This window comes from Sorex araneus, chromosome 5, assembly GCF_027595985.1.
Source record: "Sorex araneus isolate mSorAra2 chromosome 5, mSorAra2.pri, whole genome shotgun sequence".
In the NCBI taxonomy this organism is placed as follows: Eukaryota; Metazoa; Chordata; class Mammalia; order Eulipotyphla; family Soricidae; genus Sorex; species Sorex araneus.
In genome coordinates, this window is record NC_073306.1 from 196192466 (window position 1) to 196480823 (window position 288358).

General features: G+C 38.5%; 1 protein-coding gene across 2 annotated transcripts; it reads right to left on the reverse strand.

Annotated features, from left to right (window-relative positions):
* Positions 1-7095: 7095 nt before the first annotated feature.
* On the reverse strand, positions 7096-238949 carry ADAMTS3 (ADAM metallopeptidase with thrombospondin type 1 motif 3). 2 transcript variants are annotated; one of them, XM_004617908.2, is made up of 22 exons: positions 238813-238949; positions 237377-237404; positions 214366-214772; positions 127651-127807; positions 70840-71039; positions 50770-50853; positions 49928-50084; positions 49099-49204; positions 48591-48734; positions 47439-47571; positions 43168-43281; positions 39997-40142; positions 38115-38290; positions 35799-35932; positions 33770-33893; positions 29351-29431; positions 27298-27461; positions 22291-22456; positions 19609-19741; positions 16872-17079; positions 15235-15352; positions 7096-9823 (listed from the first exon to the last, which is right to left on the reverse strand). In XM_004617908.2, the coding sequence occupies exons 1-22, from the start codon at positions 238879-238881 to the stop codon at positions 9267-9269; spliced, it is 3606 nt and encodes a 1201-aa protein (XP_004617965.2). In that variant the 5' UTR covers positions 238882-238949; the 3' UTR covers positions 7096-9266. The 2 variants fall into 2 exon arrangements, with proteins under 2 accessions (XP_004617965.2, XP_054994691.1); XM_055138716.1 differs by having other exon boundaries at positions 214366-214802.
* Between the last annotated feature and the right edge of the window lie 49409 nt (positions 238950-288358).

Sequence of the window (288358 nt, forward strand, 5' to 3'; positions counted from 1 at the left end):
AGTCAATGCAAGGAGTCTAGCCCTGCACCTGCCTGCATCTCTGGGTAGCACCTATTGGTTCACTCTTGGCCGGTTGTCACTGTTGCCATGACTTCGTCATGATGAGGTGGTGAACCATCGAGGAGGAATTTGAAGACAAATAAGACAAAATTAATGATTACCAGAGAAAAGGGCAGGGAGGTGAAAAATTTGGTAAAGGTCAGTTGTAAGGTAGAAAATGGAATTGGATTTAGTGGTGGCTTACTGTTATTCATACAGATTCTCATACTGTTATATACCTGAAACTTATATAATGTTATAAGGCATTATTGCACAATCAAAAAGCAAGTGAAAGTCCTATGAAAAATTCTCAAAAAATAAATTTACTTAGCATCTGTGACATTTTGAGAACCATTTATGGATTTACCATGCCACAACTAGAAAAAAATTGCTTATTAACTATTTATTTTGGAAAAAGAAAAGAAGCATCCCTTTCTTTGCAATTTTGTAATGATTCCGTTTGGGTTAATATTCTGATCCTGATAGTCCTATGCTGATAGTATTGCCTATGTTGTCATATTTAACTTTATGATTTGACATAAGATATTGCATATTACTTCTCAAGCCCCATCACCATTATGTTTTGCAAATTAAATACTATATAAAATCTGTAATTTAAGAACCACAGGTTTCAGTTCTCATTACTTTGCATAGCTGTACCAATTATTTTTCTGAAAATTGAGAAGCAAGCATGCTTCTATGCTGTATCAATTGAGCATAAATTAGGAAAAATATAAAAGGAAAGCAACATCTCAAAAGAGGGCAATCAATATAACAAAAACTTTACTGAACTACGCTCTTTCATTTATTTGTGGCTGTCTCCTAAATCTTCCATTTTATGAATCACACCCAATCATAAATAATTGTTAGTGAAATTAATCTCAGTGAGTAACACTGAATTCCACTTTATAGTCATCAGTTGGGTGGATCAGAACAATCCTAGGATGAAGAACATCAAAACAGTGTTTTTCAACACGGAAATGTACTTGTTTGCATGCTGAGAACTCTGCAATGCTTCCTCAAGACCATCTTTGTTGCCATGACTACAGGATGGGCCATATTGATTTGCCTCAAAGTTATTATGAGTTTGTATCTATCAAGGGACCCCAATTCCTGTGAAATCTATGTGGAAGAAAAATCTGCCCTATGGCCTATCATCATTAGAAACAGTTTTGCTATTTTAATTAAATTGAGGAAAACAAAGCTAGATGCTAATTTTCACATACATTCATCAAGACAGTCTCACTACATTGCATGATAGAATATACTTTTCATGTGTTATTCTTTTTCAAAATTGTTTTCTCTAATTTTGCAACTTATAGCACATCAAAATGAACCGAGCATAGTCACTTCAGAATATCTGAACATCTTGCTGTACTTTGTGGGTTTTTTGTTTGGAATATTTAAGCGTATGTAAAATAGGTTTGAAATAAATTAATAAAATAAAAAATGAATGAATGAATGAGGTCCATTGTTTTACTGTTTTTGGCATATCGAATACGCCATGGGTAGCTTGCCAGGCTCTGCTGTGCAGGCAGGATACTCTCTGTACTTTGCCGGGCTCTCCAAGAGGGATGGAGGCTTTTAAAGGGCGGCCTCTAATCACCATTACAGATGTTCCTATGTTTCACACCATATTTGAACCTCATCAAATATGGTGGTGCGATAATTATGGAAAATAGATAGGAAGTGTTTATGATGTGTCTGGAGTGTGGCGGCGGTTGGGTAGTGGAGATCAGCTGATGAGGAACTTATCTGGCACCGGCAGGGTGTGTCTTATGGGTGTGACCCCTGGGTCACCTGAGATTGGGGGAAACAGAGGATCTCTGTTCCAGGGTCCCATTGAACTTAGAGTCAAGGGCACAAAGTTCCACATTACCTGGTTCTTCGGGACATCACTCATGCTTGAGACTCGGCCCGAGCATCCGGAAAGTGGCCTGGAGCATGGCAGTGCTCTTCTTCCCTCTCGCCCTCCTTCCTTCCCTCCTCCTCTCTTTCTCCCTCCCTCTCTTCCTCCCTCCTCCACCGCCCCCCCCCATTTTCTCTTCCACCCTGTTTCTGACTCTCTCTCTTCCCATTCTCTCTGATTCCATCTCTGACTCTCCCTTCCAAGATTGGCATCTCTCAGACTCAGAGGGGGCTTGGGTAAACAGGCAGGGGCAGATACTGAGCACAGGAGTCTCACCCATGCACAAGGGGCTGTGGCCAGAGATTAGGAAAACTAGGATCGAAGGAGAGGAACTGTTGGGATACAGCTGGGAGGCCCAGTGGCAAGTACAGAGCACAGAGATCTCTCACACATGTCTGGAGACAGAGGAAAGCATTCATGGGACAGAGAGTGATGCAAGGACTGGACCTGCCCATCGTTCACAGGAAGTGAGTGGACTGTGTGCATGAGACAGGGCGGTAATTCATGGATAAAGGCAAGACCTGGACATTTGGGGGAAGAACCTTAACCATCTACTTTAGCTTTACAATAAACTCTAATTTCTTGACCTTTTAAGATTTTTTATGCAAGTCTTTCATTACAATTTTCAAGAACCCACCAGAGCAGGAAAATCCACGTTCACACTAGCACTAGCATAATACTAATGACATTTTATTTTGTTTATTATTTAGGAGGAGGCTTGGGGTCACACCCAGCAATGCTCAGGATTTGCTCTTGGCTCTGTACTCAGAGATTACTCCTGGAGGGGGTCCATATGGGATGCTGGGGATTTAACCCGGGTTGTGTGTAAGGCATGGAACCGACCTGCTGTACTATTGCCCCAACCACGACAATATTTTAATATATTTCACTGATATATCCTTATGTGACCCTTAGGAGCAGGTGCAAATTTCATTAACATTCTCAGTGTTAAAACTCAAAGTTGAATTGATTTATAATCTATTGAGTGCTTATGTGCGCAGGAGCATGGACATAAGCTTCCCAGAGTGCAGCATGGCCCTTACGTTCACTGTTATAAATTACACAGTGATAGCAGTGGACAAAGGACTCCCAGCGTCTGCTTTTATCCACCAATAAGAAGAGATAGTCAAGGTAACTGAGAAAGAGATTTCTTCTCCAATTATCCCACAAAAGTTCCTTATAATTTGTATATTACTGGAAAAAAAGGGAAGTTGCAGAAAGTGATTTAATTATTATTGTTTTTGTGTTTTTGGGGGGCCCACACCCAGCAGTGCTCATTGGTTGCTTCCCATTCAATACTCAGATTACTTCTGGCAGGGCTCGTGGGGCCTTAAGGGATCTTGAGGGTTGAATGCAAGTGAGTTGCATGCAAGGTAAGTGTGGTCTCTGCTGTACTCTCTCTCCAGTTCCTGTATTTGTGATTTTACCTTTACTTACTCATCCATATAAGTGGACGGCAAATGGGTCTTGTTGTTTAGGCTCAAGCTTCAGGAATGATTCTACAGGGTAGCATATCAACATTCTTTTTTTCTTTTTGGGTCACACCAAGCGATGCACAGGGGTTACTCCTGGCTCTGCATTCAGGAATTATTCCTGGCGGTGCTTGGGGGACCATATGGGATCCTGGGAATCAAACCCAGGTCGGCCGTGTGTGCAAGGCAAACGTCATACCCGCTGTACTATCACTCCAGCTCCCTCAACATTCTTGATTTAAGTGAGAATTAACACTTCGCTGTGAATAATAATTGTTTTCTTCCTTTGACTTCAGAATATTTGGTTTATGGGAAGGATTATGTAGATTTTTTCTTTAAGGAAGGAGAAGTACTACTCAAATGCAGGTAGATTATTAATAACTGAAGTTTGAAAAGTCATCAGTTTTATCTACAGCTTAATTGAAACTTAGTTGGCTGTAAAAGAGAAACTTGTCCAACCAATAGTCTTAGCAGAAAACTAGTAATATTGCCATGAGGTTAATCAGCAACTCACTAAGCACCTGCATTAATCAGATAGGGCAGTCCTAGGGAGTAATCTAGGTCTTAGGCAAACTCTGATAATTCTACAAAATCAGCAACATATTTTGCTTATAATTTTTGATAATAAATTATTTTTGTAGATTATGCTCCTCCCGTGGCACTCAATATTGTAATGAATTTTAAGACTATCTCTGGTTCTAAGTAAATTAAGGGCCCCCAAAATGTCTGGGGCCCCAAATGAATGTTTTCTTATGTTAGCAGAGAAATTTTGTTTATTCATATTACTAGATGTGTCAGTGGAGAGAAGGTAGAGTGAGTAGTGTGCATGTCTTGCATGTAGCTGACCCGGGTTCAATCTCCCGCAATTCATATGGTCCCCGAGCACTTCCTGGAGAAATTCCTTAGTGAAGAGTCAGGAGTAACCTCCAAGCATTGCACTTTGCTCCTAGGGACTCAACTCAGAAACTACTGAGATTGGTGGTGAGAAATGGTGAGGGGAAGGGGAAGGTTGTTAGAACATTGTATTACTGAAACCCAATAAAGAACAACTTTGAAACTGTGTATTTCATAGTGATTCAATTAAAAAAAACTTTTTGTTTCACAAGAAAATAAAATACAATATGAAAAAGAAAGGAAGGAAGAAAAGGAAAGGAAGAAAAAGAGAAGAAAGAAAAAGAAAGGAAAAGAAAAATGAAGAAAGGAAACAGAGAAAGGAAGAAACAAAGAAAAAGAAAGAATGAGTGAGAGAAAGAAAAAAGAAAGGAAAGAAGAAAGAAAGAAAACTGAAAGAGAAAGAAAGAAGGAAAGAAAGAAAGAAAATAGAAAGAAAGAGAGAGAAAGAAAGAGAAGAGAGAGAGAGAGAGAGAGAGAGAGAGAGAGAGAGAGAGAGAGAGAGAGAGAGACTTGAGGCCCATGACACAGAACTATCACTGTAAGTAGAAACATCTGGTCGTGATTTTGAGCAGTCATTGACTTGTGGGACACATCTGGTGATGGCCAGGGATCACTCCTGGCAGGCTCTGGACACTGTAAGGGTACTGAGGATTGAATCCAGTCTGGCTGCATGCAAAACAAGCACTTTCTCTCTCTGGACCCTGTCAGATGCTTTTGAATCTTGAGAAATGACTCCAGAATATGTTCCATGTTCTCCTCTTCCTGGTTATTCCCAGCAGCCTGAGACAGTTGGCTCTCATTGGAAGGAGATTTTTTTTTCCCTTTGCAGACTTGCACTTAGAAGACAACTCAACTGTGGGGGAAGAATCAGAGGAAGAGGAGCACCTTGACCTGCCAGAGGAATCCTTTCCCGAGTTTCTAGAATGGCTTCTGGACCTTGGAGAGGGACCTTTTCTTCAGGGCATGCAACCACATGCGGCCACATCAAGGACTGTATGCTTGCTTATAATTATGCCAGTTTGAGTGGTAGTTTCCATTGCCTCCTCGGTTATACTGACTTGAAGGTAAAAAGCCTCTGTTGCCTCCACAGAATTAATAGGACCTTCAATAACCTCTGTGGTGACTGGGGAAATCCCAGTTTATATAGACTCTTGGATGGTTTCTCTGTTATGAGCTGGAGAATAAGATCTAGAACAAGACCTAGAAAACAGTACGCACTTCCTTGAATGAGAGACAGATGGACTTCACACCGAAACTTTGAAAATGAACGAGAACAAAGATGAAGATCTTGATGCAGACCTTGACCGTGAAGAGCAAGACCCAGACTTGGGTTTGATCATTTTTGACATCTCTGGAGAAAAGGTCACTTTTCATTATTTCTTCTTTGAACAATGATCCCAGGCACTCTGGGCACTGCTACTGGCTTCTCCAATTTATAGTCGGAGGGGACCAGAGCTATAGTACAACAGATAGGTTGCTTGCCTTGCACACAGCAGACCCGGGTTCAATTTCCAGCATCTTGTACGGTCCCTTGAGCACCACCAGGAGTGATTCCTGAGTACAGAGCGAAGAGTAAACCCTGAGCACCACCAGGCATACTCCCAAACAAAAAGGAAAACAATTTACAGTCAGGATACAATTCTAAGCAATTACAGCTGCAGGCTTGTGACAGTACAGCAAGCCCCAACCTCTCACCCACCCTGTGGCCAGACTGCTGATGTTTTTAATGAATTTGTCTTTGCTACCATGTTTTAAAGTTATTTATCTTTAGAGTACTAAAACTATATCCCAAGCAAAAAATTATGGTGACCATGGTTCAAACTTGCTCCATACGAGGAAGGAAACTGGGTTATCTATCAAAAATGAGGAGTGGAGTAAATCAACAAAATGTGATTTGTGATATGCACATGATTTAATACGTCGGACCTTATATTACTCCATTGGTTACAACAATTACACCTTGGCATTGGACGGTTTTATATCCAGTTTACCAGTGAGGAATCTGAAATTTAGAGGTTATTCAAGATCATTCAGGCTTAATTGGTGGGTGGAGTCAAACCCAGGTGTGCCTTTGCAGTTTAAACTGGCAATCAGCTCTACAGTGTCCCTCAGCACGTCATGAAAAGTCCCCCAATAGGACAGTGGATAGGGTGTTTGCCTTGTATGCGGCTGACCCGGGTTCCATTACCAGAATCCCATGTTGTCCCCCGTGCACCGCCAGAAGTAATTCCTGAGTGCATGAGCCAGGATTAACTCCTGTGCATTGCCAGGTATGATCCCCTCCAATAAAAAAAAGTACCCTCTTTTACCCTTTGTATATGTTATCACCATTTTTTCCTCCACCTTATCACAGTTCTATGAGACAGACTTTAAAAAATGCCCCATCTGATACCCTATGTATATATGCTTAAAATATCACTTAAAAATTATCATGATAGTGGCTGGAGAGATAATATAGTGGGTAAGGTGCTTGCCTTGCACGGGCCTGGCCCAGGTTTGATTCCTGCATTCATTTTGGGCCCCTAGAAACACCAGGAGTAATTCCTGGGTGCAGAGCCAGGAGTAAGCCCTGAGGATTGCTGGGTGTGACTCCCCGCCCTCCCCCAACCACCAGAAAAAATACTTAAAAATTGTATCATGATATACCTCAATGTGAGAGAGAGACACTGCCACTGTATTGAAGCCATTTTAAGGAATGTCCAAGTAGCAAATGAATTTGATACCATTTCTCTTTGTATTGGAAAAGAACATAGATTAAATGATAAAATCTAGAGACAGATCCAGAGTTTGCTAACAATTTTTATTGCTACGTGCTCCCATTACAACAAACAGCATCAGTAGTGTACACTTGATAAAAAGAAATTTTCAGCTTAGTAGAAAAGGAAGCTCAAAGACCAGAAGTATAAGAAGTATCTACATCTTTACGGAGGTGTACATGTGTGACCAGCTTTCGCTATATTCCCCTGGGGGTCAGGCATATGCACATGCAAGTAAACTAGAGAGAATTTCATTCCAGGAAATTTTCTAGAAAATAAAATTATTTCTATAATTTCTACTTGCAACTCAGGGATTGTTTTAAGATGTGGAACTCAACAATTTTATTTGACTTTTACAAGTCTTGCACAAAGTAGCAGCAATTCTTGAGAGGTATAGAGTCAATAAGTGAAGTTATCAGTTTACCTTGGTTGAGATGCAAAAGTCTTGCATATTCTATGCTATGAAAGGTTAATATGCTCACAATTCAAATTGCATAATACAATTGCAGACACTCCAGCAACATACCACAGAAACAGTATGCTGAAAATGCTTTTTTTGGGAAGGATAATTTATAAAAGTCTTATCTCTTTCACATACTTTTAAAAGTTCTAATTCACCATTTCAATTAAGCAGCTAGTTACCTGAGTCCCTGCCTCTTATGTCTTATTGAAGGGGTACAACTCATCAAGGTTGTATCAACTGCACCGAAAATACAAAAAGTGTGCATCACATAAGTTTGTTTAATTTTCGCTCTTTTATTTGTCTGCTGTGGTTTACTTAAATTCCTCCTCTATACACAGAACACAGCATGCCTCTCTAATTGTATCTCTCTAGCTTACCAAATATGTCATTAATATTAGTGTAAATATTTAGTACATAAAAATACTATCAAGAAAAAAAATCAACTTTTAATAAATATCTTCAATTCTGAATTCTATATACAAGTACTTTACATGTACTCCCTGGAGAGAGCATTTCTGGTTTCACTGTGAGCAAAGTGACCTCTGACATAAATTATTAACACATTATTGCAGTCAAATGCATTGTGGTCATGAACATTTGGATATGAACCATGCGGAAAATAAATATCGTAACCATTGGCTAATGCTTTCATGAACCTGCTTCCAAAATCCCACAACCCTACTATAATTTGAATATAAATTCTAGTACAAATATACCTTTCTCAGCTACCAACAAACAATTCCCCAAACATTTTCCTTTTTTATTATTACAGTATATTGAGTATACCTGTTTGTATATGTCAACAACGGAAAAACGGAATAAAAATAACACAAGAACTTAGATGACTTCAATGGTGCCTCTTAAGGTCCTGATAAAAAGCTTTTAGTTTTATCTTCCATAGGCTTTTTTCTGATTTCTTCTCTTTCACCACAAACACACTAAAATAACAGACCTAATCCTATTTATTTTAAAGGTGGAAGGTAGTAGGAAAGCTGAAATCTATCTATAGCCTCTCTTTTTATTTTTCTAGAATTTAGGTATCACATTGTTGATTACACCACAGAACAAAATCTTCTGTATTATCAGTAGCTACAAATCTAACCTCTCTGTAATAGTCGGCTTTGAAAATCAATCCTTAAAATGTCAAATAAGGCAATACTCAATGACAGGCACCTAAAACATCCAGAAATGTTCTATAGTAAACAATCATTTGAGAACATATCTCTTAAAATAATACTGATTTCTGCAATATACAGTATTTACATGACAGCTACAACTTTCCTCATACAATATTTCTAAGATAGATAAATAGGAGTACACGTCAACGAGTTTTTTTGCTTCATTTTGAAAACCTTTTAAGTGTAAACCATTGACACCTCTCTTTTATTTTCACTGTAACTTTTTTTTAAAAACAACAAAAAAAATCAGCTAATATGCACAAACAGTTCCAGTCCTCTTTTCTGATTTAGAGAATGACCCACATGTTTAGCAACTTAACTTTCCCTCTATTAATCATCTTTGGTGCTTTCTTCGAATGAATTCTGGGAAATGAGTCACTGCTGAACAGAAGGAGGAAGAAAGCAACGAGAAAGTGAACCAGCACTTTTTGTTCTTCCATTTACAGACGAAAAATGAGTTCGATGATCTAGAGAGATTTTTCACTTTACACAAGCTCTATGCACCACGAGAAGGGGGAAACTTGTCCTGACTTTTAGCCTTTGAGGTTCACGTTCTCATCTTAACAGGGTGACCGATCTCACTGGACGTCTTTTGTCAATCATCTTTTCATCTTTCGTTGAGGTTCTTGTCTGAGCAGCACCCAGGGCGTCACTGACGGCGAGGAAGCGGGCAGCCGCCGGCTGAGAAGATGAATTGAGGTGGGCGCCCTTCGTGGGGGGCGAGAGCAGCCTCACAGTCTTCCTTGCAGTTTGCTGAGACCTCCTCTGGGGCAGGGTAGCACCATCAGGTTTACTGTTGGGTTGAAAAGCAGCATAGGCGTTTGGACCTCCCGCCGGGGAGATCCTTCTCAGAGGTTCCTTCTTCTCCGCGGGCCCCTCTGATTGGTGAGGAGCCAAAGGTGTGGGCATCAGGAGAGACCCCGGGAGGTCACTGGGGTTGAAGAGAGCATCATCGTGAGCTTCGGCAGCTTCCGGAAGGTAGGGCGGGGGCAGGGTGCTGCTGCGCTTGCTACAGGACTCGCAGCACAACTTGTTATAGCCTGGGATGGAACAGTACCGGGCCAGCACCTCCATCTGACAGAATATGGACTTGTCGCCCAAACAAGGCTCATCTGCAGAGATGAAAAGGAAGCCAGTGACGTGGATTAAACACAAAAAGAGGGAAGAGGATTAAAATCATTTATGATATAAAAAGATAAGTGAAATCTGATAGGAGCATTTGCATTCTTTTGAATGCAAATATGTGTGTATATATATGTATATATATACACATATATATTTGCCCATCTGCCCAGCCCCCCTTCTTTTTTTAAAAATTAAAAAAAAATTTTTTAAATAAGTGAATCACCATGAGGGTACATTTACAGATTAATACATTTTCGTGCTTATGTTTCCATCATACAATGTTCGAGAACCCATCCCTCCACCAGTGCCCATTCTCCACCACCAATGAACCCAGTATCCCTCCCACCCTCCAATCCCATCCCCCCATCCCAGCCCACCTCTGTGGCAGGGCATTCCCTTTTGTTCTCTTCTCTCCTTTTGGGTGTTGTGGTTTGCAATAGGGGTATTGAGTGGCCATCGTGTTCAATCAATAGTCTACTGTCTCCCTCCTTTTTTTTTTTCAAATTTATATTTTTATATTTTTACAAGTGTTGGTGCTGGCGTGGCAGTCCCAGGGGTTAAGGTGCTTGTCTTGATTCCATCCCTGGCACCACAAGATGCCCCAGCTTTGCTCAGTACAACCCTGGAGACCCTGAGCATTTGTGAGTGTGGCCCTGGGGGTACCTGAGCGTGTCAAGGTGGCCAGAGAAAGTTCGAGCACCAGAGGGTCCAAGCAATGCTGTAGCTTCAGGACCTCTCACTGGACCACTGGCCCAGGTAGCTGAGTCAGAGAATCACCAGGTTTCCCTGTGCACTGCTGGAGGGCTCCTCCCCAAGACTGAATGTTAAGGTCAATTCACTGCTCAAGGAGAGACTGGCTTATATTAACTCCCATCTATTCCAGGGCGCCTCCTACGTGGAATATCCAAACAATAAATGCAAAACTCATCAATATGGCATTTATATAATATCCTTACCTAAAATGACTATGCAATGTATGCAATGTATACATAACTTAAGAAATAGAATTTTTTTTTTTTCTGGTGAAGTTTGTAAAGAAAGAGGAGGGCCAGTGGCATGCAAAAGACCAGGGTTTGACCTGCTGGTCTTTTTACACCACAGAAAGTAAATAAATAAATACATATAAAATCAAAATGAGGGGGCCAGAGTGATAGCACAGCCCGTAGGGCGTTCGCCTTGCACGCGGCTGACCCAGGTTCAATCCCCGGCATCCCATATGGTTCCCCAAGCACCACCAGGAGTAATTCCTGAGTGCAGAGCCAGGAGCAACCCTGAGTATGGCTGGGTGTGACCCATAAAGCAAACAAATAAACAAAACCAAAAGCAAAATGAGGAGGACCACTTGGCAAGACCAAGAGAGGACTTAAAATTACCCTCACTGATACTTATTACATCCACTTCCCAAGTTGTGGAACTTGGAAACAACTTGTATTTCCTTGAGAATGATCGTACATAGCATGATATACTGAAGTATTTTATATTAGGCAGGGCAATTAGTTAGCATCTTATGTTTTAAATTCCTGAGAAACACCGCCAAGAGATATAATTTCCATCCTGTCTGAATTACTTTCTTTTTCTCTGTGTCATGAATTGAACTCGGCCTCACACAGGCAAGATGTGCTCTAGCACTGAGTCAGATTTTTGGGCTCAAGTTACTTTATACATGTCTGTATCTTAAAATAAGAAAATGGACATCTGGGGCTGGAGTTATAGCACAGCGGGTAGGGCATTTGCCTTGCACGTGGGAGACCCGGGTTTGATTCCCAGCATCCCATATGGTCCCCCAAGCACTGCCAGGAGTAATTCCTGAGTGCATGAGTCAGGAGTAACCCCTGTGCATCCCCGGTGTGATTAAAAAAAAAAAAAGTAAAAAATGGACATCTTCTTTTCATATGTTTATCATTCTAGGTCTAGGATAAGAGTACCTTACTAAGCTGTGCACTTCGTTTCCAAATTGACCCTCTCACCCCTTCCACCCCTCTCCTATGGTTCATGCTAAAGTAAGGTGTATTGGGGCTTGAGCAATAGCACAGCAGATAGGGCATTTGCCTTGCATGCGGCCAACCCGAGTTCGATTCCCAGTATCCCATATGGTCCCCTGAACACTGCCAAGAGTAATTCCTGAGTGCAGAGCCAGGAGTAAGGCTTATGCATTGCCAGGTGTGACCCAAAAAGAAAAAAAGTATGGTGTATTGTCTCTGAGTCCATGTGATACTTGCCTGTACTGTGTAAGTGTCTGGATTATGCCTGCAGACACCAGTTCACAATTTGCTGCTAATCAAGGCTAGCATATACCACTGTGTGGAGAATGAAGGAGAGTAAAGAACAAATACAATAAAAGATATGAATTCTATAGCTGTTTGCCAAGGAACAGGTGGAAAGGGCTTTCATGCACAGTTTTATAGTACAATCAATATAGGACCTATGAAAAAGTCATTACAATCATTCATGAAAATTAAGGAAGCGTGTTAGCTTCCTAACTGGATGCCCAGATTATTATAAAAACTCAGCAGAAGTTCTGCATGTGGTCTCAAAGGACTATTTACTTCTTATTGCAGTTTGGGACTCCGTTGGAAATTATTATTTGATTGAAATGTGGCTGAAATATGTGGCTTTTAAAATTCTTATAATTGACCTTGGGTTCTGATTTCAGAGCAAGAGGGCAGCTAAAAAGATGTAGAATTGCTTTTCGAATTATGTAATCTCATCATCTCTATTTATAATACAAACACTTTCTTTGGGCTTACAGAGGAGAATCAAGCACATTTCCCCCTGGGAATTGGGCACAGAAACATAAAGACCTTTATGACTTACTCAAAAAGTGCTTTGCCTCCTGGAACAAGGCTTACACTAGAGTAAGTCTCAGGGAGGCAGTAACCTTTCAGCTTCTAACCTGTAAAGTCTGTTCTTTTATCTCTGACTTGTGCTTTAAACTTCCAAATATGGACCAGAGAGATAGTACAGCGGGTAAGGTGTTGGCCTTGCATAAGCTTGACCAGATTCGATCCCAGGCACCACATATGATTCCCCGAGTCCCACCATCAATATTCTTGACTACAGAGTCAGAAATAAGCCCTAATCATAGCAAGGTGTGGCCCCCCAAATAAAATAAAACAGAACAAAAAGCCCAAATTTTCAAGTATATTTGTAAAGAAAATGAATGAAACATGTAAGTACTTTGTCTCCCTCTCATGGCCATGTATGTAAATTTAGCACACATTTCAAATTAAAATTTCTAATAATTTCAAACCTGACAATTCCTTTAAAAAATTTAATAAAATAGTAGTTTGGCAAATATTTTTTCTGAGAAAAAAGAAGTGCCATTCTGCAGCTGTCCATATATAGGCACTGGCTCACTACGGGAAGAACACAGGACAAGGAAATGACCCCATTTAATGACCCCAAACCTCACTAACTTGGAAGAGCAATGTCCACAGTTGCTACACACAGGAGAACTGCATTTAGCAGAGGGCAGTGGTGAGTCAGGGAGACTGAGCAAAGCATGGAGAGTAGGGAGGATGTTTGAGACGAAGAAGAGTGAGTGGGACCCATGAGAGAGAGAATGAACGAGATGGAAACAATAGGCAGGAAAGTAGAAGGAAAGAGGGGTAAAGGGAGACAGAAAAACAGTTGGAGCAATAGAGTCATAGGGACCAGGAGAAACTGGGGAAGAAAGTTTCGGAAGGTGAGAACTGGAGGGTGAGGGAGAGGTCAGACAGTTCCATCATCATTAGATGGATAGAGTGGGAGAAAGGGAGGGAGTGGGTGGAGAAAGGCCGGGAGGATTCTGAGACAAAAATAAAGAGGGGCAGAGACAGAAAGAAGGGGTAAAAGAGAGGGTGAGAGGGCAGGGAGCTGTTAGGAAATGAAAGAGGAAAACAGTGAAGGAGAGACAGAGATGGATGAAGAGGAGGCAGAGGAAGAGGAGTGAAGCTGAAGAGGCCGATGTGACAGACGAAAGGGAGCAATCAACACGCCACATGCAAATGACAGCAAGTCAGAGAGAGACTAACACAGAAAGTGAGTTAGAGAGGAACAAAATAGATGCAGCATGAGACACAGATATTTAAACAAAAATGGTGACGGCAGAGGAATGAGAAGGAAGACTGATAAAAACTGAAATCATCCAGTATATTTTATTTTAAAACAGCAAAAGGATATAAACGAGATAGGATGTAGAATAAGTATAGGGTGTGTATTTTTTTCCTCTTTGGGCCACATCCAGCTGACTCCTGACTTTGTGCTCAGGGATCACTCCTGGCAGTGCTCTAGGGATCATATGTGGTGTCAGTGATTGAACCCAGGTCAGCTGCACACAAGCCTTAGCCCACTCTATTTCTCCAGTCCAATAGTTGTAAATTTCAAATAACCCTGTTGTACAGATATATACTCATAGACACATATTTGACATAGTTTTCTGCATGTGATATTTATCCTTATGGCTAACATGAATGAGTTAGTGACATTTTTAAGGACTTTTGAAATTTTATACCTTTTACTGATGTGAAGGTATATGAAAATCAGAGGGAAAAGCCAGTTACTACTAGAAACATAAATGGATACAGTTACAGAAACCTAACACAGTTTGCATCACCTCCTGGTAGGTTCTCAGAAAACTGCAGCAGCCATGGTAATTAACGAGGGGGCAACATGCACAGGTGTTATAAAAAAATTATATCACTGTCACTGTCATCCCGCTGCTCATCGATTTTTGCTCGAGCAGGCACCAGTAACGTCTCCATTGTGAAACTTGTTGTTACTGTTTTTGGCATATCAAATACACCACGGGTAGCTTGCCAAGCTCTACTGTGCGGGCGGGAAACTCTCGGTAGCTTTCCAGGCTCTTCAAAAGGAATGGAGAAATTGAACCCGTTTCGGCCGCATGCAAGGCAAATATCCTACCCGCTATGCTATTGCTCCAGGGTGTATTAGGGTATTATATCAATTAATTTATGATCAATTAGTTTATGATTTTTTGGGGGGTCACACCCAGTGATGCACAGGGGTCACTCCTGGTTCATGCATTCAGAAATTACTCCTGGCAGTGCTCAGGAGACCACAGGTGATGCAGGGAATCGAACCCAGGTCAGCTGCATGCAAGGCAAACAACCTCCCCACTGTGCTATGGCTCCAGCCTCCAAGAATTAATTTACGATTTGTTTTTGACAGTCAATTTTTTGACTGGCTGTTCTTGGGGATCTTTCCGGGCTCAGTGCTCAGGGAATCACTCCTGGCAGTGTTCAGTGCTGTCGATTGAACTCAGGTCAGCTGCATGTAAGGAAAGCGTCTTACCTGTAGTACTACCACTCCAGCCCTAACACACAGTATTTTAGGAAATTTCGGGGTTTGAGTCTTAAGTACCATGGTCAGAAAGGAAATGACCCAGCATCACACCTACCGTTACAGGGAGGGAGCTGACAGGCCCTCACAGACTCCGGCTTCTCACCCTCACAATGGTCTCCAGCCCTGCACAGGACCTGCCTGACCTCCGTCCCTTCACCACAGGTTACAGAACACTAAAGGAAAAGAAAAAGGCTTTAATCAAAGATGTCTAATTCACTGAGATGGGTTTTCTTCTCTCTCCAGGGTGCGTGAACACACATGCATGCACACAACTACACACAGCTATGGAAGCATATATTTTCCTGTGGATGCTTTGCCTTTTGTAAACCAGGATACAGTCCCTTTTCTCTGAAAGCTGTGATACTACTACTGTGTCACAGGTTTAATTGTAGGACCAGATGGAAGCTCAGGGCATCAATGCACTTAAAGCAGCCTTACTTGGTACTGAATAAGCATTGGTAGTAACGGAGCCATTATTATAACACAGAGACCTTAACAACACTAGTAGGACCTATTTTCAGGTTGCAAATCATGTGGTATTGAGTGTTCGCTCTTTGACCTCATTTACGGATGACAGAATTAACTGGTATGCCACACTAATTCAATGTTTCTGGAACTACATGCTTTTGCTTCACAAATTCATTTTTTGGTTTGTTTGTTTTGGTTTGGGGCCACACCTGGCTGTTTTGGGGGCATTCTCCTGGCTCAGTGCTCAGGCATCACTCCTGGCAGTGCTCAGGGTGCTGTCGATTGAACTCAGGTCAGCTGCATGTAAGGAAAGCATCTTACCTGCGGTACTACCACTCCAGCCCTAACGCACAGTCTTTTAAAAGAAACGTGTGCACTAGAAGGACAAATACCAGAATACATGGGCTAAACACAAGCAACCACACATTGATTTCTTTTGTTTGTTTGTTTTGTGGCCACACCCTGTGATATCAGGAATTACCCCTGGTGGTGCCTGGAGATGAGAATGGGTACTGGGGATTGAACCTGGGTCGGCTGTAAGCAGCACCAGCACCTTACCTGCTGTACTCTTTCTCTAGGCGCAAGCGATATGACTTGGCTGGTCATGGAACTCCATCATTCGGACAGATACTAGGCACCCAGTTTTTTTTTTTTTTTTGGTCTGTTTGGTTTTTGGACCATGCCTAGCAGTGTTCACAGGGGCTACTCCTGGCTCTGCTTCAGGGATTATTCCTGGTCATGCTTAGGGGACCACGTAGGATACCTGGGATCAAACCCTTGTCAACTGCATGCAAGGCAACTGCCCTACTACTTCAGCCCTGAACACACAATTGTTTAAAGAAATGGGTGATGAGTAAAACAGGAGTTCTAGTAATTTGCTGCACAGGCCATGACAACAATAAGGTTCTTTGACTCTGGAATGCAGAGGAAAAAAACTGCAGGAAAGGTACCCACCTTTCCTGGAAACAGGCCTTGTAAGGTAAGAAATAGGTGTGTGTGGGGGAAGGGGGACTCCACTCATTAATTTTACATGCAAAATCTGTTTTTAAAATGTCCCTTGTTCCCCGCTAATGCCTCCAGGAATTTAATGATAATGAACCATGACAGTTGCTCCATGTACACACAAAAAAACAATATTCAGTCACACTGGGATATAGTCCACATGTTTAACATACACGCACAAGCATATAACAACAACTGAACGCACAGAAATCTCACACGCACCTCATTCCACGGCCCTGTTTTCCACTGGGCCGGGCAGGGGACCCTGTTGCAGGGCCGGCGGCTCTCGGGACGGTCGCCCACGCAGTATTTGCTGTGCACGGAGCGGTTGGTGCCGTCGTGCAGCGGCTGGAGGCAGCGGACGGTGCGCAGCTGGTAGCCGGAACTGCCACAGGTTTTGGTGCAGTGCTCCCACTCTTCTGCCACCCAGCTGGAGGGGGTGGAATCAAGATTCAACACGGTCACTGCGACAGATACTGGACCGTTCACACAGCAAACCTATCCTTTTCCTGCTCTCTGCTGCTAAACATAACGGGGTGCGCAACCGTTCCAGAGCAATTTCGGAAAAATGAATGAAGGAATCCAGCGGTTCAAATGTCTGAGGATTTTTCCAATCAGTGAAAAGCCTGTTGCTATGGTTTTTAAGATCCTGGTATTTTTCCTAGCTCTTAGTGGTTCTGAAACCATCTCTTTCCCTACAGAATGGGTGGTCTACGAAGGGTTTCTGACACTCATCTTAAGATTGTCTGGGTTGGCTCGGGAATGACGTACTTTGTCTTAGTCGCGTTGCCAGTGGTGTGAAAGGTCGAAAAGGAAACACAAACGGGAATCTACATGGTGCTTGCTGATACAAATGGATTTGGCTGAGGCTTTTTTTTTTTTAAATGAATCACAAGTTCACTCATCTTTTAATATTCTGGAATCACTGTTTCATTTCTACATTTTCTAATTTCATTGCTGTGAGGGCTATAAGACATACCCAGCATTTCTGGGAAACTCAGTCTTTCCTATTGGCTGTGATTGTCACAAAACAAAGAGAAAGATACAGTGTATCTGGGCACTGGGTAAGTGTGTAACTGCTTCCAGAAATATGCCTGGGAGGAGCATTTCCAGAGATCACTGTATCACTGTCATCCCATTGCTCATCGATTTGCTCCAGTGGGCACCAGTAACGTCTCCCTTGTGAGACTTGTTACTGTTTTTAGCATATCGAATACATCATGGGTAGCTTGCCAGGCTCTGCCCTGCTGGTGGGATACTCTTGGTATCTTGCTAGGCTCTCCGAGAGGGACGGAGGAATCAAACCTGGGTCAGCTGCGCGCAAGGCAAATGCCTACCCGCTGTGCTATCACTCCAGCCCTTCCAAAGAGATAGTTTATACTTATATTTTATATTATCTTTCCCCATATATAGGATACTAAAATATAACCATATTAAAATTTTGGCAACACTTGGTATTTACAAATAAGATTGCTCTAAATTATCAAACTGACAGTTAAGTGTATTGTGGCATCTAAGAAATTTTACTCAGTTTTAAGAGTGCCAATGGCTACTCTCAATGGATATATGCATATAAGACATATCTAATCACATACATTTTTAATTTAAAATCTTACTTTTCACATATTTGTTTTCATGAAGATACTAAAATTATAAAATATTAGAAATACTAATCTATTAGATCAAATATATACACAAATAGATGAGTAAAAGAATATGGGAAACAGGAGATCTAATAAGAAAAGGAGGTAGGGGCTGGAGTGATAGCACAGCGGGTAGGGCATTTGCCTTGCACGTGGCCGACCCAGGTTCAAATCCCAGCATCCCATATGGTTCCCTGAGCACCGCCAGGAGTAATTCCTGAGTGCAGAGCCTGGAGTAACCCCTGTGCATCGCCGGGTGTGACCCAAAAAGCAAAAAAAAAAAAAAAAGGAGTTAGTAGAAATTCCTAAGATGTTGATGATGAAGTCCAGGATGAAAGCTGTATAAAAAGATCAGGCTAGAGTTGGATCATGTTACTCTGTAGAGATGCCTCTAAGAGCTAAGTGACAAAATACATGAGCGCCCAGTATTTACTGGAGACCAGTACAGATGGAAGACAGTGAAGGTGTATATTAGTGAAAAATAGTAGAAAATGAAATACAGAAGTTAAAACTTTCATCAACTCTAGAAGAAACACAATTACAAAACACTAAGCTCAACTATTTGAAAGTGTATGTTACTAAAATAATATAAACTGAATACTTCTATAAATGCAAGATAGTTATTATATTTTGGAAGTACTGGGCAAGGGAGAATTATAGGGGGGCAATGGGGTAATTGGGGAGTAGTTGTGAAGGAATGATAAATTATCACATTGAAGATAGGAAACTCACTGTCACCGTCATCCCATTGCTCATCGATTTGTTAGAGCAGGCACCAGTAATGTCTCTCATTGAGAGACTTATTGTTACTGTTTTTGGCATATCCAATATGCATGGGTAGCTTGCTAGGCTCTGCCGTGAGGGCTCCATACTCTCGGTAGCTTGCTGGTCTCCGAGAGGGGCGGAGGAATCGAACACGGGTCAGCCGCGTGAAAGGCGAAAACCCAACCGCTGTGCTATCGCTCCAGCCCATAGGAAACTCAATATACATTAATATAAAATCTCTCCCTCTTTCCCTGTTCCCCCCAAAAGTCCAACGAATAGAAGCAAAAGTCGAATGCTAAGATGAGAACAAGTAATCACAAAATTCTACAAGCTAAATGGTTCTGTTTGCTTGCTTGCTTCTTTGTTTTGAGAAGTGTGACAATGGTAAAGGGAAGTAAACTGTAAATTTATATAATTCCCGTAAAATGATTTAATTGGTGCAACCAGGTTCATGTGTTAACTTTGACTAAAAATCAAGACAATGAAGATATAAATCTATTTAAATGCTATTATTTTATCCTGAGGATACGAAAATTAGAATAAATGCTTACAGGGGATGTGTACACTCTTGAATATTGCACATTCTTCTGATGGGCTTAGGCTTTTTGCTGGCCTCACAGAAGCTGCGATGGACCATCTTGTTGTCACTTTTCCTACGGCATCCATATTTAGTGTATTGAAAACCTGGAAGGGAAACAGAATTATTTAGCGTTGGAGTACATAGACTAAGCTAGGTATTATTCTAGGCATGGGTTCCAGAAATAAAATTTTAAATACCTCTATCTTTTTGAAATCTACATTTAACATATCATAAATTATTTAAGGAGACACTGCATTCTTGAAAACAAACTAAAACCAGGATACGCACAGACTAGAGAGATATCACTCTAAGGGGACCCAGGCAATATGCAGTGAAAAGGCTTTAACAGAGCTATGAAGACAACGGAACTGCAGAGGGCACCAAAGGATCACAGAGGAAACGGTCTCTAATAACTCTAGTAACAGCAGGAAGATTTCTTTGAGGAAGCATCAGCACTTGAACAAAATCCTTAATTTAAAATAAATAATACTGGGTAAAGGGAATGAGCACCACAGTCCTGAAGCAGAGAAAATTACATATAGAAAACAAAGGAACTTTAAATGACCGAAAGTATCACGTATCATAGGAGGTGGAAGTGGAAAACTAGACTGAAACCTTAAGTACCAAACAAGTATTTGAAGTTCAATGCCAGTACTTTTAACCATCAACTTTGATATTTTTAATTAAAGATGTGGGGAATAAATTTAAATGTAATTTTTCATTTGAAAAATGATGTAAGGAAAACAATGAATATTTGTTTACCTTGCAAGGCCAACCTGTGCTGCCACTATATTTGGTGGTATATTTGAAAACATTTTTATTACTTATACTATATGACTATTAATATGAAAAAGTAAAAATTATTGCTGAACCATTTTAGTATAAATTGTTGACAATCCATTCCTTCACTTCTAAATATTTCAGCACATAACTTCTAACAAACATTCTCCTGCATAATCAAATTTTAATGCTTAGAATCAAGGTATTTAAAATAAATATAACATTAATATCTAATAACAGAACAAAGCCAAAATATGTCAACTGTCCCTAAAATGTTTGTTCAAGCATTTTTCTACTAGTATACATTGTTTTTAACCAAGTGTAGTTTTTAACTTTCTTTTGTCTTTAATATGATTAAGATGCATAGGCCACTTCTTTTATATTATCTCTTATAGTTTGGGTTTATGAAATGTTTCTTAATGTTTAGATTTAAGTTGCTCATTTTATGTTTAGATTTAAGTTGCTCAAAAATGCTAAATAAATAAGATACTCCTCATAATATATAAAAGACTAATGCATTTGAATCAAATAATCCTACCCATTTAGTCATTCAAGAAAGTACCATAGAAATGAAAGAAGAAAATAAAATCGAAGTTTTATAGTTGAAATTTATAATATTTTCCAAAAGTGTGAAGGAAACTTACTGAGCAACGAATAGATGTGATAGGTATTAAGTCTCCCTGACAAATCTTATGACCAAGTAGATCTTGAAGGTGCAGTAGAAAGATGTATCCACATTAAATAAGAATAAGCATCTTGTAAAGAATAAAGTATTATTTTAATAATTAAAAACATCTTATGTCTTCTACCCCCAAAACCATTATGGAACTAACTTCCTTAAAAATTGTGAAATTAAATTACAAACTTATAAAAACTTTATAACATGATTCATGATAAGTACATACAAATGGTTTGTCCAAGTAATTCCTATTGTGAATTAATTCCTATTATGAATCATTAATTTTTCCTCAAAAATTATTATTGTGACATCCCCTCACCTCTGCCTTTGGGGAGAAATCTGTCTAGGTCAGCTCAGTTTGGGAGCATTTGTTCTTGAGAACTAGAAGAATGGGGGCTGGAGCAATAGCATAGCGGGTAGGGCGTTTGCCTTGCACGAGACCGACCCGGGTTCGATTCCCAGCATCCCATATGGTCCCCTGAGCACCGCCAGGAGTAGTTCCTGAGTGCAGAGCAAGGAGTAACCCCTGTGCATCGCCAGGTGTGACCCAAAAAGCAAAAAAAAAAAAGAACTAGAAGAATGGACAATGGGAAATACTGAGAATCTGTGAGAGCAATGTACTGGGTTTCCTCTGGAGAGAGCAGAGAGGTAGCATTAGAGCATACACTCAGAAGCCAGACTTCTAGGGTTTGTACACTAAGGTCTGGGCAAGTTACTTATTTTCCTTGTGCTCCAGTTTCTTTATCAGAACTAGAATAATAGTACGTGTCTCATAGAACTATTCTGAGCTTTACTGCATGAATGCACAAAGAGCTGAAACAACTAGTAGCTGAGTACAACTAGTAGTTCTCTTATTATTCGAAATAATAGAAAAATGGGGAAGAAAAAGGCAAATTCCAGAGGATACTACATTTAGTTGAGTATGGAATGAATAAAATGATTATGGTCATGTTATTACTTGAATGTCAGGTAAAAAGAAACCAAAGGAAAAGAGTAAGAGGATTTTAAGATCAATCATGGTTATGAACAAGGGACTATTCTTTGAGAATTCTAAGATTAAAATGCTGTATACTTACAGTTCAGTCATTATATTTATTTCTGAATTTGGTCTCAACTGAAGACAATCCTTAAGGTAGAAGCAGGAAGACTTCATATGAGTGACATTGCAATACAATAAATGAGTTCAATTATTACCTCCACCACAGGGTTTGGAACACTGAGACCAGCTCTTCAAAGCCCACTCAAAAGTGTCTAGTTCCTCCTGGATGACATTGTTGTTGTTGATTGTAGGAGCAGAATCTTCATGGATGATGTACTTATATGTCAGGCTAGAGCGGGTATCATTCTCCTGAGGTATAATCTAACATACACATGAAATTGATATGCAAATCACCAAAAATAAGTTTCAACCCAGATTCATCAGCCACCCAAATCCCATCACCAGTATCAACTTCCCTCCACCAATGTCCTCAGGTTCCCTCTCACACCCACTGCCCATCCTTTGCCTGCCACTGCAACAGGCACGTTTTTTCAAAAGTTGATTCACTGTGAGGTACAAAGAAGTTGTTTATGATTGGGTTTCAGTCATACAATAGTCTAACACCCAGAAGACACTTCTCTCTCTCTCTCTCTCTCTCTCTCTCTCTCTCTGCATATTGTTACTATGCGTATCACATATTATTATTTTATCATAATATGTGTATTATTATGCGTATTACCTCCTCTCAGCACTCAGTTATTGCTCACAGTGATCATTCTCACAGTGGTCTCTTTTTGTCCTAACTGCACTTTTCCACAACTTGTAGTAAGCTTCCTACTATGGACCAATCCTCTTGGTCCTCGTTTCCACTGTCTTTGGGTATAACTCTCATACTATGTTGTTAGTTTTTTTTCTGTTTTGTTTTCTTTCTTTCTTTTTTTTTTATCCTGCAAATGAGAGTGATCAGTCTATGAGAGTGATTTGTCTACCAACAAATTTTAAAGTTTGGTTGTTGATGTTTGAATCTCGTGATTTCAGCGTTGTAGAGCTGGTGGTTGGATAGATAGCCATCCCACTCCACTACACCATTGATGTGCCCAAGAACACTTGCCCCTTGCCCCACTTTATTGCTTCCCACCTATCTCTTCTTACTTCCCTTACTCCATTTTTTCCCTTCTCTGTTCTTCTTCCTGTCCTCTGGGGTAAAGGGTGATCTAAGCATCCCCCCTCCCACACACACAATAAAAACTTGTGAGCTATTTACTAGCTATGTGACAAACCAGGGAAGCTTGTTCTTCCCGGTTACGCCTTTATGTAACTAAGGCAGTAGCATAGAGCAATCTCCTGATAACCCAAACCCTAGTTAGATTTAAGCTGCTCCCACATTCTTTACCTACAAAAGAAAAACTATGAGATAATAAAGGTTGTTTATGTTTAGTCACTGAATTTGGGGTAGCTTGTTATGCAATGACACAACTAGTACAAACATACATAGACTGAAATAAGCACCTAGTATATACAAATTTTGTGTAAACACTTGTTGTTCATTTAAAATGACTCAGAAACTTAGTTCGGGTCAAAATATTTTTTTTTGGGTGGGTTTTAAAGGTTTTATGGTTTTGCATTTTACATTTAACATACCTATTTGTGCAGAATTAAAATTAAAATTGATTTATAAAATAAAAAATGGATAAACTGGATTTCCACAAAGTTAAAGACATGTTTCTCTGTGAAAGACAACACAGAGAAAAATATTACAGACTATTAAAAATTTTGCAAATGATCTTTTACAGAGGGTGCATAGACAATATATGTAAATAACTCAAAATCCAACTACAGGCAAAAAACAACCTACTCTAATAATAGAAATATTTGCACAGAGTAAGGGAAACAAAAAATACATAATAAAATTCAATGGAAAATCTGTTTTAGTTTCATGTAATATTTTTATGGAGAATCCAATCAGTGTATACAGAACCCAGTATTTATTTTCAAATAAAATAGATCAATTCCGTTTTCATCCATATTATAAATGAGCTTAGAGTACAGAATATATCAAGGGAAGCCTTTGGGGAACTATAAATAATACCACTTCTCTGGAGAAGCGAAACAAGACAGGTGCAAGCACACACCTGTTCCATGCCAAAGCACAGGAAGCAGGAGACCGAAGCAGGGCAATGCTCTTACCAAGCTGAGGTCTCGCCAGCGAGCCCACCATGGAACCTGCAGGCGGGGCACCGCAGAAGGGGTTTCACAGAAAGGTGGCCCAGAAGGCAGCACGTGTCCCCGATGGAGGGGCTGATCTGTGCTTGCCCAGGTTGTGTCCATGAGCTCAGTCCATGGCACTGCAGGATCCTCCCAGCATCGCCAGGAATGACTCCAGAGCATAGAGTCATTGAGCACCATCAGGTGTGGCACAAAAATGAACAAAATATTCCAACTATTGACCAGTTCTCCTGGCCCCTGTTTTCCAAGGTTGGAAGCTTGTCCTAAGTGGGTGATGGGGGGTGAAGAGCAGTCAGGATAGAAAAGGACCAGTATGACAACAATAGCTGGAAATAATCATTTGGAGAGAAACTGAGTGTTGAAAGTAGGTTAAGGGATATACCTGATAATGTATGAGTATTTCTATTACAAATCATAAGGCCCAAAAGGAGGGGAGAGTGAGAGAGACAGACAGAGACAGAGACAGAGAGACAGAGAGAGACAGAGAGGAAAATGCCTGCCATAGAGAAGTGGGGGAGGGTAGAAATTGGAAAAATGGGGACATTGGTGCTGGAATATGTACACTGGTAAAGGGATGGTTGTTGGAACATTATATGACTGCAACCCAATCATGAACAACTTTGTAATTTTGCATCTCACTGTGATTTAATTAAAATTTTTTTAAAAATAAACAAAACAAAACAAACACATGCATGTAGATGAATTCTAAGACAGAGAAGAGCTGTGACAGAGGAGGGGATCGTAATGAACTTGAATACATCACTGAATATTTTAACACAAATTTGGCGAAAAACTATAAAAACCTACAGAACTGGGTGCATGGTTAACCTCAAGAAGGATGCATACAAGGAACACCCACTATGCAAATCACAGACAACAGGCAGTGTAACCAAAAGGGTAGAGAGAAGTTTTCAATAAGCCAGAGAATCCTGACATGTTGCATACTGTAGCACTGTCATCCCGTTGTTCATTGATTTGCTCGAGCGGGCACCAGTAACGTCTCCAATGTGAGACTTGTCGTTACTGCTTTTGGTATATCGAATACGCCACCGGGAGCTTGCCAGGTTCTGCCATGCGGGTGGGATACTCTAGGTAGCTCGAGGGCTCTCCAAGAGGGACATATTTTTATATTTATGTACTTGTATGTAAATATAAAAACTTAGAGGATATTGCAACCCTAAGAAGGGAGGCTAATGGGCAGCAAACCATACTGGTCACCTTGTAGCCTTTTTTTGACCTTTAAACAGATCTGAATCCTTTTTGTCATTCTGGTGACTACTAGATTGATGGGACTTTGCTAATTCCAAATATAATACTTATTTTTCGGTCTGATATTATTGAACTGACGGGTGGGATCCAGGAATGTGACCAACCTTGTGAGTAATCACAGGTAAACGGAACTGCCTGCTGGGACGTGGGGAGCTTGGGAAGCCTACCCTTATTCCCAACGCTGTCAGACATTTGACTTAAGGGGCCCATCCTATCCTTTCAAATATCTTTCTATGCACAGTAAAGTTCATTTATACTGTTTCCAGTAGGGGCCAAAGAGATAGGACTGCAGGTTGGACACTTGTCTTGTACCAGGTTTAACAGGGTCCCAGAGCACCACCAGAATTAATCTATGGGTATTTCTGGGTGTGACCCAAAAATATGGGAAAAAAGTTTAAAAAATAAAAAGACAAATTGTTGCATACAGAGCAGCAAAATAAATGATCTTATCATAAACGATGAGCACTAGATGACAAATGTTATGTGACTGAAAAGATGGCTTATTATCCATCCTTCTTTATTTCTTCACAGCAGGCTGAGATTTCCTTCATTCTAATGCTCTCTGACATCACATCTGAATGCTAACGTATCCTGTTGTTTGCTCTATTGCCCAAGCAAGCATATCTCTAGTCATTCATAGTTCACTTTCTTGTATGTCCCTAACAAATCAACCCATTGGTTTGTGACTGCAACAACTCCAAATGGACCCTGTTACCATGCAGATCTTTCTACTGTGCTGTAAGCTGGTATCATCTGGATCCGGAAATCCCCACTTTAATTCATTCTCCCTTGGGATCATCTTTGCTCTTGAATCTTTCCTGAATATAGCCTACCGCAAACTAGCTGAGGTGCCTCTCAAGTAAAACTTGTATGTGCTATTATATCACACAAATCACTCTCCAAATTCTTCAAACCTCATACAATGATGTAAAACCCTCTTGAAAGCACTGGGGCAAGTGGGTGGGAGAGATAGTATAAGGGGATGAGCTTCCCTGGCATGCAGCTGACCCTGCTTCAATTGCTAGGTAGTGCCTATGGGCCCTGAACAGAAAAGGAGTAACCCTGAGTGCTTCCAGGTACGACCCTCTTTCCTCCCAAAAAAGTTAAGAACCTTAAATTTTATATCTAGTGAAGTCATCAATTAAGAATGAGGATGAGGGGCTGGAGCTATAGCACAGCGGGTAGGGCATTTGCCTTGCATGTGGCCAACCTGGGTTCGACTCCCAGCATCCCATATGGTCCCCTGAGCACTGCCAGGAGTAATTCTAGAGTGCATAGCCAGGAATAACTCCTGTGCATCACCAGGTGTGACACAAAAAAGGGAAAAAAAGAATGAGGGTGAGATAACGATATTTTCAGAAAATTAAATGCTGAGAACATTCTTAGTCTGCATACATAGAAATGAATACTCCGCAAAGATTAACAGAAGAGAGTAAGAACATCAGAGATGGTAAATATGTGAAAACATATAAAAATTCTAGTTTTTTTCTTTTTTGTATTAATGTAACATGATTACTAAAGTCAAATATCATAAAACTATAGTATCAAGTTTATAATGTGCATACAATGAAGTGTACAATGCAGTTGCCCAGAGAGAAAAGGAACATAGTAATGCCATTATAAATAACATGCAATCAATATTTAATGTTAATAGTAAAAAGATTTCCTGTTCCCTTAGTTATAAAGTTATAAACTAAAGTACATGGTGAGTCAGTAAAGTTACATACCAAAACAATAACAGGATCATGTAGCGGTCCATCGGTGTGGAGAGTTTCAATGTCATCCTCAATGGTGTAATCCCATTCCACACCAAGGTCTATGAAAGTCCTCGACCTGGCTTCCTCCCCTTTGCCATTTAAAATGTAGTGGCCTGTGGCCTGGTTCTTGATAGCTAAAGGAAGGAAAATGAGTAACTGACACATATTTTATTTGACATAGTCTAGCCCTGATGATCCATTGTAAATTTCTCCTCTTAGAAGTAAAAAAAATTCTTTTATTTTGCGCTAAAATAATTAAATGAGTTTTGTTTCTCATGTGACTCCTAGTCTCTAAATTAAGTACTCAAAAATCCTTAAGAAGCACTCCTACCCAGTCAAAAAACACAGCAAAATGATTTAATAAAAGGGAGGAAAGGGCAAAAATTCCCATGTTGAACACACCATCAAAAGATTAACTGTTTTTTAATTATCTGTTTCTAATGTATCATCATATTTCTTCAAAAAGCTGGGAATGCTTTTTTAGGTAATGGGCATTTTTCTAATAGTTCACATTAATCACCGATGGAAGAGTGGCCTCTGTATAAAATGGCTTCTTTATTGTGTATTACTTTCAAAGTAGTCAAAATATTTGCAAGTACCCCACGAGCTGAACTAATCTATAGCAGGCATAGTCAATACATATTAACTCCTATAGTTGTAAAATTCCAGGGCCATATCAACTAGTTGATGTGACTAGGGAAAACTTCTTACTAAACATCAAGCCCTTAATCTATTATAAAATAAAATTAGTTCTCTAATGAGTAAAATAACAAACAATGTAAATCTTGCAGGTGTTTATCAACATACAGAAATATGTTAGAAAATGTCATTAAGTTCTTTCCAGTTTTGAAAATGTATTAAGACATTATATCATTTATTTCTTAGTATCATCTAAATTAAGCTATTCCCAAGGATAAAATTTGAGCTTGTGTATGTGTGTGGTCCTGGTGATTGAACTCACAGCTTTACATGCACAAGGGAAAGGTTCAATCACTAAGGATAATGATTTGAATTCTAAGATTTAAAAAATTTATTACTGGAGATGTAAGTATGGTTGCCTGCTAGACTGTTACAGAATCCACGGTGAATAGAATTTAGATACTAAAAACCACCCACACTTACATAAATATATTAAACAATCTATTATAACAGCCACACATTAAAAATACTTTAACAGGGGTTGGAGAGATAGTACAATGGGTGAGGCTGGTGCCTCACATGTGGCTGACCAGGATTCAATCCCTGATCCTTGCCTGATCCTTCCCAGCCCGGAGAACCACTGAGTGTGGGCCCAAACAAACAAAAAAGAATAATCTGCCAAATTTTCTTAAGATTGACACATGATGCATTAGTTTTAGAAATCTGAGCACTTAGGTCAAGAATATGTGCAATGTTCACACTTGGACATACAGTTTAAATATAACTTCTTTAAAATAATCTACATGACTCACAAAAAGAAGAAAAGAATCTTCATTTGGAAATAATAAACGTTCATGTGAATGTATCTGCATGTGTCAGCTAGAAACTTGACACATAATAGATACAAGAAACATTCTCATTCACATGTGGTTACTGTTCAGCCAGGGAGCATAAAATGCAACAAAAGGCAAAGGCTACAGTATTGCACCAAACAAATATCAAAAATAATTTGTCAGTACAAATATGGCAAATTTTTTTGATATTATTCCTTAGTTTATTGCATTTTATTATTTTTTATCCCTTTTACTATAGAGCAAAATACACAACAAATACAATTTTGTTCAGTGATTTTTTTTTCTCCCTCCCATAATAAAGCTCTATTTTGTGATTTTTTTTTTGTTTTAAAGGATGGTTGGGAGAAATGACCAACAAAACCACATAATCAAGCATTTAGATATCATTCTGAATCTTGCATATCCATGTATATAAAAGTATATACATATAGATACACATGTACACATATATAGCAATATATGTATAAGATTTCTTTGATATTTCAATGTCTAAGTGCATGTTAAAGTAGACAGCGGGCAGAAACACTTACCAAGAATATGAGGAGAAGCCTCGTCTTCTTGGATTAACACATGTCTAGCACCAGGGGGTATATCAAACATCTTAAGGTACCCTTTGCATGTGTAGCAAGTACGGGAGGAAGCAAGCGAAGAAGGAAACAAAGGCAATAACCACGGTTAGTCTAGCTTTACGGTCTGACTACGCCTACCAGCAGAAGAGGGCATCCATAAACTGAAAGAAGCGGTTTTAGACATTACGTTCAAAGCATTGGTAGCCTTCTCTAACATTAATCATGTACCCAACCTATTCATCACTTATCTTGTATTCATCTACAAATTGTATTAATAATAGTTGAGGTAAATGCTTTATTTTGTTGTGTGTCTCTCTAGGATTTTAGTTTTTGAGTCTTCTTTTAAAGTAGGGTCACTCATGAGGTTCTTTGATGGTGGACGCACTGAGATTCTCTTTATCTTTTTATGTGAGTGCATTTGCCCAGGAGTGATTTTACAATAGGCAATTCTAATTACGTGTTTATGGTTAAAATCTGATTTAGAGTTAATATGTCACAAATGAAAATTAATCAATGTGTAATTTTTATTTTTCTTGTCAGCAATTAATTTTAAAGCTTGCGGTGGGCTATAAAATGGAAATGTTTTAAAATATAAGCTGTAGATTTGAGCTAATCACTTGGTCAGAAAATATCTGCAAATTATAATGCCTTCATATGAATCCAATGGAATCTTTCAAATTCAGCCTAATTTTTAATAAAATAAACATGTTTATTTATGTAATATACTGCTTTTTAAAAGACTAGAGATATGACCATAGTCAATGTCATATAAAACAAACCATCTTAGTACTATCACATATGCTAAAAATTAGGATAAATCACTTAAAGACAAATGATATGTTGTGAAATATCTAATTTATATATTGTAGGATTTGTTGGGACTGGAACGATAACGCAGTGAGTAGGGTGTTTGCCTTGCACAAGGCTGACCCGGGTTTACTTCCTCCATCCCTCTCGGAGAGCCCGGCAAGCTATCGAGAGTATCCCACCTGCACAGCAGAGCCTGGCAAGCTCTCTGTGGAGTATTTGATATGCCAAAAACATTAATAACAAGTCTCACAATGGAGTCATTACTAGTGCCCGCTTGAGCAAATTGATGAACAATGGGATGACAGTGGGACAGACAGTGCAGGATTTGTTGATAAAATTATCATAAATACATATTGCTGATGAATTCAGAGAGGAAATGTCACTGTATATGGACAATTAATATAAACCTATATGAAGATTCACCAACTTTTCCACTATCTAGAGTTGGCCCTAATTAGAGTTGAGTTCTGTTTTCAAAACCTGAAAAAAGGTAAAGTCAAATACATGTTTGCCTGTTTCCTGTATAAACAATGGCTAGAAGTTACACATGCAAGGTGCCAAGTATAGCAAAACAGCTTGATGTCATTTATGGATGCCCATCTTTTCTGCAGTTTCCTATAACTTACCCAATACATTTTTAGCTTCCCTTGTTTCAGCAAGAGAAATATTACGAGCTCCTTTGGGTAAAGTGAAGGCGCCTCTTGTCTTCCCTTAAATAGAATGTTTTTCATTAGTTGCAAGTTTTATGTTTACCAAAGTCTTACTGTTTCATTGACTATGCAACAAGTTTTATAGATTTTATTAAGTAAAATGTAAAACACATTCTGTAATTTTATGTCTTGAATTAAAATTCATTTCTATTAGATGTTAATAGTCAATGAAAGTAAGACTATGTGTGAATGAAAAATGATATAGGTGATTTGAAGGTGAATACTTGCAGATTTCATTTTCCAGCAACTTGAATTCTTTATGGCACCTCTTGCTTAAATGCTTCCCTGTTGGAAAAGGTTAATTAGTCTATTGAATGACTAAGATAACAACATTGGTGCAAAGAAACGGATGTTAGATTATTTTTGTATGGTTTGAATCTGTATGATCTAAAGCTTTCTTCTGTCCTTCTGACCTTGATACAGAAGCTTCTAACAATTTTTGAGATACCTGAAAAAAAAGCATCACTGACTTATATTATATATAATACAAAATAGGTGGTTATGGGGAAAAAAACTTTCCTTAAAGACTGATTCATTCCCAAAGTAAAACAAATTACTTATTTTACATCTAAAACAATAGTATAGAACTACAATGGAGAAAGCAGATTCATTCATAAGTTAGAGAATTATATTTTACTCTTTTCAAATAATATATATATATATTCCAATTTTAAAATTTCAAAGAACAAAACAATAAATTTTCATGTAGGAAAAGTGAAGAAATTATTTTTTTATCTTTTTTTTTTTTTTTTTTTGCTTTTTGGGTCACATAGGGCAATGCACAGGGTTTACTCCTGGCTCTGTGCTCAGGAATTACTCCTGGTGGTGCTCAGGGGACCATATGGGATGCTGGGAATCGAACCCACGTCGGCCGCGTGCAAGACAAATGCCCTACCTGCTGTGCTATCGCTCCAGCCCCTGAAGACATTATCTTAGAGAGAAAATGTTTAAAAAAAATGACTAGAATAAATTTAGGTCTTCCATTTGTCTTTCAATTACCAAAGAGCAAAGCTGATATGTGTGGAATTCACTTGAATTGGGTAGCTAGAGTATAATGGCAAAAGAAGTAGCAGAATCATTCTATTTGAATGCTCCCTTTTTAATACTTTCTTTTATTCTAAAAAGGGAAATCACTATATGATATTGTGCTAAAATGTAATAATTTTCTTTTGTTAATTCTTTATTGTATGATAGATTATATTAATATTTTTCTGGATGATATAAAAAAACTTCTCAAAGGAAGCACTACATTAAATTATTTTTAAATGCTAAATTGGAAATCTTTTCCAAATTAATGCTTACTGGATAATTGATTGATATTTTTACTACTGAATAAAAGTTGGCATCTAAATATTTTTTGAGAATGTCAAAAATTTTATGAAACCATTATCAATTTTGCATATTATTTGTTGATTTTTGGTTTCCTCTGTCAAAACGTTTTAAAATTTATAAAATTTAAATTCAAACATTTTATACCAGGCCATTATGTAACAGGAACCAAAGTTCACATTCCTAGGCAATTATACCAAGGGTTATAATTTGGTTCCATGTTAATTTTGTTTAATATAAAATTTAAAAATTATATAAACTAGGAACACTCATTATAGAAATGGGATTAACATTTCCATTCGGCACAAGGGACGGAGAGACAGTACAGGGGTTCAGTCATTTGTCTCACAATAGACCAATTCTGTTCGACCCCTGACATTGCACAGTCCCTTTAGCATTGCCAAAGATGATCCCTGAGCACAGAACCAAAGTAAGCCCTGAGCATCTGCATGTGGCCCAACAGTCCTTTTTAAATAAGTAGCTCAATAAGTAGAAATTAAAATTTAAAGAAGCAAAATTTTTTGAAATGATATGTCTTGTGATTTTTCTTAAACATTATGTTGGTAATTTGTATGCAGCAGAAAATGTAAAATAAGCATCTTTTTCAATAATTATTTCTAATGTCTTCAATTAAAAAATATAAAGGAGCAGGGAGATAGTTCAATGACCTGGAGAGAACGTGTCTGGTAGGAAGGGGGTTCGGGTTCTATTCCCATCACTGCACATTCCCCAAGCACCCCCCAGAGCATCTCCCGAGCACCATACTTGAAACAGGCCCTGAGCACCTCTGGGGGGCCCAAACCAAAGCCAAGCAAAAATAAATACAAAGAAGCAAAACAGGTTTCACTAGTAAATAATTAACTTTCAATTTATCTGTTTTATGTAAGTTTAGTAGAAAAATTTTCCTCGGAGGCCTAGAGCGATAGCTCAACACACTGATTGGCTGCCTTGCATGCAGAAAGTCCAGTCTGAGTCCCATGATTGGCGTCACATAGTCCCCATGTACTGCCAGGAGGGACCTTGTACTACCTGTCCGCATGTACTACCAGGACAGAGCTGGGAATCAGCCCTGAGCACTGCTGCGTGGGGTCCAAAAACCAAACTCCAAAAAGTACTATATAATTAAAAAATTTTAAATCAAACAAATTGTTAAGGCACAGTGGTTTTACAAAGACACTCACAGCTGAGTTTCAAGCATCTAATGTTCCAACACCAGTCCCACCACTGGTGTCAACTTTCCGTCACCAGTGGTCCCCAGTTTCACTCTCACCCTCCTTCACAGGCACATTTTAACACTTGGTTGTTATCCTTCTTGGTTCTATCATCTCTTAAAAAATTTTATGGATCATGGATGCTATGGAATATTAACTGCTAAAGTTGCTAATTAAAAATATAATCTGGAAGCAAATATGAAGAAAAGCAAAACTTTTTAAAACATCATTTAGAGAAACTGCTATGTTCTGAAAAGAATCATCAAAACCCAAAAATTTGAAAGAGAAGAATATGAAATATAGGAGAAACTTCAACTTACCAAGCTTCCGAGGTGTTCTGGTAAATGTTCCTTTTACGGTTCGGCAGTGGGAATTATCTCCTCCACAGACACCACACTTATCTTCAACTTTATTAGAACCAATTTCTTTATCACAGCCCACTTTCTGGAGAGAAAAGTTACATGCGGCTAACTTTGTGTGCCAAATCAAAGTCAGCATACTAGAGAGTGATGAACCAACTTAGTCATGAATCCTCTGTCAATGCTGCACCCAACTTTTACTCGAAGTCATAGTTTTTAACAACTCAATCTCTCAATGAACTATTATGAAATCAAATGACTTAGGATTCCAGTTAAAATGAATCCTAAGAAGAATTTCTCCTAGGCGAATGGATATGCCCTTTATTATATAAATGGAGGGAAAACGAGAGAAAAGATAAAATACACACAAGGCTATAATCATCAAACATTTATTGTGTACAAATGTTGCAGTTAACACTGAGAAGAGTTCACTACAGTTAAGACTTGTTCTGCCCTTGTGCTCCTATTTATAAAGATGAATAATGAAACAGCAAGATAGACATTGGTACAAGCTTTATACGTTGGTTAGGGATGTGACAGAAAATTTCACAGAAGTAGTGAAGATTTTTTTTATAGAAACCGAGTGTGGAAAGGCATTTTGGGAATGCAGAGGGATTAAAACAGAGCCAGAGCAGCTGATTATTCATGGAAAATGGTTCTGGGAAACAGTAGTTAAATCCATGGCATGCCAGTGTTAAATGACAGGAAAAGAATAGTGAACTATTCACAAAATAGGAACCACAGAGGACCTTGATGCCAGGTTTACATTTTCACATTAATTAATCAAGAAACTAGGTTTACTGAATTAGGGCAGGTCCTGAAAGTAAGTCAGTGTATAATAATGACACAGGATACACCATCACACTTATAAGTTTGGCAAAGTATAAAATGGCATAAAAATACTTTTAGTGTACTAGATATTATGGCAGGGAAATAAAATACAGGTTTTACTTTTAGTAACACTTTTGGGGATTTATTTGGTTAGATTTGGGGACAAGTCTGGCAGTACTCAAAGCTTACTCCTGGCTCTGTGCTCTGAGTGAACTCCCCCAGGGTTCACTCCTGGGGGACCATATGGAATGTCAGGGACCAAACCCCGGTCTGCTGCAGTAAGGCAAGTACCCTATCTGCTGTACTACTGCTCCAGTCCTTAGGAAAAATTCTGTTAAACTAAGAGGCATCTGTGTACTGCAATTCATTAGTACAATACTAGTGGTGCAGAAGTGAAAGGGAAAAAAAAAAGATAAAACTAATGTATAAGTTAACAGGAGTAAGTTATATCAATGTAACATGTGAACACGAACAAAATTGTATTTTTTTTAAAAGAGAACTGCATTTGTCCTTAGAATTTGCTGCTTAAAAATTTTTTTTAAAAGAAACATATTGATGGGAAAGAGGACAAAAGATGTTTCTGTTACCCTCTAAGACAAAGATAAAATGCATTTAGTGCTAGAGAAATAGCTAAACAGGCTGAGAGAGTTATTGCCCTGGATGGAGATTCTCGTGGGATCCTTGGCACTGCTAGGAATAACCCAAAACAAAGAGCTGGGAATTATCCTGAGCACCACAGGGTGTGTTCCCACCCCCCAACAACCCCTAAAAAAAAAACCAAAAGATAAAATACTTTTAGCATTAACAATAAAAAAAAACCCTGTTTTTAAATAACTACTACAAAAATAACTGAAAGCGAAGACATTATTCCCAAGTTGTATTCCCAGCCTAGAGGCAACAGAGTAATTTAGAAAAGCATTTGGCTGGAAATTAGGAAAATTACTTAAAAACCGATTCTGCCAGTGACCAAGAATTGATATTATAAGTGCAATTTCATCCAAATTTTAGCTACTGGTCTATTTGTAGACTCTCTGGATATAATGTGATTTCACAGATCAGTAGAAGTTATTTTTTGAAACTATGTAGATGAACTATAAGTAGAATAGCATACTTCAGTAGTAGTAAGCTCTTACGGGGGTGGGGGGGGAGCTTGACTCACCACGCACTCTCCCCGTACGCATATGCTATACGGATCTTTGTAGGAACAGCGAGTCCCATCATGTACCAGTTGTTTCATGTAAGCGACATCGCCGGTCTCTTTGGATTGACAATAAAGGTGGCATCTTTTCTTGGCTGCCAAGAAAGCAGAAGATTAAATCAGCTACTAATACATGGAGGTATGTTTCAACAGTCACGAGTTTGTTTTCTTCTTGAAATATGAAGCCGTTTCAGTGCGGTTTTCTGAAAACAAAACACTGAATAAATAAGTTAGTAAAACGTAGGGGAAAGGTATGCGTATTTGGCTGAGTTTTTTTAAACTCGGGTGTTTTTAACTAGGGTGACCAAATTATTTGACATCTAAACTGCTGTGCTTTGAGAGTGAAAGGAGACTCTATTAATAAGTTTACAGAACAGGCGTAAACTGGAACTGTCCTAGGTAAATATGGTTATATGGTCACCTTAGACTTATTCAAAGGTCTTCAGTAAATTCTAGCACAGAACCAATTTAGTTTTTATGATACCTGGAGAGTTAAAAGGGTTTCTCTTTCATTTGAAGCAATGCCTTACTCTAGTTTTTGGATCTTACAGGTGCCCATTGATTTAAAAATGTAATATATGTGACAGCTCCCCAGAGAAGCCAAAATAATATATTTCTTCTTAATGCACTGTGACTTTGGATTCCTAAAATTGCATTTTACCCTTACTGATTTTGTTTGTTTGTTTAGGGGCCTCGCCCAGCTGTGCTTAGGGTTTACCCCTGGCTCTGTGCTAAGGGACCAATTATGAAGGTGCTTCAGTGACCATATCAGATGCTGGAGATCAAACTGGAGTTGCCTGTGTATAAGAAAAGAGCATTAACCACTGTATTGTCTCCTGGCCCTGCACATTCTTTTAAAAGAGTATAAGGAACTGCAGAGAGAGCACATCGGATAGGGTGTTTGCCTTGCACGTGGCTGACCCAGGTTCAATCCCTGACACCCCATATCTGATCTTTGCCAGAAGTGATCCTTGAGCACAGAGTTAGAAGTAATCCCTGAGCACTGCCTGGTGTGGCCTTAAAACCAAACAGTGAAAAACGCTATTAAGTTGAATTTAGCAGTGTCTTAAATCACAGGATGATCAGTAAAGTATATTATTCATCCAAATAAAAGGCAAGGTGGTAAGATTCCAATTGAAGAGATCTAACTGATAATTCTGGAGGTTAAAAAAGATCTAATTGAAAGGGAATTTCTCTCATGCATTTTGAAGAACTAGTATACAATATCACTGCATCACTGTCATCCCATTGTTCATCCATTTGCATGAACAGGTGCCAGTAACATCTCCATTAATCCCTGTCTCATGCTAGTGTAGCTCAATGGCATATTGGGGGCTCTATCAGGGTCAGGGAAATAAGACCATCGTTGTTACTGTTTTTGGCATATACCAGTACACCACAAGAAGCTTGCCAGGCTCTGCCGTGCAAAGTGGCATACTCTCCTTTCGGTAGCTTGCCAGGCTCTCTGAGAGTTAAGGGGGCCTTTGAGGTGGACTCTAATCACCTTTACATAAATTGAAAATATACCTACCATTTTGTTGAGTTTTTTTTGTCTTCACTCAACAAAAATTAAAAAAATTCAAAAAATTTTTCAACTTATAATAATTAATATTAAAGGAAACAAAACAAAAGCATAGGTATAGAGTTCTATTCACAGCAGTAAGCATGTTCATCAAATTATACTACACTGAGAAAAAAATCAGCACATTTAAATATAAGTGAAGATATTCCTCTGAATTCCAGTTTTCACTGAGCATGAAAGACCACCAATCACTTAGTCCTTTTCTTGTACATCATTCTGTATCCACATTCTCTGTATTCTCTAGTATACAGTACACATGTAAAATGTTATAAAGTATCATTCGTTATTAAATATAGTCTGCTCCTTTGTCCTTATTTAATTGTAAAATCTGACAACAGTAACAACTATTCTTTTCTCCAGCTATTCAGAATGGAACGAGCATAAAATTCCAAAGCGTTTAGCAGCAGAAGGATTCTGGTGGAAAAAGGAAACTCAACATCACTCCAATGTGTGACTTTCCACTGTTCTTTTCAGAGGTGTGTGGTAGCGTGTTTTGCCAAGACCTATTCCACAATCCTCACATCTCTGAAGACAGAAGCATGTTTGCTTTATCCTTGGCAACCCGGGGGGAACTAATGTAACTCCTCGAATCATCAAGTTTTCTAACTTATCAAGTAGGGCTCAAGAGCCCCAGCAGCGTTGGCAGTTTGAACTTTAAGATCCATGCAGCAAGCCAAGAATGGGTGAATACTCACAGTCGGGATGTTCGTATGGTAACCAGTGGTGTTTGCTATTCTGGTATTCAAAGTGGGAGTTTCGCTGCTGGCACTGCTGAGCTCGGAAGTCCTCAAAGTGTTTCTGGCATTCTTCCGTACTACAAAGCTGGTACTCAAAATTAACACCAGGACAATCCTGACCGCCATTGATGGGCCTAGAGAAAAGACAACATTTGAAAAGGCCACTGGCTCGCGCCCAGAACTGAAGCTTGCAGACACAGCGCTGGAGGGCTGAGAGCCAGTTTCTGAGCTGCCAGCAAAGTGAATGAACTTACACTTCCTCACTGCAGTTCCTGCCCTAAAGCACTATCCTCTCTCTGGGATGTGGTAGGGGAGGGGAAGGCATTAAAAAAAAAATCTCATTTAAATCAACTTTCCCAACAGTATGTAGAACAAGAAATGAAAATCATATACATGGATTTTGGAAAATTGTATTTTCTACCATGTGCAAAATACACATATGCAACCCAAAGAAACTCTGACCAAATACTGTGCCTCAAATGTAAAATGAGAATAATAATCACATTGTCCTAAAAAATCAGTGGGCTAGTGGGCTGGAGTGATAGTACAGCAGGTAGGCTGACCTGGGTTCAATCCCTGGGATCCCATATGGACCCCCAAGCAACTCCAAGAGTAACTGCTGAATGCAGAACCAGGAGTAACCCCTGAGCAATTCTGGGTGTGACCCAAAAAGCCAAAAAAAATCAGTACTAGAATTAAATATGTCAGTGTATTTTTTATGGAGGTGACATTGCACTATAAGTATGCTTCATCTGCTCATCATTAAAAAATTAGCATGTGTATACTATAGTATTACTTTAATCATGAATAGTCCAATTACATTCTTCACTATACAATTAAATGCTTGAAATACTAGATTTCTCTATTTCTCTTCCTTTTTCCCTTTCAGTACTCTTACAGTCAAAGAGGTTACTGTATATGGAGTATGTCTCTGTTGACTGATTTCATGAGGATAATGCCCTCCTCCAGGTCCACCCACATTGCTACAAAGGGCAGGATTTCCTCTTTTGCTTGTTATAACTGAATAGTATTCTAGTGTGCATATGTGCATATGTGTATTTGTGTGTATTGTATTATGCGTAAAGGATCACAAGCCCTTTATCCAATCATCTGTAAATGGGCACTTCAGTTATTTTCCTTCATATACAGCATCTGGTGATATCCAATTGCTTTTATAATAGTACACATATATTACTATATTTCATAAAGTTTTCATTTTTTGTTACTAAGACGGTCATGTCTTCCTATGAAGGCAGTTATTGGACTCCAACACTTTTACAAAAGAAATGCTCAGAGTCATTCTCCTGTGAGAGACAGAGAGAAGGGGTGACTCACATGGAAAGCTCTAGACCAGAAAAGAAAATGTCCTAAATTTTATATTATGATTCTTTCCCTCTGGAAAACAAAAGTTTTCTGAGCACACAAAAGGGATTCAGTACATTTAGTTTCAGTGAATGAAGGACAAAGTCTCCCCAGTTCCCTGACCCTTTGCTTGCATTGCTTGAAGAGTTTCTCGCCTACCTGTGGAGTCAGAGAGCCTCGGAGGTGGGTGCTGCCGAGCACTGAGGCAGGAGCTTCCTGCTGCAGAACTAAGCACCAGTACTAGCTCCTCAGAGCACAAGGATCTGCTTTCTAACTCGGCTCCTTAACTATCAGTTTCTTCAAGTAGCTGGACTCTTTCCCAGAGCCTCTCACCCTCTTCACTGAGAATTCTTTTCAGATTGATTGTCAGGGATGTATACAACATACACATGTATTTTACATGTACTTCGTGGAACAGAATATAACATCCTTATGTTGAAGAAGCAGTAACCAGGTTGTAGGAAGGAGCCATACTCACATTGGGTTATTGCACTGACGTGTTCTGAAACGAACCCCAGTTCCACACGTCCGGGAACAGGAACCGAACTTGGTCCATGAGCCCCAATTGCCATCTTGCTTTTGTTGATTAGCATTCTTCCACATGCAATGGCCCTTGTAGCACCACTTAGGAGAATGACAAAAGGCAACTATGATAATTGAACATATGCTGAAAGTTGTTTTATAAGCACCATCAATTGAAAAGTTTACTTTCTTTTATCTCTCTAGTTGAAAATGTATTGAAAATCATCCCAAAATAATCATAACAATAAGGTACACTTTAAGAAGAATAATTTCGGCATAACATATAATTTTACACATAAAAATTATAATAAAGGAATAGCACTCAGAAACATTTCTAAATGACATATTTAACAGCATAAAATACCATAAAAATAACTAAGCATCTAACTTGCAGCTATTTTTCATTTTAGTCCTTGTCCACGAAGTACATGTAAAATATAGAACTTTTTATAGTACATGTAAAGTATTATAGAACTTTTAAAGGGAAATATACATTACACATATAAAATATTATACATTATACATATATACTTTTTCTACAATTATAAAATAATTTATATAACTTATCTAATATATACCTAGTTGTCACTGTATCACTGTCACTGTTGCTCATCGATTTGCTTGAGCAGGCATCAGTAACGTCTCCATTGTGAGACTTGTTGTTACTATTTTTGACATATCGAATATGCCACGAGTGGCTTGCCAGGCTCTGCTGTGTGGGCAGGATACTTCAGTAGTTTGCCAGGCTCTCAGAGAGGGGCAGAGGAATCGAACCCAGGTTGGCAGTGTGCAAGGCAAACGCCCTACCCGCTACGCTATTGCTCCAGTCCTAGTTGTCAAAGAACTTTTATATATACGTGTGTGTGTATATATACATATATATATATATATATATATATATATTTGTCCACAGTGATTCTGAGAAACAGATAGGTCAGCTATATTATATTTAACATTTCATGAGGAAAATTGGAATGTGAGTAGTATACATTATTAGTAGTGTTAAATATTTATTATTAATATAAATTAAGTATTTAGAAGCCTATTAGTATAGAGCCACACAACTCACAATGCCCAAAAGACAGTAGAGCTCTAAAGTATTAGTTCTTTTCTCTTCCATCATTTTTGTTTGTTTCTGTTTTGGTTTCGTGTTTGGACCCTACCACCTGAGCTCAGGGTTTCCTCCTGCCTCTGTGCTCAGGGGTCACTCCTGGTGGGCTCGGGGGACCCTGTGTGGCACCAGGGGTTGCACCCCGGTCAGCTCTATGCAAGCCAGCCCCCTATCCACTGTGTTATCCCTCGGGCCCTTCCCTTTGATCATTTTGATTTGTTTAATGAAATATTAAGCATTTCCTAAAACTTAACTGATAAACTTGAATATCACACAAATATATTTAGAGAAGTTGGGTGTTCATAGTTTATTCACATAATACTGCTCTTATAAAGCCCATATAAATCAACTAATTTTTGCTTTTTGATTTTTTTCTTTAATCAATTACTGAATTTTCCTGAAGCAGCACATTAAATATAATGTTCACTATTATGTTTCTAACACTTAAATATAAATAAAGGTTCTATTGTAATTCTCACTGTAAGTACAGTTTATACACCTTCGAGTCTGAAAGGACTTCAAAGAGCTAGGAGTTTTTTAAATCTTCCTTGCAGCTTTTGGCCCTGCTTACAGTACCTTCTTTCTAAACCAGTCGAGGCACTTCAAGTTGAGTCTTAATATGCCTGTGTTTTGGTTTTGGTGATCTTTGGTAGCATAGCTTGGCATGGGGCCAGTTTCTGAGCATTCGATCTTGACTACACAATTAGAGATTTAAAACTTCTGGGCATCTTTCCCCAAGAAGCAAGGCCAAATACTCTGAATAAGTTCACAGGACTTGATTTTTGTACAACTCTCACAAGGAGAGGGGTGCCAGCAAGTAAATCAGATCCCACTAGCAGAGGCCCAGTCATTCTGCTGAGCTTCAGCTTCCTATTTTCAGGAGCGAGAGGAATGGCGGTCCCAATGCTGTCAGATTCTATCACTGTCACTGTCACTGTCATCCTGTTGCTCATCGATTTGTTCGAGCGGGCACCAGTAATGTCTCGCATTGAGAGACTTACTGTTACTGTTGTTGGCATATCCAATACACACAGGTAGCTTGCCAGGCTCTGCTGCATGGCTCGATACTCTCGGTAGCTTGCCGGGCTCTCCAAGAGGGGCGGAGGAATCGAACTTGGGTCAGCCGCATGAAAGGTGAATGCCCAACTGATGTTTGTTATCTTGCATGGACTAAGGTCTTCACATATGTGATTAAATTAAGGAGTGGTGAGATGGGGAGATTGTGCTGGGTTATCTAGGTAAGCTCTAAGTCCATCACATGTATCTTTATAGGAGACAGAAGATTCGCATATAGAAATGAAGGGGCACATAGAAGTGAAGGGGCTAATAAAGTCACGAGGGTAGATACTGGAGATTAGAGTAATGCAGTCACAGGTCAAGGGATGCCAGCTGCTAAAAGAAGCTGAAAGAAGCCAGGAACAGCATCGCCACAAGAATCTTGGGAAAATATGGGGTGCCTGGTCCTATCCACACATTGATTTTAACTTCATGAAACTGTTTCTGGACTTGTAGCCTCCAGAACTATGACAGAATAAGTTTCTACTGTTTTAAAACACCGTGTTTGTTTGTGGCCATTTGTTCGGGCAGCCATAGGGGAGAAAAAACGCTAGTCCATTATCATGGACTGAAGCAATAGCACAGCGTGTAGGCGTTTGCCTTGCATATGGCCGACCCGCGTTTGATCCCTCCATCCCTCTCAGAGAGCCTGGCAAACTCTCCAGATACTCTCGGGATACTGAGGGTATCCCACCCGCATGGCAGAGCCTGGCAAGCTACCTGTGGTGTATTTGATATGCAAAATAACAGTAACAAGTCTCACAATGGAGATGTTACTGGTGCCTGCTCGAACAAATTGATGAACAACGGACAGTGCTACAGTGCAGTGCAGTGCATTATAATGAAACTATAGTGTCCATAAAAAACACAATGCAGATATTCTCATAATATCTCAGGTTTTTAAAGATGATTATTATACACCAGACCTTGCATCTTCACTGTAGAACTACATATACTCACTTTTCCAGCAGCACATTCAGTTCCGTCAAGTGGGGGACCCTTTTTAGTTTTACAGAAGTAAGGATTATCAGGATGGCTGCACCAGAGCTGTTTACATGGGTCAAAGGTTCGGAACTAGGAGGAAGAGAGATGATCAAAATCTCAATCAAACACAGATAGAATGGCAAAGGAGCCTAACCCTGTTTCTCTACGATAGTACCTACATCCCACATTTCTGGATCATTTCATTTCAATTTAGTGCAAAACTAAAAAAAAAAAAACACCATTGGGGTGAGATAGCATAGGGGTTAAGGCTGTTTCCTGGCATGTGCTGGATCTGTTTGGTCCCCTTGAGGACTTCGAGGTGTGGTCCAACCCTCACTCTTCACAAAAGAAAAAAAAAATACTGAGAATTCCAACTAGCGAATATTTATTCTGATATTTTCTAAAATATCAGATAATAAAATAATATAAATGATTTGCCTGAAATTCTCTAACTGGTTTTTCAATATTTCTCCATATAATAGAATTTTTAAGGACAACTTTGTAAATCAAGCACCTTAATAAAAAAATTAAAAATGAATAAAAAGACCCCCTAATATTATAATCATAACATAGCTGAGAACAGCATAGTAGGAGGCAGCAAGCAAGGAGATATGGATTTAATTACTGTCCATTGTTTATGTTCCTTGACCAATGTTTTATTTTATGTTATTATTTTTAGCAAACCAAATTTAACAATATATTAAATGGCAACAATGCATCACAATCGAATGTGTTTTCCCCACATTTACACGGGTGATGGCTCAAGAAATAAGATCAATAGATATGATGTACCATATTAATAAAAGTAAAGATAAGAATTGTGGTGACATCCACAGATGCAGATAAAGCATTCAAGAAGAAGACCAATGTTTTAATTAATAAATACTTCACAAGGGTCTTGGACAAGGGCTTGAGCACTTTGGTGGGAGGGCACAGGGCTAGTCGTGTACACCAAGACCACAATGTCAACAGTAGTGTAAGCAAGTTAGCATAATTATAATACATCTAAAGATTTATAAAGTAAGCAAATAAGCAAAAGATATATTAAACTTGGTTTCAATGGTTTGGCAGTTCTCAAACTATAAAAATGCTTTCTCTTTATCTCTGAAGGTAGAAATTCGTCAGCTGATGCTAATGGGCTGACAACACAGAAATTCCCACCTTCCTATCCAAGATATACATTCTATTCCAGGGACAAAAAAAATCACAAAATATTCATGCAGTTTATTAAGTATCATTCAGACTTCTATCTGGTACTCAGAACAAGCCATGATTGAAATGTGTGTCACAAGGCAGGGCTGTTATTATGGTTTCAGTGAGACAGCAAAAGAGTCAAACCAGAATCACTTTTGATTTTCTTGCTGTTAAGAAAGTTTTATGTTTTTTGAAGAGATCATAATGTCTACGCCTACATGAAAGCACATACACATACTGTGCATGCTCATTACTTCCCTTCTTTCTTTCTAATGTAACCATCACACTGTTCTTCAGATCTGGAATTTTTGTTCTAATTTTTCTTAGTTAGGGTGGAAATGATATATTTTCACAGCATTAAGCCAAAGCTTTTGAATAGCCATATCTAAGTTATTACTCGGGTAATTAGGAGCTAACAGTGGATACAGTGCTGACAGTTTACAGATAGATAAATTGGCTGCAGATATCTGTCCCTGGACTATTTCAAATGGCAGATCAGCTTCTTTCCAGTGGAGGAAAAAATGATTTCTCTTTTGCCTTAACATATACACTTCACTGCAAATATAAAGCCCCTGTTTTCTCTACCATGTTTTAAAAATAAGCTACTAGTAATTAAATAGCATAGTATTGGGATAAAGACAGACCTGCAGAGGTATATACCAATAGAGTAGAATATACTGACACCCCCCCCATATATGATCATTCAATCTTTGATAAGGGAGCAAGAATGTGGAGCAAGAAAATCCTCTTTAACAAATGGTGCTGGGAAAACAGGACAGATACATGCAAAAAATGAACTCAGACCTCTATCTAACTCTATGCACAAAAATCGGATGAAAATGGATTAAAGACCTCAACATCAGACCCAAATACGTAAGGTACATGGAAGAAAATGTAGGCAAAACCCTTTACACTACTGAAGCTAACGGTATCTTCAAAGATGAAATGCCACTGACCAAGCAAGAGGAAGCAACAACAAACAAATGGGACTTCATTAAACTAAGAAACTCCTTCATTTCAAAAGAAACAGTGAACAAGATACAAAGACAGTCTATAGAATGGGAAATACCCTTCTGATAAGGGGTTAATATTAAAGATATCCTGGCACAGGTAGACTTTACAAGAAAAAAACATACAACCTCATCAAAATGTGTGGAGGATAAGCGAACAGAAATGTCCACAAAGAAGAAATTCAAATAGCCAATGCGGACATAAAAAACCCCTCATCACTAATCAACAGGGAGATGCAAATCAAAACAACAATGAGATATCATCTCACACCACAGACAATGGCACACATCCAAAAGAAAAAGAACAACCAGTGCTGGCACAGAGAGGGACACTAATTCACCATTGGTGGGAATGCTGGCTGGTCCAACCTTTTTGTAAAACAATGTGGACATTCCTCAAAAAAAAATTGAGCTCCAATTTAATCCAGCAATGCCATTTCTGGGAATATACACTGGGGCCCAAAAATACACAGCAGAAATGCACTCCTATGTTCATTGCAGCACTATTCACCATAGCCAGAATCTGGAAACAATCTGAGTGCCCAAGAACAGATGAACGGATGAAGCAAGTCTGGCACATTTACACAATGGAATACTATGCAGCTGTTAGGAAAAAATGAAGGTATAACATTTGCCTATAAATAGATGGACATGAAGAGTATCATCCTGAGTGAAATGAGTCAGAAGGAGAGGACAGATATAGAATGACTGTATTCATTTGTGGTGTATAAGAGAAATATACAGTAGAAAACTAATATCATTTGAATCTACCATAAGTGTGTGGAGGGGGGAGAGGGTAGGTAAGATAGAGAAGGGCCCAGTATGACAATAATAGTTGGAAATGATCATGCTGGACAAGAACTGAGTGTTAAAAGTAGATAAATGGGTATACATGATAACTTTTTCAGTTTCTGTATTGCAAACCACAATTTCCAAGAGCAGAGAGGGAGAGGGAGGGAGGGAGGGAGTGACTGAGAGAGAGAGAGAGAGAGAGAGAGAGAGAGAGAGAGAGTATGTGTGTGTGTGAGAGAGAGAGGGGGGCGAGAAGTGCCTGCCATAGCGGCAGGCTGGGGGGTGGGTGGGGTGATGGGAGAGAAACTGGGACACTGGTGCTGGGAAATATACACTGGTGGAGGGATGGGTGTTGGAGCACTGTATGACTGAAACCTAATCATGAACAGCTTTGTAAGAGTCTATCTCACAGTGATTCAATAAAAAAATCTTTAAAAAAATAAACTACTAAATTACTAAATATCAATGTGGATATTTAATATCTCTAATGAAATATATCTCTAAGAGAAACAGAAAATACTGGTTTTAGTCCGTCAAGCATTTACTATGCTTTATTTACTGGTCTTCTTTCATCAAGCATGAATTGTGTTTCTGTATTGTGTTTAGCCATTTAGATACATTAACAATATAATACTTACACCAACCCTGTGTGATAAATGTTATCATAATCCACATTTTATACTTGAGGAAATTAAACCAGAGAACTGGAGTAAAGTAAGTAAAGTCATCTAGAAAGTGTCAGATTCAGACCTGAGGACTCCCAATCTGAATGTGGAGACCATATTTTTGTCATGCCATACAATCTTTGATTTCTCTTGGTCACAGTTACATGGAATACTGACCAACTAAATAAATAAAAATGAACCATCTGAAGCGTAAAATTCATCTATTCAGATCATCAAAACAAAGGTAATAAAACAAACATAGTTTTGGGGTCTGTTAACAAACTTGCTTTCTGTGTCCAGTTCCCTTATTGAGTGGGCCAACGCTATAAGCAGATCTCTTAATCTCTGTAAATCTTGGGATTTTTCATTTATAAAGTAAAGGTATACCAACTCCCTTCTAATCTGTCACTGAATTGAATAAGATAGTATATTTAAAACATTTAGCTTTTGTCATAGTGACACAACAGACAAAAATCACTGGTAGATATTCTCATACTAGCACAAGTGAATCTTTAAAATTCGCCACACAACAGTTATGCAAATAGATTTCAAGATGCAAAGTCTAAACTGACTGTGAGCAACATACCGCAGTGCACATTTTATAACCAACGCCAAAGTCAAAGCGACATTGTTCATCCATTGAATAATTAATTCCGGGAAGTTCTGGGAGTTTGGGCCAATTATGTTCAAAAGGATCATCAAGGAGACAGTCATAGGAACTATGGGAAGAAAAAGACATTGCATATAGTTAAATGTCGATTTAGAGCAGGATGACAGAAAATTATTCTTGGGTTATATACTCTAGAATTTCATCAGATCACAAAATAATACACACTTTAATATTTTGGTGGATCACACTTGGCAACGCCCAGGGGTTACTTCTGGCTCTGCACTCAAGAATTACCCCAGCTAGTGCTTGGAGGACCACCTGAGGTGCTGGGGATCGATCCCAGGTGGCTGTCTGCAAGACAGGCACCCTACCCGCCACACTATCTCTCTGGCTCCAAAAATACACATTTTAATATGTTTTTTGTTGGTCTCAGTTTCATTTTGAAAGAAATCCTTGATCCTATTCATGCTGGGAAAATAAACCAAGAAAGGCTTAGCGGTACAGCAGAGCTGAGGCAGGCCTACTCCTGGCCTTCGTCAACATTCTGCTGCCACATTCCCCAGCCTGTGTGACAGGGCAGATCCTGAAACCCCTCCTGTTTATACAGACATCATATGACCAACTTCTAATGAGCCTCAAATTTGACCCTACATTAAGCATTCCAAAAATAAGTCAAGTTTTTAAGAAAATCAGTTTTAAAGGAAAGACACTTTAACATGCCTTATGTTTTATTTATTGATTGATTTTTGCTTTTTTGTGTCACACCCAGCGATGCACAGGGGTTACTCCTCGCTCTGCACTCAGGAATTACTCCTAGTGGTGCTCAGGGGACCGTATGGGATTCTGGGAATCGAACCTGGGTTGGCCGAGTGCAAGGCAAACACCCTTCCTGCTGTGCTACCACTCCAGCCCCCAAAGGCCTTAAGTTTTAAACTTATGACTTAAAGTAGCGTGATTGCATGATGTAATCTTGGGGTCAAAGGCTCTGAGTCAGAAGGAAATATTTATTGTAAACAGCAGCTTTCATTTACCAATATTTTTGTGATGAGCAAGATCTTAAGAATCAGTTTCCTGTCTGAATTTCTGCTCTAAGATGGCCGTTTTCAGGACAAGCAGGAAGGGACTTACTGAATGTATCTCTTCAGCTCTTGGCCACTGCATCGGGACCAGTGGTAGCGGTGAAAGGCTGCTTGCACCAAGGGAGCCATGACGCTTCCCATGGCGGTCTCATCGCCACACCTGTTGCCTTGCCCATCGTGCTCCATTCCTAACCTAGAAGACAAAAAGCAAAGCTCCCGGGTGAGAATCGCAGGGGCCACCGCTTCATTTCATCTCAATTTTGAAGATGATGACAAGGCAGTCACACATTTTCCAAACTACGTGGCTTTTATTGAGGAGTGACACGCAGTGAAAGAGACAGCAACTTGCCAAGAAACGCTTCTCTGGTTCTCTAAGTGTCTGTAAGCCGGTCACTCATTTAGTTTTAGTGAATGACCCCTTGACTGTTTTCACAGAACTCACACTTGGCAGGGAAGAGAGTTACGTGCTGGCATGCACTTTGCCCCAAATGGGAACAATACTGAGAGAAACTGGGAAGAAAAGACTTTTTTTTTTTTGCATTAAAGCTGTGACTTACACATGGCCAGTTTCATGGGCTACTACAAAAGCCGATGAAAAACCATCCTCGTGATTCAGGGTACAACTTCTCACCGGATGACACATGCCAGTGACTGGCGCATATCCTGTGGAGAATAACAATTACTTTTATTTTCACTTTACGAGAAAAGCCGTTAAGAATTACTACTGGACCTTTGCCTGGGGAGAGTGGGGGATTCTTCCAGGAAACAGAGACAGTATTATTTTGCTGCTAACATTGTGCCATGTTCTCTTGGGAAAGCCACAGGTAACGGGGCCTGAAGAGATTCAGAGGGTTGGAATTTTCTCCTTGTCTGAGTTAAAGAGCTGCCTGAGGTTATCATTCTTTCCTGTCCACCAACTCACTCCTGTCGGGTGTCGTGAGCAGTCCTTCAATCCCATGGAGGGGCCAGAAATTCCAGCAATTTGGAAAAGAAAATCATAAATATACTTTCTCCCCCAAAATCTACATCAAAAATTATTAGACAAATTGAAGCTGACTTTGGAAGAAAATCTCACTGGCAGTGCTCATTTTTCATACCTCTCCCTTCCCACTTCAAATAGCTAACGGGCCACATTTTACAGCATCCTCATCAGACCCCAAATGTACACTATTATTTGAAAAGCAAGCAGAATCGATCGTAGTTTCTAAGTGGCATTTAACAATGTGAATCCGACAGAAGCTACTGGCAAGAAAAGAAAATAGAAGCATGGCTTATGTGGTGAAACGCAGTGGTGCCGATGTGAGTATTTGAACCAAGTCCCAGATTGAGAATTGCTTTTGAAAAGTCATGTCCTTAAGTTGTTCTTCTACATATTAGTGGAAATACCTTGCATTCCCGCAGGTCCAAAGTCTTGTCTAGTTAAGAAAATTGCATGGTCATGGTGTTCAGAGTGTTTGGGATCAGATTTTTGTTGCTGGCAAGCCCAGCGGCACACATTTTCCAGGCTCCTCGACGGGTTTCCTCTTTCTATAAGGCTGATTGACTGCGAGAAAACAGCACATTAAAGACAAACATAGCACTTTATCCAAAGCTACCTTAATAACTCTTCTGGAAGTGTATGATTTGGGACTTATTTCTACATTTACTTTCTAAGTGCTCTTGTAGATAACAACATGATGATCCTTAATACCCACGTGAAGGGCGACTGGCCCACTGAGGAAAATATGTGAGACTGAGATCAGCTACTGAGCAACAGAATATTAATTCTTTAGATAAGCATAAGCACTGAATATTAATGATTTGCTGGTTCAACTTATATTTAGTTCCTTGGATATTAAGGACAAAGAGAGGGAAGAATCTGAATGGAAGATTTTTTTTTTATCAGTGATAAGAGTATATGAAAGATTTTTAGTTTTGAGTAGTAATGACTAAAAGACAGGCTAACTTCACTAACTTCAATTCTTAATCCAGTGCCTTAGACCACTTGGCCACACTATCACAACACTATCTTCATTTCTATTAGACAGCGTTAAATAAAGCAAATGGTATCAGTAAATAAACAATTCATTATTTGCTCAAATTTGCTTAGAGATATTGTGACAGTCTTTCTTCCCAAGTTCATAAGAGGAGTCTATGTAGGGCATTATCTATCCTGTATGTTAATAATAGTCATAACAATTTAGCTATCTCTTTGCTAACCCAGTACTTAATGTTTTAAGACATTTTACCTTTGCATAACCCAGCATTATCATGCGTACCAGGACCACATTTATATGTACTCCAAGGGACTCGTCATGGTAAATTTCATTTACCTAGAAACAAAAGGCATAATTAATGAAAGAAAGTCAGGACAAAATAAATTATACAAAATGCACAAGTAAAGGAATGCGCCATTAATACCAAGAACTAGATTCAAGCCACTTTAAATTTAATTTAATGGGGTAGGAGTGATAGCACAGAGGGAAGAGTATTTGCCTTACATGCAAACACTGGCATGTTCAATCCCTGGCATCCCATATGATCCCCTGAACCCACCAGAAGTGATTCCTGAGCACAGAGGCTGGAATAAGTCCTGAGCATTGCTGGGCGTGACACACAAAATAAAACAAGTGAAAGCAATTTATTTTAAGATGAACTGTAGACAATGCATATATTTAGCTTTGGAATGATTCCTGACTAAATGACTTATTGATTTTGTAAACTACAGAATACCAAGGACATAGAGAATATGCACGTATATTATAGACTATTGTAGAATTAGAAAGAATCCATACGTGATATAATCCACATTCAATATAAGAAACCAAGTCACAAGAGAGTGACTGCTAGCCAAGAAAGGCCCACAGAGGGAAAGAAAACAGACTCCAGGCACTTGCCCAACAGAGTGACCGCCTTTGCAACCATGGTGTTACCTCTGTACCAGGGACCCTCTGGAAATGGGGCCAATATGCAGAAGCTGTGGTGATGGATCTATGGGTAGGTTAGTAAGGAGCCCAGAGGATAAACATTTTGATGACTGGGGGGCTGAAGTGATAGCACAGCGGGTAGGGCATTTGCCTTGCTTTAAGGTAGATTATAATTGTACTATGTAACTTAGTAAGTGAAAAAAAAATCAGTGTGATAAAGGTTACTCAAAAAGTTGGAAAATATTAGTAGGAATGGTAAAGGTGGAATTGCCAAGCTAAGGTCTTCCAGGAACAGAGAACCAACATTTGTCATGAAAACTGAAAGAATATGGAAAACCAACTGTAATTCAATTTGATTTTCAAGAAGTTTTCATGATAAGCACAGCAAATTTACAGAAGAAGAACAGGCTAGTCTCATAGGAATAGGCTTTTAAAAGAAATTAAACTCAAGAATGGTAGAATGCTCTGAAAAATAAATTCATAATCATAACACGGTGAATTGTTACAAAGGCCAAGAAATAGACCAAGAAATCTCAGGTGACACGTTTCCAGAATCTAACTGAAGTTTATGTCCATCTTTTTCCTACATTTTTTTTGATGGAGTTGGCTATTTTGTTCATACTAAGTTCTACCAGCATTTAATTATCTTGAATATTAACCATCTGCAGATGAATATCAGGCAAATACTTTCTCCCAGTCTATGAGGCATCTTTTAATTCTAGTCACTATTGCTTTTGTGGAAAAGAAGCTTCTTAGTTTGATGTATTCTCATTTGCTTATCCTTGTTTTTGTTTGCTTGGTCAATGACATTGAATCACTGAAGACACTTATAGATTCAAAGATATACAGATGGCCAAAGGACATAGAAAAAAATCGTCTCATCACTTATAATCAGAGAAATGCAAATAAACGCAAATAAAACAGATATCACCTCACACCAGGGACACTGGCATATGCTGTAAAGAACAAAAACGAGCCGTTATTTGGGGGATGTAGGGAGAAAGGAGCCATAGCACAGCGGGTAGGGCATTTGCCTTACATGCAGCCAACCTAGGTTCGATTCCTTCGTCCCTTTCAGAGAGCCCGGCAAGTTACCGAGAGTATTATGCCCGCACGGCAGAGCCTGGCAAGCTACCCGTGGCGTATTCGATATGCCAAAAACAGTAACAAGTCTCACAATAGAGACGTTTCTGCTGCCCGCTGGAGCAAATCAATGAACAATGGGTGGACAGTGCTACAGGGAAAAAGGAACATTTATTCACCATCCATTGCCCGTGGAAATGTTGACTGATCCAACCATTTTGGAAAACAATACAGACATTTCTTAAACAAACAAAGAAACAAACAAACAAAAAAACTAGGTATTGAGCTTCTTTATGATCCAGAAATTCTACTTCTGAACATTTACCCAAAGGGACCAAAACCTATAGTAAGAAAAATCCATTTGCACTTCTATGCTCACAATAGCCATAATTCACCATAGCCTTAGTCTGGAAACAACCAAATGACTAAGAACAAGTGATTGGATAAAGGAACTATGCTACATAAACACAATGGACTATTACTCACCTATAAGAAAAGATGAGATCATGCAACTTGCTGCTACATGGATGGATCTTGAGAGTATCATGCTGAGTGAAATTAGTCAGGAGAGGAACAGATACAGGATGATCTCCCTCATATGTCAGATATATAGAAACACAGAAAGGAAATAAAGGTTTAAAGGTACCATAAACTGAGAACTGGTCTTAAGTAGAAAGCTAACCACCCTGGGGGGAGGGAGTAAGGGGAGGGAAAAGACGCGGAGGGGTGGGCACTGGAACATGTTCGAGGGAAACAGATACTCTTGAGGAGGGCGTGGCTTTATGCATGGAGTGTTTTATGAGTGAAACCCTATTATTAACAGTACTGAAAAGCACAGTTTCTAAAATTAAACAAAATTAAAAAAAAATCTAGTGGAGCTAAACAGAACACTTTCAAAGCCAAGGTATTAAATGTAGACCAAAGGTATATTTATTGGGTTTGTAAATTGAACAAAATGGAAAGAACAGCTAAGATGGAGGTAAAAGACATAAATAAAATTAGTATATCTTAAATATTTATAGTTTAAACAAAGGGCTGGAGGGATAGCACAGCGGTAGGGCATTCACTTTTCACATGGCCAACCCGTGTTCGATTCCTCCGCCCCCCCTCGGAGAGCCCGGCAAGCTACCGAGAGTATCATGCCTGCCTGGCAGAGCCTGGCAAGCTACCCGTGGCATATTGAGTATGCCAAACACAGTAACAACAAGTCTCACAATGAGAGACATTACTGGTGCCCGCTTGAGCAAATCGATGAGCAAGGGGATGACAGTGACAGTGACAGTTTAAACAAAAACACGATTCTTTTTAAAGGGAAAAATGCAGGTGCATGTAGTTATATTTACAAATATACATACAAACAAATATAAAAGAATAAGACCCAATTTAATATTTGTATTAGGTAAGCCAAGAAGGTTTCAAGAAAAATCTGCAGTGTTCTATTGCATTGCACAGCTCTACAAATAGCTCATGCTCAGGTTGTCCAATACAGCCAGCACTGAGTTATTCTTTATTCTGGACTGCATAAAAAGAGTGATGATAATGTAATGAGAGACTATCAAAGCTCCAGGAGTCTAGAAACTGTGCCACATAAGGAATGGTTGGGAGGTCTTTAAGGCTAAGAAACTAAGTGCTTAGACACCCTAACACCAGACACTCACTGTCCAAGCTGACATTTCGGTTCAACCTCTCATTGCTTATGTAGTCTTCATCGCTGTGAGACTGAATTGAATGAATATAATTCATTAAACCTCATAGCTTAGGCAAGAGCTAAATGATTAAACTCATGAGCACAAGTTACTCAGAAGTCTTAAGTGAAGAAGAGGGATATTTAAATCCTTAGGGTGTTGGAATGAGAAAACTTAGAAAGGAAATTTAATGGCTGCCATATGAGAGAAATATTTGATTTCTTCTTTATAGCTGGAGCAATAGCACAGCAGGTAGGGCATTTGCCTTGCACATGGTCGACCCAGGTTCAATTTCTCTGCCCCTCTTGGAGAGCCCGGCAAGCTACTGAGAGTATCCCGCCCACATGACAGAGCCTGGCAACCTCCCCATGGTGTATTCAATATGCCCAAAACAGTAACAAGTCTCACAATGGAGATATTACTGGTGCCCATTCGAGGAAATCGATGAATAATGGGACATCAGTGCTATAGCGCTACTATTTTTTATAGCTACAAAAAAATTTAAGACCCACGGGTTTACATTAGAAGAAAATTTGAGATAAAATCTGTGGTATATTCTGGCCTTTATGGTCATGGGCAGTTTCTTTTATCTACTTCATACTCCTACTTCATACTGCTTAAATGAAGAGCATATTGCCAGATCCAATTTCTGGATAATTGACTGATAAGAAGTTTCTACCATTATAATTCCAATTTAAGTACAAAGTTCAAAGAGACCTGTCATTAGCATATTCATTCAGAGACTCCTGGACACACTAAGAGATTTAAGGAAGGCAGCAGGTTACAGACAGCACCAAGACTTCCTACTCTGCATTGTGTGAACTTAATGCAATGGAAATGCAAATATACTTAGTATTCTTTTTTTGGTTTACAAAAAGGCTAAAAAAGCAGTATCAGTAAATAAGCAAAACACTAGAACAATAAACTAAACTAAAAATAAGCTGTTCCGTGAAAGTACATTATCTTCTGGAGGAGAGGTAATAAGTGTGAGAAAGAACAATGGTCACTTTTATGTTGCAGGAAATTATAGACTCATAAAATGAATTAAAAGGGGGTATTAAGAATAAATATTCAGTGATGCTTGAGTTAGCACCGGATAAATTCATTTGTACTTGGTAAACTTTGCAATCAATATGGCTATTCTTTTCCATGTTACTCCATTTTATGATACAGGAAAAAATTTAATTAAGTTAAAACAGATAAAAATAAAGAGGAGATATGGGTGAAATCAAACACACATTGATTTTTCTTTAAAAAGAAGTTTTTAATGCACAAAAGGAAAAGGAGAGAAAGCAAGAAGGAAAGTGCTTCCCATAGAGGGAAGCTGCAGTAGGGGATGGGGTGTTCGGGATGGTGGGAGAGAAACAGGGGACAGTGGTGGTGGGAAATGTACTCAGGAGGAGGGATGGGTGACTGAAACATTGCATGTATGAACAGCTTTGTGATAGTCTATCTCACAGATATTCACTTAATTTTTTTTTTTAAAGTAATGTGGTGGGACTGGAGTGATAGCACAGCGGGTAGGGCATTTGCCTTGCACTCGGCTTGCACGCAGCTGACCTGGGTTCAATTCCCAGCATCACATATGGTTCCCTGAGCACCGCCAGGAGTAATTCCTGAGTGCAGAGAGCCAGGAGTAATTCCTGTGCTTCACCAGGTGTGACCCAAAAAGGAAAAAAAAAAAACTAAAAAAGTAATGTGGCATTCATGCCCAATTCAATCAGTTTAATCAATGGCTGAATAAATAGCAGTACTCATACACACACACAAAAAAATGTTTTGAGAGTAGGTGATTCACAATGCTATACACCCTGCAGATGGCAGTATCGGCATTTTAGAAAACATGAAGGAGAGCTGTGCAATACACCTGAACCTGTTTATACAGCTGGTGGTGTCTACCTTTCCCTATATTTATATACAAATAAAATAACTTTAAAAGTAAATAAGAGGGGTGGGGAGAATAAAAGTAAACAAGAATTTAAAAATATTCAAGCCTTCCAAAAACATTGAGTCATTTGACTCTCAGAGAAAAAAATAAAGATATCAAAGGCACTTTTATTTAGATTGTTCTGCAATGCCAGCTGATTAAAATGCTGTGTAAGAGATACAAAGATCATGGATACAAATTAATCATAAATTTTAGCAATCAACAAATGATACATGGAAAGAAATAAAAGCTTATAATGCCAAATGAACCAGTGAATGTCTGGATAAAAAAAAAATCTATGCGTTAATAAGGTAATTTTGCAATATTTGGTGGCCAGGAAAGCATATTCCCTCCAAAGGAATAACAGCATCAGACAGCCAATGTTATATAGAGCTTTTCAGAGCATGTTTTAAATATTTGATCTATGTTAATTCAAGTAACCCGTGCTGCAACTTTAGAGATATCATTTTTTTCTTTATATCTAAAGAAGCTGATTTCCTTGAGAAGTTACTTACACTGCTTCAAGTCATACAGCTTCTACACAAAAGAAAGAATGAAAAAATTAGCAGTCTTACTCCAGAATTCTTAGTTTTTACCATATTGCTACATTTCTATAGCACACAGAACTCTACTATGCCCAGCAAATCCTACTTTAAAGTAAGCAGTGGTGAATGATTAACGAACCCTAAATGTAAAACCTAATGTAAAAACATTAGGAGAAAGAACTTAAAACCTTCACTTCCCTGGGCCAGGGCAATAGTACAGCGGGGAGGGTATGCCTTGCACGCTGCTGATCCGGGTTCGATACCTGGCGTCCCACGTGGTCCACTGAGCACCACCAGGTGTAATTCCTGAGTGCAGAGTCAGGAATAACCCCTGAGCAACACTGGGTGTGGGCAACAACAACAACAACAACAATAACAACACACACACAAAACTACCAAAGAAACAAACAAAAAACTTCACTTCCTTCTATTCCATAATCCTTCTTCATATAAATTTAAAAAATGAGAAATTAGACTCTGAGTTTACTACAAATAAGGACTTTATAATGATTGATATAGTGGGACTCTACAAAAAACGCTGCGAAAATAAAGAGGGGATAGAGAAGATCACTGGAGAAAGAGATTGAGGTGAAATATTGAAATTTATAGTGTTATGAGGGGTTAGAAACAAATCCCTGAAAAAGAGATTGAGATAGAAATATTGACATCTGTAGTGACTGTTTTGAACTTTAAAAAGAGCATTAAGTATTAACATTTTTAAAAACTAAGGACTTAAGACTACATAAGAAAATCAAAATTTGTGCAAGACTCAATACCCGTTTCACAAGAAGAGGCAAGCTACGAGAGGCAGGGTAGATTTTCTATGAGTTGTTCACGGTTGAACTCAGAGTCCTTATTAAATTACACAAAAGAAGGGGGCAAACAGAGCATTAATTCAATTTTCAGATGACCTTAAATTGGAAGAGGTTGCCAATAATATCGGTGTTGATGGGGGAGGTACAACCAAATCAAGTATTCCTTTCCTTGAAAGGAAAATTCCTTCCAGGTTTGTTCCCGGATGGGACAATTTCTCCCAGGACATTTCCCTGGCAGGACAATCTGACCTGCTTTGTCAGACTAGCTGATGAACAGCTTTGTTTGGCTTTTAACAACCAACCTTCATTTTCCTTTCAGATCAGAGAATTAAGTCTTGGGAGCCAGTGTTGCTCAGTGGTTAAGCTCGGGAATTCTGCAGCTAGACTTCCTGGGCTCTTAATAATGATACTTTATTAAGAAGATAAGGCATGTTCCTTATCTTCGTGCCTGGATTTCTGATGTGCAAAATAAGGTCACTGTAGCACTACTGTCTTTATAGGATTGTTGAGAGAAATAATAATTTCATACATACACAAAGAGAAATAAAAAGGGAGATGGGGGAGAGAGAGCTTAAAGTGACTTGCCTTGCAAATAGAGGAAAAAAATTATTAGCCATCATCAGAACAATTATTCATATAAAAGCAACTAAGTGGAACAAAGGTATAGTTTTTAAAGATACACTCAGTAATGTAAGTAATGACAAGATGATTTTGGAAGGATATAATTCTAAACTGGACTGAAGAAAATGTATTACTCTATCCACAATTATCCAACTATCTTTCAAAGCACTAAAAGTTCCAAGCATGTACCTACTGTATTTGGGTTTGCATCTTTCAACCTTATATTCCTTTTACCCAGAATAAGATTATTTTTCCAAACCAGTCAAATCATCTTCCTTTTTTTTTTTTTTTTGCTTTTTGGGTCACACCCAGCAATGCTCAGGGGTCACTCCTGGCTCTGCACTCAGGAATTACCCCTGGCCGTGCTCAAGGGACCATATGGGATGCTGGGAATGGAACCCGGGTCGGCCTCGTGCAAGGCAAACACCCTACCCGCTGTGCTATCACTCCAGCCCCTCATCTTCCTTTAATGCTAATCACAGATTAATAATTAGTGAACGTATGACAGTTTTATTAAATACTGTCTGGAGTCTCCATGTGCCCAGTAGTCTAGGAGTCAGGTCCCTAGACTAAGTAGTATTAAAAGTAGCAACAACAACAACCATAATAACAATGTAGTTGGAGACTGTCTTCATTGTGAATATATTTACTATGTAAAATAGAATAGGAGCACAGAAGCATATAAAAGGCATGAAAACAAAATTATTTCAAATGGGAATAGGTGCTGTAAAGAACCAGGTTGAACAATGAGACAAAGAGGGTAAAGAAGAATTTAATTCAACAGTCAGAGCAGGGAGATGTAGGGACAAGGATATGGGTGTGTATCTGTTTGGAGGATAAGCAATCCCCCAAAAGGGAGAAAAAGTATAAAAATTAGTATCACTTGTATCACTGTCTTCCCGCTCATCGATTTGCTTGAGCGGGCATTAGTAACGTCTCCATGGTGAGACTTGTTGTTACTGTTTTTGGCATATCAAATATGCCACGGGGAGCTTGCCAGGCTCTGCTGTGCAGTGAGATACTCTCGGTAGCTTGCCGGGCTCTCCCAGAGGGGCGGAAGAATCAAACCCAGGTTGGCCACGTGCAAAGCAAAAGCCCTGCCGCTGTGCTATCGCTCCAGTCCCATAAAAATTAGTGAAAGCTAAAAACCCTGCAAAGGAGATATCCTTACCACTCCTTGGGAAAGCACTACTTTAGGAGAAAGTGATATCCAGAAAGTTCTACCATTTCCCTCAAAAGTGATTAGCAGGACCCAAATTCAAAAGTCTATGTCATACCAAAGCATGTTCCTCCCTTAGAGATAACTCACCTCTCTTTCTTTTTGTCAAAGTGCTAAGTTTCTAACTCTGTATAAGAACCATTTCACTTAAAACATTTACTCAAAAAAAAAGTGCATATCTCATATTCAGTTCCTTCCTTATCTTGGAGTTAGTGTTCTTCTTTTATTAACATTCTCAATTTTCCTTCATAATGAAAAATAATATGCCCAATTTACAACCACTGTGCTCTTCAATAATACTATTCTGCTCTTTAGCAATATTAGCTTCTTTTTTTCTACCTGCACTGACATCAGTGCCTCAATGTTTTGTTTGCTTCTCTGCAGACTTTCCCAACAATATTTTATCCACGGTTGTTTCTGCAGTTAATATTTAAGAGGCAGTTAATACTGCTGTCTAATTCTAGTAGTAGATATATTTGAAAGCATGTACATATATATGCACTTATATATACACATATATGTATATTTATATATACACATATATGCATATATTATAGATAATATGTATGTATATACACACCTATACATGTTATCTATGGATATCATATTATAGTTTAAGACTAAATCATTTGTGGTAGGTTCAAAAAATGAATGAAAGAGCAAGTAAATAAAAAATCTTTTGAGTATAAGAATGAAATAGTGTTTACCAGATGGGCAAAGGAAAGCAGGGTGGGTAAAACAAGTTAAAGGAGACAAATGTACCATGAGGGCCTGAAATGAGGCTTTTGATGGTAACCACAATGCAATGCACATAGGCAATAATTTATAAAACGATACAATTAAAATCAGCATGATGCTATAAACCTAATGTTTCTTCAATATAAATTTAATTTAAGCATAAAAATAATTTTTATAAAAGAGTAGATCATCCGTTTTTAGGTTTAGGGAATCCCCACCAGTGCTCCGAGCACTGGGGATCCCTCCCAATCATACTTGGCACCCTGGACCAGGATCTGCAGTGCACTTCATGATGTAGCATGATATGGCTTAGACCCAGTTCAAGAACAATACCCAACAATTATGGGGCATAGTGGTTGAGCCATGCAATAAAACTTGGGGCCTCACAAATTCGAGGCATGTTCCTTAACTCCTAAGCTATGTCCCTGCCCACAGATGGTATTTCAATAAGCCTGAGATAGTCCTTCTGTGTTAAGTTGCCTATATTTCTTTTAAGGATCAAAGAAACTTTGGGTAGACCGAGAATAGACAAGTGAGTTACAAGGTTTTAACAAAATCTTCTGGCCCTTAAAATGGTAGAAAAACATGCAAAGCTCGTGTAGAATGCATTCCTTTTCTTCAAAAATGAGAAAGGTGATTCCTTCAACAAGCTAGAAAGCTTTAGGGCCCAGTGTTTTAGGGCCTTGGAGAAAATTAAAGGCTGGAATAAACTTGGGTAAAGGAATTTAAGCAAAATTAAAAGCAAACTCTGGGGCAATAGCAGGGTGTGGATGTCACATCACATACATTTAATCTGTGATGTTGAACTCTCTCCTAGGGCCACAGTAAGAGGACAGTGGGTAGGATGCTCGCATGCAGCCAAGGCAGGTTTGATCTCCAACATCCTACATGGCCACCCAAGTGAGCCAGGAGTGATCCTTGAGTGCAGGACCAGGAGGAAAGCCTGAACACAGCCTCGGTGTGGCCTAAATCCAAAACAAACAAATGCACAAACAAAAAACTCTCTCTTAGAAAGACCAAACCCTGTATGTTTACATAAGAAAGGACTGGACTGACGTGTGTGTTCATTTCAGTTTGTCTCTGTAAACTCATACATTCATACAAACTGGGCATAGTCAAACAGTTAGTTGAGGAAGAAAGTGTAGTGTAAACCACAAAACATGTGAAGCCAGCTTGTTACTGGATTGCCCCCAGTTCTGGCAGCAAGAAACCCAGTGTCTACCAGAGGCTCATCCTCCAAATTATTCTAATACATCTAGGATTCTCTTTTAAACACGACTAAGCAAATCACTAATCATCTTTAAAACTCTTTATGATTCTTCATTAGCAAGGTGAAATATGAACTCCTTAAAATGGCAAATATTTTTCTTGTAAAGTTAGTAACACCTGTTTCCTCTAGTCCTATCTTCTAAATCTCCTCTAAAAAACCCAAAGGCCAGAAACAACCATTGCTGGCAGGGATGTGGTAAAAAAGGGAGCTCTCATTCATGGTCAGTGGGAATGTGCTGTTTCCATAGAGACAGTTGCTACAGAGAATTCTCAAGAAGATAAAAACAGAACTAACACATGATCCATCAATTCCATGCTTGGGCACACCTGTGTTCACTGTACCACTATTTACAATAGCCATGATCTAGAAACAACCCAAGTCCCCAATAATTGAGTAGATGAAGTCACTGTATGTATATATAATGGAATACTACTCATCTATAAGAAAATAATTCTTGCCTTTGCTACAACTTCAATGGAAAAAGAGGATCCATCTTAAGCAGACCAGAAAGAGAAAGACAAATACTGCATGATCTCACCTATGTGGAAGATTAAAAAAAAATGAAGTGAGAGAATAGATAAGGGCTTTAAGCCTTAACACTCAACCAACAGAACTGAATTTATCTAGTGGGACCGGAAAGGAGGAAGGTTTGTTGAGGAGGATATGGTGATGAATTGGGGAGACAAAGAGCCATATAGAAAGGACCTAGAGATAGTGGTAGAGGGATGTGTGCACTTTGGTACTTTGGTGAAAAGTATGATGCAGTAACACTGAATGCATAAAGCATAAATATTAATGCTAATGAGAAATGCTAATGAGAATTTGGGTAGAAGGCATTCTTTCAAGTGACAGTTTTTCACTCAACAAATCCTAAGATGAAGGTATAGACTCAATTCTCTTTAGGGCACTAGAGACTTTAATAGTACAACAGCGCCAGATCACTTCATCACCTTATCCAATGATAAGAAACTTAGCACAGATACCAAAGTGTCGGTAACAGGGAATAGTGACACAGACAGAAAAGAAATTACCCTCTTAACCACAAAATCTGCCTCGTCACATTATCAGAGAGATTCAAATGAAATGTATTGTCTTATTTGACGCTCAGGCAAGTCAATGAATTTTCTTCTCAATAACTTGAATAATATTCTACTAAATCACAAAGATAAGTACAAGAAACACACCACTGTTTTTTTTTTCTTTTTTTGCAACAGACATGCAAACTGCCTGGCTTTCATATAAGTGTAGCCAAATTTAGGTAGAAAAAGCACTGGGCTGAAGGCACTCGGATCTATATGAGCCAAGTCCTAGTTATGCCATCTACTATTAGTCTTCAGACTGTGGAAACGTCACGTAAACTCACCAATGATCATTTTTGGCAAACAGGGACTAAAATGAGTATGACTGGAGACTAGGAATGTTATATAACTCAGGTAAAGTATACAAGATGACACTAAACAAAGGTTAAATGTTAGTTGGTATAGTAAAATCCTCATCGTCAATAATATTAAATCTCTTTTATACATTTTTTAATTGAATCACTGTGAGATACACTATTACAATGTTGTTCACGATTGGGTTTCTATCATATGATGTTCCAACCCCTTTCCTTCACCAGTGTATATTTCCTGCCATCACCCAGTTTCCCTCCCGCCACTCTACCACCCCAGCCTGTCTCTGTGGCAGGCACTTCTCTCTCTCTCTCTTTCTCTCTCTCTTTCTTTCTCTCTCTCTCTCACTTGCTCACTTTCTTGCTCACTTGCTTGCTCTTTTTCCCCCTTTTCTTCTGGGCATTATGGCTAGCAATACAGGTACTGAAAGGTTATCATGTTTATCCCTTTACCTACTTTTAGCACTCAGTCCTTGTCCAGAGTGATCCTTTCCAACTGCCACTATCTTAGTGGCCTTCTCTATTCTAACTGCCCTCCACCCCTCTCTCCACTCCATCACTTATAGGAAGCTGTGAATCAGTAGAACTCAAAGTAGATGGTTTCAAAATTTTTTCTATGATTCTATTTCTAAACAGGGTGGCACAAAAATCTACTTGTTTCTAGATTGCAGCATCCATGTAAACTAACATCATCTAGTGCTGTTCAAGTCAGAAAAGTGTGAATCCCTGGGATTCCTCCCTTTCTCTCAGAGGCCTGTGCCATCCACCGAATCAATAGAGAAGTCTATTGATTCCATCATAAATACATCCTCGTTACTGCAATCACCTTCATCCAATAAATCATCATGTATTTCCTAAACATGAAGACAGATTTCTGGTTATGTCTGTCTTCCTGGTCCCTAAGCCACCCCAATAGAGTTTACAACTGAGGAAATGACCCTCAATGGATAACTGACTAATTCTTTTTAAATAAAGTTCAAGCTTACTCCCTTCTTGTAAAAGGGAGTAAGCTTTTATCTTGCATAAAAACCTTATGCAAGATCCACCTGGCTCCTAAAAATAGACTCAAATCACAATGTCTCTTTTAATAACTAAATTGCATGCCATTGTTTAATGGCTGGTTCTTTCTATTTAAGTTTAATTACATCTTCAATTCTTCGGAGGATTTCTTGACCTTTATAGTTTTGTATAATCTCTTTGAACCTTTTGCACTTTTAGTTCCCTTTCAAGTAATTTCCCATTCTTTTTATATTTCATATCATATATATTATGTTGCTTATGTGATTTACTCACCAATCTCTAATGTAGGGATGGACAGAAAATAAGGTCTTCATTTTTATCACAATACACTTGGTATCTAAAGTTAAATATTTATTAATAGTTGACATCTATTAAAATCTTATAACCTGTGTACTACAATGCATAATTTTGATATACATATGAAACTTAACCATGTACAGCAAATTTAAGGAATAAGTAATCTCTACTAGCATGTAGCCAAGAGGTTTATTTATTTTATACTGAGAATGATTTGTGAAAGTTTCATAAGATAATATTAGTACTGCTGTTGAACAATGAAATATTGCCAGAAAAGATAGAAATGGGAAACCCAGGGAGAAAGAAATAAGAGAAAGGATGCGGTTATGGAGAGACCAAAGAATAAAACCATGGAAGTGGATTTTATTGGTCATGACATCTACTACCCATTGCTTTGTTCCTGTACACAAGAGAAATTGTGTAAATATGAGCTTTTCTGAAACTGATTATCTTATTTCTTCTGATCAACAAAGGTCACACTAAGTGTCCGACAGTGTACTGCTTCTTTCCTCATCTAAAAAATGAACAGAAATTTCTTCTTGAGCCCCTTCCAAGTGGAAAATCTCACTTTTGGCCTTTCTTTTATACTACATCCATTGTGAGGACAGAAATCTTATTATTGCATCATTAATTTTTTTATTGTTTAAAAAATGAATAAGCATATGGAATTTTACTTAAATAACATTAGTTTTACATTTTTCCTAGAAGTTATAATATGTGTAGATTTCAAATTTTGATACTAATTTATTGATATAATGATATCACTGTCATCCCATTGCTCATCAATTTGCTCAAGTGGGCACCAGTTGGCATATCGAATATGCCACAGGCAGTTTGCCAGGCTCTTCCATTTGGGCAAGATACTCTTGGTGGCTTGCCGGCCTCTCCAAGAGGGCGCAAGAATTGAATCTCGGTTGGCTGCATGCAAGGCAAACACCCTACCCGAGCTATACTATCGCTTCAGCCTAATTTATTAATGTTCATTAAAACCAACAAAATTTATTTCACAGATGATTAGACTGGGAAGCAAGTTAGGTAGTTTTATTTTAGTTTTAATCTTAGAATATTAAAACTTCTCCTATCTTTCCTTTATCTTATCACAAATGTTAATATTAGTACAAATGTACTGCAAGAGACAAAAATAGGGTCATCATAACATAATTATGTCTTCAGAGATCATAATATGTGTAAAACTTAATATCAAAAGAGAAGTATCAGTAGCTAGTAGATAAATATTAACAAGGTATTGTATTAGCTAAGAGAAATTCTCAGTTCCAAAAGGATGATTAGAAGGAACATATATTTTATATATCTATTTAATTGACTCTCACTTAATAATTTGGTAAAAATATATCCAGTAAGCATGGCAAAATTTTACAGCACCAGCCTGTACTTCTTTCGAATAAAGCTAACATAGTTGTTTTCATGCTTGAATTTATCAAATTCTGTGCTTCTCTATCGGAACCTGCCAAGAATTTCTTTATGTCATTGCAGTATCTTAAACATATTAATACCCATCTATTGTTGATTCAGAGACTAGGTGTTTTTCAGACAATGAAAATAAACACTTTCTAGGGAGTTACATGATTGCTATTTATCTTTTCCTCTTTTGCATTCATTTCCTTAACACTACTTATATATAGCTACCCCTGATTCATTAACTCTACTTGATGCACTACTTTTTTCTTTTATAATCCACAAGCATTGATCATTCTTTCTTCAGTTCTTTGGCTACTTTTTCTCTCAGGCACATAATTTTTGTAAGTTTTCCCACACAATATCTTTTCAGAACTTTCTATTCCAAATAATTGGTCCACTTTCCTGCAGCATCCTTCTTATCTCTTTTCCTTCTTGGCAGTTACTACTACTTAAAATTAAAGATTTATTTCCAAGTGTGTAAGTTTATAACTTTTGTATAAGTTCCAAGAGGGCAGGAAATTTTTTTCTCTGTTCATTACAGTATTCCTTATGCCTGAAACAGTTCTTGCCTATAGTTGGTAATAACTTAGTTATTATAAGACAGGCTCCAGAGATAAGATTCCTAGAAACCTAATCATGTTACAAAATTATAAAACCAAAACTTCTTAATGTTCTAAAATATGATATGTGATCATATCAAACAACTTAAAATGTATCATTTATCTTCTATTTGTGAAACATCAAAACTTGTCAAGAATCTAAGAGTGGAAATTAGTCATGCTGTCTTAAAATATGTTCATACTTATTTATTTCTACTTTATGGACAAGACTTGGAGATACTTCAAGTTCTTTAAAAATAAGAAAACAATAAAAATAAAAGGAAATGGGAGGCATCTAGAACTATCCTTCACTGGTTCACAAAGGAGCCAAAGACATGGAAGGAAGAGGGTACCCCTTCCAATTAATGAGTCATATCAAAATCATCTAGAGCCTATTTATACATGGTCATTTGGGCCTTAGTTCCCTAAAGGAAAGCCCTAATTTACTAAGTTGCCTTTCTTGTGTACAAACTCCTCAGATATGCACAGAAAATCACCCATAAAACAATTGCATTCATATGCAATTACCATTATCATTAGGCAATGGGTGAATAATCTCTGCCCCAAAATGTGGTTAGTTAGCATGAGCAATTTAAAGCAGCATAGAAAAATTATTTTACATTACTCTCAACACATAACAGTATATTTTAAGTTGTTATATTACACTTAAATCATGTGCTTAGATTAGAAAAAAAAACATCAAATTTTCAAAATAAACTACTCTTCCCAATAACCCTTTCTTCTCCTTGTCCCTTTTTTTCTCCTTCTCCTCACATCTCCCTGTTGTTGTTATTTTTGTTTTGTTTGTTTGTTTTGCTTGTTAAAGCAATAGTATTAATTCATTCTCCATCACAATTTCTAGGGGCAAGGAATTTGGGGATGATTTGGCAATGTTGCTCTAACTCTGTGTTAGATCTACATCTTGAATAACCGATCACCTTAGCTAGTCACATAAGGTGGTTGGTTATTCAAGATGTAGATTAGATTCCACTCCAAAGGTGGCTTACTGAACTGGCTGACAAAGTGCTACTTACTGGCTGCTGACTGAGACTTTAGATTTTTCTTCACATGATCGTCTCCATAAAGTAGCTTGAGTGTTCTCACAGTCTGGCTACTTCTCTCCTCTAACACCTTCCTTTCCCCAAATGCATTGGCTGAGATTTTTCTTCGACCATTTCTCTCAATGCAATCAGTTTTTGTCTGTGCCCTGGAGGGGACAGGCTTTGCTTTATCTCTCTCAGTAATAGGTGGCATTAGCTTTGTGAGAGCAAATGATCTGAATAAGAAAGCAGGGCTTTGTGTCTATGCCCATTCTCAGTTACTCTTGACAACAAAACCAGCTCAGGGAGGTTAGCACTCTTATTTCTTCCAATTCACCCAGGCTGCCGGGCTGCTCAGGTCCAAGAGACTGAGGACTCTGGCTACCACAGTAACCTAGTCCATGTTCTGTATCAATCTCAGCACACTTTGAAGTATTTTCTGCCATGCAGGAAAATCAAGGGTCCTGACTTGGGAATAGGAGACTGGAATCCTTAATTGGATCTCCCACAAACTGGCTCTTTCATTCCTGGAAAGCCCCTGCCTGGGTTTGATTCATAGTAGATACTTGCGAAATCTGTAGTTCCTTCCTGATACACAATCAGCTTCCTATTTCTTTTTCGAGTTGAATTGGGGAGAAAGAACAGATTGTGGGAAGGTCTCTCAGTTCTTCGAGAAGAAATGTGAATGGCTTGTCTTCAAAACACTTTCTCAGTTGCAGGCATTCTATTCTCTGTCTCCTTCCATCTTTAGACTCTCCTGGCATCTTACTGGGCTGAAACGGAGGCATTGAGAAGTTGCTTCTCCTAATACCAAGGAATAGCAATAGTACTCACCTTGCAGTACTAGGAACAAACCGGAAGCTAGAAATACCTCCCATTCCATTTTAGGCTACTGTCTCCTTCACATTTTGTTTGTTTCAGCACAGGGGAGGGATATCTCACTGTCCACTACCTTGATACGTTCACCAACCAGAAAACTCCGTATTATCTTCTTTCAGTGTCCACCCTCACCATGTCATAATTAATTAAAAATGCTTTTACAAATCTTGCATAATTTTACAAATTCACCTCAGTTTATTAACATTGTAATATCAGTTTCCTCTAAAGGAAAAAAAAATGGCGATAATTCCTATGTGGCAATATAGCAATATACTTTTGAAAATATGACTCAATAGAGACCAATTTACTTCTTAAACACTGCCTTCCTCTGTCATTTATTTCTTTGCTGAGTATTCAACTAAGGTAAAGTGTCAGATGAGATTAAGGAATTAAGCTCTTAATCAAGGCAAGGAGATAGACTTACTCCCTCCCCACTTTCTGCCCCATACCCAGTGGTCTGCTAATCAGGGGTGACTTCTGGCTTTGCCATCAAGGGTCTCTTCTAGAAGTGCTGAGGGTTATACCCAGGGTTTGTATGTGCAGACACATCTCCAGCCTGTTGAGCTTTCTCCAGGGGCCCAAGAGAGAATGGTATCAATTTTCTTCCACCACTTCTGCCTAAGCCTATGTGACAAGTGAAGAGCACATCTGTGTTTAGGTAGGGAGGACTCTAGTTTGGTCAGAATGACTTCAGAGGACTAAGGGAAGTCAGGAAGCTCTGCAGGCATAGGAGATGACATTAACGCAACACTGCTAGCTAAGAAAAGGAGCCGAGTTGCTTGGCTTCCAGTTTCTACGAGGCAGTTTCATTTGAGTATCATTATTGCTTTACTTCTTGCTTCCAACTCTTACCTATTTGATAAATTTGAGACAGGTAATATTAGTGATTTGGATCTAACAGTCTGGAAAAGGGCAAGGAATAGAGTACAGGAGGTGAGGTACGAGAGGAAGAGATTCAGTCTTCGATCCTTCATCCTTCAAGCTGCCTATTGGGCAAATTATCCAGTTGAGAAGAATGGGTGAGGCATGAGTAAAGTTGTCTGACTTAGAATAAGATGTTGAAACCTTAGCACAAGTTTACGTTTTAGATTTGATTCATCATAACCAGAACTTTGGCCTCTTTTCCTAAATCCCAGTTTAATTTTCTCAACACTTGGCCATTGGATGATTATTATTGCATCTCCCTTTTAAAGTCTTATAGGATTTATAAACTAGTACCTCCAATATGTCTTCATGATAGCAAGCTTTTCTAGTTCTATTTTAAACTTGCTCACGTTATTTTCTTTTACTACAAATTTTGAATTCTGTGTGGATAAGTTTTGTAACAAATTTCTGCTGTATTACCCCAAGAACCTGTTGTGTTTCTGATTACCAGTTGGGTTCTTAATAAATCTGTACTGATTGACTTCGCTCTTAGTGGCAGAAGAAAAACATTTCAGAGGCAGAATGAATGAAGCAAATGGGAATGGTGTCTCTGTAAAAATTTTTGAACTATAATACTTTTTGTGTGTGATACTGGGAAACAAACTTAGGAAGAAGATGAAGGATGAGTTCTACTGCTGAATTATACCCCCAGGACTTTCTATAGAAATATTTAAGTTCTAGATAACTTTGGAAGTAAATTCCATGTAGAAAAATTAAAACGTAAGTTTGTACTTCCACATATGTACACAACTCTTTTACATGTGCATGTCTTGCATATACTCAATTTCTCAACATCCTTAGCAAGGTTATTATTAATCTTCTCATTAAATTTATGGGAGATTAGAGCAAACATGAAGAGGTTATAACAATATGCTCATTTCATATTGAACAAGTAATACAAAAGCAACCATTAATAGTTGAAGATCTTCATACAATTCACAGGGATAGTGCCACACCAGCAGGACCTTGAGGACCACTGGAGGTGGCCCAATCCTCATTTCAAATTTTTTAAAAGTAATAAAGAACAAACTTAAAGATCCCTCACTTTATGAGGGATCGCATAAACTGCAGCATATCACTGTGCCAAGATTTGAGTATATTCTGAAATGATTACCTTCATTAGTATAATGAAATGACATTGAAAATTATAGCTCTTGCTCAAAAGTTCTAACAATAAGTTTGCACAGAGCCATTATCAGACCTAAGTCTGTCTTTGTCTTCCTAGAAGCAGATGGTCTGAAATAATTGTCATCCTTCATTGTCTACATCAAGGCAGGTAAATGCAGTCTTGAGAGTTTTGATTTTCCTCAGAATGAAATGAAAATCAAACATCAAATTTCCATTCTTGTTTTCCTCTAGAAAACTAGATGATTAACCAAAAACAAACAAAAAACAAACCCCCAAAAATCCACTTTGCTTCACGCTTTCTTTATTTTTGCTTTTGTGTATGTGAGTTAGTCAGAAATATTTGAATTTGATGGCATTATGTGCACATTTTGGATGTAAGACCATTCTGGGAAGTATTTGCATAACTTTGAAAAGATACCAAGAAAAAAGAAGTGTATTGGGACCTGGGAGATAATACAGTGGGTAAGGAGCTTGCCTTGCATGCAGCTGACCCAAGTTCAATCCCTGTCACCATATAAGATATAAGGTCCCTTAAGACCATCAGGAGTGATCCTGGAAAACAGAGTCAGAGTCAGATACAGGTGTAAGCCTTGAGCACCACCAGGTGAAGTTCCAAAATAAAAGAGAGAGAGAGGAGAGCAGAGAGAGAGACAGGGAAAGAGACAGAAAGAGAGACAGGGAGAGGGAGAGGGAGAGAGAGAGAGAGAGAGAGAGAGAGAGAGAGAGAGAGAGAGAGAGAGAGAGAGAGAGAGAGAGAGAGAGTTGAAAAGTTCCGATTGGAGCCATCACTCACAATGTTCATCAGGGTGAGGAGGTAGTTTTGCACATGTTCTTTGCCATGGAAACGGACCACAGAGTCATCCACACCCAGCAGCACCTCGATGTTGTAATCATTTTCTCCTGCGTGTCTTCGGTGTCTCATTGTCTCATTCAGCTGCTGGTCAATGTTGCTATAAAGAGTTCCAAGGTCACCAAGGCCTTCCAGATCTGAATCTATTTGACAAACAAAGAGAACTCAAAAATTTCCGTTTCTCTCAATGGACATTCTAAAGAATTTACCGTACTCATAGAGAAACTGACTTTTAGTTGATTTTTAAATATTAAGCTTATGTATATGGTCAGAGACATCCTAAAAATTTAATGTAAGAGAGTAACACAGGAGGTAAGTAAAAGCAGAGACCCACACAAAACTGAATATTTCATGGGGATGAGTATATTACTCTCTCTTTAGTTGTATCCCCATAGTAAGCATATAAGTACAGGGAACATGCTGGTTAAGTGATCAAGTAAATTTTAAAAAAGAGCTAATTGAATTGATAAGTTTACAGTGTATTTCTGTTATTGTAATCATGGAGGGTAGAATTTGTATTTTCTGTAAATTTATATCAGTCCTTTCCCTGGTAGCCATACATTAAAAACCAAATTACAGCATGGAAACACAACAGCAATTAGTGTTATGATTCTAGGACACCACATACTACTTTATTTCTTCTTCTTACAGTCATCTAATGAACGTTACAAAATAAAAAGTGGAAATACCAGGAATAATCACTTACTACTCTCTTTCTCCACACCTGTGCTAGTCACTATCTGAATAACATGCTATCTTAGTTGCTATAGCTCTCAATCTAATAAACACCGAATAAGGAGTAAGAAAATTACGATATCAAAACAAAAATTAAAATTCACAGAATTTATGAAGCTAAAAAATTTAATTTGCATTTTCAAAATGAACATTTCATATCAATCATTCCATCTGCCCATATATACTCACATAAAATACATGACACATACAAGGGAGAAATACATGTAAAAAATCCATGTAAATCTACTATACATCTATCAAGAGAGTAAAAAGAGCATTCCCAGTTACTAATTAGATTATTTCCTTTATATTACTATAACTTTGGTGGAAGTACTTTGAAAAACTGAAAAATAAAAGATTTGACTACTAAAAGAAAAAAAGCATTATTAAAATTCCTAATATAAAACAGAAAGTATATTTATTTCCATTTCAAATATATAAAGTCTGGAAAGGATTTTATTTTACAAACTGCCTTGATGTCTAAAACAGCCACATATCAAAAACAAGCTTGACAGAGCCATTTCTGACTCATGCTTTACATGAAGGTTTATTTAGTGCTGTGCTTCGGCCCGTATGCCATTTGAATCAGTGTTGGACATTAATGAATAGTCATTTTCCTTTCCACCTTCGTGGTTTAGTAACATTTTGGGTAAAGGAGAAAGTGTCTCGTGGCTAAGAAGATTGATGACTAAACCCTGGCCACAAGGGGTTAGAAGTAGTAGTGTAGAGATGCCATTCATGCCCTTTCTAACTTAAAAAAAAAATTACACACATATGTGTATATATACATATATATGCATGTATATAAATACCAGCACCCTCCGCTACAAATATGGCCATAAGTCCTGGATATGACTACTTGGTTTTGAAAGCTATATTGTAATTCACCTTAACCCAAGCTCAACTGCTAGATCATTATCGGAGAATTTTCTCCTCATTGAGAAATCACACTGACTCCACAATACATAAATAACTCCTACCACTATCCACATCAAACAGAAAGTTTCCCTCAAAAGTTGTTTTTAAGAGCTAAAAACCCACACTGAGGGCAAGAGACGACACCTGCAAACAGCCTTATTTTTCAGCCTCGTCTTTTTGCATCACTACAAACAATTGTGATAGCTAACACACAACTAGAATTTCATCTGGGTTTCTAGTTGTGAAAATGTCACTTTTTCTTGACAGAATGGTTAGAAAGTATCCCATGGAAATATGCTAACACTGGCATTATATTAAATTTAATGCAGGAATGAAGACAGCTAGGGAGCTATTTCACAAAGAGAGTTCATTCTGCTCTAAATCATCACTGTCTGGGGCCTCTGCATCCTTCTCTATGGAGGGTAAGTTCGGATAGAAAGAGTGGTAGTACAGTAGCAGGGTGCTTGCTTTTCATGAAGCCAACCCACATAAGGCCCCAAGCCCCCCCCCAAACCCCCCCAAGCACAGAGCTAAGAGTAAACCCTGAGGACTGGAGCAATAGTACAGCAGGTAGGGTGTTTGATTTGCACGTGGCTGACCCAGGTTCGATTCCTCCATCCCTCTTGGAGAGCCCGGCAAGTTACCGAGAGTCTCCCGCTCGTATGGCAGAGCTTGGCAAACTACCAGATATGCTATTCGATATGCCAAAACAGTAACAAAAAGTCTCACAATGGAGATGTTACTGGTGCCCGCTCGAACAAATGGATGAGCGAGAGGAGGACAGTGCTACAGTGCTACCTCAGGGTCTGGCCCAAAATCCAAAGAGAGATTCTCTTCTTTCATTGCATGAAGAACTTTTTTTTTCTTTCAACCACTGCCTTTATTCAATGCTGGACAACACTTTCTCTGATTTCTAAATTGGGCATAGAATACATTTTGCCCAATATTTTAAAGAAATAGAGCAGAGTAAGTTCCTGTGTTCTTAATTTTAACATGGAACATTAACTACAAACAATTCTGAGAGTTTTCCATATCTTTAATCATAATGAAGATAAAGTATGCAAGATTTGTAATCTAAATTAAAAATGAGTAGTAGCAAGGGCTTTGTAATGAAACCCACGTGACTTCCAGCCCTGAGACTACCCCATCCTAGCAGTGGTGATTTTCCTTAAGACACCTAAACCTCCTGAGACTGCTCTTTCATCTTTAAAATGGAATAATAATACCTACTCTGCGGGCTTGCTGTGATCATATAAGCAGTGATTATAAAAACATGTGCAGAGTGTTTAGACATACTTGTTGATGAAAAGTGATTGTACTACCAGTATGATGACAAAAGTCTTCTATTTTTTTTCACTCTACATACAATTACATTTTAAACAGAAACCTTGATTTTATTTTAATTTTAATTTTTTGTGGGGGGGGAATTGGGCCACACCCAGCTCTACTCAGGACTCACTCCTGGTTCTGTGCTCAGGGTTCTGTGCTCTAGGGATGCTTAGGAGACCATGTGAAATGGCAGGGATTGAACTCCAGGTCAGCCGTGTGAAGGCAAGAGCCCTACCCACTATACTGGCCCCAGAAACCTGAATCAAAAAAATTTTCCATATATTGTCGGTATCACTGTATCACTGTCATCCCGTTGTTCGTCGATTTACTCGACTGGGCACCAGTAACTTCTCTATTACACTCAGCCTTGAGATTTTAGCAACCTCTCCTTACTCATCTTTCCCAACGATTGGAGGCTCTTTCAGGGTCAGGGGAATGAGACCTATTGTTACTGTTTTTGGCATATCAAATATGCAAGGGTAGCTTACCAGGCTCTGCTCTGCAGGTGGAATACTCTCAGTAGCTTGCTGGGCTCTCCGAGAAGTATGAATATAGGGACAGAAAAAAGAGCAGTAAAGGAACTTTGCAAGAAGCCCTACAACTTCCTGGAAGCTACAAGGTTGCCAGGATGTGTGTTTTCTTCAGGGCAACAATTATTTATCTAGTACTTTGATAGTAAGAGGGATGCAGGAGGGAATATGTGTTATGTTCTCAACTGAAGGAACTTCCTTTTCAGTTATTCTACTGTAAATTTGAGCAAACTCATTTAAACATTAACATAACCCTATAAAAATTAATTAGTTAGTGTTTTTAAAAATAGAAATGAGGAAAAAATATATAATTAGAGAGAAAATCTAAGCTAATAACTTTAGAAAGAATGAGAGTAACAATATCTCCTGCAGAGTACAAAGTAGACACAAGGAGATTAATCTAGAGTGTTTGCTTTCAGTAGTAAATAAAATTAAATCTAAAAAGATGAACTTTTTAATAGATCAAAACTTAACACAAAATTGAAAAGACATAGCTTATACATGGTAGTAATATCCACACAATGCATGCTTACTAAAGAGTCAAACGTGGTAAAGCATCGAAAATAAAGAAATTTCAGCATCTCCTTAGTTATTATCCCTGGGAACTATGGTTGTACTGAATTTATATTCAAAACATAGGTGCATTTATGTCAAGTAGTAGCAGACAATTATATGTGCTTGAATAACTTTCACAAATGTTATTTGTAGCAGATCTATTTAGTGTTCTAAACAATGTCCTATAGTGATAACTGACACCTCCATAAATTTTAAAAGCAGACACGCATTTTGATAAAATTTTAGAAGTCTGTGGATCTAATCCTACCTAACACCATATAGGTATAGAAGCCATCAAAGATAAATATCAAGATAATCAAGCCCAAACACTCCCTAGAAGGTCTGTGTGGTGCTAACAATTGAGAGAAATTGCAGAGGACAGTAAACTAATTCAAGAGACAAAACTGGGTAACATTTTGTATTGGATAATACAAATTACAGCTCTTTAGTGGTTCCCCATGGCCATCATGGTGATACACCTAAGTTAATCAAGGAAAATCAATTGGCCATTGCTGAATATGACTCAAGAGAGTGATTGGTGCTATGAAAATTAAAAGAAAGACTCAGGATTGGGACCATAGCACAATGGGTAGGGCACTCGCCTTGCACGTGTAAGATATGGATTCAATTACAGGGACCCCATAGGGTCCCCAGAGAAATATCAGGAGTGATCCTTGGACACAGAGGCAGGAGTAAGCCCTGAGAATAGCCAGGTGTTGCCCCAAAACAAAATAATCCTCCAACCCCCCAAAGTAAACCACAACAGAAAGACTCAACATCTTGAAAAAAATCTAGTAAAAAATGTCCTGCAATATATAGAGGTGCCACCTTTCCCCAAGTTTTGTTTCAGAATATTGCGTATTTTCCAACTCAAAGAACTTTTAAAACTCAGAGTACATTTTAAACCTCTCAGAAATAGCAAAGGTAAATGCATCTTGATGTTTAGAAACAGTTTTCGATTTCTTTTGAAAACACAACTTTAAAAAACTTACCTTAGGAGCTACTGGAAAAAAAAAAGCATTTCAAAAAGCTTTTACTTGCAGATTTTTGTGTACTTCATAGTTTCCTGATTGTTATATATAAACTGAGAAAAGTAAAAACTTTACTATAAGGTCTGTTTTTATTGGGATGCGATATGTTAGGGGCACACAATCAAATTATATAAATATAGTGTTAGAGTAAAAATAGGATATTCAGTGTTAAATATGGACTGAGCTTGCCAAACATATAGATGGCATGTCCTCTTGATTTTGAACACATGTATACAATACATTTTCAGGATAGAACATAGTGTGTTTAATAATATGCTTAATATGCTTAATAATATTTAGTGTAGTATTAATGATATTATTCCCATGCTTGAAAAAAAAATCCTATGGTACCAAAAAATTGAAGAAAAAGATAAAATATAAAATCGGAAAGATAAAAGTTCTGACTCAAATACACTTGGAGTAGGAATGCAATCTTCAGCATACAGTGTGACAGATGTGGTAAAAATCAACCACCCATATTTAATCTCTCCAATATAAGAAGTAAAAAGGGGATTTTATTTGAGGTGACAATAAACCAACTAAGTTATTTCCAGTCTTCCTTGCCAGTAAAGGCCAAGGAATACTTACTATAAGGAAGCAAAGGAGATAGAAGTAGCTGGGGTCTACACAGTAGATTAGGAGTTAAGATGTTTGCCTTGCATGTAGCCTACCAGGATTTGATCAACTGCACTGAAAATGGTCTGCTGAGCAGAGTCTGGAGTGACTCTGAGCACAGCGCCAGGAGTAAGCTCTGAGCACCTCTGGGTGTGACACCTCTTCCTACAAAAAGGAGAGAGATTTAAGCAGAAGCACTGCTTATACTTAGGTGGCTTCAATGGGCTGGTCCAGAAGGTTTTCACAAAAACTCCTCAAAGGCATCTGAGTCCTCTTGGTAAATGTGCCTTTCGTCGGTCCCCTCACTGCTGTTTCTAACTGCTCGAACATGGACATGGTGGCAGGAGTTTCATGAAGTGATTGTGGAATCGAGGCATGTGCTGACGATGGAGGGTGGCTCTAATGACTGAATCTGCCCACGTCATGCAGTGGAGCTGGCATTTCTGCCCTCAGCCTCCTAGCACTGTGAAGAAGAGCACTTCCACCTGAGCAGCTGTGAATTGACACAGAATCTCGCCCTAATGCATATGACACTAAAAGCATTAATTTCATTGTCTGCACTGACCTACACTCTATTTCCCTTCGGGAATGCAAGTTCATTTTCATGTTAATGAGTGAATGACAAATTGAGACTCATTTCACTTACATGTCTCACAGCAGCTTCTTTATAATTCAGAAAATAAGAATCATACTGGATTTAGAGCAAATAAATGTGGAACAGGGATATATGCGGAAACTTGACATACTTAATAAACAGAAGAGTATTTCGAACACTAAGTGACTTGAATGCCACAAACTGAATTTTCCAACAGTGGGTGGAGACTTCAGGATCAAAGCTAAAAGTATATGTAAGATCCAATCAATATCATCTGTTAACATGAGAAACACAGAAGATATTGTGTTTCTTACACAAAACACAAAACACAAATTTAAACAACTGTGCAGGACCTGTTCATATTATTCAATAAATATCTTTCTACAGATATCTTTTTAGTTTATATATGAGCAATTTCTAAAAAAAGATTCAACAAAAGAATACCTCTATGTAAATAGGGTCACTATTATACCAAGATAGAAAATGATTTTGTAGAAAATAGCTGATAACTTCATCAACTGAAAAATTATATAATTATAGTCAAAGAATTGTATTAGGTCAAATTATGGTATCAAATCTTAAGTTTCATTAAGTACCTTACTTCATTTAAAAGGGAAAAGAGAAACCCTTGAATGAATAATCCTTTCTGTGATTTTCACCAAAATTCCAGCAAAGTATACAAGTTTCCTTTGTTTTCACTATCTTCGTTATCAGATAACAGATGGTGTTTTCAATGAAAAACATTGTACCTATTAAGTTAAAAAATGTTTTTATGCTTTGAGCACCTCATCATTAGCAAACAGATTAAAAATTCATCACAATTTGACTAGCAACAAACATTAAATTTGTCTGGTTGCATTGCTCAAACTAAAAGACATTTCTGGATGGAGAGAAATGTTTCTGAATGCTATAAACTGCATTTGGATTTCTGAAGTTCATTTTATCTGGAGACATTGGCATTGGGAAATGTACATTGGTGAAAGAGCAGGTGTTGAAACATTGCATGACTGACACAAATTTGTAAGTGTATATCTCACTGTGATTCAACTAAAAAATACATTTTTTAAAAAGTCATTTTATCTTCCAAATAAATGAAAACTGTTAAACAAGGCAATACCATTTACATGGCTATACAAATATATGGTCATGCATTTAGGAATAAACAAGAATAGACACTAAAAAAGTGCCTTAGTGTACAATATATAGATACTTCTGACCTTTAATTTTCTATGAAAATTTGAAAAATTTTAGCTGCATTTAAATAAAGTGTATATAGCAATCTGGGAATATTTAAGTTTGTATTACAAGAATTCCTGAGGTAGAATAATTCTTGGGTTAACCAGTTTGTCAGTAGAAAAGTATGCAGAATCTATATTTGGTCCATATTCTGCCATTTTTTTTCTTGTTTGAAGTAGAACAGATTTTATGTGGAGGTTTTCGAAGGTGAGGAGGAAGGGAGGGTGGGAGGGCTGGAGGAAGAGAGAGAGCAAGAGAAAGAGAGAGCAATAGAGAGAGAGAGAGAAAGAGAGAGAGAGAGAGAGAGATGAAGACCACATGGGCACAAGCAGTACATGGACTCTGACACATAGGCATTAATTCTGCCATTCTTGATGTACAAACTTTATCTTCAGATTATTTTGATTATTTCAAAACGACCGTGCCAGTTCCAAAGTCCTATCCAAGTACAAGTCTCACAATGGAGATGTTACTGGTGCCTGCTCGAGCAAATCAATGAGCAACAGGATGAAGTGAAACAGTGATACGGTGATCCAAGTACAACAAATGGTATCTTCATGCATGTCTTTCTAGGGCTAGGCATTTTTCCCCCCAGATGTCAACACCCTTTGATGCATGTTAATTACATGTTTCATTGGCAAGAACTGAACATAAAAATCATTCACAGGGAACAGATACAGAACAGAATTTCAATATCTGTTCTGTATCTGTGAATATTTTTTACATATACGTATGATTCACTTCTCTCAATCAAATGTTTGAGTGTGGACAGGGTTGTTAGACAAAATATAGGAGTCTCTTTTAATTTCACGCCAGAAAATATTTTGTTTCATTCATGGGGACCATGTGCAGTGATGTTCTGAGGCTGCTCCTGGCTCTATACTCAGAGATCTCTGCTCGTGGGGTTCAGGGAACCACATGGAATTCCAGGGACTGAATCCAGGTCAGTCATGAACAAGAGAAGCATCTACCCATTGTACTCTCTCTCTGGCCTCTTACTTTCTTTTAATTTTCAAATTTAAGAGAAACAGCATCTGAAATAGATGCACTGTAGCACTGTTGTCCGTTTGTTCATCAATTTGCTTGAGCAGGCACCAGTAACATCTCTATTGAGAGAATTGTTGTTACTGTTTTTTGGCATATTGAATATGCCATGGGTAGCTTGCCAGACTCTGCCGTGCAGGCGGGATACTCTCGGTAGCTTGCGGGGCTCTCCGAGAGGGATGGAAGAATGGAACCCGGGTTGACCACGTGCAAGGCAAATGCCCTACCCACTGTGCTATCGCTCCAGTCCTTAAATATATGAATGTTCCAAATATTGTGTCATCTATGCCTAGTGCTAAAAATGTAGCTAACCTTTAAAAATTATAACTTAAGTGAGAAAAATTTTATTTTATTTATTAAAATTGACAACTCTAGGTGTGTGGCCACTATCTTTCTTCAGATAGTCCATATACCTCTCTATATTCAGTTATAGCAGTAGGTATTGACCCAGGCATGTCAAAATATCATATTCCATTTTTTTGTTTGTTTGTTTCTAGTAAAACATTAATGGATGGACAAATTACCTAAATCACATCCATGGAGCTACCACTTCAGACAGTTTCATGAGTATTTACTAGCAAAGAGAACTCACAAAATATTTCAGCAACTTAGGTTTAATAATTTATAAAAATTATATTTGTGTATGATTTAATGCAAGAAGAAAATAAAAACCACTAACCAAGGAAATAATTAATGCTCCAATGGATTAAACCATTATGGCACCTTGGTGTTTTCTGTTACAAGAGTCAGTAAACTATGAGTGATAGTAAAGGGGGTAAAATGTGACCAATCCCACTCAGTATTCCCACCTCAGCCATACTCTGTACTGCCAGGAGTGATCCCTGAGCACAGAGCTAGGAGTAAAGCCTGAACACAGCTGTGTGTGATCTCCCAAAAGCAAAGATAAGTAAACTATCACCAATTCATTGTCTTCTCTCATTGCTCTAATTTTTGCTTTTGCTTTAGCCACCAAGGTTTCCAATACTGCCAATATTTCATGCAAATACAACTCTTCCTGCACCAGGACCTTCTCTAGAGGATCCGCTTTCTCTGCCATTGTCCCAGCGTCTGCCTCGTCCTAATCTGACCCTCATCCCTTCTTTGTGGTACATTCTTTACTTGAAGACCGGAATTGGGTTTCCACTGTCTTGGGCATTTGCAATACCTCTACTTTGCTTCTTTATATGCCACAGAGAGGTCATTCTGTGTCCATCCCTAATTTCATTCACAATGATACTAATTGTGAATTAGTATTCACAATTTCATTCACAATGAAATTTGAATAATAATAATAATAATGTCATATAATAACACACTAAATTATAGTAATAATAATTAATAATTGTGTTAATTATTAATTCATATCAATCAATAATTAATAATTGTATTAATAATAAATTTGAATAATAATGATTTCATTCACAATGATACTCTCCAGGTCCATTCACTTAGCAATAAATTGCCTATTTCATCTTTTCTCATAATTAATAAGCTCAGCTATCGGAGTCAATCGTTCTAATTTTCCTTCCTTTTTTTCTTTTAAATTATGCTCAGAATTATACATTCTGTTCAATTTCTCAAGTCAACTCTTTTGTTCTCTTTCTTTCATTTATATCACGCACTTTGTTACTAGGATCTGTAACCTAGTTGGATTTCTTTTGTTGCTCTTGTTCAGTTAAAATCACAACTTAATTTTGGAAGACAGAGTTTTCAAAAATTTTCATATTTTACTACTCTATTTAATAGTATTTTAAACAACATTTATTTTCCTTTTGACGAAATTACAGTTTTACTTATGGCTTTTGTAGTCGAGCTCCGCTAAATCCTAGTAAAGAAAAATCCTTGTCACATCCAATTCACTAGATTACATTTAATAATCTCACACTGTTAGGAGTTAAAATTTTTCTAAGTAAACTCAACTATATAAAAAGTGATATTGTTATTGGTTTCAAAGTTCAAAGTATTTTCATCAATAGCCTTTTTATGTATCACTTTATTAAGGGTCTAATATTACATCAACTCAAATTTCCACAGAAAATTTATAAATTATACAAACATTTTCTCAAAATATAGATATATAAAATGATTTATAAAAATGTAAGTAAGTCATTGTTGCCAAGCTATGAATGTTCACTCCTGCCATTCATTTTTTCCTGACAAATATTTGAAGAGCAGGGTTGCATGAAATGGAATAAAACAGTCACAAGGCAGACACCAGGGCTTGCCCACGCAGAATTAATAGTAGGGTAAGAATGATGAAGCAGGGTGAGATGGCTGAGAGCTGCCAGGCGGGGCTGGGGGCTTCCGAGCGGGCTCCTGACCACGGGCAGCGGGCGAGAGGAGAGCTTCTCCACGTGGGGCGGGGTCTCCAAGGGGAAATGCCAATTACCTGGAGAACAGGGAGGGGTCAGGCACTGTGGGCGAGATGGCTGAGAGCTGCCAGGGGGACCATATGGGATGCGGAAGATAGAACCCGGGTCAGCCGTGTGCAAGGCAAATGCCCTACCTGCTGTACTATCGCTCCGGCCCCAGAATGTGATGTTTAGATGCAAGGTTGAATCTATATGTAATTCTCTGTGGTGCTTTTATGGTTAATGATAACAGAGAGCCTTCGATAATAAGGTTTCCATGTACTAGCTGTGATGTTGTTTACTAATTTCCGGAACAAGAGTAATTAATATGGTTATTTCACAGTCAACATCATTCAGATGTCCATATGTCTGTACTCCTGCGGGGAGGGGGGGGAGTAGCTGGAACTCTACACCACCTAGAATTCCATGGGGGAATTTGGTTTCATCAGTTAGATGGAGAGTCATGTGCAATTTGAATTCAGAAGTAGTAAATGTGATCATGAGATACTAAAGGGATCAGGATTTTCTACAGTGTGTGAAGAGCAAAAAACCAACTATGGTAGAAGTAGAAAAAACAATTATACCTGCATTATTTTCTCCTGCATTCCCCAGGAACTGTGTTCAATTTAACGCCTTGCTTACATTTCCATATTACTGTTTCTCTAAGATTACTTACCATTAATAAACTTTTAGGATTTTGAGACTCCACCAGGGATGAAAGATCATTATTTATTTATTTATTTATTTATTTATTTATTTATTTATATTTTTGGGTCACACCGGCGATGCACAGGGGTCACTCCTGCCTCTGCACTCAGGAATTACCCCTCGAGGTGCTCAGGGGACCATATGGGATGCTGGGAATCGAACCTGGCTTGGCTGCATGCAAGGCAAATGCCCTACCCACTGTGCTACTGCTTCAGCCCCCTGCATTCATTTTTTTTAAAAAAAAAGTTTATTGAACACTTGTTATATGCCAGAAGCTATTAAAGAAGAACATGTCAGAGAAGAACATCTTTGGTATCAAATTCAAATTAAGGTAACACTGCAATTTGTAAGTTCTCCACTATCATGATGTGAGAAATAACAGCAGCTGGCCAGGTAGATCAATCTGTTCTATCACTCTGTGAACTATCATCCAGGAACTCAAATGTCGAGGTTACTTTTTCAATTTTTCCAAAAAATTAATGTGCACTAAATTCTTTACATTAAGTCCATTTGTGCTTAAAATAGCTAGAGTGGTTTCAATTTCCTGGAACTGAGCCTTGATATATTATATGGTGATTTACTTAACAAAACCAAGCCTCTAAACCACAGCCATATACTAAGAGGGTTGGGTTATCCATAGACCTGCAAGAGCCTTCCTACCTCTGAAATGCTGCCTCTGTTAAGTGTTAAGTCTGTCAAGTCTGCTCTATACCCGCATTATTCTCTCTTGCATCCCCCAGGAACTGTGTTCAATCTGACTTCTTGCTTACATTTCCATATTATTGCTTCACTAAGATTACTTACCATTAATATACTTTTAGGATTCTGAGACTCCACCAGGGATGAGAGACCATGCATTCATTTTTTAAAAAAGTTTATTGAACACTGATTATATGTCAGATGCTATTAATATTTTACAAACTCCTTTACTTAGTCTAAGCTTTTATGCAGAGAAACTAATACTAGAAATACATTTCGTCTTGTCTGATTTGCAATTTATAAGGGTCACTACTCAACTGGTATCTTTCCCTATCTCAATGCGATTTGATATTTTATAAAATGTCAACACAGGAAAATGTCAAGATGTACTAGAATTTATGATAAAAACTATGAACACTACTTAAAGACACTGATTCAAGGAGCTGAGGAAAATGTTTGCAATATATATCTTAAAAAATTTCATACCTGGAGTATGCAAATACTATAAAACACTATTATAGATAGGCAATTGTGTTTTTTCTGTATCACTGTCATCCCATTGCTCATCAATTTGCTCAAGCAGGCACCAGTAATGCCTCCATTGTGAGACTTGTGGTTACTGTTTTTGGCATATTGAATACGCCATGGGTAGCTTGCCAGGCTCTGCCATGCCGTCGAGATACTCTCGGAAGCTTGCCAGGCTCTCCGAGAGGAGTGGAGGAATCGAACCCAGGTCAGCCTCGTGCAAGGCAAATGCCCTACCCGCTGTGCTATCGCTCCAGCCCGAATAGTGATGATCTGAAGTTATTAACTTTGGTGATATTAACCACCGGTTAAGCATTTAGGGGAGGAGATCAATAGGAGAGGAGATCAAACACATCAGTAAGGAACAGAAGGGTCATCAGCAAGTGTTTTTTTTTAATTCCTTAAAAATATACTGCACTTGAACCATACCTATGTCTCAGAGTCACCGCGAGATAAGCTCACCTACCGGACTTATTCCAGAGACTCATAATTAAATTTAGAAAGAGATCAACTAGACGCAAACATTTCTCAGATACCCAGTCCTGGCTGAGAGCTCCAGGGTGATCTTGCCCTACCAATACCCTGGCAGCCATATTCACATCCCAACAGCTGCTGCCACATCTGCCCAATTAAATGTTCTGGACTTTCTGGAGCTCGAAACTCCAGGCCCTAAACCCTGCAACACTAACAACCCAGTAGGAACACACTGGGTTGGGAATGTAATGTAGAAGACATTGCACTGGGTTTGGATGGGAATGTAATGTAGAAGACAACTGATCTTGACTTAAAAAATAACATTAATAAAGAAGACTTAGCTAGCAATATCAACTTAGTAAACCCTCAGGTTAGGACTTATTGTCCCCATGATGAGATACTACAATTTTCCCAAACTTACTTTTACTGAGATACAAGTTGGTCATTCCATTAATAATTTAGTGGTAACAAGCAATACACAATAAATTATTATGGTCGTGTTATAGGTGAGGCTTGAGGGACGGTTGGGAAGATGGAGACAGTGGTGGAGCGAAGGTCACAGTGGTGGTGGGATTGCTGTTGGAATATTGAATGCCAGCACCAAACCATCATGAAACAACTTGTAAACCACAGTGTTTAAATAAAGTGTGAAAGAATTTTAAAAAAAAACATTATAGTTGGGCTGGGGAGCTAGTATAGAAGTCACTTGCATTGCGTGCAGTCAACCCTGGTTTGTGATCTGGCATCACATATGGTCCCCTGAGCACTGCCAGGAGTGATCACTGAGGAGCCTGGAGTAAGCCCTGAGCCCAGCTTGGTGTGGTCCAGTCATCCCTCCCCAGGAAAGAAATGCACACAAAAATAGTCTAACAACCACTGGGTATAGAGAAAGTTTCTTAAAAATTTTAAATAGGAGGAAAATGAAAACAAAACCAGAAAACAAAATGTGCATGTAGTACAATGCCTAAAACTAGAAAATAAGGCTTTCCTATAAAGCATTGGTAGAGTTGTCTGTTGTGCAGAACATTTTATTGACATATTACTTTGTATACCATTGAATACAATCTACTAAGATTGAATATAAGGTATATAACCAGCCTACTCCCTAGGAAAAAACTGGGAAAATTAGATTACATATTCACCTATCGTATTACAAGTCCAGGAATATTCACAGCTATTTACGGTATAGAAAATTGGAAGACAGACTGAGTGAATGGATTATGGTAAATGTGTAAAATGGAGTGATATAAAGAAATAAAACAAGAATAAATTGTTAATGCATAATGCAGCATGGATGAACCTCACAGATAGAATGCTGAGTAAAATAACTGAAAGATAAAATAATGTTATTCAATATATAGTATATTTTATATATTTATTATATGTGCAGAGATGTTATTATTAAAATGTCTACTACTGAAGCAATAGCACAGTGGGTAGAGTGTTTGCCTTGCACGTGGCCAACGTGGGTTTGATTCCTCCGTCCCTCTCAGAGAGCCCAGCAAGCAACCAAGAGTATCCCGCCAGCACAGCAGAGCCTGGCAAGCTACCCGTGGCATATTCGATATGCCTAAAACTGTAACAAGTCTCACAACGGAGTCTGCTCGAGCAAATCAATGAACAATGAGATGACAGTGCTACAGTGCTACTACTCTATGTTCATAAAATTAAGAATAGTATTGGTCTTTTGTGTGTACTTACCAGGAGATGGATAAGTTTAGTTTTGGAGATGCTGGAAAGAGTCTATGACCTAATAGATGTGTCTTTATTTGCAAGAATTCTTTGAGTTAAAAAATTAAGGCACAAACTTTACTGTAGTATATTATTTTGTAGAAATAACAAAAACATAAAACTGAAATATCAATTTTTTCTATCAAATGTCGGTGCCTTATTTCACACATGACCACAGAAATATGAAATCTAGAAGAAGGTCATAAAAATCCTCAAATTTGAAATGATGCAAAATAATTTATGTAGGAGTGTCAAAATTTCCCACAGACTAGATTTTTTTTTCTCTCTCACAAAGTGACCTGATAACAAAAATATTCTATATCAATCCACACGCTTTTATTTGTGAGGGTAAAACATATAGTTAATATAAGCTGAGTTAAAGAACAAAGGACATTTGCTAGATATTTGCCAAAGTATAGCTATGAGATCATTTTTCAAAGGCCTCCTCTCCATACTCCTGACATAAAATAATGGCCTTCATATTGAAGTATGCTGGGCACTCCTATAGTATAGTTATAAGTCTTTAAATAAAACCAGCTGCCATTCTAGCTAACATTAAAGTAAAAAATTATACATATGATTTTTCTTTAACATTCATATAGATTAAAAAATAACACTTAATATTATTATAGAGTTTTTACTATATGAATTCTGGAGTGGGAATGTAGAATCTGCATTTGAAATCCTAAATCTCCTACCTTCTCTGTGTGCGCGTATCAGCTGATATTATGGAATGAAAGTTACAAGTTTCAGGATCACAAATGCGGCAACTCAGAGCACAGGCCTAGCACTGGCCTAGCACAGGCCCTGGGTTCCATCCCCTGGCAGCAAATGCCACTCTCACAGCACTTCTTTAGAAGGTTCTGCAAATACAGATATATCAATTTCTCTATGAATCTATATCTATGAATACATATATCTATGTATCTATGTATCAATGTACCTATCTCTCCATCTATCTATCTATCTCTATATGTTTGGGGGCCACACTTGTCCTTGAGATTACTCCTGGCTTTGTGCTCAAGGATCAACTCCTGGTGGTACTCAGGGGACCACACATGTGATGCCAAATATCGAACTCAAATTGGCCACATACAAGGCATGGACATTATCTACTGAATTGTCTGATCTCACTGGCAATCAAATATTTTTTAATAAGAAAAAAATGAAAAATTCTCTTATGCTATTTTGAGTTGCTTGAAGAATAAAACCTAAGATAATAACCAATACATTACACATGTTCTTAACTACCCTTCAAAAGCATGATATACTTTTATCAGCTGTTTGGAGTTCATTTTTATTAGTCACATTCAGTATAACAACCTTAATTTATTAGATAATCTTAAAGGTACATAACTGTGATAGTGTCTTGAATATTGGTTAAGAATTATTATATTCACAAAGTGACTTGTCACCAGATGAGCTATTTTTACAAATGAGACGTACTTTAGACTGGGAGCCAACACATTATGACTTTGACACATATAAAATTTAGGGTCAACTAAATCCAATTTTTTTTTCTTCTTGGGTCATGCCCAGCGATGCTCAGGGGTTACTCCTGGCTCTGCACTCAGGAATTACTCCTGGCGGTGCTCGGGGGACCCTATGGGATGCTGGGAATCAAACCTGGGTTGGCTGCATGCAAGACAAATGCCTTATCTGCTGTGCTATTGCTCCAGCCCCCAAATCCAATAATTTTAAAGGCCTGTTGTGTGTTATTAAAATATGAGAAAGAAATTACAATGTGTCTTACCTGGGCCAAATGAAAGTCAGAGGAGCCAGGCATTGCAAAAGATACAGAAAGCAGCTGGGGGGAGGTAGTATAAGGCTTATTGCACACGTCTGCTTGTGTGTGGGTCCCCATGCTTGGTCCCAGGACCACAATTCCCCGACTCCACTATCCAGCACTACTAGCTGTAGTACTGGTGGGCCCTGAACACCATCAGCCTGTGTACAGCTAATAGTTCCCACACATACACCCCCCCCCAATAAGTAACAAAAAAAGAAAACAGTTAAGAACAAAATTAGGAAAATACTTAAGAAAAGATGAAGAGTTGAGACTAATAAATAAACTGCTATTGATACTGGACAGTGACTAGATGAAAATCAGAAACTTCTGGCTAATTTAAGTGTGATAGATCTCTTAAGATCCCAGGGAAAGAATATGGAATATATATCTAACACAAATATATATAAATGTATATGGTAGAAGTATATGGATACAGCAGGAAACAAAATTAATATAGTATGTTTCACAGTTTTACAGTATGAGAAATGGGAAATGTCTATTTTGTTTTATTTCTGCAACAAAATAAAATGGAGAGGGCTTCCCTAGGCCTCTAAGTATAGTTGTGACAAATAATGACTTAGGATTATAGGTAATTTTGTTTCTTCTCAGAGCTATTATTGGTCAGGCTGTCAATATTTTTATTATACTAATTAATTATAGTCTATGAGTTAATATTCAAGAATATTAGTGTAATGAGCATAAAAATTAACAAATGCTAGGTATCACTTGTATCACTTGTCATCTCGTTGATCTTCAATTTGTTTGAGTGGTCACCAGTAACGTCTCCATTTGCCCCTGTCGCGTGCTAGTGTAGCCCAATGAAATACTAGGTAATATAAATGTATTATGAAGAAAAAGTTATGTAAAAAATATATGTTCAATTGCAAAGGTTATGTAAAAAATATATGCGCAACTGCAAAATCTTTCAAAGAAAGACATAAGCACAATTTCCTTCCCCCATATATTGAACACCATCTAATTTCAATGAACTAGTAATTCTATGACCATGTCTGGTTTAATAATAACATGCTAGATAATCTGATAGCAATGCCGGCAAAAATAAAGTTGGTAAAATTAATAAACTATAGCCAAATATAAATAATATCACCATTGATATTTTCATGTACATAATGCCATATTTTCATTGTATAATGAAATACATATATATATATATAATAAAATATCAAGAATCTTCCTAAAGGGGATTACAGAAAATAATGGAGAAAATAATTACCCAAACTCCCAATGTGAAAGCAGCAATTGTGACTTGATGATCTTACTAGGTTACTGATGCTGAATGACAGTCCTAATTTTTCCAATTTTTTGCACTGGAGGAAGGCTATATAATTATGAGATCACTCTGACTGCCTCGATGGCATTTGCTTTTGTTTATCCCTAAAGAGATAAATGTGTGTGTTACAAGCCGAGGAAATTAATTGCCTTTCCACTATAAATAGAATGTTCCCTTGACTTTTCTACTCTCTGACAGTGACCAATAGGGAAATCATGCCGAAGCTTAAATTAAGCAATGCTGCAGCATGTTGGAAGGATATAGTCCCCTGACCTGAAAGCCCATATGTCTCAGAAACTTCTACAAGAGGTAACAAATGTCAAATGGAAATTTCTATTTAGTGATATTTTCTTCTCTTAATTTTTTGACAGTTTGACATAGCAAAAATAGCTAGTGTAAATATGCTTACTCTTCTGCATTTTTTTCATGGAACTAAAGAAAATCATTCATGTGAGACTAAGCAATACATTTGCTGAGCGATATAGTTTTATAACAATGAATATACATTCCAAAAAAGACTGCTAGCAGTTTTCTGGGTTCTGGCAACACATACACGTATACATACATCAGATAAAAAAACACTGCCAAATATTTTGCTCATTGGCATAATAAGAGCTTTCACACATAAATATTTTCTTATACCATTTTAATATGAGGATTGTGTAACAAAAATTTGCCACTGAACTCTTCTTTCAAAATATAATTTAAATGCAAATGCAGATAAATAGTTTTTGCTTGTAGGAAACAAGCACATTTTATATTTCCCACTTCCAAGGTTTTTTAAATTCTCATAGTTGAGTTTTAGGCAGTCACTTCCCTTCCACCAACTTCCCCAGGTTCCCTCTCACTCCTAGCCTACTTCTGTGATGGGCACATTTTAAAATTTGTTCTAGCTTGAATTTTTCCCTGTTTAAGATAACTGTAATTAACAATAAAATCAGTACTACTTTTTAAGCACTATCATAAAAGTTTTACTATATTAACTAATCCTCACATCGGATAGGGCATTTGCCTTGCACTCAGCCGACCCAGGTTCGATTCCTCCATCCCTCTCGGAGAGCCTGGCAAGCTACCGAGAGTATCCCACCTGCACGGCAGAGCCTGGCAAGCTACCCATGATGTATTCGATAGGCCAAAAACAGTAACAAGTCTCACAATGGAGACATTACTGGTGCCCACTAGAGCAAATCGATGAACAATGGGACAGTAGTGCTACAGTACTACTAAGTGATAGTGCTACAGAACTAATCCTCAGAGCAGTACTCTGTAACAAATAATATTCATCTTATGAAAAAAGTGAGCCAGTATCAAGGATCTGCTGAATCACACAACTAAGCCAAAGAAGGGGTGTTTGAACTCAGCAAGTCTAGCTCTAGAGCCCTGCCTTCTAGCCCATGTGTTATTCTACACTGTTCAGAGATAAAACAGCTTGAACTCATGCCGATTAGATAACAACACTAGTAGTATTAATCAAATTATCCATAGTCTGCAAAGAGTACATTAAAATGATGGCTCAGCTTTTAATATTTCAACAATTACTAATTTATATATAAAGGCTCCTGATCACAACAGAACTTGCACAAGGCCATGAGAAGTTAAGAAATCTAGCAGTCCATCAAATTAATAATCAGAAGTAAATGTACAAGGAAACAGTAAACATTTAAAAGCACCTGTTCAAAACACAAACTCTTATCTGTGCACACATATACACACAGACACGCACACAATGTAAAGAAAAAAAAAGATCAGATAGCAATGTACTAAAAAAATTCCTTTTCATGGTTCTTGTTTTGCTAAAAACTTGATTATGATAGCTAAATAAAGCAAATGTGCAGACTGATGTGCAATCAGTACAGACTGATGCGCAATTTTAAAAAAAATAGTTAATTATTGATGTATTATTGATGTATGAAAGAATAAAGATCACATCACGGAGATAATTTAGAAAAAGACCAACATGAGAGGACATTCTTCATACATCTACAGACATTTCCTATGCTCAATTTTTGTCTTGTATTCCCAATTTTTCTGTACTGCAATTAGGCAATGTTTCTTTTCTATTTGTATCACAATTCCTACATAATACAAGTTACATTGGAAAGTATTCAATAGTAATAGTTACTGAGTTTTATGTTAGCAGAAGCAATGAAACACAGGAAAGCAATACTGTCTTCTTTCTGATGAACAAAGTTGTTTCAGAGGCTAATATCGATGAGATTTGATCACAGCATTGCATAAAGTACACAGAGCTGTGGGTGTAGTCGTAAGTGTGAGTATCAACTGGAGAAGGAAACAGGTATTTTCAGCGCTATGGGGAAAACTCTTACACTGAATTTCAACTACTTGCTTTGTATTTTTATTTTTAGGTAACTATTTTTCATAGGGCCAACTAAGTGGGGTTTGGGACTTAGGACACAACCTCTGACTATACTTGGCCTCAGCAGTTTGTTGCTCAGTCCCACGATGTGGTATGACCTGCTTCAAGTGTAGATGGACAAAGAAATACACCTAGTAATGCCTGGAAATAAACTTGGAGTCTCAAGCATGTCCGGCATCTGTCAACCTCTTTACACTATCTCTGGCCCCTGTGTTAAATTAGTCTAGGTGGTCAATAAATATAGGATAAGATGCCTTAACCGCCATCAAGAAAAAAAAACACAATAAAATTTTACTATGCCTATCCCAAGAATGGCTAAAATTAAAATAACAATAGTACAATCTGTTGGCAAGATTGTTTAACCAAGTAAACTTATAGAATTTATCATAATTGCATACACTTTAGAAGTCAACTGAAAACTAGAAATATATGCCACAGAAATCTCACTCCTAGAAAAGGTTCCATCAAAAAGATTTATGTATATGCAACTAAGACATGAACAAAACTATAGTATTTATAAAAACGAAAATGGGATCAGCATTATTTATTAAAACAGTGCAATATGTGAGGAAACCATGACATATACATGTAATGGAAAATTACACAGCAAAATGAAAGAGTTACATATCTAAACATGTATTTCACACAAAAAGCCATTTAAATGATTTAAATGATTTTATTATAAGTTCAAAATCAGGCAAAATTAATGGAGTGTTTTAAACCAAATTATGGTCAGGACAGTGTAAAGGTAATAAATAGCTAAGTTGTAGAACTTTGTCTGAGAGTAGATATTCTAGAGAATTAATCAGTAATATGTAACATTCACACAGACACCAATGATTGGTTCCATGTCCTCATTTTCCCAGGTGGAATGTGTATTTAAAGATCTGAAATATGTGGCTGGAGCAATAGTGTAGCAGGTAGGGTGACTTGTCTTGCACAAGGCTGACCTGGATTCAATTCTTACAATCCCATATGGTTTAAGGAGCACCGTCAGGAGTAATTCCTGAGTGCAGAGCCAGGAGAAACACCTGAGCATCGATGGGTGTGACGCAAAAAGCCAAAAATAAAAAGTAAAAATAAATAGCTAAAATAAAAATCTTAAATACATTTTTTAATATTATGGGTGCTTTAGAAATATAAAGAAAAATTTACACTATATGATTTTTCTACAATATTTTTGTGTGGCAAAATTAAAAACATTTATTTAATAATACTAATAATAAAAAATCTAATTGGCAGTTTGGTTGTTCTACTGCAGTGTTCACAAAAACCTTCTTTTTTCCCCCAGTACAGAATTCTCTGTTATTATTTTCTTGCTGTGCCTTGAATCATCCCTGCCAAGAGTTGTTTTTAGCATTAAGTAGCTAACCCAGAAGTAAAGAAAACCCATGGCAAGGAATTATCTTCTTTCAGGACTGTACTAGATTTATTACACACATGAATTATTTAAAAGTTGGATAATTTTATGCAGTTAAAGGAAGACAAAGTTAAAAATAGGAGAAAGTAAAAGATGTCACTAATTATTAACTAGGCAATATGAAAATAAACACTTCTATAAATAGATTTTTATATTTTTTTCCTTACACTAAATTTGCTTCCACTTCTGTTTCTTCCATCCTTTCCACACCGGCAGATTATTTATTGCTATTTCAGTTATACATTTCAAGAGAATGAGGTGACTGATTGTATTTTTTCATAGTTACTTGATTTAAATGCTTGAAAGGAATTTAGTTTTTGAATTGAAATGTTACTATGACATCAAAAAAATACAACAAATGGCTAACAAAAATGCTCTCAACAACACCTTTAATTTTAGTTAATTATAAAAATCTTAAAACTTCTGGTTTTAAATATTTAAAGTAAGCATTTCTACAAGCTCTCATTACCTAAGATTTATTGTTCCAGTTCTTCACTATTCAGTTAAAAATGGTTTCCCAGATCATTGATAAAGTTTTGACCTACTGGCCTTGAAATGACCAAGTTCTTCCTTGCTATCTATTTCTTGCCAATCCCTTCAACTTGTTCCACTGCTAGTTTAATCTTACCCTTGACACTTTGTGCTAAGAACTGTCTGCCCCACTGTGATGACTGTCTGTGCCCCGTCAAGCCTGAGCAAACACTTTATTTCATCCCTGAGTTAGTACATTGCCGCAAAAAATTGACTTTACCAAAAGGAATTGCATCCAGGCTATCAACACACTTCTGGATGTTTAGCCCTGTGGCACTGTCTTTGCGTTGTTCATCGATTTGCTTGAGCAGGCACCACTAACGTCTCCATTGTGAGACTTGTTGGTGTTTTTGGCATATCAAATACGCCATGGGTAGCTTACCAGGCTCTGCCGTGCTGGTAGCTTGCTGGCCTCTATGAGATGGACGGGGGAATCGAACCTGAGTCAGCTGCGTGCAAGGCTAACACCCTACCCGCTGTGCTATGGCTCCAGCCCTCTGGATGTTTAGTCCATTCAAGTCTACAAATATTTCCTGACTGCCTACTATGTGCCCACTCTTCTGCCAAGTTCCAAAGAGGGAATGAGTAAAGCAGAGAAATACTTGGTCCTTAAAGAGTTGAAACGAAAAAGCCAGATCTTAACTATGGAGGGTCAGATCCTTGGGGGAGGCACACTAGTGATGGGTGTGGCGTTGAAATTATGTCCATGGAAAACCATTATTTGTAGTATTATAAACCAAAACTTTTAAAATTAAATTTAAAAATACCTACAGAGGTGTATAATTCCAAACTACCAGAAGTGCTGGGAAAAGAGCTATGTGGTACTCAGAGTACTTAACATATTGACCTGAGCCTATACTCGGCGTCATGAAGGACTTCCAAGTGACTCAGCTCAGATCTAGCAGATTATAATTAGGCAGGTGTTGTATGAGACAGAAACTTGCATGGCAAAATAAGAGTTTACAATGACAACAAGTCTCACAATGGAGACATTATTGGTGCCCGCTCGAGCAAATCGATGAACAACAGGATGACAGTGCTACATCCATGAAAGGATGGTATTTTCTGTTGGACAATTATTAAATAATTCACTAACAATCAGGAGATAGGGGAAAATATAAAAATTTTGACAAGGCAGACTAAATTAAAACATATCACAGCACAAGGAAATGTGTCACTCTAAAAAGAAAAGTTATTACATCTGTCTTCAATTTTGCCAAAATTTCCTCCATGCTTCTGAAAATAAATGAAAAAACAAAGAATTCCGTGTTATGAAAAGAATATCATGCAACATAAAATGTTATAAGGAGAAATACAGATGACATAGATGAAAACAGCAAAGCTAAATCTCAAACTTGTATGGAGAAGGGAGTAGAATATCACAGAACCAAGATATGAGCAGAAACAGAAATATAGAAGCACATTAAGATAGACATCGAAAAAAGAATTTTTAGGTGACATGTGAGTGCAACTTTTAAACATGAAAATTCATTAAGTAGTTACATTCAAATAACACAACAAATTATGTTATATACAAATGTAAAACACAAAAGAATAATCACGTGAAGTTGGTTTTATTCTCAATGTCACATATGATTCATTTTTCTCATTTTTTCCTTGCTTTATATTTAAATTATAATCAAAGTAAGTTTTATTATTGTATTATAAATTGTATTATAATTTATCTTCTCTTATTTGGATTGGAGCGATAGCACAGCGGGTAGGGTCTTTGGCTTGCACACGGCGGACCCAGATTCAATTCCTCTGTCCCTCTTGGAGAGCTCGGCAAGCTAATGAGAGTATCTCACCCACAAGGTAGAGCCTGGCAAGCTACCCATGGCATATTCGAATGCCAAAAACAGTAACAACAAGTCTCACAATAGAGATGTTACTGGTGCCCACTTGAGCAAATCTATGAACAAAGGGACAGTGCCACAGTGCTACAGTGCTCTTATTTGGAGATAGAATTATGATAGAATCTAGCATTACTCCCAAGACAGATACTCCCAACTGCTTCAAACCAGCGTGCCCTTCATTAGTAGCAGTCACTGCATAAGCAGGGGTGAATAGTGAATTTGACTTGATTCCCAACGGAACTGCAGATACTGCAAAGACCTCTGAAACGATGCGTCTCCTAGGGAGGAGTGTCTCAGAATCAAAGGGAGAACCTGGAAAAACACCACGGTAGATAGGGTCCTACCTTCAGCGATGCTAATTCGGTGGGCTTTGGTCAAGGCCTAAAATGAATTTCTGTTTAGTTTCTAGGTGATGCTGAGGCTGCTGACCTGGACTCACAGTTCGAGAATGCCTGCTCTGAGGCCGCGCCTCCTCATCTGCAACATGACACGCGGATTGCTCAGGCACAACGCTTGCAAGTCAGTGTGCTGATTTTGTTGACTAAAAAACATATGCCTGTGAGAAAGTAACAAAACACCTAAGAATTTTTCCTATCTGTGACCTGGATAAACAGGGATACAAATATTGAAAAAAGAGACGGGAAGACTAAGTAGCAAACACTGTTAGCATGCTCTCATTGGGAGCTGAAGCACTGAACTGCTTTCATACCAGCTGAGATGTAGCTAATGTCCAAGTGACCCTCTGAGCACTGCATGACTACAGAGATGTCGGGAACAGCAAAGGGCTGCCAACACTTGCCTCAGTTCCTGTACCAGTGTGTGTCCTAACTGGTGTGTACTCATGCCATGCTGGTAATGGAGTGCTTTCTCCACAGTATCTTCAGAAAGGAGAAAGAATGGAAATGTTTCTGGAGCCAGATAGGAATTCTTCCCAATTACTGGAGAGAAAATCTTGGACCTTACTTTGTTCCTCCATCGAATTGTTTCGGTCTGCTTTTTGCACCACACCCTTTGGTGGTCAGGACCTACTCCTGGCTTTACACTCAGGGATCACTCCCGCTGGTGCTCAGGATGCAGAGGCTCAAACCCGGGTCGGCTGTGAGCAAGGCGAATGCCCTACCTGCTGTATTGTCTGTCTGGCACTCTTCTGCTGAATCTTTACTGCATACAGTTCCAAGAGAACGGCGAGGGGGAATGGAGAAAGGAGAAATTCCAAAGAGGTAAACGGATTTAAGATTATGGATAATTGGATAATAATATTTCTGCGTGTTACTCAGAGAAGTCGAGTTCAAAAGGTTTACTGAGATTGCTAAAGGCGCTAAAGGGCAGGAAGTCTCTGAGCGTGACTGGGCTACACCTGCCTCCGATTCAGCACTCTTCGGAGTAAACTTTCTTTCTGAATGTGCTGAAACAATGCCAAGTTGCCATCTGGTGTGACCCAGATTTATTGCCATCAACTGTACACCCTGAGCTGCCTTGGAATTCTATGTGGCCTCCGAGATTGCAAATTTTGCAAAGAAATAAAGAATTCCTACTTTAGAGCAGATTCAGTGTTGTCTGTACTTGTGCTTAGAAAAATGGTGCTTTCATTACTTTGGTTGAAATTTCTTAGCCCAAAAAATACATTCACTAGTAAACTATCAATACCTAGAAATAGCGACTGAGCTCTCTGAATGTCTTTATTTACCCCTGAATAGATTACTTCAAACTGACCTTTTCCTGCATACTCTGTTCAGAATGGTCAGATAAAAAAAAGTAGAGTTGTGAAAAACACTCCTGAAATGTCCTCCGGAAGTATCCTCTTCTATAAAGAGAACTGAAATGAACAATGTATAAATGATCCCACCTCAACTTATAAAAACTCCACTTGTACTAAATTTAGCTCACCCTCTTACTAAAGCTCCTTCCTGGGTTTCCAATGGAAACAGTGGCAGTTCTTGTATTCACCTTCACTGCATCTATCAAACATTGGGTACAATGAGTGAAGCATTTGGTAAATCACATGCACCTTCAATCTCTGTTTTCAGTTCAGTATTTACTTAAAGTGTCCATTTCCTTCTTCTATTTCAGTAGAGAATGTGGTTGGAACATTTGTGGATTCTAGTGCATTGAAGAATAGGTATTTCTAAAGGTTGGTCAAGTACTTCAGACAAAAGGTATGTTGGCATGCCTCAAAAAGCTAGAAATTGAGTTTCCATATGACACAGCAGTACCACTTCTGGGAATACACCCTGGGGTCCCAAAAACACACAGCAGAAATGTTATTTACACTTCTATGTTCATTGTAGCACTGTTGACAAGAGCCAGAATCTGGAAACAACCCGAGTGCCCAAGGACAGATGACAGGTTAAAGAAACTATGGTACATCTACACAATAGAATATGATGCAGCTGTTAGGAAAAATGAAGTTATGAAATTTGCTTATAAATGGATGGACAAGGAGAAGATCATGCTGAGTGAAATGAGTCAGAAGAAGAGAGACAGACATAGAATGATTGAACTCATTTGTGGTATATAAAAAAATAATATGAGATCTAGAAACAGTCAGGGGGAGGGTGGCTGGGGAAACCGGGGACATTGATTGTGAGAAACGTACATTGGTGGAGGGATGGGTGTTGGAACAATGTATGACTAAAACCTGACTATGATGAGCTTTGTAACTCTGTATCTCACAGTAACTCAATAAAAAATAATATATATACTGTCACTGTCACTGTTATCCCATTGCTCATCAATTTACTCGAGCGGGCACCAGTAACGTCTCTCATTGTGAGACTTATTGTTACTGTTTTTGGCATATCAAATACACCACGGATAGCTTGCCAGGCTCTGCTCTACGGGCGCAATACTCTTGGTAGCTTGCCGGGCTCTCTGAGAGGGCTGAGGAATCAAACACAGGTTGGCCGTGTGCAAGGCAAATGCCCTACTGCTGTGCTATCGCTCCAGCCCACACATACACACACACACACACACACACACACACACACAGGTGTGTGTGTGTGTGTATTGCTCCAGCCCATATATATACATATATTATACATATATACACATCATGTTAGAACTGGAAAAATAAAATAAAAGGTATAGCATGGATTATATTAAAAAGAACTGCTCTTATATAAGAAAACTAAAAAAAAATTACCACAGACTTAAAAATGGAGAAAAATCATAAGATCCAGTAATAGAAGATATACAGTAAAAGCTGTAGCACTGTAGCACTCGTCCTGTTGTTCATCAATTTGCTCGAGCAGGCATCAGTAACTTCTCTATTGTGAGATTTGTTGTTACTGCTTTTAGCATAACAACTACACCACGAGGAGCTTGCCAGGCTCTGCCGTTCGGGCGGTATACTCTTGGTAGCTTGTTGGGCTCTCCGAGAGGGATGGAGGAATTGAACCTAGGTTGGCCGCATGCAAGGCAAACGCCCAACCCACTGTGCTATGGCTTCAATTAAAGCTCAGTCTCAATATGTGAAAAGGTGAAAAACTAGCTATGTTTTTGAAGTGTTAATAAAATCTACAGTATCATTTTCTTTGATGGGATCTTTTATTAACATACTTAATAGAGCACCACAATTTATAATAGCATTAATATTAGTGCTTTTGATATAAAATGTTTCTGCACCACACCTACCACCACCAGAGGGCCACCAATGTCACCAAGTATATCATTAAAATGATAACAGAATCTATTTCAGACATATTATTGCTTCACTTATTAATTAAGTCACTAAACTGTATGACCTCTAAGAGCAAGTACCAAGTTTGTTTGATTCATGACTATAAACTTAGTTCTCAGTAGGTAAGAGATCATTTGTTTTTTTCAGTAAATATGTTATTAAAACACTTATAAAGCATGCAATACAAAAGGCACATATCATACCAATTGGAATCTATAGAGAAAGGAAAAAATGGAATATACCTTCCATAGAATTAAATAAAGCTCTATAGATAAAGTGTTACCATAATGTCCAATACATAGCAAACTTAAGTACATGTTTTTCTCTAGATGCGAATTGAGTTAAGCTTCTCCATAAATAAAAGTCTTCTAAGAATCTAAAGTCCTTTCCATGATTTCAGCAAAGTTCCAAAGCCAGAGATTGTACAGGGATTAAGCATTTGTCTTGCATGCGACTGACCCCTGTTCAATCTCCAGTTCCACATATGGTCCCCGGAACACCTGTAAGAGTGATCCCTGAGATCACAGACCCAGAAAAAAAGTTCTCAAGACCTATGGGTATGTCTTCCAAACAGAAAACAAACAAAAGCAGAGTCAAAGTTAATGCTTCACTGTTTGTTCTTATTCTACTTCCACAAAATGTCTCAACATTTTGACATAACCCCGAGTTTATTCCTTCCTTGGCTCCACAGAAAGATAAAATATTTAATAAAGTGTCAATGCATTGAGGATTTTCAAGGAAATGGAACCTTGTCCACCATATTCTATCATTTCAGGGTGCACAACCCCTTAACCCTCCTTTTTCTCTATCTTTTATGGTCTTGCACCAAGCTAATTCATCTTTTTTTACATAGGAAAATTTTTTTTGACACTCAGTTCCAGTATGATCTCCTCTTCTACCAAGCAGACTCTTTTTTATTGTATTATTTAAATTTTTAAAAAACAATTTTGCCAACAGAAAACCAATATATTAAAATTTTACATATTACAGCAGAAAAAGAATAACAATTTATCTGTCTAGATAAGTTACATCAATAATAACTACATATTATTAATTATCATCCTAAGCAAAGCTTTTCACCTAAAACTCAGACTACAGCCAGATAAAGCCACTATATAGAAGGGTCCTTAATAATAAGCCTGTAAAGGAGGACTGGTCCACAGTTGGAAGCTTGCCACAAGTGGTGCTGGGGAGGGAAATTAGGACAGAGAAGGGACCAGTATGACAAAGGTAGCTGGAAATGATCACTCTGGACAAGAACTGTGTGCTGGAAGTAGGTAAAGGGACAAACATGATAACCTTTCAGTACTTGTATTCCAAACCATAATGTCCGAGAGAGAGAGAGAGAGAGAGAGAGAGAGAGAGAGAGAGAGAGAGAGAGAGAGAGAGAGAGAGAGAGAGAGAGGGAGAGACAGACAGACAGACAGACAGACAGACAGACACAGACACAGACAGACAGAGACAGAGACAGAGAGAGCCTGCCATGAAGGGGGGCTGGGAGGATAACAACTGGGGAGACTGGTGGTGGGAAATGTATATTGGTGAGTGTACAGAGGAGTGTTGGAACATTGTATGACTGAAACCCAATCATGGAAACCTGAATAGCTTTTTAAGTGTGTATCTCATGGTGATTCAATTAAATAATAATAAAAAAAAACTGAGATGCTATGTAAAAAGGAAGCTCTTATTATTTACTGTTAAAACAGAAGTACATTCACCATTCACTCATATTGGATGTTTGAAACCATCATCCCCATGACTTGAAATTTTAATTTGTAGTTGCAGAGGTTATGATGAGTATCACTATGCCATTATCTTAGCTTTCTATTTTCCATAGAACAAATCTCCCAAAAGAGCAGTTTAAATCAAGATCCATTTATTAATCCAGCTTTCTAGGTGAGAGTCTGGGCAGGGCTCAATTTAGTTTTGTTTCAATTGCAGGTTTATGCAAAACTGAAGTGAAGATGTCAGCCATGTTGAAATTCTCTCCTAAACTTTGGGTACTCTTTCAAAGTCACAGGTTGTTGTTCCTTCCTGTAGTTAAACAACTGAGGTCCCTGTTGCAAGCAGTTAGTGGGAGGCTCTAATTCCTACAGGCTTGCTTTGTTTTTCCTCATGTTTCTCCCCACAAGCACTTCATAACATGGAGTCTTTCTCCCATTTAGACCAGCAGTCACTTAACACTTACACTTTGTTTCTTTTAATTAAGTGCTCTGATGACATCCAGTACACCCAAGATAATCTCCCCTTTGGTATTCCAGATTGCAACATGTTTAGGGAGAAAAGATTATATAATATATACAAACCAATAGTCAGAAATCCTAGGGCCATTTTAGAATCCTACTCCCCATAGCAAATATCCTGAAAATGATGTAGCACAAAGCTAACAGTCTTCCTGAAGGTAGGTATCTTGTCTGGAAAGTTCAAGGGTGAGGTGAAGTGGCTAACACTGTAAAATGAAACATCTTCCAAATACTTCACATACTGGACTCACTGGCAGATAATTTCTCTCTTAACAAGAAGTTACCAAGATAAACTAAAAGTTTTGGTAAATAAGGTTATTTAGACCAGCTAAATAACTAAGGGATTGCTTGGTTAGCAAAATCTCTTCCTTCGGTAATATTTCATGACCTTTAAGAAATAAGCTCAATTTAAAAATCACACAAATCGAAGAGCATGTTGAGAGACTAACTAGGGTGTCCACTGGAAGGGCATGGAGACCACCGGAAGGAAACAAGGTCAGAAGGAATCTAGGGTGAGAAAAAGATGGGAAAATACTGATCTAGAACATATGAACATTTGATTTTTAATCACAAATATTGGATTCAAGTTCTTCAAATATACATTATTTGTTACAGAATTCAAGGAAGTTAATTATATCATAATTCACTTGTTTACACAAAAATTTAATTTTAATTATAGTAATAAAAATGTCTTGATTAAAAGCATAAGGAAAAGTACAGTTGGGTGCAGTGCTTGTCAACAGTCAACTTGGTTTGACCTCCAGCACCATCCTTGGTAACCTGTGTTCCACCGGGAGTGACCCCTGAGGGCAGATCCAAGGGCCAACTCTAAACACAGCCAAGCGTAGCCCCCCCAAATAAACCAAAACCCACAACGTATTGGTTATCATAAATACCATGTGGTTGACTAATCTTTTAATATAGTACAAAGTGGTCTCTGCATGTAGTAAGTATTTATATTATCAGTATTATCATTAGCACCACTACCCCTAATTGGAATATTTAGGATAAACATTGTTTTATCTACCTCACTTTTCTTCCTTCTTTTCTGTTCTCACTTACAATATATATTCCTCATCAATGGATTGGACATAAGTAACCGGGCAAGTTGCTCTGTAACTATGTAGCAATAGTTGATGAGAACATAGCAATAATGGGTGAGGACAAAGAATGCTCAGACAAGGAACATCAAACCTGAATGTGTTTCACTGCAGAACTACTGGATACAACACCCAAATACAACTGTTGAAATTCATAGTATTCTAAAGAATATATTGATATGAATATTCTAAAAGTCATCAGAATGTCTGCCCTAAGAAGTTGCCAGCGTACCCAAAATACCAACTGAATTCCCTGGTTATGTAAATTAGTTATGATGGAAAAGTTCAGTGGGGCCCACCAACTCAGTGCCTTCTTATAAACATTAACAACTTTTAAGATTTTTCTATACTTATTAGTAGTTTAAAGTTTTCAAGGACCTACAGAATTCAAGAGGGATGATTCATTTCACTTCATTTTACTCTACACTCTAGGCTAGTTCAGAACACAGATGGGATTTAAAGGATGATAATGGGTTTTTTATAAAAATTGTAACATGGTGATTATAATTAGAGCTGTTCCAGATATTGTTTGCTGATTGGATCAAATTAACAAAGTTGGTTTGACCTAATATGCAGCTTTCACTTGACACACATGATATATTTTATCCTCTAATTACAACAAGAACACAACCAGTAGATTTTTTTTATAAGGCCATCAGGATACCACAGTCATTTTGTCTCAAAGATATTATAAATTTCTCTCAAACAATCCTACAGAGTATCATTCAAGTCTAAAACCTTAAATTTACATTGCTGGTAGGAATAATCTAGAGAGTCAGAAGCACCAGTTATTTCGTATAAGTTTATAAACAATAATGTGCCAATGATTGAGAAATAATTTCACAGAAACACGATCTTTTTAAAAAAAATTTATTAGAGAATCACTGTCATGTACAGTTACAAACTTATGATCTTTTGTGTTTGCATTTCACTCATACAGTGATCATTTACCCATCCCTCCACCAGTGCCCATTCTCCTCCAAAAATACGATCTTGTCATCTCACTACAGATTTGTTGAGGGGTAAACGGGGCACACCCAGCAGTGTCAGGGCTTACTCCCAGTGGGCCTGGGGGACCGTATGGTGTGCTGGGGATTGAACCTGGGTTGGACACATGCCAGGCAAAGCTCCCTAGTAGCTATACTATCTGCCTAGCCCTTCAGTGCAGTTTTAGGTCCCATTGATTTAGAGAGCGTCAGGATATTTCTTCCATAGTGAATTACAAGTTGCAGCTTCTTATACACTCGCGCCCAAAGCTTCTCTGACTTTAATAGTGACATTTATCATGAACTTCATCTTCATACAAATTTCGAAAGTTACCAGACTAGGGTGGGCTGGAGCAATAGCACAGCAGGTAGGGCATTTGCCTTGCACGCGGCCCACCCAGGTTTGATTCCTCTGCCCCTCTCGGAGAGCCTGGCAAGCAATCGAGAGTATCTCACCTGCACGGCAGAGCCTGGCAAGCTCCCCATGGTGTATTCGATATGCCAAAAACAGTAACAAGTCTCACAATGGAGACGTTACTGGTGCCCGCTCAGGCAAATCGATGAGCAACTGGATGGCCAGACGGGGGCCTGAGAGATAATCAGAAGTTAATGCACTCCCTAGCATACCAAATGGTCTCCTGAGCAAATGTCTTTAAACAAATAGTTACATTACTGCCTATTTGCCAATTTATGTGTTTGAATCTGCTTTGTAAACTGGGGGGGTGTCAAACTGCCTGCTTAGAACTTTGAAGAAACAAATCAATTTTGAGAGGACTTTTAGGTTTGTCACTGATGAATTGTGGCTCATTTTAGCTATATTTTACAACTTTAATAAGCAAGAAGCATCTCCAGCTTTAGTGTGAATGCGCTAAGGTGAATATAGTACTATCAAATTTTCCCACCGAAATAAACTTGAATTTGGTGCCTCAGGGCAACATAGTGGTATTGGACAAAGCACAGAGGGTCAGTCAGTCCTTCCTAGCTGATGAAAAGGCTGACACAAAAATGCTATCTATTGCTTCTCCACAGTATATAATTAACAAAAGATGAAAAAAAGTAGTTTTTTTTTATGAGTTCCTTAAGAATGTTATTTAGCAACATCAGACAGTAAAGAAGCAATTTTCTAACATCAAAGTATCAAGCACAAATCCAGGTAATTGCCAAGTAATTACAGCCAATCTGTCTTATTTTTCAGTGAGATTATTTTTTTTTAAAAAAAGGTAACTGAAAACATTACTGGAAGAATGAATCATTACTGAAGGAAAAGTCATTCCTATATTCAGAATACCCACCGCTGACTAGATGTGTACCAATTCTTGCTTGCATTTTTATCTGTAGAAATTATCTTCCTACTCAGTCCAAACTTTTCTATCAACTTGCTATTTATCAGAGACAAATAGAAACAAAGCTAGGTATACAAGCAAAGAAGAGGTCATGAATAATTAGATCATTAGGGGATATTTTTCCAGTTGTCATTATGAAAACCAAATATAATGATTTCACACGAATCACAAAATCCTGTTGATGGTCGATTTCTCGAGCAGGCTCAGTAACGTCTCCATTCGTCCTATCCCTGAGATTTTAGAAGCCTCTCTCCACTTGGCCTTCCCAACAATGCCGCATTGGAGGTTCTTTCAGGGTCAGGGGAATGAGATCCAGCTGGTTACTGGCTTTGGCATAGAGATACACCATGGGAGGCTTGAAGGCTGTCCCACGTGGGCAGTAAACTCACAGTAGCTTGCTAGTTTCTCCCAGAGGGACAAGTAAGTTATAAGATATCGCTTCTGGGAGCTTGCTTTTAATTCTCTGGATGTTGGCCGTTGATGGGATTATACACACCTGGGTTCCTCTGCCGGTACCTTCATGCATGAGGCCATCCAAACGTGTGGAGAGGGGCCTCCATCATGGCTGTAGCTAGGTTCCCGTGGTCTTCAGCCGCCGGGAGCTCTGCTCGGGGCGGGGAGGGAAGCTGGAGCCCATCTCCTCCGAGGGGCCCCGGGGAAGACAGCCAGGCGTGCGGGCAAGAGACTCTCTGCATAAACTTTCTATAAACTTTCACAGAAAGGACATATGATTTAAAAAAATGAAAAAGAATAAAGAAGGGGAGGGAAGAAAAGTGCTAGAGAGCCATGAAGGAGAGAGGAAATGGAGAGGTCCTTTTCCAATCGAAACAGCTAGGATACTTTATTTAATCTTACATTTATGCCAGAAAAAATTCTCATGATTTTAAACTTACTTTCTCTATGAAATGGTAATATTTTCCATAAAGGCCATACTCTACATAAAAGGAATGTTATATTAGAAAAACCCATAGTGCTTAAATCTTGATAAGTTATAAAAATAATTATTCTAAATTGGATTGTTGCATCAATGACCAATTTCTCCTCAATTCTATAGAAAACCAGTGAATAAAGAAAATGCTGGGGGTGGTTAATAGACCATAATAAAGTAGTAGGAAGAGAAGATAGGAGAAGAGATATGAGAGAAGGAGAATAAATGGAAGGACTTAAATACAAAATTCTGGGCTGGTACAATAGTACAATGGGTATGGCTTTTGCCTTGCATAAAATCAACATAGGTTTGGTCCCAGGCACCCCATAAGGTCCCCCTAACCTTCCAGGAATGATTCCTCAGCACAAAACTAAGAGCAAACTCCGAGACCTGCCAGGTGTGTCCCCCCCACAGCCCCCCCACACACACCAGAGAGAGACAGAAAGAAAGAAAGAAAGAAAGAAAGAAAGAAAGAAAGAAAGAAAGAAAGAAAGAAAGAAAGAAAGAAAGAAAGAAAGAAAGAAAGAAAGAAAGAAAGAAAGAAAATGTAAAAACAACAAAACTTTGAACACTATTCCAATAGTGATTTATTTTTTTTTAACTAAAAAAGAGCTGGTTATCACTAACAATGAAGAAAATAGTATCAACTTTTATAAAATATTATCCAAAATACTGAATCATGGTGAATAAAATGTATCCAACATACCTTGAAATAAAAATATGGCCTTTTGCTAAAGAAGAAGGCACCAGTGTGGAAAATAAAAAAGACCCTTACAGCCATCCTAAAGGACCAGTTGAGAAAGACATTGAGGCAGGAAGGAGGCATGTGGGGAGGGAGGGGGTTTGGGCTCAAAGAAACAGCTCTACAGCAACCCAAATGTTTCAAGGGAAATTATTTTAAAAGCCTGTAAGACTCATGAATTGATCACAACTCTTTATTTATTTATTTGTTTGTTTGTTTGTTTTTCATTTGGGGGCCACACCCAGTAGTGCTCAAAACTTACTACTGGCTCTATGCTCAGGAATCAGCCTAGTGGACTTGGGGGACCAAATGTGGTACCAGAGATCGAACCCACATCAGCTACATGCAAGACAAATGCCCTACCAGCTGTATGATCACTCTGCTCCCTTTCTCCCTTTTTTTAATTAAAAAATAATTTAAGAACAGTGATTTACAAAGTTATTGTGACTTAGGCATATAATCTTCCACCACCAATCTCACCACCAGTGTCAACTTCCCTCCACCAGGAAAAATATTTTCGCTAGAGGAAAAGGAATGTTACATTAGAAAAGCCCATAGTACTTAAATCCTGATAAGTTATAAAAGGGTTTCTGTGCTCCCTTGCCTGCCCCTCCCTCCCGCCCTCTTATACCATCAAATCCCATAACTCCTCGCCTGCTACCTTGACAGGCACATTTCAAAATTTTGTGATTGCATTTAGATCTTACATTTTCAGTGTTGTTCATTCTATGCTTTGGATATACAGTGATACCTTGCAGGCAGCCAACCCGGGTTCGATTCCTCCATCCCTCTCGGAGAGCCGGCAATCTACTGAGAGTATCCTGCCCACATGGCAGAGCCTGGCAAGCTACCCGTGGCATATTCAATATGCCAAAAACAGTAACAACAAGTTTCACAATGGAGACGTTACTGGTGCCCGCTCGAGCAAATCGATGAACAACAGTAGGACAGTGCTACAGTGCAGTGCTACCACACACCCACATAGCCAGTATTCCTGAGGCACCTAATTCCTGTTCCCCCACTACTTTCCTTTCTCATCTTCCTTTACCCTCTGATTTCTTTCCCTTTCTGTCCTTCTCCTTCCTATACTCTGAGGTCAAAGGTGATCTTGCTGCCCCTCACCCCTTTACTATACTGCATTTCCTAATCCAGTTATTTGATGTGCCAGAGATAAGTGGGATCATCCTGTGTTTGTCCTTCTGGCTTACTTCAATCAACATAGTATCTTCCAGATCCAGTCAGATTGCAGCAAATTTCAGATTCATCATTGCTTGTAGCTATTTAGTATTCGATTGTGTATACATATCACGTCTTCATAATGCATTCATCTGTTGATGGATACTTACACTGATTTCATATCTTAACCATAGTAAGTGCTGGGATGAATAATGGTGTGCATATTGTCTTTGAATGAATTTCTTTTTTTTTTTGTCTTGGAGGTAGATGCTGGGCCATTCGGCAGCTTAATTCCAAGTTACTGAGGACACTCCATACTGTTTTCCACAGGGTATGAACCAGAAAACATTTCCACCATTTGTTATGAGAGTTTCCTTCTCATTTCATCCCTGCAACATTCCCACTACTTTTGATAGGTATCATCACCTGTGTGAAATTATATCTCATTGTCACCTTGGTTTGGATTTATCTAATGATAAAGGGGTTCAACAGGACAATATCATTTTACCAAAACTCTACAGTGTGACCCTTGAGAACATCATGCAACCACAGGAATGGGAAGGAATGGGAGTAAAGATAGATGGCTGACAACTACACCACCTCTGCTTCGCTGATGACATCATTCTCATAACACCAAATATCAGCCAAGTGGCATGAATGCTGGCTGACGTTGACTGTGAGTGTGGAAAGGTTGGACTGCAGCCGAATCTCACCAAGACAATGTTCATAAGAAATGGACTAGTTCCTGAGGTTCCATTTGCCATCAATGGAACAAACATCTCTGAATGCAGCAGTTATGTGTACCTAGGTTGAGAACTCAACATCACAAATGACCTGGCACCTGAACTACGCAGGAGGAAAAGAGCAGCATAGAACGCCTTCAAGAGAGTCAAAGTGGTTAAGAGGATGAACTTCCGACTCTGGGCACATCTTTTCGACTCTACCGTTCTTCCTACACTAACATACACCTCAGAGACCTGGGCCCTATGCAAACAGGATGAGAATGCAATTCGGGTAATCCAAAGAGGAATCGAAAGAGCTATGCATAGAGATCACGATTCACTCAAGTGAGAGAAGGAATCCGGAGTTCCAACCTCTTTCTATGATCGAGGATCAGGGATGCTGTCTCGTTTGCCAAGGCGTTGAAAATCAGATGGGTCGGACACATAATGCAATTTAGAGACGACCGCTGGACTAGAGCTGTTACCAACTGGATTCCACTGGGATGTCAAAGGACCATGTGGCCGCCCACCTATGAGATGGTCAGACTTCTTTGTCAAAATCCTGAACGAATGGTTTGAGGCTCTTTGTGTTTCTGGAGCAAGCCGATACCATTGGGCTACAGTAGCATGTGACAGGGATGAATGGAGATGTTACTGTTGCCGCTCAAGCAAATGGATGAACAACGGGATGACAAGTGATACAAGTATACAAAAATTTTCTAAAAATATTTTAGAATAGTAAGGATATGAGGAGAATATCTGAGGTCTGGGTTTTGTTGGTTTATTTTTTTTTCTGGTTCGGGGGCCATAGCTGAGTGTGTGCAGAGCTCACCCCTGGCTCTGTGATCAGGGATCATTCCTGGAAGTATGCAGGGGAACATATGTGGTGCTTGGAATAGAACCCAAGTCAGATGTATGCATGGCACGATCCTTGCCTGCTGTACTATCTCCATGGTCCTGAGAATCTGAGTTCTGATGAATATTTATAGTCACCAAACACTATTCTAACACAAAGCCACAAAAATTCATTATGTATTCCAGAAATATTACCCACAAAATAAAAGAGGAAAAATGTCTATGACTGCAAATTTCAATAGTTATTTCCTTATAATTTACTTGATTTTTCCTAACAAGACAAGAAAAAAAAGGGAAAGACCAGATAGATATGTGCCAGATGTATGAGCATACAAGAAAGATGGAGAGAGATGAACAGGAGGGGAACTTGTACAAGGAGAGTCGTAAGGCAAACTGGAGTGGGAAAAGAATGAATGAGAGAAAATGGATATAAATTTAAGCCACTAATTCAGATGTTTTCAAATCTAAAATGTGCAAGAAGTACAAAAATCTTGAACTTTCAAATTTTATTTTTTCATCAGCCTCATAAAAATTGTAAATTTAAATTCTAAAAATAATCAAGAAAAGCAATCAAAACAGAATTTAACAAGACCTGAGCAGCAAAAATTTGCAGAATGACCATAATCCTATGTGTTGAGGAGAAATTGTGTCCTACGCAAAGATCTGCACAAGGATTACATCACTGGGCCAAAGAGTACAGTGGATAAGGTACTTGCTTCACATGGGTCTGATCCCTTTCAAATCCCAGCACCAATATGGTCTCTGAGCACTGCCTGGAGTGATCCTTGAACAAAATGCCAGGAGTAAGACCCCGAGCACAGCCAAGTATGGCCCCCCCCAAAAAAAACCCAATCATCCCATTAAATATTAAGCTGCCACTTTACAGCCCCTGGGGCTTTATACACCTACTATTATTGTTTAAAATAAAAATAAAAAATAAACATATCTTATAAAGATGGTGTTGATAACATACCAGGTCCTAATTACACTTAAATCACAAACAATCCAATGAGGAAGCTATTGTTTTGGATATTTTTTCTATTTCAAATGTACAGAAAATGAGGCACAGAAATTTTAAGTAGAGTTTAATGTAAAGCCCAGATTGCCCCAGGCAGCCTAGATCCAAAATGCTATTTTTAACTTTATTTATTTTTCCCATTTCATTTCCTATTATCTAATACTTTATAAAAACATCATATTAAACCAGAAATAACTACATTTCCTATACTGCTTAGTCATAATTTTGGCACAGCTAATGTTATTATACAGAAAAGAGCAAAACGGTGTGTTTCTCCTATGCAAACTTCAGTGCCGCCTCTCCTAGCAACATTCTGAAGCAGAGCAGGAATACCTGTCTCGGAAAGTCCTTCATGGTCTCTGCTGTTCTATAACTACCAGAAAGTGACTTTAAAAAAAATTAGTAACTTGTTTGGTCCTTTTTCTACATAGGACAGCAGAGACCTTGATAACTTCTCAGTCTCTGTATTGCAAACCATAATGCCCAAAGGTAGAGAGAGAGTATGGGAAAAATTGTCTGCCATGGAGGCAGGGGGAGGGTTAAGATTGGGGGGGGTGGTATACTGGGGACATTGATGGTGGAAAATGTGCACTGGTGGAGAGATGGTTGTTTGATCATTGTATGACTGAAACTCAAACATGAAACCTTGCAACTGACAGTGATTCAATAAAAAAAGAGAGATATAAAGCAAAAAAAAAGAAGAAGAAGAAGAAAAGAAAGAAGGAAAAAAAAATAAGTGACTGTTCCCTGATAATTAACAGGCTTCCCTAACTTCCTCATGGTGAACTCCTTTTCCTGCGATCCTAGAAAAATGAGTTGTGGAACAAATGTTTTGAAGCTTGCTGTATGTGCTGGGTGATGGAAAATCACGATGAACTCACAGGGATAACTGACTGCCTTACAAAATAATACTCAGAATTACAGGGGCCCAAATAAGGGCAAGTATCTCCCATCTCACTGTAGTCTATGCTCATCAGACCACTTCTGAGGTACCATCTCTTAGATGCATTCCTTGGTTACAGGTCCCATCTCTTAAATGAATTCCTTGTCTTCAAGAGACTGTGCTTAAAAACATTTACCTTTATTCTTCATATTTTCTGCAAAGGAAAATATTCCATCTATCCATTCCTACTACTTTCTAATGGCCTGTAGGGTTTTTGGATTAGATTTGGAATCTTCTGTGAGATATGATCTTTACAGACTTGAATTCAGAATAACCAGGACAACATGAACTAAAATCCTCGCTACTTCTCTCAGACTAATAAATTTTTTTCACTATTTTCTTCTCTTAAGTACATATGTGACACATGAATGCATAAATCCAATAAAAACAGCAATAAAAAGGAAAATGACACCTTTTCTTGCCATTTCATCTCCCAATTACTATTTATTCCCAAAGGAAATCATTATTTGTATTAATAATGGCACAAATTTTGTCAAGAGCTAAATCTTCTTACGCTCAAACATAATATTTTGACTTAAAGTGACAAAATACATGATCAACCATTTCCATGAAGAGAATATGCAAAGAAACTCAGAACAGGGAAATTGAAATCCAAAGAGATAATTCAGCTCAAAACAATAGAATGGAATATGTTTATTTTCAGAAAATAGGTAGTGTCTCTTAAATTGATTAAATGATTGCACAGCATAGAAAAAAGAACTCCAGTACCAACTTTTCAGTTTTCACATACGACTTGGTAAAATTATCAACACAAACCTTGTATTACATTTTGGAAGCTTTTTTCTTTATTAAAGAACTCAGTTGAAATCAAGCTCCTTTCAAGCAAAGAATGGTAGTAAATTAAAAGTAAACAGTCTAAACTGTTTATATGGGGACATAAATACTAGCTCCTTCTTTTTTCTCATACTGATTTTCCCACAGGAAGGAACAGATTAAAGGGTGGATTACTTGAAGCATTATAGAGGTCTCTAGACTGACCCCACTCTTAGAGGAAACTCTTTCAGAGGAATAATGCTATAAAACACAGTGAAAGCCCAAGAAAACCCACAACTGATCGCTTCAGAGGGCCCTCATTCATAGTCCCCATTGACTGCCCTGGCCTCTCGGAGGGAATTCAAAATAATTCACTGCCCACCATAATACTGAATTCACAACAGAGAGGAAAAAGGGTGATGGGGCTGCTTTGCATCTGTTTAATTTTTTATAGCAATGTTAAGGGGGTTAATCTTCTACAAGTCCAGTCATATGCTTTTACAAAGGGCCAAGAAAAGAGTCGCAAAGCCTGCCACGACTCAAAGGGAGGCTCTTTGTGTCTTCCTTTCTACACTCTGTCTGACAAAGAAGCAGCCTCGGTTCCAGGGCTTTCTGGCTCTTGCCTGCTTTCTGAAGTCAGCGCGGCCCCAATGATGTCATTGCTTCTGAAGGCCACTGTTGGCTGAGATAATGAAGATCTCGCAACCCAGGGCACTATCATTTCTGTGGCATACATTCCCTTTACTTCCCAGTAGAAAAAGACTCTTCTTGTTGGGAGAGGTGTCATAATTGATCTTTTGCACATTGGAAAGATAGTATTTTGGAACATGCTTCAAACACACACACACACACATTTATCTTTGATTTTAGGTAGCAGATGCTGTTGGAATAGACCAGTTTACTTATATTTAAGAACAGGAAATGATGTTTTGTTTTGTTTTTTATAAGGGAGAGGTACATTGATGAATATTCCAACATTAACAACCTAGTAGTTTGTAGACATATACATCATTATAAAGTGAGATCCATTTCTCACCTATTGAATTCCAAATATTTGTAAACATATGCAAAAGTAAACTATTAAATAATGCTTTAAAGACGTTTGAGGGCAGTGCTTGAAATAATGGATATTAGCAGCTGGAGTGATAGCACAGTGGGTAGGGCATTTGCCTTGCACATGGCTGACCCGATTCAATTCCCAGCATCCCATATGGTTCCCTGAGCACCACAAGGAGTAATTCCTGAGTGCATGAGTCAGGAGTAACCCCTGTGCATCACCGGGTGTGACCCAAACAGCAAAGAAAAAATTAAATGGATATTTGAAAAATAATGAACCCTTGAGAAAGTAACCTTAAAAGCTATAGAACCAATATAGAACTAAGAAACAAGGAAAAAATATGCAAACATATAAAATTAAATGAAGGAGCTTTTGCACCTTATAACACCCTTAAAAACTGACTCAGCTTTACAAAACACAATTCCATTGGAAAAGAAAATTGTGTTCACATCTTTTTGGAAATTTTGTAGAACAATAAATTTCTTAGAAGTGAGCATTTTCTCAGAGCACTTCTGATTTTTATCTAATTTGTCCTTCAAAAGGCTCTTTTCTATTACAAGTCATGTTTGTTCTGAAAAACTAAACTTTCTTTAAATTACTTTAAATAAGAAATTTGAAGGAAATAAAATTTTCATTTTATTCTCACAGAATAGTATAAGATATGGGAAAATAAAAGGTTATGACTGACTAGAATAAGCAAACAAACCTTATTATTTAACTAAATTATCTCATTTAGTTTTCCTATGTGAGATAAATATTATTGCATATACATATGAATATAAATATATATTGTATATGCAGATTCCCTCCCTGCCCCGAGCAGAGCCTCGACAGTTGAAGACCTCCGGAACCCAGCCACAGTCATTTTTAAGGCCACTCTCCACACATTCGGACGAGCCTTACACATGAAGGAACCGGCAGAGGAACCCAGGTGTGGGGGACCCGGGGCCTAGCTCTTCAAGGCTGCTCGGAGCAGGACTGAGCCTCTTCCACCCCTATCCCCATTTTCCAGTAGCTAGGCAGTCACATCCAGAAACTTCCCCCAACATCGTGTAATCCCATCAATGGCCAACATCCAGAGAGTATAAAATCAAGTTCCTGGAAGCTTAAGACATCTGATAGCCTAGTTCTCTCTCTTGGAGAATCTGACAAGCTACTGAGAGTCTATTGTCCGCACTGGAGAGCCTGGCAAGCTCCCCGTGGCAAATTCATATCCCAAATACAGTAACAGATATATATATATCTCTTGGAGAGCCCGCAAGCTACCCGTGGCGTATTTGATATGTCAAAAATAGTAACGATAGGTCTCATTCTCCTGACCCTGAAAGAGCCTCCAATGATTGGGAAAGATGAGTAAGGAGAGGCTGCTAAAATCTCAGGGCTGAGTGTAATAGAGACGTTACTTGTGCCCGCTCAAGTAAATCGACAAACAACGGGATGACAGTGTTGCAGTAATACCTATGAAGAGAAATACTCCCTGCCATGTATAAAAAGAGGAAGGCAAGAAACTATGGTACATTTATACAATGGAGTACTATGCAGCTATTAGGAAAAATGAAGTTGTGAAATTTGCCTGTAAGTGGGTGGAAATGGAGAGCATCATGCTAAGTGAAATAAGTCAGAAAGAGAGGGACAGACATAGAAGGACTGCACTCATATGTGGAATATAAAATAACACAGCATGAGACTAACACCCAAGCACAGTAGACACAAGGGTCAGGAAGACTGCCCCATGGTTGGAAGCCTGCCTCATGAGCTGGGGGAGAAGGCAACTGGGATACAGAAATGATCACTAAGTCAGTGATGGTTGGAGGGATCGCTCAGGATGGGAGATATGTGCTGAAAGTAGATAAAGGACCAAACATGATGGCTCTCAGTATTTATACTGCAAACCATAATGCCCCAAAATAGAGAGAGAGTAAGAAGGAAATTTCTTCCACAGAGACAGGGGGTGGGGTGGGGTGAGGGTGGCAGGAGGGATACTGAGGACATTAGTGGTGGAAAATGTACACTCGTGGAGGGTTGGGTGTTCGATCATTGTATGACTGAAACTCAACCATGAAAGCTTTGCAATTCTATCTCATCATGATTCAAAAGAAAATAAAACAGAAAATAACAGGAAGGCATGATGGAAAAAAATGTGTTTTGGGAATTTAGAGATAGTAGAACCCAAGTAAGAGAATGTGAAAAGTAGGAATGACGAATGAATTATGGGAGATTAAAAAAAAATAGAGAGGCTCCAGGTCACAAAGGACAATGTTAAAAAAAAATAAGCTAAGTTTCTTTTATCCAATATTAAATGGGGGAATGAATAAGGAATTTTAGAATAAACAATGACAAATATTTCAGTTTATAAAGATCATTACATCTCCAACAAAATGCAGCACTTCTAAAGCAGAAGTACACCTGGGCATCTATGCTGCAAATATATATGGAAATAGTTACTGGATATGGAGATAATGTAGAACCTCTTTCAAGGTTATCTCTATTACATTCTTTATCACTTTTGCCTCTATACATGTCTCATAATATTTCTTAGTAACATTCCATAATTCATAAACTATAATAATAGCAATACATTATGTGTGTGTGCATGCGCACGCACTTAAATGGAGTGACTTAACAACTCCCCAAGTTTGGTAATGTTCTATTTCTAAAAATCAGAGAGAATGAAAGTTTTAGAAGCAGGAAAATAGAAGATTGCTGCAGTATCTGGAACAAAAATTGATTGGGCTCTGAACAAAAGTAATTTTGAAAATAACATCTTGGTAATCTAGTATTAACTGACATTTCCTGAGACGAATATGAGAAAGAATACAAACTTATCTTGGCAGTGGGACAATAAGGAAAAAGGAACAGATGTGAGAGACATTATTAGTTGATCACCCATCTTATATAGGGCACCTTATCATTAGCAACATCTTGAGGTGGGCAGAATTTTTATTTTGTAAATTAAACAATGATAGCGGGAACTGTCCAAAATGCCTACGGCTACACAGTTCATCAGTAGCAGGGGTTCTTATGATGTGAACACAGGTCTGTTAAGCTCCAAAACCCATGCAAGAAAAGACTTGCGTGCTCGAAGCCATAAACAGAGCATCTTTTTTTGATAAAACATAGGATAAAAATAATTATGAGGTAAAATGCATTGCTAAATGCTAATAAGAGAAAGAAGACACGGGGGAAAGAAAGCAGAAATAGAAAGGAGGAGTCTACAGTGAGTGTGACAAAAGCTAAGAGAGAAGAGGTAGAACAGAATGGGTTCTGAGAATAGAAGTTTGTTGACATTTTTCAACATCTCCCAGTATCTTTAAAAAAACTGTTTATGTAAAGTGCTGAGAATATAAACCAAGTACTAAAAAGAAAGGAGCAAAACAAGCTATGTTCTCTAGAGAAATTTGGCAACAGTGTCTTAGCATGAGAATCAACTGTTCACACAACGATCAATATTTATTGAACAGTTACTCTATATGAGACTCTGCAGTGATCCTGAAAAACAATATTGGACAAAGAGAAAAAAATACTATGATACAGTTTATACTGTATCATACTATTATTGGAGATGCTAATTTTAACAAAAAGCTTAGGAAAGAATTATTGAAACTGTTAAGTTATATTCATTGCACAAATTCTTGGCCTGAGCTGTCCAATACAAGAGCAAATAGTTACATACAGTGTTTAGAATATAAATTAGTTAAAGTTAGGAGTTGAAAGATAGTATAGCTGGTAATAAGGCACTTGCTTTAACATGACTGATCTGGGTTCAATCCCTGCCACTGCTCACAAGTAGGAATCACAATTCCTACTATCATTGCAAGAAGTAATTTCTGAGTACAGAGTCGAGAGTAAGCCTGGAGGATCTGGCACAAAAGCAGATTTTTAAAAATAAACTAAATTTCAATTATTTAAAAACTCAGTTTTTAGTTACTCCTATTACATCTCAGTGCTTCTTTAGCTGACGGCTACCATATTTAAGATCACAATAGAACATTCTTATCATCACTGTGAAAAAAAGTTTGGTTGTAGAGAAATTTCTTTCTAAGAGACTTAAAATAGAAACAGAGGATGAAAATCAAAAGTGATGAGAACATATAACAAGACACATGGCCAGAGAAAGAAAACTAATGATCCCTATAAGATTATAAAACTATCACAGAGGAAAAATAAAATCAAGATAAAAGAAACTATTTTTATTGCTAAGTGTCAGGAATAAAAACTAAAAGCTTTCATAGAGATAATGAAATTTATTGAAGAAAAACATAACTTTTGAAATTAGTGCTATTATTTTCACTGCCTCCAAGAAAAAGAAATTAAGTAGCTAATAAGTTACTGGATATTCACCCAAACCACAAAGACACTTATTGTTAAGTAACAAGGGATAAAACTATAATAAAGGAAAAATTACTGCAGCCCTAAATGCTTAGACACAATAAATTTGGTTGAAATAATTATCAAAATGACCTTGAGGTAATCAGATTTATGTGTGCTGTTTTACTTTTAAATAACAAATATCGTTCACAATAGCATTACCATATTATCCTCATTACATCTTTACCTAGACTTTTTTCTTCCTCCTTAAGAATAAGTTCTTTGTACCTAGTCATCACATTAAGAGGTGAGGCAGCTGTCCTCCGATATTTATTTACTCACTTACTTATTGGTGTCTGGGCTGGGGGAGGTTGCAAACTATAATAAAGGAAAAATTACTGCAGCCCTAAATGCTTAGACACGATAAATTTGGTTGAAATCATTATTATCAAGATGACCTTGAGGTAACTGGAACTGAAGCTTACTCCTAACTCTGTGTGCAGGGCTATCTCCTGATGGTACTTCGAGGATGGTATACATTGCCAGGGATGGAACCCAGGTCGGCAGCAATCAAGATAAGAGCCTTTTCCGTGTACTCTCTCCCTGGGCCCCACCATCAACATTTAAAAGAAATACCTCAAAGACTTCAAATTTCATTAATATATCTAAAGCCACAATATGTGTTTTCTAGTTCAGCCATTTTAATGTCAACTGCCTAATGTCTAGATTTAACTGTTCGTCCCCTTCCTAATATTTATATTATACACTTTGGCAGGATGTCACATATTAAGTACCCAAAAACCCAAATAAATTATAAACTTTTAAATGTCAGAATATATTTTATATGAGTCATAAGATAGGTGATTTGTTGTGAGCATGCTAATATCATATTATGTCTTTATGATAAATTGTAAAGGCAGTATCAAAAACATTCCACCTCTGATAAATGTCAGCTTCAATCTTGGTTTTCTTACAAACTAGCTGAAAACTATGCCCTCTTTTTTCTATTTTCTATTCTGTGAGATAATAAACAGTAAAAGGGAGCCAGAGAGATAGCACAGCTGTAAGGCACTGACTCTGAGACTCTGTCTCAGTAGTCTCTCCCCTGGTCTCTTCCGATCTCTCTTCTGATCTCTCTTCTGATCTCTCTCTCCCTCTGGAGCCCTTCTGCTCCTCTCTCTGGAGTCCTTCTCGCTCTCACTTCTGACTCTGACCCTTACCTCTTACTCTGACAGTCTTAGTTTATGTAGCAATCACATAGGGTGGTGATACAAAGTAGGGTTGAACAATAACAAATGACCAAAGAGAGGTGAGGCCACTCCACCAGGAGATTAATTCAAGGATAAAATCTGATCTAAAGAGATTACTCCTGATTACTAGGAGATCCACTTAAGGGTGGGATCCCATCCAGGGTGTGTTGCTTTCTTCTCTCCTCAGCTAGTAATCCACTTAAATAGTTGTAGTAAATTTACTTCTAATATTTCTAGCAATGTCATTCTGTATGAACACAGTAAGAGATGTATCAAACTTAAAGTTTGGTTCTTCCTGAGGACATGTCACTATATATTTCAGACCACGGTCCTCAGGTCAGGTTAGTCTTCCTAACTAACCCTTGCAGGGGCTAGATCTAGTTGTTATTTTTGGATCATGACAGCATTTGTCTATGACCATGTTCTTGTAGTTGCATATTGTGGCGCTTTGGTCTAGCCCGTTTTGATGCCAGGGTAGCTCACAGCTTGCTCTGGGTCCATTCTGTCCCTCATCAAATTGCCACTGTGCTTCTCTCACCATCTGTTGGAAGCCCCTTCACTCAACCCCTGTTTTGCTAACCTCAGTCCTGTGGTCAGAGTTCAAAAGTTTGCTGTTGTTTGGTTTTGCGATCCCTTTTTGTTTGTTTTTATAGCCCACATATGAGGTAATCTGATAGGCATTCCCCCTTCACTGTCACTGTATAACAGTCATCCCATTGATCATTGATTTGCTTGAGCGGGCCCAGTAACGTCTCCATTCATCCTAGCCCTGAGATTTTAGCAGCCTCTCTTTACTCATCCTTCCCAATGGTGCTGCATTAAAGGCTCATCAGGGTCAGCAGAATGAGACCCATCATTGTTACTATATTTGGCATATGAATATGCCACGGGGAGCTTGCCAGGCTTTCCCCCATGTAGGCAGTAAACTCTCAGTAGCTTGTCAGGTTCTCCAAGAGGGAGAACTAGGCTATCAGGTGTCATGTTCATACTTCCAGGACCTTGGTTTTATAGTCTCTGGATGTTGGCCATTGATGGGATTACACGGTGTTGGGGGCAGTTTCTGGGCATGACTGCCTAGCTACTGGAAAATGGGGATTCTGGGTGGAAGGAGCCCAGTCCTGATCCGAGCAGCGTTGGAGATCTCAGTCCGTGGTCCCACACACCTGGGTTCCTCGGCAGGTTCCTTCATGCATGAGGCTCGTCTGAACATGTGGAGAGGGGCCTTGCCTAGGATGGTGAGGCATTCCTCGGCATTCACCGTCCTAGGACTCACCACCCTAGGCACTCCCCCTTATGATTTAAAAAAAAAATATTAAGTCACTGTGATTTACAAAATTAGTCAAGTTGAGTTCCAGGCATACAATGTAGTCTAACGCCAATCCTACCACCAGTATCCGAGTCCGTCTACCAAGTCCCCAGTCTCCCCCCCATTCCTCAGCCTCCCTCCTTGATAGCACATTTTTAAAGTTTGGTTGTACTTTGGAGCTCCCACTTTTGTGCTATTAGTTTTGTGGTTCAGACACCTACACTTACCAGACCTCTGGACCTCTACATCACAGATGTGTCCAAAGCACCTGGTCCCTGGCCCTGCTAGCTCTCATCTACTTCATTTTACACTCCCTCTCAATTTTTGTTTTTCCCTGCCCTTCTCAGTTCTATAATCTAGGCTCCAGGGCAATCTAGGTAACCCCTTTGATAACTTTCAATCAATTTTTTTTCATTTGTAAGTAATTCCTCCCAGTACAATTTTATATCATTATTTGAAAGAGAATTGACATTTAAGAAATCACAATATTTTTCTGAGAGTACTCCAAGAAAAATATGAACAAATTAATTTAATTTCTCAAGTACCTGTTAACCATATACAATGTTCTTAGTATCTATTTATCTATCTATATATGCTTTTTATTCTGCTACATTCTTATAATAAAACAATATAATGACAAGGACGCTATGAAATGAAGAACTGTTTTATTTTCAAAGATAAATAAATAAGACTGATAGACCTTTTAGACTCACTAGGAAAAAAGAGAAAAGTCTATTAAATTAGGTCAGTAATTAAAGAATGAAATTACAAGAGATATTTAGAAAAATAAAAGATCATACAAGCTTACTACAAACTTCAAGCAAAAAAAACTATAGAAATAGATGAATTTTTTAAATCATACAACCTCACATGATTAAATCAGTAGAAGAAAACCTGACAGGGAAATTGCAACTAAAGAAACTAAAATAGTAATTAAAAATCTTCCCAAAGTCAAAAGTCCCAAGTCCTGACAGTTCTCTCAAACACTCAAAGAGACTTATTTCCTAGACTCCTAACATCTTCTAAAATATCCAAGAAACAGGAATCATTCACAATGGTTTCTGCAAGGCTGACACCACTTTATTGCCAAAATTAGACATAGATATTAACTAAAAGGAAATTGCATACCAATATATCTGATGAACATAGAAGCAAAGACTCTAAATAAAATGTTAATACAGCAAATTCAACAATATATCAAAAGGATCTTATACCATTATCAAGTGAAATTTGTGCTAGGCATACAAGAATGTTTATCCATTCATGATAAAAATGCTCAATGGGGATAGAAGGAACTTACTCAAGCGAATAGATACCATATACAATAAACTCAAAGCTAACATCATACGCAATGGTGAGAAACTGAAAGCCTTCCTCTGAGGCCATGCACAAGACAAGCACATCCGCTTTCTCCACTATTGTTTGACATCATATGGAAAGTCTCCACCACAGCAATTAGTCAAATAAAAGAAATCAAAGGCTTCCAACTTGGAAAAAGAAGCCTAATTATCACTATTTGCAGATGATATAATATGATATGGTAACATACACAGAAGACCCACAAGAATCCACCAAAACACTTTTAAAAACAAGAAACTGTAGTTTTTAAAATTTTAAATAATATTACCTCAAATTTAAGTACCAATTAATAAACTAACAAAAAATGTTAAAGACTTAAATTTAAAACAAAAAAGGAACTACTTTATTTACTACTGAAAGAAATAGGACACTCCTCAAGAAATGCAAAAAATAATAAATCTGACATTTATAGACTAGAAGAACTAACATTATCAAGTTTATCATATTATCCGAAATGTAATAAAGATTCAATGCAATCCCTACCAAAATCCCAAAGGCATTCTTCAAGGATATTTAACATAAATGTTAAATATTAACATTTAAATATTAATATTAAAGCTAAAATCATAAAACTCTCCAAATAGCCAAAGCAATTGTGAATTAAGAAAGGTGGCATTTTATGCACAAAATTTAAACTATACTCTAAAGCTACTTTTGATCAAATCAGCATGGTACTGAAATAAAAACAGACTTCTAGTCTAGTAGAATAGTATTTAGAACTTGGGAAGTAAACCCTCAGAAGGAGCTAAGAGGAAGGAAAACCAGTTCAAAAAATAGTGTTGGCAAAATTGGTTAGCTACTTGGAAAAAAATTTTTTATAAAAATAGACTTTACACCATACCAAAGTTGATATGTATCAAAATGTATCAAAAACAGATATTAGACTAAAAATCAATAAAATACATAGAGAATCTTGTATCCCAAAAGAAATTCATTGTATTTCTCATTCTTTAGTCTTCTACTTAGGACCATGAATAATGTCCAATTTTAAGCTGGATCAAATAGATAAGATTCAAAAAGCTGAGTTTCCCTCACAGATTATCTTTGGAAAAATATTCTCTAAGTATTTTAACAGTTGGGATAACTTCCACTGGCTATGAAATACCATTGTTGAGGCCTCACCACCAGTACAGCGGGGAGGGCATTTGCCTTGCAAGTGGCTGATGTGGATTATATTCCCCATCCCACCCCAGTATTACCATGAGTGGCCCCTGAGTACAGAGCCAGGAGTAAGCCCTGAGCACAGCTGGATGTAGCCCAAAAACTACAACAACAACAAGAAAGAAATACCCTTCTTAGATATGTCAGTTAAAGTAGAGGAAGACTTTGGGAAGAGGGCTGAATAGAGAACAAGTGTGGCTCAATTTTAATATACAATATTTTGTAATGATAAAGATATTGGTTGAAACAATCCCTTATATTCTTCCCCTATAGTTAGTAACATAAAGGACATTCTTAGAGGACTAAAAAACAAAGCACAAATGATTTGCCATTTCCAGTTAGCTTATTCATTTAAGTTAATCTTTAAGTTTTAGTCACTGAGTCTCAGGTAAAATCTGCCTTTATAGATAGTCTACTAATTTTTCCTTCTTTAAGAGTCCAAGAAAATGTCTGGAGACCAAGTTACTTTTTTCGAGAGAAAGGGATTGAGCTTATATGAAAGGATTTTCTGGGACTGGAGCAATAGTATGGTAGGTACGGTGATTGCTTTGCATCCAGCTGACCTGGGTTTGATCCCCAGCATCACATATGGTCCCTGAGCCCATCAGGAGATATCCCTGAAAGCCAACACAGAAATAAGCCCTGAGCACAGCTGAGTGTGCATCCCCCATACCCTCCCCTCAACACCTCTGCTCGATGAAGAAAGGATTTTCTAAATATTATTTCTCACATAGCATGTAAACACCATGTCTGGGTACTTTTAAATTTGTTTTCACTTGGACCTTTCCCAAATGAAGACCTGACCATCATCCTCTGAAGTAGTTTTCAAATACAGTAAGTAACAGGCAAGCCTCACCCTTTTGATTTTGACCAGTTTCTGTGACAGGGAGTCACAGTGAGTTTGAGCTCCCCCCAGTTCCCTTAAAGGGGCACTTTAGTAGAAAAGGGCATAGAATTAAAGTATCATCGAGGACTTCCAAGGTGAAAACATTTCTTCTTACGCTATGTTGGAGAAGCTAATTGAAGAATACTTCATGGACTCCTAGCACATCATGTGGGTTTAGCCGAGGAAACCACGACTCCCCTAGGTTCCTGTGCAGCAACAATGGCAGCAATATCTGAGTTTTCTGGGGATCTGTCAGCAAGGGCTGATGAACAACCGTCAACCACAACACAAGCTGAGACTGCATCACATGGATTGAATAGAGTCCTAGCAAAAATTGGGTGGTCTACTGCAACAGTGAGAGCAGAATCTGGTCTAATAGAGAAAGATCTGCAGGGAATGCTAGCAGGACTAGTGGGGCTGGCACTCAGGGATTATCAACCCAGTATAAGCTACTCAGCCAAAGTCCACAGGTGATTATTACTATAAAATTCTTCTAAAAAATGAAAATGTGACAGATTCCATAGTCTAAGTTACCAGAGTTCGCTTTGCTCCTATTTTTGTTCATTTTCTACAGTATCTGGTCTAAATCACTTTTATTATCTTCTTATCCCAATTTCATTTCAAACACTGAACCATATTTAAAGTCCATAAATTCTCTTTTCCACTGATGTCATATCAATAACTAAACAGTAGTGTAGCAGCTCTGAATTCTCAATGCAGTTCATGTCTTTTTATATTTCCATCTTTATTAGAAAACAGATGGAGCTCCATGTATAAAACTTTAACCCTACTCCATATATTTCATAATCAATATCCTTCAGTAAATCTATTAATAATAAGGTAGAGTAGGCCCAGTAAATATTTTAACAAAGTAACTAAAGTATTATCCTTTTTTTAACACCTAAAAATTCTTTACCTATCACTCTGCTTCTTCATTACTTTATGCAAACATCAGTTTCATAAAGCAACCTTTAATCTTTTATTTTTGTCAATAAGTTTTAGAAATACATAAAGTATTAAATATATAAACCAATCTAAAATAATTTTATAAATATGATGAATGCTAACAGGAATCCAATAGTAACAGCCTTGACAAATGGTCAATCCCTAGATTATATGATTAGCTAAACTGTACATGATGAAAAATTCAGCATTTAATACCACCTTGGAGAGTGGCTATTATTTGATGAACCTTAATGGTTTAATAATACTAGGTTCCAAGCTTCATTTAATAAGAAAACATCTTCTAAAATTAATCCCTCTTATTTGATTTGTGGAGTGTTGGGATAGTGGGAATACAAAGCCTACCAATGTTCCCCCTTTGATTGGGGCATAGGTCGTGAGAACTTCCAAATACAAAGGCTTAGAGCACCTACTCATGTGTCCATAGAATGAAGGAAGGACTCTGCCTAGAAACTTCGTAGGGTAACTAAAATAAGGAATAGTCTTCCCATTCTTCTGGTTCTTGTTTCATAGTTTCATTCCCTGGCAACCAGGAGCAACTCCCAAATCATTTCTGACTTGTCCATGTTTCCCACCTGGGACAAAGACACTCCTTGGCAGCACCATGACAACCACGCCAGCGACACAAGCACTTGGGTTCACGCAGGAAAATGAAAATCCTGAAAGGAAGCTAGGAGATAAAGGCTCACTATTCCTTGTTTCCCACTGGTAGGAAGTAATTACAAAAATTACCTTAACACAAAGCTTCTGGTGATTCAATAGTTGTAATTTGAGGGGAGAAGCCTTAGGGCCTAGGGATTAAATTAAAAATATGAAAAGCTAAATGACATCATATATGTACAGCTCCCCGTTCTCCTTAACCAACACAAAACACACACAAAAAGACTGCCTAAAGCAAAATGTTTTTAATGATGACAAAGTAGACATTCATATACAGGGGTTATTTTTCAAACCTGGGTTTAGACTGATTTAACATGGAGGCGAACTTTACAACACAAATGATTTATTAGCCATGTTGTCACTAAGAAAATTTAAAAAAAAATAACCAATAAAATACAATTTTCTCTGAACTAAGAGTGCCAAAATCAAGACTTGATTTCCACACTCCCAAAGCAAAATCCAAAACACAACTCAAATACCCACCCCTGGCCATGATGAAGTAGACAAGTTTATTTATCATAAGCAAGCCAAGTTTATGTTTGTTGTTTAACAAAAGGATGGTGATTCTTTGCCAGAAACTGGGAGCACTATGTGTTAAAAACAGTGACCAGTTCTTCAATGGAAGAGACCATTATTCATAATGTTAATACAAACCTACTCTACATTTGATTATTAAAGAGTAATTCTAAGACAGAACACTACATCCATTAAGTTTACAAGCTCAATATATTTTCAAATAGCCCTGCATATTTTTCTATATTTCATAAATCTACAACTTCCCTATTAGGTACCAAAAGAAAATCTGCGCAATATCTTTTGAGGGTTTTGTTGTCACTAAGTCCTATCATTCAACATATTATTTCAAAAGGTACAAAGCTATCATTTTCACTGGCAATTCAAATAAAATTAGAAGATAAGGGAACAAAATAGACATTTACATTCAGTGAAGGAGAATAGCTTGGGGCTCTAAAATATAATAATAAAAGCACAATTTTGTTTTGAAATTTGACTTTGCTGTATTTTTTTAAAACAGGACATAAAGTCATCCTCCTATTTCATGCGTTCCCAATTTTGTACCATATGCAAATTATAATTCTCATTGATGCAAAACTGTATGGGGGGGAAGAGGAAGGCAAGTGGAAACGTTCCAAATATGAAGCAATAACTGACATGTGAGGCCTAAGTTAATCTCTACCCATCTTTATCACAATGTACCTTGGAACATAATTATGAAAACACACAATGCATTTTTAAAATTCACCCATTGTTCCAACCTATTTTCTACTCCTATTAGCAAAATTATACCTACTTGTCATCTTCCACCAAGGGTAATGTATCTATTTTAAATACTAAGGTTTCAAAAAGATAATTTTCTAGTCTTCTGGATCTGAAGGGCTGGAGCAATAGCACAGCGGGTAGGGTGTTTTCCTTGCATGCAGCCAACCCGGGTTTGATTCCTCCATCTCTCTTGGAGAGCCCGGCAAAGCTACTGAGAGTATCCCACCCGCGTGGCAGAGCCTGGCAAGCTACCCGTGGCGTATTTGATATGTCAAAAACAGTAACAACAAGTCTCACAATGGAGATGTTACTGGTGCCCGCTCAAGCAAATCAATGAGCAATAGACTGACAGTGATACAGTGATACAGTGATACTAGATTTGAATTCTAACTTTATTTTCGATATCCACTCACTCTCCTGCTCTCAGGATCTGTCTATCCCAATACCTACTACATTAAGTAATTCAGTTTTACTTCAATCTCAATACTATTTGGTCTGTTACATCTCAGTACCACTCACCTAGTTCAAGTTATCATTGTTTCATATTGAACTGCTTAGGAGGTCTCCAGAAAAATATTTGGCAAAGTTTGGGGAAACACATGGTGCCTGGATCAAAGCTGAGTTGGCTACATGCAAGGCACATGACTGAAGGCTTATATTATCTCCCTGGCTCAAGCAACTGATGGTTAGGAGCAACAACTTTTTTTTTTTCCTGCCTTAATCCATTACCATTGAAAACCTCTTCATAATACATGTTACGTAATTTTTGCTACATGTACTATGATTTGATCTATCTATAATTGAAAAATTCCAAATAGTTTTGGGTGTCTGCATGTTTTAAAAAAAACAAATAAAAAATAACTGTGTTGATACTAATGCTGCTGGAATTGATCCTGTAAATAATTTCTTAAAATAATATCCTAAATAAACTTAAACCCATTAAAATCTTTTAAACTCTTAATTTTGAGCTATTAAATTATTTTATATAAAAATGCAATAAGTCTTAAACTAATATTTCTCAAATTTCCAAATTTCAAGAAAAAAATAATCTTGTGTTATTCCAAATATATAAATCATGCTTTTTGTAAAACATTAAATCATTACCTGGGAAGGCATATTAATTATTAGTAATGTACATAATAACCAAGCCTATCAAAAACATACAGCATCTTACTACCTTAATCAATGTTAGTCAGTGTTCTGATTAATAATGGCATTTTTAAAATACGAAAATATAAGTAAGAACTAGTAGTAATGTCTTCATAACATGAAAGCATTAAAGCTTAACTGTTGAACTTTAATAGAAGTCAAAACATATAAATTCTTTGCACACAATAACTAATATTAATAATTAAAAGCAACAGCAGAGACTGATTGAACACAAATGGTTTCAAGTTTTAACATCAGCTAGAGAAAAGACAATTTTAATGTAAAATTTAAAACTATAAATGCACATCAGGGAAGCAACTCACTAGAATAAATAAAATCTATAACATTTGCTCCTCTATGGTCTTGAAAAGGCAAATTAAATTTTCTAATTTATAAATGTAAACGTCTTTTGCCAGCCCTAGATTATACAAAACCACATGCCAACACATTCTTCCTACTGATGAGAGAACTGTGCTCATCATATCTTACAGGGAAGATGGGTTCTGCAGACAGCTGAAAGATGCCTACCTGCGTAGTGGAAGTCTTTGGACATGTCGATGGGGGCCCGTTCTACTGCTGATCTCTTGTAGACAACATGAACTCTTCCTTTTTCTTCCTCCATCTGTTTGCCTCTTTCCAAGGGTTCAATGAAATACTCATCATTATCACTTTTGATCATCCCAGCCTAGAGAAAGCATAAAATATATTATGCTTTATAAATATAACTTTTATAAATATATATAATTTATAAATATAACTATTAAGAAACATCTATAATTTTTAGTTTCCGAGCTTTTAAAATAGCAAAAACCTAATTTATAAAACAATATTTCTCTATTTAAGTCTAAACTTTGAATGCTTAACCTATTAACAAATATCAGTATACATACATAGTAGAAGTTCATGCATGATAAGAACAAATTCATATGAGGTTGAATATAGAACTTTACAAGGAATAAGAAAATGATATACTATATACATTTTAACACTGCAAGGGAATTTATTTTTTAATTTATTTGCTTTTTGGGTGATACCCAGCTATGCTCAGGGGTTACTCCTGGCTTTGCACTCAGAAATTACTCCTGGCGGTGCTCGGGGGACCATATGGGATGCTGAGAATCAAACCTGGGTTGGCCGCATGCAAGGCAAATGCCCTACCCGCTGTATTATTGCTCCAGCCCCACAAAGGAATATCTTTACACATTCTATTGGAATTTTATCTCTAAAAGAAATTGCATGGAAGCTCATAAAGCAAAATGACATTTCCAACTTCCCATAATTACCTACTGCTGGGCTGCTGTCCATGTATATTTCTATATTTTCCTTACAATACTAGAACAATGAGTTCCACAGTACATATGGTACACAAAAATTAAGTCTGTGTTTAAATATCTTTTTTTGGTGAAACCTAATACTTCATGATTCAAGATACTTTTTCCTCCTCAAACTTAATCTTTCCAGTTAAACTGTTACCTTTATATTCAATTCCAGTTTTACATATTATCTTTTTCTTATTATTTTTCATCTTTTATTTAAAAATCTCCAGGTCTATGACTTTTTAATAAATAATGAAGAAAAACAATGGTTTTGCCTGATTTCTTTTACTATCATGTGGATATCACAGAAAAATAATTACAGCTCCTATTTCTATTCTTAAGGTCTTATAGTAATATATAGTACTAATTTAAATATGCCTAGTTGAAAACAAAGTCGATGAAATAAGATATTGATGTGGACAATAGAAGAATTCAGAAAACATATATCAGATCTACAAGTAACTCATATTTGTATTGTGTTGACCTTAGTTTCATCTGAATTTTTCAAATATCAGGTTGTGTGGGATTATTGGCTTTCATTAAACAGAACAAGGGGATAAACAATATTGAATAACAACAAACTCTTAGTTTTGAATTTAAAAACGTATGAATGAACCAAAGGAGGAAAGTGGGGAAGCAGGATCACCCTAGAGTGACACAGGGATACTAGCGTGTCATAAGCACATTGATGATGGTGGGGCACAGTAATTTAGTACATAAACATTAACACTATTATAACAATCTAAAATATAATAAAATAAATAAACATCAGCAAAGGTGAGGGGATTCATCCAATCCCTCTGTCACTCCCGTCCTGTGGTCCAGCAAATGAGTCCATCTTACCACAGAGCAGACGTTTTCAGCAAATATGCCTCTGACTATGGTTTTCTGTTGTTCTGACATTTTGTCTCCCCTTTTCATTCTGATACTGCTACTAGGTACCTCTATTCTCTTCTTGCTCTGTGTGAGTTTCACAGGAAATCTTAGAATCGATGGTCTCTGCACATGTTTATCTATACAATCTGGGTGGTGTGCACATATAAACTGCTCTTGATTCAATGTATGAGAAAATACCCACCCCAGCCCTTTCACCATGCTTAGTCCTTACACTCTTGGACAAACTTCTAACCTTCACGTTGAAGAATAATAATTGAATCAGTGGGCATTTATCAGTAATCCTCCAATATTTGGAGTTCTTCTGGCCTATTATCTTTATGCTGTCACTGTACTTTGATATGCAATTGTTCATAGTGCCCTGATATTATCTGTACCCTTCAGAGTTGCTTTTGTTTCTAAAATTAATTCATCTTTTATATATATGTTTATATATATATGCAATTCCTGATGTTTCTCTCATGAATTTCAATGGTCGTCTTAATCTCCCTCACACACTGGTGTAAAATCTTACATCACTTATATTCTTACATTTCTTCTATCAGCAATTTCAGCATCACTGCTTTTATCAAATCAGGCATATGATCATAATGCATATCCAGAAAAATAAGCCCAAAACACAGAACATATTGTGAAAACATGTCAATATCTTATCAGGCTTTAACGTCCAGTTCTATCATCACCAGACAGTTGGTGGCAGGCAGCTAGCTGGCTTCCTCTTAGAAAGTACACACCACACACACACATATACACACACTCACACGTGTGCACACACATACACACACACTCACAAAGTGAACTGAAGTTCATCCATAAGGAGGCTTAGTTTTCATTTTTTATTACAGTGCCTTATTTTCCCCAAATTCTCTTGATTACTATATTCCATGAAGTTTCTTATATTTTTCTCTTTCAATTTTCACTTCTAATTCCTTTGTTACAAATCTTTTTTTCCCTTAGTTACAAATCTTATCACTGGTGCTTAAAGATATATAAACTGCCTCCTCTGTTGAATTTACCATAAATCACAATGTTTCTTACCATAAATCAAGCTAGTGTAGAATTCTGAATAAAACTGGCATCAGTACAGTAGTTTCAATGGACAGTTACTACTAGGGACACTTGAATGCGGTGGAAGAGGCCACTCAGGGATAGTCCACGTACTCTTCTAAAACAATTTGTTTTTTGTTTGTTTGTATTTTTCACTGTCGACTGAATCATTAAATCCCAGACCACATACTTGCCCACTATATCACAATTAAAACTAAATTTCATTAAATTAAACCTATCTCTTAGAAAGCAGTAAATATTTTAAGGCAGTGTGAAGCGATAGCAAATACAAGGCAAGGTATGGTTTCACACCTCTAAGTCTGTGAACAAAAAAATTCAGGAGCCTAACTTTAATTTCATTAATGTAAGCCAAGTTATTTTTTAAAGCGTGCCTGATATAGACATTGTACTAGATATTACAGTGTATAAAAATTCTCAAACAGATGATTCATTTTCCCTCTAATTGAGATCATTCTAGTCATATACCTAAAATATATCCTAACAATACTCAATGATGTTCATGTGGAAATTGCAAAAACATGATAGAGAAGTTCAGAATCAAATCAAGTGACATTTCACATACATGCTCAATCCCCTAGCACATAGCCTAACCTACTAAATCTATTGATCTCAGTAAAAGCCATTAATTTTATGTTAAAAATGATCTAAAGTCAATTTCACTAAAATCTCCTGAGTCCCCATCACAGTGGGACTTTGCTTTGGCCACTAATATTGTCCACAATAGCTTATATTCTCACACCACACAGGAGTCAAAATTGTTCTCTGAAACTATCACATTAATTTAGTGCAATCAGAATGTGGTAGAAATGGACTGAAAGTGTTGAGATCAACATGAAACATGCCTTTGTCTTGCTTTCCAAAATGCCTTGAGTAGTTCTAGATCAATGTTCTGAGTCACACATTCATACAAGTGCACCAGCTGAGGGTGATGACTCCACCTTTGTCTAGTCAGGATGAGAAGCCTACATGAAAGGTTTGAGTCAGCCCTAGTGAAGGTATTCATCATGACCATTTATTTCCTCCCCTGTGTAGGATACCATGGCATGGTTCCCAGGAGATTGTGTGCCTAGCAGACTGGAGTGAGAGCACAGCAGGTAGGGTGTTTGCCTTGCATGCGGCCAACCCGGGTTTGATTCTTCCATGCCTCTGGGAGAGCCCAGTAAGCTACTTAGAGTATCCTGCCCACATGGCAGAGCCTGGCTAGCTGCCCAGGGATTATTCGATATGCCAAAAACAGTAACAAGTCTTACAACGGAAACGTTACTAGTGCCCGCTCGAGCAAATTGATGAACAACGGGACAACAGTGCTACAGTGCTACAGTGTATGCCTAGGAAGATGGGACAAATGAATTTTGCTGCACTCTCAACCTCAAATTAAATATCAACCATTTGCATAAAGCATTTCAATTTGGCTCTCACTGTATGTAAAAGAAAGCTACAGTCCACGGACTTCCCTATCGACATCATTTGGCCCCATTTGTCAGTTGATATAATTGTCTGCTCCATCCATCCCTGGACCTATTGCTTCCAAATAAAGCAGATAAGCTGGCAATTGATCATGTTGACTATTCATTATCATTCGCCCACCATTAGCCTGTGTCTCAGCAATACCTCTAATTTGTTCTGTTCCATATGTATCCCAAGGGTATAAAACAATACCTGCTACAATGATTTTGTTTGATTAAAATAAAATTAGATGGCATGTAAAAATAGAGGGTGGGGTGGTACAACTCAAGGTCACTCCTAAGTTTGGAAGTTGCTGAGTAAGAAATTAAAACTTTCATTTACAGAAATAAAAAAGAGAAAGCTGGTTGAAAATGCAAGGAAATATTCCTTAAATTGAAGGCATGCTCACTGGAGATAGTTGTGAAAGCGGCTAACATGTAGAGGAGAACTGACAGTGGTTAATCGGAAAGATGTGCAGAAGCACAATTATACTAGAACTGGGATTCATCTTCTCAAAGGTGATAGCTACAGTGTTTGGATGGGAAACTCAGAGGAAAACTCATAAGCAGATTTGACATCAAGCCATTGGAAAACCTAGGGAAAATCTTCACAGAATATTCACTGTATCACTGCATCACTGTCATCCCATTGCTCATCAATTTGCTCGAGCGGGCACCAGTAATGTCTCCATCTTGAGACTTGTTACTGTTTTTGGCATATCGAATACACCACGGGGAGCTTGCCAGGCTCTGCCGTGTGGGCGGGATACTCTCGGTAGCTTTCTGGGCTCTCCGAGAGAGGGGCCGAGGAATGGAACCCCAGTCGGTCGAGTGCAAGGCAAATGCCCTACCTGCTGTGCTATCACTCCAGCCCTCACAGAATATTAGGATATTCTATATATAAAATTCCTCAAATCTAAACCCCAGACCACTCTGGGTACCACTTTGGTGTCTCCTAGGGGTTTATATCATGTTATTCTTGCTCTGGCGCAGGATGTTCACTCCAGCAGGCACTACTTCCACTCTACACAAATGTCTTTTTTAACTTTCCTTTCCAGTGGGTTTTCTTTCAAGGCATAACTTAGATGATATCTATCACTCTCTTATAATACAAACCTGCATGTAAACATGGGTTTTGTATCATGCCCTGTTATGTCCCAGAGTTGAAAACCGTACCTGGCTCAGAATATGCGCTTCAAAGGACAGGAGAAGAAACTAATGTAAGAAGTGGACAGGAAAGAAAAAACAAAGATCTTAAAAGAAAATGAAAACGGAAGAGTGAAAGAGATAGGAGGACATCTGAATAGAGCACCATGGTCACCTAAAGAGAGAGTTTGATTAAACTGTATGGAGAAGAAAAGAAAAAAATAAAGACCATGAGAAATGAAATAGGCAGGAAAAAGTAATTAGGATAACAAGGAGTTGAAAAGATATAATGAAGAGTTCTACAAAGAGGCAAGGGGAGGGTACAGGGGGCTGCCTGGCATGCCGGAGGCCTTGAGTTTGATTCCTGACACTCGGGTGGCCCCTGAGCCACACAGCGGTGGCTGCGGTGGTGCCACCATCATCATTGGCAGCACATACAAGGACATGCACTGAACCAGGGTGCCTCATACCAGACTCAATACCACCAAAAGTGGCTCCAAGGACCCTCAAGCACCTTTTGAGAGGCCCAAATAAAACAAAAAAATAAATTAAAAATGTATATGGAGGGGATGGGCTCCAGCTTCCCTCCCCACCCCGAGCAGAGCTCTCGGCGGCCGAAGACCACCGGAACCTAGCTACAGCCACGTTGGAAGCCCCTCTCCACACGTTTGGACAGGCCTCATGCATGAGGGTACTGGCAGAGGAACCCAGGTGTGTATAATACCATCAACGGCCAACATCCAGAGGGAGACTTAAAAGCAAGCTCTCAGAAGCATGTGGCCACTTTGCAGCTGCGTGATATCTTTAGCCTACTTCTCCCTCTGGGAGAAACTGGCAATCTTTTGGAGTTTCCTGCCCACACTGGACAGCCTTGCAAGCTTCCCATGGTGTATTCATATGCAAAATCCAGTAACAAGCTAGATCTCATTCCCCTGGCCCTGAAGAGCCCCCAATGCAACATCGTTTGGAGTGCCAAGTCGAGATAGACTTCCAAGATCCCAGGGAAAGGACAAAATGACATGTTACTGAGTCCGCCCAATAAATTGGTGACTAACGGGATTTTGTGATCATGATATGGAGGGCCATAGAGAGAGGGCAGTAGATTGGTCAACTGCCTTGCATTGGGCATACAAATCCCTGCCATCCCATATGGTCCCCTGAGCATGGCTGGGAGCAATTCGTGACCACAGTAACCCCTAAGCCTTGTTGGGTTTGGCCCCAAAACAAACAAGCAAGCAAATATGGCAAGAGTCTGCTGTAAAATCACATGCATTTTATATGTTAGATTATTTGTAGCTATTTGCAGACTGTAGCAACAGCACAGCAGGTAGGGCATTTGTCTTGCATGCTGCCAACCCAGGTTCGATTCCTGTGTCCCTCTTGGAGAGCCCGGTAAGCTACCGAGAGTATCCCGCCCCCACGGCAGAGCCTGGCAAGCTACCCGTGGCATATTCAATATGCCAAAAATAGTAACAATAAGTCTCACAATGGAGACATTACTGGTGCCTGCTCAAGCAAATCGATGAACAACGGGATGACAGTGCTACAGTGCATTTGCAGCTGTGGAGTTTCTTCCACCATATTATATTAATTTTTCTTCCTCAAGTAACTATCCAAATAGAAGTGACTATTTTCAAAGAACTTGAGTCTTTAAGTAAAAATTTTTGGTACTTCATGAGAGGACAGAGCAAATCATCAGAATTGATGACTGAATATGGAAGGGCTGGTACGATAGCACAGCGGGTAACGAGCTGGCCTTCCACGATGCTGACCAAGGTTCGATCCCTCACAACCCATATGGTCACCTGAGTCCACAAGCTTTGTCCCCTAAGCTCAGAGCCAAGAGTAAGCACAGAAGCATGGCCAGGTTTGCGCCCCCCCCAAAAAAAACCCAAAATTTAATAAATGGGTTCCCTTGGCTTGCTCTTCAGGCCCAGTTCTTCCTTAAACACACATCTAGCCTGTTTTTCCCTATTTCTTGGCTCGCCCATGCACTCTGGAGAAGTCTGTGTTCTCTCTTGAACATGTAACTGCTTGCTCACTCACCTCACAGCTTTCTAACTTGTTTTAATAAAAACTATCTTGTCTCACACACACACACACACACACACACACACACACACACACACACACACACACATGAAATAAATATTAAAGCCTCTTTTATCCAGGGCCAGAGCTATAGTACAATGGGTAGGGCATTTGCCTTGCATATGCCTGACCTGGGTTTGAGCCCTGTCGTCCCATATGGTTCCTGGAGCACCACAAAGAATAATTCCTGGGTGCAGAGACAGGAGTAACCCCAGAGCATCACCAGGTGAACCTAAAAAGCCAATAAATAAATAAATAAATAAATAAATAAATAAATAAATAAATAAATAATAAAGGTTCTTTTGCCCACTGTGATAGTCATTTTGGTAGGCATGGAGCCAATGAATATTTTTGGAGAGTCAAAGACCCTAAGTTGTCACAACATAATATTAAAGAAATCATACTACTGCTCTCAATCTCCAGTTACAGTTCTCAGGCTTATAACGGAGTAATTAAAGAAATAAAGTTTATGTGTACATAACTAAAAAGTCCCAGACCACCGCATTCTATGTACTAGCTCCATAGGCTGTGCTGCCAAAAACATTTCTACTTTATAAATTTTAATTTAGAAATAGTTAATCACTCTAAGATTACATATGGCCCTAAGGGAGTCTATTTAAATAAGTGCAATCAGTGCTATTTACAGTCGCCAAGATCTGGAGACGACTTAAGTGCCCAACAATTCTTGGAGCGTCAAATGAGCGGGTGAGTGGATAAGGCAGATGTATGTGATCTCTTCTTGGGATGTCACAACAGAATACTACTCAGCTGTCAGAAAAGATGGAATCTTGCCTAAAGGAGTCATACTAAGCAAAACAATTTAAAAGTAGTAAAACAACTACTAGATGAGCTCACATATATGTGGTGTAAAAAGAAAGACAAACTATACAATATCCAGTGAGGACAAATACTTACAGAGTTTGATGACTGGACTGAAGTACCAAATTATAAAAGAGGTGAGCTGGAGTGGACAGCAAAACTCCAGTGGACAGTGGAAGGGAGAAACTAATGGATCAGTGGTGACTCTGATGTGTAACATTGTACCCCTGAAATACACTATTGTAAACCGATGCTACTTTAATAAAAATTACATTCACTCATACATGCCAATTTAAAGATACATTAGTATCCCAATTTGAACATGCAAACATAGACATACATCAAAATTAAAATAAAAGTTATAATAAAGAGGTATAATAATTGTAATCAATATTTAATGCTACTTAATTGATGCATGATATTTTATGATTTTCACTTTATGATACAAAGATCCTTATACTTAACACTTAACAATTTCCAAAAATGATAATTTCTATTATTTATTGCTTTTGTAAAACTATTTTCCAAGAGTTAGCACAGATTGTTTTAACATATTTTATAAAGTATTAAGCACTTTACATTAAATATATTTAATTGTGCTTAAATTTAGGCTTTACATAGACCTTTAATAGCACTCTGAAGGGAATATTTCTAAAACGATGATCTATGCTAAAAATCCAGATGCGGAATTCCCCTCTCTCATCTGGTCAACTCTTCGAGCCGCATCATTCAACTCGAACACTGCCAAGAATTCAAAATTAAGCCAAATAGCATCTAGTATAAAAAAGAGCTATCATAACGGCCATATTCCTCACGAGGAGGGATCTTAACAGTCACATTTAATATTCAATTATAAAACACCGGGGTGGATGGTTTACTAATCCCAACAGAGTGCAAATGGTAATAATAATAAGGAGCATGGGATACAAAGTTTCATGAGATAATGTCTATGAAATGCCCAGTGTTAGTCATAAAGTTCAACACTAAATGTGAAACTAGCATTTATATGGCAATAATAATAAACATTAATCAATCACTAAGGAAAGACCAGATTGAATTTATCTAATTAAGATGGAAATAAGTACAAAGAAAATTAGTAGTTACTAAAGTTTGTTTAAAATTTTTATGACAGCTAGTCTTAAAAATATACACTAGATTGGCCAGAGAGACAGTGTGGGAGTTAAGGCACTTGCCTTGTCTGCAGAACACCCCAGTTCAATTCCCAGAAAAATATATTATTCCCAAGCACTGGAGTAATCTGTGAGTCAGGAGTAAGTTCTGAGTACTACAGGTTGGGGTGAAAACACTACACTCACACACAGGCACACACATACACACACACACGCACATGCACACATACAGGCACACACACAAGCACATGCACACGCAAGCATGCGCGCACAGAAATCTTTCACTTTTATTATGACAGCTAAATATTCTTTTACTGCAGCTACTCTAAGCTGTTAAAGAAGAGAAGAGACAGGTAACTTTGGATAGAGAATGTTTGAAAAGAGATGCCAAACATGCATTACTTGCAGCTAAAGCTGACATAGTAGAATTTATTTTTTTCTGAGTAAGTTAAAATTTAATATTAGATTATACCATAGTAAATCAGAAATAAAAGCATATTTTAAATATGAAATAAACTAACAATGTAATTAGAAAAGACAGAAGACTCATGTGTGTGTAGGAAGCTAATCTGTGTGTGAGAGAATGGGAGAAAGAGAAAATATAATATTCATTGTACCTTAGTGATATAAAAACTCCATCTTAGCTCACATGTTTTATCATCACCATTTCATCTTGCTGCTTCCTCCGATATTTATTTTATTTTTACCAAAGTCTAAGTATTAACTGGTCCCTATTTTATCATTAGTATATGTAATTATTATACTATGAATATGATTTCCTAGGTTAGCTAGATTTGGGGAGATTTCAGTGATATTCCTTTATTTATTTATCTTAGTTTAGGGGCCACATCTGTGATGCTCAAAAGACACTACTCTCAGTGTGGTACTCAGCAGCAGCTCCTTGGCTGTGCTTCAGTACCATGAGGAGGTGGGGATCAACCCTAGGCTCCCCACATGCGAAGCATATAGTCCAGCCCTTTCAGGGGGATACCTCTTCAGGTATATTCCCCAATTTCGTACAGAGAGGTGGTGGGGAAAGCAAAACAGCTGAGAACTACTAAAAGCAGTGAAAACTGATAAACGCATGACATACTTTATTTACTTGAATTTAATAAATGAATCATTTTGGATGCATTTAAAGTGTTTCTATGGAACATCTTTAAAAGAGCACCTCCCATAGAGGCAGACTGGTGGGTAGGAGGCAAATGGGGGGTTGGGGGGGTGATTGGTGGAGGGAAGTGGACACTGGTAAAGGGATTGGTATTGAAAACGCCTGGAATTCATCACGGATAACTTTGCAATGTCACAGTGACTAGATGAAAAAAAAAAAAAAACTAAAGTGTTTATAAGAAATAAAAAGTAGCAGAAATATCCTCCAAGACATGCCAATTACTCAAAAGCCTTCTCTAATCCAAAACCAGAAGCAATTTTTACCTTTCCTGGATTCACTGCAATTAATGTGTATTTTGAAGGTGCTTATCACTACATCACAATATTTTCCTGTTAATTATTTGGGTTGACTGTGCTAGTGCATGGAAATTAAGATTATGCTGAATAAGATGCCAATTGAACCAAGTATAAAAATGATTAAATTCCATATATATAATTGGGACTAGCTGACATTTCATTCAATGAGTATTCTTTTGATAACTTCTAAATCTCAATAGATCATAATTCTCTCAAATTGCTAAGCATTATGCATTATGAATAACACCCTCCATGAGAAGGATAAATTAACCCTACATTCAGGTACATATGATGCTCCAAATTTTAGGGGAAATGATTCACTTATCTTGACTCTCAACTAATTGCTAAAGAAAATGGATCTGCTCATAATGGCACTGACCAGCAATATTTCAGTTTCTTAACTAGAGAGCAGAAACACAGTTCTCAGATACCTGATCTCAGCCCCATCCTCCCCTCCACTGGGGAGAGCACAAACACAGTCCCCCACGACCACAAATTATGTTTCCCACATTTGTGGAAATCCTAGGGGTTTACTTAATTTGAAATAAGAAAGTGTATTGTCCTTAAAGTATATAAATTACAGGACTAAACTGTAACTGAATGAAATGAGAATAAATGATCAGTTTATAACTGCTATGAAAGTACGACAACTCACATCTAAATATTGCTTTTCTTTAATGATTACAGTGCACAAAGGTAACACAACATTAGATATATAAAACACATTTATTTTTCATTTGCATGTTAGTTCCATATCACTGTGGATTTAAACTACGTTCGTTAATGTGCATATTCAAAATACAGACTCAAGAATCTTGGCAGGAAGGCATGGTTATTTAAAAAAAAAAAGCAGCATGAGTATTTATTTCCTCTCATGGTTTTTAAAACATATACAGTAATTCAAATTACAACATTAACAATAACAATAATGACATGGTAGCCCCCCCAAAAAAAAGAAAGTGGGTCAGGAACAGTAATTAAAGAAAGAGGGGAAAAAAACAGGTAGAGTAGTCCAACTAGACTTTATGCACCAATTTCAGAGGGGCAGAAAATAAGAGAATAAATATAAGTGAGAGGCAGAGAGAAAGGCCAAAGATTTCTGAGGAAGACTATTGATCTATTTACAGTAAAAACTGCTTTACATCTTCCTCCTCCTCATGTAACATATGCTGAGTAGAGATATCCCTTAACAATCACAATAAATTTGCTGTGAAATATTTATCAAAAAGGTAAAAAAATAAATAAAAAATGACAGAAAACAGAGTTGAATTTTTCCCTTTGTGCAAAGATGCAAGGAAATTTAAAAGCTAAAATTGTGATATTCATAAGTACCCTACAATTATAACCGTTTGTTTTGTGTTTGTGGACCACACCCGGCAGTGCTCAGGGATTACTCCTTGCTCTGCACTCAGGAATTACTTATGGAGGTGCTCAGGGAGACCCTATGGGATGCCCGGGATTGAACCTGGGTCGGCCACATGCAATAAAGATGCCGTACACACTATAATATCACTCCAGCCCTGCACCCTGCAATTTAAAAGTCAGAGTAATAATTGAACAACACAGAAAGAAATACTGTGTTCATGGGGTCACCTATCACTAAGGTTCTTGTATAATTACAGAGGAAACAGTTGTGGATACAAAGTAGAAAAGAGGAGGGAAAAGGCAGTGAGGAGACTGAATCTGAAGGTGTGGAGGGCAGCTGATTTACCATAGCTTATTGTCATGAAGACTTAAAACCTCTAATAAGGTGCTAAAGATGCAGCTCAGTGATAGGGTCTGTCCTGCAAATGTGAGGGTCTAGTGCCAGCATCTCATACACACACACACACACACACACACACACACACACTTAGAGTAAAATGGTTTGCCTACATTTTAAACATAGCACAGCGGGTAGGATGTTTGCCTTGCACTCAGCTGTCCTGGGTTCGATTTCTCCACCCCTCTCAGAGAGCCCAGCAAGCTACTGAGAATATCCTGCCCGCACGGCAAGAGCCCGGCAAGCTCCCCGTGGTGCATTCGATATGCCAAAAACAGTAATAACAAATCTCACAATGGAGACATTACTGGTGCCTGCTTGAGCAAAATCGATGAATAACAGGACAACAGTGCTAACTAACTATGGATTTAAATATTTTACACATTAAAGAAAAGTTTCGTTCCTTATCATAAACAGACTAAATCCTTCCCTAACATGCATGTTTTTGATTTTTCATCCTGAGTTGGTCATGGATGACATGTCATCCCACTGTTTTCATGAGAGGTCATCATGTGAGTAAAGGCACACAAGGACATCTTTAAGAAAAACTATTAGGTAATATAAGCTTTGATAAGACAAAAAATGCAACCATTCATTTTATTAATATGATTAGTTCAGAAAACCCAAAGATCCTTCCCAACTGCATGCTGAGCATTTCTGTCATTATCCTGCCACTGACATATCTAATATCCAGACTTACAGATAAAAATGGACCTATCACATTTAAAGAACATAAGTAGTGACCCAGCTTGATTGAAGATTTGGGGTCTGGCCACAGATTTCTATTAACTAGTATGACTTTTGAAAAGTCATTTAAATTCTTCAGTGTTCCATTTCAAAAATTTTTTAAAGTTATGAAGTTTTAATAGATATTTCTAAAAATGACTTTGAATTAAATTACCTTCCAATATTATTAGAGCTCCCAGGAAAGATATGAAAAGCATATCCCTGACAATATTCTACAACCTACTTATTCCCATGATAAATAACTTGAAATATAATCATAAGGCTAATATAAAGTAGGTCACAAGGCAGAATGTGCCAAAGAAATTAGGTCCCAACCTCAGAGACTTTTCCATGTTCTAACTCCAAAGTCTGATTCAAAAGGACTGGAATGGAGATCAGAAGTAACCAATTTTAACAAGAAGTTCAGATGCAGCAAATATAGTAGTCTGGAAATTATCATTTGAGACAAACAATATGCCACTCAAAGGAATTTGGGATATTTACTCTCATATAGTAAAACGTATTTTAACAAGATGACAATTGAAAGAAAACACAAGTAATGGAATCTGTGAATTAAACTGAATTAATTAAAATGCATCACAGTCATCTATTAAAGAAAAACCATACATTTCTTAGGCTTTTAAGATCTTGTAGAATGAGTTAGTATGTGTTACATTAACATTTAATAAAAACAATTTAAAATCATATGCATTTACTCAGTAGAAAGCATGCCTCTATTAAAATACAGCTGTCACCCAAAAGAAAAAAACTTATAAATTCCAACTACTATAATGATATGAACATATTTTTTATATTGGAAATTACTCGAAATAACATAATTATTCATACTAAAGTACTTAATCATTCCAAGCCTTCTTAAGGCAAACTGATGAATAAGTATTAAAGCTAGGAGTATGCATTATACTACATTTTGAGGATAAATAGAAAAGATATATTTATAGTTCAAAAAATAATAGCCTAGATCATCATCAATTAGTAGAATTAAGCTTAGTAATGTGATATTGGCAAGTTCACATCATGGTCAATGTCTCCTAAGACAGTATTTCTCAGAGATCAAAGTATAAATGAGTCAACCGAATATCTCATCAATCTGAGAACATCGGTGGAAGAAAGCTGACAGGGATGGTGGGGTTGGTGATCGAATACTGTATATTTCAACTATGACTAACCTTGTAATTCATGGTGCTTTACTAAAATAAAACTTTGAGAGCAAAAAAGAGAAATTTCCGATTCAATATTCTGTACTTCCAGTCAATTCTCTAAACCAAGATTCTAGGGCATTTCACTCCCATTGAATTGAACAGACAATTTCATGAATTAGACACAGGTCATTGTGGCAGATTTTATTCTCAAAAAATGGCGGCACTTCTCTCCCAAGAGTTAAAGCTTAGCTTCTCTCCCCAAAATCCAGGCCAATCTTTGTGACTCACTTGTATTCAAAAGAATGTAGCAGAAGTGCTGCTGTCCCATTTCTGTGTTTAGGAGGAAGAAGCCTAGAACGTTCTGCCTCAGTCTCCTGGAATACAGGTGCTTCTTCTCAGTCTAATTACTATAGTGAGAGAAGCCGAAGTCGGCTGCAGAGGTCACTGGTAGGCACTATGTAAGATCACCAATCCCAGCCATCGGACATTTAAAAAAAGAAAACTGCATACAGTCCCAACAGTCAACCAGTCAAATTACTCCCAGAATCTTGAGCATTGCCAGATGAGGACCCAGACATTCCCGAGAAAAGACAAATCGTGCCCCTTGCCCTCTGAATTCCTGACACAACAAGTCCAAGAACATGCTGTCAGTTTTTGTTTGTTTTTTCAACACCCTAAGTTCAGAGTAGTTTGTTAAACCACAAGGAAAAAACTAAAAGAATTAAGTTCAAGTTAAGGTGGAATAAGAATACTTAGTGAATAAAAGCAAATACTTGATCCTTGGATATTATTTTTTAGTGTGATAAATTTGTCTGACGGAGAGAGGAAAGATCTGGAGATAAGAGACTCTGCTCCCGAAACTATGGTAGGAACTTCAAGGATAATTCTGGCGGGATTAGAAAATTATTTCTAAAATCAGGCAAGCAAATATAATAGAAAATAAAGGGGAAATAGTAAAGGAACTTGGAGTCATCTTTAGCAAATAAATAGTAACTAATTAGATCATGTGTCATGCTAGGGCCTACCCCATCTAAGGTTTTTTGTTTTTGTTTTTGTTTTAACCTGCGGCTCCCCTGAATATTCTGGAGGAACACCGTAGGCCATACAGTCTTTAGTTGAGAAATACTGAATTATATAAAAAAAACCTGGAATATAAAAAAATTACAAAATGGGACTGGACTGTTAAAATGTTAAATGGCTTCTAGTTCTATCCATGAAACTGCTTTTATTATACTTAACTAGAATAACTATAAAGCAAAATTAAAAAAAATCAAACTAGAGGAAGTAAAGGAAATGTTATAAGGAGAGAAATAGAATGCCCGGTTGACATAAGTAAGAATCAAAATAAAAGAATTATGGGGTAGTAGCTGTACAGCTCGTAGATTCCTGTGGCAATTACTCTGAAGAAAAATATCACACTTAGACAATAAAGAGGACTAACACAAATGACAAGACTTTAGAACTAAAAATGATCTTCTAAAGGGGCTGGAGTGATAGCATAGCAGGTAGGGCGTTTGCCTTGCATGCAGCTGACCCGGGTTCAAATCCCAGCATCCCATATGGTACCCTGAGCACCGCCAGGAGTAATTCCTGAGTGTAGAACCAGGAGTAACCCCTGTGCATCGCCAGGTGTTACCCAAAAACAAACAAACAAAAATGATCTTCTAAATCAGCTATGCCCAATCTCCTCATTTTATACTGATGGCATCAATGACATATAACGAAACTCCCGGGTTCCCTCTCTCCCTTTCTAATCATATACTTAGTTTAAACCAAAAGAAAAATATATATTATTTGCCAAACTTTTCATATACTTTAGAAAGTCTATTATATTTTAAATACTTTCAGGAAATAGTAAGATACAATTCTTAAAACTGACACAAAATAGTTCTGCATTTAAATTGTGTCTTCTCAGCTAGAAGGCAGAAAACATATATTTCTGGGTTCTCATTCTTTCAGTGAAACCCTATTCCAATTACAGAAGTGCCAAATGACTCAAACATCCCCAAACAGTTTATGGTATTGAAATATACTGACTTTTTCCTCTGATGCTCTTCTCATAATGGAAAAAACAAGTTTTAACCAAAGCTGACCCTAATTATTAATGTCAGCTCCTGATTAAAAGCCACACCCTGCCTGCAAGTTACATTAAAAGGCTAAATCATCTCTCCAGCTAAAAGTTCAGTAGTGGCAAATATCCATGATCAAGCTCCTGGAATAAAAGCTTTTTATAATTCTTTCTGTATCCTCCAAAAATTACCCTACCTCTGCATGGCCAATCTTATATTGTAAAATATCTTCTAATGCTATTGTTCTGAGATGCTCCATTAGCTAAGACATATTGTTCTAAGAAGGCATATTTGTTAAATATATATCTTGCAAAAAGCAAGTCGTGAACCCTGATTAAATGAAGCAAAATAATTTAATTATAGTAGCTGCATTTGTTGATCTGAAATGTATCAGAGACAGAATTCATTCAATATTTCACAAATTTTATTTGATCTTCTTGAACCTTTCTTTCCATATCTTTGTTGTATGAAATAAAGCATCACATAAACAAGGTAATATTCTACAACAAAATTTATAAGCAATGTGCTATAACTATAATTCATTTCTTGGCTAACTAGCATGTTTATGAATAAATATTTTTCTTGTATAGTTCCATTTGTAACCTGCACTTATATTTGCTATTTCTTTGAAAATCACTAAAGAATAGCAAAGGTGCTTTGGATACATATGCCAGATGATTAATGCTTTTACTCATCTTTAACATAGTAGATGAATATCATAGTGATGTGAGTTAGGATTAGAAAAAAATTTTTTTTCCATTGTAAAGCAAGTTTTTATAAAATATCTGGCCTCTCTTGTTTCCTAATACTTTTCAAGATACCCATCAACTAGACTATTGAGATAGGTGAGTGAGATCACAAGGAAAAAAATGAGCTTGCCAGTACCAGCCTGGCAACATAGGTAGATGACAGATAGATAGATAGATAGATAGATAGATAGATAGATAGATAGATAGATGATAGACAGATAGATAGATTTTTATATATAGCAAATCTCTGTGTCTACTTGAGCACATCCTAATCTTTGAATGGACACTTAAGAAGAGGATACAAAGACAAATACTGATCTGCACGATGATATTTGCAAAAAAGAATGGGGCCACCATGCCCTCAGAGAAGTTGGTCACACATGGAAGATATAGCAGTGATCACGATGTTCTTTTCCACTTCAGTAACTTATTTCACATTTATTTGCTCATTCAGTCTTTAAAACCACCTTATATTATTTAAAAACTAGAAGGTGGGGAAGTTAATGACACACCTAAGGCCATAGAGGAGCAAGATAAGGACACTACCTACATCTTACAACTCCCAATTGTATGAACCTATAAAGAATTTTCTTATACATATCTTATAAGAAATTTTTTTATAAAGAAAAATTTCAGATCCATTAAGTGATGGAAATCCTATAAACTTACAGAAGAACAACTAAATGAAAGCTCCAAGAGTGGGTTGTATGACTAGCAGAATCCAAGACATCCTCATTAGTATTTTTATGACTAACAAAGTTTTAAGAGAAAGAGAATCTCCAGATCTTAAAAATTATAGAGAAACAAATGCTCTTAAACATTACTGCTAAAATGATAAATTATTAGTCCTCCAATAGGATGATTTAACAAAGTGAACAAAATTATTTAAAATGCTTTGACTCATTACTTCTCTTTCTAGGAATTTAATTTGGGGGAGGGAAGAGGTGGGCCACAATTAGCACTGCTCAGGGCTCACTCCTGGCTCTGTGCTCAGGGATCCTTCCTGCAAGAGGGCCATATGCTAGGCCCAAGGATCAAACCTGGGTAGCTGGCCTCTGTACTATCTCTCTGGTACAGAATTTAAATTTTTATGTGAAAACAATGAAAAAATAAGTAAATCAGCTGTGGCATTACCACATTAAAATTTTATGCCTATGCAGTTTTACTGTCATGCAAAGGTGCTGGGCTTCGATGTTTAACATAACAAAACATGATGCTTCATTATAATTTAATTCTTAAAATCATCTATACAGATGCATGCAGGAATCACTAAAACCCATACTGTTAATACTCATCATTCATAATAATTTGTTCTATGAGGGTTCCTTTAACAATGTCCAATATAATGTTAAACCATATTCCTAGGGGGAAAATATGACCATTTTCTGGTGATTTTCATCAACTATCCAACTTGCATTTCTATTTAAAGATAGCATTTAAATATATTGCTTATTCATTATCACTGAGCTTATGGGCAACAGCACTATATAATTCACACACTGAATGAATTTTATATAATCTGTTTAAACACTATTTTATCTCTAGGTAAAATATGCTATTGCACTTAAGAAGGACAGAGAGAAATTGGTACTGTACTTGGGACTAGTAAAAGAACAAAATCACTAATAAAAAGCACAACATTGCAAAAAGGTGTCACATACACACAAAAAGAAAACTTATTTGCAATAGCACTGTAGCATTGCCATCCCATTGTTCATGGATTTGCTCAAGCAGGCAACAGTAACATCTCCATTGTGAGACTTCTTGTTACTGTTTTTCGCATTTCCATATGCCACAGGTAGCTTGCTAAGCTCTGCTGTGCGGGCGGATACTCTCGGTAGCTTGCCAGACTCTCCGAGAGGGATGGAGGAATTGAACCAGGGTTGGCCACGTGCAAGGCAAACGCCCTACCCGCTATGCTATCTGCTGTACTGCTATTTGCAGTAGTATAACTAAAACAAGAATCGCCTTGTTTGACCTTACTATGCATGTATGTTTAACAACTCAAATTTTTTCCTGTCATTTACAAATTCATGAATGACTGCAACTGACTTGGGGACTGCATATAAATTAAAGCTCAAACAAGTTTGCAAATATGGGTTCCATGTGACTGTACCTCAAAAACGTTAACTGGGTATAGTCATGTACTCCATTTCCTGAATTTTTCTCCACTAACAATTATCCCCCCAAAAGTGCTTTTCATTTTGAAACAAAAACAAAGACAAATTAATTGTACAATTCAGATATAGCAACCTCTGGACCTTCTGCCCAACATATAGATAGTTGAAAGAATTCTATGAAAATTGTGTTTATTTCTAAATCTTCAAACTGGCTGTTATTCCTTAAAGACAGTATATGCTACCTAGGAGATGCTTCGTAAGTGTAGAATAAAAGGTGGAACTTTCTCAAACTTTGAGTTGCTCACTTTGTGAAACATTTTTTAATATAGCAATAATTTAAAGTAGAGCTGACGGCCAAAGAGATAGCTCAACAGACTGAGCACATGTTTTGGGTGCTGAAGGCCTGAGTTTGGTTCCTGACACTGGAAGGTGCACTGAGCACCTACAGTAGCTCCAGAGCACTGCTAGGTGTGCCTCCCCTCCCCCAAATCCAAACAAAATAGTACAAAAGAAAGTCATGACATGGGTTTTCTACAAAGCCACTAAGAAATTACTATGCCAACCTCAATCAAGATACTTATCTTTGGGAAATGAAATTAATCTCTTTACGAGGAAGCATCATGGAAACCTTTGCATCACTGGAATCATATTAGACACTTGTTAAATAACTCTCTAAAATATTCTCAAGCAACAGAATGTTAAAATTAAAACGTTTAAATCAAAAGAAATCTCTGCGGGGCTGGAGCGATAGCACAGCGGGTAAGGCATTTGCCTTGCATGCAACCAACCCGGGTTCGATTCCTCAGTCCCTCTCGGAGAACCCTACCGAGAGTATCCTGCCCACAGGGCAGAACCTGGCAAGCTACCCATGCGTATTCAGTATGTCAAAAACAGTAACAACAAGTCTCACAATGGAAACATTACTGGTGCCCGCTTTGTTCACTGAAGAAATCAATGAACGATGGGACGACAGTGCTACAGTGCTACTATGTTTCTTGGTACTAATTATATTCAAAATTCAAATAGAAGTGTGAAATATTTATTAAATCATAAAATAATTAGTTCATTATGTGATAAAATGTTTTGTAAAAGTATCTCTGATTTTCAAAACAAATAAAAGTTAGTGAAGTGGCCTTTATTTTTATATTCTTGCACACCTTTTATGTAAGAATGATAAATGTTGCTTCACTTATCAACTTCTGAATTCCATAGGTACTTTCACATATATGATAGGTTTAATAGTACCTACTGTCAATAGGGACCTATCAATAGGTACTATTTGATAGGTACTATCATATCTATGTATTCCTTGGAACATTCCACTGCAGACTAGAGTGAAGATAGAGTGATAAGCAATGTTTTAGTATAATGATAGAAATAACTTTGAATTCACAGACCCCCTGAAATGGTCTTAAGGACCTTGAATTTACCTGGTTTACCTAAAACTATCCAATTTCTAGCTTTGCAAATTCCATGCCTTGAAAAACTTCCTCGTTCTGGGAAAACCAAGACAATTGTTCCCTCTCTTTGTGTGCACTATGTAAGACAGCAGTGTTAAACCAAACTCAGAAATACGTATGGGTTTAATATCACAACTTTCACGATCAATATGCGCTCAAAATCACAAGGTTATCAAGTTCTAGACTACACATTTATTTATCATTTTATGCAGTGATTAATAACCTAGTTAAACCGAAATCAGTAGAATCTTCTAAGTGCACATATTTAATTATAACAGAAGTAAAAGTTTGTGTTATATTAGAGAAAGCCAAAAATTAAGCTATATTTTTATGGTTTAATATATCACGATAAGATATATTAATTTAAAAGAAAAGTAGTCCATGCCATTTTGTAAGTATCCATAAAATGCAATCAGAAATCCTCTTACTACAGTAACTAATTACCTTACGCAATAACCAAAAAAATGTATTTTAGTTCTTGGGAATTAGCTCACTTTTCAAAAAGCTTTACTCATAAAGTATATTAACTCAGCTTTATGACATTTTAGTGCCAAACCACATGTTTTTCCTCCATCAGCATTCAGTTCTTTTATATTTTTAGTTTCTTTTAAATGAAATTGTATATGAGTAAGTTTTAGTCAAAACAGTCATGCCCACTACTTTATCTGTCTTTAGATAGCACCTTTCTTAAATATTATGTATATAACTGTGACCATTGTGAGTCCTTTAAATTTCTAAGCTGACTTTATTTTTATTTCATTTGACTTTATTTTGGCCTCCCAAGCAGTGCTCAGGGGACTGGACCCCTCCTTACGATTCTCAGCCAGTCTGGCTGGTAGTTCAACATGAGGGTCCAAGTATACAGTATATAGACTCCAGTGCCAGGGACTACCTGGACCAACCATCCTGGCTACGCTCAGGGACCTCCAAGGCTGTATCCAGCTATGCTCAGGGATGTGTGGTGCTGAGATCAAATTGGGGTCTGCCACAAGCAAGGCAAGTGCCTCAATCTCTGCATCCTATCCACCCTAAGGTACCTTTTTAAAAAACATGAATGAAAAAATCTTATATGTACATTAAAATATTTTAAGAATTCACCATCATAACTAGAGGGTTTCCTTCATGTAGGAGATATTTTACATTATTAAATTGGCAATACACATTCATCTTACATTCAAGACATTTTTCTTGCCATCTTACAAAATTAAATGTGTACCTACAGTTGCTATGTTACTGGTGTAAGCCTTACCTTGGCATAGCAATTTTGTTTAAATAAATCATTTTCTGAAAAGGTGTTTGCTGAAACTTTAAAATATGTTTCCAAAAGCAATAATCTTCTAAAAAAATGTGGTTTCCCACTCCAGCATTTTTTTTTCCACACTCCAATTCTCTATAAGTTCACTAAGGAGAACATTTATGATTTTTAGAAGGGAATACATCTTGCAATGCCAAAATAAGTATGCAGCACACTAGTTTGTGGGATGACATTGGGTTTGTCCTTTCAGCCTTGCTGCAGAGAACTTAGCATCACGGTGATGGTTACACCCATCACAGTGCTCCTGAGTCACTCCCATTCCTGTGTTTATCTGTAAACTCTTCTCTATGCCCTCCTCCCCAGCCAGTTAATCACCTTTTCCCTAATCAGATTCTATTAGTTTGTAAGATCAGATCCTTCTAAGGACACTGAACTTGTATTGTAAGTTAGGTCTTTCGCATAGTTTACCTTAAAGCAATGTCCTTTCTATATGGACACAAGAAGACAGTTAATATTAAGCTTTTGTAAGTTGGGACTTGATTGACTTGGAATAATATTTACTCCTAGGCATCTGCTTTCTCAACTCAACTTCCCTTAGTTCCTACCACCCCAAAAGGGACCCAATGAGGGACTGAATGGACCCAGGGCAAGCTGTGAGCTACCCTGGCATCGAAATGGGCCAGACCAAAGCACCATGATACTCAACTATAAGTTGAGAGCATAGTCATAGACAAATGCTGTCATGATCCAAAAGTAACGACAAGATTAGGACCCTGCTGGGGTTAGGAAGACTAACCTGGCCTGAGAACTGCACGGTCTGAAGTATATAGAGAGATGTCCTCAGGAAGAACCAAATTTTAAGTAAGATGTATCTCTTACTGTGCTGATACAGAATGCATTGCTAGAAGTATTAGAAGTAAATTTACTACAACTATTTAAGTGGATTACTAGCTGAGGAAAGAAGAAAGTGACACTCCCTGGATGGGATCCTGCCTTTAAGCAGATCTCCTAGTAATCTCCTTAGATGAGATTTTTGTCCTTGAATTAATCTCCTGGAGGAGTGGCCTTGTCTCTCTTTGTTGATTTGTTGATGTTCAACCCCACCACCCTACATGATTGCTATATAAACTGACTGTAAAGAGCAGGGGGGAGAGTCAGAATCCAGGGGGTGAGTCAGAGTCAGGATCCAGGGAAGAAGCAGAGAATGGGAAGAAGGGGAGGCAGAAAAAGAGAGTCAGGAAGTCGAAGGAGCGAGAAGAATCAGAGTCAGAATCCAGGGATCCTGGTTCTAGGAATGAGGGGCTAGGAAGGAAGAGTGTGTGAGATGGGAGAGACGAGAGATTGAATAAACAGCAACTAATCAGCAACCAGCTTGGTCCTCATTCTTCCTTTGCCTGTCCATCGCCAACAACCATCCCTATCTGGTCCATACACAGTGGTTCCAGAGCACTAAACATGGGTGGCAAGAGAGAGAGAGAAAGTGAGAGAGAGAGAGTGAGAGGAGGGAGAGAGAGAGAGAGAGAGAGAGAGAGAGAGAGAGAGAGCCGTCCAGAGAGCCCGCGAACACACATCACCTGTCAGTGTGCACGTGTATACATATTTTTACACTAGTTAATAGCTCTTATACCTAAAAAAAATTACGCCAGAATACTAATAAAGGTCAGTTGCCATTGTCCCAAAGAGTAATAATCATCAACTTACATTAAAATGGACAGTGAAGATAAACTTCATACTTTTAAACATATTCCAGAGACAAATGTCTGAGTTCCAGCTCAATATATAGTATCAAAATCTAATAAGTATTAGAATCTAAAAAGTATTTTCCTATGAGGTATATTTCTCTAGAGTAGAAAATCACATTCACCTACTTAATGTTCCCACCACAAGTTTCTCCAACTTGTAGCTTATTCTCTACAAAGTCAGCATTCTGGGGAGGGTGGAAAACAATCAGTTCCTGACTGAAAGTTCATCCATGGTCATATGTTTCCTAGAAGATGACGTCTGAACTATTGACCAGTCAGTCTCAAAAGAACTCGTCACTTGCCAATTAATTCCTTCAACAAGCAGAACGTAAGTGACGTTAGAACCTGTCCATACGTGTGCTCACTCACGCCTCTGCATCAGCCACACTACCGTCCTTAGAAGGCACTGGACACCCTTTTCTCCAAGTGAAGATGCTGCGCAGTTCATATGAGAAATTTACACAAGAGGAACAATTTGAGGAAATTAAAATGTTCACCATGTCCATTTTGTCCATTAAAAATAGTATCATTTATAGAAGGAAATACATTTGAGTTTCTACCTTTTTTTGGCTTTTCAGAAGTATGCAGAATACTAGTTAGTAGCTTTTATACCTCAAATAAAAAATATATTACACTGATGAGAAGAATTCTGATGAGAAAATTGCTGGTATGCCTTTCTAGAGTTAACTGAAGTTAAAAGAACCGATCTCTTAAAAAAACCAAAAAAAAAGGAAATCTTCAGTGTTCCAATCAATGGCACATGCCAGTGTAACCAGGATTACAAATAAGACGTAGAATGAAAAGTTTCTCTCATAACACTTTCTAGTCATTTTGTATTTTCTTCAAAAAATAAAGACCACAGCCAGGGGCGCAAGGCGGCCTGAGGAAACAGACCTCTCCCAGGTGGTGGCATAGATGGTCTTAAAAGATTTCATGTCTATGGTAGGACTCAGCAAAGCTACTACGAGGTGACCCTGTGGGTGAACCACATGGTGTTCGGGATGGAACACAGGGCTTGTCATACCAGGCACGTGTGCTTTACTATGTTCCTGTTCCTCCAGTCAATTTCTTTCTTCCATTCCTAGGGAAAAAAAAAATCTTTGGATCGGACTAGCATAGCTTTTTTTTTCCAAATCTATTTTCTAACATCAACTAAAAAGGATAATTGTGTCTTAAACTTGTGAATCTGACTTCACAGTATAAAGTTTCTGAGATTCACCACTTTGTTGCATAGATCAGCAGTTTGTCTTCTTCGTTTTGTTTTTTTTCAGTGTTGAGGAATAGCACCCGGGGGATTAAGACAAGAAAGGCATGAAAGCAGATTTCCCTTTATTTCTAAGTAATAGTTCATCATGTGAATATACCAAAACTTTCGTGTACTTGTCAACATTTTATGCTATTGTATAAATTGCCCCTAGCTGACATGTTTTACCTGTTCTTTCATGAGCTCCCTTGCCCATTTTTTAAAATTACATAGTTTGATTTTTTATTACTACTTTGTGGGATTTCTTGAAATTTGGTCTACAAACAGTATTTCAGATAGGCACTATGAATATTCACAATCACTTCATTATCCATTATTTTTTCTATTATTATATGTTTTTGCGGGATAGTCATATCGAGCAATGCCCAGGGGCTACACCCGGCTTGGTGCTTTGGGTCACAACTGGCAGTATTGGGAAACCATTCAGTGTTGGGATTCAAAACCAGGTCCCGCGCAGAATGCAGAGAATAAATTCTAGTTCATGGAGCAATCTCTCTGGCTGTAGCACTGTTGTCCAGTTGTTCATCAATTTGCTCCAGCGGGCACCAGTAATGTCTCCATTGTGAGACTTGTTGTTACTGTTTTTGGCATATCAAATACAACACGGGTAACTTACCAGGCTCTGCCATATGGGCAGGATACTCTTGGTAGCTTTCTGGGCTCTCTGAGACGGAGGAATCGAACCCGGGTAGGCTGCGTGCAAGGCAAACGCCCTGCTCTCTGTGCTATCACAGAGTAGAAGAACTTATTTCAAACCCTGAAGCAGAAATCCCAGGACTAAGCCCCGATCCTGCCTATCCCAGACCCTGAGGCAGTGCACATCTTCAGGAGCCAGAGGCTTGTAGCCGAGGGCTACACCTGAGTAGGTCGTTTGCCGTGCATGCGGCCGACCCGGGTTCGATTCACAGCATCCCATATGGTCTCCTGAGCACCACCAGGGGTAATTCCTGAGTGCAGAGCCAGGAGTGACCCCTGTGCTTCACCAGGTGTGACTCAAAAAGAAAAGAGAGAGAGAGAGACAGAGAGAGAGAGAGAGAGAGAGAGAATCCTCTAGCTAGAAACTATTGTAAAGTAATAACTCACAATGACAGCAGAAACAATTACACATACCACGCCAATATGTTTTAACTAGTGTAAATATAAATGTATTGGTACTATATATTCTGATACTGTGTATTAATATGATATATACTGATACTATATATTGATATTCTGAGGAAGCAACTTGCCACTTACTTGGAAAGTAGCAAGGGATGGCAGATATTTTTGTTTTTTACAAAATTATATCATTACTGGTAACTCTTTGACCTTGAGGTGGGAAGCACAGAAGAGGGTCCTTGGCAATGAATTTCAGGAACCCATAAAAGTAAGAAATGCTGATGAAATAATATCTGATGTGAAAAAGAGTTATCCTGCATCCAACTCAGAGACTCAAGACACATGCCAAAACCCCAAGACCCTTCGGCATGTAATTCAGTAGGAACAAAGACTCCGAGATGACTCGATAAAGAGACCACCAGATTTCAAAGTCTTGTGTACTGGACAAAATTCTAGCAATAACACATCTTCAAAGAAAACCCGATATTAAAGCAGCCTGGAAAAGCCCCTGCTTCGTGAACCTCTCAGGGCACCCCGTTCTGTGAAATACCCACGTACCGACTCCTTTTCTTTCACTTTTCAGCATTCCATTTCTGGCGACGCCCACAGCCCTACTTAGAATGCATAACGTTTTCCATGAATGGGCTTTCTCCTCTAACTGAAGAAGCCCAAGTTCTTTTTGAGATATGCTTTATTTTCCTTAAAAAAAATAAAACCTAAAACTTTTCTGCTTCACAGTCTTTACCTGAAAGTTCTTCGGCAATGAGACAGATTTTAAAACACATGCGGAAATTAAAACTGATTTCTCTTTCGGCGAAACGCCTAACACTGCCTCAGCTTAAGAAGCAGAGGTCCCCCCAAATTTGCATGGCTGAGACCAGCTCTTCCTCCTCCAAAAGTCAGGAAGACAGCTCAGTGGGCTGGAGCACGTCCTTTGATATGAATCTTGAAGTGAATCTTAATCTTCCAAGGGAAGCTTAAGTGACGTAGTTTGGCAGCTGCATTAGTGAGACTGGCAGAACCTCAATGTCCGTGCCAGGCAGAAGCTCATGCAGAAGTTCATCTAGACTTTGCCACTTTGCCAAGCCTGGCCTTCTCCGGCACTCACCCCACAGACAACATCCTGGCGAACCAGCCAGAAGGAAAGTAACTCTTGCAATTAACATCTCCTGTCCTGTGGCTCCTGCTATCAATCTCTCTTTACATTTCATCAACGTTACATTTATGAACACATCGTTCAAGACATTTAAAACTCAATTCCGTTGTCGGCTACAATAGGAAAAAGGACACTAACTGCATAACTACTACTGTGAATGTCTGACTAAATGAGTCCATTTGTTTCTTCAATGAGGAGTTAAAAACCATAAATTTACAAACGGTTCACTTATGGTTCACGGAAAAACAAATGAGTTCCCTATTACCTTTACCAAATTACAATGAGGCAAAAGAAGCAGACAAATCTCACTGTGATGAATGATAAAAGTATATCTTCTAAGATAATGAAAAAAATACCTTGTTGTAAAATTACAAAACACTACTTCAAGAAATAAAAGAAGACACTAGGAAATGGAGACACATCCCCTGTTCATGGATAGGGAAGATTAACATAATCAAATTGACAATACTGCCCAAAGCACTATACAAATTTAATGCGGTCCCTATCAGAATACCCATGACATTTTTTTAAGAAATAGATAAAACACTCCTGAAATTCATATGGAAGAATAAACCTCTACGAATAGCTAAAGCAATCCTTGGGGAAAAGATGGGTGGCATCACCTTCCCCAACTTCAAACGGTACTACAAAGCAGTAGTAATTAAAACAGCATGATATTGGGCTAGAAACAGAACTGTAGACCCATGGAACAGAAGTGAACAGTCTGTCACAGACTCCCAAATATATGACCACTAAATCTTTGACAAAGGAGCAAGAAATGTAAAGTGGAACAAGGAAAGCCTATTCAACAAGTGGTGCTGGGAAAACTAGATAGCTATCTCAAAAAAAATTAACTCTGAAATCTATCTAGTGCCAGGCACAAAAGTCAGATCAAAGTGGATTAAAGACCTCAATATCAGACATGAATCCATAAGGTACATAGAGGAAAATGTAGGCAGAACCCTCCATGATATTGAAGCTAAAAGCATCTTTAAGGATGAAACAGCACTGACCATGCAAGTGGAAACAAATGTAAACAAATGAGACTACATCAAACTAAGAAGCTTCTGCACTTCAAAAGAAACAGTGACCAAAATACAGAAAGAGCCCACAGAATGGGAAAGAATATTTTCCCAATATCCATCGGATAAGGGATTAATATCCAGGATAAACAAGATATTAGTAGAATTATATAAGAAAAAACCTCCAACCCCATCAAAAAATGGGGAGAAGAAATGAACAGTAGCTTCCTCAAAAAACGAAATACAAATGGCCAAAAGGCACATGAAAAAAACGCTCCCGCATTGATAATCATCAGGGAGATGCAAATCAAAACAATGAGATATCATCTTACACCACAGAGACTGGCACACATTCAAAAGAACAAAAGCAACCAGTGCTGCCATGGATGTGGGGGAAAAGGGACACTCTTTCACTGTTGGTGGGAATGCCGAATGGTTCAGACTTTTTGGAAAACAATATGAACAGTCCTTCAAAAACTAGAAATTGAGCTTCCATATGACCCTGCAATACCAATCTTGGGAATATATCCTGAGGATGTAAAAAAGCACTGTAAAAATGACATCTGTACCTATATGTTCGTTGCAGCACTGTTCACAATAGCCAAAATCTGGAAACAACCCAATTTTGCCCGAGAACAGATGACTGGTTAAAGAGAATTATAAGTGGATAGACATGGAGAGTATCATGCTATGTGAAATAAGTTTGAAAGAGAGGGACAGACATAGAAGGACTGCACTCATTTGTGGAGTATAAAATAACATAACATGAGACTGACACCCTAGGACAGTAGACAGAAGGGTCAGGAAGATTACTGCATAGTTGGAAGCCTGCCTCATGAACGGGAAGGGAGAAAACAGCTGGAGTTGAGAAGGGAACACTAAGAAAATACAGTTGGAGGAATCAGTTGGAATGGGAGATTTGTGCTGAAAGTAGATAAAGGACCAAACATAATAACCTCTCAGTATCTGCATTGCAAACCATAATGTCCGAAAGTAGAGAGAGTGTTTAGGGAATATTGTCTGTGATGGAGGCCATGGAAAGGTGGGGCTATAATGGGGATATTGGTGGTGGGGAATGTGCACTCATGGAGGGATGGGTGTTTGATCATTGTGTGATTATAACTCAGACATGAAAGCTTGTTACCACATCTCATGGTGAATCAATAAAATTTTTAAAAAATACTTTCTTAGCTGTCACCAACTTGGAATTTTAAAGATAAATATTAAACACCTGAGGATATTTTTCCAATTTAAATCTAATCCCAGTTTAAATTATTGGCTAAAGTATATGTTTGGATGTGACTTTCTCTACATTTTTTTAATCCAGTGATTTATGTGTGTAGAAACTTGTCATTGGAAATCTGCTGCATGTCCATTATTTTACTCTTCTTTTTTTTTGTAAACCTTAATACTTCTTGAGTAATTAAGTGAACAATTAAGAAATTCTATTCACATGGGGAAATGACATGCAAAAATGCTAGATGCAATCAGAGAAAAATGGTATAGTTTATCTATTTGACTTTACAATTGGGATTCAAGACGAAAGAAACAAAAGAATAAATTCAAATTGCTATAATATGTAGTTCATAATAACTATATTATGAGCTATATATTGTATAAGGTATAATATAAGAAGGTAGAAATAAGTCAAATATAGCTAACCAGATACATAAAATATGTTATAACTGCATGATGGAGTATTACTCTACAACAAAAATTAATGAAGATTTAATTATAAAATGGATATCACTGGGAATATGCTGTGGAAGAAATGAGTCACAAAAGAACAGTGTTCAAAATATCTAGAATAGGCAAGTCCATAGAAACCGAAAACATATCAGTGGATTCTAAGAAGCAAAGGTCTGAAAAGAAAGGTTAAATTGTTTATTAGTGAAGGGTTTTTTGGTGGGTGAAGTAATGAAAATATTCTAAAATTTATTTGGTGATGTTGTACAACTGTAAAAATGCTGGAATAACAAAAGTTTTAGGAGGTGAATAATATGGCATAAGAATTATAATCAATAAAGCTGTTAAAATATATTACACTTCATGGAATACTATGAGATAAGCATCAACTTTGCATGTGGAAAGAAAGCATGAACATATACTTGATCATATTTATAAAGGTAAATCTAGGAAGAAGCAAAATGATATGAACAAACTCTTCTGCGTTGTCTGCCACAAGCTAAACATGCCTTATCTCCACCAACTGAAGCAGCATTCAAATCATCTGTGGCAGCTTCTCAACTTTCCAAAATCTCAGTAAAAACACAGCATCGTTTCGCAACACCACCAAAGTACTGCTTCCCCCAAAAAACTAAAAAGAAAATACTGCTGATGGTATCCCTGGCTGATAGAGTTGCAGGTAGATCAAAACAAGTAACACAGGGATGGAGTTGCTGTCACTTAGGATATTTTGAAGGCAAGTTATAAAAGAGAAAATTAATCAAAGGAATATAAATGGGTTGACCAGAATGTACAGAAGACATTATGTGGAAGGAACATTCAGATGCTCAACCTGTCACCAAAGATCTCAAAACATTCCATCCTTTCACCTCCTATCTGGATTGGAGCAATATCACAACAGGTAAGGCATTTGCTTTGCACGCGGCTGGCCCGGGTTCAATTTCTTCATCCCTCTTGGAGAGCCCAGCAAGCTGCCAAGTATCCTGCCTGTACGGCAGAGCCTGGCAAGCTACCCATGGCATATTCTATATGCCAAAAACAGTAACATCAAGTCTCACAATGGAGACGTTACTGGTGCCCGCTAGAGCAAATTGATGAACAATGAGATGACAGTGCTACAGTGCTACCTCGTATCTATGGACTACTGATTTCTCTCCTTGTCTGCAAGTTCACTGCAGCAGGTCTAGGTCTTCTCCACTAACAGTTCCACAAGAAGGGAAGGAAGAAGGAAAAAATGAAACAAAATATTTCTTTAACAACATATTTTTATTTGAGAAAGGTCTTTTTTGACATTCTCTAATCCTAGACCAGAAGTAGGCCCCTGACTGCTTAAACTAATCTCCCTAGCAATGGGCAGGAGACCACAATGTCTGGGCCACACTAATTATGATTTACTACTGGATCTGAGATTTATTCCTTAAAGTCAACTGGGAAAGTATAATAATGAATAAAATCAAAGCTCTTTAGGAACACTTGTTCCCAAATCATCTCACATGCCAGAGTAAATAAATGTGATTTAAATTCTAGAAGGGAAAAAAACTATGATGACATAGGCAATTAATTGAAAGAATGAAAGAGAATATCTTCAAATAATTTGATATGAAGCCTTACACACTATATTTCCTTAGCACTATATGCAAGGGCTAAGTTATGAGGGGAGCATTTAGAGTATTCATGTAAAGAATTATTCACCATATAACAAAAATGAACTGTTTTATAGAGAGTTGAAATAGTTAATATGTCTTTTATCCTTTCTCTAATTTGGCTAAATCAAGCCTGTGGGCAATTTGCCCATAATTTCCTCCCTTAGTGTCCTTAAAATTATGCTAATTTAAATAAAAAACCTAAGGTTGATGTTTTTGAATAGTATCACTGTTATCACTGTATCACTGTCATCCTGTTGCTCATCGATTTGCTGGAGGGGGCACCAGTAATGTCTCCATTGTGAGACTTGTTACTGTTTTGAATAGTAAGAAAAAAAACAAAAAATGATTTTTCATAAGCCAAGCAAACTTTTAAAAACAGAGTATAGAATAAAGAGAAAAACACAAGTGAAAAGAGGTCTAAACAAAATCCAGATAATAGTGTCCCTTTCTTTTCACTTCTGTCAATTCTTCATCACGGTTCTGTTGCTATCACTTATCTTACTGCTGATTTAAATGGAACAGATTGCAGATTATGCAAGGCCCCAGACTCAGATTTTACCAAGCAATTGCTCATCTATGCGAATTCCTTATTGCCCTTCTTTGCAGTGATTCTGTCAATACGAGTAAACAGAGGAAGCAATGAAAAAAGCTGCTACTGCATGCCTGCGAGGTGAGAGGCTTTCAGACTCCCCTTTCAGTTCCCAAATCTGACTCTAATTTGCACTCTGATCTGCTTTCAAGAAGTTAATTTTGATGATTATTTAGACAAATAACATGATCTGAACTAAAATTCCATTTGACTTTAACAACAACGCTTCAGTCAATTGTGAGCAAAACCATTAAGTTTATACTCAATTAGTAAAAACTGAGTCAGGAAATTCTTCTAGGCATCGCGTTTGAAAATAAACTTAACAAAGTATAGATGTGAAATCTACTAATTTATGCTGAGCTTAAAAACAACTCAAAGTTGAGGTTTAAGTAGAAAAGTGACTAAATTTATTTGAGAAGCGCTTTATCCTAAACTTCAACTTAATCACATTCTCTTCATTTATACATTGGACAGCAGATATTCAATATTAAGCACCCAATTAAACTCTAGAAAACAAAAGTTCTAAAAAAGCAAAAAAAAAAAAAGAAGACAAAACTTGTGGCATGAATGTGTAATTAACTAAAATTAAGGTTTTTTTAAATTTTTTTTTCAGAACTGAAATAATAGAAGACCTTAGGTATCTCACAGCTAAATATCTCGAGATTTAACCAGCAATATCACAGCTGGTCATTTAATATTGCTATTTGTACAAAAATTTTCACCCAAACCTTCACTTATATTCTGTAAACATAAATGACAGTTTTCCAGTACAAATCTAACAAAGATCCCCCTAGTTTTAACTCACTTGACCTTCCACCTATCTTGTATACATTTTATTTTGTTATGATAGCCTCTCAGAGAAACTAAAGAAGTTTAAGGCACAGAAACATTTGCACAGAACACTTTGAAGGTTTCTACAACAGGTTCTTAAAATATTCCCGTGATGCACTGTAAGTTTGCACACGTGTTTTAGTCTTAATATTTATAAACAGTAGTCTCCTTTTCTTTGACTTCCTATCTCACTTGCTCTTATGCTGGGATTTTTCTAGGCTGCAATTGAGTAGGAAATCGATTCACTGATGCCAGTGGGATATATTTCTACGGTTGACAGTCACTTTACTGTATAGTTCAGTTATTGCTAGTTGTCACCAGGGTAGAAATACCTTCCTGGGTGAAAATACAAAAATAGCAGTAGAAAACATACTCTCCTTAGTTTTCTTCCATCTTACTATCTTACTTTTCCTGTCTTATAATAAAGACTCTTCTGGGTCTCTCTCTCTTCTCATTATTCTGCATAGGAATTGAAATAAAGAACTTCTCAGGCCCAAGTCAGCATATATCACAAATAACAGTGAGAAAAGGAAGATTAGAACAGTTCAACTTTATGATTATATTGACTTTGTTCATTTGATTAAACGTGAGAACGGATAATGAATGTCAGTTCTCAAGTGTGTGTGCGCACGCGCGCACACACACGCACATGCACACGCACCTGATTCTTGACAGAGAATTCAAGGAAACTATTTCCCTTTCATTTGTAAAAACTAAAGACAATGTGAATTTAAATACAGAGACTGAGTCTGTATTTCAGCTCATATGGCAGGGCAGTTTATTCTAATGATATTTTGAATGATGGATTCAATCTAAAAATATATTATTATTATTTTAATCACCATGAAATACAGTGACAGCACCAAAGTACTGATGTAAAGTTTTTTTAACTACAAAATGAAACACTACTTCATAGAATTCTGTCACTGTCACTGTCATCCCGTTGTTCATCGATTTGTTCGAGCGGGCACCAGTAACGTCCCTCATTGAGAGACTTATTGTTACTGTTTTGGGCATATACAATACGCACGGGTAGCTTGCCAGGCTCTGCCATGCGGGCTCGATACTCTCAGTAGCTTGCTGGGCTCTCTGAGAGGGGCGGAGGAATCGAACTCGGGTCGGCCACGTGAAAGGCGGTGAACGCCCAACCGTTGTGCCATCGCTCTAGCCCATAGAATTCTAAAATTAAAATTTGCTCAGGGTAAGAAACAGGTGCCCTCAGGTGAGCACATTCCTGACCCTGCCCAAGCACTCTGCAAGCTGGCTCAGAAGCTGGTGCAGAAGTGCTAAGGCTTGAGCATGCGCACTGTTCGGGGAATCCTCCTCGCGGTCTTGGTGACTAGTGACTAGTGGCCGCCAGTCACTTATTATATCCTAAAAAGTTTTAGCTTGAGTTTAAAAATGATCCTCAATGCAATATAATGGACTAAAGATAGAGAGGGGTGTGACTAGCACTGAGCGAAGGAAGCAAATAAATAGTAAATATCTCTGACTTGACGTGTTTGAATAGTGAAGAACCACTTTTGAAATAGTGTGATATATTTCACTATCTAGGAGGCCAGAATCTGGGCTATGGAAGTCTTCCAACTTCACTTATATAAAACTGTAATGAAGGTTGCTTCTCAAAAAGTTAGAAACTGAGCTCCCATTTGACCCAACATTACCACTTCTGGGAATATATCCCGGAGAGGCAAAAAGGTATAGTCAAAATGACATCTGCACTTATATGTTCATTGCAGCACTGTTTACAATAGCCAGAATCTGGAAAAAACCTGAGTGCCCGAGAACAGATGACTGGTTAAAGAAACTTTGGTACATCTACACAATGGAATACTACGCAGCTGTCAGAAAAGATGAAGTTATGAACTTCGCATATAAATGGATCAACATGAAAAGTATCATGCTAAGTGAAATGAGTCAGAAAGAGAAAGACAGACATAGAAGAATTGCACTCATCTGCGGAATATAAAACAACAGAATGCAAGACTAACACCCAAGAATAGTAGAAATAAGTACCAGATTTGCTCCATGACTTGGAAGCCAGTTTCACATGCTGGGGGAAAAGGCAGTTCAGATAGAGAAGGGAACACCAAGTAAAGTGTGGTAGGAGGACCCGCTCAGGATGGGAGAGGCATGCTGAAAGCAGACTATAGATTGAACACAATGGCCACCCAATACCTCCATTGCAAATCACAACACCCAAAAGGAAAGAGAGAACAAAAGAGAACTCCCTGCCACAGAGACAAGGTGGGGTTGGGGGGGTGGGGTGGGTGGGAGGGATGCTGGGGTCACCAGTGGAGGAGAACGGGTACTGGTGGAGAGATGGGTACTCGAGCAGTGTATGACTGAAACATAAAAGCAAAAATATGTAGATCTGTATCTGTACCCTCACGGTGATTAATTAATAAAAAAATAAAAAATAAATTAAAAATAGAAAAAAAGAAATAAAACAATTCAATTAAAAAAGTTCAAAAAATTGTAATGAAGGGAGTAATTTTCATCAAGGCAAATCTAAAATAAAAATTGTATCAAATAGCTTTGACAACTAAATATAAATAACTGTGAACAGTCTGTACTGACTTTGTTCCCTTTTGATGAGAAACAGATTAATTTTTATGAGAAGTCATGTTTTAAGGCAAAACTCAATACAACAGTACAATGAAGAGGGCTACAAGGCAAAAAGTTTCTGAAAATCAATAACCAAAAAAACACAATAAATCAACCATACTAGAAAAAACTGGCTTAACTTTTTATATTCTCTACAAACACTGGATTATAAGATTATGATAAATCATAATTTTAGTATTGCACCCCCAAAAAGAAGCAACAAACGTATAGACTGATATAATACAGATATTTAATGAATAATTATGCTTCCAGATTTTCTGATTCATGATATTGGTCAGCTTTATAAAATTTGTCATTTTTAACATCTGTAAGCTAAATGAATAGCCAACCAGAGTGCCTAGGCTTATATTTATCATGTTATATTTGTTTCTTCTAAAATTCTATCTGCAAAGTTATACAAGTTCAGGCTCCACAAAATCTGAATCCACTCCTGGTTTGACTATGCCTACCACCAGCAACTTCCAAAAGTGAGGTGCTTAATGTCCATTATACACCACAAGGGATAAATATATTTTAAATAATTTATAATGATGTTTCAGAGTACTCTAAACAGCTAAAATAGCTGTAGAATACACTTTACACAAAGGCACCCACATATTTCTTTCAGAGTTCACATATTCATGATCTCTATTTTCTCTAGGAAGCCACAGTTTGAAGAGCAACCACGCTGAGAAAACTTGAATTTTGTGCATGTGGTCATATTTGCAATGGTAGATTTTTCTTCCATTGATGGTTCATTATATTCCTAAAATAATAAAAATAATTCATATCTTAACTTATGATGCTTTGAATCAGACAACTCATGTGTAACGTTTTAAACTTAAAAAGGGAGAAATTATAAAAGGATCACATGAGAATAAAAAGTTCTTGAAAAACTATGGTGAATATATTTTAAAAGCAGTCATTGGAAAAACACAGTCTTAAGCTACCAGAAATAACAGAAAAGAAAATTAATAATATATAAACAATATAACAAGTACTAAACAGTTTACTAATATACAAGCAATATAACAAATATCAAACATGTAAGCCATCAAGATCTTTGAATCAATGGAGATAGAAACATTTGTTTTGGGGGCTGGAGCGATAGCACAGCCACAGCGGGTAGGGCGTTTGCCTTGCACTCGGCCAAGCTGGGTTCGAATCCCAGCATCCCATATGGTCCCCTGAGCATCGCCAGGAGTAATTCCTGAGTGTAGAACTAGGAGTAACACCTGTGCATTGCCGGGTGTGACCCAAAAAGCAAAAAAAAAAAAGAAAAGAAAAGAAAAGAAACATTTGTTTTTCCTTCCTGGGATTAAATATCTTTTATTATGTCTACATATTAAATGAAAGAAAAGTAACCACAATTATAAGAAACCCAAAACTTATTAAATGAAGTTATTTTTCTCTAATATCTCTCTCTACAGCTGTGAGAATTTCATTAGATTCTACTCATTGACGTCAGGCATTAGTCACAAGATTCTGACAGAGCAGAGCAAAGATTGATAGAAGTGGCACAACAACTTACAGATTGAACATTATTAAAAAATAAACAACAGTAGCAAGACCAATTCATTTGCAATATAGAGGGAAGTTAACTTTGTCTTTAATATCTTTTTTTCTTAAATAGACCATTCAGAGATCTGTTATCTTGGTCAGGCAAAAAGGAACAAGACCCGCTCCAAATTTCCAAATTCTCCAAAATAGATATTACAGAATTAGTGATAGTTTGGGAGTTGTTTGCTTTAAGTACAAGGAATTATTTTGTTCAATAGGAAGCAGTAGTTCTAGATAAGTGACTAGATCAGGAGACATCAAGAAATGCCTCCTGGCCCCAATAAACATTTACTGAAGATTTAAGAATATTGTCTGCTCTATGCCTTTCCTATAGGTACAGTACTGTTCCATTTTATCTTGAGGTAAATAAATACTATAGCTTCTTCTAGACAGCTTCTATGGTTTGTTGTTAATTATTACATGGTACTGTCTTTTCATAAAATTTATGAAATCACTGTATCACTGTGTCACTGTCATCCTGTTGCTCATTGATTTGCTTGAGCAGGCACCAGTAACGTCTCCATTGTGAGACTTGTTGTTACTGTTTTTGGCATATTGAATACACCACGGGTAGCTTGCCAGGCTCTGCAGTGTGGACGAGATACTCGCGGTAGCTTGCCCGGCTCTCGGAGAGGGGTGGAGGAATCGAACCCAGGTTGGCCCAGGTTGGCCGAGTGCAAGGCTAACGCCCTACCCATTGTGCTATTGCTCCAGCCCAAAACTAACTTTAATCTGTAGAGGATCTATCAAATTCTAGATCCTTTGATACTCTGCTTTTTTGTTTGTGCTTGTTTGTTATATGCTCATGAAATAAATTCATCATCTCTGTTAGACAATTAAAAGAGAAGGAGGTTGTGTGACTCATCTTTGGGAGAGACATACAAAGGAAAGAGTTAGGAAGAGCATGGGAAGTCCTTGGACTATTTCCTTTTTGAGACCAGCAACTAAAGACCAATTCAACTAACATGAAAGTAGGGTTTAATCAGGTGGCTCAAGGAGAAGTAAAGTTTGGGGGTAGAGGGAAGGTGATAAACAAACCAAGTGCCTGAGAACAGACGACTGGTTAAAGAAATTATGGTACAGCTACATAATGGAATACTATGCAGTTGTTAGGAAAAATGTCACTGCCACTGTCATCCCGTTGCTCATCAATTTGTTCAAGCGGGCACCAGTAACATCTCTCATTGAGAGATTTATTGTTACTGCTTTTGGCATATGGATAGGAAAGATGAAGTCATGAAATTTGCTTCTACGTGAATGGGCATGGAGAACTTCATGCTAAGTGAAACAAGTCAGAAAGAGAGGGACAGACATAAAATGACTTCACTCATTTGTGAAATATACAGTAACGTAATATGAGACTAACACCCAGGACAGTAGAGACAAGGGCCAGGAAGACTGCTCCACAGTTGGAAGCCTGCCTCATAAGCTCAGGGAGAAGGCAGCTGGGATAGAGAACGGATCACTAAGTCAATGATGGTTGGAAATTGCTCAGGATGGGAGATGTGTGCTGAAAGTATATAATGGATCAAACATGATGGCCTCTTAGTATCTGTATTGCAAATCATAATGGCCCAAAGTAATAGAAAGAGTAGGAAGGAAACTGTCTGCCATAGAGGCAGAGAGTGGGGCCAGATGGGGATTTCGGGAGGGATACAGGGGAAAACCTTGGTGGTAGAAAATGTACTTTAGTGGAGAGATGGGTGTTTGACTATTTTATGACTGAAACTCAATCATAAAAGGTGATTCAATAATAAATGAATAAAAAGGGGGGAAAGAGGTGATAAAGAGAAAAGAAAGTAACAAAAGGGAGAAGTTCTGGGTAATGGTATAAATTACTAAAGTATAGTAAATCACACACTGTCATCCCATTGCTCATCGATTTGTTCGAGCGGGCACCAATAACGTCTCTCATTGTCAGACTTATTGTTACTGTTTTTGGCATATCCAATATGCTACGGATAGCTTGCCAGGCTCTGGCGTGCGAGTGCGATACTCTCGGTAGCTTGCCGGGTTCTCTGAGAGGGGCGGAGGAATCGAAACTCAGGTCGGCTGTGTGAAAGGCGAATGCCCTTCCGCTGTACTATCGCTCCAGACCAAAGTATAGTAAATACATGAATAAAATAGAATTTGAATATTTAGTTCATGTCACCTAATATTCCAAATGCTTTCTCCCTTCTCTTTTCCTGTATCTCACTTTCCCCCTCCTTCTCTCTTAAATATATAATAAGATAGGATTTTATCATGATTACTAATTAAAAACACATAGACAAGATGAATGACCATGCATTCCTTGCCTTAAAAACAAAAATAGCAGTAAAAATATCACTTAGAGTTATGCATAGGATTGGCTGAAGAATAGAAACAAACAAACAAACAAAAAAAAAAACCCAAGAGTGGTATGTAAAAGGTGTGGTATTTAAATGTAAATAGTTAAGTACAATTGCAGATTGTGAATGTGAGAATAAATGTTTTTGTTGACTACTTCCAGATATGGTAAAGGGTTTCTACTGATAAACGTTACAATTATTTTCAAAAGGATAAGGCTGAATGTATCAAGAACCCTGAAAAAAACATTTAAATAGACTTATTGGTTTATCAACCTCAGTTTGTTTACTGCCTACCGGGCATCAATCACCAAAAATCGGCACAACATAGGTCATATTAATGGGAATTTCAAATGAAAGCAATTTCATATAAAAAAAAGTTCTTTTTAGCTTTTTAATGGTGTTCTACATATGGTAAACCATTAAGTACAAAAAGCACAATTAGATAATTAATATATTAGAAATGTTTAGGAACCAGAATCACTTTTATTTTAAGTTTAGAACTCACTGAGGATCACAGATTCTGTTTTGGGAAGATGCCTTGAATTAGGGAACAGACTTATGGCTCATAGAAAACCAGTAACTGCACAGAGATACTAAAAGATGGCTTTCCCGGTGTGTATCAATATTTGGTCCACTGGAATATTTTGAATAAAACTATGGAATGCATTCATATAATATTTAAATTCTAAAATGTTCATAAAATTCATAAGATCAGATGAAACAAACATTTTAAAAGAAATGCTCTGGAATAGAGACAATTCATTATAACCAAAAGATTTAACATAGCATTATGATTAAGAGGGAGGGTTCAATTTAAAGTTTGACAGACCTGTTCAGAATACGGTGTTACGGTATTCCATAACTAGAGAAAGCTTCAGTCAACATCTCAAAATTTTGGCTTCAAGATTTGTGAAAGGGAAATAATAAGATTTAAAAAAAAAATGAAAATACATTAGAAACCTACAGCCTCGTTTATTACAAAAATCTAAAATTATACTCTAACAACTTTAATTCATATCAACACTCTTATCAGACTTACGTTAGTTGGGGAAGATATTTTCTATCTTTAGAAAGGTCACACCCGGAAATGCTCAGAAATGAAGATCACTCATTATGATACCCAGCCGAGCAATGCAGGCTCCTTGGATTGGCACTCGAACCCTGCATGTCTGAACCCAGTGATGTTTGATGGCCACCAAGACCATGTCCAAGTGCCCTAGCAAGTCAGCTATTACCCTTGTCCATACTTTTGTTCATTTTTTCCTTCTCGATTTTGAGCCATACCTCAGGACTTAGTTCTAGCTCTGTGCTCAGAGATTACTCAGGGAACCATATGTGGTGCCTGGAGATCAAACTGGGACTGGCCACACACAAGGCAAGTGCCTTAACACCCTGTACTAACTCTCTGATCCAGGGTCTAAGCGTTCACAAAAGCAAGAAACAAAAAGTTAAATATCGACCATCTGCCCCCTTTATTCGATGGTTTATTGTAATTTTTAACTCTATATAGATATCATTAATAATCACAGATGTGAGTTCAATGGTGCTGTTCAAATGCATTTTCTAGTTTATCTTGCTTTTCTATGGAGTAATGAAGCTGAGAAAGGAGCAAAAAATTATGTGTAATATGTTATGAACATGTGCATGTTAACAATTTGAAGCAACTTCAAATCACTAGATCCAAAAATCAAGATAGGAAAGAAAAAGTAACTGAAAGTTTTAGAGACACACAAAGAAAAGAAATTAAACTTGCAGCAGAAGCTAATAAGTGCCTAACCACAAGGATCAATCATTTTTTTAATTAGTAAGATGCATAATTTATAATTAAATGTGTATGCTACAAACATATTAAAATACAGGCATAAAGTTAAAAACAAAACTAAAATGAGTTCTACCAATCTCTAAATTTGGAGGGTACTTTTAGCTATGGCAGAAAGAAGAAATTGCCACAACTAATGCTAGATAAGATAAAAACAGAGAACCTCATTTACTTTAGAAGAACAAAGGAATTTTTAAACATTGAAGGTATAATTACAAAATTTCATCTATTCATGACTCAAGAAATACAAAAAGGTTCACAATAATCACAATGAGAAATCTGAAGCTATAATCCCTTGACTCAAAGAACCACAAAGTTCAGGCAAGAGGTAATACATCATTGTGTATTATATGAGTTAATCTAAAAGTAGCTAAATGCCTACAAAGCTACAAAGTAAATTAGGAATGTTCCATTACAACCACAAACATTAATCAAACATGTTTTAATTGCCAAGCATGTTGTTAATTATAGACATAAAAAATTAACAGATTGCCTTGCTCTCAATATATTCTCACTCTAAAACATCAACATGATAAAATGTTCTAAAACTATTAAAAAACATAAGAGATAAGTGTTCATGGTAGAAGGATATATGAAATATTAACTCAAAAAATTTAATGTGATTTGAATCATATGAAAAAAAGTGGAAGGAAAGAAAATACAATCATGAGAAAAATAGCTGAAAGTTAATTACAGGGCATTCACTAATACATTATCACCAATCTTAATTTGACAAGCTATTTCTCATACCATCTGTTATGCATCAAACATCCTCTTCAAACATTTCTCTTTTTTTTGAATGAACATGAGTTTTTTTTCTTTTTTTATTTCCATCTGTTTGTGGCAACATGTGCTATAGCACCAGAAATGCTAATATATTCTGGGACTGGATATAAGCAAATAATAGAAATTCTAAAATTGCAAAACCTCCCTTTGAAAAGAGAGACTCTGGTAAGTGGTAAGCAAGAAAATGTTAAATGTACTCTTCTGACCTTTGAATGATAAAAGCTGCACACTTTATTAGAACCTTATAAAAACAGGTCAAATTTCTCTGCTCGTTTATTTCATTTATATATGAAATGTTTCCAGATTTCCTAATCTTGACTAATGACAGAATGAGTTCATTACGTGTGTTAAGTGATGTTTGCTATTTGCTGTCCAGTTCTCACTCAAATTTTAAGTACAAATAGACATTTTACATATGCAAGATCTCTGGACATCCCTGTCGCAGTTTGACTAGTGTCATGATGGATGACTTTATGAGGAAATAAATACTCATTTCTATTTCATCCTTTATTTTCCCTTTCCTTTTATTATTTATTCAACACAGTATGTGAACATGCTTACTAAATCAGTGATAACCTTCTGCATATTGAAGGTTAAAGAGTGAATAAGAAAAAAAAAATCTCCCCAGCCTCATATTGCTCACACTATTATCTCAGGAGACATAAAATCTAATTTAAGGTCATGGTTAGTATAAAAATGATACAGTAGATGCGTGGCTTCAGAGTAACTGGGGTAAGGATTTATTCATTGAAGTTTTGTTGGGTTTTTTTTTTGTGGTGGGACAGCCACCCCTGGCAATAGTCAGAGGTTACTCCCAGCCCAATGTTCCAGGATCACTCTTTTAAAAAGAAAAAAAAAATTATCTTATTTTATGAAACATTTCACAATATTTGATTGCACTGAATACTCAAACAGCAATCCCACTACCATTGCACTTACCAAATTTTGGAGGTCTCCATCTTGAACCCCAACCCCTGCCCCAAAGCAGAACTGAAATCATTTATTTTGTATTATTTGTTACGAAAAACCACTGAAAATGCTACAAAAAAGTTTCCTTAGAAGAAAGAGCATGAAGATCGTTGTACTTCACACAGGGGCCATTAAGCCTTTCTATAAGAGGTCACTAACATACTGTTAAAAGTTGACCCTTGTGTGCATATATGTGTGTGTGAGTGTATGTGTATACAAAATATATATATATATGTAAAAAAAATATTTCCCTCTAAGATTAAACCCCATCAAGTGTGGTGTGGTATTCTTGAAGTATGGGTGGTGTAAGGTACAAGTTGTCGCAAGGCCACAAGTGCAGCCGTGCAGTCCAGAAATAGATTCACTTATGGGTGAGGCTCAGCCCGTGTGTGGAGAGCGGCCGTGAGCATGGCGGCGGATGAGTTCTGGAAGTTTTCGGCTGTTAGGGTTGGGTTCTAGGGTCACTCTTCACAGGGAACCAGGTGATGTCAGGAGTGGAACCCAGACCCACTGAGCTCTCTATTCAGCTTCGAGCAAACTGTTGGGGATCTTTTGCGGAGATGACTTTTTTGTTTGCTTTGTTTTTGTATTTGTTTGGGGAATACATCTGGATATATTCAGGGCTCACTCCTGGCTCTGTGCTCAGGGATCACTGCTGAAGAGCCTGAAGGACCATATGGGGTGCTGAGGATCAAACCTGGGTTGCCGAGTTAAGGCAAGGCCCTACTGCTGTACTATCCCTCCTGCCCACAAGAAGGCAATGTTGAGTCCAAAGTTGAATAAAGTGAGGGATCAATAGTCACCAATTTTAGAGAACTATCAACACCTGTACCGACTTAAGCACTGTTGTAAACCCCTCCTGAGAAACACAACCCAGAGCAATGATTTATGTTACATTCCCTTCTGTGTTCCTAGTTCTTAAAAGTGCGGTCATCTCCTGGGGCTTTTGGAACAATGTGGAGTGATGGAGATGGATGATTGTGGGTAGGCTAATACACTAAGACCATCAAATAAACACAAGCACACTTTGCACAAGGACGCTTGGTTCATGACTCTGAAATGTGCAAATTCTCAAATATCTAACCCTCTTCATAGTTTGCCACGTTATTTATTTATGCTTCAGGATACCTTGCAGAATCACACACTGTCATCACTTGGGAAAAAAAATCTAGGCCAAAGAAAGAAAAAAAAAATATGCCAGGATGAAAAGCTTGGTTAATTATCCTAATAAACCATCTTCCCGCAGGTCCTCAAATCCCTAATTCCACCGCGAGAGTACCCATTCACCATTCCTCCCCCACCACTGCCTGTGCCCTGAAAGAGTGGTGAGATCTAAGTTTTTCTTACTTTCTCCTCAGCGTTTAAAAATCTATTTTGGACATTAAAACAGGCAAACAAACAAATAATAAATGAAGTATTGGGGAAGGTTGTTTTTTTTTTAAGAAAAATTTCCTCTTCCACATCTCTGCATTCTCTCCCTATAATTTTTGAACTTGGCCTGTTACAGGTGGCTAGCAGCAAAGCAAAGCGCTCTCCCCTGCCATTAACCAAATAGAAGCCTCACTGAAAAGGATCAAGAGCTCTGTGTTTCATCAATTTAACATCCCAGCATTAGCACCAGCCAAGCAGACACAGTCGAGCTGCCAAGACAAACAAACGGGGCTTGGCAGAAGGGGGACCAGGTTCTGGAGACAGCACTCCAGTCTAAACTTCTTAAGGAGTCTGTATAAATGTGCTTTTATTGAAAAGGTGCGGCTGCATCTAAAGCATAGATTCAGCTCAGACACTGCCACCTTTCACGGGGGATGTTGGCTGAAGGTGTGTGCGGCCCAGTGACTATGCAAAACCTGCGTCACAGCTACCTGCTGCTCATTTTTTTAATCCCCCAACCAAAACTTTTGGAGCCACACTGAACACTGGCTGTTTTATCAGAAAGAAAATAAGAGTGAAGGTGCGTGCTGGGCCACGGAGCCCTTCCCCGCCTCCATCCCAACCTCATCCAAATAGGGAACCGCAGTGGGTGAATAAGTGATTATAGGTCCCCTCTGTTTCTCGAGCTCGGTGGACAGATTTTTAAGATTGAGTATGGGATATTACTCTTTCGGTCTCCTGCAGAGTTGTCAGGAACCAAACATTTCTTAAAGGTTAAACTTCAAGTTTCTTGGAGATGGTGGTGGGGGCGGGTGGGGGGAATTCAGATTTAAAATTTACGAAAGCAAAAATATTTTACTGAAAAGGCAAAAGATCCGATGCAGATCTTTGTAAAATAACCATTGACAAACTCGGGTCAGGCACTGGGGCTAGGAAAGTGAATATGGCACTGACTGTCCCCGCGAATCGAGCCATCTAAATCACTAAAATACTTTTGGCAACATCTGAAAATAAAAGTTACAACATCCTGAAAGTTTGAGAGATTTAGGTTCCCAAGAATGTGCAGAAGAAATCTTTTAAAGTAATGTACCAGAATTCCAAGAGCCAGTTTGGAAAGGTAGTGTCATTGCTTAATGTTCAAACTATAAAAATCTTCCTCCGAAAAGTTCTAGGCGTTTATTTAAATGAGGTGTGTCATCGAAAGAGTACTCAAGTATTTACAGTAACACCCTCATAGAAGTGACAGAAGTATTTCATTCATACATGCTCTAAGTATTGGTTTTTTTTTAAGAGGACCAAAGTACTCCCTACTAGATGCTAAAAAAGTAAAGATAAATAAGTCAGAAAAGGCCCCTAAAGTCAGGAATTGTACAACCCAAGTCAGTAGCGGAATGCTAATAAGTACGTTAACAACATTGCTCATGAACAATTATGACATTAAAAATTATCCTTTATTTTGGAAACACTGTTTTAAGACAGGGCAGGAAGACTGTTCTGAAGAAGCATTATTTGAGCAAAGATGTGAACGATTCCAGCCCACCAACCATGTGGAAGGAGTGGTTGGGAAAGGGAGTAAGAAGCCAAGAGGGAAAGGCCCTTTAACAAGTCCCAGAAAAAGCAAGAAGGCCAGTATGGCTGGAGTGTGCTCCATCAAGGTGAACTGGCCAAAAAGGTAAGAGGTCAGTCTCAGCAAAGTCCAAGATGGCAGAAGAAAGTTCACCATGGAAAGTAGTTTGGTTTTCATTCCAACAGTCGTGGGAGACTCCTGGGGTGGGTGGATTAAACTTTGTGTTGTGTGATCTGATTTCTGTCTTTTAGCAAGCTGGTCTGGATGCATTCTTTCACCCAGATATTTGTTGAGCATTTACTATAGAGTAGAGCCTGGGAATGCAGACAAAATCTTTACTTTTATGATACTTGGGGATGAGGCAGATTCCAGAGGCAATGAAACACGGAGCAAACAATGAATTTTAATATGGCAAGTAAAAAAAATATAAAGGGAAGGATAGGGAATAAATGGAATATGACAAGGGGGTGCTGTTTCAGACAGGTGGCCAGGTACAGTTTCTTCTACACCTTGAAGAACTGGAAATGATGTAAAGCTTTCCATGAAAGTCATCTGCAAATGTTCAAACAGGGAGCATACTTGGCTACTGATTGATGGAACATCCCACGGGGTCATATAAGGCTTGGAGTTAGAGAGGCTGAAGCTATGGCAGGGCACATAGATGGAGGGCGACAGTAATTTGATCTGTATTAGAACGACAGGAACAGCATTGAAGACAAGGAACAGCAGGCACGGCAATCTGATCTTTATTTTGAATAAACTGGCATTATTGTTTGAGGAGAAAAAAGATGATAAGAGAAACAAACATAGATGCAGGAAATACTAGATTTGAGCTGCTTTAAAGAGCAAAAATGGTCAAATTTCGGAAATTTTCTAAAGGTTGAACCAGCATATTTGTTGTTGGGCAAGATGTGAGGCTGAGAGGATATGAGAACGCTAAAGGATGATTAATTTTCTTGGATGCAACCTTTCTCCTTTGCTACCTGCCTCTCTGGCTTTATTTCCTACACCCTCAATGGTTTCTATTTAATCTAAGATTATTTGGTCAAGTTCTATTGTTGGCCATCTTTTTTTCTTCCATCTATATGCTCTTCCTGAATATTTCCAAAGGCAGTAGAATTTAAAAATTCAACTACAGATTTCTAAATTCTTGCTTGTCCTTTAAATTTGAGTCAAATTCCTCTGAAATACTTCTTACAGAATGTTTTAATGCCAACTTGACACCCCTTTAAGTGATGCCACAGTAACAATTTCTATTTTAGTCAAGTATCTATCACTTTACAATTTCGTTCACCACAGCTCACTGAAATTGCTCACCTATTTATTGTCCCTCTGGACAGTACCTTTATAAACAGAACTCTCAACTCATCTTGTGTTCTTAGTGCTTACCAGCTCGCAGTCACCCTCTAGGCTATATAGAAAAGTCAAATACTGGGGCTGGAGTGATAGCACAGTGGGTAGGGTGTTTGCCTTGAGTGCAGCCAACCCAGGTTCAATTCCCGGCATCCCATATGGTCCCCCCAGCACCGCCAGGAGTGATTCCTGAGTGCATGAGCCAGGAGTAACCCCTGTGCATTGCCAGGAGTGACCCAAAAATCAAAAAAATTAGAAAGAAAAAAGAAAAGTCAAATACTGTTCAAGGAGATAAGGAGATTCATCACTATCCCAGTATCACATGGCTTTTTTTTTTAATCAAAGTAAAGGAAGCAATGAACTGTGACCTTTTTTTCCAATTGTGATATCTTCTCAATATCAAACACATATAAGATATACTAGGCTAGCTGTCTAGTTCCTAAGGTTTCATGTTATTGTCTCTGAAAAGAGGCTGTTAAGAGTGAATTTCTAGCCCAGCCGGGGCTGGTCCACAGCTCCGGCCGGGTTTCGGCCCGGGTGCCCATGCCTCTGCACAGCCGGTGGATGTGGAACGAGCGGGAACCAGAGACAATTTAGGATTTGGGGTTCCAGCAAGTGCTTGCACCCATGTATGGAGACTGTGAACTAAGCTTTTTCCCCACGCTGGCTAACGGAGGAAATATCCTTCCTTCTTGGTCTCTCTCCCCTCTGGGAGAAGGTGTGGTGTCCGACATTTTGTGGGTCCTTTGAGGAGGTATGAACTTTTGGCGCGGAGAAAAAAAAAATGTGCTTTGAACTTGAAACGGCCGCGGGATACCGGTGCAGTCCCAGCCGGGGCCGGTGCTCGGCTCCGGCCGGGTTTCGGCCCGGGTGCCCATGCCTCTGCACAGCCGGTGGATGTGGAATGAGCGGGAACCAGAGACAATTTAGGATTTGGGGTTCCAGCAAGTGCTTGCACCCATGTATGGAGACTGTGAACTAAGCTTTTGCTACATGCTGGTCCAGGAAGGGAAATGATTCATTTTCCAACTTAAATCTCCGCGGACTTAATTACTATAATACAGAAATTGTAATTTATATAATACAGAGACATTTTATCTCTTCATTCTCATCAGTGGAAAACTTACTATCAAATATTTCCTTGTTAATAGAGCTTTATTCTTGGGGGATAAATTCCAACAAAAATAGTGAGTCTGTTTTGAAACTCTAACAATAGTGAGTTGTGTGTTGAAATCTAGAATGTAATCAAGGTAAAGAGAAAAGGAAGTGAAATTATCACTTACGCATGGGGGGGGTTGGGGGTGAGGGGTGGGATGTATACTGTTTTTTTTGTTTTTGCTTTTGTTTTTGTTTTGTTTTTGTTTTTATTGGTGGTGGAATATGGGCACTGGTGAAGGGATGGTTGTTTGAGCATTGTATAACTGAGATATAAGCCTGAGAACTTTGTAACTTTCCACTTGGTGATTCAATAAAATAAATTTAAAAAAAAAGAGTGAATTCCTAGATATTTCATGAAAAAGAATGAGGAAATATAAGATGGGTCTTGGATAGGATCTGGCAAAACCTTAGAACACTAATAAAATCAGTCTTCTTTATTGGTGACCTCTTTATTGAGGGCCACAAAGTCATTATTTTTTAAGAAATTCCTTTAAATTTCAAAACAATAAAAAAGTATATACAATGTGAGCAATGGGCATTTTAAAGCATATAATCCTGCTACATATCCATGATTTATACCAGTGATCCTCAAAATTTGGTCTGTGCATCCTGAGGCTCATTTTCTTAAAGGTATTCTGCATGGTCAAAACCATCTTCATCCTAATATACAGATGCTTGTGCCCTCTTCACCACGTCTATATTTGCGCTGACAGTTCAAAAGCAGTGACTGGTGAAACTCTTGGCATATTAGCATTAATCAAAGATGTCGCACTTAACTTTCTAACATTCATCGGGTTCTTCATTGCCATGCAGAAATCACTTCTAAAAAATTCATTTAAACTTACGGATATCTGATAAATCAGTAACAATTTTACTTCAATCTTTTTTAACATAAAGCCCTGCTACCTACATAAATCAGTTTTCCGACCTTCCCTTTCCTTTGCTTCCTTTTTGTTGTTCCAATGTTTGCACACTCAGTTATTGTGTTCATAGATGTCGCAGTTCTCTACTGTAGTGTCTGTACACATACTCGCCAGGACTTGCTGAAGCAGAGGTACACACACACTCTGATTACAGTGCTCACTGGAGATTACTGCAGAGCTGATACATTACTTGCCAAGGATTGCACTTCCGAGTCATGGTGCTCACAGACATCTTTAGTGGTGCTCTCCAGGGGCTGTCCTCCTTCAGCTGTGGTGCTCCCCAATGCCCGGCTGCTTTATGACCAGAAAGGCTTGCTATTCTAGGGCATCCCTGACACGGAGCTACCATCCAGGCTTCACGAGTAGACCATACTTGTTACATGGCAGGGCATGAAAACTGAACACATGGTCTTATGCTTACAAGGCTGGCTTTATAAACCACTTACCCATTCTCCTGGACCTCTGATTTTATTAAATATTCAGCATTAAATACAAAATTTTTAATATTCTCTGTGACAGTGCCCGAGAGATAGCACAGGGTTTGCCTTTCATACTGCCAATCTGGTTCAATCCCGGGCACCAATATGGTGCTCTGAGCACTGCCAGGAGTCATCACGGAACACAGTTAGAAGGAAACCTTGGGGACTGCTGTGTCCCAAACCCTCCCACATGTCTAGGTGACATAAACTAGATACTAACAATTCTGCTGTACTCCTACTGCATATATTATTGCCAAAATATAATAACTAGAGAGGGTAGACTGATAGAACAGAGGATAGGGCATTTGCCTTATACATGATCAACTCAGGACTGATCACTGAGCACTGAGCTATGAGTAATCAATAAGCACGGCCAGGTGTGGCCCAAACCCAAACAAACAAAACTTATATACATAATGATTATCAAGGAAGACCACTTGTACAATTGTCTGAGGTACAAGTTGCACTAGTCAGTTTTTGGGTAGAATGCCATTGCCACTTGAAACAATGTCTAACACAAATTATGGTTATTTAAACTTGGCTATTTGGCAAATACTTAAGAAGAAACTGAGCTTACTGCTCCATAGAAAACAACTGACGTGATATGTTGCTAATGATAAAATTTAAGCTTTTAAGTGAAAATTAAAACTTTAGAATACTAATCTCCTGCCACTCCAAGCTTGACAGCCTCCCAAAACTCACAGACTTTCACTGATTTGATCAGTGAATATATTAACACATGTTAATGTTGTGATATTTCATAACTCAAGGAACCAATATTTTCCAAATGACCAATGCGTGAAATAGAAAAAATACATAGCTAAATAGCCCATGGATGTGCAAATAAACTTCAATGTAACAGAGTACAAAATATTTAATGTTTTCAATTTCTACATTTTCACTAACTTTAAAATGCTATCATTTACTGAACTTTTATATAAAATATTCTCAATTATATAAAAAGATTACTCTTTTTGTAACTTCCTTTTTACTAGTCTAAATTTTCTTCATATGTTCCAACCAAAAAACATTAAAATGAAAAGGCAGATATGAAAAATACCAATAAGTTATTATGCTATTAAAACTCTTTCACGTCACATTTATTAAATGAAAACTATAAATCATCTAATTTTGTTTTGAAGCATAGCTATTTTCCAAAAAGTTTAGTTTCTATGTGTTTATAATTGTAATATAAATTAATAAACACTTGTGTTCATTTTTTACTTATAATATGGTAAATGTAGCTAAGCATAACATTACATTAACGAAAATATTTTGAGCCAAATAATTTTCAGAGTACAATTACAAAATCAAAAACTTGAGAACCACTGCTTTAGAAAAATCAAAGTCGCCCACCAAAAAAGATCACAAGCACCGGTCATTTCACTCTCGTTTGTAAATGGAAGATAGTAACTACATGTTGTGTTGCAGACAATTTTAAAACACTGAGATAAATAAAAGGAAATCCCTGAGATAAGTGAAAGGAAGACCAAGCCTCAAGAAAGGAGTTTCTGGCGGGGTAGAGTATTCTTGGTGAGGCGTTCATTTCACTGAGTTCTTTACACTATCCCCCATCACTCAGGTGCTGGGGAAAGAGAAGGAACCATTATGGCAATGATAGTTGGAAATGATCACTCTGGATAAGAAGTGCTTGCAGAAATGTTTTCGGTAAAGCAAGAAACATGATAATGTCTCAATAGCTGTACTGCAAATCAAAATGCCTAGAGAGAGACAGAGAGACAGAGAGAAATGCCTGCCATAAAAGCAGGCTGTGGGTAGGGGGGTGGCAGGAAGGAAACCAGTGGGGTCATTGCTGGTGGGAAATATACACTGGTGGAGGGAGGAGTATTGGAACATTGTATAGCTGAAACTAAAACTTGATCATGAACAGCTTTGTAACTGTGTATCTCATGGTGATTCAATTTTTTAAAAAATAAGAAAGTAATCTTTAAAATAATTGTATCACTGTTATCCCTCCAGCGGGCACCAGTAACATCTCCATTGTGAAATTGTTGTTACTGTTTTCGGCATATCAAACACACCACCGGTAGCTTGCCAGGCTCTGCCATGCAGGCAAGATACTCTCGGTAGCTTGCTGCGCTCTCCGAGAGAGGCAGAGGAATCGAACCCAGGTCGGCCGCGTGCAAAGCAAATGCCCTACCTGCTGTGTAAAATACTATAAAAAATAGCAAAGTTTTTTTTTTAAAAAAAGAGTTTCTAAAAGATATTATTTACATATGGAATCTTGGTCCAGAAAAAATGAGATGTGGTTTAATGGCAATATAAATGGCAAATAGGGACAGCAGTGTTTTCATAAATATTCTGATATTTATAAATTATCATCTCATTCAAAATTCTACAGCTCCTGTATTTCCATGAGAGAAGAAAATATTCCATGAGAGAAGTCTATAAAAAGACTACATATTGATTAGTTTTCTTCTTAAAATGTTATCCTCTGCTACTACAGAGAACATGTCAAAGACAGAAAGATCCCTGGTTGAAATCTCTTTTAGCAGCATGCTAAGAAATTAAACATAGAGTTCTACAGTATATTAAGGACACATAAATAGTGCTTTGGAACACGAATATTACATGTTTTGTTTCTATGAAAAGTAGTTTGTCTTCTTACTATTTCCACCAAAGTTGTCTAGTATACTAGCTCATGTTATAAACTTCTTTCAAGTTAATAATATGACAATTATCATGACCCTTTCTCAGTATGTATCTGCAGGAAGGTATTGAAAGTATATTCTATTCAAGTAAATTGTTTCTTTCTTTCGCTGGTCACTAAATCATCAATGTACAATAGAAAATCAGAGTTGTACTAGCAAGTGTTCTCAAGCGAATAATTATCTGCTCTGCCACGTAAAATACAAGAGAAATTTTTAAATGTATATAATAGTTCATATTAATAGTTATAGAATAACTTAAGAAACATTTGCTCATAGAAACATTTGCTAATGATTTGTTTCATGTTTAGACCTCCGTCAAACTGCACTTGGTCAAACTTAATTATAAGAGTTGACAATAGCAAAACAAATGAGGGAGAAATTCATCTATTAGTATAAAGTACAGTCAGAGTCTGGCACCTGACTTGAATTGTAGAACACATACGTGGCATGTGTAAGGCCCCGAGTTCAATCCCTGATACCACATGGCCCATTCAGTACCACCGTGACCTCCACAACCGTAAAAATAAGTAGAACAATAATGAGTTCATCATTATGTAAGAAACACATTACAGTGCTGTATATGATCCTCTGAGTGCTTACAGCAAGCAGAGCCAAGAGTAAGCCAAAGCACAACCGGGGTAAAGGGGAGAGCTGGGGGGTGGGGAGGAAGGAGGGAAGGAGGGAGAGGAAGAGAAAGATGAAGGGAAGGAGGGAAGGATGGAGGGGGAAGGGAGGGAGTGAAAGGAAAATGAATTATAGTTTTATAACACCAATGATTATTCAGACAGTAAAAAACAGTAACATTTACAGTAACAAATTCAGGGGGAAAATTAGATGTAATTTAAGAAAAACAGAACAATGACCAGTATGTTGAAAATTACACAACAAACATTAAAAATAACAAATCTAAATAAACAGAAATATTTTAAAGTTCAACAACATAGTGATATAAATTCTCCACAAATATGTAAATAAATTTAACACAATTCCCATCAAAACCTGAGATTTTTCTTCTTAGACATTGAAAGATGACTGTAAAATTTACAGAAAAAGGCAAAGAAAATAATTTTGAAAAAAAGAATAATAGTGTAGTAGCAATTTGTCTACATGTATTAGACCAAGATACAAACTAGAACTGCAGAAACTTCTGGAAAACAAGGCATATTTAGTTTGCAGCAATTTTTTTTCTATTTTGGCTTTGGGACCCCTTTCAGCCAGGTCAGGACTGATTCCTTGTTCTGAGCTCAGGGATCACTCCTAGCAGTACATGGGGGACTATAGCCACGCCAGGGACAGAACAGAACCTGGTTGGCTGTGTGCAAGGTAAGTGTCTTCACCGCTGTACTCTCTCTTTGAACCCTGGCAAATTTCTCAAACGTTCTACATGGAGCATGAATATAAAAGAAAATATCTATAAAATGAAAACCTTTTACTTTCCAACACCACTAAACAGCGTCAAGTAAAGAGCTCTGTGGCGAGCGTCTACCATGCAAATTTAATCTACAAATGGGATCCACAAATTTACAACAAACATGTGTTGAACAAGTTCTCAGTGGTTCTGTTATCTGAAAGCACTGGCACTGCAGCAGAAGGTGTAATCTCCAATCCACCTCAGCCAGGAGGGTGAGAGAACCAAAACCAAAGCATGGAACCCTATTGAGCAGTACTAAGATGTGTGAGCACCTTATCCTCATTTGTCAATCCTCCCCCTGTAACCCAGGCAAGTATGCGTATGATCCACATAAAAAATCCTTGGCAAGCAAAATTAAATTGGCAAAAAATAAAAATAATGACATTACCTAATGCTGGCAAGGATGTAGAAGAACTGGAACTCTCTAACCTTGTTATGAGCAATGAAAAGCAATGGAGGCAGTTCAAAAACTAGATTGGCAGTTTCTTATAAAGTTAAACATGATTTATTATATGATCCAGCAATTCTACTTCTAAATATTTACTTAAATGAAATAAAAACCTGTCCCATAAAGACTTTTACCCTAATGTTCACAGCAGCTTTATTTGAAATAGTCCCCAGATTAAAAGAATCCAAATGTCTTTCAAATGGTGATGAATAAATAAATTTTGTTGTATATATACAGTGGACTAGTATTCAATAAAAATATGTAATTTATAAATTCAGCCATAACATGGGGAATCTTAAAAACACAGTAATTGAAAGAAGCCAAACACAGAAAGATACCTGCTGTATAATTCCATTTGTATCAAATTTAAGAAAGGAAAATTGCAGTGAAAGACCAGAAGTTGTTCAAAGAAAGGAAAATGACTACAAAGTCACAAAAAAGAACTTATTTTTTATCATGAATGTGATCATTACATACAATTATCAAAATTTATCAAAGTGCTCTAGATTTTATTTATAGTTGAGCACTAAAGTTGGTCCAGTTTTAAGGGTTGCAGTGTTAGTACAGAGGAAAGTGCACTTGCCTTGAACAAGGTCAACCAGGGTTTGATCTCTGGTTCTCCAACATAGTCCCCTGATCTCCACAGGAGTGACCCCTGAGTGCAGAGCCAGGGGTAAGCCATGGGCACAGCCAGGTGTGACCACAAAACAAATCAATCAATAAAGATAAAGCCAGTTAATTTTGTTAGAGTATATGTCACGGGATCTGTCAGAGCTAAACTATTTTCATCTTGGTTAGAGCATTTGGAGAGATTAATCTTCGATGACTTCTTAGCTTTGTTTATACTTATGGCAATTCCCTCCCTCTGTTATTTCTGAAGCATGACAGATGCTTGACAATGAATTTCAGGAAGTGCGCTATTCACTTGTCTCAGAAGTAGATATATAGCACACTTGGTTTACACAGGTCTCCAGTGGAGAACAAATCTGTGAGTAATGGACAACCTGTGAATGCTTTACGCTCTGTTACATGGCTAGTGAATACAATGATTTGTATAGAAGCAGATTAAACAGCAACCAAAAAAAAGCACCCAAATCTCGTTAAGATAGGATTTCTTTGCTATATCTGTAATTCCTATATTAGCTTCTTCTCTTGCCCATTCAATCTTGCTTTGTTGTCTGAGCAAAAAAAAGAAAAGCAAACAAATATTTTAAAAACCCAACAAACAAAAAAATCCCTGACCCCAACAAACTTTAGTACATGTAAAATATAAGGGCACTTACTATCCTAGTTTCTCTCATGCGTGAAATTTGTTGAGTTCGAGTCTAAAGGTTATTGACCTCCCTTTTAAATTTTAAATGCATTTTTAAATATCACATAGGAAACAAATGGCTTTACCTTTGCAAAATTCAAAATCTGACCCTCTATATCTTACGGGAATATTCTCTGAGACTTAAATCAGAACAAAAGACCAAAAAACAGATGAGTGCGCCTGAATCTCATTAAGGCACAGATGGAGTTACATTTGAGTCACTGCATCTGCTCTACATTCCTACGTCAGACCAGAGATGAAGCCGGTGAAAGTTCTATTCTCTTGAATTTCTATGCTCACCTTACAGGAAAGAGGCGGATGCCCACAGGTTACTCAGAGAAATGCTGTACTGCCCACAAATTTTCTATAGGAAAGAACAGTTCTTTCCCCAAAATTTGTTACGATAGATAACATGGCACAGAGTCCTGTGATTTAAGGTGGGCACTTAAGATATATCTAAGTAATAAGACAGCCAAGGGTGGCTATAGATCACATTGAGAGGGGTGGAGTGGGATGGGGGGAGAAGAGAGGAATACATTGCTAAAAGGATAAAGTCATCCAAATTATTTTTAGCTTGAGAAATGCTGGATGATATATCCACTCCCTTTGAATTGTTTCTCCTTGTATCTAATTCCCACATTACGAAAGTTTTTAAAAGAAGCATCTGCCTGGGGTTGGTATGCTCAAAATGTCTTGAAGAGCCTATAAAATGTTACATGAAATAAGGTAAAAAGAAACGGGGCATGTTCTCCTTTTGACTTTTTCTGCAGCCACCAGGTTTTCGTGAAGCCCTGGGCATGTGGGTATGTGATTATTTTCATGACAACAAACACTAGGAACAAGGGAAGAATATTTGTGGTTTAAAGAAACACAGTCTTCCAAAGTTTCTCTACGTAGTTCAATAGTCCCCTCTTGTATATTTTACTATTCCAGTTCTTGAACTTCTACAATGTGTTAATCATGATTCTGGGGCTGGGGAGATAGCACAGCAGATAGGGTGCTTGCCTTGTACATGGCCAACTCGGGTTCAATCCCCTGCATCCCATTTGGTCCCCCAAGCATTACCAAAATCATTCCTGAGCACAGAGCCAGAACTTACTCCTGAACACTGCTGGCTGTGGCTCAAAAGTAAACAAACAAAAATATCATGATTTTTCATTCACAAAAGGCGAAAGCTAAAAACTTTATATAATGAAGTTTAATTATTAAGTAATGGCTTCAGATATGGCATATCTGAAGTTATGGAAAACAAATATGAGTTATGGAAAACAAATAATAAACCAAACTTAGGTGTGCTCTAATACAAAATTATAGTCATATTGCTTTAGGTATCTGTTTTCTGGTTTAACAGGCTAATTGACTTTGTTCAGGGAGGCCCTCCCCAATGGTATTCAAGGAGCCCAGGGCCAAGGAGCCCAGGGCCACTTCTCCATGACATAAAGCCAACTCGGTGCTCAGGCCCATGGATGCCATGATGACTAGCGGCTGGGTTATTCACACATCTTATTTATACATAATTTACGTATGATATCTTAAACCAGACTTCCCCAACCAACCCCTTCAAAAAACTCTATACCAAATATTATTCCTGATTCTATGTTTTTCCCACATCTTCAGATGAGGAAACTATGACCTACAAAAAAAAATTAATGCTATCAATGTAACAAGAACTCTAAAAGGCAGAACCAGGTTTTATGCAGTCCTAACTTACTTCAAGGGCTACAGTGATAGCACAGTAGGTAGGGCATTTGCCTTGCAAACGGCCAACCCAGGTTCGATTCCTCCATCCCTCTTGGAGAGCCCAGCAAGCTACCGAGAGTATCCCGCCCGTTCGGTAGAGCCTGGCAAGCTACGCATGGCATATTCGATATGCCAAAAACAGCAACAACAAGTCACACAATGAAGACGTTACTGTTGCCAGCTTGAGCAAATTGATGAACAATGGGACAACAGTGCAGTGCGACAATGCAAGGCAAAGCCGAGCCTTGCCACTAATAAATGCTCAATATGCTATTGATTGTTGACTGGAATTAATGATACTCATCTCAATCTAAAAGCTTATTTTAGGGATATTTCTATATTCACTGCTTATATTCTATAGATGAGAAAAGGATATATATGTATACATATACATATATATCCTTTTATATATATATGTATATATATATACATATATATATAGAGAGAGAGAGAGAGAGATTGAAATTTTCCCAGAGCAACAAAATGTTTCTATTGATCTGGAAGCTTTACACTCTATATGAAAAGTATGCAGACTCTTCACTCAATATATCTTTTTTATAGAAAATATGGTTGGCTGTAAATATACACATTAAATAAATTATGTCCACTCAATGTTCATAAAAATACATAAGACAATCTGGGAAAAAGTAACATCGATTTTCTTCTCCCTTGAGAAGGAAAAGAGGAAGGTTGTGTTAAAATAGTACTTAGAAATTTTTCTCTCACAAGAGTCAAAGACCTTCTGAAGAGGTGGCTTGGAGCCAAAAACAACTTACTAGATGTAAGTAGAGAGAATCAGAGAACAAACCAGCAAAGAAAGTCAGGCAGGTGTCCATCTTCATCAATTTTTTCCAGGAAATATGCAATGACAGTCAGCTTCATCATTCTGTAGTCATTACCTTTGGTTCCAGGTGTACTATGACTGCACACTCTTACACCAGTGGTTAACAAAGCCTTTGACTAATAATACCTTTTCCTATATAACTGAGTTTTTAAATTTTTTTCTCTTTGTAGAAAACATAACCTTACCATTGTAATGAAGGGTTATGCTGACATGAACAGAAGTGAAAAATCCTAGATGCTGACTAAAATAATGCTCTAGCCCCGATGGGACTCTGAGATGACGCCCACAAACGGCCACTGGCTACTTAAGCTCCCACATGGCCATGATCCAGAGACACACATACGAATCTCAGAACCGAGCAGCTCCCTGCAGAGATCTCTCCAGACCCTGTTGCACTGTTGTCCCATTGTTCATCGATTTGCTCGAGCGGGCACCAGTAACATCTCTATTGTGAGACTTGTTACTGTTTTTGGCATATCAAATATGCCACGGGTAGCTTGCCAGGCTCTGCCGTGCCAGCAGGATACTGTCAGTAGCTTGCCGGACTCTCCGAGAGGGGTGAAGGAATCGAACCCCGGTCGGCCGTGTGCAAAGCAAATGCCCAACTCGATGTTCTATTGCTCCGGTCCATACCAAGCAATACAAAACAAATTGTCTAGCATTGCCTTTTCAGCAGGTTTGAGTTGTGGTGGAACTGGTGTTGAAATACCGAATGTGACCAAAGTAGAGAGTATTATGCAAACTGTCTGCCACACAGGCAGGGGAAGGAGTGGAATGGGGGGAGGATGCTAGGGATTTTGGTGGTGGAAAATGTACATCGGTGATAGGATGGGTGCTTGATGATTGTATGATCAGAGCTCAAACATGAAAGCTTTGTAACTGTATCTCACGGTGATTTAATAAAAAGGGGGAAAAATAAATAAAATAATAAAATAAAATAATGCCTTATACTGATAGGAGCTTATAACTAGCATCAATAATAATTTTCATTAGATTATAAAACTTGATTTATTAAAAAATTGACTAGAATCTTCTCTATTGTCTTAGTTTATTTAAATTGTAGAAAAAAAATAACTGTCCAAATCTTAGGTACTTTATTTTGACTTCATAAGCTTCTATATACATTATTAGAATAAGAAAAGTTTTGCAATATGCTTCTTATGACTGACTAGAAATAAACTTAGATCTGCCTTCGTATGTCATTACTATGGGTCTGAAGGAATACAAAGGCTACTTATTCCCTTTGTCAAACTGATATAAGTCATGTTTGTGGAAACACACAATCAAGACCACAATACAATTCGTTATTAGTTCCAAAACAAACAGCCAGAATAGCATCCACTCACACTATTTCCTTTTTTTCAATTATGTTTTAATTATGTCAAAAAAAGATAACTCCCCCATATAATGCATATCCTTTAAGTGTTGATAACCTAGATATTTATATTTTAAGGAAAAACTTGGGAAACAATCTTTTTTTCTTGATAGAGATATTCCATAATAGAACTTCAAATAATGATAAAGACCTACTAAAGAGCAAGAATTTTGCTTAAAGGAAAAATAGCACTTTATTTCCTAGTTAGTACAATACCATTTCTATCCCACTCTTTCCCATCTAAGCAATCAATCTTGCTCACCTACAAACACTTTGCAAAAACTATAGGTGATTATAGTGGAAAGACATTTTTTTTCAGTTTTTCCATTTAACTTGTTGAAAATATGTATAATTCAACTAAGAGAAATGCATTCCCCCACCCCCATCCCAAGGTTCAGATCTTTAATTACACATCCTTGAAGAAAGGAACATACTTCATATTACAAGAAAAAATTTTCAACTACAAGATTTAGGAAAAGAAGCTGATACAATCTCGTCAACAAATTAAAAGGTCAACACAGTGGCAGCTTTTCTGTGTGTATGTGTGTGTGTGTGTGTGTGTTTGTGTGTGTGTTTCCAGCTATATCTTTGTGTGTGTGATATACTGATTTCTTGGGGTTTTGTCTTGTAAAACAGTATTGTTCACGCCAGCGTTCTTTTGGGACTGTTTTACCCGTGTAATAACTCCATCTTGTGGATTGTCGTGACCATGGCATTCAGATCTCACCTTTCTTCAAGTTCCTAGACAGGATTAGCATCAATCTGATCCTTCCAAAGCTCACGAATCTGTAGCGTTTTTTCCTGTTGGTTATTAGTCCTCACACACACCCTTCCGCACCGTGTAGGGATATACACTGCCGGCACTCCAAGTCACATCTGTCACCACAGTGCTTAGCTGTCCCGGCCAACTCGCCCAATGCAGCGGAGCGGCAGACTTGTTTGATTATCCTGAACGGTGTGTACAACTCGCCCAGTAAATTTTACTCATGCAAAATCATCTAGAGCAGAGTTTTCCAGAATACAGCCCACCGAACATTGCATTTTAATCATCTGGAATATTTGATAAAACTAGAAGCATGAGCACCCAGCAAGCCTACTGAATCCACACTCTCTGAAAGGTAACCCAGAAACTTGTATTTTCATTAGAACATGCCAAGTTTTGGATCAGGAGTCAAACAGTACACCGGAAGGAAAACTTATTTCTGTAGGAAAATCTCTTCTTAATGAAAAGTAAAAAAACTCATGTAGGTCAGAGGAAATTCTGTTCAAGCAAGATGATGCAAGAACATGCATCTTCACCTGAAAACCTGAAATGAAGAAAGAAATGAACTGGGGCTGGCGCCATAGTACATCAGGCTGGGCGTTTGCCTTGCATGTGGTTGACCCCGGTCTGATCCCCAGCATCCGATATGGTCTCCCGAGCACCCAGGAATGATTCCTGAGTGCAGGGCGAAGAGTAACACCTGAGCATTGCCATATGTGACCCAAAAAGCCAAAGAGAGAGAGAGAGAGAGAGAGAGAGAGAGAGAGAGAGAGAGAGAGAGAGAGAGAGAGAGAGAGAGAAACTGTCTTCATTTACAAAGAAACAGAGCAAGTTGACCTGGCTCTTACTGCATTTGCTACACTCTATAAAGTAAATGTGATTTTTTTTCCTTTGAGGGAAGAGAAAGTCTATTTCAGTCCATATGTCAACCACAAAAATAGTGACTAAAGGAAAAAAATGGCAGAGCTCATCCTTCAGAAGCGTATAAAATGTTATGTATGGGCCCATATATCTGCGTAAGTGAATGTGTATAAATCCAGATTTAGTTTCAGAGATGGCTTTAGCTCTTTTCACAATTTTTAAAGAACTACAAAGTACCAACTTTTCAACTACAAGGCACTGTTTCTGGCACCAGGTCTCTTGTTTATCTGCCCAGTATCTTGTTTTCCGCCTCCTCTGAGCAGCTACTCCTTCCCAGGCTGAGTCGTTCTGGTGATCCATCAATGGCATGTCATCCTTTAAAGAGTAACTTAAAGCTAAGATGACCTCACGGAAATCCCACTTCTGGAATTTCTGAATCTACATAAGGGCCATATAGCATAGTAATGTTGAACCTAAAACTAGTTGAATCTCCCAGAAAATGAATTTTGAGAGTTCGTCAACTCTCCTACTTCTTGCCCTGTTAAAATTTGACTGTTGGGCTTTTACGTCAGCTTTTGTGAGGCACCTAACAGACTCCAACATGTTCCATTTTCCCTCGGATTAGCTAGATACCATGAATGTCTCTTGCCAATAACCAAAAAGCCCCAACTGATAAGGGCAGGAAATGGTAAAAGAGAGCATTTTTTTGGCTCACTATTTGCAGGACATTGTTTCTCACTGAGAGCTACAAATGCCCCACAGCCTCCACAGAGCAAAAGTCCCACCTTGCATTTATCCTGTGAGCTCTGCAGGAAACTCTCTGGAGGTAGTTTTTCTGTTTTCCATCTAAAAGTGTATTCCCTTATTACTAACATCCATTAAGAGTTAACTGCCCTCACCTGTTTTGACTTGCATATTAAATACTTTACTGCCTATATTCATAGATAATAAATATTCATACAGGGGCTGGAGCTATAGCACAGCGGGTAGGGAATTTGCCTTGCACACGGCTGACCTCAGTTCGATTCCCAGCATCCCTTATAGTCCCCTGAACACCATTAGGAATAATTCCTGAGTGCAGAGCCAAGAGTAAACCCTGTGCATAGCCGGGTGTGACCCAAGAAGCAATTAAATAAATAAATAAATAAATAAATAAATAAATAAATAAATAAATATTCATACACTTAAGTTGATTTTTAAAAGACATACACTGCTATGTTCACAATAAGCACATAAGAACATACACTAACAACATTAAAATGTACACTATTATTCACCATGCCTAAAAATGCACTTACATGCAAAATTTCAAAAGTACATCTAGAAACTAGTCTAAAGAAACTCATGTATTGTACACGTCTTTAAAGTAACATGTAGACGTCACTCTATACAGACATACTTTCACTCACCCTCCGAATATCCTCCCCAAATAACTACTGATGAGTCTCAGGTGTTAGCTTATATTCTGCAACTCAGTAAGGAATCACTTATAATAACTATTTTAAAGAAGTCCATAAATAAAGTGAATGGGAAGATTAAAAGAGATTCATTGCTAAAAATCCCACCAATAACTTCTGGACTTTAAAAGTTATCTTTTACTTTATTGTTGTAACAGATCATTCATAATCACTACAGAAAGCAATAAGTATTGTTATTGTAATAGTAACAGTAAGAATGAGTTAAATAATATTCTGATAAGAGTTAGAAAAAAACATTATTTTTTAAGAAAAAGACTTTCTGAAATATCTGGTTCAGATATATCATCAGTTGTATGATACAAAAAGTAGAGTCACAATCACTGGTAGATTTTATGAGACTTTCTTCTTAAGAATACTAATTTGGGGGGCTGAAGCGATAGCCCAGCAAGTAGGGTGTTTGCCTTGCACACGGCCAACCCGGGTTTGATTCCCAGCATCCCATATGGTCCCCTGAGCACCACCAGGAGAAATTCCTTAGTGCAGAGCCAGGTGTAACCCCTGGTAAACCTGCGCATTGCCGGGTGTAACCCAAAAAAAAAAAAAAAAAACTAATTTGACATAATTTGAGCTAGTGAGAGCCTAAACTTGACCCTAAATTTCAAAGTCTTTGTGTTCTACAAATATTCTACTTTTGTAGCTCTCTTTTGTAGCTCATTGCTCAGCCACTTCTTTCTGTCTGATCTCTGGCTTCTACTAGATCCCTAAAAAGTAGGGTTTTTATCTGAATATTGTAGACTTGCAGAATCTCTGTATATGTCTCTAGTTTTCACTATGAATCTAAAATTGCTCTTTTCAAATCTATTTTTAAAATCAGGTATTTTATAAGACTCTGTACTTGAACTGTCCTGTCTGGAAATTGAAGCCCGTCCACTTTCCCAGTGTTAGTAGCATCCTGTTTGACCACATATCCCAAATGACTCCCTGGCCGGACACTGTCTCTAGGGTTCCCACAACTCCCAAATGATTGCAAAATATCTCTAGTGCATATCCTGTTGGTATTTCATATTCAGTATGTTTTAGAGAAAATTCAAAAAACAATTTTTCTTCTGTTCTTCTGCTTTCTAGATTGTATAGCTATGCCAGCTCAACATTTTCCGATCATCTCTGACCCCCCTACACACTCTCTTTTTCCCTTTCTACCCACCCCAGTTCCAGCTTTCTGGATTTCCTCTCAATTATTTTATGTAATTGTTCCATTCCACTCTAGATCCTAATCCCATTCATTACCTATGACGCAGCCGTTCCCATCCTGCACCTCCGCTTGTTTCAACCACCTACTCACTAAACCTCTTTCCATGAACCTTATTGGGTCTAATTATGATCATAACATTCTTTAGTGACACTCTGAAGCCCTTTACATGTTCTATTTACTATTTTCTCTTTTCTATTTAGTCAACTGAAGTTTTCACTGTCATCAATTCTTGGACATCCTCATTTTTTTCTAAATCTTATCTAAAAAGCTTTCAGCTTTCATCACTGACTATGATGTTCGCTGTGACCTTTAAGATGAAGAAAGTTTATTCTATTCCCAATTCACTGATTTTTTTAAATAATAAATTAATGTTACATCTTGCATGGTCTTTCAAATCTATGTTATCTTATGATTTCACCCTATTGTGAGTATGGTATATGTATTCTACTTTGTTTCGACCACATTTATATCCTTGCATGAATCCCACTTGGCTATGCTGTATTACAGTTCTCTGCCTATAGACAAGCAAACAGATAAATGACTTGATTATTCAGTTTACTGAAACCAGTATGGAAGGGCAGTGACGGGAAGGGAAGAATACCTACTGGATTCAGGCAATCCAGCTGTCAATAATCTAAAATGCCAGGACTTAGTTCAATCCTAATGCTCAGTTCTGCCAGCAGCATACTCTTTCACCCTCAACTGGAAGATTCTTGATACTATGGGCTACTAATACCTTGGTCTCTTTTCTCCCAAACCAGAGTCAGTCTCCCTTCAACAAGGGCACTGCTGTGTGCCACACTACATGCCTTCCCTGATTGATTCCTGATACAATACATGCAATGCAACCACCAAAGTTTAGAAACATGTCCCACAGGAAATCCAGGCTGTGAGCTACTAAGGTTTATGCACTGTTGATTTCTGATGCATTTTATCAGTGAGATTTATCATCTGGCTTCTATTCTGTAATCTCTCTCAAAAATCCATATTTAAGTAATCTATCACCATCAAAACATCTAAGAATTTCTTACGTGCAGTTAGCTCTCAATGGTAAAATTAAACAAATTAATCTAAATATAAGGCTATTAAGAATATTCAAAAATCAATCGAAATGTAATTAATGTTAGATATCATACAGGTCTTTTTAAGCCTATTTCTACATAGTGATCAACTTCTCTATTTCTCCAGCATGTGTCAGGGGCTGGAGCAATAGCATAGTGGGTAGGGTGTTTGTCTTGCACACAGCCAACCCAGGTTCAATTCCCAGCATCCCATATGGTCTCCCAAGCACCACCAGTAGTAATTCCCGAGTGCAGAGCTAGGAGTAAACCCTGTGCATCGCTGGGTATGACCCAAAAAGCAGGAAAAAAAAATAGCATGTGTCTTTTGGAGTCAGTTTTACAAAAGAAAAAAAAAAAGAGGTAAAAAAAGAAAAAAATGTGATATTGAGTTCACGGGCTTGTTACTGCAATTCAATAACATAATGCATAGATAGCACTTCACAAAGTATCAAACATATAATAATAATAATAATAATCAGTAAGTGTTACTTTATGTAATTTGGTTTGTCGACACACCCAGGAGTGCCTAGAACTGACTCCTGACTTTGTGCTCATGGATCACCCTGGGGTGCTCAGGATACCATGTGTATGTGGTGCTGGGGATTAAACTTGGGTTGGCCATATGCAAGACAAATGCCTTAACCCCTATACTATACTATATTTCCTGCCCTTTATATTATTCTTGTAAGATGAAAATAACAATTTTTCTAAAACAAATAACTACTATTAAAATCATCAAAGGTTACTATTTCTTAAATAAGACATAAATGTATCTCAAATGTTATTTATCGCCAATAGCTTGTGCTAAACTTAATCTGTCAATAATCATTTTATTGAAATTGAAGTTATATGATTATTCCATTAAAAATACAGTCCAAAAAGCTTAAGTCATAGTAAGCACAGACAAATGGTTACATTTAATAAGCAAGTATTCAGTTAACAAGCTTATTGATTATTTCACTATGCCATTGTGCTCCCAAGTTATCTGAAATAAGGTCAGAATATTTTCACTTCTAGGGTATGCAATAGAGATGCCTCCAGACCCCACACCAGGTTGACTCATCTGGGGCAACCCGAAAGAGGGTAGATGAGAACCTCCTCACCCCATTGGAGCCAGCCCCAGCAGCCTAAACATCCAGAACTCAACTACCACCCTGCTCGTGGCTGCTCTCCACAGCTCAGAGAGCCTCACGCATAAGGATATCTGCTGTATAACCATAATTTTAATCTTAAAATTCCTGGAGCTTGCAGGTTAGCATACCACATTTAATGGAATTTAAAGTAGAAGGCAACCAATCTTAGGGGGGAAATATATATAGAGAGAGAGATTTATATATTACATATATATATGTATATATATATAAGCATACAAGGCTCAGCCTTTAACAACAAGTTACTAATCTCTTATAAAAAAAAAAACTTAATGGCACCCGGGTGATATATAACAAACTTCACACAATTTCCTCTAAAGAAACTTCTGAATCATTTTTAGAGGATTATTCGTGACAAGCAAGACAAAATAAATTACTTGGGTTCTGCTTTGGGGACAGAGTTTGGGGTTCAGGATGGAAACATTTGAAATATGGCGGTGGGAAGGTGTAATGGTGGTAGGATTGGTATTCAAATGTTACCTGTAATCAATTACTGAACAATTTTATAAAAATAAAGTAAAATTTAAATTTTTTTAAAAAATATTTTCACTTCTATATTAAGACAGACCCCAATTTCCCACTGTTTCAGAGGTCCCTTTAGTCATAGAAGGAGGAATCAAGTTAAGATTAAAAAAAAAAAAAAGGAAGTGGGGACACTTCTATGGAAAGGCAGCTTAAGTGAGATGGCAGATTCAACTTGGAAATGGTACAATAATGATCCCACGGGAGGAACCCTTGACAATCAGGTAGGAAACAGTACATCCTTTCTCCTACACACAAATTTATAATTGGGAAAAAAGACTGGAAAACCTTCCCTCCCACTACTGACCTTTTGAGTACGTGTGGTGGACTAAACTTCATCCTTACCACTCACCACGGATCTTGATCTCTTTAGCATCTAGGCGAGTCTGTATAATCACTAAAAAAATTTAACTCAGTTACTTTCTGTTCAACTTAACGTTGTAGCTGCCATGAAACTTCCTCCTTCCACTGAATAGATTAAGCAGTACCTCCTACACTATCCTGGTTATAATCCTCACAAGATGACAGAGCTCTTCCGTGATGAAAACGCTTGCCACAAAACACTTAAGGTTAGTTGACGCTCAGTGGCAAGAAACAGAAAAGGAACTCAAGGCACCCACATAGTCTAAGATTACACTGGGCACTGTGGTGAGAAGAGTGATCTTCTGAAATGAAATAATTTTATTACTAATTTCAGAAGGCTGGTGCGATAGCGCAGTGGGTAGGGCGTTTGCCTTGCATGTGGTCAACGCAGGTTCGATTCCTCCACCCCTCTCGGAGAGCCCGGCAAGCTACTGAGTTTCTCACCCGCATTGCAGAGCCTGGCAAGCTACCCGTAGCATATTCAATATGCCAAAAACAGTAACAAGAAGTCTTAGGATGGAGACATTACTGGTGCCCACTTGAGCAAATCGATGAACAACAGAATGACAGTGACTAATTTCAGAATGAGTACAGGATGGTTTTTCTTATCAAATTGAACGTTTAAGTCCCTCTCATCCCGGCCACACACACAATTTCTATTCTATTCAATCACTACATATTGTATAGCAGCGTTCTTGGAAACTAGTATAGAAATGAATTATAACCAACAACAACAACAAAAAGAAAACCCACAGTATTCTGACAGTGTAAGAAATGTTAATGTTAAAAACCTTTCTAGATGGTTAGAACCATTATAAAAGTTACAATGTCAACTTCAAAGCCTGAAAAAGAAAAAAAAAATATGTACAGTTGGGGTGAACCAGTTTCCTAACACTAGATACCATTTAATTGTTTTCCATCTTAAAAATATAAAATTTGGAGGGGCTAGAGTCTTAGTACATTGGGTAGTTCATTTGCCTTGCATGCAGCCAACCTGGGTTCGATCCCCAGCATCCCATATGGCCTCCCAACCACTGCCAGGAGTAATTTCTGAGTGCAGAGCCAGAAGCAATGTCTGAGCATCGCTGGGTGTGACCCAAAGAGAAAAAAAGGATAATACTTTGGTGCAGAAGAGACAACTCAGTGGGCTGAAGAACATGCTCTGCACGGAGGAGGCCCAAAGTCCATCCCTGGCACCACATGGTACCCTGAGCACGACCAAGAGCAACTTCAGAACACAGAGCTGAGAGCAGATTCAAACCCCACCATAACATACTGTCCTCCGAGCCCTGCCAGGAGTGATCTCTGAACCCAGACCCAAGAGAAAGCTGCGAACACAGACAAGTGTTTCAAAAACCAAACTAAATAAATGAATAAGTAAAGTTGAGGCAAATAATAATGCCATACAAATAACTATAAAAATAGAACATGTTTGCAGCTGGAGTGATAGTACAGCAGGAAGGGCATTTGCCTTGCACGCGGCCAATCTGGGTTTGATCCCCAGAATCCCATATGGTCCCCTGAGCACCACCAGAGGCATTTCCTGAATGTAGAGCCAGGAGTCACCCCTGAGCATCGCCAGGTGGACCCAAAAAGCAAAAAAATAATAATAATAATAGTAGAGTATGTTGAAAGAAAATGAAGTTATTTAATATCTTCTATGTCCCAAGACTATGCTAATTGTTTAGATGTTATTTCTCCCAATAACCCACTATCATATTTGATAATTCTTCTCAAGATCTTGATTAGCACAATGTCAATAATGACCAAAAAAGACATAATTGTTTTATTAATGTGGTACGTGTGTAGGGCAGCTAAGGTTGATTCTGCTAATTCTCATGTCTGTCCTTGACTAGTCTTCTCTCACCATTATTAAATAAAATGTAAACTATTAATCTGATAAGTATCTACTTCCTGAAGTAAAAAGCTGGAATTGAGATTCATGAGAACCAGCCATAGGGTAAGTAGCTCAAATGAAATACTGAATTGAGTAATAAGTTGATGTTTCCTAACCAAGCATTTGTGTCTGTTGAGAAAAAAAGAAATGACAAAATTGAATAGAATCTGAAGTGGCACTAAAAACCTCCAAAACAAATCCTTGGATTCATAATAGTTACTATAGCACTGTAGCACTGTCATCCCATTGTTCATCGATTTGCTCGAGTGGGCACCAGTAATGTCTCCATTGTAAAACTTGTTGTTACTGTTTTTGGCATATCGAATATGCCATGGGTAGCATGCCAGGCTCTGCCGTGTGGGCAGGATACTCTCAGTAGCTTGCAGGGCTCTTCAAGAGGGACGGAGGAATCGAACCCAGGATGGCCACATGCAAGGCAAATGCCCTACCCGCTCTGCTATTGCTCCAGTCCTAGAAGGGAAAAATGCTGGTGACAGGATTTGTGACTTTAAGTTTCCTGTCATTTCCCAGCTCTTATTAAAAATGGGTGACACTAATTTCATCGTATTCTCTCCCCTTCCCTGGCTTACTAAGCAAATGATTCTGTGCCAGCCAGGACCCTGTAGTTCCATGACTAACGCCTCTGGAGAACACCCAGACATTCTCACTGCTCATTGAGTGTGCTCCCCGTTCCAAATGACCCATACCGGAAGGACATTCACAAAGTTAGAGTGCTTCTCCCTTATGAGACCCACTTTCTTGAAGAATATTCTAGGCTAGATGAGCCCTAGTGGTGCACTGAGATGAAAGACATAGAAGAAAGCAATGATCAAAGGTTCCCTGCACCAAGAAACGTTCCACTACTCCAGTGCAACTAAGGAAAGTTCTGCCTTCAGATTTTTCTCTCTGAAACTCTACTGGTTATGAGAGAGTTGGCAGAGGTTAAAAATTTTTTTTAACAAATCAACTACTATTAAGGTTACTGAGACCATTATAAAAGAAGATCGTCATCAGTCATGCTCTAATCAAGCATCATCTAATCACCTCGAGAGAAATGACATCTAAAGAAACTTACAGGAATATGTTTATTCTCTTTGGCTTGGCCTCACCCACCCAAGAAAGGAAAAGGGGTAAACTCAAGCTCAGACTTAAATCAAACTGGGAAGAACAACAACAAAGCGTGGTCTTTTCCCTTTGGTTCGCTCTTTCCCAAAGGTTCATTTTCCCAGTTTACTTTTCATTCTTTCCACTTCCTGCCTCGACCCTTGGTTTAGTCATACCTGCCCTTTCCCCATCCTTCTGCGTCCTTCGCAGCAAGTCTGCTGAACTGCTTACGTGATTCAGGCTTAGCAAGAAACCCCTAACTACGATGACATCTGTGTCATCTCACAGTGGAAATTCCATGGAAATGACTGGGGGCAGGGTGGGAGGGTGGCAGGGGGGAGGCGGGGAGAGATCCCTTAAAAATTGATCCCTTCAAACTCTCCAAGGACCTGTGAAAAGCATCGATCCACGCCCCCCTTTGAAAGAAACCAGGAGTGGTGGAGAGACTGTAAAGAATCACCAAGGGCTCAGTGGCTAGGGGGTTGCCAAGCACCAGCTTCCCAGGACGCCTCCCCAGGAAGGAAACTGTTGCACAGTCCCACGGCTTCCCTGCTCCGGGACCCAGGCAGCAGGCCAACTCCTAGCCCGTGCGTGGCCTCACACACACACAGCATCAGCCTGCAATCACCCTGGCCCCACTGTCACCCTGGCTGGCCCGCATGGAGCTGGCAGGGAGAGTGAGGGTGTGCTATTTAAAGCCAGAGGCCGCTTCTGTGGGTGGAGATGAGCTGCTTCGGGCCAGAGGATAAGGCCAGACCAGACGCGGGTGATCTGCATTTGCGCTAATGAAATGCACTTACCTGCTGTGGGGAACCGTTCCAATTGAATAGAAAACGGCTCCGTTCCATTTATTTCTTACTATTACTCTTAGTGTAGCCCAGCCAGCGATTTTTTTTTTCCCACAGCTAAATGACTTGACTTTTGATCATTAGGTCCAATTTTCAGCCTCAAAATGCATCTTGTAGGTATACATGTATAGAGTATTGGCATATACAAATGGAGACCATTTGGGGGAAGGGGGGCAGACCCAGCAGTGCTCAGGGGCTATTTCTGGCTCTTTGCTCTTGGCAGTGTTCAGGGGACCATATGCCATGCTGGCAATCAAACCCAAACCCAAGTCTGCGGCATGCAAGCAAGCACTTTAACCCCTCTACTGTCTGTCCAGCACAAGACCCATTGCTGTAAATTCAGCTTTTCTAAGATCACTAAATTAATGGGAGTATACACAGGGACTCAGGACTACAGAGAAGTAAAATGAACAGGTTCTGAAAGCAATTCTCTGGTGCTTCTAGGAGAGAGAGACAAGATATTCACTTCTCTGGATCCAAACCCCAAAGGAGACAGGATTAAATAATGTGTGTAAAGGGCAGGTCTTTGTGGGTCAGAGCCATAGCACAGTGGAGAGGGCGTTTGTCTTGTACGCAGCCAACTGGATTTGATCCCCGGCATCCCATATGGTCCTCTGAGCACCGCCAGGAGTCATTCCTGAGTGCAGAGCCAGGAGTAACCCTTGAGCATCACCGGGTGTGATCCAAAAAGGAAGAAAAAAAAAAGACATCTCTTTGGTATACACAGTAGTTTGTGATTAGAAAATTTAACTAATATTAATATTTGCAGTGGCTCAGGAGAAGCACTGAGACAGATGAGGTTCCTTCCAGGAGTCAAATTTTTATCACCAATCCTGATGACCTGATCAATGGTCCTTCTGTCCTACTTCAAAAAATAGGTTCAATGCAAACTCACCTGGGGAACTTCTTATCCATTCTTACCCCGTGATGCTATTTTTTTTTCCGGAGAAATCCTATCACTAACTTAGATCAGATGATTTTGTTATGACTTTATAGCAATTATGCCAGCTTATATTGATCAGTAGAGTGACTTAAAAAAGTATTTCTATCCACTTTACCTAAACTCCAAAGCACCAAATACTTGCCTGATTTTTCTCAGTGTCCCATTCCCAGTACTTATACTTGCTGAGAACTGATTATAGAACTAAGATGAACAGGACAGTGACAGGAGCTAGGCAGGATGGTACCAAGTTAATAGTGAGAGAAGCGAACACTTGGGTTGAGTGTGTGTGCGTGGTGTTAGAACAACATGTACATGAAGCCCTACTATACCCAGTGGCTCAAATAAAAAGCAAAAAAATAAAAGAATACTTGCTGAGGAGTCAATGAAATTCTATCTGAATCTTATTCTATTAAACTCTCAAAAGGCACAGAGAGAGAAAGAGAGAGAAAGAGAATTCACTCAGAGAAATATTAAAAGTTCTGGGAGTTACCAAGAGACACAAATATTGGCAATACAGGGGCCAGGGCAGTAGTACAGTGGGCAGGGTGCTAGCCTTGCATGCAGCCTACCCATTTCAAGCCCTGCATTCCAAATGGCTCACAAGTTTGTAAGGAGTGATCCCTGAATGCAGAGCCAGAAGTAAGCCCTGAGCACTGCCTGTGTGTGTGTGTGTGTGTGTGTGTGTGTGTGTGTGTGTCTGAGAGGGGGGGGTGCCCACTACAGCCCACTCTCCCCCCAAACTGTTAGGAATATAGCAGATTTTAAAATTTTAAACAATCCAAGAAACCATAAAGTAACACTTTTGGTACTTGGCTTTATAATGCCCATTGTTGAGAAAGCAGAGAGAAAAATGAAAGTTTGTAAGGCTGAGTAATGTGTTCCAAAGGGAAAGGAAAGAGAGTGATACCAATGAAGGAAACATTTATTAAAATTCATGAAACCCATAGGTGCTGGAGGTAAATTATAGTACCATCGAAATACATTTGTGCCCTCAGTATAATTCAGCAGGTACTTATTGTGTACCTACTATACATCAGATATGATGCCTGGTTTTGTGACTACAAGAGTAAGCATTAAGGAGGGCACAGAGGAGAAAGACATTAAACCAATGTATGGGGGCCCAAGAGATAGTACAGTGGTTAGTGCACTTTGCCTTGCACATGATGCAGGCAAGTGCAAGCAACCCACAGGGACCCCTAAGTCCAGCCAGGAGTAATCCTAGAGTACAGAGCCAGGGATAAGCCAGGAGAACTGCTGGGTGTGGCCCCAAAACTAACCACCCAACATAAACAAACAAAGCCAATGAGAAGACTGCAATGTGGGGGGAGGGGCGGGCAACAGCTGCAGCGAGGCAGAAAGTGCCTGTAAACAAACAACAGTGTCTAGAGGCTGGAGAGAGAATCCAGGGGCCAGAAACTTGCCTTGGATGCATCTGACCTGGGTGTGATAACTGGCACCCCATGTGATCCCGCAAGCCCCGCCAAAAGTGAACACCGAGTGCAGAGCCAGAAGTAACTCCTGAGCATATCTGGGTATGGCCCCAAAACAAAGTTTTTTTTAAAAAAACAGGAAAATAAAACATTGATGTGATGTGTGAACAGTGCTCTGAAAGGAGAACTAAAAGTTAGTAGCAATCTCAACTGGAAAGTCCATATATAGCATATCTCATTTTATTATCAGTAATTAGTATTACTGTTATCTGTTGTTCATCGATCTGCTCAAGCGGTTGCCAGTAATGTCTCCATTTGTCCTAGCCCTGAGATTTTAGCAGCCTCTCTTTACTCGTCCTTCCCAAAGATGCCACTTGGAGGGTCTTTCAGGGTCAGGGTAATGAGACCCATCACTGTTACTGCTTTTGGCATATCGAATATGCCACGGGGAGCTTGCCAGGCTCTGCCATGTGGGCAGGATACTCTCTGTAGCTTGCTGAGTTCTCCGAGAGAGAGAACTAGACAATAAGAGATCAGAAAGTTCTGGGAGCTCTGTTTCATAGTCTCTGGATGTTGGCTGTTGATGGGATTACACTGCGGTGCCCAGGGCAGTTTGTCGGTGTGACTGACAAGCTACTGGAAAGTGGGGGATCTGGCTGGAAGAGGTCCAGTCCCAATCCAAGCAGGCTTGGAGATCTCAGCCCTGGGTCCGGCACACCTGGGTTTCTCTGCCAGTTCCTTCATGCGTGAGGCTCGTCCGAGCATGTGGAGAGGGGCCTTGAGCATGGGTGTGGCTGGGTTCCAGTAATTAGTAAAAAAAAAAAAAAAAAATTCTTTTACAATATAATTTTTGAAAATCTTTTTTTTTTGAGGTAGAGAGGAAAAATTTGGGGTCACACTCAGCATTGCTCAGGCTAACTCATGGCTTTGTGCTCAGGAATCACTCGTGGATTATACATTTGCAAGGCTAACCTTAACCTCTGTACTATCTCTTCAGCCCAACTGTACCATTTTTACAGCATCAGACTGTCATGCTAATTTTTATCCCTTTCTATTTCTTAACAGAAGTAAACTGATAGACAATGTAACTCAATTACGGTGTTAGACTAAGTGTGAGTTTTAGTCAAGTTTATAGTGCTCCTTCATGAACATATATGTGAAAGTAGCACTGTCATCCCATTAATCATCCATTTACTCAAGTGGTCACCAGTAGCATCTCCATTTGTCCCAACCCTGAGATTTTAGCATCGTAAACTTTATGCCCTCTCTCGGCAGATGCAGCACGCCAGCTGGATGTCCTTGGGCATAATGGCGATGCACTTGGCGTGGATGGTGAAAGTAGAGGAGACAAAATGAGGGAGAAACCTTTGCTGTGAAAGCTACCATGATAAAACACTATTCAGGAGGAAGGAGTTGACTTATGTAAAATCCTAGGAACCTTAAGTGTTCAAATTCACAGTGCTCCATTTGTGAAATTTAAGCATACGGAGATCTAAACACATCAAAGAAAAGTCCCAAATTCACCTTCCTGAAGGCCTAGTAAATTTTTCCTGGCAACATTCACAACACCTAGTTTATCAGTATTAATTTATTAATCACATACTATGTGGCAAGTACTATTAATGATAAAAAAAAACAAGTTCTATTCTCAAGAAAGTAATTCGTGTCACCCAAACATAAGTTTAAAACAGTAACTCAAATACATTTAAGATTCCAATAATGTCCAAAAACAGTAAAAAAGTGTAGAATAGTAGATTACAGCTAAATTCACCAGAAAAGCACTTTGTAAATTCCATTTAAAGATAACATCTGAACAATAAGCAGAAACCTCTGTTTCAAGATCTAGGAAAGAATGTTCTAAGCAGAAAATACATCATATCCAAAAGGGCAGAGACAAGAAAAAATTGGTTTAACAAAAAGGAAGACTGGTGTCCAAATATAGTAAACAAAAGAACGATGGAAATATGAGAGGAATGAAATCTTGTAACACGTTCATTCTCAAGATGTCGTATTACCTGGATGCTTACACACTTGAATCATTTAAAGACGCAATTAGGCTAACTATATTGAGCCTACTCTACCAAATTAACTTGGAATCTATTTTTAGAGACTTTTAAGGGGTTGTGGCACTTAATGATCATTAGAACCACTGATGTAAACCTTAAAATTCATAATAAGGTGTTTAGATTTTAATGGGATATTAATGAAGGTTTCTAAAGAGAGAAAAGTTCTTCAAATTTAAAATAATTACCCTAGATTCTATGTAAGTGATGAAACAGGATAAGAATGGATTATAAAAGACCAGTTAGAAATCACTGCATAGGGGGCTGGAGCAATAGCACAGTGGGTAGGGTGTTTGCCTTGCACGTGGCCGATCCAGGTTCGATTCCCAGCACCCCATATGGTCCCCTGAGCACTGCCAGGAGTAATTCCTGAGTGCAGAGCCAGGAGTAACCCCTGTACATCGTCGGGTGTGACCCAAAAAGCAAATAAAAAAAAAAGAAATCATTGCATAATCTATGAAAGAGATTACACTGGTAATATCAACGTTGTAGTATTGGATATTTAATAAGTAAGTTGTATAGAAAATCCTCAAGACTTACAGATCTGACGTGAGAAATGAGAATAAAATAAGCAACATAGCATAGGCTTCACTTTCTGCATTACAAATAATGCGTGTGTGTGTGAGAGAGAGAGAGACAGAAAGAGAGAGTGAGAGAGAGAGAGGAGAGAGAGAGAGAAATCAGGCAAGAGTGGTTTTCAAGGAATGATCTTTGTTCCTATACAATTTGAGATGGTTATTGGAGATCCTTAAGAAGACGCTGAATAGGCTGAAGACACACACAAGTCTGGAATTCAAGAGAGGTCAGGGCCGGACAGACTCATCATTATCTGGATAATATTTCAAGTCATGAAATCTGATGAGATCATGTAGGTTGAGAACACAGATACAAAAGGAGTATGAGTCAAACCCAGAGCTGCTGAACGGACAGCTCTAGAAGGCTGACTCATGGGAGCCCAAGGTCTGGAAAGTCACTGAGAATCTCAAGGCAACTGGAATCTCAAGGCCTCTGTGTGAGGCGGAACTAGTGGACAGTTCTACCACTTATTCTCAAAAGCAAAGTGACTTTAGAAACTCCTAGCCTCTGAGTAACTACTGGTTATGTAGCATGAGTTCACTTTAAAGTTCTGCCTACCATTAAGGAATCTTCATAGGAATCAAAAAAGGAACTTTAAGATTAGTCAAATTAAGTGGTCCATCCAAGTTCAATTTTATATTCTGCCAGAACTTGGGCTGGGGAAATGCCACCCACTAGGCTTTCAATGGACCTACAGCTTTCAGGCAAAGGAGAACAAGAAAGGACATTGTATTTGTGCAATTATTCCACTGCAGGTGCTGAGTCAAACTAGATGAGATTATGACCGGGCAGTAAGCAAGAATCAAGACAGTACTATAAATCAAAAAAGTTGAAATCCCTTACCAGAAGGAGCAGATAACCTGAAAAAGTATCCGATATCATAGTACATAAACAAGAAACAGACAGTTGAGTTAGACTTTGGCACTAACTGAGAATTTATTTAAAAAAATGCAAACATGTAGGTCTCTCTGCAGACCTATTAAATAAAATACGCTGAAGTAGCAACTAGAAATTTCTGTCTGAACAAGATCTCCATGAAATTCTGATGTCCATTCAGGAAACAAGACTCTGGGGGAGAATAATCAACTTAAGCGGCTATTCCTGATATGCAATATATGAGGAATTTTTTTCCAAGGACATGGCTCATCAATAGAATGGCATAATATTCCTATGTTGAGGCAACTTAGTATTTCCTTAATAGCATATCCACAGAATAAACAGCCCCTTCTGCTGCTAATATATTAGAATTCAATATATTAAGATATATGAGTATGTGCATATATATGTCTATAACCATATTTATGAAATATATGAATATATGGATACACTTCTTTTATACTGGACAACTTTATATTTCATTAGGAGCCTAGCTGAAGTACTTCCAAAAAGGGTAAAAGCAGTTACCCTTATAGTTTCTTTGGAGACTATAAGAACATAGGATTTATTTATAGTAGATTATTTTACAAAGAAAAAAATTAGAAAGCAACCATATTTCAATTTTTGTAAAATAACATTCATACATGCAACTTTCACATTAGACTATGCAACGAATAATACTCAGTGGTCAGTATTACACTTTGATGTCTCCGTTGGTCAGGAATGTACTGTTCATAAGAATAACTTAAAATAAAAACTGAGTCATACTACATCGGTCTAAGAAGGAAATGCCAAAGGCTTATAATTGACCTTTTCCTAATTTTAGATTCCTGAGCCTATAGAATCTGGCAAAGGAAATGATTTAGGAATAACTGTCACTATACTAAAAAAATTAAACATGAATGTTTTGATGATTTTAATTACATAAGATAAGTTTATATAAAGAGAATAATTTGCTGTCAGTGGGATCACAAATTTTACTTTTATTAATGACTGTAGCACTGTAGCACTGTCGTCCTATTGTTCATCGATTTGCTGGAGGGGGCACCAGTAATGTCTCCATTGTGAGACTTGTTACTGTTTCTGGCATATCAAATACTCCACAGGTAGTAACTATAAGAAAAATGATTATTTAATACATACAAATTATTTTCCTCATACTTTAAAGCAAAAGCACTTACTCAAAGTCCTTACACTAGGAATGGGGAAGAACAAGAAAACTCCATAAATACTCCATAAATAGGACCAAACAGATCAATCTAAAAATCATTCTCTGGGGCTGGAGCAATAGCACAGTGGGTAGGGCGGTTGCCTTGCACACGGCCGACCCGGGTTTGATTCCCAGCATCCCACATGGTCACCCAAGCACCACCAGGGGTAGTTCCTGAGTGCAAAACCAGGAGCAACTCCTGAGCATCGCTGGGTGTGACCCAAAAAGCAATAAATAAATAAATAAATAAATAGATAAATAAATAAATAAAATGAAAATCATTCTCATAAGTATTTCTAAACTTTTTCCAAGCACAGCATAATACCAATAGTTAGATTCTAGGGTCAATAATGCTTGGCGTCTTCCCTAATCATTATGCTATCTATTGTGACCCTACAGTTAAATTCAAAGGTAACAATGATGTGTATCCAACCAAACAAAGCCAGAAATCTCACAATGACTTCATTTTATCTGCACCCATATCACTAAGCTTCGTCTGCATTCTTGTCTTGGCAGCCAGCTCATACCATCCTTCTGAGCCAGATATGCAAAATAAAAGACTATATGAAGCTAGGCAGGAAAGTATGAGATATTGGCACCTGCTAAGCAAGATCAAATATCCTGCAAGCCCAAAGGAGGTATTAACCCAAGATTCCAATCACTATGTTAAAAGCATCTTGTTTCACAGATAAAGCTAAATAAAATGTTTCCCACTGTGTTTGGATTGCTAACATTTGCAGAATCTCTCAATAAGGGCTGTTCTTCATTTTCTTGTGGGCTTCACATGCTCAGAGTAGGTCCCATGATGTTTACATGACACCCCAGCATCTAATAGTACAGTCCTTTAAACCTTCAAAGATTTTCTACCTCTAGAAGAAGTAGGTCTTCTTAAAATCTCATATTTTAAATTCAGGTCAGAAAGTCTTATTTGCTAATCAAAACTTTTAATCACCAAAACCCCAACAATATACTTTGCTAATGATATTTAAATTTAATATGCTCTTTCTGGTAGTTCACACTGGGGACCCACCCAGCCACATTTATCTTCATCCATCTGAATGCTTTCACACAGCTGTAGAATTTGTACTCCTTACCATATGCACATATGTTTTCACGGAAGATTCTAGAGTAGGAAAAAAATATATATATATATATATGTATATATATATATAAGATAACCTATTAACAACCAGCACATAACTGGAAGTATGGTATCAATGAGGATTGTAAAATCCCAAACATATACAATATATAACACCTAAAACTACAGAATTCTACCTCTATCCCAAAAATATCCCATCCTGAGAAAATTAATTTAAAATATCTGATCAGGGCTCAGAGGGAGAGTACAAGGGAGAGTACAGCAGGGAAAGTGCTTGATTTGCATCAAACCCTGGTTTGATTCCTGGACCTGGCAAAGGTAAATAAGCCCAGCTCGGAGGACTTTATCTCTCGGAGGGTCATGTGTGGCCAAATCCCAGCAAGAAGCACTGAGACCTATCATATCTCTGCTTTTCCTGACTAAATGAAACTAGAGGTCTTCCACCATTCATTCAAAAAGGGCCAATGTCATCTGCTTTTTACTTTATACTTGCAAAAAGGAGAGGATGAAAACTTGAGCTTCTTCTAATCCCTGGCTTCGAAAACAACCGCGTGTTGTAACTGTCTGGGAGTGAAAATTTCAGTCCTTCAGTCGTGATACTTCTAATGTATCTTAATCACCTTTTGTTTCATTAATAAATCACATTTATACCTTCTGTAGGCACCTTCCCAGGGAGAAAAATGATGGGAGCTAACTGGCCTTTAGGAAGCAGTTTCTTCTTAAAAAGCAGCTGTTCAAATGTCAATGTCTAAAGATCAGTCCTAGAAAACCATCTTTTCTGAATCCACTATAAATAGATGAGGATTTATACCCATTTTCAGCAGCAAACGTCTCATTTACCAGGTGGAGCTTCATTTAAGATTACTGGTCAAAAGCTCTCAAATCCAGGCACGCTGTCCAAGTCAAAGACTTTTCAAGTGCCTCTGATGTGAGATACTGAAACGGGCATGACAACAGCATGTTCTTCAAGAGACCAACCCCAAAGTAAACCTTTCTAAAGGCAAGGAAGTCAAAAGCTTCTTTTTTTTTTTCTTGCCCAGTTTTTCAATTGTCCAAAATGCTTCACTGGGCAAAATCCCAACATTTAAAGCCATATGAAAGGTCTAACACCTTTGATATTAAACTAATGTAAGTACATTTCGGAAAAGAGGTCCTGTTTCTACGGCCCCTAAATTGTTACCTCGGGTTTCCAAGAGCCCCTATTCTCTAGGGTCATGTGTGACCGATTCTCAGCTGCCTGTTTTAAACAGTTCTAAGAGGATAGAGGGAGAGGATCTCTCTGTTTGAACCTGGCCTCTTTTGAGTTCACCTATTTTATGGTTTGTTGTACTCAATAGCCTGGAGAGAGGAATTCCCAGAGTTAAAAAATGTTGAAAACTTCTGTCCTGGATAAAACTTCTCTGGTCGTTAAAATAGCCCATAAGGAAACCACCGAGTTGGATAATCTAGTGCAACCACAAGCCGGCGGCCGGCCCTCCCACCCCCAGGGAGGCCCTCTGATGACAATCCCGGGGAACCGAGCTGCTCCAGGAAGGCCGGGGCAACCCAGCAGCCGCATGTTATGAAACGCAGATAGAAAACCTACTACCCCTGGGTACCACAAAATACAAACACAGCTGCGAGCTGCCACTGAGCCACTATAGGAGGTGGGGGGTGGGGGGGTGGCAATTTACTGGTGTTACAGAGCAAATGACAAGGCTCCGAGGAAGACCGTCCAGCTGGAATTCACTGCCCAGTGAATTCGTGGAGCCAGAAGCGTCCACTCGTTGACTGTGTGAATGTGTGTTGTCACCAAGACTCCGGGGCCTCTCATTTCAGACGGAGCCAAGCGGTCAGCCACATCACCGCCGCTTAGCCAAAGACCACAAGAAGCACAAGTGGCGCTGACACGCTGGCGTGCCGGCAGGAAGCTGGAATATTTCAGGAAAAGAGGAAAGAAGAGCCTATCGACAAAAGCTGACCCTTCACTCGGTTTTCTGGGTGAGTCTAGAGGGGCTTTATTCCACTTTGAGAGGTTTTTTTTTGGGGGGGGGTATTTATTTATTTACTTGTTTATTTATTTATTTTTGCTTTTTTGGGGGGGTCACACCCAACGACGTTCAGGGGTTACTCCTTGCTCTGCACTCGGGGATCCCTCCTGGCAGTACCTAGGGGAACCATATGGGACGCCGCAGATCGAACCTGGGTCGCCCGCGTGCAAGGCAAATGCCCTACTCGCTGCACTATCGCCCCAGCCCCCGTTTTATTCCACCTCGGATGCTGTCAGAAAGCGCGGACTGAACCTTTCAGTCATCTTTGCCTTTCAGCAGTGTAGACCAGAGCAGGAATAAAACTTGAGGAGCTTCTCACTCTGGAATCTGGCTGCAGTCAGGAAGTGGAAAAGTGATGGGAAGAAGTGTGTGTGTGAATGTGTTTGTGCATGTGCGTGTGCATGTGCGTGTGCGTGTGTGTGTGTGTGTGTGTGTGTATTAAGGGGAGGGTCACTCCGCCTGCAGCGTGTGGGCATGTGCGTGCGTGCACCGGGGAGGGAAGGGGAGCACGCATGTGAGCGCGCACTGAGACCAGCCCTGTGCTCTGCGGCCAGGCGCTGCAGGCTCTTTTGGTTCCTTCCTTGCTTCAGTCGCCCCATGAGGCCCCGAATGGCCTCTTATCCCTAGAACCCTGCCTCCTGACCAGGCCAGGTGGTGAGGCCCTAGCCTGCTTACTGCAGTGAGAGCACTTCCGTTGTCTAAAAAGGTGTTACTGATTGAAACCTTCATGGAGCGCGATTTAGCTAACCTTGCCTCTTTGGCAAGCCTGGGGCACCAGCAAAGGATATGGATGTGGGTCCCATGCCTCAATTTCTTAGAACCCTGTAAGAGGGCAGGGGTCCCCTCAGATGTCCTTCTGCCCCACTGTGAAAGCGCTGAGGCTTGTGAGATTTATTTGTTGAGAAAGAGTGAGGTAGGAGAGAGCAATTGGGGTCCCTTCACCCACAGTGTGGGCACCAGGGGCTGATGAAAGCTCTTCCCAATCCGGATCCCCCCCTTGCCCCTCCCCACCCACCAAGGACCCTCTCTGATGTTTCCTGTAATTCACAGCGCCCCACTTCTTGCTAATGCCCCACCTACCAATCTGCACTTTGATTAGTCTTTCTACCAGCTCTCCTCTCTTGCTTTGGTTGAAGTAAATACCTTGATAGTTAAAGAAATAGAAGTCATTCGAATAATCACCTATTAAAAAACACATACAGGCCAAGTCAGAGAGAAACAGTGTTCTAAACCACAATAGATATATATCTTGGTCAATTCCTCAGTGCAGAAGATTGTCATGATGACTTCAGAAACTCACAGAATACATTATCTTTGTCTAGATCACACTGTGACTGTAAATGTTCGTCCATGCACTTTGTAATTCTCCTCAATAATGAGTTTGCTAAAATGACTTTCCTGAAATTACTTCATACAGTTGTCCTGAAGAGCAGATTGCCCTGGCAATTCACAGTCTAGTTAACACTGTAGCACTGTCAACCCGTTGTTCACCGATTTGCTCAAGCAGGTGCCAGTAACATCTCCATTGTGAGACTTGTTACTGTTTTTGGCATATAGAATACGCAACAGGTAGCTTGCCAGGCCCTACCATGTGGGCGGGATACTCTCGCTAGATTGCCAGGCTGTCAGAGAGGGACAGAGGAATCGAACCCAGGTCAGCCGCGTGCAAGGCAAATGCCCTACCCACTGTACTATCGCTCCAGACCACAGTCCAGTTAGAGGGGTAAAATAGTTAAACATCTCTACTTGCTTCTCAAACCATATGCAGGAGGAAGAGTTTTTACCCCTACCCAACGGGCCTTCAACTGAAATTTTTGTAAAATACAATAAAACTAATTATGAGAATATAAAAATTAAAAGTGAACTGTAGAACACCATCCATGTAGCACTGTAGCACGGTAGTTCCATTATTCATCAGTTTTCTAGAGCGGGCACCAGTAACATCTCTATTGTGAGACTCGTTGTTACTATTTTTGGCATATCAAATACACCACAGGTAACTTGCCAGAACACCATCCATATTTTTTTTAGTCCTAGAATCATGCCAAAACAACGAATTTCTAGTTACTAAAAGTGTTTCTAAAGATTTACTCTCACTTATTATTCAAAAACCTGAGCTTGGGTGTGTACTTTGAGTGTCACTGTTTTTGGTTTGGGTTTTTAATAAAGTATTCTGCTCCATACAAACTGAGTCTGCTACCCACTCCAAACTTAATACATCAAAAACTAGACAGCATCAGAGGAAAATACAGGTAGACTTTGACTCAGGAAGAAAGCCACTTCATGAAATCTCTGTCTTAGTTGAAACAATGTCTATGTACCTTTTCCAGAAGTGCAAGAGAACTCAGAACACTGGAATCCCTTGTATACCAAACTACAGTTAACCAAACCTAAAGGACTAGACTGACATCCAAAGAGGCTTCAATAACATTGTTTGCCATTATCAGAAGACTTAATGAATAAGAGGTTTTCCCAATATTATCAAGCCATAAGTAAAAGTAATTTTTCCCACTATTTCTCGGATCTGAGAATAACTGTATGACTATATATCTCATCATGATAATCCTCCATATTCTACATCCATCTGTGATTCCCTGCTTCCCTTTATAATGTCAAGGAGGACTAGCTTATTAAAAAGCAAAAAGAATCAGCTACTTTGCCAGATTTATTTATATTTCCATTCATAAACTCCCCTCTTCATCTCTGCTATGTGCCATTCATTGAAATTTGAAGAATCTGATCTCAGTTTAATGAAACAGCTGCTGATGTCATCCCTCCAGTTTGAGGACCTATTGTCCATAACCCTACTTCTCTTCTTCTCATTCACTGTCATTCTTCCTCCTGGGAGCTGGAAATTATAGTCAAGGTTTTCGTTTCTCCATATTCATCTAGAAAGCACCACAGGGAGAGGCCATACCTGCTCTTTTCTTGGACCAGGATGAGCTCCTAGGCTACTTATCTCTGGTCAAAATTCTGTCCCATTCACAAAAATCTCTCTAAAAGATACTGCCAGTAATCATTAATCATCAATTCTTTAAGTTAATCATAATCCATTTATCAATAATCATGTCAAAAATGTCTGGCAAATAAAAAAAATGCATCAATACACAGTAAATAATTCATAATGTTTATATATTTTATATATAACATTTATATTTTATTTGCCAGATAGTTTGGAAAATTTAGAGCTCTGAGTTCCACGAGATGGTAACCATTTCACAGTTCCTGCAAGAATTCTTGATTTGGAATTGACTTCTCACAAATATCGTTAATAAGCTAAGTACACAAACAGACACACAGTATGGGCAGGTATCTGAAAAATGAAAATGTAATTCTAATGGCGAACACTCATTTTATTTTATATATGTTTTTATGCCTTATAACAACTGCTATTGCCCCAGACTTTGGGATCTATAATTAGATAATTTGACATGAACAATAAGAAAGTTACTGACTGCTATGTCAGGTTTAAAAATCACTGTGAGAGGAGGTGGTACTGAAAGGTGTTATACATGAAACCCTATCAGCAACAGGATAGTAAACGGAAACCACAGTGCACAGACACACACACACACACACACACACACACACACACACACACTCTCACAAACTGGTGTGAGGGAGACAAATGGGAGAGATGGGGCTGGAGGATTCACTTGGTGGAAGGAAGTGGACACTGGCGCAGGGTCCAGTGTTGTAAAACTGTATGCCTGAAACCTAGTGATGAATAACTTTGTGATTTCATGGTGACTAAAACTAAATCTAAAAATCAATGGATTTTAATAAAATAAAATGGAGAAAAAGACCTAAATACTTAACAAACATCAGTTGGTTTTGTGAATACAAAATAAAAAATAATAAAAATTGCTGTGATAATCCATTGAAGTAATTTCCAGACTTTCATTTTCCTTACTGATTTCCAAGCCAGTATCTATTTTTCATCTTTTTCCCAATGTTTTCATTTTAACTGATATTAAAAACACACATTTTTATGCGACAAAATAAAAAATGACATTCCAGTTCCTATTCATTTTACTTAAATGTATTACAAAACAGTGCCATTTTATGTAATTTTTTTTTCTCTTTCAGTACTATTGAATCAAGCTCTCTCAGCAAACACGTTAGTCTATAAAGTGCTTCCCACTTGACTTTGTTTTTTATTCAGTGAATGGATTCTATTCAACCGTTGCACAGAATGAAAATTTGAGAAATTCCTTTTGTCTTAGACCTCCAAGTCATGGTCCAGCAACAAACTTAAGAGCACAGATTCTACAGTAATAGAACTCAGCTAGGAGACTTGTACCTATCGCATGAACTCGGCTCAGTGTTCTGTGCTGACTCTGAATATCTCCAGAATATCAAGAGACAGGATGCTACACAAATAAAGTAAAAAACAATGAACATGAGCTCACCAGTATTTGGTGAGCTACATGGTCTCATAATTCTTTGGGGTTGAGTTTATGCACAGTGAGGATAGTAAGTGTACTTACAGCACTGTTGGACGACTAGTTAAAATAGAATAATTCTGAGCAGAAGTATAAGGAATATTTTGAAAACTACTAGAAGCAGTGACAAAGAAAGGAAAATAAAAGGAATTGCTCTGAACTCCCAAGAAACAGCAGCCTGGCAACCACAGAAAGAAAAAAAGTTGCTTTTTTTCTGAACAAAGACTTGGAGTCAACTGTGAGAGGAAGAGGCATAAACATTGACACAGTTTTCAAATAACACTGGAGATACACAACGAATAACATTTCACCTCTGATTAGTATATAAAGGGCAAGTTTCCACTGGCCTCAGCAACAAAACTGAAGAGCAATCTCTGGGTATTTTGTTTGAAAATAGTCTCAAAGTCACCAACCAGAGAAAACTACATATCATGTTCATAAAGTAGTGTTATTTAAATCAATTCTCGTAGGGAATCTGCTTGTTTCCCATTTTTGCATTCTGTGGTGAAGAAAAGTAATGCTTTCAAAATACTTTAAGAAGATATGCAAAGTTTCCACATAAGTGAAATGCTATAGCTCTAGTGGAATCTATTTCTTGAAAACATTTTCAGAATGTTTTGAAAGAAATAAGAAAATAAAATTCCTCAATGTAATACAAGTAAAATAGAAGCCAGAAAAAAAAAGGCTAAATAGTTGTCTTTTATCTCTTGGAATAATGTCTGCCTGCCACAGATTAAGCCAGAGCACACATCTTTGACAGGTAAATGATTTTGAATACTTCTCCCTGAACTTAAAATATCATGAGACTTCCTTGTCACCTCTACCCTTCAAGCAGTGATGAAGTCCCAAACACCTGCAAACTCAGACATACAAAAGGGAACAACTCTTACCAGACCATCACAGTTGCTAATGGCAACAGAGGTTCCTGGAACGTCCATGATGTCACCAACATAAGCACAGTTAGTCTGCAATGGCTCCATTTTCCAGATTCTTTCGGAAATGCCACTTGGCTGATGATCATCCCCGGGGCTGGTTATATTCCCAGGTCCCAGATCAGTCTCTCGCCATTCCACAACAGCCCCCGGTGCAACTAGTTGAGAATTGGGTTTTAGCCGAAGATGAAAATCTCTCCCAAATGCTGTGATGTTAAAGAACAACTGCTCTGAGCTGGAAGAAACGTCTCTTGTTGACCTCTTTTTGTGATTTGCAGAAAGAACATGGGAGAGATACCGTCCTTCTAGGTTCGTGCTGACTGGAGTCACTAGCTCATACTCCCTCTGGTTCTTTATTGGTAAATCTGTTGGATGAAAAATAGAATTGTAGAACCCTGTGTGACAAGAAAAAACAGCACAACAAAACAGGCATCAAAGGCCTGTATCATAAGGCAACATTGCAATTTACATAATAAAATATTCCTGGATCATCTGAGTAATAAGTTTTGAAAGCATCAATCATTTCTCAGTGGCATTGAGGTAGCTCTATGTTGAATAAAATATTTTTCTATCTTACAAAAAGGTCTTTATGATTATTTGTACCTCATTATGTTTGACTACATATACATAAGCTTAGCTTGCCTGCTTGTATTATGATTACTCCCAATTAATTAATTGTTGGTATAACTGACACCTGCTATAAACGTTCAACTAAGTTGCCCTAGATAGAATAATTACATTCTGATAAATTTTATTTCTTCCCTTTAGGAATCCTAGAATTTATATTATTTAAATAGATATATTATGTTGCATCTACCATAGGTCTATAATTTGAATACCATAGTTTATGGACTGTATCTATGAACACATTCCATCATAACAACCCTAATAATCACAGATCACAGGTAAGAAAACTTAGATATAAGGGGCATGTTCTAAGGTAAAAAAAAAAACAAACTCAAATGTCATCTCAAGTCATACTCTTAAGTTCACATACTTATTCTGCCACATCATTCCATGTCCCATAAATCACTGAACATTTTCAGAAAATTAGAAGAGAAGATTTTTAGAAAATAAATTATCTATAAGTTGAACTACAGTCTAGAGCAAGTGGCATTTTACATTCTATTCTTGACATGGGACAGAATCATTTCCATGAACATCTATCTGGAATCTACTTTTCAATACACGTTGGTCACAACTTCTTTGATCTAGTCAAATGTGAATACTGTGGCTGTCAAAATAAAATCATCCAAGGGAAAGATACCACACTGAATGATCCATTAACCCTTTAATCGAAATAATTTTGAAATCAGAAATCAGCGGACAACAGCTGAGGAAAAGAAAAAGAGGAAGGAAACTAAAAGAAAGAAAATAAGCGTGGAGGGAGAGCACTACAGATGGTTCCTGAGCACAGAGGCAAGAGTAGTCACACCTGAGCATCTGTGTGTGCCCTCCCTCCAAATAATTTTTTTTAAATAAAAGATAGCCCGAAAAGGAAGTATCTGAAAAAATGAATTTAAAAGTGTCTACCTTAATAACGCTATCATAAACAACTCCTGTATGTAAAGGTCACTGAAAAAATTACTCACAAACACTACTCACCAACAGAAAATGCATGTCATGTGTCATTCAAGGAAGCAGAGCCTAAGGCCTGAAAATGAGCCTACAACCTATGCTAGGGAAGTTTTCTTATGGAATCTTCGTTTTCATTATGTTCATGCTTTTAAAATAATTCAAAAAGAGTGCAGGAAAAAAGACAAATGAGGGTGTTGTTCAACTTGGAAACTCTTTGAGTCCATGTTTGTTATGATTATGCCACTTAGAATGACTAGTGTATTTAAACAGAATATCTTCCTCTATTAAATGCATACAGCAAGGAACAGTGTTGTAAATATTTACCAGGCAGAGGAGGAATGTGATGGTCATCACAGAGACAAGTGACTGGCTCCAGTAGTAGCTGCTTCCGAACCACCATCCCCGAATGTACCTTCTCTATATCACTGTCAGGACCTAAACTGGATATTTAGTTGTACACAATCTCAAAGATTTGGTCTCCCTTACCACCAAATCCATGATGAATATTTTTAGAAACTCCCACTTTGAGAACTTGATCTTGGGGTAAAGAAATCAAGTATCTGGAAAATCAGGACAGAGTGGGGAATGTCCACACTAAAGGAAAATCAAGCTCTTAGATGTTGACTGACAGTCTAATGCAAATTAAGCATCGATTCCTTGAGGACTGGTGAATTCCTCTTTCAACCTGGTATTTTAGAAGCAATTTAATACAAAATTTTGTATCTACCAGGATCTCTTGTCAGTAGAACGTGGTTAATGCACATCAAGTTACTATATTTAACATATACAAAGTTAGGAATGCAAGCAACCAGAGAACTTTTGCTTTGTTTATACTGCAGTATGTTCTGCCTTAGGAGACCTGCTACCCAAAGCCCAGAACATCTGGCTAACCCCATAAGCCTGGTTATAACTCTTTCTCTAGCCATCAGTTTACAACTTAAGGAAAGAAAAATGCTTACTTTCAATGTATGGATTTCCCATATACACTGAAATGCACAGAACACAAGAGTAGACAATACACTCGTGCATAGAAAATTAAGTGACTAGAAAACTAGAAATTTTAGGAAGAATGCAGAGGCACCTTCATACCAAAAGAACAGTGAAAGCCCCGTGCATACCGGACACCAGTTACACCCTAGCTTGTCTGGGACAGTTCCAATTTTCACTGGCACACTATAAGGTTAGAATTTTTAATCACAATCAAAATGGTATAATTTTAGGGAGCTTTATCTTCTCAACTGCTAAATAATAAATCATCACCAAATGTACACACAAGAAACACTGCTAAAACTGAGCCCTGAATGAATCATTATCCAATGGGGACTTAAAGTAACCAAGAGAAAGGATGCACTTAGCCACCCCGGAGATTCCTTGCAGCTCTCTGAGCTGATGACCAAGTGGCCACCCAGTCACCTGCCATTTGTTATCACTATCAAAGGACACTTTGATTTGTGCTCAAGAATATATCTTCTCGGTGCTCTGTGATGCTCTTACAAACGCACAGCTGCCCTGTGCTCCCCACCTCACCCCACTGTCGGGCTGTTTCCTTCTCGCAGTGAGGCCCAAGGGGGCCACAGATTCCATAAATCTATGTACGTACCTTTGTATAGAAGCGCTGTGCTTGCCTAGGGAATAATCATTAGCATTGTGCTAATGATTCATGCGAGGTGTTCTGGGATGGGTGTGTGGCCAGCTCACAGCTTCCCCGCACCATCAACCCCGTCAACACCTCCATTCACACAGACTGTAACTCAACTCTGGAATGTCTCGTACAGCGAGATTGTCATCTGCTGTGAGTCCCGTGGCACTTCTCCTGCACCCCAGCATGGAAGGTGCAGATTCTCATGTCCACACTTAGCCCTCAGCTTGTCATTCTGCTTGAACTTTTCACTAAATAAATAGTGTTTTGGGTGAACAAAAAAAAAAAAAAAAGAATATGTCTCCTCTTCACAACAACCACAGCAGATAGATGATTTTTTTTTCTTTTTGGGTCACACCCAGTAGTGCACAGGGGTTACTCCTGGCTCTGCACTCAGAAATTACTCCTGGCAGTGCTGAGGGACCATATGGGATGCTGGGAATCGAACCTGGGTCGGCCGCGTGCAAGGCAAACGCCCTACCCGCTGTGCTATCACTCCAGCCCAGCAGATAGGTAAATTTACCTCTAACTTACAAATGAGAAGGCAGACTTAAAAGTTCGATTCTAATCCTTTTGAGTCTGAAGTCCATGTTGCCATCTGTCTCTCTTTTGGGGGCCAGGGGTGTTGGAGGCCACATGTGGTGATGCTCAGGATTCCAGATCATACTACAGGCTCTGCAGTCAGGGACCCCTCCTGGTCATACTCGGGGGACCATGTGGGTTGCTGGGGATTGAACCCAGGCTGGCCGCTTGCAAGATACTCCTCCTATCTCCTGGGCTATCTCTCCAGCCTCAGAGCTCTCATGTTGAACAAAGAAATCTTAGCTACATATTTTTTCTAATAAACCATCACTTTGCTTCCTTCTGTATCAAAGCTCTTCAAACAATAACTAATAATAGCTGTATCCAAGTTTCTTGCCATACTCATCTTTCTCCAACCAACTCCAATCAAGGTCTTGTTGAGTTCACTAGTGATGGCATGTTGCCAAACCACGTTGCCTTCTAGGACACCATTCCTCCCAATTTTCCTTGTTCTTCACTGGTCTCACCTCCTACTTCCTTCTCCACGCCGTATTTTTCTATAACCTATACACACACATTGCAGTACGACCCAGGCCCTGGATTCTTCTCTTAGGCACAAATCCTTTCTAGTTTTAGGCTCTGGGGAATGATATGGAAGTGAGCTCATCCATATTTTTGACTCTGAAGTCCGTAAGTTATATCTGTCGACTCTGGTTTTCATCTATGAACTTCTTTAGCTAACTCATTTGCCTATGGATCTTCTCCACATACTCACTAAGCATCTCAATTTAATATTTACAAAACTAAAGTTCCTAACTAGATCCTACCATATATGTTCTCCTTTCCCATGTCAGTAAATGACAACCCATCCTCCCTGTAACTCAAACCAAAAATGTGACTAAGCCATCCCTAATTCTTCTCACTCACAAGTCAAATCTTATATATCTTTTTCAGGTTCCTAAGTCAAGCTTTTTCATGCACATTGATTCTAGCAATACCACATTCGTTTCTCTTTATTTTTTAATGATAAATGCTTTTATAGAATATGGCACTGCTTCTGCATTCAGATATTTTCATTTTCACTGATTTTTCATTATAAGGAATCAATCAACTGCATTGGAAATGTCACTGAATTTCAATTTAATTCATTCTATTTGATTAATGCCTTAAAATTACAGAATTAATGCCTAGTTTTTGTTGCCATTGCTGTTATTTTTTTATTCTGCTCTGGATTTTTTTCTTTTTTGTGACCACTACTCTATCATTATTAGTTTACAAATCTAGTATTTTAACAAAATCTATTAACTTTACCTGCAAAATATCATCATACGCTGACCACTGCTCTCACTCTTCCTGCTACCACACTAATCCAAACTACGATTGTCTCAGTATAGAATGAGCCTCAATTGTCCCTGATTCTGCTATTTCCCTTTTTAGGTTAGTCTTTAAACAGAGCCGAGATAATTAAAGTGATCATATCACTCTTCTCAAAAACTCATCCCACACAGAGTAAAATCACTCTCAAGACCTATACTGGGAATTCTCACATATCAAGTCCCTTGTGTTTGCTGTGGACTCTGCCAAATTGTCTTACTCCAGTGAGTCACATGGTTGACTCAATTCTTTCAGGTCTTGACTTAAATGACCCTCCCAGTGAGGTCTGTCCTTATCAACAGTAACCAACTCATCACTCGCTTAGCCCCTAAAAGATAAAAATAAGAAATCCTTACTTTCCCCCTTCCAAACCCCCATTACCTGACACACAATAAACTGTTTATTTGTTCTTTCTATTTCTACTAGTAGATTAGTTTCAAGAGAGCAGGTGGGTCTATCTGTTATCTTCCCTCTCGTTCCCCAGAGCCTAAAACAAAACCTAAAGTAAAAGTTACTCAATAATATGTGAATGAATAAACGACAATGAATAATGAATAAGTGACAGCAGACTGCTTCTTCATTCCCTACACACTAATTTACCCTCAAGCAATAAATGACAGCAAACCAAACGGCTCAAATTATCATCTACTTCTATAGCATGAACTTAGTTGGCAAATGCTGACTATATTCTTAAAGTTCTAGGTGACCGGCTTGTATTTTTTAAAATCCAGTTCTTATATTTCAAGCTACTAAGGACAACAACAGAAAATGTCCTAATCACTAAAACAGATGTCCTGAATGCGGAACAGTACTTCTTATTCCTAGGAGCAGAGAGCAGGAAATCAGCGGCCACTCTGCAATCCCCCTGGATATCCACAGAATTACAATCATACAGGTCAAACACCAAGAAGACCTTGAAAAATCATCTAATCCTTGCCTCTTCCTGATAATGAAAGCATCACCAGGAGATGGAATTCTGCTTTCCCAAATTAGAGGTGGGCTGCCTTGAACCTGTCCTGCTCTCCTCAAGGACAAACTTTCCTCTGTGCACAACCCTCAGAGTCCCTCAGCTCATCCTTCCCAGGAGCAGAACGAAATCTGGGGACTGGAGAGATAGTACAGCATACAGCCCAGGAGCTGTCCCTGGCATCCCACCTGGTTCCCCAAGCACTGCCAGGAGCCATTCCTGAGTGCAGATACAGGAGTTATCCCTGAGCACTGCTGGCAGGCACCCCAAATTATCAAACAAAGAAAAAAAAGAATGACATCTATGATTGCTAAGTCTGTCACTGTCACTGTCATCCCGTTGCTCATTGATTTGTTTAAGCGGGCACCAGTAACGTCTCTTATTGAGAGACTTATTGTTACTGTTTTTGGCATATCCAATATGCATGGGTAGCTTGCCAGGCTCTGCTGCTCTGGCTCGATACATTAGGTAGTTTGCCGGCTCTCCAAGAGGGGCAGAGGAATCGAACTCGGGTCAGCCACATGAAAGGCGAAAGCCCAACCGCTGTGCTATTGCTCCAGCCCTGCTAAGTCTGAGAAAAGTAAAAAGTTTGAGAAGTTCAGTACCTCCCTCCTCATTCTGCCTCCTAAGAACAATCCAAAACAGGGAACTGTGGGGACTGGAGCAATAGTACAGCGGGTAGGGTGTTTGCCTTGCACGCAACCAACCCAGGTTCGATTCCCAGCATCCCATATGGTCCCATGAGCACCGCCAGGAGTGATTCCTGAGAGCAGAACCAGGAGTAACCCCTGAACATCGCCTAATTATGACCAAAAAGCAAAAAAAAAATAAAAGAAACTGTGTTCCCTTTATGTCACAGGGGCTGACCCCAGTGGGGCACAACACCAAAGGGTATGGGAGTGAAGGTCTGTCTCAGTGTCATCCTGCTCACTTTCCCCTCCAGGTGAGGGCCTCTTCCTCTTCCCTGGTCCCTCTGTAAGACACATTTTACTAAATCCTTACGTTTGCTATTTCTCAATTTGTACAGTACCCATACAGGTAAGAAAATGTCTATTTTTGTCCAGGATCTCCTCAGAAATTTAAACAATCCTTAAGAACAAGAATTGAAACACTTCTGCTGGCAGTCTAATTGTATGCCAAACAATTTCCTTCAGGGAAGTCTCTCACAGCTGAATTCCTCACAGGAGAGTCCAACTTGGAATCTGCAGCTTGGATGTCTTCTTACTCCTGATGCTACATGAAACAACCAGATTCTTATATTTCCATGCATATGTGTGTTTGTGATACGTATGTGCATGTGTGCACACACATCACACACAACTTATACCAGAAGACTTGGAGAGGCAATGGCCTGCTTCCATATACTTAAAGAACACTGAACTACTCAGCGTTTTGGGGATTGACACTTTGGAATGTCAATCCTGTTGACTTTTCTAAGTTTCCCAACTTTAATCACTTGGATTCTTTGATACACATTTGTATTGGCCCAGGGTGAACAATGATTAAAAGAAAAATAAATAAATAAGGATTAAACTAAAACTTAAACAGGCCACATCTTATCATATTCAATTGAAATAATCATATGGGGCAGGAGGCATGTTGTATACTTGACAATGCTCGGGACCCATCTTAACCTTGTGCTCAGGATTCACTACTAACAGTGCTCAGGGCATCCCCCGATGACGTACCAGGAATATTAAATCTGGGTCAGTCACACGCATGCTATGTCTCTGGCTTTCTCTTGAACTTTAAAATATCTGAATCGAACTTCTTTTATTTGTGTGAGTACTCATCTTGTCCCCCTGATTTCACTATTTACTGATTCTCCCAAGTCCCAGGCCTAAAAATAACTCAATTCCTCAAGTGCTACTGATTTCTCCTCAAAAATTCCCCTTTTTTCCAATACCTTTGGAAAGGTCTTTATCACCTCACCCTATAATGCTAGCTTTTTTTCCAAGTCTAAGCCCCCCTGATAAAATTTGTTACTAACCAGTATTATATAAATTTTCTTTCTTACTGCCAGGAAAACTATTTTAAAGCACTGCATCTAAAATCCCTAGATTCTGCCACTTACTATTGTTGTGATTTTAACCCCTTAAAACTTTTTATGCAAGAATTCTTTTGTAAAACTGAAGATAATAGTATTTAATTTATAGGCTTGTAAAAACTGACTGGCTGAGACATTTCAAATGCAGCATTTGCACACGTAAGAGGTCAATAAATGTAAGTTATTAAAGCCACTCCTTCTTCTCTATGAAATGCTTCAACAGAGTAGCATCTATCCAAACTAAAAAGACCTGATCAGAAAATGGGGCAAAGAAATGAACAGAAACTTTCCCAAGGAAGAGATACGTGTGCCAAAAGGCACATGAAAAAGTGCTCTACATCACTAATCATCAGGGAGATGCAGATCAAAACAACCATGAGATACCACCTCACACCACAGAGACTGGCACACATCCAAAAGAACAAAAGCAACCACTGTTGGAGAGGATGTGGGGAGAAAGGGACCCTTCTACACTGCTGGTGGGAATGCCGACTGATTCAGCCCTTCTGGAAAACAATATGGACGATTCTCAAAAAATTACAAATTGAGCTCCCATTTGACCCAGCAATACCACTGCTGGGAATATATCCCAGAGAAGCAAAAAAGTATAGTCGAAATGACATCTGCACTTATATGTTCATTGCAACACTGTTTACAATAGCCAGAATCTGGAAAAAACCCGAGTGCCCTAGAACAGATGACTGGTTAAAGAAACTGGTACATGTTTACAATGAAATACTATGCAACTGTTAGAAAAAATGAAGTCATGAACTTTGCATATAAGTGGATCAACATGGAAAGTATCATGCTAAGTGAAATGAGTCAGAAATAGAGAGACAGACATAGAAAGATTGTACTCATCTGTGGAATATAAAATAACAAAGTAGGAGAATAATATCCAAGAATAGTAGAAATAAGTACCAGGAGGTTGGCTCCATGGCTTGGAAGCTGGTCTCACATGCTGGGGAAAAAAGCAGCTCAGATAGAGAAGGGAACACCAAGTAAAATGTGGTTGGAGATCCCACACGGGAAGGGAGATGCGTGCTGAAAGTAGACTAGAGACTGAACACAATGGTCACTCAATACCCCTGTTGCAAACCAATACACCCAATTGGAGAGAGAGAGATCAAAAGGGAACACCCTGCCACAGAGGCAGGGTGGGGTGGGAGGGAGATGGGATTGGGGGGTGGGAGGGATACTGGGTTTATTGGTGGTGGAGAATGGGCACTAGTGGAGGGATGTGTTTGCTAACATTGTATGAGGGAAAAACAAGCTCGAAAATGTGTAAATCTGTATCTGTACCCTCATGGTGACTCACTAATTAAAGAATAAAAAAAGTGGTGTTCTTTAAAATATTTTTTTAGTTTAAACCTGAATATTACTTGAAATACTAATGACTGCCTAAGCTTCACTTCACAAGAAACTAAGAGCATAGATAGAAAATAGAAAATTAATTGTTTTAACTGTCATTGAAGATCCTCTGTACTCTCTCCCTAACTTTTTCTTGGTGGTCGTGGGGGGAGGGTTTGTTACACTGGAGGTCACACCAGGTGGTGCTTGGGATGTATAGCAGGTTCTGTGCTCAGGGATCATGCTCAGCATTGAGATCATATGTCGTCTCAGGGACTGACAGGGCCTGAACATGGGTCAGCCTCATACAAGACAAGCACTCCTCAACCTCCTGTTGTGTCTCTCTGGTCCAATTCTCCCTAATCTCTTTTGGCATCATCTCCCATATTATCCTACTGAAACATTTCAGTGCTGTCACTAGTCTCAGCTAAATCCCACTTAATCCCACCTTCCTTAACAGCCCTAACAGTTTATCACCCAGGGAGAAATGACGGCTGCTTTCTTTCCATAAGTGCAAATCCACCCTGCCCACAAAATCTATCTCAACACCCGTATTTTTCAGAAGTCTTCCCTGCTAACTAATCCAGAGTACCGTCTTCTGGCAAAGCTTCTAGATCTCACTGTCACAAACTGTCTGTTTTTAAATTATAAAAAATACCGATGGAAACAAAAGTTTTATGTTTAGGTCATCCTTTCAGAGATTTTAAGTTTGGAGGCACAGGGGTGTGGTATATTACTATGTTTCATGTTCCTAGTGTAGGGTAACATTGGTTTGTCCCATTCCTTTGTTTATCTGTAACCTCCTCTCTGTGCTCTCTTCCCCAAGCAGTTAATCAGCTTTTTCCCTAATCAGATTCTGTTCATTTGTAAGGTCAGATCCTTCTAAGACACTGAAATTGTATTATAAGTTAATATTGCCTTTCTCCTTTCTTTTATATCTTTTGAATAGTTTACTTTAAAGCAATGTCTTTTTTGTACAGACAAAGGAAGACAGTTAATATTATGCTTTTGTAACTTGGGAGTAAATTGTCTCTGAACAATACGAACTCCTCAACAAAGATGAGGAAGGGCATCTGCTTCCTCAACTTAAGACTCAGTTGCCCTTAGTTCCTAGCACCCCAAAAGCAGGGTGCCAACAAGGTAATGAATGGACGCAGGACAAGCTGTGAGTTACCCTGGCATCGAAATGGGCCAGGCCAAAGCGACACGATACTTTACTATAAGTTGAGAGCATAGTCATGGACAAATGCTGTTATGATCCAAAATTAATGAGGAGACGAGAACCCTGCTGGGGATAGGAAAGACTAATCCCTATCAGAAAGCACTGTAGTCTGAGATCAAGATGACCCCAGGAGATCAATTCTCTAAGTTTAATGTATCTCTTACTCTGTCCATACAAAATGATTAATATTATGAATGTTTATATGTTTGTTTGACAAGGAGAGGAGAAACACACCCATGGGATTCTGCTCTTGGGTGGGTCATCCTGCTGAATGAGAATCTGTCCTAGAGGAAGCTTCACCTGAGGGAAAGATTTTACCTCTGTTGATTGTAGTTGATTGTATGACCACATCTACGTGTAATTATTACCCCAACTGCTCATGCTTTGGGATTTAACGAGACTGTAAGAGGGAGCTGGGGAATCCAGAGCGAGAAGGAGAATGAAGTGGGACAGAGAAGGAGAATGAAGTAGCATTGGGGAGGAAGAAGCCGGAGGAGAATCAGAGAACGGGAGGAGATTGGAATAAACTGCAACTGACACCAACCAGCCTGGCCCTGGTTTCCTCCTTCATCCACCCATTGCCATGGGCCTCCCTGGGGTGGGGAAGGCAGCCTGAGACTGACTACTGAACGCAGGTGGCGGAGAGAGACAGCCGCTGCACGGCCTCTTCGTATTTTATTTTTAGTAAATACCCTAGTGTGTATCAGTCTTTGGAGAAAACTAAATAGCTATTTCTGGAAGTGTAGCTTCTTGGGAGTCCCTCAAAGTATAAGATGTACACTCTGGCGATTTTCTTTAGCTCCTTTGTCACATGTGCTAAGACTGAGGACAAGCAGGTTTGCACTGTTCTTAGGATGTTGCTGCATTAAACCAATGGTCCCTACAAAGTATTATGTGGCCCCCAACTCAATACAAAGACCACTCTACAGAACAAGCGGGAGTCTCTAGTAGTACAGTCAGGATTGCTAGGACCTAGCAAGATAGAAGTACAAAGTTCCCACCATTAACACTTTTCCTAATCAAGCTAAAAAGCCAAAAAAGCTACCCCTAGCACACAGAATATTGGAACACTTGAGACTGATGCTATGACTCTAGTTCACACACAGGGAAGGAAAGACTTTAGGATGGCTGAGTATTCAAGGTCTGGAATTAAGAAGGACTGAATTTAAATTCTAGTGTCAAGCTGGGCTTCAGCGATAGCACAGTGGTAGGGCCTTTGGCTTTCACGCGGCTGACGCGTGTTCGATTCCTCCGCCCCTCTTGAAGAGCCTGGCAAGCTACTGAGAGTATCATACCCGCACAGCAGAGCCTGGCAAGCTACCCATGGCGTATTGGATACCCAAAAACAGTAACAATAAGTCTCACAATGAGAGACGCTACTGGTGCCTGCTCGAACAAATTGATGAGCAACGGGATGACAATGACAGTGACAGTGTCAAGCTAATGCACTCTTTGACATCCTACAGTCAAGTTCTAGAGAAATGAAGTCTAAAAAAATATTAGCTGTAAAATAGGGTAAATAACAGGGATCAAGATGAAGTAAGATAGGTAGAGGGCTTCATTTCTCTCAGGGTTTCTTAAAGTCTTTCTACTCATATCTCCTTTTTGCCAGAGAAATGCAACACAGGTGAACATACCCACAGCACCTCTGATTCATTATGCATTTGATTTTCATTAATTCTGGTCATTACAATTTCAGAAACCTTTGACCAAATTCTTCATGATCCCCATCATCAGTTACGTGGGCCCATATGAGGTCATGCTCCAGTTTAAGAAATTAGTTTATTTAATAATGCTTTAATAAGCAGAAATACCTGATATAATTATCACCACTCTCTATCATTCAGCCAGAGCTATTAAAACAGAAAGTCAGGTTCAGATTCTGAATCTGGGGTCTCAACACCCCTAGGACTCTCCTGCACTCCATGCCGGCCCCAACTTGGTATTTCTGAGAAGGGACCTTAAGGGCCATGTTAACAGAAGGCCAGACTATTGTGGCCACCATGAACTATCACCCCAGCCCCGGATCAGAATTCCCACCCAAGAATGACTGATTACCCTGCTAAAAAGAGGCGTTCACACGGGCCAAGTCATTGATCAGGTACAAATGATCCGTATACAACAATCTGGCCACAAGAATGAAATCAAGTAAGTATTTTCAAGATCAGCTAAGAAGCAGTTCTAACAGCATTTCCAAATGCTGAGCCAAGAGTAAGGAAAGGACTTTCATCAGAAAAGATGGGAGCCAGCTGCTGCAGGAAAGATGTCAGAGGGGTGAGGAGGGGACCTTAAAGAAGACATCACATGCCAAAGGGCTTTCCGGGCTGTAAACACTGACTAGACAAGGAAAACCGCACATCTTCTTCCAGAGCAATTAAAAATTCATTGTGCTACACACTGAAATTTTACACAGTCACATTCTTTATTCCTCACTTCATCTCTTCGAGGCATTCATCACCCCAAGGCAGAGAAACTCTTCGCTGTCTTTACATTAATTGCAAACCTCTTTTCATTATCAGAGATTCTTCAACAAGACATTTTTTTTGGGGGGGGGCACGGGGGCCGGGGGCGCTGTTTTTTGGCTCTTCATTAAGACAGAACAAATAGTTGTGAACTTCAAAATTCTTCTCATTTTTTTAAAACTGGATTTTTAAAATAAATATTTGTTATAATTGCACAATGTTTATGTTTGAAAGGGTCACTCAGGAAAGAACAGCACATTTTTTAGTTCCAGAACATGAAATCAGGTAAGAGAAGATTATTTCAGAAGGGCAAAAACATGAATGTAGCTGTTTCAAAGAAAAATTTCCAAGAAGTTTCTTTGTTTATTAAATCTTAAGGTAATTTAATAATCAATAATAATATAACAAAGTATAGAAGATTAAGTTAAGGCTCAAATGTCAAACATTTAATATTTTAACACTTTGTAGTCTATAAAGAGGTTCCACTGGTTATATTTATCATTGCTGTAAATTTTATAGATGGAAAGATTTAGGCATTACTTAAAATTTTTCAAGTGCCTTATGATGTTTTGATGAATAATTGTTCTAAAAACTAATATTGAGTGTAAATGTAAAGCCGGGAAAATTAGCATTTGGCCCCAAATACCCTAAGTGTCCCTTAAAACTTCCTATAGCTGGGGGAAATAGAACAGATAAGAAATGTGGGTAGCATTTTTAATGGTTTCCACTAAAAATATACTTGTTGTAGTTATATTTTCCAAGTCTAAAGGTCTGCTCCCAGTTTGATAAAAGTATGAGAAACTGTAACAAGCTCTTTGGCTATTCTATTAGTTTCTTATTGCTGCTATAATAAAAATGCCACAACTTAGTAACCTAAAACAACATGAATTTGTTATCCTACAGCTTTGGAGGTGAAAGGTCTGGAACAGGTCACACAGGGCTAGACTCAAGACCTGAATTACTTTGGAAGATCTGGAGCCAGAGGTTTCTGGAAACTTCAGAGGCTGGAAGTCTGGCTCCTGCGAAAGATGGAGAAAGTCCCTCTCCTTTTCCATCTTCAAAGACAACATGATGCCATACATTTCTATGTTGCTATCTCTTAATCCTCTGTAATCCACTCTCTTCCACCTCCCTCTTTCATTTATAAAGACATCTCCTGATTAATCCCCAATTATATGCTGACCAATTACCAATCTTGATTTTATGGGCAAACTTTGTCAAGCCACATAACATATACACAGATTCCAAGGATTTAAACATAAACCATTATCCTGTCTCCCCGGCTCATTATTCCCAGTAATGAACAATTCTTTTACAGTTCTGACTTTACTAAACAAGTATGCCTCCCAGCATCAACTCTTATCTCAATCCAGGATAATCAGAACACCACATTCCATGACCACAGCAAATGTTTCATGGATAAACTTAGGATTCGGAACAGGTAGCCAATAAAGCCCCCATCAGAAAATTGTATTAAGAGCTCTCATGAAAACACGTGTGTCCTTTACGGCAGGGTGAAGAGTGGAATAATAACTTAGAGATGGTGGTGACATACTAGTGAGGGTTTGGGGTGAGTGGGGTGAACACCAATCTTAGCAACAGGAAAAGTGAGAAATACAATGACAAAGGGAGAGAAGAAAGTAAAGAAAAGGGAGGAAAGGAATATGAGCTACAAGGGAGATACAGAGAGAGAGAAAGAGAGAGAGAGGACAGAGGAGAGAGAGGGAGGAAGAGATTTCTCCCATTCTCAAGTCTAGATTCAGTTATATTTGACCTTGACCAATCTTGTTTTTATTAATCAGTGTCAAATAGTTATGTACGAAATAATTATATTGAATTTTCATCCAATGCAATCATGACTGCAACTGGAACTTTCTCCCAGTGAAATTAAGTAAGCTGAAAAGAAGAGAATGAACTGTGTCTGATATACACTAAACAGAGGTAACATTGAATCTACATGGAATAGTGGTTTATGCAACATTCGTTACTCAGTTCCCTCCCTCTAGTGCTATATTGCAGTGAATTAAGCGGCACTACACTGAGATATCAATACAAAAACAGCAAATGAAAATAGAACTCCCAATGTCTTGTCATTTGAAGAGCTAAGTGGCTTAAAGGTTAGCAAGTCCAATCAAATGCAGCAAATTATGGTGCCTGGAAATTCATGGAGCTATCTAAAATGTGGGAAAGAGAACAAGCTGGCTTTCCTACAGGAGAAGTGATTTTAAAAAGGCAAAAGGCTAAGACACACACATAATGACAACTATTATAATAGTTTGCTTATCACATATCAGAATTGTATATCTTTTATAGCTCTATTAAGTAAATCCCTGGTAGTATACCCATACTACAATAAGTGATTTGTTGGGAGGTTAAGGTGATCAGTGAGAAAGTAAATTTTTTTCTCTTTTGAAATCAGGATTTGAAACAATGCAGAGTCTGTGCCCCTATTTAATAGACAATAGGCCATGAATATATATAGGTCTGCTACTAAGGTTATTCTGTTTAGATATTTGGTTAAGGACTAGGCCTCACATATGAAATAGAATTTTCACCTGTAAAAGAACGCAAATGCAAATAAATGAAGAATTAAATCATTCCCTTATTTTCATTTGTATATATATACACACATTAAATATAGATACTAATATACAGAAAATATATTTAATATTTCAAAGGTCACAGTCACAGTCACTGTCATCCCGTTGCTCATCGATTTGCTCAAGCAGGCACCAGTAGCGTCTCCATTGTGAGACTTGCTGTTACTGGTTTTGGCATAATGAATACGCCACGGGTAGCTTGCCAGGCTCTGCAGTGCGGGCGAGATACTCTTGGTAGCTTGCCGGGCTCTCTGAGAGGCGCAGAGGAATTGAACCCAGGTCAGCTGCATGCAAGGCAAGCACCCTAACCTCTATGCTATCACTCCAGCCCAACAAGGCCACAGTACCTGGAGATTTATATATTTAGTCCTATTTTACTTTACATAAGTTTTCTAAATATTATTTTTGTTTGATCAGTCATGTCAAGAACAAGATAAGACTATCTTGTGCTGTTCACAATTCAGTGTGAATTCCATCAAGATTCATGAAGAACTTGTGGTTGTCATTTTCATAAACAATAGACCAAGATTTTGCCACAAAATCTCTCCCAGGGAGTTAAAGTTAGTCAGCAAAGTCATGTAAACTTATTTAGAAATCTAAGATGGATCAATTACATGTGGGAACATATTTCTAAGCTAGGAAACATCTCCCACACTTTACTATCCCATCTGACAAATGCACAATTTTTGAACTCTCTTCTAAATTTTCTCATAACTGCACTAACAAAACAGCCAAAGACTTTTATAATATAATTGTCCATAACAAGAAAAATGACTAATTCATTGTATTTCCCAGACTGTTTATCCAGATACTTTTAATTATATTCAAATGTCAAAAAAGAATAGAGCCAAAACTCATTTAAAATTGAAATTTCTAAAATTAACACTTTCTAATATTGCTAGTAGGAGTTCATGGTATAACACCTGTTTCAAAAGCCATTCGTCACAATTTATCTTTTTAACTTGGTTTAATTCAATAACAATTTCTCAGACTCGCTCCTAAAATAGTAATGTGAAAGCAGACAACTTTCTATAGACAATACTAATTCAACACCCATTACCTTATGAAATGGATTTCCTTAGGAAAACAATTACATAGATTAAATTTTGTTAGTATTATAAAAACAACATTGTGAGGTTCCTGTAAGATAGTTTAAAGAGCTGAGCAAAGATTGAGTATGGAGAAGGTCTGGATTTGATCCAAGGCATCATATGGTCCACGGGCAAACTAGGAGCAACATCCATGTAATAAGCCAGGAGTAGACCCTGAATTCCACCAGATGTAGCCTAACCATGATCCCAAATAAATAATAAATAATTTAAAATAATCATCTGGGGAGGGAGGGTGTGTTTGCTTAAAAAGTTAATAAAATAAAATGTCATTTAGAAAGAACTTGTAATAATGCTTATAAAAATGCTGAGGAAGACAGGAAAATCAAAGAAAAAATTTACAGTGGACAAGAGTGAAACATTTATAATCAGAAAAAACTAATTATAAAAATAATTCAACCACTTACAGTAATAATAGTTGACTTTGGGATAAGAGCTGATCTCATTCAAGGGATAATGAGAAGGTTCCCAAATTCTGAAAATAAAAGTGCTCTTTAGGCAAGCATCAGAGTTCCATCTAACTCATCATTGTTAACCTCCAGGTCAAATAGTACATGATTTTACCAGGCGATCTGGACATGGCTCTGATGAATTTCCAAGGTAATCTGGGTAAATTCCGCATACGCATAGAATGTTTACAGATAATCACAGTGAAGTAGTGGTTACCTTGAGGATTTCATAACATTTCCGATTGGTGCTCTGACACACACACCAAAAAAATTAAAAATGAAAAAAAAAAGTGAAACATCTGGAAGAAATATTTCAGATAAACCATCATAATAAGGTGCAGGTGACAGATTACAAATTGCACTTAACATCTCATCTAACACTATAGCTCTGTCATCCCTTTGTTCATCAATTTGCTTGAGCAGGCACCAGTAACGTCTCCATTGTGAGACTTGTCGTTACTGTTTTTGACATATCGAATATGCCACGGGTAGCTTGCCAGGTTCTGCGTTGTGGGTGGGATACTCTCAGCAGCTTGCTGGGCTCTCCAAGAGGGATGGAGGAATAGAACCTGGGTTGGCCTCGTGTAAGGCAAATGCCCTATCTATTGTGCTATCGCTCCAGTCCTATCTCATCCAAGAAACTTAAAATATTTAACATTATTTTGATGCTTAAAGGTAGCTAACCCAGCAAAGCCAAGTGTGTTATATAGCCTTTACTAACAAAAAATAATAATGGCTCATCAGGAAGATAAAATTCTATTATAATGAATTTTTTCAGCTTCCTATACATCACTTTTCAGTCTTGCTGTTAACAAAGTGGATTGACAGACTTGATTCACTTTATCTCATTTCCCCTGACAGGACAAATGATTTCCATACAGAAGTATTCTAAGACTACACACAATTCAATTCAATTTGCCAAATACTTATAAAAGACAAACACATGTGTACAAGGTTCTGTGAGCTTTGTAGGGTAAAATAAAGGCCCAAAAACTCTCTATTTTTTATATCCAACTTTGATAGATTAAAAAGTAATCCTATAGACATTGCCATGATCCTCATTTTCTTGAAGACCAGTTAAACCTGGAAAGGGACACAGATCAAAGAAAATCAGCACCAGGGCAAACACAATACCCTAGTTACTGTATCTATTATTAAAATAATAACTACTTAAAGACTTGCATGGTACCAACTCCTGTCTTATATACTAGGGATTCAGCAATTAGCAAGACAAAGTTTTTGCTGTCCTGAGACTTGCATGGGTGGAGGAAGCTACCCGCCAAGAGATAGGAAAGTGACTCCTTAAGTCATAAAAATCAAATAATCACGTGAAAATAATGGAAATTATACATACACATATCATTCACCGAGAAAAAAATAACACTAGTTTGGGGACTTACTAAGTGTTTACTCCTGGCTCTGTGCTCAGGAATCACTCCTGGCAATGCTCAAGGAATCATATATTGGTGGCAGGGAAAGAACTGGGGTCAGCTGCATGCAAGGCATGTGACTTACCCACTGTACTATTTCTCTGTCCCCATAATGAATATTTGAGGACAGGATTACCAATTTTATTTTGCTTTGGATGAAATGCAATGGAATTTGAAACTGGGAAACCAACAGGGTAGAGAATGGCGCCCATGCCTTGAGTAAAGGCAGGGGATACAGGAGGGAAGACAGCTTAACACCAATCCCTCACTAGGGTTTGCATCTCATGATACTCAGACAATCTTAAAGTGGTAGCTTATGAAACAAAAGAACTCAGCATTCTTTTCAGATTCTCTGGTTTCTACAGAACTATTATTATTGCCTCAGCCACATGTGTCACAGAGCACATCTTCCTATCCAAGCAGGCCAGCCAGCCAGCTGCCCACAATTACTCTAGGCATATTACCAAGGCCAGATTCTGAGTCAGACATGAAAGAAGTCCCTAATATGCCAGAAGGGTCGAGTAATGGCCTCATGAAACTAACTTACACACAAAACATACGTGTAAACATGAACATATATGTATGTGTGGATGGATGGTTGGTTGGATGGATGGATGGATGGATGGATGGATGGATGGATGGATGGATGGATAGATGGTATCAGGTAGGTAGGAAAGTATGCACACAGTACCTCACTGGTTGACGATGGAGCAAAGAACTAAGTCAAAGTTCAAACTTATTTGTCTGCTTTCTATAGGGTGAGTCCTACGTTCCCCCATATCAACAGGGTCTTTTTCACACTGCGTGGAGAGTGAAGGAAAAAAGCAAAATCCAGTGTGACCCACTGTATAGGTGATGTACTACAAATACTCTAACCTGTATCCATCATAAAATTGCCATCTATCTAAAAAATATCTAGGTGTGATCTATAGAAGTCATCCTAGTCCAAAAGGATAAATAAGCTCATCAATTTGTTCAAGTGGGCACCAGTAACGTCTCCATTGTGAGACTTATTGTTCCTGTTTTTGGCATATCCAAAACGCCACGGGTAGCTTGTCAGGCTCTGCCGTGTGGGCATGATACTCAGTAGCTTGCCGGGCTCTCGGAGAGTAGTGGAGGAATCGAACACAGGCCAGCCACGTGAAAGGCTAATGCCCTACCGCTGTGCTATCGCTCCAGCCCCGAAATATATACTAAAGAATATATATGTAAAGAATATATACTATGAGCTTCAATTGATAAAAGCACACACACACACACAAACACTCAAACTGGCAGAGTTTGTCTATTCCGTTAGAAGTCAAGAAAGAAGTTTCCTTTGTAGAGAGATAGTGTACAAAAGGAGGTTCAGGTGGTAACCATAGTCTAATTATTGATCCAGGTACTGTTTTGCACAGTGTTCCCTTTGTGAACAGTCAACAAATGTTCACCATATATTATCCTGCATATATTCTGTATTCCAATTAAAAAGATTCTTTAAATTTAGCTTCCTAATAATTCATGCTTTATTGCTAATTAATATTTATGTCTTTTTTAGGCAAATCTCAAAACCATGGAACTTTCTCCAGCTGATTTTCAGACCAATGAATACAAAGTAACTAATACTACAAACCTTACAAATCTTTACTATGTCATCGATCAACTAGCACCTTCAGGAACTTATATAAAACCACTTCTACATAAGTTACTAAAAAAAATTAAACATATATAAAGAAGTGGAAATTTCATCTATGTATATAACATTTTTTTAATGTTTTGAAAATCCCTCTGAAAAGCCACCTAAGTGTTTATAACACAAAGTCAACTGAGAGCTATCACAAGACTCAGGAATCAAATCGATTTTTTCCTTTCTCTCTTCTCTTCACACACTTAAAAGTGATAATCATGAGGCAAGGGCAATAGTTCAAAGGGTTAATGTGCATGCTTTGCACACCGCCGGTCTGGGTTCAATCCCCAGCTTTACATGAGCCCCAAAGCACTGCCAGGACTGACAACCAAGCACTGAGCTTGGAATGGCCTTGAACACTTTGGGTGGAACACTCCCCCGCCAAAAAAAAAGAACAAATATAATAATTAAAGGGGAAAAGTCCAAAGCTGAAGAACTTGGGAATGAGTAATTTGTAGTAACCCTTAAAGGTACCCTCCCCTCCTTTCTTCCAAAGTGTTATCACTTCCTTCCAACCAAATTTAAGCACACCTGTGATAATTTCTTTTCTAAAGAAAAAAAGGCTACCAAAGTAATCTATATTAGCAATAGGATTGGATAAATGTTTAGGGCCTCTTACATGAGAACAACTCCTGTCTTAAAAAGTAATCAAAGTGGGGCTGGAGCAATAGCACAGCGGGTAGGGTGTTTGCCTTGCACGCGGCCGACCCGGGTTCAATTCCCAGCATCCCATATGGTCCCCTGAGCACTGCCAGGAGTAATTCCTGAGTGCATGAGCCAGTAGGAACCCCTGTGCATCGCCTGGTGTGACCCAAAAATTAAAAAAAAAAGTTATCAAAGCAATAAATTTTATTCCTTTAAACAGCCATTTAGCTTTGATTTGGGAGTCACAACCAGCAGTGCTCAGGATTTACTCCTGGCTCTGTGCTCAGAGAATCACTCCAAAAGGTCCTTCGGGAACCATATTTGGTGCTGAGGATTAAACCTGGGTTAGCTCCATGCAAGGCAAGGGCCTTTCCCACTGTACTAGAGTTCTAGCCCCTTTAAAAAAAAATGCTTTTTAAGAACCAGAAATCTAGCTCACAGGGCTGGAGCACATGCTTTGCATATGGGAGCCACAGGTTTGATTCCTGGTACCGGATGGTCCTCTGAGCACTACAAGAAGTGACCTCTGACCACCATGCCAGGAAGGGTCATCAGAAGAGGTGCCCCAAAAAGCAGCTTTTAAATTTACATACAAAAATCCTGAGATGTTTAGTCAAACGTTTAAGTAATAGAATATGTAACTTCACAGATACTGTACATTTTGATGCAGTTCTCATTCATTCCTCTACCCTCTGCATTGCCTGAGGTCGTGTCCTGGAGAAGAGAGGTAGCAGTGGCAAGCCAGGAGCAGAAAGGGAGCACTCTGACATTTGCTCATGTACAGCAAGCTACACACAGACACGTCTGATTCTGTACAATCCTGGGATCCCCTCCCCAGACACAAATATGGAATCACTCTAGCTCTTCACTATGCACAAGCAGAAGCGTCCTAACCTCTTAAGCTTCATTTTCTTCATTTCTAAAATAAGCACAATGGTGTCCTTACCTTGAAGTGCGGCTGGATGTGAGAATTAGATAACAATAGTGCCATAAAGCAACTGAGACTGGATTTGGCACATAGCAAATGGGCAATGACTTTGTAAGAATGTCTGTAGTAATAAATATTCATTTAAAAGATTCATTTAAAAGATTACTTTATAGTATCTCTCAGAAATAAGGAATTTACAATGTCTAAGTACTGTGCCAAGAAAAAAAAAAAGGCAACTTATCTTTTAGTTACTCAAGTGAAATGCAATTTAAAAGACTTTGAATGTTGCCTGGCTTCTTGCCAATGACTTTTGGTGAATTCAGAACAAAAATGATTATAAACAGCTTCTAAAACTACTATAAAATTTGCAGTGACTTGCTGTAAGTCCCTTACCTTCCCTGGATCTCAGTCTCATCTCCCTGAAATGGATAAAATCATGTTCACCTGACTAGATAATACTGGGGTTTTAGATGTTGTCTGCAAATAGCTTTTCTTGCACGCTACTAGAATAGCCATTTTTTAGCAGTTGAGTAAGAGAAGTCACGAGAGGGTTTATCAAATGCTGGGATAAAAATTATTTTAATCTACATTTTGTACCATCATCTTACATTTAGACTTACAAATAGCCTTCCCTTCTAAGAAGACAGATTTTTATCTCCCTACTGTCTTCCAGCCCCTATGTGACTCTTAGTACCTAGCAGTGTCTTGTGCAAAAATAGCAATAAATTAATTTAAAAGTCCAATAAAAATTCCAAATACAAGAGAATATTTACATCATTATAACTCAACCTGACAAGTGCGCCTGGTCCTCTGGGAAAAGGAAGAACAATTTTTCTTGTTTTGTTTTGTTTTTATGTGGGAATTAAAAAAAGAGAGAGAAATGTTTTAGTCACCAATGGGAGAGATTCAGAAACAATATTTAGCTTACCTCATTCCCTACTTTCTACTATGATAAGAGTGACATCTGAGAACAAGGCTTACCTATTTGCACCATTTCTTCATTACCAGCCTGGAATGGGGGAGGGGGGTGTGGAGTAAAAAAAAAAAGAAGAAGAAGAAGAAAAAAGAGAAAAGAAACAGTTACTGGGTTTCATCTTATCACCTTGTGCATTTTATTTCTACCATTAATGCTTTTCAGGAGCTAGCTAATCAGGAGATACTCAAGACTGGGATTGGTGCCCAAAGGCTGCACCTCGGGTTGTAGAAGGTTCTTGTAACAGGAGCGGGAGTGAGCCAATTCAGTAAGGACTGGGGACAGGTTATTGCCTGGCCGTTTTCATTTGAACATTAGGAAGCCAGCAAAAATAAACACGGACGCTTAACACTTTCTCCTGAAAACTCCAGATTCTAGGTCAGAAGTAGAAAAGTCTGGACTCACACAACCGCCAAGAAGCTCTCAAAGAGCGCCTGCCTGCTGGTTGATCCGTTTTGAGTTCAGGAACGGGCTAAGTCAATTCTGGACTTTTTTTTTTTTTTTTACCCTGTAGGTCAGACCAGGCAGGCCGGAGAAGTTACCCCAACCGACAGAGCAATTCTGTAGCCGAAACGCCAGTGGCCAAGAGCGTTCGTGATTTACTACCGACGGCTCGGCTCCTGCGCTGAGCCATCCCAAGGACGCCGAGCGCCTCGGGCTTCACCTTGCGTCTGCAGGGGTGGGGGCTGGGCCCAAAGGGAAGGAGCTGCACTCAATTTAGCTCTCCGAAGACGTGGGGCTGGGCAGCGGGGGGGCGGGGGGGAGGGAGGAACGCGGTGGAGCCTCCCACCGCTGCCCAGGAAAAACGCAGGGCAGGAAGCATCCCCGGGGCCACCCCTTTCCCCAACTGTCAAACCCCGGCCCCGCCGCGGTCCTCCCAGGACACGTGTCTGCTGGATCGCTCCTGGCAGGGGCCAAGGACTTCCTGCAACCCCCGCCTCCGGCTGCCCGCAAAAGCTCTGAGTCAGAGAGCGGGAGAGAATAGCCCCGCGGACCCGCCGCGGGCCGCCGCGAGCCGCGTCCCGGGATCCTGGCCCCCGCGGGCACAACTTCATTCAAGCGCCCAGACCGCCCCCGGGACCGGGGAAACCCGCGCGGCCCCGCCGGCGCGCTGCAGTTCCTGCCCCGGGGATCAGGAATGCCGCAAAGTGCCCGAGCCCGAGGTGTGACAAGCCTGGTCCCCAGTCCTGGAAATCACCACGGCTCGGGCAGATCAGCCCCCACCCCCTTCCCCACGCCCCCGCCCCCGCCTCCCCACACCACCCGGAGCCCGCACGCTGCGCCCGGTCCTCCGAACGCCGCTCCAGGAGGCACCAGACAACGGGGAAGGGTGGGAGAGGGAGGAGTGGGGAGGAGGGGGGAGAGGGGCGAGGGGAGGAGGAACTTTGGGGGAGAAAAAGGTTGGGTTGGAGTCTTTTTTTTATTGTTATTATTTTCCACTTACTTGTCCATCGGCTGAGGTCCTAACCTCTACCAGGGCGGCTGCTATCAACCAAAGTGACAGGAGAACCATCCCGAGTCGAGTTCACTTTTCAACTTACTGGGCAAAAGCCAGTGCCCAGAGCAAGCCCCCCGCCGCCAAATAAGTTTCTTTGGGGACAGGCGGGGGAGGAAAATGAGGGGAGAAAAAGCAGGGGGGGGGGGGCAATGCAGATCTTTTTTTTTTTTTTTTGGAAAAAAAGAAAAAAAGATCTTCTGTGCTTTTGCTTCAATGAAAATGCAATCTGAGCTCTGCAAGGGGCGCCTTCACCTTCTCACCCCGTCCCCCGAGTCAGCGCGTGCAGGAGCGAGAAGGTGCCGGCGGGCGGGGGCGGGGGCCGGGGCCCCGAGCAGTGCCCGGGCGGTGCAGGAGCAGGCGTGGGGGCCCCCCGGAGCCCCGCAGGGGGAGGCGTGAGCGGGCGCGACGGGCGAGCGGGCGCGGGAGAAAAGAGGCAGCGAGAGGGCGAGTCGGCGGCTCGCACCCGGGCGGGGCGGGAGGAGCCGGGCGGGAGCGGAGGAGGAGCGCGCGGAGGTGGGAGGAGTGGGCCGCTCGCGGGCTCCTGTTGCTGGCAGAGCCTCCGTCTGCTCGCCGCCCGCGACCCGCGGGGCGCTAATAAGGCGTCGGGAACCCCCCACCCCCTCGGCCCCGGGCCGCCCCTCCCGCCGCCGCGCCCACGTCACTCGGGGCCGGGGCCCGCGCCCCCGAGCGCCCGGCGGGGCGGGAGGAGTAGGGAGCCCCGGGGAAGAATCGCTCGGGGCGCGGGGGGTGGGGTGGAGGGGTTGGAATGGTTCGAGGGTCGAGGTGGGGGTCCCTCATCCCGGCTCCCCTCTCGCCGTGGGAGATGGGGAAGGGAAGTGGCGGGGCTGGGGAACCGGCCGTCCGGGATCTGGCGGGACCCGCGTTGAGTTAATTATAGGAAGGGGGGGAGGGTCCTAGAGCGGGTCCCGAGTTGGGGAGATTCACCTCCGGGGAGCTGCACTGGAATCCCACCCAGTGCTGGCGATCAGCTCCGAGCGAGCCCCCTGGAACCTCCAGGTCTTCACTGCGGGTTACTTCCTCTCCAGATCTGCAGATGCCTCTTCGTTTCGTGGAGGTAGTTCCCCCCACCAGGTTCTTTCTTCAAGTTCTTGTTTATGCTTTACTCGTTTACACGCGTCTGAAAAGATACCGTGTCTTCTTGGCGCCTCCGGATGTTTCTGTTTATCACTGGGGTACACAGGCCTGAGTTCTTCCCCTCTCCAAGATGAACTTATCAAATGATTTCTGCTCCGCGGGGCAGGGGCTTCCTGCAGACGCCTGCAACTGGGCTCCTGAGACTGAAAAGGAGTTTGCAGGAATTCAAGCTCTGGTGCAACGCCCTGGAGGAGACCCCTATGCGTGTGCTTGCCAGGCAGTAGAGTGGAGAAAGGAAAATCTTTCACTGACCAATTTTAGACACCCCTTTCCTAGAATAGCCCATGAGAGAAGCTACTAATGGCACAAATTGAGACAGAATCAAGACTTCAAATGGCGTCTTGCAGTGGCCTACCCAAAATCAAATTTGCAGAAGCTAATGGTTTGCTTTGCTAAAGGATGCATGATAAACTATTTCTTTAATGGTGTGAGCTTGAATGGATTCTTATGTTTTGATGCCTTAGAGGCTGCATCTTGACTTACACATCCATAAGATTTACTGTTGGGTGACACGTAATTTGCTAACTCTCAAATATATATATGTATATATACATATATATACATATATATATTGACTTGTACAAATAACCCAGAAAACCAAAGGTCTCCACCTAGTAACATGGAATATTAGGTTAGTTTCCTAGTTATTAATTGGAATTAGAATTCTCCACTCGTAAAGAAAAAACATTTTTCCTCCAAGTCTCTTCATTTTTATAGTCTGTTACTGACTTGCATTTACTGAGTTCTGTGCCAGTTTTCTCATTCATAAATAAAATTTTGGCCATTTATAAAGGAATATGATATTAAAATCAGAAAATCAGGGTTCTAGATTCATCTGCAGCCGTCTTTGACGTGATGGAACTCTATTTGGGTCTTCTCATCTCTGAGATATTTAAGCTTTACAATTCTCTGATTTTAAGTAAGGACATATACTATATTAAGTCATGGGATTACATTAGCCCTTTGAGGAATCATTTTACAAAGTTCAAACATTTGTTATCACTGTAATTCCTGGCACAATAAGCGTTTTGTGGCTTTCATGAAAATGGTGACTTCAAATATTGCTAGTTAGGCATGACACAGAGAAAACTGTATTTTACATTGTTACCCAAAATGTTTTGTGATCCAGTACAGTACACTCTATACAGCAAGTTCAGGATTATCTATCCTGTTTGTTTTCTAGGACTTACATCCAAAATCTTGGTCAAAGTCCAATTCATTGATTTCAGAACCTAACAAACAATCTTGCCCCTCATGATACCCAACATTGTTTAAGAGTGTATAGGTCTTACACTTACTGGATTCTAGCTGGGGTTCTAATTAACAAATTATACCAATACATTGGACTCCTCTGTCCCTCTCGAAGAGCCTGACAACCTACCGAGAGTATCACGCCTGCACTGCAGAACCTGGCAAGCTACCCGTGGCGTATTCGATATGCCAAAAACAGTAATAAGTCTCACAATGAGACATTACTGGTGCCCACTCGAGCAAATCTATAAACAACAGGACGACAGTGCTACCAATACACTAAAACAAAATCTCCTAAAAACTATACTCCAGTTCAATGTTTCACAAAAAGCAAGAAAAGGAAATGAAACAGAAAAGGTTTCTAATAGTTATTTAAAATCTACAAAATAGTCAAATAAACAAAATAAAATTAATTTCTCTTTTTTCAGAACTTCCCAGGGGGGTTAATGTCCCCAGCTGCATTGAGTCTTTGAGAGACATAGTGTACTTTGGTCTTCACATTTATGTGACTAGAATGCTTTTTCTTGTGCCTTGTCCTCTGCGGAAATACACAGCAAGGACCAATTATTACAAAGATCAAAGACTTCAGTTACTGAAGATAAGTGAACATGCATGTACACCGTCTAGCACATAGAAAGGGCTTAGATGAAATATTTTTTTAATGTAAAACTGGATGACATATGTACAGATGGCTCACTGATAATAAAATTTGGCAAGTTCTAAGAAAAGTAGGAAAGTGTAAGCAGCTAAAACATGATGAACTTTTCATTTACTGGAGATAATATTCAGGATCAAAGACAAAAGATGTTATCAAGTTTCTTCCACAAAGTGATTCCTACCAGACCACATAGGATCAAATCCTTTCCATTCTTTCTTTGACCCCAGCTACAGAGTTTTTTTCTCACAGATTGATGGCCACACAGTTGCCCACACTGATTTTTCATAATACCAAGGACATTTTATTACAGGAGGTAAAAACTTCCTATTTACAGTGCCAAGGACACTTTATTACAGCAGGTACTAAGAGATATTCCACAAAAACTTAGTCAATGGTTGTAATACATTTTGTTTTTACAAAATATGGCTTTAGCAGAAAAATAATTTCAAAAGCAATCGCAAGGATATAAACTTTTCCCTTTTGTAAAAGATATCCACTTTAATACTTTCAGCTTAAGTTTCTGAAATGATTAAGTTTATTAATAACTTTAGGTTTCATGAAATTAGTTTATATCTGGACATTGCTTCATTGCTTCTGCGGGTCCTTATATTGACAGCAATTAAGGAAAAAGAAGAAGGGAGAAAACGTTGCTGTTGGGTCAGTATTGTGTATCTTATAATTTAACAACATTCTGGGACCAAATATTTATTATATATTACACATAAATATAAGTTTTGTAATTTCTTACAGTAAACCATTTATTTTGAATGGTGGATTTTGCTGCTTAAATTTCCCACACTTTAATTAAGACATTTTTGTAGATGGGGGTCTCCCAAGAAATTCTCAAAGGGCCCGCTTCTGGGTAGTCAGCCTACCAGGCCAGAGAGTTCAGATCCAAAGATGTGAAACTGAGGGACCCTGCAGTGTCGGGGACCACCAGGACCACAATGGAGATGATCAGAGGCCTGCAGGGCCATACCTGGTAGTATTGGGGAGAAAGGCGAGTTTGGACTTGCTGGGATTCTAACTCAGGTCTCAGCCCATGGTTTTCCTTGGCCACTGCGCTGTATTCCCAGCCCTAATGAAGGTTTTCAAAGAGCAGTTTAAAGTTCACAGCAAAACTAAAGGGAAAATGCAATGATTTCTTACATATCCCATGCACGAGCATATATAGGTTCCTTTTGGTCAACTTGGTCTTTCATTGTGGTCTATACATAGTTATGCACTTGTTATAATCAATGGGTCTATATTACTACCAACCATCACTACCAACCAGTTTATGATTTAACTTATGATTGCTCTGAAATAGTCCATGAATTTTAAAAGTATATATAATAGCACATCATATTCTACTATGGCTGGTAGTGATGTAGTTGGTAATACATCACTACCAACCAGTTTATGATTTAACTTATGATTGCTCTGAAATAGTCCATGAATTTTAAAAGTATATATAATAGCACATCATATTCTACTATGGCTAAGTATATTTTCACTGTTCTAAATATCCTACGGGTGCCACATAGTTATCCCTCCCCTCACTACAACCCTCAGAAACCACTTTCAAGAATGCCATATAGTTAGTACATCGCCTTTCCAGATTAGCTTCTTTCACTCTGTAATATGCATTTAAGATTCACTTGTGTCTTTTCAAGACTTATAGTTCATTTCTTTTTTAGCACAGAGAGAATATTCCACGCTCTAGACATACAAACAGTGTGTCCATTCGCCTAAAGAACATGTCCGACGCTTCCAAGTTTTTGACACTTACAAGTAAAATTGCCACAAAGATCCATGAACAAGCTAGACATAACTTTTTAACTTCAGGGTCCAGTTTCACAAATAAACTGAAATAGATTATGGTGCCGAATCTTCCGAATCTTCCTAGATAGGCTGGTCTGAGCTGACAACTATATTCAGAGAAAGTAATATATTTGTTTTAACAGGAGCTTCATTCCAGAATCTGGGATATGTGGTCTGAAACTTGAAAGTAGATACATGGAACCCACCCTATAGAAGGGTAGATAGTCTAGTCTCCTGGAAAAAGCTCTAAGACTTGTAAAAAGATGAATGTAACAGACAGAAGCACATATAGAATGACTTTGTTTCTCAATGAGGACACGGAATGAGTCATACTGACACAGCTCCCTCTCTTTTTTCATATAATTCTGATCTGTGGATTAGGAGAATCAAGCATAAGATATATTCATTACTCGTATTTTTTTTAAACAAAGCATTGGGTTGGTTAGGAGTTAAGATGCCAATCTTCTTCATGCATATATCAGTTCCTAACACATTGTAAGCACTCAGTGTAGTAGGCATTCAATTTATGAGAAATACATATCGTCACAAATTGAAAGAGTGATATAATCAGATTTTCTTCCCCCTCTCCTAATATCAGTGAATAAGTTTTTTTCCAACTTTTACCAGAGTTTTTGGAAGTTCCATTAAAAGACAAAACAATTTTTTAAAAATCAAGCAGGAAAACTTATGGATAAAATAATCAAGAAATTAAAGATGGAAAGTTCTACAACTTCATCTAGTTTATGCTTTGGCTACTATTGATTCAGTGTTGCTCCCATAATCAATTCCTTCAGAGGAAAACATCTTACAAAGATGAATTTGGACATCCAAGAATTTGAACATACTTAGTCTTTAGCTTTTAGAAGAATAATTATACAGTAGAAGAAGACTTGGAAGAAAATTACTCATCATGCTCATCACTTTTTCTTCTTTTCTTGACTTGTATTATTCATTGTATGCTAGTGCCTTATAGGGAAAAATAAACTAAGCATTTCACCACTACCAAAAGTCATTCCAATTTTACGTAATAAAAAAAAACCAAAACTTTTCAGTAATATACATTCTTTAGTTCTTATGGTATTCATTCCTTAAGGTAGTAATCCACTTTCTTCCACACTAAAATTAAGACCAGTGTGCATAGAAAAAAATAGGCATAGTAAAATAATTTGCCAAAGAAATGAAAATTTAGTTATGAAATTAAGCCCATAAACAGTCCTTAAGAAAACATAACTCACAATCTTAGAATCTAGGTTTTTAGAAAGAAAAATAACAAAAAAACAAGACAAACAATGAGCTCTGATCTGGAAGCTTTATCAAAATAAAGATTCTCAGGCAGATGATAAATGAGATAAAAATCAGATTAAATTGTTACTTCCCTAATCCAGTTGCTATTACTAAAATGTCATGTATCTTGAAGTGGAAAAAAGCATCAAAATAAAACTTGGTTTTCTTAAAACTTATTACCTTGGTGAAAAAACCTTCAACATTTGTACAACATGCCTACCTATAGCAATTCATGCTGATGAAAAGAAATCTCCACTTACTATATAGTTTTCTTCCCACTATTAGACGATTGCTGGATACACAGAAAAAGTTGACTTGTAGAGATTTTTTCTGAGAATGCATGTTTTGTGCAACTCCCAATTCTTCTTTAGTAGACCGACTATGAAAATTTGGCATTCATTTTTTCTCTAAAGTTTCATAAAAAAATTTAGTCTAAATTGCATCCCAAAGTGCTGCTCAAACTGATGGACGCAAATTTTAATCAGAAAGTTTGCCATGAGGCAGTTCTAACAAGTTTCCTGGTGGTATAGACATTACTGGTCCTCAGAAACACTTTGAGTTCTAAGACTCTAGAATATACTATTGATAGGTAATTACAGAAAATAGGAACCACGTGACATAAAAACCAGGCATGGGCTATTTAGAAAAACATCTAATTTTGTCCCTTACTTGTTACTAAACATCCATTACAGATAATCAACATATAATTCAGAGAATTGGGTAGAAATAAACCCAGAGAGCATCTCTGTGGCATTGATTAGGAGGTTTAATGTACCTTAACTCAGTCACTTGAGCCATGTGGCTTCTTACACAATGAACATGTCACATAAAACCAGCTTGAGAAAGGTTGATTATTAATTTTTAAGAAATAGATCACAGTCCACAATCTACAATCTCCCTCAGGAATGCTTGCAGCCCGACAGAACACACGACAGACTTTTCTTTTAGAGGTACAGTGAGTCTGATGTGCTCAGGTAACTTATACCATGCACTAAGCATGAACGTTTGCCTATAATTTGCTCTCCATTCATAGTTATATATTAGAATTCAAAGGATTGCAAGTCTTTCATCTTTAAGACAAGCAAGTTGAAAGTGTTATTTGATGACCTTACTGAAACACTAACCACAAAGCACTCTAAATACCAGTTTGAGTGATTAAGATTAAAAATAAAATAATTCAATTGGCACAAATCAGAGTACTTTGAATTATTTTAATATTCTATCATAAGCCTGAGACCCATATCGAATGACTCCAGTAGCCATAGTGTCTGTTCTTTTATATCCACTCAAAAGGGCTTCTTGAAATATTATTTCTTGAATATATAAAATTAATTTCTTCAGAGAATCAAGAAAATTCTGTTCTTTCACCCTCTCTAAGTATAGATGGGCTACCCTCATTTTTCCATGTGTTTTATTATTTTTTGCTATTTTTTAAAATACACGATTTCAATTTCTGAATACTATAGATTTTTGAATAATAGCTTATATACGTAATTGTCACAAACTTCTACCACCAAAAGTCAACCCTCCACCGAAAAGACCCCTTTGCTGATTCCTCCCAATCTTGCTCCCCTTGCCTTAGAAATCGTTTTCACTGAACCTTGAGATTTTGTTTATTGCCATTTTGTTTGCTCTAACGATTCATATTCCACACACGAGAAAAACTTGTAATGTCACAATCTCATAATTGTTTTTCATTTTCATTCTTATTTCACTTATTATAACCAGGTCAAAAGCCATCAATTATTGTTCCAAAATAAGTTAATTTATCTTTTATTAATGGTCAGAGTAGAATTTCATTCAATATATAAGCTACTGTGTCTGTCTCAGTCATCTATTGAAGCATTTAGGTTAATTCCTTGTTTGGGCATTGTGAAAAATGAGGCTATGGATACAAGGGTGAAAACATGCCAGCAAATAGACTTTTCATATCTTCCAGATAAGAGCCTAAAAGTGGTATTTCTAGAGCAGATGCAATTTTTATTTTTAAATCAATCTCCACAATGTTTCCCATAAAGATTGAACCAGTTTACATTCCCAGCAACAATGTCTTAGGGTTCCTCCTCTTCCACATCCTTGACAATGCTATTTCCCATTTTTTAATACAAATCATTCTTACCACTTTGGGGTGATATTTCATAGTAATTTTGACTTGTATTTCCCTATTAGTGAGCGATGTAGAGATTTTTACTTTTATGTTTCTATGGGCCATCTGTATACCTTATTGGGAAAAGTATCTGTTCAGTTTTTTCTGCCCATTTTTTAATTGCTTTTTGTGTTGTTGAGTTGTGTAAATCAACTTTTGGATATCATCCCCTTAACATATATGGCACTCAAATATATTCACCAGATTGTCAATTATTCCTTTGTTTTTGTTGATAGTTTTCTTTGCTGTCCAGAGGCTTTTTAATTTCCTTTACATAATACCATTTGTTTGCACTTGCTTTTGTTTCCTCAGCTAATGGATTTTAGTCTCCAAATGCATCTCTGATGTTGAGATCCTGAAGAGCATTATCTATGTTCTCATCTATGTCTTTTATGCCTTCAGATCTCTTATCCAAATATTTAATCCAATTTTAGTGATCTGTCAGAAGTTTGAGCTATATCTCCAGCCCCATCTGGAGTTAGTTTTTGTGTATGATGCTAGTGGTCTAGTTTATCCTTCTACATGATGCTCTTTAGTTTTCTCAGTAGGATTTGCTGAAGAGATTTTTTCTTTATTTTGTAGTCTTTGTCATACATTGGAAGTCCATAAAATATTTCTGGACTCTCTCTTCTCGTCTATTGAATTGAATTTATGTTTGCTTCTCTTCCACTATGCTATTATTTTCATTAATATTTCCTTTTAAATAGCTTCACCTCAAGAATCATGAATATTTTTCTTCACTGTTTCTCTCAGAATGTCTTTATATTTAGGACTGAGTCTAGTTCTATACAAATTTAAATTTTTTTCTATTTCTTTCCCTTAAAAATGCCATTGTTTATTTTTTATAAATTTATTTTTTGAATCACCGTGAGAGCAGTTACAAAGCTTTCGGGTTTAAGTCTCCATCATACAATGATGAAACACCTGACCCTTCACCAGTGTACATTTTCCACCATCAAAAGCCCCAACATACCGCCCATCCTCCACCCTCCCCCTACCTGTGTGGCAGATGATTTCCACATTATTCTCTCTCTACTTTGATCACATTCAATATTTCAACAATAGACCCACCATTATTATTTGGGATTTTACCACAACTCTCAGATCTGCCAAAAATGCAACATTAGACAGTTTGTTTTCTATTGCTGATTATGAATAGCCTATGACCTCTGAAATTTTAATTATTAAATCTGGAGGGATTTCCGCCAAAAGTCACTGGGTTCCAAGATTTGTTTCTGAGTCTCTGGGAACATGGCCCTTAAGCAGCTTGATCAGGAGCCAGAGAGGCCATTCTACTCAACTCAGGGGTCTCCTTGGGACCGCGATTGTTATTTTGATAGAGTGCATTAAGCCTGGAGATTACTTTAAGTAGAAAGTCATTTTAATATTTTTTTCCTTCCAATATAATACCAAATGAATTTCTTTACACTTCTTTGCATTCCCTTCTATTTCTTTTGTAGTTTTCATCTTTTGTAGTAATGGCCTTTTATATCTTTCATTGGTTTGCTCTCAGGTTTGCTCGCTATCTCTCTGTCTCTCTCCCTCTCTCTCTCCCTCTTTCTCTTTCCCTCTCTCATACATATATATATATATACTTATATACATATGTATATATCACTTGTATCACTTGTAGTCCCGTTGATCTTTGATTTGCTCAAGTGGGCTCCAGTAATGTCTCCATTTGTCCCTGTCATGTGCTAGTGCAGCCCAATGATATCTGCTTGCTCCAGGAACTGGAAGAGCCTCAAATCGTTCATTCAGGGATTTGATGAAGAAATCTGATCATTTTAGTTGGTGGGCGGCTACGAGGTCTTCTGACATCCCGTGGAATCCAGTCCGTAACAGCTCTAGTCCAGTGGTCGTCTCTGAATTGCATTACATGACGGGCCTATCTGATTTTTGATGCCTTGGCAAATGAGACAGCATCCCTGATTTTTGACCATCAACAAAGGTCAGAACTTCGGATTCCTTCTCTCACTTGAGTTAGACACAATATTCCCAGCATAGCTCTTTCGATTCCTCTTTGGGATACCCTAATAGCATTCTCATCCTGTTTGCGTAGGGCCCAGGTCTCTGAGGCATATGTTAGTGCAGAAAGAATGGTAGAATTGAAAAGATGTGCCCAGAGTCGGAGGTTCTTCATTCTTTTAACCACTTCTTCGACGCTCTTGAATGCATTCCACACTGCTCTCTTCCTCCTGTGCAGTTCTGGCACCAAGTTGTTCCTCATGTTGATTTCTCGACCCAGGCACACATAGCTGCTGCATTCGGGATGTCGTTCCACTGAGAGCAAATGGAGCTTCAGGGACCAGTTCGTTTTTCATGAACATCGTCTTGCTGAGATTCAGCTGCAATCTGACCTTTCCACACTCATGGTCAAAGTCGGCCAGCATTTGTGCAACTTGGCTAATGTTTGGTGTTATGAGAACAATGTCATCAGCGAAGCAGAGGTGGTGTAATTGCCGACTGTCTATCTTCACTCCCATTCCTTCCCATTCCAGTCATCGCATGATGTTCTCGAGGGCGGCACTGAAGAGTTTCGGTGAAATGGTATCACCCTGCCGAACCCCTCTCTTTACATCAATGATCACTTCCTTGTAGAATGGTGAGATCCTGGTGGTGAATCCACAATACAGCTCTCGGAGGATTTTGATATACTGAGTTTGAACACCCTGTTTGGCCAGGGCTTCGATGACCACCTCAGTCTCAACAGAATCAAAGGCCTTCTTTAAGTCGATGAATGACAGAGCGGCATCTTGAACTCTTGCAAAACTTCAATGAGTTTGGTCACTGTGTGGATATGGTCTATCGTGCTGAATCCCCTTCGGAACCTGGCTTGCTCGCATGGTTGTCCTTCATCTAGTGTTCTGCCTATTCTACTCAGGATGACATGAGTGAACAACTTGTAGACGACAGACAGCAGGCAGATTGGGCAATAGTTGCCAATGACATGGATGTCTTTCTTCTTGTATAACAGAACGGTCCTACTGGTTTTCCATTGGGACGGAACCTTGCACTCAGACAGGTAGTATGTGAAGAGTCGAGCCAGTGTATTGATGAGTACTGGCAACAGATTCTTCAGGTGTTCGGGTCTGACCTTGTCTGGACCAGGTGCTGTTCTCGTCTTTACCAATGAAATGGTGTGTCAGATTTCAGAAGGGAGAATGTTGGGAATGACACATCCATCCTGCGGAATTTGGTATGTGGGCAGGTGAACATAGCTGTCAAAGAGATCCGAGTAGAAGTCATGAATAATCCTCTCCATTGCCTTTCTGGAGGATGTGATAGATCCATCGGGACGTCGGAGGACAGTCATCTTGGTCTTGTAGTTGGCGAAGGACAGGCGAGCATTGCGAATACTTTTCTCGGCTTCTGCTGCACTGGCCGACACTGCTGCTCTTCTCTCTTTGAGGTCTTCCTTTATCGCATCTCTGCACAGCTTTATGAGCTTGGACGTTAGCTTGTGGTTGCCTGAGGCTCGTGCAAAACCACGTTGACAAATGAGCTCTAGAGTTTCCGAAGACAGGCGTCTGTTTGTGGCCTTCTCACTCTCGGCATTCTTCGCACAGACATGGAGGTGCTGAACCAGTGGATCGTATTCCTCGTCGATGTTGTCAAGGACGACATCTTCGCACGTTGCTGCAATAGTGCCAAAGAGCTCCCAGTTGGTGGTCATTCTGGGAGTTGCCTTCTTAGACTTAAATTTTGCAGACTTTTCTCTTTGCTCTGTGAAGTAGAATTTCGCATGAAGGTGACGGTGGTTTGATCCCGTTTGGAATTTTGGGACAACAGCAACATCGGTCAGGCAAAACCTTCGATTGAATATGATGTGGTCAGTTTCATTGTGGAACTGTCCACCGGGAGACTCCCATGTCCAGCGTTTAGATTCGGCCTTCTGGAACTGTGAGTTACCATGGATGGTCTTGGTCGACATGATGAATTCAGACAGTCTCTCACCCACATATGTATATATGGTAAATATAAATGATTTTATTTCTATAACTTAGTTTCTTTTCTCTAACTCTTTGTATATAGAAAAGCAGCAGATTTATGTATGCTGATTCTGTAAACTGCCACTTTACTGAATTTATGAACTATTTTAGTTTTGTTTTTAAGTATTTAGGTTTAGGGTTTCCCATACATCTTATGATATCATCGGCAAATTCTACCTCTCCCATTTAGATTCCTTTTACATCTTTTACTTGCCTGGTTAATATAGCTAAGATTATATTGAAACCTTATAGTGTTAGTAGTAGTGGTAGGAGTGAACATTCTTGTCTTATTCCAGGATTTATAAAAGTTTTGGTTTTTTACTATTATGAAGTTGATTGTATTCGATATGTCAAAAACAGTAACAAGTCTTACACTGGTGCCCGCTCGAGCAAATTGATGAGCAACAAGATGACAGTGATACAGTGATATAGTGATACAGTGCATATTGTCATATGTATGTGGCTTTTATTATATTGAGGTGTGTTTCTTTTATTCCCAGTTTATCCTAAGTGTGTCTGCTTTGGGTTTCTGTTGATTTTGGCTTGCTATCATTCTGCAATACAGACTGTGCTCTTTACTTCTCCTCTTTTTTTGTTTTATTGGCTCATATCTGCTATTTCTGCTTCTGTGTTACTCTTATCTTTCTCAGCCTTTTCTTTCTAGTTTCTTTTATTTGTTTGCCAGGGGGGCAATACCTGGCCATATTCAGAGGTTACTTCTGGCTCTGCGCTCAGGGATCAATCACTCCTGGTGCTTGAGGGACCTTATGGGATGCTGGGGATGTAATCCAGATATGCTGCATGCAAGGTATACACCCTATATGCTGTACTATCTTTCTGGCTGTCTTGCTTTATTATATATGTATGATATATATAGGCTTCTTTGGTCACACCCAGAGATGCTCAGGGGTTACTCCGGGCTCTGCACTCGAATTACTCCTGGCAATGCTGGGGGCAGGAAATATGTGAGGGACTGAACCTGGGTTGTCCACATGCAAGACAAACACCCCGCCCACTGTACTATCTCTTCAGCTCCTTGTTTCTATTTTATATATAATTTCTTCCAACATTCCTGTTAGGGTAGTTCTCTCCATAGTAAACTCTATTACCTTTTCTTTTCCATGATGGAAAATCCAAATTTATTTTACCTCATGATAAATATAAGTCCCGCTACGTATCCTAAGGTACATATCCTTTATTAGGATATGTAGTGGGGTTGCAACATACACTGCTCTTGCTATGCACTAAGGAACTGATGAGACTCTGCATAGTGGCTAAGATAACATTGCCTATATCTAATTATGTATGCATTTACTTCCTTCATTGTTCTAGGTTGGCTGATTAAGCTGATTTTGTTCCCTGATAATTTCAGAGATGAGTTGCCCTCTTATCTCAAGCACCTCATTGTTGAAGATGTAATTGAAACCGCAAAAGTATTCAGCGACCTTTGAGAAAATGATTACAAACTGATTTTTCTAGAATTCAAGAAAGCTTTTCCCAAGAAGAAAAGCTATATTTCAAAAGCTTTCTTCTTGGGAAAAGCTCTTCTTCTTGGGAAGCTACCAAGAGTATCCTGCCCACATGGCAAAGCCTGGCAAGCTACCCGCCATGTATTCGATATGCCAAAAACAGTAACAAGTCTCACAATGGAGACGTTACTAGTGCCCACTCGAGCAAATCAATGAACAATGGGACGACAGTGCTACCGTGCTTTCTTCTTGGGTACTTCAGAAAAGTCAGCTACCAACTACATTTATTCTGGGCAAAATGTCTCATTGCTTGGCTCTGTAGCATGTTAAGCTGAGGCCTCTTCATTCCATTGTGACAGAAGAAGAACACTTTCAAACTCAATGGAAAGAATCAGCTCCAGATCAGAACACCAGATACAAAAAGCATTTCTCTCTTGAAAGAATAGAATATTTATAGCAGAAGTATTCATCTATAATAACATTCATCTGGAGTCCTAGTCACATGTACTGTCAGTCCAACCAAGGTTCTCTTCACATTCATACTCTATGGTATTAACTTTGTATTGTAAAGAAGCTATGCAGTCACATAAACAAAACTCCATATCTTATAAGCAGAAGCAAGCTGAAAACATCACTCACAGATAATCAACATTTAAACATAAAAAGTTCACTTACACTTCATAAAAATGCTTTACATAAAATATACTGTATATGTACTCATTCAATAAGATAGTCTAAATTTTCTTCTTTAAGTTCTAGTTTGTTCTGAAAGCATATCAAACATTTAATTTACCACATTATACATGCACCTACATTTCCCCTTAAGTGCCTGCATCTTCAAAATGAAATTATATTTTGACTACTCAGGGAAATATTACCAAAAATGCCAAGCATGGGGCTAGAGTGAGAGCACAGCAGGTAGGGCATTTGCCTTGTATGTGACCGACTCAGGTTCGATTCCCAGCATCCCATATGGTCCCCCAAGCACCTCCAGGAGTGACTCCTGAGTGCATGAGCCAGGAGTAACCCCTGAGCATTGCCAGGTGTGACCCAAAAATTAAAAAAAAATGCCAAGCATGAAAGATGAACCATATTAGGAAATTTTCTGAAATAGTTATTGCATTAATGTAAGACATTCTAACAAGGATATTCTAACAAATGATCTAAGAATCTTATTCTGTTACACTCAATGAACATGGTCAAAACAAAACAAAATCCTTATAAATCATGCAAAGTTCGAGGTTAATTAACTTGCTAAATGACAAAGATATTTGAGTAAGCAAAATCTATTTATTTCAGTCAGTAGAGCTCTCAGGAAAGCCTTGAAAGCTGTTAAGTTTATTTTTCTAGTCAAATTCACTCTTTCTGGGTCCTCGTTGGTTTTCTTGGTGACTTTATCTACACATCAGTAGTTATATAATTATTTCTATTTTAACCCTTCTTCCAGGCAAAGAAGAAATGGATTTGAAGTCTTTATTATTAATTAATTTGGCTTAAATTTATTTACTTCTTTCCAATGTGACATTTGTGTTTCACTTCTATTTACATATAACAAATTATATATGAACACACACATACCTTAGGTGATATGTAGATGTCATACTAGCATACATATTATAATGTCAGTATAAAGAAAACATGCAGGGTACTAATATTTATATCATGTTCTGTTATAATAGCTATATAAAATCATCTTTGTGGCATAATAGTATAACATGTAGCACTGTAGCACTGTTGTCCCTTTGTTCATCGATTTGCTCAAACAGGCACCAGTAATGTCTCCATTGTGTGACTTGTTGTTATTGTTTTTGGCATATCGAATATGCCACAAGTAGCTTGCCAGGCTCTGCTGTGCAGGCGGGGTACTCTCGGTAGCTTGCCGGACTCTCTGAGAGGGACGAAGGAATCGAACACCGGTCAGCCATGTGCAAGGAAAACGTCCTACCCACTGTACTATCACTCAAGACAAACAGTATGATATATACACAAAAACATACAATTAAGCTTTTTTCATTAATAAAGAATTATAGACCTTAGGGTAATTATTAGGGTTCAATTGATTTTTTCCAGGAGGTTTCTAGTATATAATTTTTTATGTTTCAAATAAAAGCAAGCAAATAAGCAATCATGAACTAAGAAACGAGAGGAAAGAAAAAAGGGATGAATAAAAGAAAACACAGAATTGTAACTTATTTTGTAGACAAAGTTTTATAAAATCATATCCTTCCTTACCCACAAATAATATACCTTCCCTTCAGCCTTTGTATAGGATCCTCAGTAAATTTTCATAAATATTCTTAGCATTATACATTACTTAAGTTTATCTGTAATTCACATTTCATTTACTATTTTCTTGTTTTTATGAATGAGATCCTTTATTTTCATTGTACCTTCAAATCAGTTTGAAGTCAAGCAGTTCTAAAACTGTATTGTGATATATACTCTGCCCCTCTCTTGGAGAGCCCAGCAAGCTACCGAGGGTGTCTTGCCCGCACAGCAGAGCCTGGCAAGCTACCTGTAGCATATTCTATATGCCCAAAACAGTAACAACAAGTCTCACAATGGAGACATTACTGGTGTCCACTCGAGCAAATTGATGAGCAATGGGATGACAGTGACAGTGACAGTGACAGATATATACCTGATGAGTCCTTTCCAAATCTCAATTTTTTTTTCAGAATTCTAAAAGGAATAGCAAGCAAGATAATGAGAGTTCCTCTCTGTGCCTCTAAGATCAACAGTATTTCTTTTACATTTTTATTTGTTAGAATATGAGACTAACACCCAAGAATAGTAGAGATAAGTACCACGAGGTTGGCTCCAAGGCTTGGAAGCTGGCCTCACGCTGGAGGAAGGGGCAGCTCTGATAGAGAATGGGACACAAGAAAAGTGTGGTTTGAGGACTCGCACTGGATAGGAGATGCGCGCTGAAAATAGACTATGGCCCAAACACGACGGGCACTCATTGCCTCTATTTCAAACCACAACACCCAATAGGAGAGAGAGAACAAAAGGGAATGCCCGGCCACAGAGGTGGGGTGGGGTGGGGGAGGATGGGGTGGGAGGATGGGAGGGATTCTGGGAACATTGGTGGAGGAGAATGGGCACTGGTGGAGGGATGTAAACAAAATGCAAACATGAAAGTTCATAAGTTTGTAACTGTACCTCACGGTGATTGATTAATAAAATTTAAAAAATAAATAAATAAAATAATTTTTAAAAAATAATAAAGTTTTTGTTTGTTTTTTTAATTTGGGGGCCACATCTAATGATGCTCAGCGGTTACTGGCTCTGCACTCAGGAATTACTCTTCCTGGTGCTCAGGGAACCATATGGGATGCCCGTGATCAAATCCCAGTCAACTGTATGCAAGTGCCTTACCCACTATACTATCTGTGCTATCGGGCTCCAATCAACAGAATTTATTTGATTTTTTTCCCCTCGGTCTATGTTATCATTCATAGCTTAATAAATCTCCAAACTTCAAGCCATATTAGAATATACAGGGTCATAACGGAAATAGTACTACAGCTTTTTATCACTTTGTAAGATTTTTTTATTAGCTGGTTTAAGCAATTTTAATATTCCTGGATTTCATATTAATCCTTCCTGAAGATTTGGAAGAATTTTTCCATTTAGTTAGCTGTTCACAGGTAGAGGTATGACTCATAGTTGCAGAGCTGGCACCCTCATGTAACTACTCCTCGGACCATCAAGTGGTCAGCTGCCCCCAGGACCTCGGAACATGAGCACTGAGTCATTGATCTGAACCACCAGGCCAAGGGCAACTGGAGAAAGGCCCTATAAAACAGCAAAAAGGAAACCAATCTGGACAGGAACTTTAAAAATTTACACAATTTTAAGTTACTTCTCTGGTCCTTGGTCCTTTGAAGTTTTAAAAATTATTTAAGAGTTCATCTTGTTAATAGTAGGGATAAGTACCAGGAGGAGTACTCCACAGCTTGGAAATTGGCCTCACATGTTAGGTGAAGAAGCAGCTCTGATAGAGAAGGGAGCACCAAGCAAAGGGTGCTAGGCGGGCCCACGAAGGATGGGAGATATGGGCTGAAAATAGACTATAGACTGAACATGATGCCTACTTAATACCTCTGTAGCAAACCACAACACCCAAAGAGAGAGAGAGAGAGAGAGAGAGAGAGAGAGAGAGAGAGAGAGAGAGAGAGAGAGAGAGAGAGAGAGAGCGAACAAAAGGGAATGCCTTGCCACAGAGGCAGGGTGGGGCGAAGGGGCAGGGTAGGGGTGGTGGGAGGGATGCTGGGACCATTGATGGTGGAAAATGGGCACTGGTGGAGGGATGGGTACTAGATCATTTTATGACTGAAACGTAAGCATGAAAACTTGTAAGTCTGTAACTTTATCTCACAGTGATTCACTAGTAAAAAAATAAAGAGTTCATCGTGTTAATCTGTATTTTCTATAAAATTCAAATTTTTGCATTATTGAGATAATTATATACTAGTTGCTTTAATTTTGTAGATGAATCATATTAATGTTCTAATTCTTTTCTGAGTAGATTTATCTGCACTAGTACTTCTCTTTAACTGTCCCTTTCTGAACTCTCTTATCAACTGCACATTAAATGTCTTGTTTCTGTCTCATCTTTTCTTTCATGATTTTAATCTCGGTTATTTTTATTTGAGTTTTTGGGAGGATTTATTGACCATGTCAAACTTTTAAAATTCAATACAAATTAAACAAAACAAATTCTTTATTTTAAAAAAAATTAAGTATTATAACAGACAAATCTTTATTCCTTTCATTGATTTTAACTTTAAAACTTTTTTCTATCCCCTTAAAATAACAGTTATTAAAGTTTAGTTAGTTTCTCTTCAATTTGTCTCTTTACATCTCTTTACATATAATAATTACCTAAATGTAGTGTTAGAATTTTACTCAGTACACAGACATCTCAAATTTTACTCCTGCTTTTCACAGTAAGTTCTATTCTTCAAAGCAATTCTCTTCCTTTGTATTAAAATAACTGGTTTGCTTGGTGATCTTTTTTTGTCCCCTCAGGCAAACCAGACACAAAGGAATCTGTCTTGTCCACAATTAAAAGCTGATAGGAAACTGTCAGGCTCTCTGCTCAAACCTTTTAGCATCATTAACACACTCACACACACTCACACACACACACACACACACACACACACAGAGCAATTTACTATAATCATACTTTGCTTGTTCAGAGGTTCAGTGGCCTGGGGAGAAATAGAAAGCACCTGAAGCCAAAAACAGCAAGTCGTGGCCAGGAATTAGCTGGCAAAAAAACACCATTCTTTGCCTGGCACCAGGGACTTTGTTAGAAGTCAGCCAAAGCAGAGTCCCAATCCAACCCAGAAGGCCCAGTAGGCAAGGAGTAAATGCCACTCTGGGCATCTCTGCTTGCCATGACCTTCTGGAACCAGCCTCTCCGAAGCCTTCACAGGCTCCAAACTGTGCTGCTGATTTAAAGTGTGGGGAGGTGGCAGAGGGGCGGTGGCTTCTGTGATTTTGCCAAGGCTTTTGAACTGCACTCAGTTTTTTGCCTATAGAACGTCCTGTGTCCAGTCAAGCATTTCTTCATTTCAATTGTTTATTCAAGCAGCCCCAAATTCTTCAAAGCTTGTCATGTGAAAAATATCACTATTTCCTGGGTTCTCGGGGTTGGTAAAAGTTATTACTAACTTTTAGATTCCATTGGTCATTTAAAGTCATCTGATCATTACTCATATGTGTTTAATCAGTAATCTTTGTTAATGTAGAACTTATTTTGCTTCTCATGACATAGCACATGGACCTATGCTTTCTGCTTTATTTCTACATCTCGTTAAGAAGTTTCTGGAAACTGCTTAACAACTCAGTCAGCTTGTCCTTTGACATCTGGGAAAGACTTACTTTGGTTCATGAATGGGAGAAAAATCTATGCTGCTTTCTTCACATTTGCCCAGCTTCCAACATCTTCCAAAACAGCTGCAAATAGACTTGTGTTTCAGCATTTCAGATATCCCACTAGCTGTTTTTGTCCCTAAAGATTAATCCACAGACTAATAAAAGTTCTATTCCATCTCAAATTTAAAATATAATTATTTCAAATTATTTTAACTCCTGAGAGTAAACCACATTGGAAGTCCATTCCTTACAGTAGATTTCACATGTAGATTAAAATGATTGAATAAAAAAGAACCATAAAACATACACATTTTATATATGTCATGTATAGATAAATTTATAAAATTTTATTTTTTTTATAAAATACACAAATGTATTTCTACACAAAGATATAAAATACCTATACTTTCTTGGCAGAAAAAGGAATGAAAATAAGAGGGAATGACTTAAATATTTTCAGATAAACACCTTCAATAAATTTTAAGGGAATGGTATAAAAAATCCTTGACAGGGTCCGAGTGACAATACAGTGGGTAGAGCCTTGCATGCGACTGACCCGGGTTAAATCACTGACATCCCATATGGTCCCCTTGAGCACTGCTAGAAGTAATTCCTGAGTGCAGAGCCAGGAGTAATCCCTGAGCATCACTGGATGTGACCCCAAAAGCAAAAATAAATAAATAAATAAATAAATAAAAATTCCTCTTGCCAGAAGTCATCAATTTCCTTAAATCAATATTTAACAGGAAATAATGCATAAGAAAATGCATTTGCCATGAATCCTTCTTCTTTTTTAAAAAAAAAAATATTTATTTTATTGAATCACCCTGTGGAAAGTTACAAAGCTTTCAGGATTATGTCTCAGGTATACAATGCTTGAACACCCGTCCCTTCACCAGTGCACATATTCCACCACCAAAAACCCCAGTATACCTCCCATCCCATCACCCCTCCCATCCTCGCCTGCGTAGCTGATAAATTTCACTTTACTTTCTCTTTACCTTGATTACATTCCATATTTCAACACAAAACTCACTATTGTTGTTGGAGTTTCCCCCCCCCCCAAAAAAAATAGCCCTGCTGAAAAGGAAGCATTTGATAATTAGTTTTCCATTGCTGAGAATGAAGAGATAAGAAGTCTCTTCATTCTCAGGTTTGGGATTTCTGTATTTTAGTATTTTAGTAACTAAGTCCAGGGATATTTATGTTAGAAGTTGCATCATTTCTCTTCCTGGGGCAGCATGGGATTATGGCTTAGTTCAGTCTAGAGACATTTCTGCGAGCAGCTGCTGGTACCAAAAGTAGTCTAGGTGGCCTCCGGATTGTGGTCAATCAGTTGCAGAGAGGCCACACAAATGTGTGGCTACCCGGGTCACATCTCGGTGGAGAGCACGCTGGTATCGCCCCCATCTGGAGACCACGCACGCGTCCCGATGTTGCAAGGTCATACCTCTTTTTTTTTCTTTTATCCTTCTTGATATTCACTGTATCACTGTCATCCCAATGCTCATCAATTTTCTCGAGCAAGCACCAGTTAACATCTTCATTTGTCCCTGTCACATGCTAGTGTAGCCCAATGGTGTCTGCTCACTCCAGGAATATGAAGAGCACATTGTTGTTACTGTTTTTGGTATATCAAATACATCACGGGTAGCTTGCCACGCTCTGTTGTGCAGGAAAAATTCACTGGATACTGAATTGATCTGTAATAATAGAGAAACACATGCAGAAGACACAATCTACCATCATTTTTCATACCTACCTTTTAAAAACCAAGAGGGGAAAAATTATTGGAAATCTGGACTAGCAGAATAAGAGGAAGATATGTTTCTCTACTGGCCATCCCACTAATAAACTTACAAGGAGCGGATCAGATTTGTTAAATCAGTTCTCCCTCCCTTCCTCATATTTGTTGAAAATTTTCTCTAAAGTTTCACAGTTTAGGAAAATATATTGGTAAGAAGTATTTTTCACTTCATTGAATAGAAATTACTAAGAATGACAATATTTTAGTCTGTTATTACTCGTAGATCTTCTCAAAAACATTTTCAAGAGCCAGAGATATAGCTTAAGTGGTAGAGCAAATGTCTTCTTGCAAATGCAAAGCCTGGATTTGGTTTTATGCACTACATACATGACCTCCTAAGCACTGGAAGGCTCACCAGTTTTATTTTTATTTTTTTGCTTTTTGAGTCACACCCGGTGATGCACAGGGGTTACTTCTGGCTCTGCACTCAGGAATTACTCCTGGAAGTGCTCAGAGGAGCATATGGGATGGTAGGAATCGAACCCAGGTCGGCCGCGTACAAGGCAAACGCCCTACCCACTGTGCTATTGCTCCAGCCCCGGCTCATCTATTTTTTTCCCAAACAGATAGTAGCCTGTCTTCCCATCAACCTCTTCAGTGTGTGGGCCTCTTCCTCAGGACTTTTGTTCATTGTCACTAAATTACTACCCTCTAGCAGTAGAAATGTCATTACAGGAAGGAAGAAAAACCAATTGGAGAACAATTTGTTACCCATGAAGGAGAAAACTGTTATACCAAATTTAATATATATATACACATATACATATATATGTATATATACATGTATTTACATGTTGTCACTATCATATATATGTATATATACATGTATATGATAGTGACAATATTGCACAGCTGTGATCAGAATTATATATACTCTGATCACAGCTGTTCAATATTGTCACTTCTAACTTCAAGAATGTCTGAAATACTGAATTTTTTTAGGTGGCTAATTGACTTCCTTAACAAAACTGGGGAACATTTTAATAATAAAAATAAATATTAAATACACAACATATTCATTATCTTCTAATAGCCATCCCTGACAAATACATTTCATTGGTCTAAAGTGTTTCAACTGGTGCTTAAGACTTGTATATATTGGCTCTCTCAGTATCTGAACATCATGGAATGTCATGTTTATTTTCAATAATCACTTAAATATATTTTACTTCAGAGAACTTTAAATACATTAAGTACATTCTTTATATGGACAGGCACTTAAAGGAATTTACGCGACGTACTTACTGATACTGACTCTAAAATCAATGTTGAACTTAATACTTCAACTTTTCTGCTCCATCTTCAAGAACACAATTTGCTCTAAGCCTTTAGCATTTGGAACATTTCATTTGTTGTGTACTTAATTGAGAATACGGAAAGCATCCCTCGTCCTAAAATGTCATACCTCCTCCACAAAGCTCTACTTGACCAGGACTGTTATTAAAAACAAAAGAAAATAAATAAAAGTCAGTCATACGCTTCAAGGATTATTATTCAAGCTCATTATTTCTTAAAATTATTTTATTTTAGAACAGTTTGTGATTTACAGAAAAGTTGAAAAGGCAAAAAATTTCATAAAGCTCACACCCAGTTTCTTCTATCATTATAACCTATATCCCCATTTCCTCCTGTTATTAGTATCTTAAATTTATCTTACAACAAATGTGCCATTATTGCAATATTACTAACTAAAGTTTATGTATAAGCTTTCATTTTAACTTATGCTTTTATTTTGCTCTAGGATCTCATACAGGATACCATATTAGTAGTCATTCCAGTTTAAGTTTCTTCTGCTGGTGAAAATTTTTCAGATATCATTTTTGATGACATTGACAGTTATGAGGATCACAAGTCATTTGTAAAATGACCTGTGATCCTTGGGGCCAGAGCAGTAGTATAGCAGGTAGGGCATTTGCCTTGCATGCAGCTGACCTAAGATCTATCCTCAGCATCTCATGTGGTCCCCTGAGCACCATCAAGAGCAATTATTGAGTGAAAAGCCAGGAGTAAGCTTTGAGCATCTCTGAGTGTGGCCCCCAAACAAACAACAATAAAATGTCCCTAAGTTGGAATTTACCTGATATTTTACTGTTGACACATAAGGATTTTAAGTTTTAAAAACCACAGCATTAGGTGTCATTTTCATCAAAAACCACTAAGGGTAAGTGTTGTCAACATGATCTGACTTTATTGTGGACAGTAGCTTTGATCATCTGAGTATTTTTAGGTTCACCCCTCTGAAGCTCTTTCTCCCACTTTCCTATGTTGTTTAGCAAGAAGTCACCAGATAGGAGATGCATGGATTTAATGTTTCAATTGTTTCTTTAAAGATACTGTAATATGTCTGTCTGCATATAAGTTTAATGGAAATTAAATGAGATATCATCAATAGTCCATTTCCTATGGGGACTACAGGAATGGCACAGTGACTTACAGTGTCTGACTTTAGAGTAACAGTATAAGTTTGAGTCCCTTTGATGCCTACATACACCCAGCCAAATTCTGGTGACTCTGCTCTCTGGATCACAACACAACCGAGTATATGATATCTGGTACACAGCCAGGTATCTGTGAGTAACACAATGAAAACCTGTTCAACTGCTACCATCTCAACCAAATGTGTAAGCACCACCAACAAAACACACAACTTCTGGTCATCACAAGAGTGGTTATAAAAGGAAGGGGGGAAGTCAAGGAAATGAAAGAAAACATTTCATATGGGACTTAAGTATCTCACGGTGATTCATTAAAAAATAAATAAATAAAATAAAATAAAAGTAATTAACAATTAATAAAAAAAAGAGAGAGGGCATATTGGGTAAAAACTAGTGGAACTTATACTTAATTTGCCTCATGCCACCATGACAATTTTGCTCTTCTGATTTTATTGTATTTGCCTTTTACTCTTCCTTCTAAAAGTCTCTTTTCTCTACAAATAGGCTGAGACCATTTTAAACTGAAGAATCCTTCCATTGATTAGGTTTCTCTTTCAAGTTTTTTTATTGAACAAATATTTAAAAGATAATTTTACATCTGTTTTCCTTCTTTATTATTCATTTAAAAATTATGATTTTATTTCTTTCTATGAATTCCTATCATCTTAATCCAGGGAGCAAGCAAACGAGGAGGACATCAGGGACAGAAACATCTATCACCTCTACAGATGAGTAAACTGGAGGAAGAAATGTTTCATTTCTTATCCAGGATATATAACTGTGTTATACCTGTTTTCAGTCCTTCATAGCCTAATCCCTATGGGTTTCTGATTCATACGAATTTTGCTGCTCTTTAAAATGATCTTTTTCCATTGTTGTGACATCTGTCTCTTTTCCAGTATGTCTTCACCCTCTTCTCCTCTGTTCTTAATTAATCTCTTTTCTCTTATTCCTAATTATTTAGTAACATTAATACTTTAACAATGCTTTATTTCCTTTTATTGTTTAATTTCCCTCATGATCTCATATAGTTATCTTACATTTGAAACTCTTACCTATCCTCTATCTTACTCACAACTTTAATTGCCTATGAACGTTTTTTTAGTAGTCTGATAACTACTAATATATGAAATATATTCTTTCATAGTAAAGAATACTACTACTGGTTGTAAAGAATACCATTGTAGCACTATAGCACTGTCATCCCTTTGTTCATCGATTTGCTCGAGCGGACACCAGTAACATCTCCATTGTGAGACTTGTCACTGTTTTTGGCATATCGAATACGCCATGGGTAGCTTGCCAGGCCCTGTCGTGCAGGTGGGATACTCTCGGTAGCTTGCTGGGCTCTCCGAGAGTGATGGAGGAGTCAACACGGGTCAGCTGCATGCAAGGCAAACGCCCTACCTGCTATTAGGAACACATAAGAATCCTCAGGGCTTACTCTTTGCTCTTTGTTCAATGATCAACCCTTGTGGTGCTCTGGGGATCATTTTTAATACCAGGGATCAAACCTGGGTCAATTGCATGCAAGACAATGCCTTAAACCCTTTACTATGTATGTCCCCTGAGAATTCTTTTTAACAGCTCTATTTTTCTATATGAGGACTTCAATTGATGTTATTTCCTTTATTTTAATATTATCCTCATATTAAGTTTCTCAAGTTCTACAGATTTTTACCTCTAGTCTTTAATATGTAGCCATTTTCTTTCTAATTCCATCATTTTAGCTTCTTTAAGTATTGCCTGGAGCATTCATATAACTCAATGACCAGCCTCTTGCATTAGTATTTGCATCCTAAATAATCTTGAAAATAATGATAGACTAAACTTTTGAAATATAATTTTCATAGTGTCATAAAAACCTTGCTCAAAAACTATTAGTAGCTCTTCATTAGTAAAATCTTTGCAGTTTATACAGGTGACACTAACCACCAGTGACTAGTGAGCCCTGGAAATATAGTTGGCAAAAGTGAGATGGACTAAGAGTATAAATTGACATAGGGTTTTGAAGATAGTGAAAAATATGTAGCTATCTGAAAACTGATAATTGAAAGTCACTGGCTTAAGAATATGTATATTCCTCATTTTTTATGCAAAATGTTCTATAAGTAAGAATTGACTTTTTGTTTTGTTTTGAGCCACACCCAGTAAGACTTAGGGATACACACTGGGGTAGATAAACACTTCAGCAAATGCTCCAGCCCTTTAAGCTGTCTTCCTACTCTCCAAATTTAACATTAAAAAAACTCACAGATTTGTGACTCATTTATACTTCTTTTGATCCTGTTCTTTGACAACTTTTTTCACTATCGTTTTGTTTGTAGGAGTTCCTACATTACAGATTAACATGCCCTTGTTCATTGAACAAATCTGTATGTTAGGTGCTGTATTCTTATTTATAGTATTTATAGTATAGTATAATATTGTCACTGTCATCCCATTGTTCATCAATTTGTTCGAGCAGGCACCAGTAATGTTTCTCATTGAGAGACTTATTGTTACTGTTTTTGGCATATTCAATACGCACAGGTAGCTTGCCAGGCTCTGCCGCTCGGGCTCGATACTCTCGGTAGCTTGCAGGCTCTCCGAGAGGGGTGGAGGAATCGAACTCCGGTCGGCCACGTGAAAGGCGAACGCCCAACCGCTGTGCTATTGCTTCAGCCCATAGTATAGTATTAGTTATAGTATTTGTTGGGAGCAAGAAGGAGAAAGAAGGGGGACCAGAGGAGAATGGAGAGGAGGTTGGAATAAACTACAATTGATACCGGCCAGCCTAGCCTTCATTCCTTCCTTCACTTGTCCATTGCCATTGGCCTCCCTGGGGTGGGGGAAGCAGCCTGAGACCACCAAACACAAGCAGCAGGAGGGATAGAGCTTAGCACACCAGGCATGGAACTCTATATGTGATCCCCGCTAGAACTCTACGCATGATTCCTGCTGGACATTGCCGCTGTTTTACAAGATTTGGACAGAATGCCTAAGTCTGGGGATGATGCAGGCTGTGCAGATTGGAGGCAAGATGGTGCCAACGCTGCCCGAACCCCTCGCAGTCTCCTGAACCCGACTCACCAACTTGCCTTAGACAACGTGTGACTCAGCATGCCAGGCATGGAACTCTACACGTGATCTCTGCTGGACATCGCCGGCTGTTTTGCAAGATTCAGACAGAATGGTGTCGGTGGGGCACAGAGAAACCACAGTGTGGCTGCCTGCCCCGGCCGGGTTGAGTCGCAGCTCCGTCGGACATAGAGCCATGGTGGCAATGCACACAGTGGCTCATCCACTGTGGGGTGCTGTCAGCCAACCACCGGGTGACCTGGACTCGGCGCAGGTGTTCAACCTGGCACAGACCCTCCGGGATAGGGTCCTGCTCTGCCAGCTGCTCAACAACCTTTAGGCGCACTCCACCAACCTCAAGGATATGGACCTGACGCCGCAGATGTCCCAGGTGCTGTGCAGAGACAGACGCAGGCAGGTGTGTTTGTCAGTGTGCAGATCATTATAACATGCCAGTCGACCAAAAGCTTACATTCGGTAGACTGGGAACACCTATAAAGGTGATTAGAGGCTGCCCCCAAAGCCTCCATCCCTCTTGGAGAGCCCAGCAAGCTACCTGTGGCGTACTCAATATGCCAAAAACAGTAATAACAATGGTTCTCATTCCCCTGACCCTGAAAGAGCCCCCAGTACACCCTACGGCCACACTAGCACGTGACAGGGATGAATGGAGGTGTTACTGGTGCCCGCTCGAGCAAATCAATGAACAACGTGATAACAGTGATACAGTGATAATATTTGTTAATAATTTTCCCCAAATTGATGTTTTTAGATTTAGCCTAAGAATATTTTCCCAGATGTGACCAAATTTTCAATTTTCTTATTTTTACTTCTTTTACTTTTTAAAAAATTTTGAAGTTAGTTTTCTTTTTAAATTTTTATTTCATTTTTTTACTATATAACTGTGATCAACAAAGATATTTATAGTTGAGTTTGTACCAATATCAATCCCACCACCAGTGTCAACTTTCCTCCACCAGCGTTCCCATATTTCCTCCCCACTCCAACCCCCACCCCATCCCTGTCTGTCAACTTGACAGGCACATTACAAAGTTTCAATGGTTTCAGCTTAGATCTCATGTTTTTAGTTTTGTTGAGTGTATGTTTTGGATATTTGGCTATACCACTTACCCATACCACAGGTATAACTGAAGCTCTGATGACTGTTCACCCATTCCTTCCCATTATCTTCTTATCCCCTTGATTTATTCCCTTCTCTGTCCTCCTTTCTGAACTCCAGGGGCAAGAGTGATCTAGGCATTCCCCATTTACTACAGTACATTTCCTCATCCAGTATTCTATATAACACAGATAAGGGAGATCATTCTGTATTTGTCTTTCTTCTTCTGGCTTACTTCACTCACTATGATACCTTCCAACTGGGTTGCAGCAAAGTGCATGATTTGCATCATTTCTTATAGCTGCGTAGTATTTCATTGTGCATATATACCACATTTTCATAATCCATTCCAGTCTGGTTGTTCAGAGACAGTACTTGGGAAACAAATGTTGGGGCAAGGGAATCAATTTATTTCAGTACCAGCATCCTGAGAAGATTATCCTCCAAAAAAGGTCCAACTTACTCCAAGGCTGGGTTCTGGGATTATGAAGGGAGAGTAAATGATAGTCAGGCAAAGGTAGTGCGGTTCAGTGGTAAGGTTGTCTGTGATCAGGCATCACAGATGATGGTGGTCACCTTTTGGTAAAGTCTTTGAAATGTGAGGTACCACTGGGAGCCTGCGTGACAACCTTCAGAGATCTCTCTCTGAGGATTGTTCTCTCCTATTCATCTGTGACTGACTCCTGGTTTAACATTAAACACACAATGTATGCAAACATTCCTTTGTGTTAAGAGACAGGGCAAAGGGCAAGGAGGGGATGAGAGTTATAAGGAGAAAAAGATGCAGTTGTTTGTATCTGCTTCCTTACAAGAAGATTCTGGAAATGTACTAAGCTTATTTAGGTCTAAGTTGTCACTGGCATAGACTGTAAGCAAAAAAAAAAAAAAAATCATTACACTGAGTTCTGAGTCAGGAAGTAGGGAGATTGACTCCTTTCAACATGAAATCATTGCAAATCATAGATTCAGAAGATGAAGAAAAACTGGGTCAAGCATTCAATTTCTCACAGATATTTTTCTGGAATGCTTTAATAGAAGTCCAGAAGTCTCAAACTGGTCTTCTCAATGCCAAAGCCTTTCCAGGTCTGTTGTGGTGCTAGTACTTGAATGTTCCTTCAGAGTATATTTACATCCTTCAATGGCAATAAAAGGCTTTCCCAATCCATGGTCACATATTTAGTGGCATCTTAGGGATTTCACTTCATCCTGCAAACATTTGGGTTTGACTTTTCTGACATATAGTCATACAACCCCACCACTATTTCTATTCTACCACTATTTCTATTCATCAAAGGTCCAAACATAAGCAAACATACAAGTTAAAAGTCTACATAAATATACAATATAGAGGTTTGTATATTTATTTATTTATTTGCTTTTTGGGTCACACCCAGCAGTGCACAGGGGTTATTCTGGCTCTGCACTCAGGAATTACTCCTGGCGGTGCTGGGGGACCATATGGGATTCTGGGAATAGAACCCGGGTCGGCCACATGCAAGGCAAATGCCCTACCCGCTATGCTATCACTCCAGCCCATTTCATTTCTTTTTATTTGCTCTAATCTAATGTAGGGGGACTGGTATCTACCATCTCAGTTTCTCAAATTCTCTTGTCAATAAGATTCCTCTGTTTTCCCAGGAAGAAGCAAAAGTTGAATATCAAAAAGATGGGAGGGGGGCTGGAGCGATAGTACAGTGGGTAGGGCATTTGCTTTGCACACGGCGGATCTGGGTTCTATTCCCAGCATCCCATATGGTCCCCTGAGCACCGCCAAGAGTGATTCCTGAGTGCAGAGCTAGGAAGTAACCCCTGTGCATCGCCGGGTGTGACTCAAAAATGCAATAAATAAATAAATAAATAAATTTTGAAAAAAAGGATGGGAGAATGGAAAAGAGCCAAATATTGACTCTCTCTTTGCTTTGGGCAGCATCTCCACTCATGTGTCGAGCTCGCTGCTCTGACCCTCCGTTGGTCAAGCTTCCTCTGCTGTAAGACACTGACTCCTGCTCCTTTGCCTCTCCAGCCGAAGACTCCAACAACTTCTATCTTATTGCTAATATTGTCCTTTTTTGACTTCCCGGCCTTTCACTAATCTGTTTAATCAATTCCATGGATTCAATTTTCTGTTTCAAATACTTTTATCTTTCACAAACCATTCCCATAGATGTTTTAATTTCCAAATGTAATATCAGCTGTGAATTTATGAGTACACTGTTTTATGGTTCATATTTACATTTACCGACACAATCACTTTAGAGCTTTTCTATTTTTCTTCTGCAGAGGTCATGAGAGAGAAGAGGTCACAGGATAGTGATGTAAGGCTCTTCTAAAACCCTCACATTGTGTTTTGCTCTGACTTTTTATAAAATTGAGATATTATTATTCACAATAGTATTAATATTTTATGTTTCAGGCATATAATATTGCTGTACTCACTGTTAAAATGTCATCCCTGGGTCTTTTCTCTCCCTCTCCTCCATTTTTCTTGACAGACTCAGTTTTGTTGGTAAGATTCAGGTTTGTTTTCTTTTAGCATTGTCTGTTCCCTTGCTTTGTTCCTTTATACTCCACCTGAGTGAGATCATCCAGTATTTGTCCGGTTCCTTCTGACTCACTTTGCTTAATATGACCCCTTCCAGCTCCATCCAAGTTATAGTGACACCTAAGATTTTATCTTTTCTTAAAGCTGAGTTTTAAGACATATATATATATACATATGTATATGTCTTATGCATATATATACAAACACAGACATATATAATAAATATGCACATCCATAACATGCATCACAATTTCAATATCTACATATCTACTATTATATAATATTGTCGACTAAACAAAGCTGCTGGTGTGGAGGGAAAACCTTACATTACATCCCAAGTACTAATGACAGCACATCAAATTCATTTGTAGATTGATCACTTGTTTGAAAACATCAATACAAAATAAGAACAATTACTATGTCACTTCAGCAAACACTTGAAAAGATATGTTTGTTCAGAAAAACAAACCTATGAGGACAGGACTTTCTTTGTTTACAGCTATATTACAACTTTCAGAACAATATCCTGTGTATAGTTGGTACTCATTACCTTTTAAAAATTAATATTATCAGGTTCTTGAGCTATTTTATCTGAAAATTTCAGATTCTCACCATAACATTTTTAACTAAAGTTCAAATAAATTACTTTTTGTACTTTATAATTTATGCTTAAAACTTTGTAAAATGTTCTCTGATTGAAAGGGGGAAATATAGAAAAATGTAAAAAAAATCATATCTGGCTGGCAATAATCAGAGCACGTATTATTTTAGAGAGCTGTCTAAGAAACTCAGAAATTTTCAGAGATCCAAGAGAAGGAGAGAAGAAATCCTCCTGAAAATGTTTTTTTAAAGCAAATAATAAAACTGAGTCACCGAGTAAAAACTTCACCTCTTCTACCTCACCAGCACAGGAATCAGGTGGCTTTTTTTTTTTTGCTTTTTGGGTCACACCCAGCGATGCTCAGGGGTTACTCCTGGCTCTGCATTCAGGAATCACCCCAGGAGGTGCTCAGGGGACCATATGGGATGCTGGGAATCGAACCCGGGTCGGCTGTGTGCAAGGCAAATGCCCTACCCGCTGTGCTATTGCTCCAGCCCCCTCAGGTGGCTTTTTTGAGAAGCAGTATAGTTTTGGCAATCACAGTATGAGACTTTGTCACTTAATAACCATTTCATTATATGTGAAATGTGGAAACAATGTCTACCCAATTCATGCCACTGGAAATGAAGATGATAAAACAACATAAAATAATCTGTGTCAAATATTATTTTATGATACAGTTCCTGAGTAGTTCCTAGTAGTTCCCTACTACTATTATCAGTGGGAGAAGTTATAAGATCAAAACACTTCAAAAAGAAATAAACACCGTGTAGTGCATACCCAATTTATAAACAGTTCAATAAATTAGAGCTAGAGTGTGGGGATATGGTGTAGTAATAAAATGTAAATTTCATTCTAAAAGCCTATGCATTGATGGAAAACTAAAAAATTTCCTCTAGTTCTTATTTTCAGATGGTGTTCATAGGTCAAGAACACACACAAATATATATATATATATATATATATGCTGTCATTTGCAATTGTTTTGTATTTCAAACTTGAAACAAATACTGGAACTTAAAGACGGGATGATTACTATTCATGGGGAAGCAAAAATTGAAGAATCCTTGAGTTATATGCTTTATGATATTGAAAGATCTAAGGGAAAAAAATCATCTGTAAATACCTTACAGGCCCAAATCTGACATACTAAAGGCACTGATTCTGAGTGATGACTCCCAAACACGTTAGCAAGCCAGTTGCAAAACCATTGTTACCTTCTTTCTCTGGCCCGGCATCATGCTTTCCCCGTGCCAGAGAGTTGCAGGGAAACCAAACCTCAAACTGTTTAATTGGTTTCATCTGTGCTTATCAAAAATATTTTTTAAATGAATCTCTAAGTGACCTTTTCTTTTCTTCACTACAGATTTGTTACGGTTTGGTTTGGGATTGTGGTTTCAAGGCTAGGAGCTTAGTTCCAGCAAAGCTCTGCCTTCCTCAGACGAGGATTCAGGTAGTGACACTGGGGAGTTCTAGCTGTGAGGTCTATGGGACATACTTTTGTACTGAGCCGGTATAGACACTGGATCCTCCAAGCAAAGGTCAGCATTGTCACTTCGGAGTTCTCTATTCTCATGGTAGCCTGGCAACCCAACTGCATCTCTTTGATGGAGGGCGTTCCTACTAGAAAACAGCTTTATGAAAAGTGTCAGGGTCATCTTTAGAAACCCAAAGAAAACAAAACAACATTCCCCACCCTGGAAGAAAAAAAAAAAAGCCTACCACCAAGAAGGCAAAGGAAAAAAAAAAGCCCTCACAACTCAATTATTCAGCCCCATACAACTGCTGCTGTCAGGTCTTCCTAACAACACTCACTTGAATTTAATTAAGTTTGTTCTTGTCGCCTGTGAACTGCTGGGCCAGACCTGCTGGAAAGGCTGAAAAGGCTGAAGGCCGACCCTGTGAGGCCATTGTTGGCGAGCAAGGGCCCAGCGGTTCTGAAGTTAGGTAAATTCCCATCTCCCTGCACATAAAATGCCTCAGGGATAACCTTTTGAAGGGAGTATTAGCTGTTGGGTGGCCTGAAAGCAAAGACAGATGAGAACTTTTCCCACCAGCAACCTGTCTGCCCTTCAGAATAGCTTGTGCTGAAATAGAAAATATCTGGCCTTCAGGAATGTTGGAAGTTGACTACCCTCGCTGAATCTCCGTTTCCTGATCTGAGGCCCAAAGTAGTGGGTGGATCTAGAGTCAATGAAATATTATTGCAAAGTGCCAACGTGAGTTCTCACTCTAGTATCCTGCTTAAATCCTCTAGAGCCACTGGCACCTATTCAAAAATATTTCCCATTTGGTCACAGGTACAGAACTTTCAAAATCTAACGCTGAGCATCACATTCCTGTGCCTCACAGGATTTCTTTCCTTCTGTCTTCATGATATTTGTGCACAAACTTATCATCTTCACTAAGGAGATGTCCTCCAGAGTCATTCTTCAAGACCCTATTCTTGCATCATCCAAAACTCATCCTAACATGCAGGCACTGATTCAATCTAGGGCTTGAATTCCGCTTTAAACCTTTCTCAGTAAAAAATTTTACCCATTAAATTAACGTGCTTCAAGTGTTTCTCTGCAGACACAGGAAAATCTTCATCTGAGCAATAAAATAAAAATAATAGGCTGGGCACCCAGCCCTTAATTTTTATATTAGTTTACTATTTAACAGAGTTTGATTAATATTTAAGGTTAAATAAAAACTTTAAGGTGTTTTTTTCACTGTCAAATTTGCATTTAGCATGTTCCATGAAGAAATACTTCTTTTGTTACTTTTAAAAATTATCACTAAGTACTAATATCTAGGGCTGGAGCAACAGTACAGCGGTAGGGTGTTCGCCTTTCATGCAGCCAACCCGTGTTCGATTCCTCCGCCCCTCTCAGAGAGCCCGGCAAGCTACTGAGAGTATCGTGCCCAGCTGGCAGAGCCTGGCAAGCTACCCGTGGCGTATTGGATATGCCAAAAACAGTAACAATAAGTCTCACATTGAGAGACGTTACTGTGCCCGCTCGAACAAATTGATGAACAACTGGATGATAGTGACAGTGACTTATATCTAAATCTTGAGGTTTGAAACATGAAGAAAAATACTGAAATATGAACTTGAAAGTTAGAAAATGAATAGATACTAGTGCTGGCAATCCTTTCCTAATAAAAGATAATAAGCCTAATAGATAAGAAAATAGAAATTTTAGCTATTCAAAATATTTTCTAATATTCTAATAACATTTTACTAATATCACTACTGTTTTGGTTTTTACATCTATTATCCACATTACTTTTTTAAAATTTATTATTGAATATTCATGAGTTAGACCATTCCATTGCAAAGCTGTTTATGATTGTGTTTCAGTGAAACAATTACCCATCCCTCCACCAGTGTACATTTCCCTCCACCAATGTCCATCATTTTCCTCCCAACACCCTTTCCCCCCACATCCTGTCTCTATGGCAGGCATTCCCTCCCTCTCCCCACCTCGCATTATAGTTTGCAATGCAGGTACTTAGAGGTCATCATGTTTGTTCCGGGTGTTCAGTATTTTTATTGGGAAGGTAAGGTTGGAGTGGCTTTTTTAACTGGGTGGCAGCTTTTGGGTGTGGATGTGACTGTTGAGGCTTCCAGAAGTGCAGGGAGGTGGGGGGAGGTAGCCCATCCCAACCCCAAGAAAGCCTGGAGACTACAATTACAAAGCCTGTATGTCCAAGTTTTCAACATGCTATATCTCGGTGAGGTCCATCCTGAGATGGTGTAGTCCAGCTGGGCATGGTGGCAATTTTGGACTGTGGAAGCAAGGGGCTTCCAGGGCCTCTGTTTGGATGTGCACAAGGCTGACCTGCCCCCGGCTGACCTGCCCCCCTTCGATTTACCCTGGTCTCTTCAGTCCTGCATGGTTAACTGAGGCTTTTGATCTCTTTTGACATTTATTTATGAGTTTCTGAAGCAAGGTAGATAAATAAGGTTACATAGCTGAGCGGGAGACAGTTTGTGGGTGTGGCTCCCATATACCTAACTTTTGGCCATTTAATTTCTTGGTAAACTTGGTCTCGAGTTGTTGGGGTCTGGCCAGAGGAACAGTGGCAGTTTTGGGGTACCAGGAAGCCTGGAGGCACCATCAGGCTGCTGATGTGCTTGCCCCACAGATACTGGTGGACCTGCTGGCAGTACCAGACCCCTTGTGAACTCTGTAAGTCAGTTATATAGCATTCTGCAATTTCATTTATTTATTTATTCGAAATCACGGAAAATCCTGGCAAGCTCCCCATGGCATATTCGATATGCCAAATTCATAACAATAACAGGTCTCATTCCCTTGACCCTGAAAAAGCCTCCAATCGTTGGGAAAGACGAGTAAGGAGAGGCTGGGATGAATGGAGATGTTACTGGTGCCCACTCAAGCAAATCGATGAACAACAGGATGACAGTGATAGTGATCCATTTATTATAATTATTTTGATTTGACTAACAATGATATGAGATGATTTTTGTTGCTTTGCTTATTGTTTCATAGGAGGTACGGAGTCATAGTTACACATACTCAGGGGGCCAGAATAACCCAGATGGTGCTTCTGGGATCATGCAGTACCCAGATCAAACCCAAGACCTCTCACATTCAAGGAATGAGTTCTACCACTTGAGTCAAATCCTTGCTCTATCAACTGAAATAATCAAGTTACTTTTGGGATGAGTAAGTTCAGTAAAGGAGCTTTGTTTGCAAAGTTAAAGTGAAGACTAGGACCCGGAGGTGGCTCATAGACTAGAAAACATGCCCGCCATGTATGAGGCCCCAGGTTCATCCCTGACACCACATGTCCACACCTCCGCCTGCCACCACCCCCAGCAGCAGCAGCAACCACCACCAGCACCACAGCACAACTTAGAAAATGAACAACAACAACAACATCTTTTAAGTGAAGACTAGACTGGAGAACAGTACAAGAGTTTTGTGGTTAGTTTCCTTCCAGTTTACCTCCCATTGTGGAAAGTGGCTGAGTATATAATACAAAGATCATGTCCATTTTTCTATCACAACATATTTGTTTTAGAAGCAGGTATCAGGTAATTGTGAAGATAAGAAAAAAGTGTATTGTCCTGGGGTTATCTCTGTGGGCAGATGAAATCTATGTGTGAAACATGCCAGACCCAGATCATTGAAAGCTCTACTTTAAAGAAGTTTTGCAGGTGTGTGGTTAAACTTTCCTTGTTTATTCATCCTAATGGCGGAAGCATAGAGTGGGAGTTTGAAATAAAGGGGTGCTGAGTCTCTGGAGCAGCCCGTGGAGACCCCTTCATCTCTACTGTAACTGACTCAGGTTTCTGGACTCTTTCGCCTGGCTCAAGACTTGATTTTCTGCTTCTTTTCTTTCACATACTATTGAAAAGGGTCATAATTAGAATCACACATTCATGATATTTCAGATCTCAAAAGTACCTTCGTTATTAGCTTGTACTCACACTAACTTTTACAAGTGAGCGACCTAAAACACAGAGAGATGATTTCATGCTGTTGGCGCTGAGGAAATGTTATATAATTTGTTTGTGGTTCTCATAATTACATTTTTTCAGTAATCAACTTTTTATTGTTCTTTATAAAATTAATGGGAATCCAAAACATTGTCTTTCACCATGAGAAAATTGCCTGAGAAATGTTGTTTTAGATAGCTGTACCTCAGTCTCATTCCAGTTCGAGTGGATGTTTCTCTCCCAAAATCCAGGACTTCCGGCAAGCTCAAATTCTCCGTCTTTGTGCTTAGAACTCTTCAGCTTTGACTCACTGCCTACAGATCTCCTTATGGTGATAGCCAACTAACTTTAGTCCAACTCCAACTAACTTAACTCTCAAGGAGAGCCTCCCCCCACATCCCCACAGTCTAGGAAGCCCCCTCTATTTTATTTTTATTTTTAAAATATTTTTGCTTTTTGGGTCATACCTTCGCGATGCCCAGGGGTTACTCTTGGCTCTGCACTCAGGAATCACCCCTGTTGGTGCTCGGGGGACCATATGGGATGCTGAGAATCGAACCCGAGTTGGACAAGTGCAAGGCAAACGCCCTACCTACTGTGCTCTCGCTCCAGCTCTGGAAGCCCCCTTTAAAGTCCTTAAAACAGTACTAAATAGTATTTTGACCGGTTTTTAAGATTAGTTACACATCTCTCTTCTTTTTTCCTGGTGTATTATCCACAGAGCCTTGTCTACTTATTTGTCTTTGGCCACACCTGCCACATGTTTCTCACCAATATTTGTGGCATACTGCAGAAGGAAGCCTGAGGAATTTTTCCAGTTCCATTTCAAACATCCCATTATTCTTATCCATGTCACAGGCCTACACGGTAGTTAGTCTGATTAATAAAATTGAGGAATTTGACATTCAAAGAAATTAAGAAGTTTAACTGAAATTACATCATTAGGTTGTAATTTATGATCTCTATAGTTTCCACTCTGTTAAATAAACTCTTTCAACCTGCGACATCAGTTGTAAATTACCAACAATAGAGCCAAAAAGAGGAACTGTACAAGAATTTTGAAATATTTTGTTTGCAGGAGAATAGTGTATGACTCCTTTAAAACTAAAAACACAGAAGTTATGAGTGCTCTTTAAATGATCCCTTTAGCATTGCCAAATTTAACTGATAAAATAACAGGATTCCAAGTCATGTTTGAATTTAGAATAAACAGCCCTTCTTTTTGGTATGTGAGACATACTTGTAATTTACAAAAATTGTTGCTTATGTGAAAGTCAAATTAACTGGACATCTTTCATTTGGCAACCATAATTCATAAGTAAATACAATAAAGTTAGTTCAAAAATTAATGGACATTTCCAAATGAACTGGAGTTTAAGTAGAACTAAGAAAGTATTGCAGTAATATGCAAATCCCCCAAAAAAGTTTTCTAAATGTTTCTAAAAATATCTCTGTACAATTTTGTCCCTAACAGGACAATTTATTATAACAGGACAAATATCTCTATGGTTGATTTAGTATAGCAAGACAGATATTCTTAATCCATACCTGTCTGGACTAAATATATTTTCACCTACCCTCAGACATATATGGTTGAGATTATATGCCAGATAATGCAAGCGTTAATTTCAAAGTGACAGCTTTAAAAGGAACTAGTTTAGCATTAAAAAAATTAAAAACTAAAGAGTAATTTGCTAACAGTAAGCAAATATGTGAGAATGATTATATAATAGTCATCAGCTGCTTTGAATTCCCACTGGGTCAGAATAAGAAATACATGAGTGAAGCTAGAGTAAAAGAGCAAAGACAATTAATTTATTTTTAATGTAGTGTGTAATGACTTCCTTAGAGCAAAATTTGTGCAAGGCATCCTTTGATGAATAACACCCAATCTGGGGTTAGTCAGTTCCTTTCACAAGTCAGGGCTGGTTTCAGCTTTAAGCCAAAGGCACTGTTCTGGGATTGTAAAATGAGGAAAGAATGATTTGAATCCCATATACATGAAGGAATAAAAATGTCATCATAATCAAGATCAGGACACTATGGTTTGATATAGATTTTCCTATACTGGGCATAACAGTGTATCAAATCATTCCAAGGACTTCCTTTGATGTAGTTTTGGAAAACAGGTGCATGTTAGTCACAATCATCGCATTAGATATTATAGAATAGAAAAATCCTAGGGGCTGGAGCAATAGCACAGCGGGTAGGGCGTTTGCCTTGCACGCGGCCGACCCGGGATCGATTCCCAGCATCCCATATGGTCCCCTGAGCGCTGCCAGGGGTGATTCCTGAGTGCATGAGCCAGGAGTAACCCCTGTGCATTGCTGGGTGTGACCCAAAAGGCAAAAAAAAATCCTGATTTTATGCCCTAGGACTTTCCCTTACATTACAAATCAAAGGAAAAGTCTCCCACCTCTCCTTTCTCTTTTTCTCATCTTTACGCTGAAATATTTATTCATAGGTTTTATATATATATGTATATATATATACATATGTATATTTTTTTAAATGGTGGTTTGGAAGCATTTTGAAAGTCAACTTCTGAGCAAGTGCCTTACTGCACAACACACTTAAAGCCCGTCTTGCTGAACGACTTGTCTTGGGGATTGAGGCTGAGACAGTGGCAAATGTTCTCTGGACCAACGTTTCTTAACTGGGGGCTCATAATGGTCCCTTCGTGGGGCCCCAGGAAATTGTGAGAGGGTCAAAGGTGAAAACCATGCAAATGCAGGGCCCCTGCACAAGTCTGGGGGCACAAGTCAGCAGGACAGGAAATTCACAGGAAGGGAACAAATTTGGAAAGGGACATTGTCAGAAAACGCTTGAGAATTCATTGTTCTAAACCACGGCTTCTGGGGCTTCAGAGAGCTTTCCATGGATAGGCACTTGCCTGACATGTGGTGTACCCCAGTTAGAACCAGGCACCCCAAAGGGTCCCCTAAGCTTTGGGAACAACCCCCTGTATCCTCTCCCCTCCCCAAATCAATCACAACTTCCTTGACTCCTCAAACCTATTCTAGTCATAACCTCTTTTACCTTAGATATATAGATAAGTATATAGACCAAATATTAGCTTATAACTACTCATGAACTTATTTTAAGACCCATTTCTGCAAACTCACATTCTGTTCCTAAACCCATGTGGAGTCATGAGCCACAATTCAAGAAGCTAGGCTGACAGGGATGCCCCAGAATCTTATTCCTGTGACTTTACCGCTTGCATGCACCACTCTGTTTGAGGGGGGAAAAATGGAGAACAATAATTTTATATTTTTAGTAGCTGCATAAATGTTGTGTAGTTGCCTATCCACTTATTCTTGGAGTGACTTTTAATCAGTGAGTCATCACTCAAATTATCATCTGTTAATAAGCCATTTTAGAGCAAACTAGTTCAGTTTTATAATTAAGCCTTCCTTATATGTAGATAATCAGAGCACTTACTTTTTTGAGTTATGTGGGAGTGAATAAACAAATACATGTGAATATATGAGAATATGAAATAGCAAGCACTACAAAAATGGTAAACATTATTGTTGTTATATTGATATTATTGCTGTCAGCCCATTCCCAACAAAATTGACATGGTGAGTTAATGGCAAATTGTGTTCAGTTCTCCATATCTATCATTTTGAATCTGAGCTGTAAGAAGCTTTTCTATCTTGCAGGCTGCCAGGTTTATCTACTGAATTAGACCACATATAAATATATGAGAAAAAAATTGCTTTCTTGGAAGCTATTGCCTCTTTTCCTCAGTCCCTCTGCCTCTCTCCCTCACTCTCTGCCCGGGAAAGCTCTAATGAGAGAGACTGTGCTTCAAATGCATGAAACGTTAGGTTGAGCTGAAGGGACCAGAATAAGGAAAGGATCATAAAGAAGAAACAAGATTCTGCCAACATAGTATCTAGAATCTTAATCTATGTAAGTTTTATAGTTCTATGTTTGTTTGGTGGCTGGCAAACACTACAGCAGGTAAGGCAGCAGTGCAAAAGCACAAGCAAGCCTGAAGCACAACCAGGAACCAGGTGTGACCACCCCCATCCCACCAATACTGCATAAAAACCTATAAATTTTGGGGGAAAAAGTTTATTTTTCTTTTTCTGTTGCTGCTGCTATTGCGGGTGATAATGTATGCACTTGCTTTCCTGCTGTTGTTTTGAGAAGAAAGCAGGTGTGAAGAAGCACCTTATAAAAATTCTGCAATTTCTGAATTTCAAAATAGGATATGGAGTGTAGATAAGCAATATCATAGTGCATAACAGTATAAGACGAGCAAGAAATAATCAATAAAATAAAATATGAGCAAACTACTCAGTTTGAATATTTTATTTTAAATTTGAGTTCTTACTCCTAGAAATATTCCTGGAGAACATATGCTTTTTTCTCTCTTAACATATGCAGTTTAAAGTTTCAGTAAGCTGGTTTGGTTATAGACATAGAATTATATTGGTAAATGCTCTTCATTCTCTTCATTGAGAGATCTAAGAAATAGGGCCAATAATTTTTCACTGAACCCATTAAAAATAGAATTGTGGAAAAATCCTAAAGACAAGATGTTTAAAACCATTATTTTCCACAAAAGATTTCAATAGTACATTTGATGTTGTTATAATTCATGGCAGAGCCTGGCAAGTTACCCGTGGCATATTCGATATGCCCAAAACAGTAACAACAAATCTCACAATGGAGACATTACCTGTGCCCACTCAAGCAAATCGGTGAACAACAGGATGACAGTGCTACAGTGCAGTGCTACTGTTATAATTAATCATGCTTATGTAATCTTTAGTGGAAAGCAGTGTACCAAATACATGAGATAAAGTGTACCAAATACATGAGATAAAGGTTAGAGATATCTATCAAATACATTTCCCAAAATTTTTAAGGTTGTCTGAAGGCAGGAAAAAAATAGTGGTTTTAAGCTTTATTTCTTGATTATGTATTTCTTACATCATAGATATGTGGTTACATATTTCATAATATTTAATCATTATTATTATTTCTTTTTCAGTGCTAGAAGTTGTACCTTAAAAAATTAGAGGTGCTACATCTGAGTTATATCCTTGGCCTCAGTACTTTAAATAATTTCTGTAGCTGATAGCTTCCATTGCATTTCCTAGATCCAAATGAAAAAACTAAGTATTTGTTGCCCGATCTAATGAACAACATAACAACAACAACAATTTCAGAATTGCAGTTCTCAAAGCCAAATGAACAGCAGATTTCTTAAATATACTGAAAGGAAATTTTTAAGAAAAGAAAAGAAAGGCAGGTGATAAAGTCTGCTGGATTATCTTCCTGTTTTTCTTCCCAACTAACTCTGTGGCTGCAATTACGTGAATGCTATCTTGAGGCTATTTTCTTCTAATCTTTCATGGTTCCCAGCACTTATTGCCATGTTTCTCAGAGAATGAACTCATCTCAAATACTTCAGCACTTTAGTGAAATCTCTAAGATACCTGGTTGTGGTTACTGGCGAGCGGTAGATAGGCTCTAGAAACCCCTGGGTAGTTGTATTTTTCCTTATCACTATGAGGTAAATTTGCTAGAAGACTTTAACAAAGAAAATAATCCTTGGTTCATCTTGCTCATGTTTGGGTTTTTGTGTGTGTGTGTGTCGCCTCCCTCCTTCAGATGGATGACAACTTAACCCAGTTGCATTAATAACCAAGGCCACGACTTTTCTCAGCATCTGGTGAGCCTTCCTGGAAACAATCACCCCAGGCTTCATTTTGAAATAATAAAGGCATGTGATTAAAATGATTTCTATTAATCTGTTAATACTATTGCTTTATTTTCTTTTAGAGAAGTAAACTCTTTTATTATGTTAGATATCTTAGAATCAATCTGACAGTGCCAAAATATAACTTACTTTGAGGTACTTATACAATGCTAGTATACACTTGAAATAAATTAACTCACTTTATAGAAAAAAAATCAACATTTTTTTTTAAATCAGATTTTGATCCTTTCAGTTTAATACCAGATAAATTAAAGGTGTGATGTAAAATAACAAATGGAAAAAAACTATTAAATTTACACAATTGTGTGAATAGGCCAATAATTAAACTGTAAAACAGCAAGCATATAACTAAGTAATATTAATGAACCACTTGCATTTTTCATGCAAACTTAGGAAAGAAGCAAATAAAATAACTGACATGATAATTAAAGAAAATAGTAATAAAATATATGTAAGAAGCATGACTAGAGGAAAACAATAAAACACATTGTATAGTTATATATTTTATTGCATGATTTAGGTACAAAATGATCCAGCACCACACTCGCTGATAATGTCCACTTCCAATGTCATCCCAATAGTTCCGGTGGTCCCCACGATCCTATTTCCCTCCTCTCCTACACCCCTACCATGGTAAGCTCCCTACTGAAAACCAATCCTCAATTTCTGTTGCCTTTCAGTTTTTGTCATTTTCCTACTATGTTTCTTAATAGGCCACAAATGAGAAGTTATCCTGTGTCTGTTCTAGTATAATATTCTAACTGCTGATTGTAGCAAACAAGTCTCCATCATCTACCACCTCCACAATGATTATGGTGATCAGGGTTTCTTACTGGCTTTGTGGTCAGAAGTGACTTCTGATGGCGCTCAGGGGACCATATTTGGTGTAGAGGATTTGGTAGGGTACAAGACAAGCACCTTAAACCCTCCCTGTACAACCTCTATTTTTTTTTTGGTTTGGGGTCACATCAAGGGATACTCAGTGGTTATTTCTAGCTTTGTGCTCAGGGATCACTCCTGGCAATGCTCAGGGAACCATATGGGATAGCAGGAATCAAACCCAGGTTGACCACACATAAGACAGGCACCTCACCTACTGTATACTATTTCTTTAAGTCCTTCTGCCAATACTTTTAAAGGGAAATTTTAGCTTTGATACTAAAAGCATACTATGTACAAAAACCTAATTTCATTTCTAAATATAACTGGGAAATTTTAAATAAAATATTAGTCGGCAGAATTCAATAATATATTGAGTGTTTCAACTTTGAGAAGTCCTTTAATAAAAACTTATCATACCAATAGAGTGATAGCACGGCGAGTAGCGATGGCTGGAGCGGGTAGGGCATTTGCCTTGCACACAGCCGACCTAGGTTCGATTCCTCTGTCCCTCTCGGAGAGCCCGGCAAGCTACCAAGAGTATCTCGCCTGCATGGCAGAGGCTGGCAAGCTCTCCATGCGTATTCAATATGCCAAAAACAGTAACAAGTCTCACAATGGAGACATTACTGGTTCCCAGTCTAGCAAATTGATGAGCAATGGAATGAGAGTGATATAGTGATACAGTGATACCAATAGAGCCAAGGAAAAATGTATATGATCACACCATATGTGCCAAAAAAGGCAATTTCACACAGAATAACCCCATTTATGAACAAAATATTTATAAAAATTATTTACCCTTAGTATGATCAATAGCATATATTCCTCAAGCCCCAAATTAGCATCTTACATTATGGAGAGAGATGAGAGATATTTCTAAAAAAGTGAAGAATAACCCAAGGATGGCTATCAGTCTTCTTACTATTTAGTAGTACATTACTAAAGTTTGAGTCAGTGTAATAAAACAGGAGAAAGTAACCTGAGACTGAATAATTAGAAAAAAAGATGGAAAACTGCCTCTGCTTAAATATGTGGTTGCATATATAAAGACATAACTATAAACAAGTACTAGAAATAATAAGATAATTTCTAAAAATAGAAAGAAATAATTAAAATAGAATTGAATCTTCAAATAAATAAAGATTACTGTTTAAGATACTATTAAAGAAGACCCCATTTACACTATTAAAAGATAATGCAAAATACTTGAGCATGAAATGAATAAAACATGTATTACCTACTTTGAGAAAAACCATAAACACTAGCATACAGAATTTATTTCTAAAGATGGAAAGACATGAATTTTTTAACATTCAGAGTCACTGAGATGCTGATGCCCTTCAAATCAGTGTCTAAACCAATCCAATCCAAATGTTTAAATGCCTTTTGTTTTTAGTCTATAAAAGATCATTTTATTTGACCATATAGAAGATAGTGAGAGGAAAAAAATATGGCATGAAAAGAAAATTGTAGGAAAAAAGATAGATGGCATAAGGTTAAGGCACCGACCTTGCATGCAGTCAACCCAGCTCATTCCTTGGCACCAGAGGTGGCCCCCTGAACAGTGCCAAGCGTCACCTCTGTGCCCAGAGACACTTGGACAGAGGCATGAGCCAGTTTCTCCCTCAGATTCGGAAAGGAACCAATCCCACTGACGCCAAATCCTTGCTTTCAGACTTGTGAGAGAATAAATTCCTGCTGTTTTTTGCTTCCAACTTTGAGATCGTTTGTATGTTAGTCTCAGGAAACTAATATATGACACTAACATAGAAAACTAACATACAAATAGCTCCATTAAAAAGTGCGAAAGTTTTAAATTACAATAAGAAGATCATTTTTCATTTGCCAAAATCACACAATTTTCATATTTGGGTAATGTAACATATTGGTAAGTAGTGAGTGCTTAATCCACAGCTTTCTAAGTGGATAAGGGGAAGGAGCATTTGAAAAACAGCTTAAACAGTAGTCTGCAGCCAACTATTTCTTTCCCTTTATAGTTTGCTTTAAGTGACAGAAATATCAAATTTCCTTCCCCCCTGAGCCCTAAGGAAGACTGAGAGGCCTGAGGAAAATTACCTCTGACTACAATAGCTCATCTACTTGGTTCAGTGAGCTGGAATGACAGTTCTTATTTGTGATGTCCTGTTAAAAAGGTTTGGAAGCGTTTCTTTCGAAAAATTCTCATATAAGAATGTTCATAAAAGCATAGACATTAACAAAAACTAAAATCCAAATGAAAACTGCTAATAGCTGACCACTAATTGGGAACAGAATGAATACGTTGTGAGGCATCAGGCAATAGAACACTACATAGGATGGGTTACAAAATGGGACACAGAATTTTTGAAAAAAATGCAGCTGAGTATATACTATATAATCTTACTTTAATAAGCTTATAAATATACAGTAATTAATAGGTGGTTCAGGGATATATATACCTTTACAGATCTCTCAATCTAGACATGCATAGTGTACATATATCTATAACTATATGCTGTAATACAGTTAGCAAAGTGTATTTGTTTCACACAAAATCCATGGAGTGAGGGCCAAAGTGGGCAGGTACTGCCTTGTATCAAGCCTGTATCAGCCCAGAGCCAGAAATAAGCCTTGGCAAACGAGACAGTGTCCCTGATTCTTGATCATCAACGGAGGTTGGAACTCCAGATTCCTTCTCTCATTTGAGTGAAACACGATACTCCTAGCATAGCTCTTTCGATTCCTCTTTAGGATACTTATCCTAGCATTCTCATCCTGTTTGCATAGGGCCCAGGTCTCTGAGGCATATGTTAGTGCAGGAAGAACGGTGGAGTCAGAAAGATGTGCCTGGAATTGGAGGTTCTTAGTTCTCTTAACCACTTCTTTGACGCTCTTGAAGGCGTTCCATGTTGCTCTCTTCCTCCTGCGCAGTTCTGGCGCCAAGTCGTTCCTCATGTTGAGTTCTCGACCCAGGTACACATAGTTGCTGCATTCAGAGATGTTCATTCCATTGAGAGCAAATGGAACGTCAGGAACTAGTTCATTTTTTATGAACATTGTTTTGGTGAGATTCAGCTGAGATTTTTAATTTAATTAATTAGCTTGTTTTGGGAGAGAGGGAGCACACCCAGCTGTGCTCAGGGCTTGCATCCCCAGACCTTATGCTGTTTCTTTCCAAATAAACATAGTCTCCTGTAGGTTGTTTAATTCACTATGCTATGACCAAGTATTTAAAGCTACATGCTGCAATCAAATGCTAAGTCTCGTAGGTGACATTCTTAGAATAAAAAACTTCAAATCTTTGTTAAATTTAAATGCTGTTCAATAAAAGAAAGCACTTTAGAGTGCCTTTTGAGGTGCTTTATGTTGAGATATAGCAATTTGTTGTTTTCTTTCTTTCTAGGGAACAACTGGAATAAAAATTTTCATGCCATGCTGTTACCAAAACAGCACATTCAACAATTCTGTGATTAAAGAGCAAAAATTCACAAATTTTCCTACTTTAGTTTATCAGCAAAAAATCCATGTTTTATATGTGATTAAGTATGACAAATTGTATGACAAATTGATGAATGTAAATACACTCAAATATTTGGATTATTTAGATTTAACTATAGGATGTCAGTTTGTTAAGTGGCATGTTTGTCATACTGTCAGATACTGGCTGTGTCTGTTCTTTTACAATCATATGGACCGCAGATACCATCTGATATCAAAGTCAGATTGTCTCAGCAACGGCTTCTGTGTTTCTATCATTCTTGTCTTTGGCTTCTTTCCCTCGATTGCTAGCTACTTCCCTCAAGCAAGACCCTGATATGTCTTCATATTCTAACAATAGCTCCAAGTCGTGTCCCAGTACTTCAACCTTGGCAAACACGACATAGTACATTGTTCAGATTCCAAATTGAACTATTATGTTCATATCGAACTATTATGCAACTCAGTCAGCGCTTGGTTTTAACACCGCATAGCCTTCATTGGAATTTCTGTGTACATCCACATAGGCTGTGAATGGCATGAGTCCAGTCCACATTCCTAAGACTGCAATGAAAGTGGCACCAAAACCTGATACCTTGAAAGCGTTTTCATCATTCCAAACAGGACTTATTTCCCCAACTGTTCTTCTCCTGTCTTTTCTATAAATGGGGAAAAAGAAACCCCTCACTTCTAGAAAGATAATCTCACCCCATAGGTATAAATAATATTCCACTGCTGCTTAGGCACATTTCTATTGCTCTATGTATTTCAAGAATTATTATCAAGAACTCTAATTCAGTAGAGCACTTACAGAAAAGGTAGTGGAAATACACATCTTGAACAGGTAACTACCCTCACATCTTTATTTCTTGGAACAGATGGAAAACTGAACAGACACAGCAGAAATGCTTTTCGGGGAAAGTATATCCTAGATTAAAAGGCACGCTCATCCCACCACTAGTCTAAGACCCAGAAAGGGAGTGAAAAACTCAGACATAAGACGTACTCTATTCTCTTTATTAGTTGTGGACCACGTACAGTAATGCTCAGGGTTTATCGACCTTGCACTCAGAAATTGCTACTGATGGTGTTGAGGACCCCTTGGGATGGAGATAGAATCCAAGTTGGTGATGTGAGAGGCAAATGCCCTCCCCACTGTGTTATTGTTATGGGCCAGGATGCACTCTTTTCTTGATTCAGATTCCAGTTCATGCATATATACCCTCAAGGAAACTTACCTGGTTTTAGCACATGAGCAGTGCTCCTCGGCCCTCTGCCTGCTGAATCTCATCTCAACAGCATTTCAGTCCATTTGCCATGTTGTGTCATTAATGCCATGAATCACACCTAGAATGGACTTCCATTAACAAAGGCCTGATCTCCACCTGCCAAGACACATGTACGCACACATTTTTTGATTGCACCTATGTCAACCGTCCCATCTTAAATGAACCTGGAACCATGAAATTGTCCATTCACTATTCCAAGACTGCAAATGGGTCAGCACTCACTACTCCTTAGGAGTGACAACACAGAACATGCTTTCCTCTAGGGAATCGTTTTGATGGGCTTTACTTTGTGGGGATAATCCCAAAGTGGTGTTCAGGAAGCCTCCTGGACCCCTTCCAGGAAACTCTAGGTCAACTCCACCTGGAGGTTCAAAGCAAAGGCCCAAGAATGGAGCGATGCTCAAGCTCTACAGTGCCAGAGTTTAGACACACCCCCTTGGTGGTGCTCAGGGGCTGTTGGTCTTTATTATTGATTAGTGCTCTAGTACTATAGGACCACTGCATGTACTAAGAGGAACATAGTCTTTTCAGCATAGCATCTCTCTACTTTTCACCACGTTCACCATAGCTACCCACCCCCACAAACAAATATAATTTTCCTCAATACAAGATCTGCATCTATGACTTGGAGAATGCACTATTTGTTATTAATTGTTTTTTAAGTTTTGAATTAAGTTTTTATTGTTACATAAAAATTTCCACACACTTAGAAACTTAGGACAATGCCTATTTATTTTACGGATAATATAGGTCAAAAGTCTGGGCAAAAATTAGTTGAATATATTGATGAGGATTTTACCATAACAGTGTAAAACCCAAGTCTTAGATAGGTCGCTTTCTCAGCTGAGGCTCTGCTAAGGAAGCTTTGTCAGTCCCCAAGCTTTGTCAGCTTGTTTATAAGATTTATTTCTGTGAGGATGAAGAATTCATGGCATCTTGCTTCTTGAAAGTCAGATAAAAAGATGAAAGTCTTTGCTGTTAGCATTTTCTGCCTTTTCAAGATCTTAAAAGGCACAGATCCTATTTTTAAAGTTCAAATGATATTCTTCAAGGACTTGAATAAGCTCTACTAAAATTTGTGTGGAATCATAAATTTCCTGAATAGACATTTCCTGAATAAATATGACAAAAAAGAAAATTGAAGGTATTGCATTTCCTGATTTAAAAGTATACTATAAAGCTATAGTAATTAAAACTGAGTGCTACTGAAATAAAATCCCATGGATTAAAATCTAAACATAAAATCTCAAATTTATGGACAATTAATCTATAGTAAAGGAGCTAGAGACATGAAGCAGAACAAGAAATGCCTCTTCAGTAAATGGTAGTGGGAAAATTCTATAGTCACATGCAAAATAAATGAAAATGGATCTGGATCTCCACACAGAAAGTTAATTAAGAGTAAACACCTCAAGATTAGATAAGAATCCATAAAATACATGAAAGGAAAAC

Excerpts from the sequence above, each read along its gene's own strand:
- ADAMTS3 (XM_055138716.1), bottom strand. The coding sequence starts at position 238,881 with ATGGTTCTCCTGTCACTTTGGTTGATAGCAGCCGCCCTGGTAGAGGTT. Across the intron at positions 49,205-49,927 it reads TGGACCTGCGGGAATGCAAG|GATATGCGCCAGTCACTGGC; the intron begins GTATTTCCACTA and ends TATTCTCCACAG. Across the intron at positions 35,933-38,114 it reads ACCATACGAACATCCCGACT|CCAAGAAAAGATGCCACCTT; the intron begins GTGAGTATTCAC and ends CTTTCTTGGCAG.